Consider the following 252,026-nt stretch of genomic DNA (forward strand, 5'->3'; position numbering starts at 1 on the left):
ACCCTGCCAGCCGCGCATACATGGCCGCGCGTATTTAAAACTAAAATAAAATAGACGCGCCAGAAGTTATTAAATATTTATTTTTGTGATGGAAAAAAAACGTAAAACATGTGTCGGTCGTACCAGACGAAGGAAGACGTTTTTATTACGCAAAATAGTGCTGGAAATGGTAACAATGCCAGTTTTCAAAAATTGGAAGAGCATATGAACATACAAAGCATTATATCCATCGTTGTGCTGTGTATAATCGGACTGATATTCGGATACTTTGGATACAAGCAATACAGAAAATGTCATACGAGGTGGATGCGCCAAGAAATGAACCAGCAGGCCTTCAGAGGTCTGAGATTTTCTCAACGTCGTCACAGCGAGGGGCGACCAAAACCTGCTGAGTGTGCTTGCCAAAGTGTATAATAGTGCTCGTAAAGTAAAATGGTGTGTCGTGATTAAGGACAGTGAAAAGTTTCTCGATTTTATGTGACATTAAAAGTTAAAACTAAATGGCTAGTGAACTAAATAATATATATGTATAGTATAACTAAATAATATATGTAATATAAAATTAAGTTACTGTAACTCGAGATATTTGTCATGTAAAAGTTTAATAAACTTTATAGAAAATAAAATTAAAGCGTATAAAAGTTAAGAGTTAATAATCAATGAGTTTTGTATTAAGATAGAATAATATTTTTTTTTTAGTGGCAGATTTAGTTACATTATTAATATTTTAATCATTTATATTTACGAGGCGTATATTCAACTTGTAATTTTTAAGGCTACATTATTTTATCTTAAGGTGTAAAACTAATTATTGTTAAAGCGAATGTTTACATTCCGATATCCATATACGAGCGTCCTGATGCTGGAAGTATGTTTACATTCCGATATCGATTTACGAGCGTTTTGATGTCCCCTACTACGAATCTAATGGACACTTGGTATGTATTTTGACTTTATTATTTTTATGTTTGATTAATATAAGTTAATGTTTGATTTTATTTTATGTGATGGAAAATGAATTAATTCAGTGTTTAACAGATATTGAGAGTATTAAAAAGTATTTGGTCAAAAAAGGTAAATCACGTTTTTCAGGTAATATTTTGCAAAATAAATTACAAGAATCAGAAATAATTTACGAGAAAAGTAAGCAAATTATTAAATTATTTTCGGATCAAAAATATATTAAACCGGAAAAACTAGAACTTATCAATTCTACTTGGGAAAATATTAAAGATTTGTATAATAAAATTTTAGAATTGAGCATTATACCAGAGAGTGATTCTGATTCAATCATGGAGTTCGATTTAAGAACGGCTTGTAATTTAATACCTGTGATGGACAATAATGAAAATACTAGTAAAATGATCATTGACTCTGTGGAAATGTATTCGGAAATGTTGTCAGATTCTGGGAAAAAGCTATTAATAAAATTTGTCTTGAAAAGTAGGCTTTCCGAAAATGCCAAATTGAGGTTGTCTACAGAGTATTCTTCTATTAGCGCTCTTGTCAAAGATTTGAGAAAATGTTTGCTAACTAAAAAATCATTTACGGCAATTCAATCTCGATTGCAAAGTATAAATCAAGGTTGGCGTACGATAGATCAGTACGGTGCAGAAATAGAAAAATTATTCTCAGATTTGACAATATCGCAAGCAGATGGAAATACTGAAAGTTATGCTGTGTTAAAACCACTAAACGAAAAAATTGCCATAAAACGCTTTTCAGATGGTTTACGAGATTCGCGGCTGAGCACGATCATCGCAGCCCGAAATTACGAGCATTTGAACGAGGCAATTCAAGCGGCAAAGGATGAAGAGTTACATTCAGCATCGACATCCAAAGGAGAAGGAGTAATGTATTTTTCACGACGTGGGACAGAAGGTAAGCCGCAACGTCCTTATTATAATAGGCAGTTCAACGGTCGTTATCGAGGACAGCAAAAATACACAAATCCGCCAAGAAATAACGTGACGAGAGGAAACTACCCGGCAGTACCTCTTTCCGGTAATACTACTTTTAACAATGGTTATAGACGAACAACTTATCACGCAAATCGAGGACGTGGAACGAGATTTTCGCGAGTTAGTCGATCGAGTTACGGAAATACTCGTAGTAGTGGTAATCAACGCGTACTTTACGCCGAACAAGTTAATCAGAATGACGATCAACCGACACAGTCAAATAATAACATACAATTTTTTCGAGCTTAAACAAAATATTTTAACATTGAATAGTCAAACTAAATTTGTATCTTTTTATGTTGACAACAAAAAATATTTTTGGTTAATAGATACCGGAGCATCATTGTCAGTCATAAAAAAAGAAGCTATTCCAATAAACAAATCTATTTTTACTGACTATACTGTCGTAAATGGAATTGCAGGTCAGATTCAATCCACTGGGTATATTACATTACAGTTAATTCATCGAAATGAATGTGCTCGAATAGATTTCAATAACAAATTTTATGTTTTTGATTCTGTTCCATTAAAGGCAGATGGAATTCTAGGTTTAGACTTTCTGTGCAGATACGCATCAAATATCGACTTGAATAACAATGTTATAACTTTTTATAACAATGAAAGGGCTTATACATTACCATTATATGACACCATAAATTATTTGGATGATGTTTTAGTTTTACCAGCACGAAGTGAATCTATTCATTATTTGGCATTAGATTCTGAATACAAAGGTGATTACGTAATCCATTCTGAGCAGTTATCAGAAAATATTTTTCTTGCTGGAAGTATAGTGAAGGTCCATAACAACAGGGTTCCTGTTAAGATTTTAAATACCGATGACAAAGATGTTATTTTACCAATATTTCAGCCAGGTCTAAATTCACTCGATGAATACGACATTTGTCAATTCGATACTTGTTCAAAAACTTCAGAGAGAGCTAGAGATTTGTTAAATTTATTGAAATTAGATCACCTTAACGTTGAGGAAAAAGAGTCTATTACACATATATGTTCTAAATACGTAGATGTTTTCTTTTTACCAGGTGACAAACTTAGCACAACTAATATTTATGAGCAAACTATAAAACTCAAACCAAACACTAATCCCGTATATGTGAAACAATATAGATTGCCACAGTCATTGAAAAAAGAAGTTGGTAAACAAATTAATAAAATGTTAGAGAATGATATAATTGAAGAGGCCAAGAGTGAATGGTCTAGTCCCATACTCTTAGTGCCAAAGAAAACAAGTAATCAAGATAAAAAATGGCGATTAGTAGTTGACTATCGTAAACTTAACAATTGCATAGTCGATGATAAATTTCCGTTGCCCAACATAACCGACATTTTAGATTCTCTTTCTGGCTCTATCTACTTCTCTCATCTAGATTTGCATCAAGGGTATTACCAGGTTTCTTTAAATAAAGACAGTAGAAAATATACAGCTTTCACGACTAGTACAGGACAATATCAGATGAAACGTTTACCCATGGGACTCAAGACAAGTCCAAGTTCTTTCAGTCGGATCATGTCAGTGGCTCTATCTGGTTTAACATTTGAACAATGCTTTGTATATTTAGACGATTTAATTATTTTTGGTAGGAATATGGCGACACATAATAAAAATTTAACAGACGTTTTAGAAAGATTGCGTAAAGTAAATTTAAAATTGAACCCAGAGAAGTGTTATTTTCTTAAAAAAGAATTGCTTTATCTTGGTCACGTAGTATCGTCACAAGGTGTTTTACCAGACCCCGCTAAGATTCAGGTTCTTCAAAATTACCCAAAACCTACTAATACAGAGGAAGTAAAAAGATTTGTAGCATTTTGTAATTACTACAGGAAATTCATTAAAAACTTTGCTGAAATTACAAATAACCTTAATAGATTAACTCGGAAAAATGTGTCATTTGTTTGGACAAAAGAATGCGATGAATCATTTGAAAAATTGAAAAATGCTTTAACAAACCCTCCAGTATTACAATTTCCCGATTTTTCAGAAAGTAATGAATTTATTATTCAAACTGACGCGTCAGGCACAGCTATAGGTTCAGTTTTATGCAATAAAGATATGAGGCCTGTGGCATATGCTAGCAGACCTTTAAATAAATCAGAAAGAAACTACCCTACTATTCAAAAAGAACTTGTTGCCATTGTATGGGCAATCAAATATTTTAGACCCTACATTTATGGTAGAACTTTCACAATTATGACAGATCATAAACCATTAATTTATTTATTTTCATTGAAAGATCCATCAAGTAGATTGTTAAAATTTCGATTGGCGCTAGAAGAATATAACTTTAAAATTGTATATGTTCCAGGCAAAAATAACCCTGTAGCTGATGCTTTATCTCGAATTCGTATTACTTCAGATTCATTAAAAGAATTAAATAACGATATTATGATGGTTATGACAAGACAACAAAGAAAGAAGTTAGAAGAAAAAATTGAGGCACCTGTTTCTAATAAACCCATAAGCCAGTGGTCTGATCAACCAAGGGTAGTGGAGTTATTAAAAATACCAGGTGACTTCATAGAATTAACTTTTATTAGTAAAGATCAATTAGAGAATTTAAAACGAAAAAATGACGTATACGTAGAAAAGGAATGTTTTATGTTAAATAAAAATAAAAATATAATTTATATTAATCTCAACTATAGGGCACAATTTTCGCGAGACGAATTTGTGACAAAGTTAGAGAAATTTTGCAAAGAATTTGAAATAAAAGAGCTATGCATAGTAAAATGTAGAGAAAATGAATCGTTTCTCAAGGATTTATTAAAAGAGATAAGTTGTATTAAAGATTGGACCGGTCCCCGAATTTGCGTGATAAGAGGTGTTAAAAGAATTATTAATGACGAAGAAAAAAGATATATTCTAAATGACTTTCATCTACTGCCTACCAGTGGACATGCTGGAGTGCGTAGAATGACTAATAATATAAAGCGGAAATTTTACTGGCCAGGGCTAGATAACGACGTTAAATTTTTTGTAAGTAAGTGCACTACTTGTCAAAAAATGAAACAATGTAAATACATCAAGGAACCGATGGAAATAACTACCACGGCCTTGCATGCATTTGATAAAATTTTTATGGACATTGTGGGTCCTTTAGATAAGGATTTAGAAGGCAATTGCTACATATTGACGATACAATGTGAGCTGACCAAATTTGTGGAAGCTTACCCTTTAAAGAATAAAGAGACCGTAAGTATAGCTACAGAATTAGTACGTAATTTTATTTTAAGATTTGGTGTACCAAATACTATTGCAACTGATCGCGGTGCAGAATTTGTTTCTTCAACCATGGAGCAGGTATGTAAATTATTACAAATAGAAAAAATAACATCAACTGCTTATCATCACCAATCGATAGGAGCATTAGAAAATTCCCACAAAAATTTAAATGCATTTTTGCGAATACAGTGTAATGGTCAAAAAGACACATGGAGTCAGTGGCTTCCATTTTGGTGCTACACGTTTAACAACACGGTTCACACAGAGACTAAATACACGCCGTTTGAATTAGTATTTGGTAAACAAAGCAAATTACTATGTAGAGTAAGTCAATATATAGAACCTTTATATAACCCAGATGATTATTCTTTAGATTTAAAATATAGGCTACAAGTAGCACATCAGGATGCCCGTAAAAACCTAATTTTAAGTAAAGAGAAACGAAAATGTGCTTATGATAAAAATATAAACCATGTAACGTACCAAATCGGACAACTTGTTTTAGTTAAAAATGAATGTGCAAAGAAATTAGATCCTGTTTATGTTGGTCCTTATTCAGTTGTAGAAGATATGGGAGTAAATGTTAAAATTTTAAAAAATAACAAGCATGACATTGTCCATAAGAATAGGACAAAACCTTTTATTGTATAACTTAAGATTATATAAATTCACTTGTATAAGATATATTTTAATAATAATAATAATAAGATATATTTTAATATTAGTATAAAAAAATAATAATAAGCATGTTATTATAATTTTTTTTTCTCACCCCGGGAGGTGAAGTGTAGTAGTTATAATCCTACGCTACGTATCTATTATAAATAACTGTAATCATTATTATAGAGAGAGTAGTAATAAATCATCCTTGGAACAAGTAAGATGTGTTTAATTACATAACAACTTCCCTACATGTGGTCCATTTAATTTAATTTAGATCTGACCGGTACGTTTCGAGTTATCGCTGATAACGCGTATTTAGTTGAATATTTTTCGTCGATCTACGTTGTATCATACCTGGTAACTTTTCAATGGGTGTACCAATTCCGATGATTCTTGTTTTAATTGAAAGCTAGTTCTTGTCACATAGACCCATTGAAAGTTGATGGAAATCTGACAAGTACTTTTCGAGTTATATCTAATACTGCGTGTTTACTTGACTAATTTTTCGTCTACCTACGTTGTATTCGAATCGATCGATGTAATTGAAGTCGGTTTTTTTTTTACGTTTGCGAGCAAACACAATTATTTTCATAACGATATTTTTTATACAATGTTATAAGTAGTGCTGTTGTATGTATTAGCTAATAGTGGAAACTTTCCTGAATTCAATTATCGTCATCAGTTATAGTATGAAACGATATATTTCAATTGTACGTTTCCCAAATAAAAATACAATATACCTACCGTGTAATATTTGAAGAAAATATTCTTAAGAAGACTTTTTATAAAAGAAAAATAAATGAATATTTTAATATTTAATAAATATATTCATCCCATCGGTAATATTAGAAACATCTTCAACATGAAAGCGAAATATTTACGCGGGAGGGTTCTTCAAGAGACTTATCGAAAACGTAATCATGTGCCCGAACGAGATAATTAATTTGATATTCGACGTTACGAGAGTTATTGAATTTTGCTACATTATTACTCATATAATGTTATAAATATAATATGAATTATTAATTTTCATATTTTTATATATCTATACAAATAAATAAAATTGAATTGTCTGTTTGTAACATTAAACTAACCGCTTTTTACTAAATGCATATGGATGTATATACACGGTACATATACCAAAATAACATTTTTTACATTCTTTATCTGTCTATCTGTCTGTCTGTCTATTCGTTTGTCCGTCTGTTTGTTCCGGCTCATCTCTGAAACGAACGGACCGATTTTGACGAGACTTTCACTGGCAGATAGCTGATATAGTAAGGTGTAACTTAGGCTACATTTTTTTTAGAAATTTATTTATTTTATAACTCTGCGAACAGAACAATAACTTTTTTGTTAAATTCAACGCGTACGAAGTCGCGGGCACGGCTAGTATATATATATATATATGTCAACACTAGCGCCGTCATACGCAATTAGAAAGGAATTTATAAGCAACAGATGCAACGATCACGCCACCTAGCACATCGTTCGATAAGTCATCTACCCTCATTTATTATATTACTCGAGTTATTCTGACGTGTACGAAACGAACGGTGCAACCGCCGCTAAGGCAGTCTTGGATCTGGCTTGGCACGATACACTTGTTGTATCCTGCTAGTAGCTTAACCTAGACTCGTTCAATAATTAATTTGTGCAAACGAATTAATTGTTATCTATTACGATTAATTTGGCTAGGCGAGGCGTATAACTCGAGCAGTGAAGGTGAGCGTTGATGCGCATCTCAAAGGGGATCTCCTTAAACCTACACCTGGGTCGCAAGTCCTAGTCACTGCTCTGAGTTACTCCCTATGCCACACGATAGATTGGATTGGATCGTATTACAATTTTGTTATAATCATTTTAAGTACTACCTACATAGTATTGTAAAGAGTGCGAGTATAACCTACGCCCGCGCCCTGCAAACATAGAAAAGGACCTTCCAATTAGTCGAAAGACTACATATATATATATATATATATATATATATATATATATATATATATATATACAGTTTTACATTACATATCACATATGTAACAGTTAATATTTCTCTTATAAACAGGGTCTGTCTGTAAATCACTATCAGGCTATAAGTTAAGTTTGTTATTGTTTTTAATTCGTAAAAGATTTTTACAAAACATAATTGTGTTTGCTAGCAAACGAAAAAAAACGACTTAAATTACATCGACAAGTAATACAACGTAGGTAGAACCTACCATTTTCGAATATTCCCCTCGATTTCTCTGGGATGCTATCATCAGATCAGATCCTGGTTTCCTTATCATGGTACCGCCCTCGGGATATCTTTTTCGGAACAAAATCAGTAAAATCGGTTCATAAACGACAAAGCTATCCGCGAACAACATAAAAAGGTCGAATTGAGAAACGTCCTCCTTTTTTGAAGTCGGTTAAAAATATAAGAAAATTGTGCAGAAAATTAAAAAAAAAAAACAACGTGACTATTATTTAAACTTCGCACGTACGACTGATTCACAAGACAGGAAAACGTCTGCCGAATCAGATAGCGAATAAATATATTTATACAGGTCATACAAATGCGTCAGTTTAATTGAAAATTACCACACGTTTTTATTTATATGTTACAACAAAGAGTGTAGGGTGTAAGCTGTGGATTCAGTGCACCTGCCTTTAAAACACCTGGCCCTACGGCTATCTGAGCTCTCGGTGGACCCCCGCAGTTAACTATTTAATATACATTTATAATGGTCTTTTTAACGATCATTAAATATGTTTTAAATACATTTTAGTTATGCTTTCTTATGTACAACTAGGTAGATAAACAAACGTACGGCTCATCTGATGATAAGGGTTATTGTACCTATAGACGCCTGCAACACCAGAAGCATCGCAAGCGCGTTACCGACCCTACCCCCAATTCCCCAGGAGTTCTGATCACCCTAGTCACCAAAGGAACATAACAGTGCTTGAAAGCAGTATTATTTAGCTGTGATCTTCTGTAAGTTTGATGTACTTCCCCAGTCGGCCTGCACTTTGAGCAGGATACATCCTGCTGTTCTTTACCAAAAAAATTAATTAGTTTGGAAGTAATTTTGACGCTCAATGTTTTTTTTTTTTTGTTGTTTTTTAATTTCCATTAATGTCTCGAGTTTATTTTTCTTGATCATATCTTCTATCTCTTCGCATATTAATTGACATTGAAATTCAATATGTAGACGATGTCATCGAAATGGAAATGACGTGATAATAAATATATTATTTTATAAAATAAGATAACAAGTTATTTATGAAATCAAATATAGTTTTTAATTGATACAAAGTTATTTTTTAAAAAAATATTCAAAATTCGGGTTATCTCTTAAATTAATTCGAAAAATCCGGTCTTAGCGATAAACATTACGAATCCTTTGGCAAAACTATGCAAATTCAACATTTTTGAGTAAGCGGTAATATATTTGAAATTCAAGACCATATTAGTATAAGACTACAGAATAACTTTAAATTTTACATACGGATAAATCCGCCGTGCCGCACGTAAATAGACTACGAGCAATGATTCAAATAGCCCTGTTCCGGCCTAGACCGTAGTTGAATACTAACCAAGACCCGATTATGATACATTTAACACGAAGTCAAGATGACCCCCCAATGGATAATTCATGTTGATTCCACAATCCAAAAATATCATCGTTGTCTTATGAATTTTTCAAAACCCTTTAAATTTATGATTGATCTCTCGCAAAATGTTAAATAAAATATTGTAATAGCTAATTTTAAAGTCACCGGGCCTTGATTTAAATAAAAACATTATTTTGTACAGTTATAAAAATGCTCAGACGGTAGATAGGTCATGTATATGATGTCTGTAGTTGTGGCGTCATGATCATCATATTTGTTATATGACCGGTTGACAAAAAAGCTTACAGGCTAACTGTAAGCGGACGACGTAAGACCCTCACTAGGAACTCTTGCCAAATTACGTACTTAACTACAGCAACACAACAATATCTGAGAGTAGCATTATTTAGCTGTAATCTCGTGTAAATTTAAGGTACTTCCCCTGACGGGTTGCTCAAGATTTTGATTTTTTCTAGTGTATATTGTGTAGTGGGTAATAACATGATCTTCGACAAATTGTAACATACCTCAATAAATAGGCTAATTATAACTGAAAAGAATTATCAAAAACAGCTAGATCCGAAGAATACCGCGACCGAACAATTACTTCAGATTTATACGATGGATTGCGATTTAATCAGAGTCGATGCTGTTAGTAATTATTATCGATAAATCATCTATTCAGCTATTTTAAAATTAAAATTGGCGAATAGTAGAACAAAACGTAATTGAATTTTTTTTCTCCTACCTTTCCTAATGTCATCGTATTGTTTCATTCGACAGAAACAAAAGGTATTGTAATATTCAATTTGAGCGTCATGTCGAACTTGGAATTACCTTCTAAGATATTGAAAACTTTCGTTTATTTCATTTTTCTTTCAACTCTTAATAATATTGTCTTGCTAATATTATGCATAAATATTTGACAACTTTTATTTATTATTTATTTATTTTTACACTTTTAATGTACACCAAACAAGTAACGTTAGCAATAATTAGTAGAAAAATGTAAAAAAGGCAAAAGGATTATTGCTAAAAAGCAATCTCTTCTAGGCAATTTTAGGGCAAAGGAGACGATGTATTGGAGGTGTTATTGAAGGTGTTTACGATAAATTAATGAATTATTTGCTCGTGTATATAATATACTTAACGATTGCCACTAACGTAACCTTGTATTTTCTCCCTTTTTTGCTTCTTAATGTAAATTTTACTAATACTCAATTTTGCACACTTACAAACGTCTGCTCTTGTACGTCCTAAGGTTGGCTAGTAGAGAGTGCTTTTAGCATTAAGTCCGCCTTTTGTGCAATGATTTAATGTATTGTGCAATAAAGTATTAATAAATTAATTAATTAATTAATTTAAAAAAAGAATGTGCTTAGACCGCACGACAGAAGTGTAAACTTCACTGGCAATCGCAATCAAGCAATAACGCAATAAGTCCCGAGTTCACCCGATCGAGCCTTTCACCGTTCAGCAGCGAAGAGCAGCTGTCTGTATCTTTCTCGCTCGGGTACAATCGCGGTCCCGAGTTCACCCGATCGAGCCTTTCATCTCAAAGCGTGACGGATCAGCCTAACTTATTACTTACGAAAAAACGTGTTGCGCGGTGCGACAAAAGGACTTTTCATTTCAAAAATTAAAAAAAAAATTAATAACTATTTAGAATGACACAGGTAACAACCTATTATAATACAAGCCTTATAAAATGCAGGTAACGTAATTCAATCGCCTGCACCTTTATTATTTATCTATTTTGTTACAAAAAAAAAAATTGTTTACAGGCAAGAGAACAAGTCAAAAAATTAAGTCTTATGACTTAACAGTTGATTTAATTATACCATCTTAATAATATAATTTCAATGTTTACTTTATAAATTCAAACCACGGACGGTCCGCAGTTAAAGTATTACGAGCGAGTAGTGTGTCAACGACACGGAGTGAAAAACTCTAACATTATAATGTTGTTTGTTTTCGTTTTAACGTTCATCGTTTTTTTTTTTTTTTTTTGTTTTTTTTTCACTATAAAAGTGGCAAACAAGCGGACGGGCGGAGCTTTCTTTTTATACTAAATCTTTTTTTTTTTTCATTGTAAATTTCTCAATGTCTCGGTGCAACAAAGACAGCCCCGCGGTCACCAATCCGCCTGCCCAGCGTGGTGACTATTTGGCGCGAACTTACGGAAGCGTATGTCCAGCAGTGAACTAAAGTGATGTGTAAATTTTTCAAAATAGTTTACATTATATAAAATTCTAGATATCCTGGAGTCTTTGCTAGTTCGAAACAACGGTGTTACAGGTTACAGTGTCTTTAGCAGTTTTGGTCCTACAAATTAGACTTCTATCTATTTTATTATACTAAACTTGTTTTCTCTCTCGTTGTCATTCGTTACCGCGTAAAAGAACTTTCAGTTACGAGCATTAGTATTTATACCTATGCTATCTAATAGAATAAAGGATATATATTTCTTTTTAGGTTTTCACGGATAAATTGATTAAAACAATTCTTAGGTAACTTATAAAACTTACGGGAACATGGCTTACTACAAGAAACTAACTTTGAGTTAGATAAAGTTTTAATCTTAAGCTTGGTAAACTTTCAAGACTTATATATACTCTTACTAGTTTAAAATTTTCTTAAAACTAATCTGTTACTCATGGCTAGACATACCAGTACCTATGTACTTAAAAATTTAACATAATTATTCGTCACACAGCATTTAGCGGTGTCCAATTGATGCAAATTATTTCGGAAATTATATAACATACACTACTTAAAACAAAACAAAATAGTAATCCATTGATGCCACGGTGATACAGAACGAAGCGGTTGGAGGCAGTCAATAACTAATATTAAGTACCAAATTTGTAATAAAACATAATATTTTTTTTAAAGAGTAACCGCGGAGTTTCTTGCCGATTCTTCTCTGCAGAATCTACATTCCGAATCGGCGGTAGCTTCACTTTTAACAATAATTAAAATTTAAATTTTTAAGATGACAATTCGATGGTGTTTTTGAAGCCTATTTGAATAAAACCATTTTGATTATCATTGTGTCCCGTTTAAATGAAAGTATTAATAGATACGTCAACACTTTAAAAATGTATACAAAAATAGAAGCAGATAAAGAAAGATGGATAGATGGATTTATCGGTGGAAGAACAATTCCTTCCAGACAACCTTTGGGTACAAGACAGCATAGTAAAGCCTGCCTACTAGGTTAACTACCGGCTAGGTTAAATTAGTGCATAGAATAATAAAATAGAAGAGAGATAATGAAGTCTTCACCAAATTATTTCGTTTTTAAATTCAAGTAAGCACATTCTCACTCACACATCACTCACAATCACTAATTACGTTTTTTAAACAGTGTCAGTCTATCATCTGTCAACGTTACGCCAGTTTTACTCAGATAAGATATGAATATAAAACAGAAAAATTGCTAGCGGAATGGCAAGTATTTATACTATTTATTATAACTACGCAGTTGATCATACATTTTCTTGAACAATTTTCTATTTTATTTACCTTTATATAGATATTCTCCTAAAAATAGCGAACACAAAAAATATCCAATTTGGTTCAGTCATACAGAACTCATGTTCACGTTATTTTGGCGTAACTTGTCGAGGCCTATGTCCAGCAGTGGACTCTATAGGCTGTAATGATGATACAGAACTCATGCGCTTACATATAAGCGATTCGTTTTTATTCAGACCTATACTAACTGACCTGGCGAACTTTGTCCCTCCTTCTTTTGTTTTATTAAATATAATAAATTACCTACATATATCAAAATAATATACTGCCTATCTTTCAAGTTGGATAAAACTACACACGGTGTGCAAATTTGATTAAAATCGGTTAAGTAGTTTAGGAGTCCATTGGGGAAAATAGTGACACGTAATTTATATATATTAAGGTATATAATATACTTAGGCTACGAGGTTAAATAATAACGGTAAAATATAGTATAAACATTATATCCTGTTCCTCTTATTAGTGAGAATTCGGGAATGAAATTTTTTGTATAATAAAACCAGACGAGATCTGACGAGAGATGAAATTAAAAAACCAGTCTCGATGAACGACAACAAGACCAAAAACACGTACTTCGAGAGAGAAATGATTGTAAAAAATATTTTTTAAGATTAAGGATGTATTATTATATATATAAACAGTTGTTCCTGGAGTGGAGACCGCATCTTGGGAAACGCAGTGTGTGACGTCCTCCGGTACTCTGGACCGACGATATAAATAAGATTGCCGGTGTAGGCTGGATGAGGATTGCGGAAAACCGGGATGTCTGGCGCGAACTTGGAGAGGCTTATGTCCAGCAGCGGACTGCAATAGGCTGATCTGACTTGTTATAATAATGAATAAAGTAAATCATTTGTATTTTAATGTAAACATCACATTTTTACGAACAATTGTTTTTTGCTCGTAAGCGAAAAAAAGTCAAAATCAATTTACATTGACAAGTTGACAAATTAGTAAAGGTAGTTGAATAAATATTCAATTAAATACGCATTATTAGGGCCAACTCAAAAGGTACTTGTCGGATTTCGATCAAATTTAAACGAAGCCACATGACAAGAGCCAGCTTTCAAATAAAGGATCATCAAATCCCATAAAAAATACAGTCGAATTGATAACCTCCTCTTTTTGAAGTCGGTTAAAACCCTAACAAGTATCATTCGACGATGTTTGCAAAACATTTTATATTCTAAGAAGCTCAATCACGTGTGAAGTGGCTAATAGATTGGACTTCAATTTATCAACATTCCGTGATCGAATACAATGGCTCCCGGTCGACTCTACTAGAGACTAAGAAGCTGTTGAAAACTATTTATAAAGTATTTTTTTAAACCTTTTAATATGATTTTATTTAGACAAGGTGGTCGGTTAGTAGTCGAAATTCGACCATAATTAATTTCATATTATGGTTATGTTTGACATTCGGTAAAGAAAAACAATATTAATCTATAATCTATTCTCAATTTGAACACAGACTTTAAGAATATACAAAAGAGTATTTATACGTGTCTCTGTGTGTGTCTTTGTGTGTCAAATATGAGGTAGTGTCTGTAATGTATTTTTTGAAGCATGATTTTTAAAACAATATTAGCATTCTGCAAGTCTGCGTAATTTCATATTCCTCCGTCCGCGCAATTTTCGTAAAAAGGGGTACAAAGTTTTTGTTTCACGTATGAATATATAGATTATTATACATAAAGATTATGTAAACACTGGTTTCTACGGGACTTACGACGGTCATTATTTTGTACGACGATTATTATTTTGTTAAAAATTTGGCGCAATTAAAGCAGTATTACTTAATAAATTTGATTTTCAGATTCCGAAAAAAAAATGTACATTTTGACAAGTCCTAAACTGGTGTCAAAGTATACATTGCTTACACGCTGCGTACACGAGTAACGTATTTAAATAATAATTATCCTCAACTAACTGACTAGCGCCGAGTTCCACGAAAAGAAATTAAAATTTAAGTAGTGATTAAACTAATTTAATCTCAAGAATTGTATGAAATTCTTGTGATTAAATTACTTTAATCTCAACTTAAATTTTAAGTTTGTTTCGTGCAACTCGGCGTAGGCGAACTTTGTAGCGCTAAATTTTTTTTCGTGTATATAAGTATAAAGTTTTTTTTAACCAATATCGGAGTATAGGATATGTTTATTGTATGCTCTGTCAGCAACAATTATTTAAATAAATATATAATAAACAAATAATAATTGCGGCAAATCACTTTTATTACAGACTTTGTATTGAGTATGGATTTTCCAAATTACTTTCCTTTTAATTAGTTACAACATGCTGCTTTGATAATAATTTTTACATAAGATAAGACATAGATCTACTATAGGTATACTCAACAAGTATTACATACACTACAAAAACAACATGATAAAAATATCACTATATAAAGAGTCATATGTCATTCCTACCATAATAAATCTAACAAAATTGCACATTGTAAAATAAATCCTGGCAACAAAGTTTAAACTATCAATAAATCTTTATTTATGTTATTGAGAAGAAAAACTTGTTTGCTTGGAATATTTTATATAATTATTACCTACCTACTTCTATTAATACCGTTATGAAAATTCTTTCAATATAAAAACTCCTTTGATAATTGGTTTTCTCTTCTCTCTCTTGTAATGGAACTTATTCAGATGAACAATAAAGATTTGATAATTTATTATTAAACTCCTAGTGGCGTAATAGCCACAACACAGCTAAAATTGTTTTGTATTAAGTATTAGATGTCAAATTGTTGGGAGCGTTTTGAAATCAACAAAGTTTTTCATTTCTGTATTACTTACATATAACTATACACTTACATTGAATGTGGTTTAGACGAAGGCACCCCAGAACATATATTTTTTTCTTGTCCTAAATTACGATTCTCTTTGTATGATCCTCTTCCTCCTGAGATTCCACGTCCTACTGACCTAAAATCCTTATTGATGTGTGTTTTCTCCCCGTTTATTACTTCTTTATGAACTTTCATTGAAACTAACAATATAAAACTATAACGGGATGGAGATATCTAACAAAAGTTAACTATTCCAAGTATATATTTACTATTGTATTTTTATATATCTTTGTGTGTTTTTGTCTTAGGCAAGTTAACTTTTCTTTCAGGCAAATTTGTGCGGGAATTGGAACCGAACTTGTACTCCCACTATAACTCCAAATAAAGCAAAGTTTAAATACTCTGATATTGGCAAATCCGCAAGGGAGCCATTTCAAGAATAACATAACATACATTTACATTCTTAATTATTTTTCACGAACCATCAAATTTTGTTCCAGTTTTACTGCTAAAGATTCCTATCGTTCTTCTTCTTCTTCTACTTTAAAGACTATGGCTCCATCAGCTTTTCGCCGATGATTTTGCCAATGACAAGTACTAAAAGTGTATAAATCCAGAAATGGTCCGTTTTTGACAGTACAATAGTGGAATAAGCCGCTTAAATTACAGTTCCTACCATTTCCTACCGTTGTTATTATACCTATCAATAATCCTATAAAGCAATTCCTTTTCAATATAACTCAAAAATTAATATTCGAATATTATTAACTCTTCAATAGATATGATTTGTTTACAGAGTAAAACGCTACTGCATAGCATAACAATAAGTCCTAAATATGTACATACTTTCAATGACAATTTAAATATACATAGATGCGTTATGTTTATATATTCTAATCAATAGATTTTATAAATAATTCATTCCTTTAATATCAATGACTATATATATGAATTAAAGCAAAATGAAAAACAACTTTATTTGAACACACTTCAAAAGGACTTTCAAATCGTCATTTTAGACATTAAAATTTAAAGTGGTTATTATTTCTAAAATTGAAGCTACCACCGATTCGGAATGTAGATTCCGCAGAGAATAATCAGCGAGAAACTTTGCAGTAACTCTTTTGAAAATAATATATAAACTATATTTTACGACAAAATTAATAATATCTTGCATGAAATACAGCGTCACTAAGTCCACACATCTTTATCATCTATGTAATTCTGCACCGAACAATACGCTAATACTCACTTTAAGGGGTATAAGCAATAATAAATGCTATGATTCCCAGAATCACATGCGATATGATAAGCGTTAACAAAACTACAGGCAAATAAGTAAGAATGCTTTCAAATTGTAAGTGTTAACAGTTAGTATTTTTTATATTATTATTATTGATTATTTCAACAAAGTAGTTTTTTTTGTCATTCATCAAGTGTTTATAAATCAATTTCCAAGAAATAAATATTTTCATTACATTTCAATAACTTTTTTTACTATTTATACACAAATACTGATATTAATTTGCCTGTGAACAGACAACTGGCCATATGGTAACAGTTTTACTTATTCATTCTATTTTTATATCTCATTTCGCTACAATCGACACAAAATATAAATTAAAACTTTTCATGGGCATTATCACCATATCCACATTCACACAGGGGTAATTATGTACAATCCCGGCGAGAAATTTATGGGGTTAGGGGGGATGGGGGGTGGGAGGCAGTGTGGGTTTTTCATCCCCCCGGACAACTATATATAACGAGATATCGTGGTTGAAGTTTTGAGGTTAAAATTAACCTACCACCTTTAGGGTTAGAGTAATGCTTGGCTCCGGCTTAAAAAAAACACTCTAGGGGTAGGGCAGACCAAGACCACGTGGAGAGTGGGGTGCTCCGATTCGGTTTTGGGTATTTTTCGAATTTCTAAGCCTATATTCTAGCATGCAATGTTACTAATTTTATTAGAATATTATGTCTGACGCGTTAATTTTTTAAAAGTGTCTATTTGTCAGTCGTAAAAGGTCAGTTCGTATCGTATTTTGATCTTGCAGTAAAGATCGTTTTTACGTAAATTTGTTAAATAATAACGCGTGATAGTCGCAGTACGTAGCATGAGTACACTTACCGCAGCACCGGAATTAAGATAGACTTAGAAATAACAAAAATTTAACCTCCAATAAAAAAAATCTACCTATATTGTACACAATAGCCAAATATAGATAGCGGGAAAGCCAGAACAATACATAAGCTACTTTTTATTCCGACTGATCCACTGGTTCGGAAACAAAACAGATGAAACCAAAAGGTGCAGTTAGTTTTGCATATAACTAAATGTTATACTAAAACTTCCTTCATGTATTTACATAAAACTTGAGCAGTCTTTATTATCTATATTCTATATCATTAGGTACATAGAGTTTATTTCCCTTTATATACTTACATAAGAAAATATAAATATTTGTAATGATATGACACATATATCTCTGTTTTTCTTGTGTTATATAAAATGACATTAATTGATCAATACATCATTAAATGTATAGCTATACATTAGGATTTTTTTTTCTGTTATACAAATTGTATTTTAGAAATAGTAGTTATTATTTTTTGATAGAATATTATTAAGATACAAAGTATGTTTTATTTTTTTTGAAATGAAAATATACCTATATAAAGATTTCGTAAAAATATGATAATGTTTGTTTTTAGACTCAACGAAATTGATATTCAATTCTATAGAAGCTACCTTGTATGAGGTAAAATGTGTGGTATAATATTACCATTTTTAAATGAATAATGAGGTATAAAATTTTCGAAATTTCGCTATTCTACGGTCTCTATCTTCGGTATTAAGCACTCGAATAACATTTAAGCGATAACGTCGACTTTCCAATTTATATAAATAACAAAATGGAAAATACTGTCTGTCAGTATAGTTTTTAACTACAATAAAACCGACATTAAGATAGTGGAGTTTAGTTCGATAAGGTTTATGACAAAGGAACTCTGGTCTTCGAAGTATTATAGGTGCAACAATGTTAGCGACTGGGGGATAGAGGAAAAAGTACACTGCTGGCGACATGTGAACTCAACAGCTGTGAGACACGCACGACCGGCTAACCGGCGCCAGTTAAGCCACGCCACGACTGATTACCTGATATAGTCAATTAGGTTACGAACTTAACAAAGTTGTAAGCTCTGACTTATAACAACAAATTAAAAAAAATACTCACATGAAAATATCACCGGTATCATCCAATAACAAGCATAACTATAGTCGTACAACGACTCACACAGCTTAATTTATAATCACAATTCACCACTGAACATTTTATCTTACTTCCAACGAAATATTGCACATACGAATTTATTATCATCGATAACTCATAACTAATACCACGAAAACACATACACTAAATAATGTAATATTCGTAGCGTTATTATCACAATTTAGACAGGATAAAACCTAACACGAGCATATCACTTTTCTACTCGTCCTTGCATTCTCACAAATTGGCAGCCATCTTGCGTTCATGCGAATTCAGCGATGTTGCCATATTAAATGAAATAACTCCTTTCCCCAGAACCACTAATTTCTATCTTTTTATTTCTACACTTCTTAATCATACAATATTTGGAATAATTAATTACTTTTTAGTGAACGAAACGTAGTATATGTATAGACAAAATAAGCTATTTTATTGTTGCACAAGACAATATTACTATTTTACTTTTTTGAATCTCCTTAAATTAATCAAGTATTTAATAAAATGGTAACCATAGCATAGAATAGACAACTTGCTTGAAACTACAGACTGCATGGTGAATATCCATAAAGTTGTCATTGAGGACCGAAAACGTCACAATATGACAATAAATATTATATTTCATTCGCTTTTAAATTACATAAAACTGTTTTAATTTCTTTGTTACTATCTCATCTAAATAAATATGAATATCTTATCTGTCTGAAATTTTGTTCAACGTTAGATCGAAAAGCATGTCGAAAAGTTTGAGATTATTTTTTACATTACTGTAAAACGGGGTCAATAGGGATCACGGGTCAATAGGAACACCAGCATTTAAATTTTTATTAAATTAAAAACTTTCAACTTGTTAATTTTTATTTTATCATATAATAAAATATCATATCTTGGCTTCAATATCCTGAATTTAATGAACATATAAACATTAATACGAAATAATGAAAAACTGAACGCATCAACGCAACGGTTACAGCCCGTGGTCGCAGCGCTGGTTTGTGGCTGTTGCGGGTTCGATACCCGCACATGATGAACATTTGTACTGTCGTTACTCATAGTAGGGAATATATCCGCCAACCCGCATTGGAGCAGCGTGGTGAATTAAATTCTAGATTCTTCTTCTACATGGGAAAGAGGCTTAGCCGTGGAATATTACAGGCTAAAGTGTAAGAACAACTAGCTTTTTTTCTTGTCTTATCTATCTTGCTATCTATCTTATCTTATATTTTATCTTGTTATTTTGTGTACATAAATTAATTGAACCAGTGTTGTTAATCTTTCTCAAAACTTATTTAATATTTGCAAAAGCTTAATGCTTACTTCATAAAATTTGTTTAAAATTATAGATAACTAATTATACTCACCAAAATATTAGCATTAATAGTATCAATTTGTTTGATAAATGATACATCATTTGAAACCACGCTTACTTCGATTTGATACGAGGTTAAGATATAATAACAGGGTGAAGAGTAAATACTTGTGTTTTAAATTTTTAATAGGCACTTAAAGGATTTGAATTGGTATAGGCCTTTTTTTACGTGTGGAAATTCGTTACGCATCTGCCAGGGATGCGCAGCCGCCGGGCAAGCGACCGGGGTATGTGGGACTCCTGCCGGCTCCCTGGTAGTCTACCCATTAAAACCACACGGTGAACACCTTCGTGGCCCGTGCCCGGGTCGCAGGAATCCGGATTCGTCTGCAAACCCCGCATGCCTCGTCAGGCCCTTACCGTTTGGGTGGTGCGCGGCGGACACCGCGCGCGCCTACCCGACAGATTCGGTGGACGGCTGACTTCCCCAAGTGACCGCCCTCTGCCTGGCGTTTAGGGAGGAAGGCGGCGATCGTGCGCCAACCTCCAACGCCTAGTCCTTTTGCGGCAGAGGGGAAGGTCGGTAGTGTCCTCCCTCACCCGCTCCGCCGCCTCCTTCTGCAACATCACCCGCTCACAAAAGGCGAGGACGGCATGAACAGAGGCGGCAACACCCCACGTTTTGGTCAGTGCGAGTCGCATATACCCCGCGGCTCCCCCGGGCCGTGAGTTTACATCTACCTAAGGTTTTACCTCTAGGTCGACAAAAAAAGGGGGACAAAAATCATTATTATTAAACAAATCACATGAGAGTAGGAGGTATATATTTCACATGCCGTATGTCGTACTATACCGAGGAAGGTCATAAGAAGTCCTCGTGTTTTGGAATTGTTGTATCCATTTTACATTTATGCGCTTCTTGGTAGTAATATTAGACATCGTAAGCTACATTATATTTTTTCTGTTGTTGTACCTTTGCTTTAACTAGAAATAGAATCATGAAATAGATAAAAGTGCGTGCACTTATGTACGCACGTAAGAAGTTATACTTCATTGGCTATTTAGCTTCACATTGCTGACTTCTTTGTAGACTAGTTAATATCAAGGTATCGATTTTTTGTGACGGTATGCGCGGTCATCATAAAAATTTACTATCATCATTTTTCCCTAATGTGACAAAAGAAGTATTACTTCAAAAAAATTTTTTTTAATAGTAAATACGAGGGAGGGGTAAAAATTTCCAGCCTGATGAAGAAAAACAACTTTTTTCGGTTTTTTTTTCGCTTTATATTTCAACATAATCTTCATCAAGATTAATAAATTTTTCATAACAGTAATCTAATGCAGTGATATCATTATTATAGTCCGATTCATCAAGTCCTTCAAAATACTCATTTGCACCGTCGATGACTTCCTCGTTGCTCTCAAATTTTTAACTCCAAGCCACTTTATAAGGTTAGGAAACGTCAAGTGTGGTCGTTCATTTTTCGTCCTTCAAACGTTGCAATAACTCTGCGTAGTATTGGCCATTGATGTTTTTTCCCTTTTCTAGACATTCAATGAAGATAATTACTTTTGCATCCCAAAAAACAATTGCCATAACCTCATTCGCTGATAAAATTGTTTTTGCTTTCTTTGGGGTTGGTTTATTTGATCCAAGCTATTGTTTTGACTGTTGTCTATTTTCAGGAGGGTAGTGGTAAATTCCAGTTTCATCCTTAGTTATAAATCGACGCAAAAATTCGCTAGGGTTGCACTTGTACAACGACAAATTTTCGATCGAAACAGTTTTTCGGGTCAATTTTTGATCGACCGTTAGCAAACGCGGAACCCATAACGTGGGGAAAATCCATCATGGCGGGGGCGCCAGGGTTATGTCAGACTCCTACTGACTAAAAAACCACCACGTGTGAGCTGTCGTCCGCCTGGGTGGGGCGAGATGGGGTCGCGCTAGCATTCGCCACCTCGCCCCGGCAATTGCGGCACCCACCTAGCACAGAAAAAGAAAGAAAGAAAGAAAGAAAGAAAAATTAACAACGACGAATAAATTTTTTCAATCATTTCGAGAGTTGTTACCTCAACGAGGCCGTCTTAAACGTGGTTCGTCGGAAAAGCTCCTTCGACTTTTCTTAAATTCAGAAACCTACTAGATAACCATTGAATATGACGGCGAAGAGTCATTCAGTGTAGAATCCAGCTCTTTTTTAATTTGAAATGGTGTTAAGCCTTTCAAATAGAAGTATTTGATGACCGCACGCTTCTCTGATTTTTCCATTTTCACGTAAGCAATTGAAGCGTCTTGTTCAATCCTCTCTCAAATGTATACTAACAAAGTAACAGAGCCATCGACCAGAAAATTTATATTCAAGCTAGTGAGATACAGTACTATAGAATACAAGCCAAAAATTAGACCTGCTAGCGCGATCTCTAGGTCAAGCCAGAAACTTTTCATCCCGCCCTCGTAATGTAATACAATGGAAAAAATCTTAAAAATATATGTATATTGTATACTTATATTTTGTCTAATGATAAATCTATTACACAGTTTTTGAATTAAAATTATTTATGATTTAGATCATTTTATTGATTGGTTGGTTTTTTGGCTTTCAGTTGTGCATGGGGGCACGGTTGATTCCCCTTATGTCACATAGAGTGGAGAACGCACTAAGGAGATTGGTCGGTGCATAAATTATTTTATGATTTAATCTATACATAGTTTTTCACAAAAACAATTTTGAAAAATACCTGCCCTAGCGATATTTCATAGTCTCTAGTGATATATGCTCTATTTGATCAATTACCTCCAGACGAGAGATGAGAGGCTGAAAAGTTGAAAGGGAGTTATATTAGTGACTAGGGATATCTCCTTTCCAACAAAAAAAGAATTATCAAAATCGGCACATCTAGTAGAAAGTTATGCGGTATAATACAACGTAGGTCGACGAAAAAAGCGTCAAGTAAAAACGCATTATTAGATATAACTCGAAAATTTTTTTTGTCGAAATTGGTCCGTCAGTCCCAGTCAAAGTTCAGTTAGTCACATACATAAAAAATATACGGTCGAATTGAGAACCTCCTCCTTTTTTGGAAGTCGGTTAAAAATAGAAACAGAAAGAGAGATACGTGTCGTAATTTTTACACCAGTCGTGTGATAAGACACATATTGTTTTTTTTTTAACAGAATTTATACACTACTAGCTGACCCGGCGAACTTCGTATCGCCTAACACAAACTTTATCGTATGGTATTAAAGTTCAAATTGACTTTTAAGTATTATCACAAATCTCTTGTATGGGAGTATAGAAAAGTGTTGTTTTAAGACTTTTTCAGGAAATTTAATTTTTTTTTTAATTTTTCTCTCCGTAAGAACTATCCTCGTACTTCAAGGAATATTTAAAAAAAAGAATTAGCGAAATTGGTTCAACCGTTCTCGAGTTTTGCGCTTAGCAACACATTCAGCGACTCATTTTTATATTATAGATGTAAGTTTACAAAATTGTCGGGAAAAGAAACAACATATTTGGCAGTATTCTAAGTTTTATTGCATTTCACAAATAACTTACAGACCACAGGTCTTACGATTACTTTAACTTAGATATTTAAAAGTGTAACTTATCAATAACTATCAATACAAATCGTGTAATACAAATGCAATTGTTTACTTACATAAAACATATTTGGTAATGTTTATTCTATCCTTTTTTTCTATTTTTAGTATTTTTTGTGTTAAAATGAAGACGCGCGTGGCATAGATAGAATGTTAATGTTATCGCAAGTACATTTTTGAGTTGGATAGATTGATAGCGCCTTCTAAAACGAAGGAAAATTTACTTAGCTATGTAAGTATTAGGGTTTTTTTTGTTAATTTTTTTTTTATAGTCATAAAATACAGTTATTCTTAAATGCTAACAAGTAAGTACCGATAGCTGAATACGGCGGAATGTGATCAAACTTCTCAGTCGAACAACATTCCGCAGACAAATTACAAATTAAAAAATGCACATTTAACACGTCAAAAGTTCTGACTAGACAATCACACACACACATTATACTTTTATTGTCCAAAAAGGCCACTTGTGCACAATTCTGTAAATCAACGATTCCTCGCGTCCTGTCACTGTCAAATCACCTTCGCGCCAAAACGGCTAACACGTCAGAGAAAATTTTCGTTCGAAAATTTTGACGTTTTCGCTGCATTCAAGTTCCGTTTCGTTAAAGCGAAATATCGCGTATGAACCGTCGATTATTTTATTATAACGCCAGGACTTTTCTCGTATTCCACCGGTAGAAATATGTGCATTAGTTTTTCTATTTCGCCGCGGCACAGGGGACAGCGTTCACATCTGAAATAAAAGGATATTTTTATAATTTTTGATCACAAATCAATAATTTTTTTTAGCTTTAAGCCATACCAATAAAATGTGTTCTATTTATAATTGACTTAATTTTCGAAAATACATCTGGTATTTGCGATAATATTTCGTAAGTATATCGATGGAAGGAAGGGGTTTATAGGCATATATAAAATACGCGGCATTTTACTATTTTTCACCCCTTCCTCCTTTGTCAATTTAAGCTACAGTTTCAGTGACACCCTAACAAATGTTACATCACAAAAGCTAGGCTAGGCTAGCTATAAACGATTTCGTGATTGAAAACAACATTTTTAAGGCACAAAAAATTTAATTCTAGTCGTATCTTGTCACCATAAGCAAAGAACCCCCTCTTTTTGTTTAGAGTGACGAGATACGACGCCCTTATCATCGACATCTAAGCACGAGTGGTGCGCCGATGTTGAGTACCGTACACACACCTGGGGGCACAGTCGCTGCAGCAGACCACGTGGCGGCACGGCAGGAACAGCGAGTCGATGGGCGCGTCCATACACACGCGGCACGCGAACACGTCGCCGCTGTGCGAGCGCGAGCGCGCGCGCGGCTGGCGACAACAAATATTACACTTTAGTTACATTTTTTACAAAGTTAATACTATTATTTTTTTTTTTTTATCAAAATTCTTCATTAAATTTCCTCTCGACTAGGATGGCAAACAAAATGAGTAAAGAATCTACATACAATCATCTAATACTACATGTAGATTACGCTTTCGTATTTCTACTAGAGAAGAGAATAGTGATGAGCATTGCACACAGTACAGACGGTAATAGCACCGCTGGGATTTTGTTTGTATTTCAGCACGTGTCCGTGTCACAAGTCCCACATAACCACCGACTCCGTGCAGCGGAAAGCGCAAAAACATTTCCCAGCGTAAAAAAAAGCTTCTATATTGAGAAAAAGGTTTTGTACAAGTCAAATCAATCAATAATAAAAATAGAGTACAGTAGGGAGAGCTCACATTATCTAAAAGATTGCAACAAGACAGTACAGTACAGTATAAAGAAAGAGAGAGAGAGAGAAAAAGAGAGAGAGAGAAAGAAAGAGAGAGAGAGAGAGAGAAAGGGGGGGAGAGAGGGGGGAGTGAGAAAGAGAGAGGGGGGAAAGAGAGAGAGAAAGAGAGAGGGGGAGAAAGAGAGAGAGAAAGAGAGAGAGAAAGAGAGAGAGAAAGAGAGAGGGGGGAGAAAGAGAGAGAGCTCACCTCGTGTGCGGGCGCAGCGCGGCGCGGGCGCGGCTCGTGCGCGGCGCGCGCGTGCGCGTCCCTGCGCGCGCGGTCGTGCACCTCTCGGCACGTGCGCCGGATGTCGAACACGTAGCGGCGACCCAGCGTCGACGAGTCGTTGAATATCGACGCTATCGTACCCTGCAACGAACAACACTATATGAAATGCTTGCAAGAAAAAAAACTTCAGTATTTTGAGCGAATTAAGGACCAACAATATTATATGAAAGAACATTAAGATCGACCCGATTATACTGACATTGTAAATACAAAAATTTATTAAGACACAATAAAAAAAATGAACAAAGCAGTTAACCCAAACGTTTGGTGTATATTTAAAATTTAAATTATATAGTTAATATGATTTGTAACATACCACAAAAACTAATGGAATAAAATAAAATTTAACCACATATAAAATTACCATAATGAAATTTGATTTAAACGTTTGTGATTCGTCACTAAATATCGAAAATTATAACGTTCTGAGCAGTACATTTAATACTGTCGACTGAACTTTTTGAAGGCGTGACTTTACTGTATTTACATTACATATTTATGTACATATATTTAAAAATACGAATATATAGCTGAAACTTTACAAACAATGCTTAATTAAATCTTTACAAAGTGTATAATAAATGTTTATAACTTTAATATAATGTATTTAAATGTATTTTTGAAATGTATGTGGACACCGGCCATTTTTATTATTGATGACGTCATATTCCCTTTAACCTTACCACAAATGTTATTACGAATAATTTTTAATTTTATATCAACTATAAAGTTTAATTTAAACACAAATATGTGATAAATCTATTATATTCTATCTTTTATATGTACTGTAACTATAAAACTTCCGAAATTATTAACTAATTAATTTCTTATAATAGATTTAATTTGAAGAACTATTAAAGTATTTTTGAATATCATATCAAAAATTGACCGCTCCAGCGGGATTCGAACCCGCGTCTTCGACATACCGTGTCGACGCTCTAGCCAATTAAGCTATGGAACGATATACTCGCTAGAGCGAAACTTTCGATATGATGATTTTTACTTTCGGTTTAAGCGAACCGTGGCGCCGTCTATAGTGAGTTCTTTACAGAGACTCGTAACTATTCAAAGTTTCATATTACAATGAAAATCTTTGACAGGAGACGACACCATGCTATTTTTAATATGAAAAAATCGTACATATTAACTATTAAAGTAATTAAAGTCATTATAATAATTATAGTTCTAATATATTTTTAACCTTTTTTTATCATCTTTAATCCTATCCTCATTTAATTACATTAATTATATTTGTTAATTTTCATGGTAATTAAGATTTTTTTTTAATAATGTCAGTGAACAAGATTCTCATTTGGTCAATTTTTTACCAGATAATCCCAACTTCTGACATATAACGATTTCAAGTACTTTGTTATAAGAAATACCTTTTTAATGTAAATGCTTATATATCATGTTATTATGTAAGCAATACTACTTATATCAAAACCTGTAATAGTTATTTATGCTATGAAGTCACCTTTTCATACGATAATATTGTATGTAAACTGTGGATTAAAGTAACATTTAAATATTCCTATTATGTATATTACTGTTTAGATCATTTATATAAATACATACATGTATGGATAATGTTTATTCCTTTCGTATTTAGTCAACTAATTTACTTGTAATGTATTACATAAATAAACATGTGATTAAAGCGTTTAATCAGTCAGTCAGTAAGTCAGTCAGTTCAGCCCACTGCAGTCCACTGCTGGACATAAGTCTCCCCATCGCGCCAGACATCCCGTTTAATGGTGTTCTATTAATAACGCATTGAGTGTGTTGCTGTAAATATGGCGTCTTTACATATAAAAAATACATACGCCGCCATTTTGACAAAGCTGTCAAACTTTATCCGCCATTTTGATATTCAACAAAAAATATGTTAATAAATAGTTTATCTTAAAATAAATGATGCAAACCTTTAGATCTCTAATGAACTGTTCAGTGACATCCGTCCTGACTGTTTCACAGCAGTAGAAAGCGTGTTTTTCGGTTACAGCGCGGTAAAGCGCTGCGGCTTGTCCGGACGTCGCCATTTTGACGTGCATCGTTGCTTCGTGACCTTCCCCCGTGACGTAGGCCAGTTGGAAGATACGTCGCAGGGGTTGCGCTCGGTGGATAGCGGTGTAGGGAATACTGAAAAAAAAATGTTTAATTATTACTAAATATGATAATAAATTCGCTATTGACTACCTACTATTATATCAAATTCTGCTTATTGAGAGTTACAGGCTGAACCGTATGATAATACTAGATTATTTTTACGATTTATTTAAAAATTTATATCAATTACGTAAATACGTAACTGATTGGTTGAATGGCTTTTAATCGTACCAGTGCCTAATTTTTTTATTTCTTATGCAAAAATTGTTTGCTAGTTATGTCAAATATTTATCTATTTTGCCTTTATATTTATTGTAATATAATTATATTATTTATTTTCACTGTCACTTCCATAGGGACATTCAAATAAAAGCCTATGCTGCAGTTTACATTGTTCAAAATTTTATCACTTAAACACATAGTCTAATTTTGAAACTAGGTGTCAACATACATACTAACATAGTATGTTAATGTTTATGAATAAAATTTCGACTGTGTCAACAGGTAGGAAAACAATGTTATTTAAGTAAACGGATCGAAATATTTGCTATTAGTCATTTTATATTGTTAAAAATATATTTTAAATACTTTATGTGAGACAAAAGACTAAATTGTTGTGATACAATATAATTATATTACTCATATCTATTTATAGTTCTCTTTTAATTACACCAAAAAATTATAAAATTAAAAACTTAAATATTCTTTACACGGAAGAAGACACAGAGTTAGACCATTATATATATATTTTTTAATGATTTCTTATTTTTCTATTGTTTCTATTTAGTTATATTATGGTAGTGCTGTGTGGCTACGGCACTAAAGAATTTAGCCACCCCCTCTCTTCCCGTAAGTGTCGTAAGAGGCGACTAAGGGATAACAAGGTTCCACAACCACTTTGGAACTTATGAAGCCGACCGATGGCGGGATAACCATCCAACTGCTGGCTTTGAAATACACAGGCCGAAGACGGGCAGCAGCGTCTTCGGTGCGACAAAGCCAGTACTGCGGTCACCAACCCGCCTGCCCAGCGTGGTGACTATGGGCAAAACACACGAGTTCACGTTATTTTTGGCGTAAACTTGTGGAGGCCTATGTCCAGCAGTGGACTGTAAAGGCTGTAATGATGATGGTAGTGAAATGTTTAATTAACTTATGATTTAACGACGATGTCAAACAGTGACTTACTCTTCAGGTTTAGCAAGCTCATAGTAATTACAGAAAAATAATATAATGAAGTTCAATTGAGGGAACAGATTTCTAAGTGAAGTCTCGAGCTCTGGCTTGTATTGAAATAATTCGATACCTATTCGTTTCGTAGTAACTATTAAATTGAACGCACCTTTGTCTATGAATTATGACTTATGTTAGGAACTAGATACATGTTATTGTGATATTGATCATGTTACAATAACATATTTTTTATTCTTATTGGCTAAAAATACAATTGTAATAAAGATACTGAAGTTTGAGTTTATCTGTTTCGAGAAAAATATTTCGGTTTTTTTTTTTTTTGTTTTTGCACCATTAGAGGTATTTTATAGATGTACAGGTTTATGATAAGGATTAAAAATGATAAAGTCAAATATGAAAGAATATTTAAAGTTATCTATTAGAACAGGTTGTGATAAAATTGTTTTTGACTGTGACATGTAAATAAATAAATGAAATTGGTGTCTGTGTTTGTAATATTAAAATAGCCGCTTTTTACTAAATGCATACTACACGTTACATATACCGAAATAACATTTTTTACAATTTTTGTCTATCTGTCTGTATGTTCCGGCTAATCTCTGAAACGGCGGACTGATTTTGACGTGACTTTCACTGGCAGATAGCTGATGTAATAAGGAGTAACTTAGGCTACTTTTATTTTAGAAATTTGTATATTTTATAACTGCGAACAGAACAATAACTTTTTTGTTAAATTCCACGCGGACGAAGTCGTGGACACAGCTAGTTTAGACAATATTTTAAAGTTAGGAAACGAAAAAAACAAAAACGTGTGTATACAAATCCGTCCAGGGAAAGCCGCGAGAGGAAAGCTTGTAAAACAATATTTTGGCAACGCCACGTGGGATGCGTTGTTTAAGAAGTACGGTGAAAGTCAAACTGTTGAAAATGTTGCTGCGAATCATACGTAGGTGTAATGCAATTTCGCTTTTGTAATAATGATTACGAAATATAAATTCTGCCAATTTCATACATCCGAAAACTTGTTACTACTAGCTCCGTCACTATGGTAGCTAGCAACACTGACGTCAGTTAAAAGTCCGATAAGATCGTGGATAAGATGGTATTAAGTCATTAAATTTGTCGTTTATCCTTATTGATTAGTTAAAAACAATTTTATCAAATTAATTACGGTAAACGATTTAAATATTATCTACAAAAATAATATAATTATCACTTAAAAATAAATAATTATCTTTTAAAACGGTAAAGTTCACTGCACGGGTCATGTGACATTTATCATTATTTGTATAATTTAACTACGAAAATATGTGAATGATATTACGTGTGAATGAAATTATAATTATTATTATTGATATTACGTGTAGTCAGACATTTAATTCCTTGCATTTTAATGTAGGAGTCATCTATTTGGTGGGTTTTAACGAATTATTATTAATCTTCTGTTCTGGCTTTTTTTTAATACGGCTATATACTTTTTTTACAAAAGCCGCCGTTTTATTTTTTGTGTAGAAACTTAATTTAGGTCACTGGTTAGATTTTCTGTAATTTATTTTTATTTTGTAGCTGTATGACGTCTAATGATTAGAGATGTGGTATTTTCAATCATAAAAAAAACAAATTTAACCATAACTCACCTTTGCTTTTCCACACCGATCTCTTGTTCACCGTTGCAGGCCGGCCTGTACACGACGATGCCGTGCGGTCCCACACCAACACACGTGCTCAGTCTACACCCACAGCCCCCTCCACTCTGCCCACTGGCCAAACATCCTACAGTCGCCCCCCCATCAATTTCCTGCTCATCTCTCGCCCTCGGCTGCTCTTCGGCCTGCTGTCTGTGGTATAACAGGTGACTATACAGATTGTACGCGTTATTGCTCTGCGTCACTGGCTTGCAAAAGAACAATTCTTCCCCAAACGATTCCAACTTCGATATCTCCTTCAACAGTCTGTATTCAGCTTGCGACGCTTTCATTCCAGCGATTTCACAATGGTACTCGATGATTTTCTCCATGTGATCATCTGGTTTCTCGCCCTGCGGACCGATTTTATGGCATTCAGCGTACACGGGTGATGGGACATCGGGGTCGCAATCTCCGGTTTCCGCTTGAGCGATATAGGCGATGATACGCCTTGCGACTTCTTGGTCCGCTACAACCAATCTCCCCTCGATAAGATCTAATTTCGCGTGCAGGTAGAATTGATGTCGCGTTGGCTCGTTTATTAGGAGATGTGGGGGTACCCAGAATTTGACGCGGAGGTCTAGTCGCCTGCTAGGTATGCGGTGTGGGTCCATATGGTTGCGGAGGTTCAGCCATCTTCCCGGACCGGACCCGGAACAGACACGAAGGCCAAAGTAGTCGGCTTCTGCGCCTATTTCGAGTTTTTCGCACACCTGAAACACGAAAAGAAAAAGTAAAGATTCATTATCGTCAATAGATCGATTATAGAAAAAACACTTAAAAAAGTTCCCGATTGTGAAAAAAAAAATTTGTTACTATTTTTTACTTTACGTAGTTTTTCTGAATTGATTTCATAATCAACATGCAAAATTCTGCCAGCAGCTACTAATTTGTTTGATGTTTTAAACTTTTGGTGAAACTTGAGGTTGTGACAGCTAAATTAGACGTAAGTGGAACAAGGATAAATTATAGCTTATAATTACATCTGCTTTGATGGATATCCATCACGTTCTCGAAACGTCTAATTTGCGTTCACAACTTACGCTGCGGTCACACTAAGGTTAAGTTAGGAAGTTACGTTTATTACAAGTAAAAATATTGTTCCACTAAAATTTGGGATATAATATCAATGAAGTACATAGTGCCATGATGAATAGTATGCATTGTATGCCTATTTATCCATTTATCGATTACGCTTCAGCCTGTAATATCCCACTGGTGGGCATAGGCCTCTTTCATCGGAGATCATTCGGATCAGAGCTTAATCCACCACGATGCTCCAATGCAATGGGTCGGCGGATATATTCCCTACTATGAGTAACGATCGCTATCAGGTGCACATGAAAACAACCGGAACCGACGGCTTAACGTGCTCTACGAGGCACGGTGGACACCATTTATCGATTATTAGTGGTCATAGACTCACGCATACACTATAACTTTCTATTACAGGTCAGAAATTAAGTTAAGTTTAGACGCAGCTCAAGTGAAAGTGAAATAAATATATGTTTTATAAAATATCATCTTGTAACAATTTTTTTCTAATCATAAATCAAATATTTTGTTCAATAAAATACCTTATATAATTATTCTATCAATTACTGGTCGAATGTAGAGATTAGTTATTAAAATATCTAGACTTTCACTAGAGTAACTAGTACATATATATAAAGACTAGCTGAACCAACTTATTTTTTCCTGCTAATATCGATTTATTCTATACTTTGTCCTGACAATAATGAAGACAAAGAAAGTTTCAATTTGATGCAGTCATTCGGAAATTATGCATGTACATACATTTCAGCGATTCATTCCTAGATATATATATATATATATATATATATATATATATATATATATATAGGTATCAAATTTTCATTCACTTACAATGTATTTGTACAATATGGCATAGCAGTCCTATCTCAATGTTTTTATACAATAATATCTAACACTAACACCACAGTGTCTCAAGTTGCAATCATTAAGAAAACGACAAGATATTTAGGGTTGACACACATTATATTTTAATATTCCTACACAAGATTAGTACTTGAATTTAATAATAATAAGCTTAACTACAATAAACAGTTGACGACTGGTATCGATTACAAAACTTAGTTATGCAAAGGATTAAATTACAAAAAAAAATTATGTTCAGCTGTACATCCTATATGGATTATTAGTATTATTAATTATTATCATTATTTTTACATTCTAATTTATTAAGTATTCATATGATATATTATAAGTAGACATAGTTTAGTTAATAGTAAAAATTAATTACGGCCAATGGAGTCTAGAAAGACGCTATCACGTATCACGTTGTCACGTCAAAAAGCTTTTCGTTTACTACTGTAACTTGACACGTTAATATTCTACTATCGTGATAATGTGGCTGTTGTGACAGTGTTGTATTTTGTTACCGTCTATTATTACATACCCATGCTCACATACAATGTTATCGAAGACACGCGTCATTTGTTTACAGTGATAAAAACATTATAACGTTTAATTTTATAATAGGGCGTTACTCTTGATTTTACGAGCGACGAATATTGATCGTTTGATTATGTTATTCGTTACTCATTCGCTTCAAACTTGTTAGTGTGATTTTTTACGACCTACATACAATCATCCTTAATAAATGTTCTATTTTCATATAAAGAACAAACAAAGTAATAGTTGGCTTAATTAGAATAGATGCGAGTGAATTAATTTATAGTGTACTAGTTGTGGTTTTACAGGCGTTAATTTCAATACTATATAATATGGCCGCTGGCGCAGACGTGTCCTGGAGTGAAGACCGCATGTTGGCAAACGCAATGGGACGCCCTTCGGCCCGCTGGACCGGCATCACCGTAAGATTGCTGGTGGTGTCTGGATAAGGATTGCGGAAAACCGGGATGTTTAAGGCGAACTTGGGGAGGCCTGTGTCCAGCAGTAGATTGCGATATGCTTAAGTGAATAGCCTATAGCATATAGCCTTCTTCGAAAAATGGAATCTCCAACATAAAAATAATCTTTCAATTCGAGCCAGTAGGTCCTGAGATTAGCGCGTTTAAACAAACAAAGACGTAAACTCCTCAACTTTATAATAATAATATAGATAAAATAATAATAAAAAAGATCAATCCTTCGGAACTTAAACCTATTCAGTATTACCTGAATGTTATCAGTCAAATAGTTAAATAAGAAAACACAACTATATACTTCTATATATAAAGCAATAAGTCTTTATAATGTTGATCAACATTATTATTTAATAAAGGTATATAAAAGACTGTGTGATAGAATAATCCAAACAATTCATCTCAAAAATATTTATAAAAGATTTTAAGTGAGTTTACACCTCGAATAGCACACAAATACAGACGCACTAGAAACACATCTCAAATGTACATAAACAGGATGTGTTCGTATTTTAAACACTAATCTCATTTACTTTGAGCTCAAATTAGCTTGAAACACGAACGTAGCACGCTACCAACTCGTGCGCACCGTAAAGACGTGATCATATTTGCGTTGGGAGTTTGCGACTTCTTCGCAAATATTTTTTTACTTGTGTTTGTTACCTCAGTTACTATGTTTAAGTTTTATTTTAAGGTGGTTGTCTTGGAATGATTAACATGTAATTTTGTTTACATATTTAAACAATGCCTGATAGATGTGATGTAATTCGAATAAAACGCTTTCATGAAGAAAATGTCCTATTGCCCAGCAATGGAACAATGCAAATTAATGCATATACATATATTTCACGGACTTCTACTTAAATGATTTCTACATAAATTTGTTCATACATATTTTTATTTTACTATGTTCGTTCGGATTAATGGGTACCAATAGTGCCAATATAACACGTAGATTGTAGAGGCCAGAAAGGAGATTAATCGGTGCTACATAGGACTGCGTAATGGCCAAAGATCATAATATTTCACCATATTCAACAAGCGAATCATCATCCACATTTCCACAGAGAGATGAGTCATAGAGAAATGTCTCATTATCACGATTTCTAGAAGGAATTTGTTACATAATAACAGTGACGAATAATGAAGCTGATTATTTGTTCCGTTTATAATAAATTAATTAATATTCTTTATTTAATTTTCCTTATTACTTAAATTCCTTGTTAAATCTTTATGTATTTAAATGTTAGTGTTTGTTTATTTAGCGTATTTATGAATCTCGAGATTTGTCCACAACCACTACCATCTACTTAGATGTTATTAGACAAATCTTGTAACATTTTAATATATATATATTTTTTATATAAATTACAATATAATATAGTAACATATAAGTCTAATAATTTAAGTTTTATGTAAATACATAATTCAGTTCAATTCATTACTAATTCAATGTACGAATGATAAAAGTTTAAAGATTAATTTGAATTTCACAGAGCACATGTTCTTTTAAAAATCGATTTTCTATTTTGCTCCTATTGTTCTTAAATTTCCATTTTTACAATACTATAATTACATCTATTTCCTTTAACTTTGCGATTTAAGACATTATTGTCTTGAAACACTACTCATCCATTGTACATACAACCTAACACGCATATACAGTACAAGGTGTGGGCAAACAGTTATTAAGAGCACGCGGTACCGTCGTGAGCAAAATATCTATATATAAATGTTTGTACGTACGTTTGTTACGAAAGGCAACGTCAATAGCTAAAACAAGTATTTGCTATAATAATTACTATTTTTTGGTTTATTAGATCTTTATGTGAGCATTATTTTTTTAAATAATAAATTATTATTATTAAGTTACAAAACAAGACAACGGTTTCAAATCAAAATAATTATTGGAAATTAATATTTTTCTTTTAGCAGTTCTTCTATTATTTTTAGTAAAAGTAACTTTTTCGTTTATATAATTTGTTTGTAAGAATTATATTCTTAGTATTTGAATACAAAACACTAATTTGTTTGTTAGATTTAATCTTATGCCTACAGAGGTCATAAACCTCGGATGATATACGGAAATATGTATACATACACTGCTTTATTTTTTAATAACGGGCAGAGATGACAAGGGTTGGAGTATTTTCTATTTTAATATCACTCATAAGCGTCTGAGCGGATAGCGACATTCAGAAATAATATTTTTCAAAACTAATTATTTTTGAGACATATTTTTCTTATACTATACGAAGTACATAATAAGTATATACTAAGTACATAATTGCTTATATGCATGCTTTGATTATTATTTATGTTATGTAACAGTACAACATCAAAGGGTAAATTATCATGATGGGGAGCGTTATCATTATACTGATGGATCTGGTCAAAGGTACAGAGCATTTTTATTTTGCGGGCAAGTGTTATCATCAATCTTAATCATATAAAGATTTATAGTAGCGTACTTTCACCTGGTAACATGTCGGCTCATGAGCATCACTAGACCATGTGGATGTTTATATTGTCTACATCTCTATATGTATATATAACAATGAATGTTTGTCTGTACGTCCTTTATAGAATCGTAAACTATGCATTTGATCATGTCATGATCTTCAGCAGCGTTGTGCATGAGCCCATAAAGGTTTCTGAGTTGGTACCTACGACCAAAAAAAAGCGCAGCAACGCGCGCAGTGTACATCTAGTATATTATAAAAGTTAATTTATTGTATAACAAACAGCTTTACTGTTATTGTGTTTTTCTATAAGATTATTGAGTAACTAAATAAGATAGGAAATTAATAATGAATGATAAAAGTGCTAGTTATTGAGGGAGAACACAGCACTAAATCTTGCTCGACATTTGGAGCAGCCCGAGTGGGAACGTACTCGACCTTGCAGAAGATCACAGCTAAATAATACCATTCTCAAGTAGTATTGTGTTCTTGTGGTGAACAAGGTAGCCAGAGCTCCGGGATCTCGTAAGGAGATTGGGTCGGCAACACGTTTGCTGCGCTCCTGGTGTTTGCAGGCGTCCATTGGCTACAAGGCTTACCATCAGGCGGACTGTACGTCAGCATAATGGTATTAAAGAAGGTTTTCCCCTTTGCCATTTCGAAAATCTTTATGAATTGAAATTAAAACACAATTTCAATTATAATTATTTATAGCATATTTTAAAGTTACTAACGCTGTATCTTATCGGTTCTCTGTAAATATGAAAGATTTGAGGAGTAATCGACGTTATCGTTCAATAAGGATGTGATAATTGTTGAACTTTGGACGAGCTCAATGTGGTGAAGTTTCTAAGAATATTTTATTTAAGAAAAACTCCATTTAATCCTTATATATGAGTAGTTTTAGGACTACTAATTTAATATACGGTGTAATCTCAATAAATACATATATCAGTAAGTACAATGACAACTTCAGAAGCTCCATGGACCAACTTCAGAAGTAACGGCGATTACGTTATATCCTAGGATTTAAAAAGTAATTTAAAAAAATGATTAATTGAATAATAAAACATATTTAATATTGGATTATTATTACATTAGTGGATGAGTATTGCGTAAAACCGGGTTGTTTGGCGCGAACTTCGGGACAACTATGTCTAACGGTGGACGGCGATAGGCTGAAGTGATGTGGTTGTGACATATTTAATATTTAAAACCATAACTTTCATTAGACAATATATCTATCTGGCCCTACCTTTGACCTTTATACCGAGAAAAGAAGGTATCTGTTGCTTCAAGGCGACAAGATAATTCTAAATATTTTTTTTTAACTTTAGCTACAAAAATTCTAATTTCAGATTCATTGATTAGTTTTACTATTAGATAAAACACAAATAATAATCTATTTTAATAAATCGATAGATATGTATTTAAAAGTATGATAAATTTAAAACTATAAAACAATAAAAGAAGGTGTGGCGGGAGATACAAACAAAACTATTCCTTATTACGTATACAATAAAATAAATAATCTAAATTTAAACAAAAACAACCATAAAATAAGCGAGAAATAAAACTTGAATTTTAATAGGTTTTATGAAAGTAACATATCGCAGAAATATAATGATTATTACTCTATTATACTAAAGTTGTTAAACGTCAACGGCCACTATTAAAATACTTTTACTCAAATTTGCCGCCATTTTTGGAGTTTCTGATATTTCGGCGACGTTGCCATGGTTACGGACGACTAAGCCTATATCACTCTCTCCTAAGAAACAATAAACATTCACAGATAAAAAATATTTTAATCTAAAGCACTCGAGTAAAAAAAAAATAAAAAATACATCATTCTAGAACAGTTCAGTAAATTTGAAAGACCTCTAAACATTTTACAATGACTAGCCGATCCGGCGAAATTCGTACCGTATTTCAAATTTCGTGAAAAGGATTTTTTTTTAATTTCCTTTTATAGGTATAAACTTTGTCCTGACTTTTAACACTAAAATGACATCCAATTGGTTGCAGTCAGTCGAAGATACGTGCGTACAATTCGGCAATTCATTGTATTACCGTACAACTTTTCACTGGGTGTGCCGATTTTGATTTGATTTGATTCTTGTTTTAATCGAAATCTGATGCTTCTCTTATGTGTCCCATTTAAATTTCATCGAGATCTGATGACTACTTTTTGAGTAATCTATGATTTTGAATTTTTTTTTTGATTGCGTATTTACTTGAGTATTTTTTCGTCTACCTACGTTTATTACTTGTCGATGTTATTTAAGTCGGTTTTTTTGTTCGTTTGCAAGCAAACATAATTGTTATTTATATAAGGAATAGTAACTATATAACTTTGTAGAACATATTTACAACTAAATAATACATATTTGTATTAAAATGTATGTATGTTATTATAAGGCACAGCACGCATATCCTCGAAGCGAGTTCAATGACCTGTCTAATCGTAAACTAAACTGCATTGTGTAAAACTTAGGCTAGCGTACTTGACTACGTTGTGGCGTCACACGTATAAAATGAAATGAAGCACATCTCTTGTCGATTATAATTTACAAAGCAACTTAGAAAATAATAATGACATAATTAAGAGACGATTGTCTGAACGTAGATTCCTATATTCAGAAAACGATTCGTTTTCGATATGTTCAAAATGGATGACTTCGAATATGATGTAACTAATTGAAATTTCATCATCTCGTGGTTAACAATTTCATCATCTAAACATACATCTTTTTAATCATATATCATTTACACCAAAAACATAACACGTTATTACTTCTTTAGTCGAGCAATAATAATCAAATGGCCCTGCGTCGCAGACTCGACCCTCGCACCGGAACAAACCAATATAGACGTATGGCGGAGTAATTGGCTAATAGTTCGTATTAAAATGAATGTCCCTTAGTACCTACCTACGACAGCGAGGCTGGAGTCTTTTATGCGATATTTTTGCATAAATCAAATCAAAGTAGCTTTATTGAAATAGACTTCGAAAGCACCTTCGAATCGCCATCTTACCAATTAAAATTTTACTATTGTTGAATGTAAAGCTACCACCGATACGGAATTTAGATTCTGCAGACAAGAATCGGTAAGAAACTCCGCAGTTACTCATTAAAAAACAACTGTGTTTTAATACAAAATTAGTAAAATAATATTACTATTATAATAAAATATAATTACTTATATTACTGTGCCAATTTTTACATAGATGTATAATTTAGACCCCCACGTACTCCAAATACCAGCTTAACTTAGCTCGTGGCCTAGTTCCTATATTCAAAAGAATGATTCGCTTTGCTCAGACCGTTCAAATAAGAACACGAGATGTGCTAAATTTAATGTGTTTGGGAATAAAATGAACCGTTTCTTGTATATGGAATTCCCGCTTCAGTGATTCTGTATTTTAAAAGTTTTTGCTCGGTTGTGGAGCGACTTCAGACTTTTTCCAGTCAAGTAACATTGTTCAAACATTTTTATCATTAAATGTTTAATTTAACCAAAAATATACGAATCTCATAAAATATACATATTCGTTTGTTTTAATGGGCTTAAATTTAACTATACATTCTTACTCATCAGAGCGAGAATTTTTTTCAGTTTTAAGACATTGTTATGAAACACGTGCAAGTATTAGTCCATTTTTTACCCATAATAAAATCTGTGTAAGAATTTTTTCAAGTTTTTTTGCTACATTTTTTACATGTACATTGAAAATAACACGGTCAGTCTAATCCAATTAACTGATAAGATTTATCTGATTATGTTTTTTTAAAAATAGACATTATTATGTGAATCTCGATACCTATTAACCTCATTAGAATATCATAGATAACCTTTTTTAAAACCATTATAGTGACGTACAGGCCGTCTGTTGGTAAGTGGCTACCGTGAAGCCTATTGACGCCTGCTACACCAGGAGCATAGCCAACGCGTTGCCGACCCTACCCCCAATCCTTCCAGGAGCTCTGGTCCTTACTTCACCAATGGAACAGTGGCTTGAGAGCAGTGTTATTTAGCTGTGGTCTTCTGTAAGGCTGAGGTGCTTTCCTTCCTCTTCCTGTGTCAATTCTATTAGTGTTTATTGTATGTAATTTTATTAAAAGTTGTTTATTTTGTATGCAAATTTTCTTTTCCTAGAACCGTGACGGAAGTAAATAACCGTTACATTGTTTCTGTTTAATACATATTCCAGTAAATCGAATTATAAATATGTTGTTTTGTTACTACGCAGTATTAAATATACCTTGACCTGATCTTACCCAATACGTAAAATCTGTGGATATTCCATATCTTATATATTTTATGTGAAAAAAATTTTACTACATCATGATATTTACATAAATTAAACTCAACTCCGCTGATAAAAAAGTGAAGTTTATTATTATTATTATTTTTTTTTTGTTGATTAATCCATTCATAAATTGTGATGTTGATGACTGTTGCGGTAATGTGAAAATGTTATTGACTTTTTTCTTGTAATTTGTAGTTTATAATTAAATGGAAAGATTCTTGGAATACAAATGTGTTTTAGATTAGGTTATAATGTTAGTCTGGCTATTTTCATACTGTGGACACATTATAGCCTTCACCGTTCTTTAATCTTTCTTTGCGTACGAAAACATTTTACAATTGTCTAGTTATTTATATTTAGACTCCATTACGTCATTTTTCGGTAAATTTTGATGTAGCAATGTAATAACTGGACTTTGTAGATTTTGTATAAAGTTATAACTTGTATATGCATTTCGAAATAACGAGAGACCTGAAAAATCATACTTTGGAAATACTTAATGCTAATGACGTTTCATGTTAGAAAGTAACCCGTCAAGATACGAAACAGACGATGGACGAACAAAGCATTCAAAACACAACGTAAACAGTCCCAAACAAAAAGGCAAGAGAAAACGTTAAAACCAGAAGAGACCGTCCTTACACTCCAGATGTTTTCTTTACGTCTCCCTCTAACACATAGCTCCATCTCGCTCTAATCCGATCACGCTCTCAACACGCGAACGGTGCGTGATCTAAAACACTCGACAAATCGTCCAACTGATCGCTCTCAAGAGTACGACGAAGCGTCGATTTCGACTCGGTCGCCTTAAAAGTTTGACGATGATAGGATTAAAATTAATGTCTACCGAATATATTCGAGCGGGTTTCTTGGCATCTGTTGCGATCGTCAACAAATAAGACAAGGCTTTTTATATTACATCTTAATCCGTTGTGATACGAAACGTTCTTGAAGGTGATAATTTTATGATTGTTTCGATAATTAGTCGATTCAAATTAAGACAACGTTGTATTAGAATATTTTATGCTCACTGGACAATGAGAGTCGTATTATATTTTTATCTTGAACTCATGCCGTAAAAATACAGCCAATGATAAACCTTTAAAAATACAGAGGACTGGTCGAAAACAATTCTAAGATAGTCGTTCTAAGATACTTGTTAGTAGTTGGACAAGTTTCCATTTATGGAAACTTGATGTTAATCGAACAAATCATATTAATATTGTACATATGATACCTAGTGTTTGTCTTTTTTTGTATAATACTTACTTTAAAGGTGTTTTAAACTTTAAACAATCATGTGTTTTATTACAAAGGCCTAAATTTAGTTTAAGCTGTCTACATATACATCATTGTTTCTCTTATCTGTTCTGTATTGTCTTGTTTTCATTTGATGTTTCCTGGACAATGTATCTTAATATTATTGTCACAGAGTTCATAGCCTATTTTAGAGCTAAGGAAAGGGGTTATCTGTCTCCTGGAGGTGAATGCACTTACAAAATAAAACTCAAGCCCTACTTTCTCTATACAAAAATAAGCGCCCTTTAAACAGCTGTGTTTCGTTGCATGGAAATATTTTAATAAGACACTTATTTAAAATATCAGGAAATCTTTTCATTTCCAATTGACTTACACACATGATATGTACTTTTTTATTTTAAGGTACTTTTTGGGTAAAAAGTACGAAAAATACAAATATTTTTTTACTGTAAAAATAAACAGTAAAATGAAAGATTAATATGAGAAATTGAAAAAAATTTAAAAATCGAATATCCTAATGCGTAAGGGCAATAAAACTCAAATATATGAAGAATAATAAGAACAAAACATCAACAAAGGAGCCCACAAAATGTATTTGAAACCAAATATAACACACGAAGGAAAACACGAGTGTTCTGAAACACATGTAGACCAGTTACATAGTTGTGTGTGTGTCATCAAAAGCTAATAATAAAAATTAACCAGACAAAGAAACTACTGTTAAACTCTCGTGGCCGCTTGACGAAATGTGGCAATTAGGAGTTATGGAAGTTTGTGTATGAAATTCCTGATAGTGGCAAACATATGTATAGGTCATACAAATGTTCGTTTTAAGTTGTGTTATTCTGGACTCAGATTAATAATTAAAGTCAAACTGGTTGTGGTTATTATTGAATTCTATTTGAAGACTAAATTATATACATAGTTGACTTCTGTGAGATTTGCGTAATTATGACAGATTACTTACTGTTTGGTAAGCAAATCACATTTGATGGATTTTAGCATAAATAGGAAATTTGCTTCAATATAAACATCGACGATATCTGACAGATAACATTTTACAACGCATTTTTCTACACCATACTTAACATTATCTGTCCCTTTTTTGAAAATAACAATACCATTTTTTGTTATTAGATAAGGCTAATTAGACCCTAAGGCCCAGTTATACTTCCTACTGATAAACCTACCTTAATAAACGTTATCAACAACAAAACAACTTAAGTAGTATTAGTCACAAGTAACATATTTTCATGTTTACCTAAAACTTATGAAACTAGTACGTCATATACGTTTATAGTTGTATTTTTTTTCGTTACTTAGTCGTGAACGTGATATTTAAATTATTTTTTCCTGTTGAGAAACATAATTATCACAAGTTCTATTATATAATTTAAAAACGATAGCTTCGTGTTTATCAACATTTTGTTAGATCTTGTGGAACAAAACTTTATCGCTAAGGAGTTCGCTTGAAACTAATTAAAAAGATATAAAACATGGGGTTTGTTCCTAAGATAGGAATTACACTTAATGCTTGTTTTAGGTAATAGTCGGATGATATAGCTACACATATTTTTTTAAAAACTAGTGGTCACCCTTTGGTCGAATTTCCACCATAATTTATCCACAGTCTTGTTGTCAAATACATGGTAGTTTGTGTAATGTTTTATTTTATTTTATTGATTTATTTATTATGCATAATTAAAAAAAAAAAATTAGCATTCTGCACTCTCTTATAAACTATAAGTGTATCGCAATTTTTGTATAATGGAGTACAAAGTTTTTGCTTTACATATTAATATAGATACAACTTAATACTTCTGAATAAATTTACATAAAATACGTAGGTATAACATATGAGGAACCAATATTATTCACATTGAGTATATTAACATTAAAAAATTCATTTACGCAGTTACCTGGTGCTACGAAACTGCGTAGTTGTTCGATATCTACAAATATCAAATTTATTGATTTGAAAACAATCATTTTAAACATAACAATTTGTTATTCAACCTTGACATGCACATTACACATTTCTACTGTTTTCTTTTCAAGCTATATTACAAAGTTAGAGATTGTATCTATTACCTATAAGTTAAAAAAAAATCGATGTTTAGGTAATAATATGTCATTTGTTTCAAATGAAATTTTTCAATTCATTCTTTTTTAATTTATTCTTTATAAGTCCTACATATTTTAATACTTTTAAAATCATAGGCGGACCTTAAAAAGCAGCATTTTTAAAGTACTTTTCACACGAAAAGCATTTTTAAAATCGTCATTTTACAATGTCTTGATGATGCAAACCTTTGCAAGCCAGGACTAGAAATTCTGCTGAGAGGAATCAGCAAGAAACATTTAATACATACAACCTAGTATTTTACTATGTAATGCATATATACAATGAAATATTTATATTAGTATAGCTTTAAAAACGTCAGCCATAGGGGCCGGCAGGTAATGTGCCGCTTTATATGCGATGACGCCGGTTCGCAACACACTTCGCATTTAAATGAATTCGCATTTGATATGCACCAAGTTGATTGTATCGATGTCTTGAATTTCTCTTGATTTTGATACCTTTAAAAAATTCGTCACATGACTGATACTAAAATTACATGTAATACAATGAAAATCTTCTAGGAATTTACGCAAACCAATATTACTCTGGATCACTAATTTTTTTGTAATAATTTAGATACATAACATCAGAACAAGATAGAATTATATAACGTCTAGTCGACTTGAAAGGATAATTATTAATTACTTTTTTATTGATCATGGTGACATTTACAAACATTAAAAATACAAAAATAACTTCTATGGATTGTCCTTGACTGTTAATGTCGCAGTTACTTTATATGCGGGCAAATTCGACTTGTCTTCGAGCGAAAACCAGATCCGCCATTTTGTTTTGCATATATTAGGACAGTTTGATTTATAAGGATTTAGATAAATATACGATTTACGATAACCGGTTATTGCTTTTTCAATATGCAATATGGGTCAAAGCGTTTTATCTTTTAATATTTATTGTTATTTAGTAAATCCAGCCGGTGTACACAAAACCGGCTATGATAAGGCACGTGTCGCTAAAAATATTCGCGCCAATCCACCAATGAAACAAAGCGAAACAATGGGCGGTGTATTTATACACCAACAAAATTATTAGCACTGTAACATTTAAAGTTGCCCTCTTACTGGGTTATTGAGCATATATTGAAATATTTTTAAAGTTGTGTGTATAAGTGTTAAATCAAAGATAATAAAACGTTATTCAATTGTAAACAAACTAAAGAGGTTATCAACTGCCATGACAACAAACCACGTTGATATGGATACGGTACACGATAATGACAACTGCAAATGTTTGCTAAAAATTATCACGCATCATCACAATCATCGCAAGCTAATTTTATTCGTCATTTGAACAGCACAGAGGAGAAAAATCTATTTTCTAGAAAATTCGTCTTGAACACAACATTTTCAGTGTATTTTAGACAAAAAAAAATTCTAGCGACTGTATACCTACTATGTGTGGAGTTTAGAATTAGCTGTCAATGGGAAAGACAACTGCAGTTAATAAGAAAAATAAAAATATCTAATTCTGTAAAGCAACCGCCACAATTTCGTTCCAACGTTTTCCAACTTACACAAACTGGTTTCCAACTTATACAAAGTAACTTTAAGGTGTATTATACATACACTAAAATTTATGCTAAATCCCCAGATTAAATCTCTTATCAGACAGTAATTCCTACAACAATGGTCGTAACTTCTATTGCTGTTATAATTATCATCATCATTGTTAACCGACGGATGTCTACAGCTGGACATGGCTCTCCTGTAAAGTTTTCCACATTTCGCGGTCTAGCGCCACTTGCAGCTCTCGTAAAGATCCCTATATTTCTTTATTCATACCTCTCGTGTACAGGCATCAGCCGGTTACAATTTTATAATACGTGGATACGACAATCAAGAGCTTTACTTAGTCATTACTTGCTCTGTTTTGCATAAATATTGTTTCAGCAGAAAACCTTGCCATATTATCATAGTCATTCAAAATGGCCTTGTTCTCAAAAGCTACGTGACAATTTACAGCGTTTCCCTTTCAGGACAATACGTGAAGAATATCTTTGTGTTGATTATAGATATAATTACTTATTAGACTTATTTAATTTAGTACAATCGACCCGTCCCGGCATTGCACAAATAACATAATTATTATAATAATTTCAGTGACAGCCAAGGGCGCAACGTGGTTGCGGTCACGTCAAGTTAAATGGGGAACCCTGATTGATGAATTCATTTTGCTTGCGTAGTTTTCATTTTGCGATAACTCCTAAGACATTAAATTATACGTCGAGGATTAACATAATAAATATGATATATTTGAAGTATAATAATAATTTAATATAAATAATATACACACACGGTCGTCTGTTCCTATGGTAAGCAACTTAATGCTTGTTACAGGTATCAGCCGACTGTTATAACTATATATTTTTTTTATAAATATACATAGAAATAATACATATATAAATACAAATATAACACCCAGACTCAGGCGGGAATCGAACCCGCAACCCGCAAACCCGCGGCACAGAAAGCAGGACCACTACAAGCTGACCAACGGGCTAGTCAAGTCAGTATCTAACGCAATATACCTAGTTAATGCCCGTCTAAAAAGATTCTACTTGGCGATTACTTCGCCAACCGTGTAACTATTTCTTTAAAAAATCGAATGGGTATAGTATGCTTTTCGTAAAAATATGTATCTATTTATTCAATTGATTGAGTTCTGCCGTCAAGTAGTTCAGTTTTTGTTTTAAGTCATATTTTTAAGGCCCTCATTGTAAAAGCTCCTAATATCTATATACGTAATGTTTGCTTTGGAGTTTTTTTTTTAATACGTAGTCGAAATCGTGGGTATGAGTTGGTGCATGAACTTCACGTTCATTATTTTCAATGGTGTGAATGTGAAGTTCACTTATATTGCTGAGGCAAGTAAATGTTGGATAGTTTTTTATAATCACTAACCGCGGCGTTAGATGATGTCATAATACCACTTGACTTGTGAGAACCTTGGAACTTACGCAAAGACTGAAGTACGTACAAGTAAACAAAGGAATGACAGGACTGATTTCTTTTCAATTAATAACAAAACAGGTAACTCTGTTTTTAATGTAAGCTTCAGCCTGTGATATCCATGCCATGGCCATGAAGAACATATTTTTTATACGAAATACGGATCTGGAATAGGGATCGTCTTACGAAATAATATTTTATAGTAGTACTATTTATATAACTTATATATAAAATTCACGTGTCACAATGTTAGTTACAATACTCCTTCGAAACAGCTGGATCGATTTTTGATAAATTTTGTGTGTATTGTAGGGTAGGCCTGAGAATCGGTTAACATCTATTTTTTTACCCCTAAGTTATAAGGGGGGGGATTAAGGGGGTTTATAACATATATGGCAAAACAACGTTTGCGGGATCGGCTAGTAGGTATACGAGTATAAACGTTTAAACAATGTTTCTTTTATTTATTTATATATTACTTCTTGCATAAATGTAATCAAACACTTTTAAGTAGTAAAAAAAGGAAAAAAAAAACAGCAGTACAGAAATAAAATTAAACAAAAAGTAGTTTCAATGACAGCATGCAAAGGCGGTCTTATTGATTTAAGCAATCTCTTCCAGACAACACCAAACCCAATTTTTACAATGTTTCTTTTGGTTATTTTTGTTATCTGTTAAAGTTGAAATATAATAATATTGAAATATTCTAATATTGTCTTAATTACTTTATCAAGTATCATTCTCGGAGTTCGTTTTGATTGTGTGGTGTGGGTTTTAATTTTTATAAGTCTCAAATATTCAACAGTTTATATATTATAGCAATGTAATATATATATATATATATATATATATATATATATATATATATATATATATATATATATATATATATATATATATATATATATATATTGCGCACGTTGGCGTTGCCGCAGCGGTCACAGCTATGGATTGTGCCGGTTGCGCTGGCGGTTGCGGGTTCGATCCCTGCACATGACATACATTTGTATTGGCCATACCGGTGTTTGCCATGGTCTGGGTGTTTGTGCAGTCCTTGTGGGTCTCCCCACCGTGCCTCAGAGAGCACGTTAAGCCGTCGGTCCCGGTTGTTATCATGTACACCTGATAGCGATCGTTACTCATAGTAGGGAATATATCCGCCAACCCGCATTGGAGCAGCGTGGTGGATTAAGCTCTGATCCTTCTCCTACACAGGGAAAGAGGCCTATGCCCAACAGTGGGATATTACAGGCTGAAGCATATATATATTACGTAAGAAACAACACCTCTGATCTTTCAAATTTTATATTTTTTTTTATCACCATATTTTTTGCCGGAATGTATCCTTATCAGACCTTATCACAAATAGCAAAAAAAAAAAACAATTTGGTGCAGTCGTTCGCGCGTACATAAGTACATTTCGACGATTTTATTTATATAGATTAAAATTTTCTCATTAATATCATTACCTATGCATTTAAATTGCTCTATACATTTTTATTATTGTAATGTAAGAATTGTTATCGATACTGGAAAATAACTACACGGTACTTATTTAAAGCGGAACATTGAGGAAATTCTAACTAAAATACCTTTAACTATAATATTATTTATGTAACTAGACGATATATTTTTTCACTTTCTTAAAGACAACAAACAGTTTTACAATAGACTTTAATACATACTAGCTGACCTGGCTCTAACTACAAAACAATTACATGCATACAAATAAAATATAGCCTTTCTTTCAAGTTGGATCAAATTGAAAACGGCGTGCGAGAGTCCATCGTAGACAAACAATGTGGACGCGTATATTATATGCATTAAGAATTTAAGATTAGTAATTATTGTGAGACCAACATCGACTTACGACATTCTTTATTACGGTCTTATCACTTTATCTACTTTGGGCAAAGGACATGAAAATGAGTAAGTATTAAACAAAGTAGTTAAAGAAAATTGAACAGATTTATTTGGTCATTGACATTTATTTGAAGAATTGGACGCCATCCAAACGCATCAGGCCCAGAATGCGTGATACTAGCTCGTCTATTTCGTATGTTTGCCTTAGAAACAGTTATTACGTCAAGATAAATAAATCTAAAAATTGTCTAGCACCTGACTCATTTAACTTTTAAAAATTATCTTCATATGATATCGCTATAAGACTCTTTTTAAATTTCATCTTTATGGTAAACCCTTTTTTGATTGTTTCTATAGATAATACGAACATTTAATTATTTATTGTTTATATTATTATTATTATTATTATTATTATTTATTACTCGTAGTATATTAAGATAAGCTAACTTAGGCCAACATTATTTTTCTAACTATAAAAATTAGAAAGAAAATAAAAAAATATATTAATAATAATAAAAAAATTGAAAAAAAACAATCCATATAACAAGATAAAGAAAGTTAAAAACTAAAACGCGACTACGAAAAAAAATAGAACATCACTTTATGTCCTATAGAGGGCGCCGCGTTCAATATAATGTGAAGCTTAATAGCCTATAATCAGAGAACAATTAAGACGCTTCTAATGATACCTCATTTGTCTTAATGCGACAAATAGCTTGGGTGGTATTAAGGAGCAGAATAACATACATTTATACATAGACTGTTCAAATTATAGCTCTCCTTTTGGTTTTACCGTAGTCGGATGAATATAAAATTTAATAACTAAAGTACACAGCGTTTAGCTTGCCTGTTATTTAAATGATAAGATCAGATCATAAAAATATATTAAATTCTCAGTACAAATTACCATTGTGTTACTCAATTGCTATTACAAACGGATAGTCACAGACTCACAGTCCAAAGGTTAGATGAAGCAGGTTATTCGTGAAACGTAAAACCCCCACAAAACCGGTTTTGAATGGATATCTCAAACGCATGTACGTGTTTAAACTATGTTTATGTGAAAATGATTTTATTATTATATCTATTAACATACAAAAAAAATGGATTGTCTGTAAAGTTGGTCTACGGACGATAGTTTGACGTGACAACGTCGTAGCAAAACATCTCCTCGGACGCACCTAATCGAGTAGAAGAGAGTTAGATGCGGAATGGGACAATGAGCGTAACGAGACAATGAGTCATCCTTTTTCATGCATGCACCCGGCGTTTATCGATTTATTAGACGTTGTCACGTTAATAAAAGTTGCAAAAAGAATACATTTATATCAACTGGTAAAAAGAAAAGCCTTATCGCTTTTAACGATCTCTTCTAAGACACTTTTAAAGTATCTAACTTAAGCGGTTAGAGCTAGGTAGAGTACGAAGTAATTTTTTGTTTTGTTTATACGAATATTACGCTATAAAAAATATAGCAATAATAATAATAAGTCTATATGTATAAAAAAAAATAATAATTAATATCAATATTCTATTTTTGAATGTTTTTTGAATATTCAAAAGCATTTTATAAAATCAAGCGTATTAAACAATTCAAGTTATGAAGATGTGATGCGAGAAAGCCATTCTCAATTTGTAGTTCCGTTTGTCAGTGTGTGCACTGCGTTTTGTATACGCATCAGTCAAATGAGGGTATGGCTTACGTGACTGCTGAGGCGTTCGATACCTCTTTGGAGTACCACAAGGCTATAATGTGAAACCATTTTTATTGAATATCTTTCGGTGCCCTTTTTTATCTTCAATGGACTCTCATATCATCAAAAACAAGTATATATTATTTTTTTTTTTAAGAGATTATAACAATGAAACATACGTTGACTTCAATCATATTTTTAATATTATAGTGCAGATCTTAGATCCCATTTGTGATCATGGCTTTTACGCGGGAAAGTTTAATTCAATATTGTATAATTGGAAAAAAAAGATCTAACGAGGTTACGGTGCAGTCGGAATATTACTGCACGTAAACGAGACTCGTTTGATAAGTACTTTATATAATGCCAAAATTTCTTTTTTTTGTGATTTTTAGTATCATTATTTTATAATTAAAATTCTAAACTCAATTTATACAAAATTTCACACTATCTTAACATAGTTAACCTCATCACTATCGTCGGAAAATACGAATAAATCTCGGAATCACACAATATGTAATGAGTCACGAGTTATGGCAAACGTGTTACAGATAACTGTGTCGGCCTTACTAGGAAATGTACTTGGGACTAAGTCGGGAATACTTAGAGATCTTTGCGGTTATCTAGTTTGACTAGGTATTCCGTTTTAGTAAGGGATAGCACATATATCCATATGTGGGGATCATGTAACATTTTATAATGATTGAAACCTTGATAATAAAATTTCGTAGTTACTAGTCTAATTTTATCAAACGCAACACCAAGAAGTATACCATCAAAAAAAAAATATCATTGAACTGTACCTATTATTGTTTTAAAATAAATAGGTATAGTTGAAATGAATTAAAATAATCATTCGTATTAGTTATGGATTCAGTAGATTAGAGCAGTATACATGAGGAAGTTACCGATTATAAAACGTATTTAGGAACAATGGAGTCAAACAATAACTGTTGAAAATAATCTCTAAACATGATTTGATTTCATTTTAAAGGACCAATTATGGGGCCATTTTCATAAATTAGTTTTATTTTTAAACAAAGTAACCACTTGATTTATTTTGAGATAATTTATATTTAAAATAAGATATGTGATATGGATAAGTATTAGACTATAAGTCGAGTTCATATTGGGCGTCCAAAGTATAGTTCTCTATTATCACAATGCAAAGATAAAACGAAGACATTCAAAATGACTCAAAGGCCATAAATTTATAAATTAAACCGTGTCTGTATTTCAATAGACTATCGTATTGTTGAAAACAATAAGTAATAAAATTAATGATACTGTTAACATTGAATTATAAGAAAACAATAATTGGTATTTTGATAAGAGAGTCAATGTGTCGGTCATTGGTGATATCATTTAATTATTATTAATACTTATAATACTATAAATGTAGACCTTTAACAACTGTTTATTAAAAAGAAAAAGAAAACAAAAAGACAAAGATACTATTTATCATAGAATGACTTAAAGCTGATAATTTTATTGAAAAAGTTTAGAGGTTAACAAAAAAAAAGATTATTTTGCTTTTGTTAATATAGTCTAAAATTTACGAAATTATAATAATTATATTATATTTTAATTTAACGATGTAAGTATTGTTCAAATGTTGCCCTGGCGATATAAATTATACAATTTTATTATTTAAAAACAAAAATACCTACCGACAGATAAAAGGTCGTGTCGAAGATAAGGGGGCAACACGGTCATGGGAAGGGCAGGGAGAAAAATTAATGTGTAATAAATTTAATTAATTGCATGATTAATATGTGTGACATATTGTTTTAAGTTACTTGAGATCTTGAACCTTATATGTAAAACTTCTAGACGTTTTTTTTTATAATGCCAATTATAGATAATATATCTATTTTAAATTATCAAAAACGAATTTCAATGTATCAATGAATTGCTAATTGTATGATGGGTGCGTTGTGCTGTGCCTTTGTTTTTAACAATGCTTTTAACCTTTTATACTCCAACGGAGTGTAAGGTTTCTGTGTCAGTTATTTGAATCAATATTTATAGTGAATCGTTATTAGAGTATGGACACCAGAACTTTACCGTGCATTCAATGAAATAATAAGAAAACAAAACATAACAACTATTTTTAAATAGATTCTTACGAATGTAGTGTTTTTGTACGAATAATAAAAATATCTTATCTCGGATTTGATATTGAATCGATAACAGACCCTTGAACCGGATCTTTTAATGAGTTGCATAAACATATTCGTCTCTTTATGTGTGCAGGTCGAATTGTCTGGATAAAAACTCGCTAAATCCCGCATAGTAATGTTGCAATTTTATCCAATTCTGATGTATTTGAGGGACGTTTCAATGACGCTATCGATATGTATATTTTTTAAATACGATAATTGGAAATACCAAGCGCTCGAAACTTATTTTGCCAATAGTTGCCGGTACTTCCCGTTTAGAAATTCATTTACATTTACCCAAGCAGTACATACATATAATTATAATGAATAATAGTAGATAGTTTAATAAAATTTATATAGCTATTGTTAAATCATAGGTCAGAATATGTAAATTGGGAAATATTCACTTAAAAGATAATTTTATCAGTACTGTAACCTCTTACTTCATAAGACCTGATATATAATAATACATTATTTTAACTTCGATAAAATTGTGAACTTTTTTTGTTACAACATATGAAACAGACAATAGCTTGTATATAAATACTCATTTTAACAAAGAAATGTTTTTAATAGTAATAAGTTTGCAGAAGTTGAGTCAAGAGGTTTTGACACCCTTTCTGGTTATAAACAAGGCCAATACAAATATGGTGTTGGAACCATTCTAGAAATAACTCCAAGTATATTAGTGCAAGAAATAAAGTTATGAATATGTTAAAAGCTTCAGGTGTATGGTTCTTTTACCTTGTATGAGGTTTGTGTGTTTTTATTTCACGAAATGGATGTCTCGTGGTCAGATTTTCACAAAATTAGAATTTTATAAATTAAGTCCCATAAACATCCCAATATATTTCTGAAAGATTACAAATTACCAATAAACTTATGACAAAGACCGTCTAAATGTTTCAAGACCGAGGTGAGTGATACAGCGAAGTAAGCCAAGGTTTGGAAAACCGTGCTTTCGGTCACGTAGCAGCAAAACTGGTGTAAAAAAGATCTTGGTGGTTGAACAGTGGTGGGTTTCTTATTCATTGATTATTTATATTGTATAACCTAACGTGAAATAGAGGATTATGGCGATTGTCTGTAAAAGATCACTATTAGTGATAAGGCCGCCTTTGCACTTTTATGCGTTATAATATTGTTATTTTTCTTATGTAATTTTAAATGTGAAGTAGTGTTAAAATAAATGAATAGCGAATCAACCAATAACGCAGTATGGGACGTCCTCCGGCCCACTGGATCGATTATCTACGTAATATTGCCAGTGTAGGCTGCTAGTTAGCTGCTATGTCCAGCAGTTGACTGCAATAGGCTGAACTGATTGACTGCATCCACTAATAGATTACAATGCTTTCAGATCGTCTTTATTATATCTACATATTTTTTATTTATCAACTTTGTGAAAAATTGGGGGAAATCGGAATTATAACATTACATTGATGTATTTATATTTTTACACCTAGGAAATCTTTTATAAAGACTTAATTTCGTTGCAACTATTATATACTTGGATATATGTATTTAATGTTTTACTCCACGCCTGTTGCATTTCCGACTTCTACCGACGGTATTTCGTCGAGTGAAAGTAAGGGACAGTGCTCAACCTTTTGAAATAACGAAAATTTTTTTGTAAGTTAATATAATAAAGTATATAATTAGGTAACAAATTGAAATCGTATTCCTTACGGTAAAATTCCAATATAAATATCGTATTTTATTAAGCGCAGGATTTATTATTTACGGAAAGATTATTAAAAAAAAATAGTAGAATTTTGGTAAATTTTTATACAAATATATAAAAAAAATCTTGGCTTTATTTATTTAAAGCTGTGCCCCGCGGTTTCACACGTTAATTTGAGGAACACAATAACACATAGCCTTCTTCGAAAAATAGGCTATCCAACACAAAGAGAATGTTTTAATTCGAACTAGTAGTTCCCGAGATTAGCGCGTTTAAAGAAAAAAAATCAACTTTATAATATTAGTAGAGATTAATTGAATACGTAAAAATGTATTATCACAACATAATAATACCGTCCAGGAAATTCGGAACGCAACTATATATTACGTATTATCTTCCATCCATATAAAAATAAATGTTGCTAAGCGCATAACATATAAAAATAAGTGGTGACTATGGGCAACACACATGAGTTCACGCTATTTTTGGCGAAAACTTGTGGAGGCCTATGTCCAGCAGTGGACTGTATAGGCTGAAATGATGAAGCGCATAACTCGAGAATGGCTCAACCAATTCGGCTATTTCTATTTTTGTATGTTCTTTAAGGCCCACGGAAGGTTTAACTTCTGACAGAACGAAGCCTGTCCGGGCAACTAGTCCTTCATAAATCTTGTTCTATAGCAACAAAAGCCATCGATAGCAAACCAGTTTATCAATGTCTAAATATTGTACATCCGCAACCATACGAGTACAACGTGTAACGCTACCACATGGAAATAATTGCTCGATTGAATTTGTATGGACACTTTAGACTCAAATATTAGGAAACCATACTCATTTTAGTCACGTTAAGGTTTTGAATGTAGGTTTTCATAATTCCTATCTACGTAATAGTAGAGGTATATGAAACAATTATTTTCTGCTCTGCTTGACAAACCATTTGATTGATAAAGTAAATCTACTATTTGATAAATTTAGTAACAGTTATTGTTATTTCCAATTAGATCTGAATATATTTAAGACACTTAATTTTTGACGGATACAAAATATTAAAGCATTATCCAATAAATGAATTAACATTGACTCCGACACTTAATATTATACATGTGAAAGTTTTTATCGATGCTCGTTACTCAATCAACAATGTCTAATTTTAATAAAACTTGGTGCATCCATAGCTGGTGATCTAGAATAATCCAGAATCTTATATATCCTAATACAGCCTACTTTCAACTCAAAATTTTCAAAGGATAGTATGTCACATAGGTAACACGCAGCAAGACTCGTAACATAATTATCATGTATAAAAAACGTGTACATATGAAAAAAAATTCAAATGGACTTTGACCAAACAATTAAACGGTGTGTTGTGACGTCACGTACAAAGTCCACACACCTAATTGAACAATGGTGTAAGTAGGTTGTTCACACAACGTGTATAATATTCTCAAAGTTTTATACCACTAAATGCGCCTCGCGATTTCACCTGTAATTTCCGATTTTGTGGGAATATCGGGATACAAAGTAGCCTGAATGTTACTTGGGATTTCCAACTATATACGTACTAAGTATCATTGCAATCAGTTCGAAAGTTCTTGTGTGAAGTAACTGATATACATTCATCGATCCTCACCAACTTTCGTATTTCTATTAGTGGGATTTCGTTCTTTATTTCGTTTGTAGAAGTAATGAAAAAAACTCTTTGAAATCCTGATTCTACACATACATTAAATCTTATGATTTTAATATAAATTAAAATATTGGAGTATTAAAGACAATATTTAACCGACTTCAAAAAAGGAGGCGGTTACTCAATTCGACCATATATATATTTTATGTATGTTCGGGGATAACTTCGTCGTTTATGAACCGATTTTGTTGATTTTTTTTTTGTTGGAAAGGAGATATACTAAGGTTGGTACCAATACCATGATAAGGAAACCAGGATCTGATGGTGGCATCCCATAGAAATCCAAAGAACCTTCGAAAATTGTAGTGGCCACTAGTGCGTTTGTTATTTTTCTTTTTTCATCTGTTACATGTAATCGAAGTTTTTTTTTTTCGTTTGCTATAAAACACAATTATGTTAACTCATAGCTGGGTGTACCGATTTCAAAGATTCTTATTTTAAATGAAAGCTGATGCTTCTCATGTGGTCCCATTTAAATTTCATTGACATCTGATGAATACTTTTTGAGTATTCCCTAATAATGCGTATATAATTGAATATTTATTCATCTACCTACTTTGTATTACTTGTTGACAGGTTTTTTTCGTTTGCGAGCAAACATGATTATTTGAACCTACTTATTTCACAATTGTTTGAAAATACTTATGCTGATGTCATGATAACATTTTTTCTTGGTGTAATGAAAAATTGACACCTTTTTTGTTTTAAAATGCAAATGTTATATCTTTGCAATAAATCTGTGTCATGTTTTGTAATTGCGAAATTAATTTCGTTTTATTATGATATGCAACGCAGATAAAATTCGTATAACGTTGAGTAATCAAAATTAATAATTACAAATGTTTTAATTTTTTTTTTTTTTTAATGATGGTAGGTACGTAGATGGACTGATACTTTGATAATTTACGTAATTGAATTCAACTGAATACAATCGAAGTTCGTTTATTATTCTTTTAATTTAGGTTTCATTGTAATGTATTAGTCATACAAACACACATGAAAATTGTTAAGTTAAAAAAAAATAATTAATTAACCTATTTGGTGATCTTTGTTAAAAGACAAACAGTGTACTGAATAACTATGACCCGCGGTGTCACCGTTTTCTAAAAAAAAAAAAAACAATAGCCTTCCTTGGTAAATGAACCGTATTTCGTATCAGCAGTTCCCGAGATTAATGTAACACACTTCAGCTTTATAATATTAGTATAGATGACTTCACGATACAGTTTAATGTTGGAGTTTGGACTCTCCTCTCAATGTATTAAGGCCGAACCCGGGTGACGCAACGATATTTGAAGACACTTGTTTAGTTGTTTTATTTTTAACATTTATGCGAGTTAAACATGATGTTTTAATCCGTTGAATGATTATTTAGCTACCTAAATTTGAATAAATTAATCGTTTTTCCTTTACTGATACATTTTTTTTTCAATTGCTTTGTAACTGATTTATGGTAATTTTGAATTACGCTATCATAACAAATATGTAACTTACATTATATTTATAGCTGTTTGGATAATGAACACTATTTATTAATTAAACTCAATTCCGGCAATTAAAGTAATACGTTAAACGGTTATATTACTATGTTACATAGTAATAAGTCATATGGAAAGGTGATTTTTGAATACTAAACAATATTTTAATTTTGGAATTAACTGAATATTTAATTATAAATAGGTAGGATACATTACAACCAAAAAGCAACACGTACAACATTGGAAATACAAATAAAAATTGTACTTTAAAAAAACGCTCGAATGGATCACGTCGGGCGCACGTGCTAGAGAGTCACACAGCTGCTCGGCCGGGCGGACTTTGGACCCGCGCTACAATCACCGGTGTTACGACGCGGGAACCGAGAACGCCTTGCCTTGATTCACCAGCAAAGATAATTCAATTGCTACTAGGCGGTTTATTTTTACCTTTATTTCATTACGAAATATTTCGAATTTGTTCTATTTTTGCACGAAACAATCACTCCTATGAGTTATAGAAGTTAAATACAATATAGATGTAACATTTATTGGAATTATCGCGGTTAAAATTTAAAAAACTGCTTGACTTAAAGGTCGTAAGGGTTTTCGACTATTTTCATAAGAATATTAAATATTTCAGCATAGTTTGATAACTTAAGAAAACCGATTTTGTAATGCAGTTGCGTCCTTTTATAGTAGAAATTTCAAAACACGAAGTTATCAATAGAATATAGCTTATACTTATATTATTGTAATAGAGTTTTATTTTAAATCAGCCTATGTTCAAAATGAGAGCTTTATTGCTTTTTTATTAGCTAATAGGAATGTCATAAACAAACACAACAAAACATTGTTAAGTATGGCCGTATAGGCGTATAGAGTAGTCCTAAAAAATTAAGTTTAATTACTGTACCTAACTCCATTGCATTAATGTAGGTAACGGTAGGGATTTTTACGAATCTTAAAAATAGACACATACTTATCATTAAAATCGTCCTAAATCCATGAATATATTTTTACTGGAACGAAGCCAGATATCTTAAAAGTTTAGGCGCCAAATACGTTTATAACTAACATATATTAATTTTTCTCACTAACTAAAAAGTTAATTTAAGTTTCTTTTATTTAGTGAAGGTGAGGTATGACAATAATAGGTGCAAAGTCCACAAGGTATACAATAAAACGTCACGTTCTTGTTGAAAACGTGGCTTTCTTTTATATTTATAATACTTGTTATGATATTACAAATCAATTAATATACACAATTAATTATCCATATGTAATAATAACGTTTTGTTTTGATTTATGTATGTCATTTTATTATCTGTGCTTATTAGAAATGTTTGAAATTTCAATAATAACAAAAAATTATAATAATATTGATTATACAGCATTACTTACTATTGTGAACTAGATAAGAAATAATTATAAGCTAAAAAGTATAAAAGTTTTAAATTACAAAAGTTATTTATCTAATTCCTTAATTACTTAAGTTGTTGGTTATAAAATATGGTCTACTCACTTTTTCTAAGCACTGCTGTCCAATCGAGTTAGGTTCCACCTTGACTTCCAAAATCACAGAATTAGGTTGGCTGACTAACCACATATTGAAATTTTTGACGGAGAAATTTGTAAAATTTATAAAAAAAAATAATCAAAATTACTCTGTCTTCTATTTATCAAACAAACACTTGTGTTTACTTTTTATCTCACACGCGTAAAGAATTTATTTAAGAATGTCTTTCTTAATTCGCTCTGTGAAATGTTTATCGCGTATTCTTTGTGGAAGTAAAACTGTGAATACTTCCAAACGACGGCCATACTACGTTAAGTTTGCCACCGAAATGATAAAGAAACAGTGACGTGCTCGCCTAGCGACTACTGGATTTAGTTCAAAAACCTAACGGGGTGTGGGTTATATTTATTTGAACTTAACTCATTGCTTGTTAACTAAGACTACAAACGAATAGTGTCGAACAAATATACCGATGTACTTTGTCCATGTTACACAAATAATATCGTTATCGCGTTACCAGGCGAATAAACGGAGCTTCAACTATCTTGCTTCTCGCTTATTTTTAATATAATAGACAAAGACAAAAAGGTAATGACGTATTGCATATGTCATGAAAATAAAATAGTGGATACATGTCATCATTCGTTTAAATCACAGTCTTAAATAGCGTGGGATACTGTAACGTCGAAATAGAAATTATATGTATTGTTACGCACATGTTACTGTAGAATTAGGTTATTAAAATTTAAAACCCTGAAGCCCTGACCCCTGTAAAACGTGGTTTTCAAATTTGCCACGCTTTTAAATGATGTTTGGTGTGACCAGGAATATTATATAGTTTATGTAGTTATGTTCGAAATAAATATATAGTTATGTTCGAAAGTTAAACTCAACAATGTCTTAGGAATATGATAAATCAATTAATTAAAGCATTTATTATTTTAGTAATTGTTATTATATTTTTTAAGTTTATATTATTTTAAATATTTTGTATTGCTACATTGGAAAATAAATATCGAAAATAAATATGCTTACTAGTAGTACTGAAATTCCATTAAAAATTACTTCATTACACGCAAGGGATTGAACACTTAATTTCCAATAAATATTATTTAACATATGAAATTTTAACTTTATTACGATTTTAAAATATTTAAAAATATAATTTTTATGTTGATTTGTTGTTATATGCATTTAAATACAAAGATAAGTATTTTTCATTATTTAAAACGTTCCTGTTCACGCAAACAAGACGAAGCACGAGCCGCTGACAGCGCCAATTGTGACAACATAATGGAACTAAACTAATCATATGACTAGTTTTCGTCACGTCTTGCTTTGATATTGATTTGTGTCTTGGTCTCGATTCTCTTCGCATAGGTTTTGTGTGTTACATTAGAAATGGCGAGTCAGACACAGGGAATCCAACAACTCTTGGCTGCTGAGAAACGCGCGGCTGAGAAGGTTTCAGAGGCAAGGAAGCGTAAGTTAATTAATTGCGTTTTTAACTATCCGTATATTATATGAAGAACAAATTCACATATACATATCTATCTATGTATTCTAGTTTCGTTTGTCTCAGTGATGATTAAATTATGATTAATGTGCAAACTGGGACATTATTCTTAGTAATATATATGTAATTATGGACTTCTTGTATTTTTTGGTTACATCTTGATTGATACGTTCTTATCACATGATTTCACCTTGTATGGTCGAAGTTAAATTTGCAACGCCTAGAAATGATTATTCCGTTATAACTCTTACTTTTTAATAAAACATAATATAGTATATCACTGTTATTTTTACAAGATTTCATTCAAAAATCCTATTTTATATGTCCTTATTTTACTTATTTGTCATTCCTCCATTATAACTTGTTTTGTATTTGTCTCACTCAAATACTAAATTAATATAATCTATAAGATGACCTTATAAATTATGTATCTCGAAAAATGATATAATTTTGATTATATTACTTATATAAGAATCTTGTATATTCTTATAAGTGTACTCCTCAATAATAGAGTACAATTTAAGTTAATGGAAAGTAAAATATGAAAAAATAACTGAAAAAAATTAAATATTATCAGCAAATAAATGGTCAAAAATACATATAAACAGTTTATATTTCTTATATTTATTTATACTACCTTCATTATTAAGCAAATGCTCAACTACAAACTTAAATAATTCTATAGTTAATATTGTCACAATTAGACCAAGGTTTTGGCTAAAAGGGTAACTGATATACAGAGGAGATTAGAGAGTAAAACATTCAATATACCTAATTTTCTTACTTCATTAAGTTATCTACTTTACAGTTAGTCTTCCTGCCAGCTTACATGATTAAAGTGCCGAGCAATTTTGACTGTTGGCAGTTTCACAAACGGAGATAAATTGATTAAATGTTCATGTCAAAGTTTTACACATTACTATTCACAGGCAACCTAGTAATCTTATGTTTCCGCCTGTAATATCCCACTGCTGGGCAAAGGCCTCTTCTCTTATGTAGGAGAAGGTTCAGAGCTTAATCCACCACGCTGCCCCAATGCGTGTTGGTGGATTAGTAATCTTATGTTTATGCAATCAATATGACAATCATCCCTTCAACAAGATTACATAATAATAAAATTAATAATTGTTATCTGACGGGGTTGTTGGTACACTACTGCAGTGTCCTATTCCTGCTCGCGGTCTATGTATGGTTCCCGACTTAAGTATTAGTGTGATCAATAATATATAGATATTTTAGTCAGTCAGTTACTGAAAACACAAACATTACGTTGCCTTTATCAGATATTGGCAACTATGTTTATATACTAAATTTGCTATTTATTATTACAGGAAAAGCGAAACGCCTAAAGCAAGCCAAGGAGGAGGCCCAAGATGAGGTCGAGAAGTACAGACAGGAACGTGAGCGACAGTTCAAAGAGTTTGAGGCCAAGGTTTGTTGTTACTTTCTACAACCACTTCCACCACCACTTCAGCCTATCGCAGTCCACTGCTGGACATAGGCCTCCCCAAGTTCGCGCCAGACATCCCGGTCTTCCGCAATCGTCATCCAGCCGACACCGGCAATCAATCATAATCCAAATATAGTAGGGCATAACAGGGAATATCTTGACCACTTTTGGAGTAATCTTTAATAATGCGTACTTACTCAACTATTTTTTCATCTACTTATGTTGTATTACTTGTCGATGTAATTGAAGTCAATTTTTCGTTTACCAGCAAACAATTAATTATAAATGGTTTTTGTAATTAAGTACTACTCCTAATATGTCTAAACCTAATTGTCTCTATAATATTTCGAATTTCATAAGCATACAAGCCTTTTGATGCAAATGATAAAAAAAATTCAACTTGATGCTGTCTGTAACATCCCACTGCTGGGCATTGTCCTCTTTTTCCATGTAGAAGGTCGGAGCCGAATAACCATGCTGCTCCACTGGAGTTTGGCGAATAATAATCATAAAAATACCCCTCCCTGATTAGTAAACAAAACTATGGCCCAGCTGAGCCTGTTTTATTGACGAAAATTCGACTTTTGTACTCATTCAGAACCATTGAAAGCCATTAGTCCTAAAAGAGGTGAAAATACTTCTATCAGTTCGACACTATGAATAGAGTAAGAAACGGTAGAAACTGAGGAATGTTCACGTTAATATTTTAACATGTATATCTAATACTACCGTCCACTTTCGCCTTCGCTCATATGAAATCAGCAGAAACTATGTAATGGTTTCTCATTCATTTTCTGGTTCTATTGTTGACTGTGATGTTAGATAGCCTATAGCTTACCAATAGTTCCTGAGATTAGCCTTCAACCAAACTCTGCAGGTTTATGATATTAGTAGAGATAGGCAGCAAGTGCATTACAATAACATAGAGATATTTTTTATGTCACTTTACTTGTGCCAAAGACTAGTTTATTTTGAGTATATATAAAATGAAAGTTAATTTGCATTTGTGTTTGTTTTTAGCACATGGGCACAAGGGAAGGTGTTGCTGCTAAAATCGACGCAGAGACAAGGGTTAAGATTGATGAGATGAACAAAATGGTTCAAACACAACAAGAAGTGGTAAGCATGATGTTTAAATCACAATCAAAGAAAGAGCTTATATTTATTTATTTAAAAAAAATTAAGCATGTTACATATATGAGGTATGCTTCAAATAAGATTAATGAAATTTATTTCTGTTGGATGAATTTATTCTTAATGTGATTTTTTGTTTATCAAAGGTGATCAAAGACATCCTCAACTTAGTCTACGACATCAAACCGGAGCTGCACGTCAACTACCGCTTCGATTAAGAATGTTACGCATAAATTATTTACTATTCGCATATTAAATCTGCGAAAATACCGATTATAGTTCTAATTGTTATTATTATTCTGTTTATAATCTGTAGCCACTAGGGACGCGTGCAAATGTCTTAAGTGACGGTTCAATGCGCGGGAAATAAAATGCGTGGAAAACAAGATGGTTGCCATTGCTGTAAATACATGAAATAGCTTGTATTGCCAGTTATTTATATAATATTTAAACCTTCAAATATAAAAACAGCTCGATATCATTCCATTAATGTCGAAGGGTCCGCTTGAGAACACGAAAAAAAAACTTGTATTTTAAAAATTGTATGTCATTCAATGTTGTATGTTGAATAGAAATATATGGAGTTTTAAAAAGAATATTGTTTTTAATTAATCTTGTTACCGTAGTCTGTCTGTACAGTATTAAAGTATATTGGTGATTTAAAATGTTTGTTTTATTCCACTCTGTTTATCCAGTCGGGGCTTTTTATGGCCGTTTTTCTGAAAAAAAAAAACGAACGATGTAGTTTTGTATCACTATTCGACTTATAGACTTTCAAGATTACTTGTAATTTTATCTTCTTGTCACTTAATATAAGGCTTTGAAATACACAGGCCGAAGACGGGCGTAGCGTCTTCGGTGCGACAAAGCTCTGCGGTCACCAACCCGCCTGCTCAGCGTGGTGACTATGGTCAAAACACATGAGTTCACTCCATTTTTGGTGCGAACTTGTGGAGGCCTATGTCCGGCAGTGGACTGTTTTAGGCTGAACTGATGAAGTCACTTATAAGTACTTAATTATTATATGTTATAGTATTTTTCGGTAAGCTGCAACGTTCTTAGAATGTTAGTTGTCCTAAATCTATATATCGATTGTACACGATATTACACGATAAATAATTGCCAAACTGTAGCAAAGCGCTAAATTGTAAAGACAAGGAGTTCTTTGCCCACCCGTTACATAATTATAGATAGTTTAAGAAAACAAAAGTTATTGAATCGACCATTTGGTGTTCATCTATAGGATTGGCTTACCATTTTGGTATTCGAATGGAATATAAATCTGTGATCTTGCAGACACTACCATAATTAGAGGAATCTGGAAAACTAATATTGGAAAGAGACAGAAAAAGGAAATGTAAAAGTTAGGTACGTGAGAGTTATCTTCTTTTCAGCGAGTGATTCAAGCCAGGGTGCTATCGTCCCTACAGTGGAGAACACAGCTGGTTGGTCACGCATATCGCACCTCTTCGACGAAAACGACAGGATACCAACTAGCAAACCGTCCATAATCGCTGGTCCGCCAGCGTCGTGCTGTGATTATAAATAATGAAAATTAATGAACTAATATAAACTAAACTTCGTAGCTTGCACTAATTAACAGCTGCTGTCTTTAACCTTGTCAAGTTTTAGAAAAAATTGTTTGTCTGTAAAGATTTATTGACAAAAAATGTCTAAAAGGTTACTATAAAATTCGTAGTTTGATCTAGTTAGAAACTGCTCTCTTAAGATCAAGCAGATCACGTTTTTGAAAATTATCATCAGTCGTTGAGCCAAAAAATCTTTCTTTTTCTCAAGTTGAGTGGATGAGACTAAGATTAGATAATTTCTTATCTGTTATGATTTCTGAAAAAAAAAATCATTAAAAGAATAAGTCAAACATTTTGTTACTGATTCTTCTCTGCAGAGTTATTCGGAATCGGCGGTAGATACGGGCGTATTTACCCAAGGACTTACAGGGCCATGACCCGCGGCCAAGTCGAGCATTCGTATTAGGGATGTGAAAAATTAATAGATTTTTACAACAAGAGATAAAACTTAAGAAAAAGATTAGCCAACAAATTTCACTATGAACACATCCCTAATACATAAGTTGCTTTTACCTTTTCCTCTTATAGTTTATGGGGCAGCAAATTAAAATGACCCGGAGTACTGAATCTAATACGCCACCGGTGGTTGCTTCATTGCTGCGTTGGCGCAACGGTCACATAAGTGTTTGCCGTGGTCTGGGTGTTTGTGCAGTCGATGTGGGTCTCCCCACCGTGCCTCGGAGAGCACGTTAAGCCGTCGGTCCCGGTTGTTATCATGTACACCTGATAGCGATCGTTACTCATAATAGGGAATCTATCCGCCAACCCGCATTGAAGAAGCGTGGTGGATTAAATTCTGATCCTCAGTGGCGTAGCTATCATAGGGCCAGGTGGTGCAGTGCACCAGGGCCCCGGAGCTCAGGGGGCCCTCTAACCTCAGCTTTGAAAAAAAAAAAAAATAATAAAATAAAATAAATTAAAAAAAAAATCTTGCTGCTACTGTTTCATACAATTCCTGTTACTTCCGCGGCAGCAGAAAGATCTTTCAGTAAACTGAAGATTATAAAAAATTATTTGAGAAACAGCATTCGACAAGATCGCCTGCGACATTTATCGTTAATTGCAATAGAAAATGAGGCGGCATCAAACTTGGATTTGAGTGAAATTATAGACGAATTCGCAAAAATTAAAGCGCGCAAGAGATTGTGAATAGGACGGGGAATTCTGTTAAAAATCGTTTTTTCCCTTAATTAATCTCATCTGTATAATAAATATTCTATATTGTCATGTGCGTCGTTGTTTATTTATTCCCTTTTTCTTCTATTAAACACATGGATATTCTAATAGAGACGGGGTATGGATTTAGCCTACTAGGGATAAGTTCAACTCACTGCTTCCTATTCTTATTCCTATCAATAATTTTAAAGGCCAATACAAGTTCAAACAACGCGGAAAGAGGGGAGGAGGGCCCGATTCTTTCCCTATGCACCAGGGCCCTTGTCCCCCTAGCTACGCCACTGCTGATCCTTCCTACATGGGGAAAGAGGCCTATGCCCAGTAGTGGGATATTACAGGCTGAAGCAGGTAGCTTCATTTGAACTATAATTAATTTAGTAAAAAGCGATATAAGTAGTTTTTACTTAAATAAAAGTAATATCCTATTTAATTTTGATTTATACATATAACTTACATTACAAACATTCTTTGCTAAAGTTATGTATCCAGCGCAGAAATTATTTCTTGTGACAAGATCTCTGAAACATTAGAATTGTTATAAAAAATTAAAACGAATAAAGTTACGTTACGGATTTGGTAAAATTATTACACCCACCCCTAAACATTTTTTAATATCATATCAAAAATCGACCGTTCCAGCGGGGATTGACCCTCCATCTCCGACTGACCGTGTCGGTGCTCTAGCCAATTAAGCTATAGGATGATATACCCGCTAGATCGAAAGTTTTGATATGATGATTTTATATTCGGTTCTAAACGACCTCACTCCTCCCCACGGTGCCTCGGAGAGCACGTTAAGCCATCGATCTCGGTTGTTATCGTAAACACCTGCGTTACTCATAGTACTCAATATATCCGCCAACCTGCATTGGAGCAGCGTGGTGGATTAAACTCAGATCCTTCGCCTACATGGAGAAAGAGGCTTATGTCCAGCAGTAAGAAGTTTACGTGACCTACGATTGTCATCCGTGCTATGGTTACCCGTGACTATGGTGTCTTGAGTGTCGCAGATACCTATATCAAGAGGAGCATTTCAAAACGACTATCGCGGTAAGTCCCGTAAAAGTAAAAGTGTTGCAATATTTTTTCTGTTTAGTAACAGCCTTTTCTTCCATAGAGGATTAATGAGCTCTAGTAATGAGGTACTACTAATGCGATGCATTACTCCACTGTGATTGGCGTACTCTCTTTGGGACTAGAATTTATTAAGGTAACAGACTTTTGACGCACTGCAACACATTTTATTTGATTAAATTTTTTAAATTAAATTAATTGAAGTTTTTATTTACATAGCTAATGTAATGTTATTACCGTCCGTAAACTTCCTGGCAATCAGCTAAGTCGTAAACTGGTAAAACTAGTTTCTGCAGTAGCACTTGTCCACCTAAACCTCCTATACTCTAAAAACAGTAAAATGTTATAGGTAATGACTTTAATGTATCGTATATTATCATTTATCTTCTAATATATGCTATAGATATAATAGTTTGGTACACCTATACTTACCAAAACAGAACCCCATCCTAAGAAAGTAATATTGCTGTCAGTGGGAATAATTTTGTCTGTCGAATAGTCTATCTTTGCAGCTTTATCTGATTCACCGTATGATATGTTCTTATGGAGCTTCAGGACTGCAAAGTTGAATTCCAATGTGTTGGATTTGTAATTTGGGTGGAAGAAGATCTCCGTCACTCTATACAGTTCGCCGCCAGATGTTGCGTTAGAAGAACCGATACGGACGGTCAGCATCTTCACGTATTCGCGAAAGAATCGGTTGTTATATTGTCTAAAAATAGATTGAATATTTAAGAGAATGAAGAATGAGACCTTCAGAAATTAGACTTTTATAGAGTACAAAAAAGAATCGCTATTGTCCATACATAGATCATTCCAAAGGTTGGTATTCAGCATTTGGAACAACCGGGGCTATGGATGCCAATAAAGAGTAAAATTTTCACTAAAATAGAATTAAACTTAACTTTTCAATGACAGAATTCACAAGAATGTAGGTAGAGTAGTGAGTTTTTAGGTCCGATTCTCTTTGGGCAAGATAATCAACCAGCCCCCCTTTCACAGCAGAAGTAAATTTACTTTCAGCTTAAAATTTTAATTAAGGTTTTGAAAAAAAAAATTAGCTAATGCTATCTTACAATTGCAGGCAATGTGCTGCAGTTAACACCCTGTCCGATTCTATAATGGCTGCTCCACACCAAAGTTGCTTGTTAACAAGTAAAGCGGCAAGGAATGGGTATTCTTCTATTGACGCGATCTCATCCGCATTGAAGATACGACGGTAACGAAGATCTAGAGGTGGATCAATCGATGGCTTTTCTAGGAGTATAAACATTTTTAGATTTTTGTTAATATTAGAAATTAAAAACAACGCATCAGTATCTTTGTGCCACGTGTGAACGTACGAATTTGCAACGTTCAAAGAGGTTCACAAAGCACGCAGTTATGGCTTTTGTGCCAGTTAGGTGACAGTTTTTCTCGTGTTATAACGTGTTCCAAATTATGCTTATTCGGAACTAATAGACTCCCTAAGTAACAACTAGTAGCCACGTTGGAGTTTTGTAGGTATCTATTTTGTAACCTACACGTTTAATATATTAGCACATTGTGTTTAAAAGTTTATCCTTTTTTAAATTATATTATGGGCTTACTCTTGACCCCAGTCTAGCTCTAGAGCAGAGACGAGGTCGAAGATGGAGCGAGTTCACCCAGATGAAGCCTATGTTCACTCGCGCTTTAAACATATTCGGGTTGTATGAACTCGGAAATACAGACGCTGGTAGAGAATTCCACTCCTTGGGCGTGCGCATTAATAAAGATGATCTGAAGCGCTTTGTACGTATGAAGGGTATATCAATCAGGTCAGTCCGATGGACGAAAGGAGATGGCGATATGAGCTCGTGAAGCTCCAGGGCACAATCCCCAAAGTACAATCTGTAAAAGACCATTAGACTGGCAACTTTTCTTCGGTGAGCCAGAGTGTGAAGAGACTCCACCAAACTGGCGTTACCGATTAGCCGCTTAGCTCTGCATTCCACTGAGTCCAGTGTGGCGAGTTCATATTTAGCTGAGCCATCCCACAAGTGACTGCAATATTCCATGTACGACCAGACTTGAGCTTTATAAAGCGTTAGAAGCTGTCCAGGCTTGAAATATCGCCTTTAATAATAGCTTTTCGATTCTTTTAATCGTACTTACTGGTTGGTATCTTCTTTTCATTTAGGCTTCTTCTTAAAGGTAATTCTATGGTCATTCCTTCATATTGCCATTCTCTGTCGTCGAAACTTCTGCGTAGGATACGTTCTCGTTCCACTAATAATTAAATTAATTTAATTTATAAATAAAGATATTTTCATAATAAACGAGAAAAGTGATCACTGTCTAGACGAGACTCAATCGAATAGTTTTCAGTTTTTTTTTTTATATCACTAGTTCGGCAAACAAGCGTACGGTTCACTTCGTGGCACCGTAGCTTATAGACGCCTGCAACACCAGAAGCATCGCAAGCGCGTTGCCGACCCAATCCCCAATCCCCCCAGGAGCTCTAGTCACCTTACTCACCACAGGAACACAATACTGCTTGAGAGCAGTACTATTTAGCTGTGATCTTCTGTAAGGTCGAGGTACTACCCCAGTCGGGTTGCTCCAGATTTTGAGCAGGAAATTCCTGCTGTGCCCTACCTCAGTTAAAACCTAGTCTACTATTAAAGATTATAGACGACGTGACAAATTTAGATCTGTGGTCCAAGATGAAAAACTATTTTTTTTTATAATTGTCCAGATAAGTGTTTAAAGTTGCTCTATAATATCGTAGTAATCCTCAATCATGTATGTTATCAGCAAAAATAGACTTACTGTCATCTGAAGAACTTTTGATATCAATATCATTTTGTTCATGATGAGCCACAATAATTTTAACAATAGCTAGCGCTGTTAAAATCTTATAGGAATGACCCATTTGGTAGCAATATTATTCTGAAAAGTATCAGTTAAAGTTTTCTCCAAAGATAAAATACTGCAAACTATTTCAATAGTTTGCGAAATAAACCATAAAATAAAACGAACAATTTAATCGTAAACATTTTATTAGTAATTTAATATTACAAAACAGCCTAAGTCCAAGAGTTGCAATCTTAGTTACATTTTAGTGAAAGCCGTATCCCAATCCGCCCCAAAGTGGCTTAATGAGAGGTAGGATGGGGTATTTTATGACGGGTTCTATGATGGGCTTAATAGATGTCAGAATGACGGGTTTTATGATAGGAATGGACACTCCGTGGTTGATAACGCTGGACCTATGTTCTACGGCGGATGACAACACCAGGGGAGATAGGCTGTGGAAGAAATTCAACCTTCAAATAGCGCATTGATGACCACACACGTTAGATTCGTACTCTAAGCCTCTACGAGCGCTGAGCAAACCGCCTCAGCCGTATTCTCTTCACGCTTCCCTTCACTGCAAAGCGATGTTTCTTGTCAGTTTGTCAGATTAATCTTTCACCTAGACAAAATGACATATCCTCAAACGCATCAATGATTTATAATATTTTTACGTGAGCAGATATTCCATTTTGAAACATTAACAACACAAAAACATTTTGCATCAACTAGATTTATTTAATTTTAAAGTTTATTGAATCAAGCTGTTAATTTTTTTCGTGTTTCGTATTCATAATTTGTGATGAAGATAAACGGTATTTTATTGTAATGTATAATTGTATATTTACATAATTTAATTATATAAAATTAAATAGCTACTAATATTACCTAATCCACCCAAACCAGAAGGAGTTGGGTGAGCGAGAGACATGCCGATGAGCGCGAGAACGATAGCTACCTGGAAATAAAACAATTTGAAGATATCACCACTTCTACTTGTGTACGTTATCTTTATCCCTAGAACTTAGAACCACAAAGTTACATAAGTTGCAATAGCAATGCAAGAAAGTCTAAACTAAATTAAGTATTTTGTAACTAAAGATTGAGATTCTAAAAGATGATAATTGGCGGAATATTTTTATTTTATACATTATAACTATTTGAAGAATCTCCAAAATATTTTTACTTTTTTTCTCCAAGACAGTTATTATATTATTTTGAAGTACAATATTTCGATCAGTAAAACAAGCTCCGTATTCGAAAAAAATATCGTTTCACAATATAAGTTAAAAGATAAATAAAATATCTTGATATTGGTACTTTTTGACAGTTTGAGTTTAGTAATAATACTACTCGTAATATCCAGTGTAGTTTTTTGCTAAGCGACTTCAAAAAAAGAAGGAGGCGGATTCATTCATTAATTATATCATGAATATTATCGGGTAAAAATTTAACAAATCCAACAACCTTTGACGACCCGGTCGCGCAACGGTCACAGCACTGTTGCACTGGCGGTTGCGGGTTCAATGAGAAACATTTGTATTGGCCATACAGATGTTTGCCGTAGTATGGGTGTTTGTTCAGTCCTTGTGGATCTCCTCACCGTGCCTCGGAGAGCACGTTAAGCCATCGGTCCCGGTTGTACTCATAGTAGGGAACATATCCGCCAACCCACACTGGAGAAGCCTGGTGGATTAAGCTCTGATCCTTCTCCTACGTGGAGAAAGAGGCCTATGCCCAGAAGTGGTATATTACAGGCTGAAGCGTTACAACAAAGTTGCCTAACGGCAACAATACAAAATTTTTGTTTCTGCCGTGTTCGCTATTGCTATAAATATTAACGTGTACTCACAGCGCACTTCATTGTTAAACCTTTATATCCTGTTTATGAACTGAAAATAACAAAAACGATTGATTTTCACAAAAATTCGTACATCTTTATATAGACTGCGTTTGTTGGTTCACGCATGGATGAGCGTACATCCTGACAAAGTTGCATTAGTTTACGCGTTGTATTATGTTACAACGAGGGCCCTTAAAGGTAGAGACACATTTGATGTTCACTTCGCTATGAAAAATAATCTCATAAACTTTATAAAAAATATGGGCAGATGCATCTCATCATGTATGAGAATTCGGTCTGCATTTTTCCATAGGATTATTTATCTAAAATTATTTCATAGGGTTATTACATTAGAGACTGACTAGGGGAATTAAGTGGCAGACATACAAACATTCTCTCTTTTTTTCACCTAATTTTACTTAATATAATTATATATTTTTCCTTTTTTTTTGTTAATTTGTATTAGTTTTGTTATAATAGAAAACATCGCCGTGTGGCTACGGCAGTCTAGAATTTAGCCACCCCTTCTCTTGCGACTGAGGGATAAAATAGTTCCACTTTGAACTTGGAGCAGTTGAAGCCGCCTGGTGGCAGGATAATCAGCTGGATTATAAATACACAGACCGGAGATGGGCAGCAGTATCTTCGGTGTGACTAAGCCAGCTCTGCGGTCACTAACCCGCTTTCCCAGAGTGGTGAATATGTGCATTACTCCCAATTATTTCGAACATAGACACTTTGGCCCTCCGTTCCCGGCAGTCCCACTATTCCCTGTTATCTCCGATGGGGGCTGGGTCGGGAGTGCAGAGAACCGTGATGATTGGCGCGTACTTAGGGAGACATATGTCCAGCAGTGGACTGCGATTTGTAAACTCTAATATATTTTTAAGTTTGTGAAAAAAAAAATGGCGGTACGACGGTTTGCTAGCAGATTTTAACAAATAATAACAATGTATTATACCACTTCAGTAACCGTGTAGTTAGGATGGTGTGGATACATCTTTAACTTAGAAACTGCTACTAGTGTTCAAAGAAATCTGAGTCATTGATACGTGTACTAGTTAACAAGTAATTATAAACTTACGGGCCACACAGTTTCATTGTATTGTAAGTCTAGAAAAATATAGAACAATGTAGACAAAAAAACAATCTGGCACGTTCTACTAATTATATATTTATATTTATTTATTTAATACATGACATACAAAGCCACAAACACGTTGCACAATTACATATCAAAATGGAAATGAAGAAAATAAAACTTAGAAAGATTAGACATGATTTTTAACCGACTTCCAAAAAAGGAGGAGTAGTTCGACTGTATTTTTTTTTATGTATGTTACATCAGAACTTTTGATCGTGACGACCGATTTCGACAAATTTTATTTTAATCGAAAGGTGGTGTGTGCCAATTGGTCTAGACTAGTTTTCGAGTTATATCTAATAATGCGTTTTTACTTGACGCTTTTTTCGTCGACCTACGTTGTATTACACCGCATAACTTTCTACTGGATGTACCGATTTTGATATTTCTTTTTTTGTTAGAAAAGAGATATTTCTAGTTTGGTACCATGATAAAGAAACCAGGATCTGATGATGGGATCCCAGAGAAATCGAGGGAAACACTCGAAAATTCGCAATAACTTTTTACTGGGTGTACCGATTTTGATAATTTTTAATTTTATCGAAAGTGGATATTTATCGTGTGTTTAAATTTTATCGAGATCTGATAACTAATTTTTGAGTAATCTTTGATAACGCGTAGTTACTTGACTATTTTTCGTCGATCTACGTTGTATTACTCGTCGATGTAATTGAAGTCGGTTTTTTTTTCGTTTGCGAGCAAACACAATTATATAGTACAAAGTCAAAAAGAACTCCTTTATCGTTCACCTAAGGCTTATCATTAGAAACGGTATGGTAATATTTGTTTGCAAAATAGGGTTTTCGACGATTACTGGTCTTCATTTATTTACACCATTATAAGTAAAATCTCATATAAGTTATAGGTAAGATTCCTTTATGAATTTATTAAGTAAAAAAAAAATACATTGAGGTACAGTAAAAATAAAATGCATGCTCCTTAATTTCATGCATAATTTATTTGAAGACGATAAATTATAAGTAAAATATATATTCTACTTTGACGGAGTCATATATCAAACACGTAACTAAATTAATTCCTTTTATTCGTAGTAGATTACTGAAAGAGAAATTAACACAAATAATTAGAGCACAATAATTTTTTATTATTGTACACACATTCACTTGCAAGAAATCGAATAAATATATCATTTAATGAGTTAGGGCACAGCCTATATAATTTAAGCAAAATATTTTGCTTAAATTATCATCATCATTACAGCCTATACAGTCCACTGCTGGACATAGGCCTCCACAAGTTTACGCCAAAAATAACGTGAACTTATGTGTTTTGCCCATAATCACCACGCTGGGCAGGCGGGTTGGTGACCGCAGTACTGGCTTTGTCGCACCGAAGACGCTGCTGCCCGTCTTCGGCCTGTGTATTTCAAAGCCAGCAGTTGGATGGTTATCCCGCCATCGGTCGGCTTCTTAAGTTCCAAGGTGGTTGTGGAACCTTGTAATCCCTTAGTCGCCTCTTACGACACCCACGGGAAGAGAGGGGGTGGCTAAATTCTTTAGTGCCTTAGCCACACAGCACTTAATTATATATTTCGTTTAATATTATTACTACTGTTTTCAACTGAGGTACGGCACAGCAGGAAATTTCCTGCTCAAATTATGGAGCAGCCCGACTGGGGTAGTACCTCGACCTTACAGATCACAGCTAAATATTACTGGTCTCAAGTAATTTTGTGTTCATGTGGTGAGTAAGGTGGCCTGTGCATCAGGGGATTGTCAGGGGTAGTTCAACAGGTAAGATATCCTCTTCCCATCTGGCGTGCCGCAGGCTTGTTTAACACACTTATGGTATAAAAATAGTTTAGATGATAAACCACACCTTCCACTTGTCGTTATCGTAGTCCCATTTAGAGGAGATGCCGTCAATGGGATTCACGTGCAGTTCCAACATTCTGCGCAACTGTGCCTTCTGCGATGACTTGGAGAACGAGCTAGGTAGTGGCTCGAACACTAAATCAAATAACAATGAAACCAATAAAATAGTAAGTCCGACACAACCGTTCTAACAGGTATTTGTATTTGCACAAATTTTTGTCTACGGTCTAGGTATATGTTCCTGGTGGGTCTCCCTAACGTGCATCGGAGAGCGTGAAAAGCTATTGGCTCCGGTTGTTATCATAGATATCTATAGCGATCATAACTCGTGTTATGGAAAATATGCGCCCACATGCGTTGGAATTACGTCATGATTGATTTAGCTGAAATCCTTGTTAAGACTTTTGCTCAACAGTTGGACATTTATGGGCTGATTCAGTGATGTCAAGTTATTATTGAGCTCTTTCATCAATTTCGAAGACGCAGTAACATTAAGACTTCCACTTCATAATACTGACCAACATTAGTAAAATATATGATAAAAAAACTAATTTACCATAATAATGACAGAACATAGACGCCCAGAAGCCAAAAGATACTACAATAAAGACCCAGCCCATGATGAATTTCCATTGTCCAGTTGGCGCTTTGAATTCTGCGAAGGTTTGGCAGAAGGAAGCGCGGTACAACGCTTTTTTCTCCTCACAGCACAACATTCTCCAGTCACCTCTCTCCTTTTCTCTGAGAGCCTAAGAAAAAGTTTTGTAGAAGATTTTGAATATATCATTAACTACACAATCAAACATAAGTTATCATTTACATGACTGAAGTTTAGGCAATGGTAGTGTGGAAATTAATATATATATAAAAATAAAAAATTGGTTGTCTGTAAAGTTGGTTTACGGACGATAGTTTAACATGACAACATCATAACTTAAGAGCCATTTCACAAAAATCGGACACAATCCGCGAAATTGTAATATTTTGACGTCGTTAATGTCAGTGTTGGATGCAATAATGTAATTTATATTCTTGAAATATAATAGAGCAACCTTTGTTGTAGTCCATAGTCAGATCAGAATTTTGATTTATATTATGTGTATAAAATTATTAAGCTTTTCATCAGCCTCCTCCCTGGGTAAACGGTCGCAATGTATACTTTGAAGTCCTACTTTTCAATAACCTCTACGTTGAAACCATTTTAAAAAAATATCATAATATGTGGAATATAATTTTGTTGTCCACTATCATAGATTTTTATTCCATTTGTATCTCTATTAAACGATAAAAAAAATTTAAAGTTACGAATATTTTCCAAATAAGTACAATTTTAAAAGCGATATTTCTCTTAGAAAACTAAGAAATTTTAACGAACTATCTTCATCAAAGTAAACTTACATCATGAAGGAATACAAAAAAAATAACTAAAAGATGTAATTATTTTTAATACATTTTATATTAAATAATAAAAAGATAGTATATATTGCCACGCATCAAGCCCGGTAAATCAGTCGAGCGCTAGCGCTCTTAGAGGTAAGGTCCACGCCAAATTCTGCGCAGCCGTCTCTTTCGCTCACACGCGCCAAGCGCCCGTTGTTATAGCGGATAAAACGCATTTGATACTTTCATAATAAAATATAAATAAAATAAACATATTACGAAAATGACTGTAAAATAATATAATGATAATTTCTGTAAACAAATGTATAATTTAATTTTCTTTTCTCACACTATCAATACAAATAGGCATTTCAATCTGTTTGCCTTGTTATTTGTTAATTAATATGTTTGTCGGTGTCGATGTCATTAAATGCTTTTTTATTCATATCGTAAATATTAGATTCATTCGTAAACTGAAAAAACTAAATCAATTTAAAAAAATTGTTTCATAAAATTGATTTTTTTAATTTTATTTTAAATTTATTGACTGTTGTTATATAACATACTTGAAATTTTTAACAAATTAATTATGTAAAAAACATTTTATACCATAGTTATAATTTTTATTATACATCAGAAAATGATCACGATGGTCTTTTGGTTGTCACACTATACGTACTAGCACAAAGATCGCGCGGCTCGTACGACTCGCGCGATGCGACCAAATTTACCTAAACTTGCAGAGCGCAAAATTGTGAAATGGCTCTTAATTGTGTTTGCTCGCAAACGAAAAAAAAACCGACTTCAATTACATCGACAAGTAATACAACGTAGATCGACGAAAAAATAGTCAAGCAACTACGCGTTATCAAAGATTACTCAAAAAGTAGTTATCAGATCTCGATAAAATTTATATGTGACTACATGATAGACATCAGCTTTCGATTAAATTAAAAAATATCAAAATCGGTACACCCAGTAAAAAGTTATTGCGGATTTTCGAGAGTTTCCCTCGATTTCTCTGGGATCCCATCCCATCCCATCATCAGATCCTAGTTTCCTTATCATGGTACCAAACTAGGGATATCCCCTTTCCAACAAAAAAAGAATTATCAAAATCGGTACATCCAGTAGAAAGTTTTGCGGTTATAATACAACGTAGGTCGACGAAAAAAGCGTCAAGTAAAAACGCATCATTAGATATAACTCGAAAAGTAGTTGTTAGATCTCAAATAAATTTAAATGGGACCAATTGGTACACACCACCTTTCGATTAAAACAAAATTTGTCGAAATCGGTCTACCCGGTCAAACGTTCTGATGTAACATACATTAAAACAACAGTCGAATTGAGAACCTCCTCCTTTTTTGGAAGTCGGTTAAAACATCTCCTCGGACGCATACCAATACCAATCGAGTAGATAGATAGATGCGGCGTAAGCGTACAATGAGCGTTACGCTCCAATGAGTAATTTTTTTCGTTCATAATAGCCGACGTTCATCGATTTATTAGACGTTGCCACGTCAAATATAAATAATAAAACGACCTTACAATAGGTAACTATTTTTTTTTTAGTACGATTAAGTTAATTCGATCAAATCCAAAACTTATATAACTGTTCGTATAAATAGGCCTAACAAACAGTTTACTGTTACAATTTATTTTCTTACTTACACACACTTCTCTTGTGTTTTCCTTAAATCTCACTGCTGGGAACGGAAAAAGTGCATCGTCCTTGTAATTCGCAGAACCATTTATTCCATGACCTACAATGTCTCTGCAGCCGATCCTAGAGAAGCCGTATACCGTTCTGATAGTTTGCAATCTTGGAATGAAGCTGATTCTAGTTGTTAATATTGGGAGCATTTCGTCTTATATTTTGTTTTAACGATTGTAGGCACTGATTTAAATGACGTTATCTTTTTAAAGTTATTAAAAATTTTTTTGCTCTAAAATATAATGAAATGAGGTTTTGTTTAATAAATTTGTACAAATTATACTCAATAAACAAAAAAAGCTTAAACTACAGCACAGTACTATTTTTAAAGGTTTATTTTTTTAAAGATAATGAACGGTTGGAATACAACTCTTAATATAACTCTATACTGGTAATGTTCTGATTTACCCTATTGATTTAAAGAGGTTAATTTCAAAGACAACTTCAGAACTCAGTTTCTTCTCGGGATAGACTTACGTTTTACATTTACTGTCTTTATCAGAATAGCTTATCTTACGATTAATATATGTAAAACTATACAAATATTGTTATATCGAATATTCATACGCATTATATTTTCAATTGTCAAAGTCTCGTTGATTATGTGCCTGATTGCTTATTTGATCTACAAAGTCATTTGGAGTAAGATTATTTATATTTTGGAGAAATTCATTTAGAAATTCTAGAAATTCTCTTGAATCAGAATAGTTCTTTGGGTTCTTTACTGTTTCATTGTTTTCGAGGGATGTTTTACTAAAATCAAATTTTTGTTCAAACTTTCTATGTAGAGTTGTGTTTTTTACTTCTGCTAGTGTAGATTTTAAAATATTATCCACTACTGTATTTACATTTTCTAAAGAAGTAACGCTTAGTAAAAGATTATCATCAACATGGATAATATTCTTTATTATTTTATTGAGCTTCGAATCTGAATTTTTAAATTTAGTTTTCGTCTCGTCGCATATGTCTGTAATCATTTCGTATATCTGTAAATTTATATCAAAAATATTTTTCAATTTATAAAATATCTTCAACTTGTTTTGTGTGTGTTCAGAGTTTTGATAAATGCTTTTAAGTCCTAGAGATGAAAATAGTTTATTTGTTATATATTGAACGTTTTCATTTGTGTTATGTAAAACGTTATTATGCAGATTCTTTCTGTAAATATTATTATTTTCAACACTTTTAAAGAAAACGAAAATTATTAAGGACTTCAATACATTGTTATACATATTACTAAAAACACCTATTTTTAACTATATACTCCTAAGCTACTTACAAATTTATTTGATTACTAAGCTATAAACAGAAATGTAAAAAATATTTTATAGCATATGAGCTTATAAAATTTTGAGACGAAAATCAAATATTTTCAATGATATTATTATTGAATATATTAACATTTGTAAAGAAGACCATCGAAAATCATTCCATCATATACATCGATTCATATGTTTTATTTCAATTTTTTCATTTTCGGTTGCATAATAGTAATATACTTTGATTTTGTTCAAACTCTTTTAAAACTAGCAGTTGATAATAAAGATAGGTTAACTACAGAAACCAAAATTTACAACACAATCAAGAAACTATTTAGTACACTTAACATTGATGAAGAAAAACTAACTCTCAACGAATACAACATTTTAAATAAGTATTTTATATCGTTTACTTTGGAAGGTAATAAAAATTTAAACAAAATAGTTAAACTGACAAAAGTGAATAATTATACAGAAGCAAGTTTAGTTGATATTATAAATACTGTACTTGGAGAAGATGATATCGAAACAGAGAAAATTGAAACAGATGATATTGATATAAATGTTGTGGAATTTATACATACGTTTTTAACCGACCTTCAACTATTAACAAAGGAGTTTGACGTTGATAATGTTTATTTAAACGTAAATCCGGATGTCCTTAAGCATCTTAAATATCCTGATGGAAAAATAATGGATAATACAAAGAAGATAGATTTAAGTTTGAATAAATCTGAAGATAATAATGGTACTAGTGACGATTTGATTGATTCGTAGTGGATAGAAATTTGTTATAAGTATTTAAGGATTTCTATTTTACTAGAGCCCAGTGGACGGAGGATATACAAAGGTGAAAGAACGAAAATAAAACACTTCCCATTCATGGCAACAATACAAATATTCAATGATTTTCATTGCGCTGGATCTATAATAAAGTCCGATCTTATTATAACAGCGTCTTCGTGTTTGCAACTGTAAGTATGAGTAGTGACAAATACAAAAGAAAGACTAGGAATCGATAAAACAAAATCTATACGCTTCAGCCTGTAATATTCCACTACTGGGCATATGCCTCTTTCCCCATGTAGGAGAAGGATCAGATCTTAATCCACCACGCTGCTCCAATGCGGGTTGATGGATATATTCCCTACTATGAGTAACGATCGCTATCAGGTGTACATGATAAAAACCGGGACCGACGGCTTAACGTGCTCTGACTAACGCCGCATTGGCGCAACGGTTACAGCCATGGATTGTATATGTTGCGCTGGCGGTTGCGGGTTCGATCCCCGCACATGACAAACATTTGTATTGGCCATACAGGTGTTTGCCGTGGTCTGGGTTTTTGTGCAGTCCTTGTGGGTCTCCCCGCCGTACCTCGGAGAAAATCTATACAAATAAATAAAATTGGAGCGTTGGTTTGTAATATTAAAATAATCGCTTTTCACTAAATACACATGGATGTATTTTCACTAAATACACAGTACATATACCAAAATATTATTTTTTACACTTTTTGTCTGTCTGTCTGTCTTTTAGTTCCGGCTCATCTCTGAAACGGCTGGACAGATTTTAACGAGACTTTCACTGGCAGATAGCTGATGTAGGAAGGAGTAACTTAGGTTACTTTTATTTTAGAAATTTATTTATTTTATAACTCTGTGACCTGAACAATAACTTTTTTGTTAAATTTCACGCGGACGAAGTTGCGGGCACAGCTAGTATAACTATAAGATTCTTACTTTATATACTCGCGGAATAATTTGGGCCAGCAGTAGCAAATAGGTTTTTATATTTATCGTTCATTGTACCGCGACGAAACAAAATAACATTACAGAGAAAGTATAAATAGAAATAGAAAGATACTCGTAAAAGAATAAATTTATAAATGAACTCTAGAGAACAGGTGCAGAAAAAACAGTGAACAGTTAAATGAAAAAGATATGTGGCCTAATGTAAAATTATCTTCAACCAATATTGCAATTTCAAATGAAAGATTCTTATAGTTTTTGTTTTTTCAGCGCTTGGAACAATCGTCTATTTCGCGAAAACCCAGCGTTCCTTTCAGTTCGTGTTGGTAGTAGTTTTTACAGCGGAGGTGGAGAAGTTATCGCTGTCATTGAGGTTTACTTCCACCCTGGATACAACCCTAAGACTTTAAAGAACAATATTTGCCTACTCCGCCTTGCAAGACAAATAAAATTCAGACGAAAAGCGAGAAAGGTCAAGAAAATAGATTTCGACAGACACGATTCGAATCTTCCTTACAATACTCCAGGAATTACAGTCGTCGGTTGGGGTGCAAAAGAGGTTAGGTCGTAATTTGTAAACTTACATTATTTTTATTTAGATCATAAAGCTCGTAGCTACACATATAGAGTCTCTGTATTACTTTGAATATTGTTAGTTTATAATCTCTTGAGAAGATCTGAAGATCACGAAAGCATACTTGCCCTCAAGTAGCTTTGTGTTTCTGTGGTGATCGAGTATAGTCAGAATATATATAAATATATATATATATATATATATATATATATATATATATATATATATATATATATATATATATATATATATATATATATATATATTTAAACATTTTTGAATATCATATCAAAAATTGACCGCTCCAGTGGGGTCGAACCCCGTATCATATTTTTTTTTTGTTTGTAATTTCACGATTTTCAATGTATATTAACATGAATTACTTTAGATTATTTTTAAAAGAATAAAAATTTTAGAAGAAAATAAATAACAATATAATAATACGAGCTTAGGGCCATTTCAATATTTACCAAATTAGTAACTAATAACGTCAACAATTTATTATGTGGTATTTTAAGAAATATTTTTATAATTTATCTGTTTATGGTTTTAGCATAGCCCAGTTGTTGGCAATCCTTGGAAAAATATAATATCCTATGCTGTACTCGATGTTTATCCGCTAAGAGACTGTCAGGATATTTATTCAAGGTACAGCTTAAAAAGTAAACCACACACACACACACGTACAGAGGAGTGTTTTTTTTTATATTTGGGTACTTTTATTATGAAGAGAGAGTAGATTATAAAGTATATAGGTAATAATTACATATATTTTTTTGCAGAGAATACGTGACCATGAAAAATTTCTGTGCCGGTTTTTTATCAAGGGGTGGAGGAGCCTGCAATGTTTGTGATTATTTTCTAACTCATTAAATCTATATAAAATATTTAGACATCGTGCTGAGCTACAGAGACAATAAAATTCAACATGAGTTAAATAAATTAAGTACTTTAAATTCTTGTCAATAAATAATAATAATAATAATTACAAAACTTATAACTATTCCTTATATTACTTATACTAACTATAACTATATGTTTATGTAAATATATGTACAATATTTAAAAAACATAATTTTTTAAGTCCTATTTCTATTATTTACAAGTACAGCAATTTCTTTGCAAAACTGCAGGAACAGTTTTCTGCTATTTTCTTCTTCTAATAGTTTTGGTAATATATTTTTGCTCAGTTTTATTCCCAATTGACACTCGACACGCAGTCTCTCGTAAGCCAGGGCTGGGCAGTCCAGGAGGACGTGGAGGACAGATTCCGAACACTCAGGGTCGCAGACGCACGATGGACTCTCCTTGCACTTGAAGCGGTACAAGTACTCGGAGAATCCGCCGTGCCCCGTCAACACCTGAGTGACAAACCTGTCCATCTTTATTTTACCTATGATCCTGTGTGCGGCCGTCGCGTCAGGGAAGAAGACCCTGGTGACGCCAGCCGTTTCGCCGGCCCGATACCGCTGGTTCCATTCATCAAGCGACTGCATGCGAATGCTCCGCTTGATGAACGAAACCGGGCAGCTGTCGTAGTCAAACGCGCGTTTGGACTTCAGCGCAGCCTCCTTGGCCAGATGGTCGGCACGCTCGTTCCCCTCTAGCCCTGCGTGGGCTTTGATCCAGAACAATTCTATATGTTTGTCCTGGAGCAGAGCCCTTCGCAGGTGTTCCCTCGCCTCTACGGCCAGGGGATGGAGGGCTTTTGGATTCTTGAGTGTGAGCAGTGCCGACAGGGAGTCAGAGTATATCCCGACTGATCCGGCCAAGTTGTCTGCGGCCATCCGCGCCGCCCGGCATATCGCCAAGAGTTCCGCCTGGTACACCGTGCAATAGGACGGCAAAGCAAGCTTGAGGGTTCTAGCTTCGGCGGCGCCAGTCCATACGGACAGGGCCGCCCCCACCTTGCCCTCAATCTTGCTGCCGTCCGTAAAGATGTTAACTTCGTGTTCGCTATTTGCAATGAACTGTTCTCGGTCGACCAGGCACTTGAACTCGAGATCTGTCTGTCTGTCTGTCTTTTTTTTTTTTTTTTTTTTTTTTTTTTTATCCCTACGCCTCCGAGTTTTATGTTTCGGAGTCCTTATTCACAATAGGTATAATTTACATCTAGGTCTCTTTTATCATACCTCTCGCTTTTAATCCATTGCACTGTCATTCCGCATTCCAGTTTCTTCTTTTATCCATCCGCATTCATTCATTGTGGGGTATTTCCCCTCATCAAATTAAATTATCATTTCTACTTAGTTTATTCTATTTCAGTATGTAGCGCTAAGCTAAGTGGAGCGGGGAGGGAGCTAATATATTTTATTTTATTATTTAATCTGGTACATTTTCTACAGTTAGTTATTTAAATTATATTTTTACAGTTACCCTTATGACTATAAAACTAAATCTAAATTTACAAAATTAACTTACGAGCTATTCCTTATATTATATCTATCCTTCGCTTTTATGTTGACCTAAATATTATGTACAATATTTACACAACATAATTTTCTAATTTTTGTTTCTATTATTTACCTTTATTGCGGCATTTTTACAAAACTGCAGGAACAGCTCTCTAGCATTTGTATTTTCTAGTAACTTTGGCAAGGTATTTTTGCTCAATTTTGCTGTCTGTCTGTCTGTCTGTCTGTCTGTCTGTCTGTCTGTCTGTCTGTCTGTCTGTCTGTCTGTCTGTCTGTCTGTCTGTCTGTCTGTCTGTCTGTCTGTCTGTCTGTCTGTCTGTCTGTCTGTCTGTCTGTCTGTCTGTCTGTCTGTCTGTCTGTCTGTCTGTCTGTCTGTCTGTCTGTCTGTCTGTCTGTCTGTCTGTCTGTCTGTCTGTCTGTCTGTCTGTCTGTCTGTCTGTCTGTCTGTCTGTCTGTCTGTCTGTCTGTCTGTCTGTCTGTCTGTCTGTCTGTCTGTCTGTCTGTCTGTCTGTCTGTCTGTCTGTCTGTCTGTCTGTCTGTCTGTCTGTCTGTCTGTCTGTCTGTCTGTCTGTCTGTCTGTCTGTCTGTCTGTCTGTCTGTCTGTCTGTCTGTCTGTCTGTCTGTCTGTCTGTCTGTCTGTCTGTCTGTCTGTCTGTCTGTCTGTCTGTCTGTCTGTCTGTCTGTCTGTCTGTCTGTCTGTCTGTCTGTCTGTCTGTCTGTCTGTCTGTCTGTCTGTCTGTCTGTCTGTCTGTCTGTCTGTCTGTCTGTCTGTCTGTCTGTCTGTCTGTCTGTCTGTCTGTCTGTCTGTCTGTCTGTCTGTCTGTCTGTCTGTCTGTCTGTCTGTCTGTCTGTCTGTCTGTCTGTCTGTCTGTCTGTCTGTCTGTCTGTCTGTCTGTCTGTCTGTCTGTCTGTCTGTCTGTCTGTCTGTCTGTCTGTCTGTCTGTCTGTCTGTCTGTCTGTCTGTCTGTCTGTCTGTCTGTCTGTCTGTCTGTCTGTCTGTCTGTCTGTCTGTCTGTCTGTCTGTCTGTCTGTCTGTCTGTCTGTCTGTCTGTCTGTCTGTCTGTCTGTCTGTCTGTCTGTCTGTCTGTGTGTCTGTCTGTCTGTCTGTCTGTCTGTCTGTCTGTCTGTCTGTCTGTCTGTCTGTCTGTCTGTCTGTCTGTCTGTCTGTCTGTCTGTCTGTCTGTCTGTCTGTCTGTCTGTCTGTCTGTCTGTCTGTCTGTCTGTCTGTCTGTCTGTCTGTCTGTCTGTCTGTCTGTCTGTCTGTCTGTCTGTCTGTCTGTCTGTCTGTCTGTCTGTCTGTCTGTCTGTCTGTCTGTCTGTCTGTCTGTCTGTCTGTCTGTCTGTCTGTCTGTCTGTCTGTCTGTCTGTCATTAACACTCACAAGTCTGACCTTTTTTTAAAAAAAAAGTGGCACGGTATTATTTGTATTCGGACTCTGCACAGGTTTGTGTCACCCCTGTTTGCAATAACAATACAAACGTTACTATCTTAATACCTTTTTTTTAAATATCTAATGCAATCATTTCATTCTTTAATTTTAGCGTGACGTTGGGGGACCTGGTATAGTAGACGGAAAACTGATGGGTGTGATAAGCTTTGGGTCTCCTGTTTGTGGTATGCCCGATAGCCCAACAGTTTTTACTAAGCTTGGCTATTATACTGACTGGATTGAAGAAATTATAGAGCAGGTAAATGTAATCGTAACGTTGACAGCCTATAGACTTTTTGATTTTGTACTATCTCACTATAATTTACTGCACTGTTATATATATATATATATACAATATCTTCCGACATTCGAACATTATTTTACGATATTTTCCACTAATACTGAACACTAAGCAGAATGTCTCGAAAAGCTTTGATAAAGATTCAAAGATTTGATGAAAACAACGAATTTATAAGATTCAGTCAATTTTTAATTTTTCTTACCAGGATGTTCCGGTTTCAAAGAAGAGAACAACTCTTAAACCAACCTTTAATTACGAATTTATAACACAAACACAACCAAAACTTACTACATTTAAAATAGCGCCGATAACTGATAAAACAATGACTCCAATACCCATTAATCAAATCGACAGTCTCCGAGTAATCGATGAGAAGGTCTTTAAAGAGTTTCTAGAAACTATGTTCAATAGTAAAGAAGTAAAGGATTACAGAGACATTATTAAAGACGATGACGCTTTAACTGTTAACAAAAATGATAAAAATTATCGTAATGAAGAGAATTTAGATGAAACTGATTCTGTCACAGAGGCACAATATATTGAAGGTCCACATACACAGATACTGGATGTATCAGATAATGAAAATGGTAGAAGCAGTTTAAATGCGGCATACACTGTATTGGATAAAGATAATAACCCATATACTGACGAGTTTGAGAAGAAAATGTCTAAAATAATAAATAACGTAGATTTAGAGAGAATAATTAAAGAAGAAGTCGAATATTCGTCACACGCAGTAAATGATAAGAAAAAATATGTTTCGAAAATAAATGGACAAAATGAAAGCATTAACGAATATTTGTCGGAAAATGAAAATTACTTTCAAATGAGTAATGAAGAGAAAGCGAAAGATAAAGACAATGAAGGTTTGAATATTCCAGATGATATTTTTGAAGATTTGACTAGAGCTAAGGAGAATGAAACGGGTGTTTTGCCTGAAAGCGTTCTATATCAATTATTGTCTGAAGTTATTAGAGATGAAGTTGAAAATATAAATATTAATACTTGTGTTGTTTTTTTCTCTTTTGTGAATCTAAAATATGTAAGTTTAAAAAGTAAACCTTTTAATTTTAAAGTAACATTAATGGTTATTATAATTTTATTAAAGGGTCTTTTTATTATTAGTCACTAGTATATTTAAAAAACTAGTACGTTAGAAAATGAACTCCAAAAAATTTAAACATTTTTTTTTGTAACATTATATAATATAACCAAATACCCTTTACTTTCCTTCCTTTACCTTCAAAGAGTTTACCTTCCATTAAAAAGACCTATTAATATGGTATTGTTATAATATTGACATATACAATTTCGTTATTAAAACATATATTTAGCTTTCTTGTGCAAGACTAAGTATATTAAATTTTTAATGGTCTATAGCAAAAACGTTTTTTTTGCATTACTAAATTATTAAGAGTAAAACCCAGTGTAGTAATAAAACGCAATGTAGATTATCTATGCGCATTGCGCAAATTCCAATGTCTAATTGTCTATTCAATTTTTCGCTAGAGGTCGCAGTTCCTTTCAGCAAAATAGTTTAGGGTGGTGTTACGACAAATTAAGGTAAATATATTTTTTAGAAATAGCAAAAATATTTTTTCTTTTAAATGAAGCGAATAGGAACTTTATTGTTTGACCTTAAAGTTTTTAATGAAACATTTACTATCCGCGGTAAGTACAAATGATTTATTATACGTACATGTCATACAAATTCTAAATTCAAATTAAAACTCACTAAACAAGTCTAATGTTTTAATTTTGTTATCTTTTTTTGAGTAAGATTTAATGAGTTGCCATAGAAACTGTTTTAAGGAAATAACTTTTGGCTTAGAAGAAAATTTCTCGTTATGTAACTAGCGATCGATGGACATAACCTAGTAATTTTATCAATATTTTTATCAATAAATCTAGTTCTCACTGTCAGAACATTGTATGGAATAAAGTCAGCTTAAAAAAAAACTTCAATTCCTTTATTATTAGATTTTTTCAATTTAATATTAGTAATGTTAAATTAGATGAATACAACCATAACTTAATAGCCAATTAGAAATATGCGCACGTCAATTATTCATGTTAGAAAATTCCCAAATGTTTAATATAATTACGAAAATTACGCGGATACACTAGATAAATAAGTGCAGAATGCTTATATTTTTTAAAATTATGCATAAAAAGTACATAAAATCAATAAAAAACACATACTACCATGTATATGACACACACGCATATTATACAGTTTTGTTGATTGTCAGTCTGTAGTCAAATTGAATAATTTAAAGAAAGTTCTTTATTTTCATTATTTTTTGGTTCTTTTCAATTAAAATTTTTAATTACAGTCAAATTTCGAGCTCTGGGCGACCACTAGTTATAAGTTAATAGTTGTTATTCTTTGGCATTATATGCTTATGCTTTATTGATGTAATTTAAAATGTATCATATGAACAAAGTAAAAAAAAATATTATTTGAAACAAACATAAAATAAAATAAAAAATAAAAGTTGTAAAAGTAATAATAATAATAAAATTTTCCTATAGCAAAATGTTCTTACATCATAAAGCCTAGAAACAATATAAGAATTAAGTTACAGATCTGATATATATATGGATATACGGATCTATGAGTAATATTTTATATTATCGTATAGGTTTGGAGATATTGAATTTTGATAGATCCATTAATTAGTTATAAGATTAAAAATTTAGAAATTATCACACTAAGAAGAACTAAAAAATACAATAGAACTTGTAGACTCATTTTACATCACCCCACCCTCATTCAAAATGAATTCAGATATTCAATAGTTTATTATTATTAATTTTGTTACTTTATAATATGCCTAAAAAATACATAAGAGAAAATTTTCTAAATTTTTGGCACATTTAAAAAAATTGTTTGTTTTCCAGTCAATAATGAACACAACAAGAATAATCCAATTTGATATAGTTGTTCAGAAGTAATGCACATAAATTCATATTGGCAATTCATTTTTATATAAAAAAATATCTTTTAGGAATCAACAATTATAATCATTTCTACATTTGAAATTATATAATCTTATGTTATAAATTATAACATTTGCCTACTTTTGCATATACATTTATTGTGAACTAGCGGACCCGGCAGACGTTGTCTTGCCCGGAAAACAGCTACCAAATTTGATAGCTTAAATACCGATAGCAGCGCCACCTACCGGGTCCATTTGAGATAACTACCCTATCTCCCAAGTTAGACCAAATTACAGATGCTTACAAAATTTGATAAAAATTGATTCAGTAGTTTCGGAGCTACATACAGATAGCAGCACCACCTACTGGGTCCTATTGAGATAAAAACTACCATATCTTCCTATTCATATCTATTTGATATATATATATGTGTATGTATATGTGTATGTATGTGTGTATGTGTATGTATGTATATGTATGTGTGTATGTATATGTGTATATATGTGTATGTATATTTACGTATTATATGTATATATTATGTATGTACACCTCCATGCCGTCTAATTCTTTAGTCATGTCCTTTTCATGCTAGAGGTTGTCTGGAAGAGATCGCTCTTTTAGCGATAAGACCGCCTTTTGTACATGTCTATATTTTCTTTTACGGTGTAAAATTTTTCTCTGATAGTGTACAATAAAGAGTATTTGTATTGTATTGTATCTTCCAAGTTAGACAAAATTACAGATGCTTACAAAACTTGATAAAAATTGGTTTTGTAGTTTCGGAGTTACAGACCGATAGCAGCGCCACCTACCGGATCCGATTGAGATAAAAACTCCCCTTTCTCCCAAGTTGGACCAAATTTTAGATGCGTACAAAATTTGATAAAAATTGATTCAGTAGTTTCGGAGCTACATACAGATAGCAGCGCTACCTATCGGGTCCAATTGAGATAAAAACTACCATATCTTCCAAGTCAGACAAAATTACAGATGCTTACAAAACTTGATAAAAATTGGTTTTGTAGTTTCAGAGCTACATACAGATAGCAGCGCCACCTACCGGGTCCAATTGAGATAAAAACTACCATATCTTCCAAGTCAGACAAAATTACAGATGCTTACAAAACTTGATAAAAATTTATTTTGTAGTTTCGGAGCTACATACAGATAGCAGCGCCACCTACCAGGTCCGATTGAGATAAAACTACCCTATCTCCCAAGTCGGACCAAATTATAGATGCGTACAAAATTTGATAAAAATTGGTTCAGTAGTTTCGGAGTTACATACCAATAGCAGCGCCACCTATCGGGTCCAATTGAGATAAAAAATACCCTATCTCCCAAGTTGGACCAAATTACAGATGCTTAAAAAATTTGATAAAAATTGGTTCAGTTGTTTCGGAGTTACATACATTTAAAATTTTTATTGTTAACGCTCACCCGCGCAATCCTTATTGGGGATGAGTTATCCTAAAATTCGCTCATTGATCATTTCTACATCACATAAAGGAAATTCGTACCAAATTACCAAAAACGGGAATTTTCCATTGTTAACGCCCCCGCAAGAACATTATAAGTAATGTGAAATAGCTAGTTAATATCATTTTTACTGTATGTAAAATTAAATTAAAATGCGGTCTACAATTAAGATCAATTTAATCATTAATAGCTTACGTAAAATGCGCCCTAATATATTACTTAACATGAACTTTATTGAATACCAATAAAGTTCAAATTGACTCTATATTTTAGTTAGAAAACGTTTTTGTGGGAAAAGAAAAGGCATGTTTTTAGGGTTTTCCTGGAAATTATTCGAATTTTTCTCGCCGTAAAAACCATTCTTGGACTTCAATGAACATTTAAAAGAAAGAATTGGTAAAATTAGTCTAGGCGTTGTTGAGTTATGCGCTTACCAACACATTTTGCGATTCATTTTTATATATAAGAGATATATATATAGTTATTATATATTTAGTTCAAATTGACTTTTAACTATTATCACAAATCTTTTCTATAGGAGTAAAGAAAAGTGTTGTTTTTAGACTTTTTCAGGAAATTTAAATTTTTTTTTTTAGAATTTTTCTCTCCGTAAGAACCATCCTCGTACTTCAATGAACATTTTAAAAAAAGAATTAGCGAAATCGGTCCAACCGTTCTCGAGTTTTGCGCTTAGCAACACATTCAGCGACTCATTTTTATATTATAGACTAGCTGACCCGGCGAACTTCGTATCGCCTAACACAAACTTTATCGTATGGTATTAAAGTTCAAATTGACTTTTAAGTATTATCACAAATCTTTTGTATGGGAGTATAGAAACGTGTTGTTTTTAGACTTTTTCAGGAAATTTAAATTTTTTTTTTGAATTTTTCTCTCCGTAAGAACCATCCTCGTACTTCAAGGAATATTTTAAAAAAAGAATTAGCGAAATCGGTCCAACCGTTCTCGAGTTTTGCGCTTAGCAACACATTCAGCGACTCATTTTTATATTATAGATATAGCAGAAAAAACATAAAGCAGTCTATCTAGACAAATGCCTCAACTGAATAGAAGTTCAGAGCTAATAAATAGTTCCTATGAGGAGTAAGGTTGCCAGAGCTCCTAGGTACCGTCTAGGGGATGTAGGGTTCGTTATATGCCTATGATGTTCCTTCTGTTACAGGTATATAGGCTATGCTCACCATCAGGTAGACCATAATGCTTGTTGTCACCCTAGTGGTATAAAAATATATTATATATATAAATATATGTACATAACTATACATATTAGTTAAATATTTTGGTTTAACATCTTTTTAACCAGCTTAGAGTTGTAGGAAGTTCTCAATGCTACATTTTTTTAAAGTGTGTTGTTACCTTTACATTTAAAGCTTTTAACAGAGTGTACAGATTTTGATGATTCTTTTTTTAATCAAAAGTGTGCTTGTTATGTTGTCAGGCAACAATTAAATTTGATCAAGATTTGACGAGTACTTTTAGACTCGTTCCTAAATGTGCGTATTTAATTGAATATTTATTTAACTACCTACATATTAGTGGTAATTTTTTTTTTTTTATAATCAATTTTATTTATACAAAATATTATACATATTTACAAATTGAAGTCGGTTTTTTTTTGTTTATGAGCAATCTCAATTATTTTTGTTACATCATAATTATAGTAGATTGAATAAATTATTATTTATACAAACGAAAAATAAATAATATTTGTCTAGATTTTAAAGGTTTTCTGTTATCTTATGGTTATAGAATAATGGTTTTAATGATTTTCTGTTATCTTATGGTTACAGAATAATGGCAAATCTTCTCCTGCGTCGCGCGCTGCTTGATGCAATCCGCGTGCCAGCTGGAACCCGCTCCGTCAGTGAACTTGCCAAGGTAATGAACAAGATTTAACTCAAATACAAGAAATAATATTTATTACTAGCTGACTCGGCAAACGTCTTGCCGCTAAACGTTTTTTAAAAATAGGGGTTGGTGGTAAAAGGGTGAAAATTTAGGGTTGTATGTATTTTTCAACACCAAATCATAATAAAACAAAAAATAAATAATTTATCTAAAACTAAAAAATTTAAATTTTTGGGGTGGACTACCCTTAACATTCAGGGGGATGAAAAATAGATGTTCGATTCTCAGACCTACCCAATATGCACACAAAATTTCATTAGAATCGGTCAAGCCGTTTCAGAGGAGTTTAACAAACACCGCGACACGAGAATTTTATATATTAGATTAACTATAAAATTAGCATAAGTAGTGGTTAAATTTTTTATAAATTGTAAAATGACAAAAAAAAAAACTGCAACACAGTATAAATTTTTTTGATGAAGCGTTGGCGCAGCGGTCACTTGATATTGCTCTTGACGTCGCGGGCTCGAAAAAGTGTTTGTCGTCGACTGGGTTTGTGCTTGTTTATTGTGTGTTTTTTGATCTCCGACACAGGAGTAAATCCAAGTGGAGGCTGTGCAAGTGTTTATTTTTTGTAATTTAATAAAACGGCAAATAAGTTTACCACTCCCTATATGGTAAGCAATTACCGCAGCCTATAGACGCCTGCAACATCAGAAGCATTGCAAGCGCGTTGCCGACCCTACCCCCAATCCCCCCAGAAACTCTGGTCACCTTACAAAAAAGATTAGAATAACTTTACAATTTCCTAAATTTCTCCAGGTGGGCAACAGGGAGTGGGTGGGCTACGGCTACAACGGTCAGCCCAACTACGCTGACAGGCCCGACTTCCCCCTCCCAGCTGTCAGATTCCGCCCGGACACACCCGATATTAAGGTATGATTAAAATAAACTGTTTTTGCCTTAAATAATATAGCTGTTTTTAGTTGTGTAAAATCCAATTAGTAATTAAATTGGTAACGTGTGGTAGATACTTATAAATGTAACAATATATCTAAAAGAATAATCTTTTACAACAATTCTTCTTGAGGGCTTTTAAATGTTTTATCATCATTGTCATCATCACTTCAGCCTATCGCAGTCCACTGCTGGACATAGGCCTCCACAAGTTCGTGCCAAAAATGACGTTAACTCATGTGTTTTGCCTATAGTCACCATGCTGGACAGGCGGAGTGGTGACCGCGGGTCTGGTTTTGTCGCACCGAAGACGCTGCTGCCCGTATTCGGCCTGTGTATTAATTATGTGTATAGTTTTAAATTCCAAGGTGGTAGTGGAACTGTGTTATCCCTTAGTCGCCTCTTGCGACACCCACGATAAGAAAGGGGGTGGCTATATTCTTTAATGCTGTAACCACACAGCATAATAGTTTATATTAAAGATAATTAATTTAATAACTAAAGCCAAGTATTAATTTCTAGATTATATTAATGACTAGCTGTGCCCGCAACTTCGTCTGCGTGGAGTTTAACAAAAAAAGTTGTTATTCAGTTCGCATAAAATAAATAAATTAAACAGTTAGTTAAAAGTTTTTGGTCAGCATTTTATCCTGTCGATTGAATAATTTGAAAATTAATAAAAGATCCGTTAAAGATCATCGGAGCATCACTACATATATATTAGTTCTTTAAATTGAAGTTGTGTTATAAATAAACAAATATAAATCCACAGGCCCTCCGCGAAAAGGAAAAGGGAGACTGGCGCAAGTTAACTCTGGAAGAGAAGAAAGCCCTGTACCGTGCATCTTTCTGTCAAACCTTTGCAGAATTCCAGGCCCCCACTGGAGAGTGGAAGGGCGCCTTCGGCTGGGCTCTCTGCATTGCCTCTCTCTCTGTGTGGATCTACATGGCCATGAAGATGTTCGGTAATAAATTACATTAATTTGAGGAAAAAATGTATTTAGGGTATTTTTTCCATTCTTTCTTATACAACTATGTTGACAAGCAAGCGTAGGGCTCAACTGATGAAACCATCGCATGCGTGTTTCCGGCCGTACCCGTGAATTACAGCGCCACCTAAACTCGCACATGCTTATTATTATAATCTTCAATTTAATAGGATTTTGGGGGGCCATCAAAAAATTACACGTTAATGGGGGTCGCCGAAGTGTGACACTGTGTGACAAAGGGTGAGGAGTCCAAATTTTTGTGACATCACATTTTATTATGTAATTGTTCGTATTAAAACGTTATATTTAAACTACATATCTATTAACAATTAACTGAAATTATTAATTGTTTTGTTGGCATTGTCAATTGAAAAATAATTTGTAGATGTAAAACTGCAAAATATGTGATGTCACTCTACATCTCATAAATGTGACCAGTTGTGACAAGGACTGGGAAAGGGATCAAAAATCGTGAAATTCGTGTGACGTAATTTATGAATAGGTCCTTAAGATCGATGCCTTATTTATGGTAATAATACTAATAATCAATTTCCAGTGTACAGTCCACTGCCTGACTCCTTCAGCGAGGAGAGCCAGAAGGCTCAGCTGAAGCGTATGCTAGACTTGAAGGTGAACCCGGTGGACGGACTGTCCTCCAAGTGGGACTACGAGAACAACCGCTGGAAGTAAACTGTGAGTCCTATACTATACATATTTTACTTATTAGCTGTGCCCTGTGGTTTAACCCGCGTTAATTTGAGGGAAAAAACATACTAATATATTATACACCCATGGCTTCCTCGGTAAGTAGACAATCCAAGACAAAAAGAATTATTTTTTAATTTAAATAGTACTTCCTGAGAAAAGTGCATACAAACAAACAAACTTTAGTTTTATATATATTTTCACATTCTAAGCAATGTACCTAATAAATGTATCCAAAAACCCCCAATTCCACAATGTATCACTACTATATTGAAAATTATATATTTGTTAATATATGTATTAAAATTTTCATTACAGGTTGACCGTTTGGTGCTTGGCAAACAACGGTACACTAGCGGTAGAGTAGACTTGTTATATAAGTGAATGATATCTGTAAGATAATAAAATATATGTGATTCCAAACGAATGTTGTTTTATTTGAATACCGATTTTATGATATCTATTATTTAACTTGCAATGTTTGTATGTTGTAATTACAAATCTGTGCCTCCTGTGACAAGTGATACAAGTCAAAATCATCATTTTACAGGAGAGCAAAAACAAGATTTCAAAACATTTTTGTGAGATACCTGAGAATTTAAATATATAAAAAATCAATTGCTGTTCGATAGTCTCGCTGAAACTCGAGAACGGCTGAACGGATTTATCTTGGTCTTGAAATGTTCGTGGAGATCTAGGGAGGGTTTAAAAGGTGAGAAAAATTCGAAAAATTTCCGAGAAAACCCTGAAAACCGCCCTTTTGTTTTTTCCATATAAACGTTTTCTAACGGAAATGTAGAGTCAATTTGAACTTTATTGCTATTCAATAAAATTCATATTAAATAATATATTAAGGCGCATTTTACGTAAGTTATTAATGATTAAATTGATCTTAATCGTAGACCGCATTTTAATTTAATTTACATACAATAAAAATGGTATTAACTAGCTATTTCACATTACTTAATATATTCTTGCAGGGGCGTTAACAATGGAAAATGTCCGTTTTTAAACTATAGCTCCTATCGACTCCAAATTTGGTACGAATCTCCTATATATGTAACATAGAAATGATCAATGAGCGGATTTTAGGATAACTCATCCCCAATAAAGATTTCGGGGTTGGGCGTTAATGAAAATTTTAAAATGTATGTAACTCAATTTTTGTAAGCATCTGTAATTTGGTCTAACTTGGAAGATATGGTAGTTTTTATCTCAATTGAACCCGTTAGGTGGCGCTGCTGTCGGTATGTAAGCTGTTTTCCGGGCAGGACAACGTCTGCCGGGTCCACTAGTATTTTAATAAAATGACGTTAAAATTTTTATTTAAGTACGGTTTTTTTTTGTAAATACAGGAATTCCCGGATAAAAAGCCAGACAGACAAACATTTTAAAATCAATTGTTTGTGATGTAGTATCGTGTATATAACTAAATACACTTGAACAAACACGGTTATTATGAAATTACAGACAGATACTTTAATTTTATTTATATGTATGTATAGATAAATTTCTAGAAATATTTATTACAAAAAAAAACAAAGTACAACATTTTGTATAAAAAAAAAACAAAATATTTTTAAAACTACATTTACAAAACTGAAATTACACAATCATTTTAAAATTTATATAGAAATATAAGAATCTTTTTTTCATATATACATATAGTACCTATAACAAAAATAATATTATTAACACAGCTTTAGAAAAGAAATTTTAATATTTTTTATTTCATGTAAATTACTATACCAATGCTTTATACATTACTACATGACAAAAGTTATATATATTTTATCAAATGTTGCTGACTGAAAATAAATTGACAAAAATAATTAAGAAATGTTCGGAATAAATTCCTATTTTTTTTTGTCTTAATTGTTGCTAAATAATTTGTATGTTAAACATGAACAACCTTCGTGTAACACTATTTTAAGTTCCTAACAGAGTATCAAACAGGGACCTTTTTTTGAGAGCCTGTTTAAACAGTTGTGGATAACGCTATTTGAGAGATGACAGTATCCTGCAGCTAAAAAGTTTATGATGTATTTTGTTGTACTATTGTTAATAAATCATTAAAATAGTTTTAATTTATATAGTTACAATAAAAATATTAAGAGCAGTTTAGTTTTTTACATTTTTACCAACATACACATGTTTCACAGTGCAGAATAATAAAATTAAAAGAAAAAAATATATAAATAAGAATTCATATAATGAGAAGACTTCGAAAAATTCTAAGCTTTTCCTGGCTTGCACTATTTAGTTTTTAATAACAATCAACGCTGTTACTACTCACAATTTTACCAGAATTAGTACTCCTATTGTTAGTACTAGTTTTTTTTTAATTTTTTGTAATTAAGTTGTGCTTCTAGAAGTCTCCTAGTATAAAATTACATTTTTATTTAATTTAATAAATAATATAATTGTCCATGATTAAGTATCAATAGGAACACCTATAGTCATTGGTTTGACTTCAGAGAACAGACAACAATTCTCATCAATCCATTGCACCATCTCACTTGCTTTAGCCACGAAACATTGCAATACAAATAAGCAGTCACTCTCAGCACGATGGGCGTCCACCGCTGCTTGCTTACATATCATCTCATATACATTCTGAAGTTTATACTTCCCTTTTGGATTTGTGCCTTTACTCCACGGAAAACTTCTACGGACTTTGGAAATGGAATGTGGTCGTGGGTTTCTGATCATTTGACGTTTTGGTGTCGTTTCATTTATTGATTGCATAGACTTTGGTTCAATATCGGTCAACATTGTATCATCAGTATTTCTTTCAGATGTATGAGTGCCATTTTCTTTGGTAACACTTGAGTCTACATTTTCATTTTTTTCTATAATATTAATAAAACCATAAAAGACATCGGCACAGAGAAGATCACTAGAAAAGCTAACACTGAGCTTTGTTAAGTGATTTTTCAATATTGGGAAGTCAAAACGATTTCCATTATAAGCTATAAGGCACACGGGTTTCTCCAAAACGTTGAGGAAAGTATTTATCATAGCAAAAGTTTCTACGTTAAACCTAGGTTCATATTCCAGGAGGAAATTGCATAGGCCGGTCACGTCGGTACAGCTCGGCGCCACTGGCCTCCCCGGGTTGAAGCAGAGCGTCAGCTTGTGCTGGACTCGGGGCGTAGCGCCCGAGCCGGTCGCGAGCACATGATCTCTTTTAACAGCCACTAAACTCAATTCTGTTATTCTAGTCCTGTTATACTCTTCTCTCGGTAGACCGGTGGTTTCTAGATCAATAATGACATATGTAGCAATCTTTACCATCGTACGCCGACTTACTAGGGTGCGGAGGTCAATAAACTGAATTAACTAATGTAGAATACATCTGCAAATTTCAAACTAAACAACATTCTTATATCGGATCAGTTTATTATTGAAAGAGAATGTGATAAGTTTTACACGATAAATAAAGCGTACAAGTTCATACACATTATTTTATACAAGTTAGGCCTTTCATTATTACTATATCAATATAGTTATCATTTTAATTCATAAATAAAGTATTTAATTATCTATTAATGTGTATTTTGTAACTATTATAGTTACTATAGTCAAGTATAGTCATCAACTCATCACTCATCACGTTTTGACATTTGTCATAGGGATATAAATAGTGAAGTAACCATACGACTCGGCATTCGATACTTACGATATATCGATTCAAGTTTGTTATGTATTTGATCGATTTGATTATGTAATGTAAAGTGCATTGGATTAAAATTTTGATTAGAAAATTAAACTAAAACTTTAATAATATAGATAAATTGAAATTATACACTGGTACAAAAAATCGATTTCTCTTTAATCTATTTTTTATATTGTTTTCTAATGCCTACGTCAATTTCTCTCATTATAATGAACCATGGTTGTTGTAAAGTATTCGGAACGTCAGGCATGTAAAAAACCTGACAAACCGTGATAAAATCTGAAAAAGTTGCTTAATTATTTTTTTTAGTTACAATAATATTCACATAATTACAAAAACTACTTTTTAAAAATCTTTGATACCGCGTATTTAGTTGACTATTTTTACGCTTATCTACGTTGTGTTACTTGTCAATGTAATTGAAGTCGGTTTTTTTTCGTTTGCGAGGACACAATTATTTTCAGTAGAGATCACTACACAATATTTAATTACTATTAAAATCCAATAATGCTGGTGAAATTTAGTAATTAGTTAGTTACAAATCATCATCATCACAGCAGCCTTTCGCAGTCAATTACTGGACATAGGCCTCCCCAAGTTCACGCCAAAACTGGCGTGAACTCATGTGTTTTGCCCACTGCTGGTTTTGAAATACACAGGCCGAAGACTGGCAGCAGCGTCTTCGGTGCGACAAAGCCAGCCCTGCAGTCACCAACCCGCCTGCCCAGCGTGGTGACTATGCTGATTAAGTAAATTTAAATTTAAATTTTGGGAATTAATGTCACGTCGCTGCTTCCCAACTCCCAGTGATTTGAGGAAATTCCAAACTCGGGCAGAGTCATTTTCCTCAATAACAGACTTATAGATATGGCGTCGATTTTCATCCCTACACACCCTGTTACAGCGATTCCGAGCTTTCCTGTACTTCTCACGATTTGTTTCATTGGGATCGAGTCTATATTTAGCTTTGGCTATATTCCTTTTCTTCTGTAGGCGCTTAACTTCGTCAGTCAACCATGGAGCCGGTAGATGTTTTAATCGCACTGGACGAATAGGGGCATGCTTGTCATAAAGTTGAGTTATTAGGGAATTAAAACAGTTTATCTTTTCATCAATTAATGAATCATCAAGCACTCCGGACCAGTCAATATTTGAAACATCCACGGCTAAACTTTCAAAGTCAATTCCACTGAAATTGCGCCTCATAAGAATTTTACGTTTAGCTTTAGGAGGTCTTAATTTATAAGATAAAAAGAGAAGGTCATGGTAGGAAAAGGCAGTAGCAACACATTGACCAAATTTTTCGATATGAGAAATAGAAGAGACAAGAATTAAGTCGAGAAGAGAAGGCAAGCAGTTAGGAAATGCGTGAGTCGCAGATAGTGGCAATATATGTAAATTAGCTGCCTGTACTATAGATGTGAAGCGAGAAGTTCGAGAGTCATTTTTAAAAAGGCAAGTATTAAAGTCACCCATAATAATTGTGTGTTAGAACGAAGGAGAAAACTTTTCAAGAAGATCTTCAAAAGACATAAAATAGTCAATGGTGAGGCTAGGATTATAAAAAACACCAAGAAGAAGCTTAGTATTGGAGAGAAGGACTTCGATAAAAAGGTATTCTGCTCCAGGACTATTATGTTGTTGCGAAAAATCAATAACACTAAAAGGAATATGAGATCGTAAATAAATAGCAACACCTCCGCCAGGTCGGCTCAAACGGTCATTCCGAATCAAGTGAAAACCTGGTAAGCAGAATGATGTTGAAGGGAGGCATGGTTTCAGCCAGGACTCTGAGACTAAAATAGCATGCAAGTTTTTATTTTGAAAGGAGGCCAACATGTCAGGAAAATGAGCGGGTATACTCTGGGCATTAATGTGAATCAGGTTAAAATGTTTTGAAGCGTCACAAAACTGTGCATCTAAGTCATCACTGAGTGAGGGTAGACTGAGAAAACTGTCATCGCTATCTGTTTCATTAGTATATATTAAATAATAAAATGTGTTTGAATCAGAAACAAGTTTCATGCAAAGAGAAAATGAAAGAACTCCCGAAAAACAAAAAATAATGGTAATATTTTCATCTTGTAGTTTATGTCTGTTCTTGCGAATAGTAAGTAGGTAGACCTGGTTAAAATTATAATACGGAATTGAACACTCTGTGTGTATTTATTGACATAAATTCTTTATCCTCGTTTAAGTGTCCTAAATTTTTTCTATCTTGATATCTCCTTAGGATAAAAATAATAAACTGCTATATTAACTAGGTACTATATAGCTATTGTTTATAGGTTTAATATTTTATAGTTTAACCTTAATGTAGGTATGTTTGTTAATTTTTCTTTTAACAATAATTATATATGACTTCCATTGCCATTGCTAAAATAAATAACTAACGGAATTATAAAAATTGTCTAGACCTAAACATAGATATAGTAAAAAAAAGTAGATAATGCGCGGCCTTTGTTGTTAGTGAAGCCAAAAAACTCGGCTCCTTCAAGTAAATACACGCGCTCACGCACACATATGCATCAAACTACGCTCATTTTCGTTAGTATGTCACGAGGCTTCATACAGTAACTTTGCTTATAAAATGCCGTCTTGTGTGATTAATTGGTGCAAAAACAATACCAAAATAAACAAAAAATCTGAAGGAATATCGTTTCACACGTAAGTACATATAAAACTTTAAATTTATTGTTATTCCAAAATAATATTGAGGTTATTCGGAACTTATAATTTCAATGTCACGAAATGACGTACTACGGGAGTGTTGCCAGTAGTTCTTTTTTTCAATACCCCAAAATGTGGGTAAGTAAATTGTACGCAATCAGAAAAATATTTAAGTAAAAAGTAGACATAGTTATTGTTTTTTTTTTCTCGTGTTATTTTATGTTACATAAAATGAAAATAAAAAAATCAAAATATATTTATGAATTATTAACTCGTTTGTTTTATGTTTTAGTCAATTTAATACGATTAGTGATTGAAAAATATTTGAACATAAGACTACATCATATTAGTAAAATGCAAACAATGACGATGACTCTGAGTTCTAAGCGACAAAAATTTAAAAAACTTATACAACATAAAGGATTCTAGGTTTAAGAAAAATAGTTAAAAAAAAACCGACTGCAAACTGAAAAGAGATAAACAGAGGGGATAGGAAGTGTCCATTCATACGATTATCTTACGAATATTTTTTTTTATTATTCTACCGATTTTTTGTTGTATTTTTAGTAAATTTATTTAAAACTATAAACAGGTTTTTATTTTCACATACCCATTTTACCTATATTAAATTAATTGTTTAATAAAAATTTTAGGGACTTTTTTTAAAAGGTGTCAACACTTCACTCACTCACACATCTTTAAAAAAGTGGCTTCAGTTTTCTGTTCTAGGTGCGTTATCTACCTTTTTTTACTTGATCTATGGACCTAAAAGACATAAAATTTTGTAGAACGGCAGCACTGCAGCTATTAAAAATCCGAGATTGTACAGTTTAGAGCGAAAGATTCGAATCCAGCTATCAATAAAAAAAAATTAAAAAAAAAACCCGAGAAGTCTGAAGTGAATGACATTGACATTATTTTTATTTACATTTTACAAAACATTTTATACTAAATAACAAAATAAAGAAGAATACTAACATAAAAATGATACGAATCTTTGATAATATCTAATATTCTGATTACGCTTATTGTGTAGGCATCACGCGTTTATACTTTTTAACTTAAGTACCATATTAGATAGAAACTTAGTATTCGAGTAATGATTATTGTTATTAAGTGCATGAATCATCAGCATGTTGGGAAGTATGGGTATGTAATAGTGTATTATCATTTTATAGTCTTGTTTCGGTTGCGTCAGTCGGGCGCGTTACGATGGTTGTGATTGCAACGTACGTTTTTATTGATCTCGAAACTACCGGTTTACCAGAGGAGGAGAACAATTGTACTAGAATAACAGAGTTGAGTTTAGTGGCTATTAAAAGAAATCATGTGCTCGCGACCCGCCCGGGCGCTACGCCCCGAGTGCAGCATAAGCTGACGCTCTGCTTCAACCCGGGGAGACCTGTGGCGCCGAGCTGTACCGACGTGACCGGCCTTTGCAATTTCCTACTGGAATACGAACCAAGGTTTAACGTAGAAACTTTTACTATGATAAATACTTTCCTCACCGTTTTGGAGAAACCCGTGTGCCTTATAGCTCATAATGGACATCGTTTTGACTTTCCAATATTGAAAAATCATTTAACAAAGCACGGATTAAGTCTCGCTAACGATCTTCTTTGCGCAGACTGTTTACATGGTTTCTATGATGTAATGGAGGGTAATATGAGTCCAAATTTAAATATAAAAGAAAATCATTCTAGCGGGGATGATACATTTGATGAAAATGACAATAAATTAGAAATGTTTGAATCAGAAACAAGTTTCATGCAAAGAGAAAATGAAAGAACTCCAGAAAAACAAAAATTTTCATTGAATAGGAACAATGTAAAATCAATTTCACATGTACGTAGACAGCTCTTCTGGAATAAGGGACCCAGTCCAAAAAAGAAATACAAACTTTCCCAAATATATGAAAGATTGTTTAACGAGCCAGCGGTGGGCACTCATCATGCTGAAAACGACTGTGAAATTGCATTAAAATGTTTTGTTGTACTTGTAAATGATATGGTGAAGTGGTTTGATCAAAATGCCTGCTTCTTTTCTGAAGTCAGACCTATGACCGCTGGTGTCCCTCTTGGTAGATAAACAAAAAAAAGTCAGGATAGTATATTTTTAAGATACAAAAAAAAAATATGTAAAGAAGTGAATACTTACTATTGTACGTAATACTTTATAATTAATTTTCATACTTTATTTTCATGTTATTAATATTTTCTCTAGTGATAGGGGTTGTCTGTAAGAGATCACTAAGTTTGCACTTTTATAACTTGAATATTGTTATTTTGTTAACCAACTTCCAATTTCAAAAGTTCTAAAAAATTATGATATATATAATTCTTTTTTGCTTTCAAATTCCACTATATTTATGTGATATTTCTATTTTAAAATGTAAATCTAAAATTTATAATTTATTAATTGAGTAGAAATAGGTCCTAATGACTGATTCTAACTCCTGTTGTTAATGTATATTAGTAAGTTATGTGCAAGATAAACTGATAAAACCGGACCTTAATGTGATTTTAAATGTGCAATAATAAATAAATATCTATTAATAAATATAATGCACACACACGATCGTCTGTTCTTATGGTAAGCAACTTAATGCTTGTGTTACAGGTAACAGCTGACTGTTATAACTATATCTTTTTTTGATAAATATACATAGAAATAATACATATATAAATATATAAATATTACACTACTCAGGCGAGAATCAAACCCGCAACTCGCCTAACAGAAAGCAGGGCCACTACAAACTGCGCCACCGGGCTAGTCAAATAATGTTTTATATAAAGAAATTATTTTGTCACAACCTTAAAGTCAACCGATCAGATATTGTGCTGTGATGAATAATAGAATATACATATCGACTTTATCAAAATTGTTAATAATAAAATTAGCTAAATTTACATTTTACAAAAAATTAGTAATATTGATATTATCATTTATTAATTGATATTTGAGACCTAAATTTTATTATCAACGTGTACTTAAAATTAGAAATATATTTTTTATTGATATATTTTTATAAACATACACATAATGTATACATTATAATATGGTGCTTAAAAATTGCAAGGTGCTATAAAAATAGAGGGGACGTACTTTCAAGCAATGAGTTTCATAATAAATAAATTCATTCAAATTTCATAATAAATATAGTCATTAAGTTTGTAATTTGATGTTTTATGAGTCATATTTAATATATAATTTTTTTTTAGTGACCTTTTCCTTTTTATTTTGTTTAAAATATGTCTGTGCTAATTGACTGAATTATTTAATAAAAAAAAAAAACCAAAAATTTAAATAATTACTAAAAAATATATTTTGACAAATAAATAAAATAAATATTAAATTATACAAGATGTAAATTTGTAGTGTGTAAATTTGTGTAATTGTTATGTGAGTTTTTATTAAATTTTATTTTTCTATAAATGTATTATTTGAAATAAAAATATTATTACTATGTAAATGGTGTTTTATTTATTAACTAGCTGACCCGGCGAACTTCGTATCGCCTAACACAAACTTTATCGTATGGTATTAAAGTTCAAATTGACTTTTAAGTATTATCACAAATCTTTTGTATGGGAGTATAGAAAAGTGTTGTTTTTAGACTTTTTCAGGAAATTTAAATTTTTTTTTAGAATTTTTTTCTCCGTAAGAACCATCCTCGTACTTCAAGGAATATTTTAAAAAAAGAATTAGCGAAATCGGTCCAACCGTTCTCGAGTTTTGCGCTTAGCAACACATTCAGCGACTCATTTTTATATTATAGACTAGCTTGTCTTGACAGAATGTTGTCTTGTGAACTGTTAAAGGTGTAAAAGTTTAAATAATTGTTACACTTTCGTGTGTTCCCCACGAAACAATGACAAAGTTCTTTGTTGACGTTTTACGTTTTAACCGACATCAAAAAAGGGAAAGGTTTTTAATTAGCTCTAGAACTACTGGAACAAATTGAAAAAAATATTGTTATATATAGCCCATTTATCGAGAAAGGCTAGGCTGTATTTTATTTTAGTAATTTTTTCCCCAAATGAAAGCGTAAAATATAGAATAATACACCAGTACTTACTGTTTATTCAAGTAGTTCTTCAGGTTAATTGGTTATAACAATGTAAAGCTTTTACTGTAGTGATACTAATAGCAAGTGTCCTTTTATGTTTTGATTTTAGATTTCAATTGTTTTAGTTATTTATTAGAATTAGTATAGTTTATTATTTAGAATTAATTAATTGAATAGAACATAGCATCATACAATTTTTTAACCGGCTTCAAAAAAGAAGGAGGTTTCTCAATTCGACCGTATATATTATGTGTGTTCGCGGATAACTTCGTCGCTTGTGAACCGATTTTGATGATCTTTTTTTGTTGGAAAGGAGATATCCCAAGGGTGGTACCATGAAAAGGAAATCCATGATCTGATGATGGCATCCCAGAGAAAACGAGGGGAACCTTCGAAAATCGTAGGAGTGTCGATGTAATTGAAGTCAATTTTCTTTCGTTTGCCAGTACCTAAACACAATTATTTTAATGATTTTTTATATTTCAGGCCTGCTTGTTCTCACTGGTGTGCTATGGGGTTGCACGAACCCGTTTATCAAACAAGGCACGAAAGGCTTGCGTAAAGTTCACGCGGATTCCTTGCTCGGCCAAGCATATGCGGAAGTAACCTTCCTCTTGGGGAATTGGAGGGTAATTTAACAATTATCTTGTAATAATAATAATAATAATACTCTTATTTTTAACCGACTTCCAAAAAAGGAGGAGCTTCTCAATTCGACTGTATTTTTTTATGTATGTTACTTCAGAACTTTTGACTGGGTGGATTGATTTCGACAATTTTTTTTAATCCATAGGTGGTGTATGTCATTTGGTCCCATTTAAATTTATTTGAAATCTAACAACTACTTTTTGAGTTTTATCCAATAATGCGTTTTTACTTGACTATTTTTTCGTCGACTTACGTTGTATTATACCGCATAACTTTTTACTGGATGTACCGATTTTGATGATTTATAATTTAATCAAAAGCTGATGTTTAATATGTGGTCACATTTAAATTTCATCGAGATCTGATAATTACTTTTTGAGTAATCTTTGATAACACATATTTACTTGACTATTTTTTCGTCGACCTACGTTGTATTAATTGTCGATGTAATTGCAGTCGGTTTTTTTTCGTTTGAAACAGATACTGCAGTTAGGAAGTGAACAAATAATTGGTGTGCGAATTAGAATAAATTGCAATAAAGTACATGTGGATAATACCTATATAATAATAAACTTACTAAGTTGAAGATATTAGGTATATTTATTTAAAAAAAAATCTTTATATTCTAAACTCTATATTCTATATTAGATAATCTTAGTTTGTTTGTTTGTTAACTTGAATGCGATAATTTCATGAACTACTGGTCCGATTTGAAAAATTATTTCAGTGTTATATAGCCCATTTATCAAGGAAGGCTAAAGGCTATATAATAATTTAGTACCTCTTTTCTCTTAAATTAACTTTGGTAAAACCACAGGGCATATCTAGTTGCAAGCAGAGCTGGGCACCGTTAATCAAATGGTTAGCTTCGTTAATCGCTATTCCGCTAATACAAAAATTAGTTTCGTTAAACGTTAAAACGCTACATTTTAGAAGATTTAACGCAAGTTAAAGTTAATCGTTAATCGTTAACGTATGACTAAAAAAGCATTATATTAATTGCTGATTATTTAATACCGATAAAGAATGAAGTATAAAAGCAAATTTTTTAATTTGCTTAATGGAAGTTCTCCCTAGTATGTAAAATATTATTGTAAGCTCTAGTTAAAGAAATAAACTTTATTTTATTTTTTATTTATTTATTATTTTTATAAAACAATAAAATACAGAATGCAAATTTAATTAAATCAATTGATTGATTTAACTAAATTTGCATTCTGTATTTGCAGTTGAACGTCTTTTTTCAACTAAATTTAGCTGTCCGGCACTATGTGCATGTTCCCTTTCATGAACATCAACATATTAAAATTTTCATCAGAAAGAGATGCTCTTTTCGGTGCTAAAATATCTTTTCCCGTTGAAAAAAGACGTTCAACTGCTGCGCTTGAAGGTATTGCCGTGTTATATTTGATAAAAAGATTAATCAAAATCTGGTCTCCAAAGAATGCAGCGTCGTCAAGTGAGTCCTTGGATGGTGCATCTAGCCACATTTTGACTATGCTTTGAGCTTTTGTCTTCAAAGAGTTCTGCCTCGTTGGCCTTTCCTTGCACTGGGTAGTTACCGACTTAAAAGTCTTCCTCGTTATCACTACTCCCTCCATTACTTCCTCCGCCACTAACACTGTCCTTGGAGTTTTCCTAAAAATTATTCAGAAAAATAAACAATTATTCCATACAAAATTCCGCCCTACAGAGCAGTTTCTTGGCGGACTAATTTAGAAAAAAAAATTACCTGCACTTCTTGTCGTAAAGCCTCTTCTACTTTACTTTCCATGGATTTTTTACGGCATTCACCCTACCGCTGTCGTAAGTTTCAAGCCAAATTAATCTAAACTTTGGGTGAAACCCAGCAGCAAGTTGGCAATGCTCGTCATTGAGCAGTGGGCCAAACCTTTTTTCAATGCCATTGATTAAGGCATTGGCTAAGGCTATGCAGTGTATAAGCCCCTTGGTCTTGATGTGTTTTAATTTAAGAATTGTTGCTGCTATTGTCGGCAGTAGCGACCCGAGATAGGCTTGGGCTTCTCCTTGGATTTGATCCAGGGCAATAGCGACAGGTGCCATAACCTGTGAAAAAGAAGTTAAATTTAAAAGTTACTTACTTAGTTAAGTTTGTAATGATAAGTTTTTTTGTGGATTTCTGAATTTTTTTATGGCTCTATTTACTCAGTTCATCGGGTACATTAACCCCCTTGCGGATGTATATACCCTTTCTGTTACACCCTGTATAGTGTAGTTATAAAGAGCCTCTTTATAATATAGTTTAGAAACTGTAGAGTGTAGATGAATAAACCAACCAAATAAAAATAAGTATGGACAAACAGAATACTTACGTATTTTAATTACTTACTTAATCAGGTGCTGCTTCAATTGAGCGTGTTCGTCAGCAATACGTCTGCCCAAAGATCTTCTTGACATTGTGTTTTTGCTGGGGTTTAATGTTTTTTATCAACATATCAAATGTTTCGCTTTCGACAACATGTAACGGAATCATGTTAGAAATAAAAAAGTTTACTATACATTTGTCCACTTTGGTTTGAGATACACCACTACCGGTAGATGCAATACCGAAAGATTCTCCAATGCTCCTCTGACGGATTTTTTTACCTGGATTACTGGTACTTGCAGCGCTATCATCGTCATTTTTATTTTCAGCTTCAACGATTTTCCTCTTAGGCTTGCCCCGATTAGATCCCGCCCTGATAATCTCTTCAAACCGTATGTATTGGGACTCGTGAACTCTCCTCACGTGTTGTTTTAAATTGTTGAGGCTCGATGCATTTTAGGCAAGCATCTTTTACACACAAAGAGTATTTGTTGTCCCGATTTGGATACAAAATCAACATACGAATTATAAAAGCGACAGCCGAAGGTTGCAAAAAAAAGCAAAGATTTATTTAAAATTAAATTTATTACTACTAAATTATAATTAATTAATTACACGTGACAGTTGTTCAATGTTAGAAACAAGAGTGACTTAAAATTAAAGATCGCTCAGTCGGAGCATCGGGTTGTTTTGGTTTCTTCGTGTTGGGTCGCCACACACGGTGCCCAGGTGCGATGCTCAGGTGCGATGCCACGGTGGGAAAGTTTTGTAACAACCTCCGGCTACCGATGCGAGACGTGGGAATGTTTCGAAGAAAACTCCGGTCAGCAAATCCCGACATAGAGCGTTTCGTAACACCTCCCCCCGTAGTTCAGTGACTATTGAAAACCTTCGGTTGAGATGGTCGCTGAGATGGTTCTAGGATCCACTTTTACTACTCGTTGGTCTACGGATCTTAGGTCCGACATCGCATATGCTGCATCAGGAACATTACCCTTACTTCTTTTGGAATTACTTCTGGTATTGACATTTCGTATTCGTAGTCGTCGGCTTGCTACGACGGCGAAGAGTGCTACGATACTCAATAGTAGTATTATGTAGACTGGAATCGTAGTATGATATAGTGATGGGTCAATGGCTTGTTCCAGATGAATTGGAGTCTGTGTGGAGATCTTCGTGTGGATTGCATGAAGATTTTTCAGATCAACGGAGTTTAAGATGAAACGTGGGTATTCTTGATTCTTCGGCTCTTTATACTGAGGCATTTCCATGATCTTCACAGGATGTCCTTCGATGTGCTCGTTAGTGTTAGCTATAGTAAATTCTGGTGTTTTTAGATAACAGTTAAATGGGATGGTAGCTAAGTAACTTCCTTGTAGCGTCCTGTACAATTCTTGGCCGCAGGTTATTTTGACTTTGGTTGGCTTCGGGAAACATAGTGTATAGTGTTTGTCGTCTAGTTGTTCAAGGGCTTCTTTCTTCAATGATACTGAAGTTGGATTGCAGAATTCGTGCAGTTGCTGTTTGTTGATCAGATGCTGGATACAGTCGGGATCACTTTTGATTTTATACTTTGATTGTGCTTCGCAGAGAAACCATGAGTTTACCTTCGGGCATTCAGCCTCCATGTACATATAATCTGTTCCAGAAGTTGCTATGTAAGGTAAGGGTGGTACAAGGACTTTATTATTTTTATTAGGGATAATAGCTAATTTGTATAGATCAAAATTGGATGGGTAGGTAATCGGCACCTTAATAACTATAATTATCTGATTATCTGCGTAAAAATAACCTAATTTAATTATATCATAGAAATCTCTAAAATCTACGTTAATGACCTCATCTTTAGGATACAAGGCCTTCAACTTACTTAATATACTTTTTACTTCTCTAACATTCAATACGGAATGTGGCGTACCCGATGTACGAATAAAAGCTAATATATTTTCTAACCTATATAATTCTTGAGATAAATCATCGACGTTATCTCCTAAAATAATAAGATGTTGCGCCAAATGAGCGTATTTAATTGAGTTGTTGTCCCTATTCGTATATTTAGTCATAATGTCCTTAAGAACCAAATTTATTTTCTCTTGATTTTTCGCTAAATTATCAATTGCCTTGGAACTATGAAGGATCCAATCCTTATCAAGTGTTATATGGTTATTGATTTCAGATTCTAATTTTTGTTCGTTATTTTGTAGTACTTTAATTGCATTATTATATTTAATAGCGTCAGTATAATCGAGATTGCCGGAAATCGATTTAATTACAGATCCGAGTCCATCGATGAGACCTCTTTTATTACGATTTGGCTTAAAGCTTAATAATTGCTCGTATATCTCATTTAATTTAGTGTGTAAATGATCAATATGTGGATCATATAAAGATTGCGTTATATTATTTAATTGAGGCCTAATTTCAAGTAATTGAATTTTAACTAACTTAATTTGTATGGAGATATTATTCAGATCAATATTGTTTAAGAAGGAGTGATAATGAGCTACGATTTTCGTGGATCCTAATCTAAAAGGAAGGATTCCAGGTCCGTCGTCCAAGGAGTCAATCGTTATGTCTTGTCCTTTGGTCAGTTGAAGCAGGATCGGTAGAAATAGTGTCCTGTAACAATTTCGAGTCTTTAGGACTTCTTTTCAGGCGAGATTTAGCGACGGCGCCACGTTTCTTTTTAGTAAAAATATGGATGGGAAGGTCGGCAAGAACAGTGTCCTGAGTATAGCGTGGTGTCAGTTTTTGTCGGTTAGCTAATGGGTTTCGAATAAAAACTTGTTGGTCGGGGTGATACTCTTTTTCAGGCTCGCGGTCTTTGTTTCTATTCTCAGTTAATTCGGTCCTATTATGTAAGGCTGTTTCATTAATTATTTCGTATACATTAGTCATTCGTTTTCTATGTTCTAACAAGTATTGTTGTAGGAGGTGTTCTGTCAAGTCGATGTCTAGTGGGTCACGTGGGTCAAAATGTCCTGTTATTAAGTCTATAGGTCTACATTTAGTGAAGCTGTGAATGGAGCTATTGTATGCAAGTATTGCGTAGGGCATTAGATTTATAATCGGTTCATTAGTTTTCTCAATTTTCAGGATCCTAAGATGCTCCAGAATGGTTGAGTGGAATCTTTCTACTATTCCATTATCATTCGGAGTGTGAGCAAGAATTTTGTGATGCTGGATTTTATGGAGACGTGTGAATTCGGAAAATAGCTGGTTTGAGAATTCTGGACCTTGATCCGTAACTATTGTTAAGGGGACGCCATGATGGGTACAAAACTTAAGTAACGACTGAACTACACTTAAGGCTGTGCTATCTCTAAGATAGTACGCTTGAGCATATTTCGAAAAAGCATCAACTAGAGAAAGGTATTTTTCATTTTGAACAGTAAAGAGATCGAGATGAAGTATCTCGAATGGTTTACTAGGAGGGGGTACTATGGAAAATCTTTGCTTAATAGGGTGACGATCGTATTTTGCACATCCGCAGACATTGCATTCATTAATATATTTTGTAATATGTTCTTTCATCTTAGGCCAGTAGAACTTGGACGATAGAGCTAAGAAACATTCATTAATGCCACGATGGTTAGTTTTACCTTCGTGATATTTTTGTATGATTTCTTGTTGGTTTAAATAATCTTTGATATTTTCTAATTCAACTTTAGTTAATACTAATTTCATAGCGGAGCTTTTGAATTTACTTTGAATGATAGGAATTATTTTATACATAGCTAAAGGAGGATGAATGATCAAACCAGTCTGGACTTTCGGGTTTACATATTCCTTAATGGCATTGACAACATCTTCCTCAAGGTTTGACTCTGATAGTTGAATAGTCGTTTTTGTGTGTGTCTCAAAAGGTTTTGTCACCGTCGGTCGCTTTTTAATGTCTCCTACTAAAATAAAACATATCTGTATATTAAATTTATTCAGTGGGTCGTCTGAGATGGGGATCTCGAGTATTGGGTTTTCATTACTAGTGTGGGCTGTTGCTGTACTAGATCCACTTAATGATGGTGGTCTCTCGGAAGGATTAACCATAATAGAACTGGTATCTTCGTTGTTAATTTCGATACGGGATAAAGCATCGGCGTTAACGTTATACTTGCCTTGCTTATAAACTGTAGTGAAATTATACTCGCTTAATTTTAGCCTCCAGCGCGTTAATCTAGAATTTGGTTCTTTTAAATTCATAACCCATTGCAATGGCTTATGATCTGTAACTATCTTAAATTTTCTTCCGAATAAGTAAGGCCGAAAATATTTCGTAGCCCATACTATTGCTAAAAGTTCTTTCTCAATGGTACTGTAGTTAATTTCACTAGAGTTTAAGGTACGTGACGCGTAGGCGATTGGCTTATCACTGCCTATAGTGCCCTGGGAAAGTACAGCACCAATCGCGAAATTCGAGGCATCTGTAGTCAGTATGAAGTCTTTGTCAAAGTCGGGGTATTGCAATATAGGGTCATTTGTCAAGAGTTTTTTTACAAGTCTCGAAACAGTCTACATAATTTATATCATTAGGTGTTATCTTTGAGCCTTTCTTTAAGCATTGAGTCATAGGCTTTGTTATTTTGGCGAAATCAGGAATAAATTTTCTATAATAACCTAATAATCCTAGAAATCGTTTTATTTCAGTGGCTGTTTTTGGCAAGGGAAACTTTTTGATAGCCGCGATCTTGTCAGGGTTTGGTTTAATTCCATCTTTACTGATTATATGGCCTAAATATGCAGTTTCTAATTTTAAAAATTCCGACTTATCTAATTGAATCTTGAAGTTAGATTCTCGTAACCTTTTAAAAACCTTTTCCAAATTCACCAGATGCTCTTGCAATGAAACGCTAAATACTATGATATCGTCAAGATAAACAAGACATATTACGTTTTGGAGATCTCTAAGGACATTATCCATAACTCGTTGGAATGTGGACGGAGAATTTTTAAGTCCCATAGGCATTCTTAAAAATTCAAAATGCCCATGTTCTACGTTAAATGCCGTTTTCGGAATGTCGTCAGGGTTCATCTCGACTTGGTAAAAGCCGCTAGCAAGATCTAAAGTGGTAAAGTAATGACAGTTACCAAGCTTATCAAGGACATCGGATATATTAGGAATAGGGTATTTATCGTCAATGGTTTTTTCGTTGATTTTTCTAAAGTCTACGACTATGCGCCATTTAGTTTTTCCCGACGCATCGGCCTTCTTAGGAACCACCCAGATAGGTGAGCTCCAAGCTGATTGTGACGGTCGTATTATACCCTGATCTAGCATCTTAGTTATTTGATCTTGTACCTCTTGTCTATGAATGAATGGATATCGATAAGATTTAGTGTAAACCGGAACCTCATCGGTTGTACGTATACTATGTTTAATTTTGTTAGTGAAAGTCAAGGGTTCACCTTCGATATAGAAAACATCTGCATAACGAGCGCAAAGGGACTCTAAATTTACGCGTTCTTCAGGATTTAAATGGTCGGTACGAAGGCGAGATAAAACTTCCGATACGCGATCGCGTGATTGTTCGGTGCGCGTGCACTTGATATTAAATATTTCCGCACTGACGGGCTTGTCCATTGAAAAAATTACGTCATGTTTAGTCGGGTTACTAACTTCTACAAAGCAACGATTATTAGTAACCGTGGTTACACAATAATTAATATGACAATTAGAAATAATTTGCTCCGGAATATACGCATCACCATCTTGAAAATTTACCGGTATTCTAATTAGCTTAGACGAGTTTGCGGGTATTATTTCCTCGTATAGATTACAATTACGTGAGTCGTACATAAGTAACGGAATTTTAGACTGTCTTGTAACGAGCATTTTATTTTTTAAATCAATACTAGATTCTAATTTCTCTAATAAATCATAACCAATTAATCCGTCAAAATAATCATGGAATTTATAAATGAATAAAGTAATATCGTTGCTTTCGTTAAATTCCGTAAAACAAGGTACAGTTATTGAATAATCATTTCGCGTAGTGGCATGAATATTAGTTACTTCGAAAGGATCGTAGTTGCACGGTAAATGAGAAAAATACTTTTCTACGGCTAGCGGACTGATAAAAGACTGGTTGGCACCGGTATCGATAAGAAATTTAAGGGGTGGATTAGCTATTTGAATGTAGGGTAATTGACGTTGCGTATGTAGATTAATTTCTATTTTGGTTTTTCTGATTTTGTAATAATCTGAAAATCCTCATTATTGTTTGTAGCGTTTTCGTCATTAGGTTCGTCTTGCGGGGGTAGCTCTTCGGGGTAGCAAGGATAGTAAGAACTGTCGGTAAATTCAGGTTGATCATAAAAGTCTGGTTCGTATTGATAATAGTCGTAGCAGTCATAGTAAGGTTGGTATTGTTCAGCCTGATCGTAAAATTCATTGAAATTTACCTCGCGAGACTTAAAATAGTTAGATGGGGGTGGATTTCCGTTTCTAGTCCAGTTGTAAGGTGTCTGTGAGGGGAACGGCTTAGATACGTAGTGGCTAACGCCACTCATAGGAGTAGCCTTGGTGTTCGCGTTATTATAGTTATACCCTGGATTTTTAGGTGGTAATCTAAATACGTTACTTTGTGGTCTATAGTTAGGCGGGGGTGCAGCGAAAATTTGTTGAGTGCGCGTAGGACCACTGAAATGAGGCGGTTGGGGCTTCCAACTCGGCATTGGCCTCGGTGGCTGTTGTACGTTAAAAGTTCGAGAGGGTCCAGCGGGGGTATTAAATTGCCTTGACGGACCGGGCATACTAAAAGGCTTTGAAGGATTAAAACCGAATGTGCGCGGGGGTGCTATAGGCATTTGCGGTAGAAAGCTATTAGAAAATTTTGGTTGATGATTAAATGAAGACGTAGACTGCAACTTTCTCTCAGGAAGGTGATCGTTGCGCTGCTGTAAATACAACGTATTCATCTCGTCGTTGACGTATTCAAGGGCATCTTCGATAGTTTCAGGTCGCATACATCTTATGCGAGCTCCTAGAGGGTCGCGGAGACCGCGAAGGTACGATCTAAGGGTTAACTTTTTATACAAGGTTCGTTTTGCTTCAATAGTAGTTGGTATGGTTTCGTGTAAGCTAACGTAAGTCATTATAACACTAAAAAGATTTTGGCATTGTTCGTAAAACTCTTGAGGTGTTGCTGAACCTTGTGTAAGAAGTGACAGGTCGTTATAAAGCGAAGCCTCATCGCGCTGGTCTGCAAAATTATTCACAAGAGCACTTCGTATTCCTGACCAGTTTACCGGAACTCCGTTGGAGTTTATTGTACGGGCCGCGGGGCCTATTATTTTATTTAAAATACCGTTAATTATAGCTATATTACCGAGCTCGTATCCGGGTTCAGCTTTCATATACTGCGCTACTATTGCATCGCAAAGATTAATAAATCGCGTAAGCACGGCGGAATTCCCGTCGAAGTCGGGAATGAGTCTGAGAACCTTATAGATTTGTTCTACGTGGGTGTCGGATACTCTAGCACTGTGAATATTTTCGGGTGTTTGCGACTCCATGATCGTATCTAAACCTCTATGCAAATCTAATACTAAAAACCTATTCGTATTTTTTAACCTAGGTGACCGAGATTGCCGTGAATGGAAAATCTTGGTAAGTAATTGTGGAAACACTAGGAATAAGAAAGGAGAGCAACTCTAGTAAGATCTAGGTACTCACATATGCATCTTTGGTTTCTTTGCGTAGATCGATTTCTTGATCTCCTCCGGACTGCAGCTTCCGTAGATTCTGGACCGCCGTTAGAACGTGATCGATTCACTGACTCTACTTTACAGCGATCCTACCGACTGCGCCAATTATAAAAGCGACAGCCGAAGGTTGCAAAAAAAAGCAAAGATTTATTTAAAATTAAATTTATTACTACTAAATTATAATTAATTAATTACACGTGACAGTTGTTCAATGTTAGAAACAAGAGTGACTTAAAATTAAAGATCGCTCAGTCGGAGCATCGGGTTGTTTTGGTTCTTCGTGTTGGGTCGCCACACACGGTGCCCAGGTGCGATGCTCAGGTGCGATGCCACGGTGGGAAAGTTTTGTAACAACCTCCGGCTACCGATGCGAGACGTGGGAATGTTTCGAAGAAAACTCCGGTCAGCAAATCCCGACATAGAGCGTTTCGTAACATACTCACTCAAATGTGGCCATGGATTTTCTTCAGTCTCACTGGAATCTGAATCCATGATATTTTTTTAATGATCACACACTTTATAAACTTACACCACACCAACTGCACTGCTCATATAAATACGCAATTTAGCAGGAAAAGACAAGAAAACAAAACAAACACTCGTTAGCTCTTGACCGTAACCGCCGATAATAAGTAATGAAACCAAAACAAAAACAATGTGAAGTGAATTTCATACAGCGCAGTTTTCCCGCTCGCACGCGCCACACCTAAGCTATATTTGTTTCACTCACACCGCGGCACGCGCTCCGCGCTGCAAGTGCCGGCGCGCTCGACCAAACTTGTCGAAACCTGTTTTTCCCGCCGCGCGCGGTGCGTACTTCCATTGGGTTAACTGTTAACGGGTCCGTTAACCATTTTATAAGTTAGCTTAAAAGTTAATCCGTTACTCGAAGTGTTAGCTTCGTTAATTAACTGTTAACGGATTAACGAGTTAATGCCCAGCTCTGGTTGCAAGTATATGTGTACTTACAATTATCTCAATAAATTCATTATTAGACCAACATTCATTGTGTTTGTATTACTTTATTGACCTTCCCTCAAATGTCATCTCCTACTCAACTATAAACTGTATACAATACAACCCTTAATTTTCATTTAATTTTTTTTCTTCATTTCAAAATCGTTGAAAAAGGTAAAAAGTAAATCATGAACATAGAACCTCTTTTCTCAGTGATGAATAAAACTGACACGATATGTTAGTTAACGTACCCATACTACGTGATCCGTTTAGAGGATTCTTCAAAAATACCACGCTTGGTCACTGGGGCGGAAGGGTCTTAGGTTTTCATCGCGTAGTCAATATCCTCTAGAAAAATCTTACACTTGTTTGAACTAATATCAAATATTATGTGCAGCGCTTAGCGCTTTAAACTCACAGATGAAAATATATTATTTTAACTTTCTATTTGCAAAAAAATATTTAAAAGTATGTTTCTGAATTGCTACACGATAACTGGAGGGGGGGGTTAGCAAATACTACGGGTAAATTACGTAAAGAATGGTTCACCTAGTTCGTTGCCCTGGGTCAATAAAAAAAAATTACTTTTTTTTTGATTTTCATATAAGGACCCCGGTATGAAAAAAATATAAAGAGTAAAATCTATTGAACGGATGACCTCGTTACGTTTCTCGTAACGCCATCTATCGGAACCTAATAATGTTATGATAGATGTTATTTGATTCGTTTATTTACCATTTGATATGGTATTAATTTTTTTGTTAGATTAGTAGGCCTTTTTTGTGCCTATTTAGACAGTCGATCTGAAGGAGTAGATACACTACAATCGTATTTTTTCATTTTTACAGTACGTAGTACCTTGGTTAGTCAACCAGCTGGGATCGCTGGTGTATTTGTTTGCAATTCAACGCGTACCACTATCTCTCGCCATGCCGGCTGCCAATAGTCTAGCGTTCGCGTTCACGGCTTTAACGGGCTCCCTTGTCGGCACTGAGAGGCCATTAGACCAAGGTATGTTGTACTGAACTGCTGGAAATTTCGGGTTTTCTTCCATTAAGAAGACGTGGACACCATGCCGTTGCTTTGTGATTATGTGTCTGTCTGTGACGAATATGTGTCTGAGAATTCCTTCTAAATCATTTCCTTGCGATGTTTTCTGTAGACAAAAATCTCTCAAAGTCCTTGTTAAGAGCTCTATAAAGGCATATATGGATTAGGGTTAGAGCTTAACCCGCCACAGGGCTCTTCTTCGGTGAAAGAAGAAGAAGAGTGGTGAAGCGATTTGGTGGATACTTTCCCTGATTAAGGCAATGATTGTAAGCAGGTGCTTATAATAATAACCAGCAACTGAGGTAGGGCACAGCAGTAATTTCCTGCTTAAAATATGGAGCAGTCCGACTGGGGTAGTACCTCGACTTTACAGAAGACCACAGCTAAATAATACTGTTTTCAAGCAGTATTGTGTTCCTGTTGGTGAGTAAGGTGACCAGAGCTCCTGGGGGGGATTGGGGATTGGGTCGGCAACGCGCTTGCGATGCTTCTGGTGTTGCAGGTGTCTATAAGCTACGGTAATCTCTTACCATCAGGTGAGCCGTACGCTTGTTTGCCGAATTAGTGAAATAAAAAAAAAAAAAAAAACCGAAGGAACCGTTGCATCCTATTGGAGACATGGTGACGAGACATAACGACAGACAAACAACCACTTTTTTATCCCTTTTTTAAATATCTGCTTAAATAGGTAAACCTATGAAACGACACCATCGAGGCGGGAATTGAACCCACGACCGTCAGTTTCGCCTGCGGTTCCGCGTCGAATGTCTGTCTGTGCATCGTAGCTCTCGAACGGGTGGACCGATTTTAATGCAGTTTTATCACGTGAAAGTTAATTATCTTGTGATGATTATTAACTATGCTTATTAAAAATAAACGAAATGATCACGCTCGTATTATTGATGAAGCTAAGCAGGGATTTTCCATTAAAATGGGGAATTAATGCGGAAGTACCTCAAAAATTGTTTTTTTTTTTTTTTTCAGGATCCATCTTCGGGATCATGTTGATAGGCGTCGGTACTGCTCTGTGCTGTTGGGATAAAACGGAACTTTGATATTTAATGTCATTTTTGTAAAAATAAATAAAGAAATAATGTTCATGTTGTAGAAAATTGTATATGTCAGTAATGTAAATTATTGCTTTAAATAATGTTACTATTTATGGGAATAAAAATAAAAGATATTTAATATATTATATTATAAGACAATAATGTAGGTATTGTGTTTAACTTCATTTGATGCCCCCTATATGTTCTTTCGTTGTTCTTAGGATTATGGATGTTCTGTATATCCAGTAAGTCAGCTTTTTCAGTAAATTTATCTTTTTGTCGGAGAGGTTCCAAATTTGGAAGGCATATTTTAATAAAAGTCTTATGTGCGTTTTATATTATGAACACTCCGGTTGTCGTCACTTGAAAGGATCTCCTGAAAAATCATATTTAGTAAGGGGGGCCAACTTAAGGATGAACATTTGTTAAATTAATTATAAATAAATAAAAAACAATTTTTACATTCGAAAAACAACGAACAAACGACGAACAAATAATTAAAAAAAAAAAAAAAAAAATACACAAAAGCACCGGAGACGTTACGGAAGATATTTCAATATACTTACGAATAGATTTTTCAAAAATGATAGTCAACAATTATATTGTTTTTACGATCGAAATGGCGGACTAATCATCAATAATGGTCGAACAAACAATAATTAATTGATTAAAAGGCGAACAAATAATTTTTACATTCGAACAATAAAGAACAAACGACGAACATAATTAAAAAATCGAAACAAGGGGTCCAAATTCAGTGAGCCAGTATTCGTGTACACAATAATGAACCCAAACCTTAGTTGTCTTTTCTGCCACTGGCTGCGCTAGAATATAGGATGTACCGATGCTTTTATAATTATTACATGTATTGCCTCGCGAATGTTGAATTAATTTAAATATAAAATGTACTGTGTGGCTACGGTACTAAAGAATATAGCCACCCCCTCTCTTCCTGTGGGTGTCGTAAGAGGCGACTAAGCGATAACACAGTTCCGCTACCACCTCGGAACTTAAAAAGCCGACCGGTGGCGGGATAACCATCCAGCTGCGGCTTTGAAATACACAGGCCGAAGACGGGCAGCAGCGTCTTCGGTGCGACAAGGCCAGTCCTGCAGTCACCAACCCGCCTGCCCAGCGTGATGACTATAGGCAAAACACTTGAGTTCACGTTATTTTTGGCGTAAACTTGTGGAGGCCTATGTCCAGCAGTGGACTGTATAGGCTGTAATAGTGTAATAGTGTAAGTCGCTCGACTGATCCGCATATTGTATGCGGGCGAGCGGCCTGTGTTGGTAAACAAATCGAGTCAACACGAACGATAATATTTGTAATTTTTAAGTTTAAAAAAGGTTTAAAAGAAGTATACAAGTAATAATGTGATTAAAAAATACTTACGTATGAAAGGTAACGCCATGTTTTAGTAAATTTGACGTGGCAGATCTTTTTTTGCAGTAAAAAACAGAACAATTTGGTATTTTTTGAAGGACGTTGATTCAATCGCGCAACTAGATTTAGTCTAGTGATCAGTGCGGCGGCAACTAGTTTTATTGTTTGCATATGGCCATTTGGCCTTATACCTTGACAGAGGGGAACGCCTGTACATGGCTACTCCCCTCCGTGTTGCTCTTTGTTTTTCTGTAAGTATTACTATACTCCATAGATTATACACTTATATACTGTTATAACTATACTCTGTGTTAGTATCTCACTGTTTACATCGCGATGACGAATGTTAAAACGGGCCTATTATGACTAAGTGATAGTGATAGTGAAAGCCATTATTTTTAAATTTTATATAGTTCTAATTTGTTTTATATATATTAGTTAAATTATGTAAATTTTATAATGAAACAGTTATAATAAGTAAACAAAATCGCGATGTTATATCCGATTGAAACAATATAGTTTGTGGTTATAGAAGTTATTCGTTATCACATTACATACTTTAATACCGGCTTACTTCAGTAACTTATATCAATTATTGTTTATAATATTCAAAATGAATATTGAAACATTCGTATTCTTTGATTTAGAAACAACAGGTTTACCAAGTAAAGAGAATCCTGCTAAAATTACGGAACTCTCGTTTTTATGTGTATCACGTCGTGATATAGAAAGATCGGATCTTAAAAAGTTGCCTCCTGTCAGTAAATTATCCCTTCTATTTAACCCACAGAAAGAGATAGTACCACAGGTTGTCAGATTGACGGGCTTATCAAAGAGTATTCTGTCGAATCAACCTATTTTCGGTGATAAAATAAAATGTATTAACAGTTTTCTAGAGCTACCGAAGCCTGTCTGCTTGGTAGCGCACAATGGTGATCGATTTGATTATAAAATTATAAAAAGTGAATATAAGAACGAGAATACACACTTACCAGTGGATCTACTTTGTGTGGATTCATTAAAAGCTTTTAAGGACATCTTTGAAAATGTTAATTTTCATTCAGAAAGCTTAAACAATAGAGCTGCCTCTGACAGAAGCAACACAGAAGTAGATGATTCATTGTGGCCGGATTTAGATGTGACTCCAGAGGATTGGAAGGAAATTGACGATTTAATTGAATCATTTTCAACGTTAACGCCGAAGGCTAAAATTAAAAAGACGAAACAAAAAATGAGTTATACTTTAGCTAATATTTATAAAACATTGTTAAAAAAGGAACCGATCGGTTCCCATAGAGCTGAAGCTGATTGTGTGATGCTTTTGGAATGTATAATAGCCACAAAGGCTCATTTTTTGAAATGGGCAGACAATAATTGTAAACTTTTAAGCTCAATTTAAAACTGCAACTAAGTAATAAATGTTATGTATTAGATTATTGGCCATTTTCAATAATCTATCTATGTATATATTTCTTTCAATAATCTGTGGCTACTAGGGATAGGTTTTTAATATAATTTATAAAGAGCTTACATCAAAATTAAGTAAAGTAAGCAAATTGAGAATAGAATATTAAAACTGGGCATATGTAAACCAAATTGTTTAAAATATTTTTAATGTTTCTTTCTATTGTAATACATTTTTTTACTTTCCTTATTATTATCTAAACCTTTTAAAAATATTTTTATGTTAAAAGGTGGTTCTTGTAAAACTGACACTACTAAGTCTAAATGATTATATTATGGAACTTATTTTTTTATAATAATGTACATATCACCTATATAATTTATATATAATGGTATATGTGAACTTTGTGATAAAACTATTGTAAGCCTTCAATGAAAAGTGCAAAAATTATCATAGATTGCGTTAGTATAGAAATGGTAAGCCATTTTGTGTTTTAAACCTCTATATAAATATGTCTTTATTTACATGACCATTATATAAATACTATACATGCACTGTTATTGATTCATTTTTAACCAACTTCAAAAAGGATGGTTATTAATTTGTATCTTTTGTTTTCTCTAAATTGTATACTTAGGATTTCATATCAGGCTTGCTTCACTGGTTATTTATAAAGCTTCAGATATACATACAATGGTATCCAATTAAGTCTGTTAGACATTTTTTAATCAAAAGTCCATATTTGTAACTTGCTAATCTAAATGTTGTTTTGTATTAGTTTGGGTTACACTTATATGCAAGATAAGTTTTATCAGACCCATTGAAACAGGCTTCAGTAATTATATTATGATAGTTATGACCACGAAAAATCATAATTTTAAGTTTTTAGGCTTAAGAACAAATCATGGTTAATCATCATAAATGGTTTATGATTATGGTTGTAATGTTCAACCTGCTGTATTATTCAGATTCTAATATATTTTAAGATTTATTTTTTATCTATACCTATTGTAAATTAAAAATCAATATATGCTGTGACTTTTACATTTTATTAATTAATAAAAATATTTACTTATTAGCAATTTTGTTTTTGATTATAGCTGTAGAATCAGTCAGTCTGTTGTAGAATATTTAAAAGAAATTAAAGTGAGATAAAAGGAAAAAAAAAAAACAATTTTTAATTTTTTTTTATATTCTTAGAATTTTATACATAATAAATTACTCGTATATCATAATTATACATTATAAAATATGGTTGTTTAAAATGTGACAAAGAATACCGCCTAAACCAATCACAACAATTTTTATTATTTAAATGAAATATATCGCTCATTTGCGACAAGATAGACATTTCTCAAAATTTATGATTTTTTAGTTAACAATACAGTTGTGTAGGAATAAATGCGCTCAATTTACTGTAAGAACGTCATTTCTCTAAGCTGTCCAGTAAGACAGAGAGCGCAGATATTCGCGTTTGTGCCGTCATAGTATTGTCCCTTTCGTTTCGGCGACTTGGGACAACATCGACATTATTTTAGCAGCGTTGCAAAAGCTACCGATTTATCGGTAGATCTACCGATTTTGGCCCTTGTCTACCGATATACCGATTTAGCAGTACAATCTACCGAATTTTTAAATTTTCAACTAATGTAAAATAATTTTCTAGAAAAAAGGTAAAATAATATTCTTAATACGGTAACACTAAAAGAAAACGGTAACACAAAGTCAATGCGCGGGGACTTCCCGAAATTCTTCCGCGGTGTGTTAAAACAAATTGTACTAACACGTCATATAATAGAGTTTAGAGATAACTTTCTTCGGGTTTGTGTCTTGAATTAGGTATAGGACTAGTGATGGATTATTTTTGGATTATATCGATGGATTAGGATTAGTATTCGGATTCATTATTGACATGGGAAGATTCAATTCGCATTTAACAAATTAAATGTAGTTGCGAAATTTTGTGAAGTGTTAAGCGAATTTATCGCTAATTTATACTTCTTTCACGGCAATATGCTATTCTATCGCACCCACGGGAAATCGGGAATACTAATAATCTGTTTCATTATTAGTAAATTAGCAGCATAGATAAAGTAAAAAAAATAGGTAACGCACCTAGAACAGAAAACTGAAGCCATTTTTTAAAGATGTGTGAGTGAGTGAAGTGTTGACACTTTTTAAAAAAAGTCCTAAAATTTTTATTAAACAATTAATTTAATATAGGTAAAATGGGTATGTGAAAATAAAAACCTGTTTATAGTTTTAAATATATTTACTCCTTTTTTCGATTCAAATTGTTACATAAATCTATTGTAGCCGTGTTTTGATTTATTTAATTATATAAATCATGTCAATGAAAACTTGCGTTTTTAAGTAATTGATGATTTCTCTGAGGGGCAAGTTCCTGCTTTAAAGACATCTAACTCTTTGCTGTAATAAATTGATTTTATTTTTACATTTTTTTTAAATTAAGTTCCTTTTTTTTTAACTTTTCTCTTAGTTTATGTTTTCTAGGTGTATCAAAGATTGAATCTTGGTTAACGACTGATTTAGACTCATCCGGTAGGTCCTAGAACAAAAAATATAACATTAAAATACGTAGTAGTAAGCAGTATGTACTTGATGGTACTCTGCGAAGTCCACGTTTTGTACCGTACATGTCAGCTTTATCAAAATGGTTTGAACAAACAAACTAGATGAGGATGGCTGTCGTTGTAGTTCATTTCGGCTCAGTCGTAAATCAGCTACCCATTCATCTCCTATTTAAATATTCGTTGAGTTAAAAATTCATATTTAACTTGACTTCAATTTAGGAAAAACATAAAAATCACACGATGAAAAAAAAAAACAATAATGTTGTCCACTTTCTACATAATTATTTTTCAATGATTGCCTACAATTTACTTACCCGCATTTTGGGCTAATGGAAATAAAAATTACTGGTAACACTCCCTCGGTACGTCATTTCGGGTCATCGAAATTATGTTCCGAATAACCTCAATATTATTTTGGAATAACAAGAAATATAAAGTTTTCTATGTACTTACGTGTGAAACGATATTTCTTCAGACTTTTTATTCACTTTGGTATTGTTTTTGCACCATTTAATTACATAAGAACGGCATTTTGAAGGCAATGTTACTGTACGAGGGCCCGTGAGATACTAACGAAAATGAGCGTAGTTTGATGCATATGTGTGCGTGAGCGCGTGTGTTTACTTGAAGGAGCCGAGTTTTGTGGCTTCAGTAACAACAAAGACCGCGCATTATCTACCTTTTTTTACTTGATCTATGTTTAGCAGTTGCTGCGAAGAATGAAATTATGCAATTATTATCTTTGATTTGTTTGTATTTATGATGCTTGTATGGACTACTTCTATAATTAATGTTTCTTAGTGATAAAACGTATTGCTTTTGAGTACTTTCTTTTTCTGTAATGTAAAATAATTATAATTATAAATGGAACAAAAATTTGCACGCCGTTTAAGGTAGATTATATGAGACATTGTAACTAATAACACCTTATGTATTAACTATATTAATGCAAATAAAGAATTTGATTTAATTTAACGGAACAAATTTAAATAAAGGAACGCATTATTGACTTAAAATACTTTTGTTTTACTCCGAGTAAAAATCTACCGATTTCTACCGATTTTTCGGAGCCAAATATACCGATTTTTTATTTTACACTTTTGCAACACTGTATTTTAGTGGTGTTGTAACAGTGCGAGCGGCAGGTTGTACTTGTGCTCTTCAGTAGGGCGACACTTTTTTTGCTATACTTTGTATACCAAACTTGAATTTTTATATAAATTGGCAAAATTGTACGTCAAAATGAAAAAATTTAAACGTCGGAAACGTCGTAATTGTCAAATTTTGACTCGAACAATTATTTCCTAACCGCCATATTATATTGCAACCACCGAGTAACCACGCCCGGAATTTTGGATTTTTAGTTTTTTCTGCATATATATTTTCTGAGCCCTAATACTTTATTGTGAGAATATTATTCGTCGCTTCTAGGGATTTACTATGGGTTTGTATTTGAACCTGAATCATTGGTCTTTTTGGTCGAACGAAGTAATTTTGCTTTTGAAAATAAGTTCTTAATATCTATATCAACAGAAAATAATAGTATTTTATAGTTATACCTATATTTTTATTACTTATACTATATTTTTCTGTTTTCATTCCTTTAGAAAATACAGTGAAACATAATGTAAGATATCATAAATGTACTATTTGTGGTCTAAAGAGGACCCCTGGACTGGAGCCAATGTATTTTTGAAGAAGTTTCCACTTGATCCAGATCGGTTAGTGTAAATATTACTATGCTCTGTGGTGTTAACAATAGAACAATACAATATTTAAATAAATTCTACTTATAATCTTTATAACAGTAAATAGCTAACTGTAGTAATAAAGTAACATTAAAGTATTATACATACTTAAGTATACTAGAAAACTAGTTTTAGACTATGTAAAATTTAAACTTTTAATTTAAATTGACGATTAAAATTCTACTCTCAGGTGTCATTCTTGGGTCAAAGCAGTTGGGAATGAAGACTGCTTACATACCCGTTAAAAAATTGCATGAAATTAAATATTTGTGTGGATATCACTTTGAAAAAAAGTATTTTAATACAAAGGGCAATAGATTAATTAAAAATACTATTCCAACATTAAATTTGCCACAATCATTGGATGTCTTCTAGTCTTTTGGTAGATTTTCCTTTATATGGTGAAGAAAAAGAAAAATCTCAAGTCTTGAAAGGTACATTTTTTTTTATATGTTTATGATAATTATAAATTACATGATTAACATAATTATGAAAATATTTATTTTTTCTCAATGTTCTTGTTTAGCTATTTGTCTAGCCTTATTTCTGGTTCATAATATGCTAATTGATGTTTATGATAAATTCTTTTTTATTTTCTAGTTTTCAAGATATAACAAATTCAGAGAATGTGCAATGCAATGAAAATATTTTATCTAAAAGTGAGTAAACTACTTTATTATATTATATTTATTTATGTTGTTAGAAGTAACAAGTGTTTTTAAGAGGTACAGCATCTTGTTAGTTCATGTTTGGTTATGTAATATATTTTTAATGATGGATAAAATTAAGATTTTTATTGTTAATTAAATGAACTTACTTATAATTTTAATAACTTGCTGTTGCAAGTCTTATACATTTTTAATAAGTGACAAAAAGTTTTCTTGAAAACAATGTCTTGTTGTTTCAAGGACTGTCTTACTAAGTATGTACTGGAAATTTAAAAAAAAAAATAAAGATGAGATTATATAAAAGCCATACAAATGTTCACAATTGTACTGTATAGAAAAAGATAATTTTTAAATATATTTTGTACTGATAATGGCAGTACAATCTCAGTTGTAATAAATATCATATAATAGATTATTGTTAGTCAATGTTCTAAAAAATCATCTGACATATATTTAATTTATTATTTATACATTTACCTAGATAATATTGGCCCTTAGATATCAGATATCTAAGGCTGATTGATATACATATCGCTGATAAAATGAGAGATATATGTAAAACACTTTCTGAGAATCTTTAATATCTTTTAACACATATATGCAACGATTCACAACATATGATACAAATGATCCAATGCAGTATAAGATTTTTAGTTTTATTTTTCTATAAAATGATTATGAATAACACCTTCGGAAAATAATCATTTTCATCTTCTATATAACAAGATAAGTAATCATTAACTTTAATTTTAAAATAAAAATAATTTCATATCAAATCTATACTATTAGTATAAAGCTGAAAAGTTTGTTTTCTTGAACGCGCTAATCTCTGGACTTACTGGACCAATTTGAATTTTTTTTCAGTATTTGATAGCCCATTTATCAAGGAAGGCACTTCATATAGGCTATATATTATCTCGCAAAGACCAATAAGAGTGGACCACCAATGAAGAATGTTTCAAAATCGGATTTTTTCCTTCTGAGACCTTCCCCAGCTAGCCCAAAGTAACTATTCCACGTGGACAAAGTTGCGGGTAGAAGCTAGTAGAAAATAAAATTCAGATAATTTAAGAGTGAGTAAATAATGGAAAATGTAAAAAAAAAATAACAAGTAATAGATACTAGATATATTTAGATATTGTACTACTATTTTTCAGATGCTGAATACAGCTTTCTACTTCGCAGCCACCACAAGGACTTACTTTTGAAAAAACACTAGGTAAGAATAACAAATGAAAATTTCACATTTTTGATTACATAAAACATTAACAAGTAACATGTCTACTATAAGCATATGGCTAACTAGCATTTAATTTTATGACACAAGTTCACTTTCTTATATAAAATATTTCTCTAACTGTATATGTTACTACATAGATAATTATAAGCAACTAAAACATTTTTATGTATTAATTTTTTTTTTTAATGTTTATTTGTCTCAAAATTGAATTTTATACATTATTATATAATATTTTATTGTTATAATATTTCAAGTAAATTGAAGAAAAAGGGAAAAAAAAATAATTACATTCAATGATTCCAATTGTACCATGCAATGGGCATTCCTTTGTCGTATACTTGTGTTATTATTTAAAGCAAAATTAAATACATATTAAACTGTAATGATCACTAATAAAATATATCAATATTAGCGTTGTTTAATATTGAAATAAAAATAATAAATGTATCTTAATATAATAAAAGCAATAAATTATTTTATAATATTATATTTAAGTAAAAATTTATGAAATTAAAGGAATAGATCACATTATACATAATATTGTATACTTTCAACAAAAAAATGTATATATAATAACAGGACTTTTTTTAAATTTCAGATTCTACATTAACTGAACATGAGAAGATCCTGCTGAGTCATTTGACTCAAACTAAATTAAGCTTAAAGCGTTTGGCAGTCGAAATGCGAACTGTGAGGAAGACACAAATAAATTGTTTGTAGCTTATAACGATATTAGCAGGGTCCGCACTGACATGCCTAATAGAAATAATAATGATGACATTCAAGTTGTTGATGAGATATTTTATCCTGTTTTGTCTTTGCCCAATGAAATCGATTTCTTTTTATATGAAAATGATTTATGTAACTTTTTGGAGCAGCCAGTAGTATATGTTAGTGGTTATTTAGCTGCAAAATTATTAGATAGAACGAAATGTCAGAAATGTAAAGATTCGTTAAAAGTTGATAAACCAGTAGACGACTTAAACAATTATATTAGTTTTAAAGAATGTTGGAAAGATTCGAGCTCATTGTGCTTTCCTTCTAAACCTTTATGTCATTTTGTAAACAAGAGCCAAATTCATTTCAAAGCTATTATATCTCAGGACTTACAAATTAAAAATATAAAGCAGTAGACTAGTTTGCAATTAAGTAATGAGCATTTTATAGAAAAAAACAAATCAATTAATTCATAATCTTTGTTTATTATTCATTAGAAAATCATGTAAAGACAAAAATATATAGATATATTAGAATAATGTGATCAAGACAAAGCTTAGATAACAATTTTTAAGATTCTTGTTGAATATTTATATTTATATTGTCAGTACTATAAAACAATGTTTGTAGAAAACATACATATTGGCAGTTCTTCTTGACATCTAATGTCTTTGCAATGTTTTTTGTTTTCCAAGTTTTTATATGTGTATATTTTAGCTTAGAAACAAAAAAAAAATTCCGCTGCGGCTTCGCATACATAGATTACGTGATTTTCGCTATTTCGTTTTCTCCCATAATCCGCTGTTCGTTTATCCACATACCATTAAATGGCGTACATGGAATTGTAGCATCCCGTGAAAGAATTTTTAAAATCGGTAGTACTTTATGGAATTACCTACTACAAACATTTAATAATACAAAAATAAGAATTTAGAAGATTACTCTAAATATGTTCTTATTATGTTTGTAAATCATTATGTTTTTTATCTGTATGCCTAGGATCATTATATAACGCTTTTCAGAATTGTTTTTACTTAGATAATATCTGTGTATATATGTTATGTTTGTTATTTACTGTATGTCGGATCGTTACATATGTAACGTTTAAAAATTTTAGATTTTTGTGAATATGTTATGGGTCAAATTCATCGTCTTGGTTGTTATTGATTGATAATTACTGTTTTGCAAGATCATTTCATTTGTATCACTTTTTAAGAGTTGATTTTTTTTGTGACTATGCTACGTTAAGTGTTAAATCATGTTGTTTGTTCATTTTTGATAATTACTATTTGTTACTATTTAAGTTGTTTTGTTAATATTTTTTTTTTATGCTTTAAAATCATCTTTTTTGTTATTGACTGACAATTACTATTAGAAACTATTTAATTTGTTTTGTAAATGTTTGTTATGCTTTTAAATCATCTTTTTTGTTATTGTTACTTACTGTTCCACGGGTTGCAGGTTCGATTCCCGCCTGAGATTGAATGTACTACGTGTATTTATATATTAATATATATATATATTATTTCTGTTTATTTATTTCAAAAAATGTACAGTCAGTTGTTACCTGTAACACAAGCATTAAGTTGCTTAACATAGGAATATATGACTGTGTGTATGTTATAAGATAATAATAATAATAATAATAATACACTTTATTGTACACCAAAAACAGAAATAATACATATCAAAGAAAAAGAAAAAAAAAAAAAAGATATTTATTTATTTATATTTATTTATTTTCATTTGTTTTATAAAGAAGTTTATGTTATGTTTGTAAATCATCTATGTTATAAGATTTATATTATATTTATTCATATTTATTGATTTTAATTTGTTTTATAAATAAGTTTATGTTATGCTTGTAAATCATCTATGTTATAAGATATTATATTATATTTATTTATTTTAATTTGTTTTGTAAATAAGTTTATGCTTGTAAATTATCTATGTTATAAGATATTATATTTATTTATTTTGATTTGATTTATAAAGAAGTTTATGTTATGTTTGTAAATCATCTATGTTATAATTAAATATTAATTAATATCTTAATAATTAAGAATTTGTTATGTTAACATGTTTTTTATGTTTTAAATCATTTTGTTTGTTATTGTTTGATAATTAATAGTTGTTATTATTTCATTTGTTTTGTAAAAGTGTTTGTTATTGTTTGATAATTACTACTTAATTTGTTTTGTAATGGTGGATTAAGCTCCGATCCTTCTCCTACTTGAAGAAAGAGGCCTAGAATGTGCTGAGAGCTGTGGGATGTATCGCAGTATGTTTACGAAAATATAAAATTTGTTTGTTAGCTGTTGTGATCGACATGCCTTCAATAATGTAACTTTTTTTGTATAACAACTTTAAATTTGAAAAGACTACCGAGAGTTTTGTCCGGCTTTTTTTCCTCTCGGCCTACACTAGGAACATTAGGTTAAATAATTTGTTGTAATATTTATTTTATAAAGCCGATGACATAATAGATAGGTGATGTCTACCGAGACACTAGTGATCAGGGCAAAATAATAATTATGTTTGTAATGTTTAATTGTAACAATTACCTTCATTTTTGTTTAAAATGTAGATTTTTTTCGCTGGTTAAGTGTAGTAGTACCAAGAAATTTAGTAGTAGTGTAGTATATACCAAGAAGTTTTAAATATACATTATATATATATATACAAAAAACCTTTTATTTTAAATAAAATTTATAAAATTAAGAACCCTGTGCTCAAAAAGTATCGATAATTTTATCGACTAATTTATCGACCTTTTCCCACACTATTATCGATTTCCGGTAGGATAACAGTAACAACACTATGCTTCATTATTACCAATTTAACGAAAAAAATAGAGCTCAACCACAAAGTTGGTACTTGAAGTATAGCAAAACCTTGAACCCGGAGCTCGACCGTGTCTATGGAGTGACACCTCTTTACTTATATACTCTTTGGTGCTCTTGAAGAACGTCATTTTTTACGTAATAACGTTATTGCCGGTAAGTTAATGAAAATGATTTTAATACAATTTACAAGAATAATGTGTTTAGTATAAATAAGTCGTTAGTGCTGATTATATTTCAATAATTCAGTATACGCATATTTCGTGTTATGACGATATCGCTGAGAAAATTAACAACCATTGGAGTATTATAACGAGTTATGACGTTTTTGTTAACAAAGAAAAAAATTAATTAATATTTCAAAAAAATATATCTACACTTATGCCATTACAATTTAAAATAATTTGCATTATTTATGGTAAAACTTAGCAACATTTTGTAATAAAACGTTTTAGAAGATAATTCGAGACACGTTTTCTTATTTATGTATTAATTTTATAGCACTTTTCTTGCATATTTTTTAGTCGACAATGGTGTTTCCACATACCTCAAGAGGCAAAAGAATTTTGGCATTGATTGACAAGCATAATAATTCACCCATTGAAGAGGTTACGCCTAATGATACCAGTATGTGCTTTTGGTTTCTTTTGTAATTATATTTGTTCTTCGCGTATCTATTATAAAACTAACCTATTACTTTTCAGGCGATGAAAAAGCTAACCAAACATCATACGAGGTGAAAAGTTTACCTAGTGAGAGTAGTTCTTCTTGCAGCTCGTCACCTAATTCAAATTCATCAGCTGATTCAGACTCATCAGATGAAACGTTTATTGAAGGTTAGTGTTTTGTTATGTTACTGTAGTGAATTGCATTTGCTTACGAAGATCTAAAATTAAATACTTATTATGTTTACATTTATTTTGCAGATAGTGATGATTCTGTCAAAGATCCGATGTATATTCCACCTGAGCAACTTTTTCAGCAGAAACGTGCTGAGTTCATAGAGACAATTGAGTGTTCAACTCCATTACCATCTACTTCAACGGCAGATAGACTCATAACTCTTTCTGAACCCCCTCCTCTCCCTTACCAGCGTAGTCCTGAGTCGCTAGTTGAACAGAGAAATAAGAATTACACTGCAACTAATTTCGATAGCGTAAACCCATTGTCATCAACTTCAATAGAAAATAGTATCAAAGCTTCATCTCCTGCAAGTCCGAAGGCAAAAAAAGGAAGAAAACGCAAAAGGAATGAAGAAAATTGGAAGAGAAATGTAAACAAAATGCTGCGAAATACTGGTAAAGCTTATAAAAGTGCTAGCAATAAAATAAAAGAAGAAAGAAAAATTAAAGAACCGTGCGGAGATAAATGTCGTTTACAATGTAAATCTAAACTATCTGAAGATGAAAGGATGTTATTATTTAAGAACTACTGGGCGTTAGGTGATAACAAAAAACAATGGGAATACATTTCAAAGAGTATGTCAATCATTACACCAAAATATCGTTACATTCGTGAAGGAGGAATAAGAAAACCTCGTAATAAGAATCACGCATTTCATTTTAAGTTACCCGATAAATCAGTGAGAGTTTGTAAAATATTCTTTAAGAACACCTTAGGTATTAATGACCGGCCAATTCGCACCGTTTTAGAAAAAGAAGATCAAGTGGCAAATTGTCTATTGGCTGATGACAAGCGCGGTAAACACGACAAACATCCGCGGGTTGACGAAGCAATCAAAAATGGCATTCGTGAATACATAGATGCGATACCAAAAATCGAGTCTCACTATACAAGATCCAATACAAGCAGAGTTTTCATAGATGGAAGTAAAAATATAGCCGACATTCACAAAGACTATGTGGCAATTCAACAAAAAAAAAATTTACCTTTCGGCAATTATGTCCTTTTTTACAAAATATTTACTCAAGAATTTAATATATCTTTTTTTAGCCCAAAAAAGGATATGTGTGATGTGTGTGCTGCCTTTGAAAACTCTGATAATAAAGAAAACCTAAAAGAAGAACATGATAAACATCTGAAGGAAAAAGAACTATGTCGCGCAGAGAAGGCAAAAGACAAATTAAATGAAAATATTGTAACAGCGGTCTATGATCTTCAGGCTGTATTTCAATGCCCCAAAGGTGATGTATCAGTCTTTTATTATAAATGTAAGTTAAATGTATTTAATTTTACAATTTGCGATTTAAAAACAAACAAAGTAGAATGTTTTGTTTGGGACGAGTCCAGTGCTAATAGAGGTGTGAATGACTTAGGAACTTGCGTATACAAGTATCTAGAACAGATTTCGTTACTCAATAGTGATAAGAGTCTTGACATTGTCTTTTACTCAGACAATTGCGCAGGCCAGCAAAAAAACAAGACAATTATTGCAATATATTTATTCGCATTACAAAAGTTCCCTAACCTCCAAACGATTACACATAAATATCTTATAAAAGGGCATACCCAAAACGAGGGTGATGCAGCTCATTCACTAATAGAAAGACAAGTAAAAAAACTGCTAAAAGCTGGACCAATGTACACACCAGAAGCCTTTATCGGTGCTATAAAAATGGCTAGAAAAAACCCTGAACCATTTCATGTGAATGAGATGTGCACAGAAGATTTTGTTGATTGGAAAGATGCATGCACCCAAATGGGAGTCAATTTGACGAAGGACGAAGAAGGAAATTCAGTTAAGATTGGAAATATAAAAATTTTGAAGATTGAAAAGGATAACCCACGCATATTATTTTACAAGAACTCTTACGGAGAAGAAGAATTTAAAAAAGCAGAAATTATCAGAAAGAAGAAAAGGATTGACGTAAACGTCAAGAAAGCTTATGATTGTAAACCAGGCATATCGGACAGAAAAAAAGCAGATTTGTTAGATTTATTAAATAAAAACTTAATTCCACAGTTCTATGCCCGGTTTTACAATTCTTTGTAGAGTTTAGGGCAATATTATGATTCTAACAGTATTTTAATAGTTGTTTTGAATTATTTCTAATTATAATTGTTAATACTTATTTTATGATAACCACTGTTTCTTTTTATAAAGATTTTAATATGACTGTGTTGTAGTTCACTTTTGATTAATATATTAATAAAGTTTTTTCAATATCATATTTTGTTAATATTACTTTAAGTTTACCTCAAATTTAAAGTTATTTTTGAGTGTAATGTCATAAGTCTAAATATTACAAAAATATTTATATATTTATCAGCAACAACGACATAAGTATTACCCTGCTGCGGAAAAAATAGCACAGTATGTTTTGTGCGCTTTCTACGTAAGATTAAATATTTTAACAAAAAACTATACTAACCACACTACATTTTTGTCTAAATAAGTAACATAAAAAATCAATAATTAAGGTATAATTTTAACTTGAAACTATAAAATTGCTCTCCTGTAAAATGATGTTTTTTAAGAAATGTCGTCCTTGTTGCAAATGAGCGATATATATATATATATTATAAGTATACACTTTTATAAAGGTAGAAAAAATGTTTCAATAATGAAGTAATGACTAACCACTAACTATATTTTGGTAATGTATATGAAATGGGTCCTTAAATTCTAGACATTATAAACGTAATAAATACCAGCTAGTATTACTACAACTAATGACAAAATAGGAACCCAATATTTCTGTAACATGTTACGATCATCTCTATTTAAGACAACTTTTTTCTCTTTGTATTTCTTCTTTTTTCCACTCAGTTTCCATTCGTATTCTTCTAATTCTTTACGATTTCTCTCTTCCTCTAACTCTTTCAATCTCTTTTCTTCTTTTTCTCTTTCTAATTTTGCTGCTAACTTTTTAGCGTTACAACTTTCATCACATTTAACAGATACATCGCCCTTTCGAATAGAGTTGCAAGGTGCTTCTTTCTTCAAATTACCACAAGGGCAGTGAATTTTAGTCTTCTTAATACAAGTCTGGTTCTGCCCACAAGGCCCAGAGTGACATAAATTTTTACAACGGTGACCGCAGTCTAGATTTCTTGAGCATTGCTGTTTACAACTGAGCATTTCGTCTGTTGCTGTCGAAAGTTCACGACAACGCATATAAAGATCTGTTATACCGCAATAGCACGGCACTCGCTCTAACACATCACACGGAGGACAAGGGCCCGGGTGGCAGCCTCGTTTTGCACATTTGTGAGTACATTTTGCTGGACGGATAACTGAACACTCTCTGTTACACGATTTGCAAGTGTAAGGCACGTTTGGGTAGTCAGGATCATACTGATACAAGTGGCATAGCAGTTCACATGAATGGTTACCGCAAGCCAGTGGTCGCCCGCACTCTCTACCGCAAGGTCGTCGACAAGCTTTATGACAAGGTTGTCTGTCTGTTTCATGTTCCCCAAAACATGTGACTGTTACAGGGGTTTCACATGGTGGGCAATCGATGGCTACTATTTTAGACTTTGGCGGTTGAGCTTCCCATGGTGTAGCCGGTTTTTCCACCTGTTTAAATACGACCAAAACATACTCATGGCACACTGCTTTGCAGTTATGGCTGCATTTTTCATATGTCCTATTACAAATAGCTTTGCACGGTGGACAGTCACCAAAATGACACGTGTGTTTATTTTCATCTACGTGACCACATTTATACTTAATTTTGCAAGGGAGATTACATTTAGGTGGTTTTGTGTGCTTTTCTCTACCGCATGGTACGGTTACAAAGGTTTCCTTGCAACGGCATGTAACTTTTGACTCTAAGGGACAAGGATAGCAAGGGCCATGATGGCAGACTGTAGTACATTTGTGTCTACCGCACTGTAGAGGTTTATCACACACCTTTTCACACGGTGGACAGTTTCCGTTGCAACATTTTCTTCCACATCCATGTTTACCGCACATCCTAGTGCCTCTACATTTTGTTTCACATCTAAACTCTTTACTACATGGCAGTGATCTAGTGTGTGTTGCACAGTGACACTTCTTTTCAATCAAAACTTGGCAGGGTGGACACGGCCCTTTATGGCATTTCGCTGGGCAATTGTGCTCACAGTCTTCATGTTTTTTACCACAAGTACCTACGCAGGTCTCAATGGAATCAGGACACTGGATGAAACGCTGGTTGGCTCCACAGGGACAAGACATAATTCCCGAGTTAGGACAAGTCCCACAGCTACCTGTATGACATATTTTTACACATTTATGATACCCACAAGAAAACATCTTATCACATTGCTTCTTACACTGCCATTTTAAATCGTTACATGGTCGTTTAGTCTTCTCAGCACCACATTGACAAGACTGGAGGCTTGAATAATTGCAAGGGGGGCAATCTCCTAAGTGGCATGTGTTTTCACATGTATGCGATTTACAAGGTAACAATTTTTTGCACTGTTGCATACAAGACCATTTACCGGAACTGCACCTTACTTTCTTATGTTCTTTGCCACAGTAACAAACTCCGTTTACTGTCTGAGGGCATGGAGGGCAAGGGCCGGGATGGCAGAGTAGAAGACATTTATGTAAACAGTTGTTTCCGGTGGATAACCTCTTGCCGCACACCTCTCCGCAAGTGTGGGGTATTAACCAAGGATGGTAAGGAGGGTCGTCAGTCTTACCGCAAAAACAACGATATTTCCGAGGTATTTCCTCCTTACTGTACGATTGTCGACATTTCGGACAGCACCATTCGATTTTTTTCGGCTTAAACACAGCAATGGGACCATGATTTTCTTCACTGCGTAGACTTATACTATCGTTTGACCACTTTTGTATACACGAAAGATGAAAATATGAGAAGCAATGGTCACAAGTCCAGATTGCATCTGCACGTTTGATGGATCCGATGCAAATTAAACATGTCACAGACCGTCCGCTTATCGCTTCTTCTAGAAGATTCTTCGTTCTATTCAGCATCTGCTTGTCACCACCCCCACGCCAGTAGCTCTGGAAAACTCCGTCCAAAACATTTTGGTCGAATGGTTCGTCGTCTTCGGAAGAAGACACTTCTTTCATAACTTGCAAATGTTTTTGGACATTTTGCTGCAATTTTGCAGCGGCGTCGCGATATCTTCTAGCCATGGTTGCTTTTACACCGTTTCTATGTCAAATAAAGTTTATTAAAATTGTACATTTTGAATTTTTGTAATATTAATTACTATTCCTGTTGGAGAAAACTCCAAGTCGGCAATTTCGGAATGACGTAGCGTTGACACATGGTTGACACAAAGTTGACATGCTACGGACAATGTGGAAGTATTGACAGTTTTCATAGACATGCCGACCGCTGGGTAACATCAACAATTTGTCGCTTGCGCCTTGGTCACTCATGTACTCCAGTGCATTTAGCAAAAATTAGGGTGCGTGATCACTCACTGTGCGAATGTGGCCTCGACGAAGGTTCAGCATCCCATATCCTTTTCAACTGTCCCAAACTCCTTCACCCTATTTATGATGTCCTTCCCCCTGAAATCCCCCGTCCTGTAAATATTGTTTGCTTATTGATGCTTGTATTTAGTCCTCATTGTACATTCTTGTGTAGATATATCAAACGTAATAGAATTAAATTGTAAATAAATTAGGTGATTGTTCTATTATTTAATTGTTTATAGTGTAGATGTAAATAAATTATTAAAATATTCTTGTTTATGTATATAGTATATTTAGTGCTTGTGTTGTTTTAGGTTCATAGTTTGATATATAATACCTACTATTTTGGCAGTCTTCAAAATTCTACTGAGGTTGCTACCTCTAATTCACCGACCAATCTCCGTCGTGTCTTCTCCATCTTACGTGACATTGGCGAAATCATCTGTGCTATTCGGCACTAGTGAAAGCCATTAATTCTAAATTCATTCAAGTATTGACAGTTGGGAACTGATCGAAGTTGCTATCATCTAATATATTTTACAAAAAAAAAAACAAAAGTAAAATCGCGTATTTAAATTTTAAACAATATTTCGTAAAAGAAACTGATTGTGTGTCTAGTGTACTTACATCAGTATATTCTAAATGAAATAAAAGTATATCATTAAAAAAAAAATTAATAAAAGCGTGATTTCTTTTATGTAATTAATCTTTCGAGCTTTTAAATACGTTTCACTCCGGGTGCATGCCCTATGGAAAAAATCTCATAAAACATGGACAAATATAGACCAGATTCTCATACAGGGATATGAGAGTCTATGAGATCTGATATCTGGCTTTAGGGGACTTCTCCACCGACTCTTGGAGAAAACGTAGATATCTTTTGTCACAAAAAGATAGTTATTGTTTCTGATATATAAATTATTTACTAACCAGCATTAGACAGAGCTAAGAAGAGTAAAAAAAATTCAAAACCGGTTATTCAGTGGTTCAGAAATAAACTCGTATAATCCTGTAAACAAACACAAAAAAAATCTATTTATAATATCACTAGCCCCGCGATTTCACCTACCTCAATTAGAGGTAAAAATGCACTTAAATACAATATAGCCTTCCTCGGTAAATGAAACACTAGATCCTGAGATAAGTGCGGTAAAACAAACAAAAACCTCAGCTTTATATATTGTATAGATATAAATATAGAGACTCAATAATACCAATTTGTTAACTTTAGGGAAACCTGTTATTGGCTATATTATTTGTTATATGCTTTATGATAAGAATAGTATGTTATAAGCTGTTGGTTTTCAGAATAAATTAAAAAAAAATCAAAAATAAAGTAATAGAAAACACCGGCGATTGCGCGTTTGATTCCCGCTCGCGATGGATATATTTCTATTTGTACAAATATTTCTTTCCGGACTGGTTATCTGTTCTTGTGGGTCTCTCTACTATGTCTCGGAGAGCATGTTAAGCAGTCGGTCCCAGTTGTTATTATAGACACCTAATAGCGATCGTTACTCTTAATAGAGAATATTTCCGCCAACTCGCAGTGGAGCAGTGTGGTGGAGAAAGCTTCGACCCTTCACCTATACCTGGAGAAAAAGGCTTAAGTCTCCCATGTTTCAGGCTGAATCCTATCTTAATAACTTATACCATAGTCTTAATTATAATTAATTTGGGATGTTAATTGGCCAATGAAGCTTCCGTTAAAAAAAGTCCAGAATATTATTAGAATTTGTTTATTATTTATTATTACATTCATACCGTGTATTCTACTTGCTAACTCTTGCTTACGTAAAAACATTAGATATTATTTATAGAGATCTTAAAAGCAAAATATTTTTATAGGCACATATATATATTTAATTCTCTTTTATTAGTAAAATAGAACCATACTTTTGTTACATTATTTAAAAATAAAAATATTCTTATGCTAAAAATTGGTAACACTTTTGTTGCAAATGGCACACCTTTAAAAATATGTTTTCGTGTAAAGGAAATATATATTTAATTATATTAGTTTATAATTTTATTTAAGTGTCTCAATATAAATTGCATTCATAGGGTAAACAATTTTATTTAAAATCATTAAAAATAACATAATTATTAATATCTGTCAAGATACGTTAGTTATATAATTGTTATCTGTTGATAATTATCATAAACACAATAAGATTTTGATAACTTATATAAAGTATTTTAAAATATATTTTGATAAAAGTAAAGATAATCATCAAAGAGATGTAAGTATTATTATCGGACACGCGTGTTTTCTTGCTTTTTATTTTTATTGGACAGTTTGAACCAGCCAGCTTTCTTGTCTTTTGGTATAGATACAGATCGCGCCACTCGTTCTCGGTCGTCCCTATTCAATATTTCGCTCGACTGACTCTTCTTTCCATTACTCTTCCGCGACATAGTGCTTTGTGAGATATCGTTCTCCTTACCTCTCTTCTCGCGTCTGTAGAGCGTCGTGCTCGAACTTGTCAAGCGGTTGTTTTGGCTGTTTGGCCGTCGACTGAGCGTCGTTTGGCTGTACGATTTATTCTTTTGCAATGTTGCCGGTCTGTCATCTGTCGAGATTTTATTAGTCGCTTTTTTGAATCGTTCGCTTTCTTTTTGTTTTGTTTTTTTCGGTTTCTGAGCGTAGTGTACGTCGTACTGGTCGTTGTAATGGCGCGGCGTCCACGGAGCGAAGAGAGAGAAGCTCTTGGTCGAGCTCCGAACTTGTATGTTAGAGGACATGACGGATGAGACGTCATCTCGTGAACGGTTCCTTGTTAAACGGTCCGGGTCTGGGATATCTCCAACTGAAAATGTTAATTCAATTATTACTTTCCTAAATTCAATTAAAGACACGATATTTTAATGAAACGAGTTCAAGTATTTGCTAGTAATTCGACATATGCGTTTTTTAGCGTTGAATTTTGATTTTTATCAGGCTTTTTTACCTTAAAGATAACGTAGTTTTTCATAGTTTTGTTATCTTTAACATAAAGACTATAGTTATAAAATATTTATATTATAAAATGAAGATTGAAGAGAGCTTTTGAAATCAACTGAATAAAATGATTCCTATAATTTCGTGCGCTTTGTGTTTAAAAATATCGTATTGCAACATCCAAGATTAGTCAATAAAAAAATAGTTATCTAGAAAGAAAGAATTATTATCTTATTCATAAATAGTAATTGAGCATCTTTTTACCAGTGGTAGCATGTAAATACACAATGCTGCGTTGTGACTGCTGGCTCGAGTCGCCCTCTGTACTGCTTTCTCCAGAATTAGTGACGGGTGTTCTACGACGGGGTCTGAAATTAATTTATAAATTGCTCTTTGTATAATGATAGCAATGACCCCTTCCAAAAAAAGCCCTTTCCAAACGTCGCGGAGGCCATGGCCTCTAATTATACATAATAGTAAATAAACGCCTAGCACTCAATGGTCCCATTGGGATTTGGTCTTGTGTCGCGGTCCGGAAACAGATATAATACACTCAGACCACAGCAAAAATCTGTATGACATAAAAATGTTTGCCATGAGGATTGAACCCGAGATCATATATCATATCTGTTCTGTCTTATCTGTTTGATAACTATAAGATATTGAACTTATAGAAAAAATTGAGTGTGCTTTAGACCACACGCCTGAAATAAAACTTACGAAACGTAACTCTCTTTCTTTCTATTTTCACTAACTTATATCTCCTCTCAACTTCCGTTCGTCTCAGCCGGTCACACTTTTCGTAACGCTCTCGTCACGCATTCACCAGCTTACTCCCCGAGTCAAGTGTGCATAAAGAAATTTTACTTCAAAAAGTTATTCACAATTATTTAATGGAATAGAGTCGATCTACATTATTCATGGAAAGTTAATCTCGCTAGAGACGTAACACTATTGTAGGAAATCAATTTAATGAAATTACTATCGCGTTTTCCGCACTGCAAGAAAGTCTCGCACTATAGATATATCCCCACTAGTTCCTATCCTGCCTGCTCCACTACATTTCTTCACTCTATTTTAAGGGATTGATAATATTTCAGGAACGGTAATAGGTCACTCATCATCATCATCATCACTTCAGTTATGAGGGGGTGGCTATATTCTAACTACCGTAACAAAACAGCACACGGTAATAGGTAATTCATAAAAAGTCATACAAATGTCTTAAAAAATATACTTACTTGATAGTGCTTATTTCCTGTTTGCTGCTCCTCAATTCAGAGCTGCCCCTGTCGTCGATCCTGCCGTGTCGTCTCACATCAGCCTTGCTACCCTTCAGAGTCTTAGAACTGCTATGACTCCTCGATCTATCATAAGGACTTATCGGCGGTTTCGTAGCCATCTTCTTCCCGAACTGACTCTCAGTTTCAGAGTTACTTTGAATTTCGGAGATATTTTTCAAGTTTCTCTTGTAATATTCCTTTGTTTTCGGTGATTCGCTTTTACCTTCTCTGTGTAGGTTGGAAAGGGAGTAGCTTTTGTTGGATAGCTCGCTATGATCGGGTTCATCCAGACCTGTGCTCGAGTTCGACACGGTCTTTCGTAGTGTGCTATGGTTTTTCGAATGGCTCTTATTTTTGGCGACAGTGCGTTTGACGTTCGAATCTGATTCTAGATCGGTATCGCCAAAGAATCGGAGATTCTTTGCCGGCGAATTTAAAGGTTTTGCTGGCTTTGACCAGCCTCGGCGACTAGATTCATCTTCTGTGGTTATTACGCTTTCTTTCTCAACCTGGAAATGTGAGAATATACTTCTTAATTAATGTCAGTTGGGTTTATCTTTTTAATATTGACTTATTCTTACTACGCTGGACGTGGGTCTCTTGGTTTTCCAGGACCTTAAGGTCTAACGTCACATAGGTTCTACAGTTGTAAAGTATATAACCAATTTATTTACGCATAATAAAAATCCTATGTTGGGCCTACACAATTACTTCCATTTGTGTGATTTTTTAGTAAATAAGTTTAAAATTTTTGTATATGTAGTTTAGATATATTATATTTCAATTGTATCCGTTCGGTATTTATAATATAATATTTTGCTATACGAACTTATGATCGCCTTCATATAAAAAAAGAAATTTTGATTATAAGAAAATTGTCCCCAAAGACCATCTAATAATCTTTAGCAGAACTATAACAAATCTCGTTACTTTTACAATATATATAGCTATTAAATACCTTCAAATTTTTGTCTCGCTTCCTGCCCAGCCTATCAAGAGACTTGAACCAATTGCCAGACGTTTGAGGTGTGGGCTCTCGTCGAGGTGGCGATGGTGTTGGACTCGGTGTTGCGAGTCGGCGTCTTTCGCGATATCTTTGAGCCTGGAATCAATTGAATAAAATCTTTATATGAAAATAGACACAAGCAGACAAAGTCGTCTTTTCGTAAGATAGGCAACCTAATGCCAGTAGGTACTCTAGCCGGCTGATATAGATATATATATTTTTTGGGATATTGTGAACGGTACGACTTTGAAAATATGAATTTTTAAGCTGTGTACTGTGTACAAAATTAGTAATATCTAGCATGAAATGCAGCGTCATAAATAAGTCATAATAAGTTGCATATCTCAACTAAAACGAATACTTTTCACACATCGCAAGATGATTAGATTTTATTGTTAATCTTGTGTAAATAAGATGGAATGGTATCTGTTTCCTTTTGAGTTCATTGGCTTTTGGGTGAATGATTAATCATACTGATGACATCATAGATGACAGTTAGGGCTCGCGGTCTGACGTGTGATGTTATGAACTCTTTTAATATTCGCTTAGATAGATCATAAGCGAGAATTGTCTGGTTTTTTAGGAAAACGAGTACCGAAATTATTGACTGCGTTGTTATTGATCCACGCACTTTGTACTAAAACATAGTTTATATATTAATAGTCAAAAGAATAACTGTGGAGTTTCTTGACGATTATTTCTGCAGAATCTACATTCCGAATCCAGTAGCTTCATTTAAAAAAATAATAATCACGAAATTTTTAATGATTTTGAAATCCGTTGTCTGCAAAAAATTGTCGGCCATTTTCCAATTCCAAGTGCTCTTGATGGAGGGCTCAATCATCACGCCAAATATCGCACCAGCTATCCGCTTATAGTCCAAGGACTAGGAAGGATTGCAGATGAAAAATAACAAAAAAAAAAAACAATTTTCCAATTATTTGTAAATCATTTAAAATATTGTTGAGAATTGTGTAAATAAATACATACTCTTTAAATACAAGTGTAAAACTGGACTGAAAATAATTAACAGAGCATTTTATTAAACGTACCAAAACGTACAGCTACAGGTTCAAATACCTTATACACAAACTATTGTAAGTAGGCTATTATAGCTACCGTATATGGTCAAGTATTAAAACCTAATACAATATAATATGACTTGAGTAAGAACAGCGGCCGAGAAATCGACCGGAATGAGAAGTTTTCATTGATACAAGCTTGCTGCAAGTCAAGGTCCAACGCCATATGGCGGGCGACCTTAGAAAAATGACAATCAGCAGCAGACCCATTACGTCGATAATGAAATGCTTATATTCAATTATATATTTATTTTAAAACGAAAAAACGACTTCAATTTAAAAGAAAGATTAATAAAATGAGAGAACACCTCGATGTACTCAAAGTCAATAAAATAATCAAAACTTACTCTTCAGATTTTGTTTAAATTTAAACGGGACCACATAACAAGCACCAGCTTTCGATTAAAAAAAGGATAATCAAAATCGGTACATCCTGTTAGTATTAAGGTACGCATATAAAAACATACAGTGGAATTGAGAGCCTCCTTTTTAAGAAGTGGTTACAAAAATAATTTCAAGAACACTAAACAAAAAAAGTAGCGTTTTAATTAGAAATGGCATGTTCTAATTTCTTCGTTTTTAAAACATCAGCCAGTTTTATATAGTATAATTGTTCCAGTCTTGTTGATAGAGATCAGAACATGACATTTGCGCGAATATAGCGCCGGCCTAAGACTATCTCGGTAGCCTTATAAGATCTGCGCGCGCGCAGCTGAGTCAGATCCACGTTCTGACCTTATACGGCATTGTGATCTTTTATGAACTGCAATGAATGAGGTAAGGAGAGCTATTTTAAGCTTTGATAACGAATGATTTTTTTAAGCAACCTACAAATACAATTTCAACCTATATAATTTGATTATAATATAACAACTTTATAGTTAAAAAAGTGTGTATGTACTAGTAGCTAAACTTAATAAGCTAGCTAACTTCACGTTGCTAACTTCTTCGTTGACTAGCTAACTTCAGGGTTTCGGTTTATTTGTGACGGGTTTCCCTAACGCGCCAAAACCTATAACTTCAAAAAGTAAACTTACTTAAGAAAGAATCAATAGGTCCAGCCGTTTTAAAGTTTTGCGGTTAGCGACACATAAAGTACAATTTTTTATGTATATAGGAAAATAATTATTATTTGAAACTATAAAAGTTTTTCGAATAGTTTAGCTCCGTAAAAACGATTTAAAATCAAAATTAAAAACAAATTTACTCAAATACGCTTTAAGAGCACTTTTAAATCTACATTTAACAAAATAAATTTTTTAAATGTGTATTATTTTTAAAAGTGAAGCTACCACCGATTCGGAATATAGATTCTGCAGAGAAGAACCGGTAAGAAACTCCGCAGTTACTTTTTTGCAAAGAATTAAAGATTAACGTATTTTAAAATTTAAATATTCCGTTAAATAAAAGAAATTCTAATTGATTAGAACAATAAAAGTCTAAAATCAAAACATACAATGACGCTTGTTATTCGTACTCGTACTCGTATAGTAAATGCTGGTATACTATTATTATACCCATATCTTATGTAAGCAGCAATGAGCGCTTTCAAACGTCATTATCAGCATCACATAAGCATAAGCGTCAGCACTGATCGTCAACCTCGGTTATATATTTTACATGATTTCCATCCAATCTTTCATGCAACCGGCTTTATAGCGTTTCTTAACAAGAACACTGTAATTATAATTTCTAAGTAAAACTTCTTTACGCATGCTTGACTTGGCGAGTAGGCCGATGGATGCGTGACGAGAGCGTTACGAAAAGTGTGATCGGGCGAGGCGAACGAGAGTTGAGAGGAATATAAGTTAAGTAAGCCGGTGAATGCGTGACGAGTGCGTTACGAAAAGTGTGATCGGGCAAGGCGAACGAGAGTTGAGAGGAATATAAGTTAAGTAAGCCGGTGAATGCGTGACGAGTGCGTTACGAAAAGTGTGATCGGGCGAGGCGAACGATAGTTGAGAGGAATATAGTTAAGTAAGCCGGTGAATGCGTGTCGAGTGCCTTACGAAAAGTGTGATCGGGCAAGGCGAACGAGAGTTGAGAGGAATATAAGTTAAGTAAGCCGGTGAATGCGTGACGAGTGCGTTACGAAAAGTGTGATCGGGCGAGGCGAACGATAGTTGAGAGGAATATAAGTTAAGTAAGCCGATGAATGCGTGACGAGAGCGTTACGAAAAGTGTGATCGGGCTAGGCGAACGATAGTTGAGAGGAATATAAGTTAAGTAAGCCGGTGAATGCGTGACGAGTGCGTTACGAAAAGTGTGATCGGGCGAGGCGAACAATAGTTGAGAGGAATATAAGTTAGTGTGATGTAAAGCACTCTTGTTTATTTTTCTGCATAAAATATTTTATCTATTGTAATATATTTTTTTATAGTATTGTCAATAACACAGGTTAGATTTAAATAAACGGGAAAAATGCCCAATAACCTATAAACATGTTTTTTTTTATTGACTTCAACATGTCCGTTTAGCGCGTGCCGTCTAATGAATTTTTTAAAACGTAGTTTAAATAACAAATAATCATAAATCTACTATTTATTGCTTGTTATTTTAGCTTTCTACCGGTTATTTGAAACCGTATTTCTCATGTATATGTAAAAAGGAAACATAATTAGGCATTTTTTACGTCTTTCCAATACCAATAATAATAAATAAACGGTTCACTGTCCAAGATTTCGAATCTTAAGACTGGCGTCAAGTATTCGGAAACATATTGGGACATGGCACAGCTGGAAATATTGAGCTCGAAATCTGGAGCTGCACAACAGGGGAAGTACCTACTTCAACCTTACAGAAGATCATAGATAAATAATACTGCTTTCAAGTATTATTGTGTTCTTTTGGTGTGTAAGGTAGCCAGAGCTGACATTCAGGATAAGTCGGCAACGCGCTTGTGATGCTTCTGGTGTTACAGACGTCTGTAGTCTACGAGAACCATGTTACCGTCAGGTAGTTCGTATGCTTGTATAGTCGTGTACAAAAATGTGTATGGCTTACACAAATATTTGACATTAACGGCGATTGAACTTGTGCTGCTTGATCACAGCAGTTAAAGCTTTACTTCTGCTATGTTCAGTTATATTTAGAGGGAAACTATTGAGTCAGTTTGTTATCAAACTTTGATATCTATATTTGTGCTCTTGGGGCCTATTTGAATAAAGCTGAATTTGATTTTGATTTTGATACTAATATTATAAAGAGGTAAAATTTCTAACTTAGTTTGCTGCTGGGGGTAATCTTCGCAAATACTGATCCGATCATGAACATTGTTTCACTAATAGACAGCTACACTATTCATTTATTTTATTGTTATTGAACAAAAAATTCAATGAAAAATATTAGTACGTGTAAATCAAGTCGGATAAACGCGAGCGAGATCAAAACTTTATATTTGCAACACAAAAATAATAATTAAAGCCCAACGAAGTGGGCACGGGTCGGCTAGTTAATAATATACTTGAAAAAGAAGATTTAATAAAATAATACGATTATATATGATATTGTACATGTCACTATTACGATCGATAATACTCATTCATCAATTTCCAATAGTTTTTATTGCAAGTAAAATAAAATATTAATCAAGATATTTCAACAAAAAACAAAGGTAAACAACATTTTTTTTTTCGTCTGTAATAAAAAATATGAGTTATGAATTACCTCTTCTAACTTACTTATATACTAAAAAAAAAACATAAATACAAAATCGAGTTCATAAAATAAAATATCAAATAGTGTTGTGATAAGTTGTCAAATAAAAAAGTATCGACAAATACGATGACGCTTGGTGTGCAAATATGTTTTTTTTTCTTTTTAACTCTTATTACATTAGAAATAAGTGCTTTCATTTATGGCGAGACGTCATATACTCAAATTCACAGTTCAACAGCCTCCGGGGTCAATGTCATGCGACACCATGACATCACGCATTAACGCTTTTATCTCAGACAAAGAAATGCTGCATCTTACGTTGTTTTGTATGTGCTAGATTTAAATATTAGTATTGTATTTTCAATTTGTTTTTACGAAACTTTATCACAGGTCAATAACATGTATAAGGATAATGTGAATTGATTGATTAATTAATTAATTCAAGAAATTTATAACTTTATAGCGACACGGTCGATGTTAGATATGCACATAATTCGCAATAGCCGAGCGATAGCAAGAATTGTGCAAATGTTGCGTATCAGACGTTCTGCGAAAGTTGACTTTTGTCTTTTTTATTGTTAAGAATTTCAAATAAAAATTAGCATCTATAAATGCTGGTAGCCATTTATAAAATGGGTTTTAAGTGATGTTTTTTTTTTATATTTTTCGATAAAAAATTTTGCTGCGTTAACTTTTAATTGTTTTTTTCGTCTGCGATCATCTTTATCTACATTAATCGTATCGATAATAAAAAAATATGGTAAAATAATTATGTTATCATTCCTCTACTTCTCTCTAGAATCAATCGTTATTTCTGTTCCGTGGGTTGCGGGTTCGATTCCCGCCTGAGTCTGGGTGTAATATTTGTATTTATTTATACGTATACTAGCTGACCCCGCAAACGTTGTTTTGCCATATATGTTATTAACCCCCTCAATCCCCCCCCCCCCCTATAACTTAGGGTAATGAAAAATAGATACTGTTCGATTCTCAGACCTACCCAATATGCACACAAAATTTAAAGGAGGAGTTTAAATACAAAGACCGCGACACGAGAATTTTATATATTACATATGTATTATTTCTATGTATTTTTATCCAAAAAGTATACTTATAACAGCCGACTGTTACCTGTAACACAAGCATTATATATACCACAGGAGCAGACGACCGTGTGTGTGAATAAGATATTTATTTATTTAATCTATACAGAGTATAGTCCTGAAGAGTATGATTTAATAGGTCTGTATAATATTGTTGGTAAGTAAAAGCCATGTTTTTACAAATTATTGCTTTTATATTTTAATGTATTCAACCGATTTGTATTTTAACCTATTCGTACTTTGTAGGTATTTGACATCTCTGTTCAATTTTTTTTACTTAGTAATTTACGTACTTATAAGGTATGCAATAAGGTATTAAATAATTTCATTTAAAAAGTAATTAAAAGAGCTTTTAAAAGGTAATTGCAATAGAAATTTTCATTAATAAATATTTAACTAAAAATTACTAGTCCCGTAATTGTGACGGACTACTAAAGAACCTTTACCTTAAACGGATACTCATTTTTTTTTTAAATCCATAAGTAGAACATTAGTTTAATAAAATGTAAATAAAATAAATGTCACTTTATAAATTATTCATTTAACTTTTATCACATTAATAAAACAATACTAAGAATCTCTAATATAATCAACATTCCGAACTGTTGTTAGCTACAGGCGGTCTAGGAGTTCTCGTAATATGAAACCACTTGAATAGAAATGTGTTTCGATTTGACTAATTATAATAATGACAGCTAGAGCGGTGGTCACAGTAACTGCCTACTGAGTTGTCAAACGCTAGTTCGATTGTCATTCGTGAAAAATCAGGAAGAAATTATCAAAAATTGTCATTTAAAATTAAAAAGTGTGTGTGTGTGTGTGCAATTCACACACGACGGAAGTGATACTTCTAATGCTAGCTCTACACTCTCGTCGAGGTTAGGCGAGGGAACGCGAGCACGAGAGTGTAGTCGGAGCCCTCGCGTCACATCGCCGCGCCTCGCCTCGCCTCGTCTGGTCTCCGTCTGGAGTCGGTTTTTTGGGCGCGAGTCAAAGGACGCGAGGTCCGGCGGTAGACGAAGCAAGGCCCGGCGTCCACATTCTCGCGTTCATTCAGTCAGTATGTTACGGTGTATAGATGTTATCCACCATCGCCTTCTTCTCCAACGCTTTTTAACTTTATAAGTACGTTACAAACGTTAACAAAATACGTTAACAAAATTCATATACGCAAAGACGCATAAAGTCTGATTGAGGTAGGGCACAGCAGGAATTTCCTGTTCAAAATATGGAGCAGTCCGACTGGGGTAGTACCTCGACCTTACAGAAGATCACAGCAAAATAATACTGTTTTCAAGCAGTATTGTGTTCCTGTTGGTGAGTAAGGTGACCAGAGCTCCTGGGGGGATTGGGGATTGGGTCGCCAACGCGCTTGCGATGCTTCTGGTGTTGCAGGCGTCTATAAGCTACGGTAATCGCTTACCATCAGGTGAGCCGTACGCTTGTTTGCCGACCTAGTGACATAAAAAAAAAAGTCGCGGCACCTGTCAGTTCGAGCACGTCCATTACGCACGTGACACAGAGAGAACTGAACCAAGGCGAGAGTGAAGATGGATACAACCTCGTGTTGTCTCGCCTCGCTTGACTTCGTCAAACCTCGCCTCGCCTAACTTCGACGAGAGTGTAGAGCTAGAGTAAAAAGTCGTTGGAAGGTAGGCCGTTGCGATTTGTTCTATCAACGGTGATCACAGTTACGTAAAAAGTTCGTAAGCGTCACGTAAAACGAGATGCGTACGCGTTAAATGTATTCTATCTCGTTCTTTCCTATACATTTATGTTATTCTTTCTTTATTGTGACGTATTACGTTTCATCGAGTTTCAAATCAAAATGGTTCTAAGGAAATTTCACTTCAAATAAAATCTATTGAACAACATTTTCCAGTTTCTTCTAGGCAACTTTAATCTAACAAATGTCTTACACATAATTTTAAGTTAAACTTAAATTTTGTAAAAGATGGGATTTCGTAATTCAATTTTGAATTTAACTCATTATAAAAATGACATCCTGAAATGTTGCTATGGATCTTACAAATATCGCTCTGGGTGTTTGCACAGTTTGCTGGTTGCGTTGCGTTGCTCCCGACGTATTTGAAGGTAGCTGCACTTTTAGCGAGAGACCCGACGAAAGTATGGGATACTTATTAATTCCATTACGTATTAAGTAAGAAACGTCAGTTGAAATATTATGTGTATAATTTAAGAAAATTACATAGTATTCGTACATAGTAGTTTAGTGCACTTCAACATTAATATATCTATTTATTATTACGTGAAGCAAAAACTTTGTATCTCTGTCTAACGTGAATATTACGCGGACGGAGGAGTAATTTCGCACACTTATATGTATATAGTTTAATAGAGAAGGAGTGCAGAATCCTAATATTTATTTAAATTATGCATAAAAATACATTTATTAAAAAAAAATTACACACACTACCATGTATTTGACACACACACGAATATTATATTCTTGTGTTGATTGTCAGTCTGTAGTCAAATTGATAATTAAAAAAAAAGGTTCTTTATTTTCATAAGATTTTGGTTTTCTTTACTTTAAATTTTTAATTATGGTCGATCTCTTGGCGACCGCTAGTATTAATAATTATTTAATAACATTTCCTTGTTCTTTGTTCGTGTGGTGAAACAATAGATAGCTATTTATTTGAAGCCTCGCCCGTTTCGTATCGGTCATTGTATGTATCGATGAAATTATCGATTGCAGTACTACTCTAGGATATGATTGTAGGTATATTTTAACCCACTTCAAAAAAAGGAGGAGATTCTTAATTCAACTATATTTTTTGTAATAGAATTGACTGCTTTTTATTTTAATTTCAATGTTAATACTGCATGACATGGAATATATCCAAATTTGATAGTTTTTGGTATTCTACTAATTCAGTGGTGGGGTCGAATAGTACTACGAAGTTAATCACGTTATATGCAAGTTCTTGTTGATGTGTTGTAAAAGCTTTAACCACCTTTGTACCAGTTTGTTGGTAAATTTCAAAAATTTCTGTTCACTTATTGAACATATATATGTATATATATATATATATATTGTTATTGTTACTTATATATACTTACTACTTATATACGCAAACACACATTATATTCAAACAAATGCTAAAACGTATACATATATGTACATATTCAAGACAAAAAAAAGTGTTAAAGAGGTCGTTAACACGGAACAAGAAGATAATTTCATAGGTGTGAAACACGTATCTCATTTTTTATATTTCATTATTTTAATATTATAATGATAAATGAGCAATAGGTATTATTTGACTGTGACTTTTGTACGTTTGACATTTTGTAAGATACATACGTAGTACATATCTACTTTCCCAGTCCAGCTACTTCAGATTTCGAGCGGGATATTTTTTACTATTTTGTTATTTCACTTGGTTTCACAAAAACTTAAACTCTTTCCTATTTACAAAATACTACCTATCCTATTCTATCCTATTCTATTCCTATTCTTTCCTATTCCTACAAAATACTTAAGTTCTTAGAAAAGAAAGTTATTTTCTGTTAAATATATACAGTTAAATTATGTTCGATGTATTTTTTTTTTGTAATTCGTCTTAAATTCGCAAGAAATAAAAGGTTTATTTATTTATTTATTTATTTATTTATTTTGTACTATGACCTACCTTAATAAGACATTTATTGTTTAAATTACGGCTAGTTCCAATTTTCTTGCTATCTCTATCTTATATATAAACTTTCGTCTCACAATGTTAGTTAACATACTCCTCCGAAACGGCTGTACCGATTTTTATGCAATTTTGTGTGCATAACGGGTAGGCTGATTCTCAAGCCAACGTCTATTTTTCATACCCCTAAGTTATAAGGGGGGGATTGAGGGGGTTAATAACATATATGGCAAAATACCATTTGTGAGGTCAGAATGAATTCTATGATTTCGTTCACCACGTGTTTAAAAAATATTGTATCGCAACATCCGAGATTAGTCAATAAAAAAAAGTTATTATCTTATTCATTAAAAAGTAAACAATAGTACCTTATACCGCCAGCCTACCGCTGGTTTTGAAATACACAGGCCGAAGACGGGCAGCAGCGTCTTCGGTGCAACAAAGCTAGCCCTGCGGTCACTAACCCGCCTGCCCAGGCGTGGTGACTATGGGCAAAACACATGAGTTTGCGCCATTTTTGGCGTGAACTTGTGGAGGCCTATGTCCTGTAGTGGACTGCAAAAGGCTGCTGTGATGATGATAATGTGATGAATAGTAATTGAGCATCTTTTTACCAGTAGTAGCATGTAATATACAATGGTACGTTGCGATTGCTGGCTCGAGTCGCCCTCTGTACTGTATATAATATATTCTTTTTGCTTCCTAGATGTAGAATTTTGTATGCGAATCGTATCAAAAGCTACTGCTAGTAGGCAAAGCCAGATATAAATAGATTATTGAAAACGGTCGTTAAACTACAGTATGTTTAAACTGTAAGCATTACGTACCTAAACTACAACAGGCGCAAGATTTATTTAAAACTTAAATTCATTGCGTTCAGTGTATTTACAAAGATTCACACACAAACTACGGATGTTCCACTTCAAGACAAGTACCTACGTAATATTTATTACATGAAGCTATCAAACTTGTTATGACATGCATGACATTTGTATTTATTGTGACACTGGCGGTAATTTGTGAGAAGTGAGCAGTATGGCGTTACACGCGTGCTTTGTAAACACTTTTTATGACTTTCTAAATTAAACACTATTATTTCCTCATAGCTAAACAGTATTGTTTATTTTATTATTGAGTGTAGTTTCGGGTTTTTATTTGTCAATAAAAAAATTTCTTTCAAATATTTTTTCCTTTAAATTATATATTTCTAATAATACCAGAATACAATCCAGGAATAGTCACAGATAAAAAATTGTAATTACATAGTTTTTAAAAATAAAAAAAAGAGTAAGTTCTCAATACGATTATATTTTTATGTGTGTTCACATAAGATTTTACTGGGTGTAGTGATTTTGATGACTTTTTGTATTCAGTATTTTTTTAGGTATTAATAATGCGCATTTAATTGACCCCAACTACGTTGATGACGTTTTCATTTTATTAATTGTCTATGGAAATATCTTAAAGACGTTTTTTCTTTGTGGTTCAAGAACAAATACAATTATTTTAGATAATTTCTTTATAAAAGAAGATTACAAGTGAAATTGTAAACGACTCTATGCGTATGTTCAGGTGACCTTAACTTCACCAGTGTCTGTATTAAGACTTAAAGGTCACCTCTCTCAACATAAGTATGTTAAATGATGTAGAAATATAAAATGAAATCAACGAATTCGTACGAAATTTCAGAAGGAAGTTCAAACAGGTTGACGGGAAACATGAACAAGTAAAATTTACACTAATTTTGTTTATTTACTTTTTTTTTTCTTTTATATTATAAAGGTGAGTTACGGTAAGTAAACAAGTACGGTCCGCCGCTGTAAATAGACGCCGAAGACTATGGAAGTCTGCAACACCAGAAGCATTACAAGCGCGTTGCTGACTCTAACCCCTTACCCTCCCTCGAGCTCATGCTTTCCCACTACGGGTACACGACACTTTCTAAAAGTTTTATTATTATGTAAGGTTGGGGTACTTCCCTTTTGGGGTTTCTTCCTTTAATTGTAAGCATTATATATCCTACTGTGTCCTACCTTAATACATTGCTATAGATTTCTGACACAATGCATATAATAAATAAACTTTTCATATTGAACAACTTGAAAAACAAGGATACTTAGTTCAAGTCAAAAGAAGAAATTAATGCCCAAAACACGAATCGACATGTCAAAGGAAGTATTAGTAGGTCTTCTTCAGAAAAGAAATCGATTATAAATACTACTAAAATAATTTTGTACGTTTAAAACATACCTTTCAGCTTTTTAAAATATTAAAAAAACTAAATAAATTTCTATTTTTTATTTTTATTTTAAACTACTGTTTTGATATCTGTAACACTAAGAAAATAATCACGCAAAAAAGGCGCACCAAGACGTCGAGTTGCGGAAAAGAGCCCGTGAACAACAACAAAACTAAGAAAATAAGCTAAAAAAATTAAAATTTAATAAATTACCTAAAGACCGCATAAAATTATCATTCCAGCTAATAAACCTACTTATATCTTTAATAAATAAAAGAAGATTAATTTACTTACAGAAAAATATTTATGTATCTATTTAGTGTGAGAAATAATTTATATTATTTCTGCTCACTAAATCACTGTTAAATAAGGTAGCAGATTAAGCTGCAAATTTTCTGTTTGATCATTAATTATATGCAATAAAAATCAACGCTAAAAAAAAACAAAAATACAGTACGCGTCGAATAGGTAGAAGTTTAAGTCTAACATTACGGATAAAAAGTCTTTGGAAGCATTAAATACCTCCCAGCTGGGCGCCAGTATTGTTTTGGTTGGTTCGGATAGACTACTAACGAAATAGCACCATGACGCTATAGTAACACTATAATAAGGTCATAGCAAAAGTTGATATTATATTTTTTACTATATTTTACTTTTTAACCGACTTCCAAAAAAGGAGGAGGTTCTCAATTCGACTGTATTTTTTTTATTATTATTATTATTTTTTTTTTTTTTTATGTATGTTACATCAGAACTTTTGACTCGGTGGAGCGATTTCGACAAATTTTCTTTTAATCGAAAGGTGGTGTGTGCCAATTGGTCCCATTTAAATTTATTTGAGATCTAACAACTACTTTTCGAGCTATATCTAATAATGCGTTTTTACTTGACGCTTTTTTCGTCGACCTACGTTGTATTATACCGCATAACTTTCTACTGGATGTACGGATTTTGATAATTCTTTTTTTGTTGGAAAGGAGATATCCCAAGTTTAGTACCATGATAAGAAAACCAGGATCTGATGGTGGGATCCTCGAGAAATAGAGGGAATTTCTTGAAAATCCGCAATAACTTTTTACTAGGTGTACCGATTTTGATAATTCTTTTTTTGTTGGAAAGAAGATATCCCAAGTTTAGTACCATGATAGGGAAACCAGGATCTGATGATGGGATCCCAGAGAAATCGAGGGAACTTCTTGAAAATCCGCAATAACTTTTTATTAGGTTTACCGATTTTAATGATTTTTAATTTAATCGAAAGCCGAAGTTTATCATGTGATTACATTTAAATTTCATCGAGGTCTGATAACAACTTTTTGAGTAATCTTTGATAATGCGTTGTTACTTGACTTTTTTTTCGTCGATCTACGTTGTATTACTCGTCGATGTAATTGAAGTCGGTTTTTTTTTCGTTTGCGAGCGAACACAATTATTTTGTACTTCTACTCATCCATTTCTATAGCAAAGGTCATTTCAAGTGTACCACATATCAGGAAATGTCCAAAAATTTATAAATGTTAATGCTTACCAGTGCTGGTGAGTCCAACGGGCCAGCAGTATTAGATCTGGTTCTTCGCCTGTCAACCTCTGCGTCCGACAGACGATCGCTTTCTCTCTCCGATGAGTTATATCGTCTTCTCTCTTCGCGGTGCTCTTTGTATCTCCTTTCTTCTTTTTTGTTTTTTTCAAACCTTAAAGGAATTTGAGTGATTCATAAATGAATAAATAAATAAATACACGCCTCACAATTAACGGCCCGCTTTAGTATGTTTTCCTGCGTCGAGTTTCCGGAAACACACATAATACACACATGCACAAACGCCCAGACCACGACTAATACAAACGCATACCATGTGCGGGGATCGAACCCGCTACCACCAGCGCTCGGTCACAATCCAGTGCTGTGACCGTTCCGCTAACTACATATTAAAAGTATTGTAATCACATTTTTTCTACATAAAGAGATAAATTTCTACATTAGGTATAAATCAAAATGTACAAACCAATAAACACACACTGAAGAGGCTATTAAAAGTCTTAATAAATATTCTTATACGTACTGTCTTACATTAAATACAGAGGTCAGACATATCACTTGAAATAAACGCTTAAATTTACTAGGACGTAAGACTCTTATTTTAATAATCGTGTAGGATGGATTTAGAGTGTACAAATTCGACAAAGTTGCAGGTATGTTTCTGATTTGTCTACATTTTACATTATTATTTATAGAAATTGAGAAGTCCTTGCTTGATCCAAATTACATATGATTAAATTCATTGATTTGTAAACAAACAACCTATCAATAATAATGAAATCAGTTTCAAAGACTGTCGGTAGCATCTTACCTGCTCTCAAAGTCAGAATCCCTGTACTTATCTTCTCTTCTCTTTTCCACGCTCTCTCGGCGATCAGGACTCCTATATCTATCTATGTCTTCCCTTGAACGTCTATACTTTCTTTCTTCTTTAGGATCATCCCTTTTTCTTACATCTAGATCACTAGGTTCAGGATCTGTGTATCTGTGAAAATATACTATTTACTTACAAATAATATTAAAACAAACGGTGACAAATGTCTGAATACTAAACTTAAAAATAAACCTAATACCACCGATGGCGCCTCGGTTACCACACGAAGCAATCTTTGATCTGTTTATTACAATTGTGATTTTTTTTTCGTGCCTCAGAGAACACGTAAATTTCAAGTACCCACCGTATAACAGAGTACGTAATTTATAGTCTCCGGTAGTTATCGTAAAGTTCTGATAATCAACGTATCTCTTAATAGAGTAGAGGAACGACGTGGCGGACTGAGCTTGTAGGTATGTAAAATAACAAAATATTTTAGTCCAGCTTAGTTTAGTAGGTTGACTTCAAAGAAATATAATATGAGTATTTAAGTAATTTATAAAATTACCTTCTGTATTCAGGGTCATCTTTGGCAAGATGTTCAGGGCTCTTGAGCACCCGGGTGCGAGTTTTAGGCTGGACTACTTCTTTCTCTTTCTTGCTCTTCTTAGAAGAGTCGCGGGAGAACAGTTGTTTCATCTTGAAAATCATTCAAAACATTAGAAAATTTAATCAACAATTAACTATTTGTCAACGATAAGTACATTTTTAAGTAAAAATCTTACCTTTTCAAGTCCAGAAAGCTTCTTAGTTGCTTTCGGAGGCTTCGCACTGACTTTGTCATCGTATCTACTCGGACTTTTTTCGTAACGATGCGTTTTAGGATCTAAAAGCGAACCGTCGTCAGCGCTTCTGTCCCTTGGAATGTACTCCTTTCTATTTTCACCTTTGTAGTCCTTGTAGTTAGCCAAATAATCTCCATTGGCGTATATTTGTTCACTAGGGTAATTGTCTTCAGTATGTTGACGTTCACTAGCCAAAAATAGAGATGTATTTCGAACATCTTCATCACTTTCGTGACGCCTGTGTCTAGATCTGTGAATTTCACCGCTCGAGTTGTGACGAAAATCATTTTCGATACCAGAATCGACAAGACGACTGTCGAAATCAAATCGACGTGGTGACATTTGTTCGCGATAATAATCCCTGCTATCACCTGAATCGTGACGACGTACACTAGCATGGTTATCGAAATCTTTGTCCTTGCTTTTCACACGCCGTAATGAATTATGGTAGGTTTCGTGCTTTGTGTTGTATCCAAGGTTTGCGTAATCATCCTCCCGTTCCTGCGCTATTTCAGGATTAGAAGCGTAATGTCCCTTCCGCTTGCCGAACCAATCCTCTTTGCCTTTATATTTCTGACCGGTATGAAGAAGATCGTGACTAGACGTAAAATGTTTCTTAACTTTGTATTTCTTCTCTTTATATTCATCTGGCGAGGCTATCGGTTTACCAGGATTAGACTCTAAGCTAGGCGGCTCATATTCTGGTTCTGGTGGGAATATTTTCCTTTCGTCTTTATATCTTGATGGACCTAAGGTATTAATGAATTCACGGCGATCTATTTCATCTTTTGATGCCTTATGGTATGTTCGGGATTCCGTGTTATATTTTATTTTGTTATCAGAATCATACTTATAATCTTCTGTAATTGTACTTTCGATTCCGTCTCTTTCCAGTGTATGACGGTAATATTTCACAGTATCATTTACATACTTCTCGGTTTGCTTCATACGTTTTTCTGCTTCATAAATAGGATCAGTTTCGGCAAGATATTTTGAAATAGGTTCATTGAAATTAATCTTTTCACGTTCAAATCTCCTAGCATTTAGACGCGATTCTAGAAGCTCTCGTCTGTGGCTCAGTTCGTTAAAGTCTAAGTCAACTTTTGTATCAGGTTCAAATGTCTTTTTTTTCGTATCCATTCCATCGGCTCTACCTCTGAAATCATCAACAGGTCTGTGTTTGTCTGACTGAAAGGGACTTTCAGTATAACCATTTGCATAAGTAGGTTCAATGTCTTCAAAACTCATGAGTTTGTATTCCCTAAACCGTGGTCTTATTGGCGATTCCTTTATATTAAATCCTTCATTCAAGTTATAACTTGTTTCATTATTTTTGTAGTTGTAATCGCCAATGCGTTCAGTGGAATATTTATGTCTTTCTTCATATCCAAGTCCTTCATCCTCGTCTGAAAAATTTGCATATTTATCTCTGGTCGAGAATGTTTTATGCATTGTTTGCTTAGGAAAGTGAGGACGTAAATCGTTATTATCACGTATAACTTGTGCATAAATAACTCCCTTATCTGTCATTTTATTAACAGGCGTTGGAATTCTGTCTGGGCTTGTATTTCTAACGAATAGATTCGGATCTGGACTTGCGCTTGGTTTTGTATATGAAAATGGTTGATTTATATTAGTACCGCTTGTTGGTGAGATTAAATGGGATTTAGGAGGTGGCGAATGTTGGTCTTCCTTAAGTATTCGCACAATATGATCCACCGTATGACCCCTCGTTAGTGGCGGCTTTTCAGGCGGTTGCTGGCTACTATGTTTCATCTCCTTATCACCATAAACGTTTTCTTCAATTTTTCGAATACTCTCTTTAATTTTATCTTTGATCTCAATGGGATTTTCTTTTAGCACAGAAGAATCAATTTCATCAACAAGAATTGTCTTCTTAGCATCTACTTTACGTTTTGGTGTTTCAGATATTGGGGGTGATTGTTCCTTTTCTAATGATTTTCCTCTTTTAGTCCTACTTGGCGGTTTAGGCTCGTTTTTTTCTGGTGTCTTAATTCGCGGAGGTTTTTCTATAGGATTAACCTTTTTACTATCAATCGAAATCGGTTCATCCGACTTATTACTTTCTTTCTCAGAGAGTTTATCCCTCTGAAGTAAGTCTAAAGGTGATGTCTTGTTAAAATAATCTTCTCTTGGAGAACTTTCAATTATAGGAGACAGTTGAATCTTTTTATTACGCAGTGACTTTAGAAATTCTTCCGTTTCACTTCCAGATCTTTTACGTATTGGTTTATTTTTACTAAGATTTGTGTTAGATTTTAGATCGGACACGTCACTTTTGCTTCTTTTAACAATTACCGTGGGTTTTGTTGTTACTACCACTGGCGCATCCGGGCTTTTTGTCCTCTGAGCTCTTCTAAACAAAGTAGAAAGTGATGTTCTTTCTTTTTTCCTCTTAGGAGCTACATCACTAGTAGATCTTCCGAGTGGAGTTTTGGAATTATCTTCTGGTGAACCTCCGTCGTCACTATTCCTTCGTTCTGTTTTAACTTCTTTTAATTTTCGTCTGTGTGGGAGGGAGAAGAATTTCTCCGGTGGATGATCGGCTGTGCAGGTGACGCTTTGCGCTTGTGCAATGACTTTGTTAGCTTCTTCGATTAGTTCTTTTTCGGATAAGTGGGTAAATGGTTCTTTTCGTATCGTTGGAGGCTGGTCCGAGGCACCCCGCTCTCGCGGTTTACCTGAAATTAAATAAAGACATTACACATTTTCTTCTAACGATATTTTATTTTTTGTTGAGTGAAGGAATTAAAACCTGTCTGTGTATTTGTGAGTGATGATGATGTATAGCTAAGGTATTTTTTTGTGTAGCCATGTTTAAGAATCGGAAATGAGTAAACAAGTCTCACAACAAAAACCATTTCATCATCTCACAAACCAACACAGGAAACAATCAGATTTAATCACTTGCTTGTAACATACAAAATGGATTATCAAATGTCAAAAATACTTTTTTTATGATACACACTAAGCAAATTTTTTAAAATAAATTTGTGTAGGAAGATAGCTTACTTAGTAATCGACAAATAATGTCGTTGTAATTATGTAAAAAAGTAAAAATAAGTTTTATATAATATTAAATACCACTCTATGAATGTAAGAAATAAATAAAAAAAGTTAAGTGATTTTAGTTTGCGAATATATTTCTATTAACATTAGAAGAGGATCGAAATATGGATGATTACTTGATAAGCCCTCAAGAGCACGAACAAAAATGACGGCTAAAATAATTACTTTAATAATAACAGAAATAACTTTATTACAACTTTATAGATCTTGTGTAATATCATAAATGAAGTGTCTAACCAATAAAAATTTGATTGAAATAATTTAATGTGTTAAAAGATATAATTTTAAATTGAAAGTGAGTCATTAATCGTTTATAGGTTATACACTCTAATAGACGTACACGCGATAAATTTATTTGAAGATAACAAACTAATTTCTGTTTTAAGTGGTTTTTATATAAAATTTCAAATTTACGACTTCAAACAAATTTTAGGTAAATTAGACATGTTTTTTTTTTCTTGTTTTAATTATTTATTGAATCCATAAATGTGTAGGTACATAGTTTGGACTTGTTAATGACTTGTAATATCAGTAATCTACTAAAATAATAAAGCCGACAAGTTTGTGTGTTCATATGCGCTAATCTCAGAACTGTTACGAAGTTTGGCAGGTTAAGAAATTGTAAAGTATTTGGTCCAAATAAAGAATTTATTATTATTATTATTCGGTCGCGGATTCGATTCCCGCTCGGAGTGGATATTTGTGTTTATACAAATATTTATTTCCAGTCTGGTTGTTGGTCCTTGTGGGTCTCCCCATCGTGCCTCGGAGAGCACGTTAAGCTGTCGGTCCCGTTGTTACCATGTATACCTGATAGCGATCGTTACTCATAATAGAGAATATATCCGCCAACCCGCATTTGAGCACCGTGGTGGATTAAGCTCTGATCCTTCACTCACACGGGGAAGAAGGCCTATATGGGAGGGGGGGGTAGGTTTGGCAACGCGCTTGCAATGCTTCTGGTATTGGTGTTACTGCCGACGTGTATAAGCTACGGTAATCGCTTACCATCAGGTGGGCGAGACACTTGTTTGTCGACCTAGTTATATAAAAAAAATACAAGTATATATCATCATTTTTTTTTTGTACTAAATTTTGCACTCTTCCTATAGGAAAGCTTTCTAAAAAAACTCTTCCTATAGGGGAGCCTTTGCTCGTCAAAAGTATACTTTTGACGAGCAAAGGCTGCTAGGAAGAGTTAGCAATAAATTATAATTATAAGTATATAAATTAAAATTATAATTAATAGCCTGTTGCAAATGATACAAGTTAATTTTTTTGAATTTTATTTATTGTTCATCATCATAATCATCATTTCAGCCTATTGCAGTCCACTGGTGGACATAGTTAGATACTATGGCTGGCGTAGGCGTCACAAGTTCGCGCCAAAAATAGCGCGAACTTATGTGTGTTGCCCATAGTCACTACGCTGGGCAGGCGGGTTGGTGACCGCAGGGCTAGCTTTGTCCCACCAAAGACGCTGCTGCACGTCTTCGGCCTGTGTATTTCAAAGCCAGCAGTTGGATGGTTATCCCGCCCTTGGTCGGCTTTATAAGTTCCAAGGTGGTATTGGAAATGTCGTCAACCAGAAACCTGGCGCCTGCAACGTCGCCGAAAATATCGGGGTTTTTAAAGTAAAACTTTTTTACGTACGCTCGGCTTGGGGAGTAAGCTGGTGAATGCGTGCCGAGAGCGTTACGAAAAATGTTATCGGACGAGTCGAAGGGAAGTTTTGAGGGAGATATGAGTTAGTGAAGATAGAAAGAGAGAGAGTTACGTTTCGTATTTTGCTTAGCGGCAATTAGGGGGTTTTACTTCAGTCGTGTAGTCTAAAGCACTCGTTTTTTAACCGACTTCCAAAAAAGGAGGAGGTTCTCAATTCGACTGTATTTTTTTTTTTTTTTTTTATGTATGTTACATCAGAACTTTTGACTGGGTGGAGCGATTTCGACAAATTTCTTTTTAATCGAAAGGTGGTGTGTGTCATTTGGTCCCATTTAAATTTATTTGAGATCTAACAAGCACTTTTCGAGTTATATCTAATAATGCGTTTTTACTTGACGCTTTTTTCGTCGACCTACGTTGTATTATACCGCATAACTTTCTACTGGATGTACCGATTTTGATAATTCTTTTTTTGTTGGAAAGGAGATATCCCAAATTTAGTATCATGATAAGGAAACCAGGATCTGATGATGGGATCCCAGAGAAATCGAGGGAAACTCTTGAAAATCCGCAATAACTTTTTACTGGGTGTACCGATTTTAATAATTCTTTTTTTGTTGGAAAGAAGATATCCCTAGTTTAGTACCATGATAAGAAAACCTGGATCTGATGATGGGATCTCAGAGAAATCGAGAGAAACTCTCGAAAATCTACAATTACTTTTTACTGTGTATACCGATTTTGATAATTTTTAATTTAATCAAAAGCTGATGTTTATAATGTGGTCACATTTAAATTTTATCGAGATCTGATAACTACTTTTTGAGTAATCTTTGATAACGCGTAGTTACGTAACTATTTTTTCGTCGATCTACGCTGTATTACTCGTCGATGTAATTGAAGTCGGTTTTTTTTCGTTTGCGAGCAAACACAATTATTAAATAGCTATTGCGGTACGTCCCGTACAATCAATAGTGCTCACAGTGACCGTAAGTTATATTAAATTAATACGGTCCAGATCGAGGCTATGAATGCGACATTTTGACACAGCCTGAATTTCCATCTCTAATTTTTCCCAATAGTTTAGTCTTGGTCTATTATTTATAACATAATTATTAAAAAATTAAAAGAGTTTACGTGCGCTAAGTACGTAATAGTGGACTTGTAAGAGCAACGTATTTTGTCGTTAACACAATGTCGTCAGCTGTGCGTCAGGTAATTCGATCACGCTTATTTTTAGCTCTGACTTTCGGCAAAAACAGCTTTTCGGCGAGTTTTTTGACTTATCTCCGTCTACGGTTTTAGGGATCTGTCGTCGCTTTAAAAATAATTTGGCAACGGCGAATTTATTAAACATCGTTTCATAATTATCGTAGTAAATCAAATGATTATAATTACGAAATCGGATAAGTGTATATATATATAGATGTTTTTTAAAAATGGTATACACAAATTACATTACATTTTCTTTATTTATACCATTTTACGAGCAGAATATAATAATGTTATTTTCCTAAATAAATTTTCGGTGTTTTCCGCTGTATGTATTCTCGGATATAATATGTTAACTCATTACGAGTACTCCAATGTAATCAAAACAAATGAATAACAGATGAAATGGAATTTTGTGATTAAAAAGGAAAATATATCCAAAATTCTTATCTGCTCGATACTCGTACGTCAAAAAGATTTATCAGTAACTGATTAAACAGATCTTTAGTCAATGTTTGTGATAGTCTCGGTTTTAGATCCCCGTCGTTTCAACTACGACGGTAAGGGTCAAAATCTAAATCAAAAATAGCTTATATTCAAATAGGTTTCAAAAGCATCTTCAAATCACCGTGTTACAACGTAAAATTTTAAGTATCGTTAAAAGTGAAGCTACCACTGATTGAAAATAATATATTCCGCAGAGAAGAATCGGCAAGAAACACACAGTATTCTTTAAGAAAAATCCATGTCAATGAGTTCCATACACCCTAAAATAAAACCGTATGGTGTCGTAGGACACCAGATTGGAACGAATTTCCTTATATAAAATATTAATTTCAAGTTCTATTCGAGGCTTAAACAAAATAATTATTTATACATTTTATTATGATTTTTTATTGATAAAAAAAAACTACTTAAAATAATTATCTTAACACCTTATTTTATTTACAATGATTTATAAAAATATATAATAATTATCGAATGAATATATTAGCAAAGTGCAATAATAATAACAGTCATCACGTAGACTATACATTAGATTAGACACTGTGTACTGCCCTCATACATGACGATACCTAAAAATCTTACGCTTTTGTTAACGTTACGGGCGTTTTTTGCAGGCTAGGGTACCCCTTCGTAACGCCTCATAAGGAACTTCGTTTCGAGAAATGATCCCAGGCTTTAAAAACGACTCGCTCTTGACACTTAGCTAAAAGGAGCCAGTTCGTTTCATGATAAGGCTTGGAGCATTTGTAAAACAAGTTATTATTTAATGTATATCATTGAGTTCGAGGTAATTATATATTATTTTCGTCTTGTTTGTTATAAAAAGGCAGTGTTAATTAGATCAGTGTGTATTTGAATGTCATTTGGTTACTTTTTTATGTTGAATTTCGCTTTTTTTGTGTGTTTGTTTGTAATTGTATTATATGGATTACGTGTATATATTATTTATCTATGTGTATGTTCGTTTATCACATACACTAACTAAAACTAAAAAAATTAAATTTTATATTTTGAAATTATATTTCTAAAGTAATGTGTGTTCACATTGGAATAAATTAATTTAAACAGATATAGTACATAATATATATAGCAAGGGCTTGTTTTATCGGTCACTGATAAATATATCTAACGTATAGCGATATTCAAAAGATAAAAGTTCATGATATATTTTTTGATATATTTCATGATATTTATTGAGTGTGAAGCGTTTTATTGTTATTATTATTTTTTTTATTCTTATTCTTCATATAAATTTTGTATCTGTCAGATATTTCTAAAATGATTAAATTTTAACAGTATAAAGTATCATTTCTAAAAGCTTATTTCTCTTGTAACACTTTTATTTAGATGAGCCGGATCGAATGACTTCATTCTTGGCCATAATTTTCATTTTTTATTCCGAGAGTATTGACTCCCGTTGCGGGGGCGTTACTTTGTATCAACGCCTCGACGTTAACTGTAAAATAATTATTTTAATGTAACATTACACAATGACATAGGATACAAGTTTACATACTTGTACATATGTCTCGTGTTCTGGGAGTTTAAATGAATACGTAAATATGTTATTTTCTATACAACTAGATCAGGAAATCAGAGTTCGTCTCACCTGGATGGTAAGCGATTACCGTAGCTTATAGACAACTGCAAGACCAGATGCATCGCATGCGAGTTACCGAACCTAATCCCCCAGGAGCTCTATACACCTTACTCACCAACAGGGACATAACACTGCTTAAAAGTAGTATTATTTAGCTGTGATGCTGTCGAGGTGCTGCCTCAGTCAGTAGTCTGCTACAACCCAACCATACCTCTAATCCCCCCAGGACCTCTGGTCACCTTACTCATCACAGAAACACAACACTGCTTGAAACCAGTATTTAGTTAGCAGTGACGCCATCACCAGTCAGGCTGCTCCAGATTTTGAGCAGGATGCAATCAAATCAAAAACAACTTTATTCAAATAGGCGCCATGAAAACTTTCGAATCGTCATTTTACAATCAGTAACATATCGACTGTCCCTACGTACAGTATCGAAACTGAAAATTTTCTATTTTTTTATTGCATGAAAAATCTACTTTTTATGTATATTTTCAAAGAAAAAAAGAGAAAATGCTATAAAATACACATAAAATCACATTTTTCATGAGCTCAATATCGATACTTAACAAATCATTCAGCGTAAAAAATGTAAAGTGCCTTTTTTCAATTTCGATATTATACGTAGGGACAGTCGATATGAAAACTTAGAAACTAAGGTTTGTACGACACACTTGAGTTAATGCGCAATATATCCTCGTATATCGCCTTTTTTAGTTTTATAAACCTTTTGTATACGTTTAAATAACGTTATTTATCACTAAATAAGTTACGATTGTCTCTATTTTAACCGACTTCCAAAAAGAAAGTGGTTCTTAATTCGATTTTTCCGAAAGCCGTTGTTTTTTTTTTGAATCGAAACATGCTGCGTGTCAAATGTGGTTCCATTTAATTCTAATTGAGATCTAACAAGTACTTTTCGAGTTATATTTAATAACGCGTATTTACTTGACTATTTATTCGTCTACTTACATTGTATTACTTGTCGATGTAATTGAAGTCGGTTTTTTTTTCGTTTTCGAGCAAAGACAATTATGTATAACAAACGTCCCTCTGGTATAGCGGTGCGTGGACCGTGTAGGCACTCACATATCGGCGATTGCGGGTTCGATTCCCGCCCGGCATGGATATTTGTATTTGTAATAATATTTCTCTACGATCTGATTGTCTATCCTTGTGGATCTTTCCAACGTGCGTTTCCGTGTTGAAGATTATGCGCTAACGAATTGGACTAGGACAATACATACGTACCTACTGTTCATATGTAATTTTGTCTTTACAAATTCAGTTTTAGTTAAAGTAAATTTATTAAATTAAATAAATTTATTAAATTAAATAAATTCTCGCGCCTCGGAGAATACGTTAAGCTGTCGGTCCCGGTTGTTATCATGTACTCTGATCGTTCTTCTACATGGGGAAAGAGGCCTATGCCTAGTAGTAGGATATTACAGGCTGAAACGTATAATAGTTTCTGCGTACAGGTATACCTTCCAAAAATCATAATCATACAAATTAAAATTTTAATTATTGCTAAAAGTGCAGCTACCACTGATTCGAAATGTGATTCCGCAGAGAAAAACCGGCACGTTAGAAACTTAGATCCGGTAAATTACCGGCACGTCAAAACCGGTAAGTTATTAGTGTTTGACAATCCTGATTGTATGTTTTTCTATTATTCTCAAGTTACGATTATCGTGTGCCTTCGAACTATTATAACAGTAAAAACGAGTTCTCTATTGGCGTATATTTGTTGATAACGTTATTTTTACAGTATAAACGACGATTTTGAACACTATTTGTCTTATTTTTATTATTAAGGTATTCACAGATCTGTCGAGATGCTGTTTCTTGTGATCTTAATTTTTTAAAGTAAGTTTATGAGACATCTGAAGATTCATTTAAATATATATAAAGGTTTGATGACTGTTTTGCATATGTAGTTTTTTCATACTAAGAAATGCAACGCGTTAGTAAAACTACTGAGCACTGCAGCGCACGGCAGGAAATGTCCTAATAATAGCATATTTAAAGCTGTTTTGTGTTCCTGTGGGGTTCTCCTGGGGGGTTGGGTCGACAACGCACTTGCGATGCTTCTGATTTTGCAGGCGTCTATAAGCGACGGTAATCGCTCACCATCGATCGACTGCGCCTTAATTTTTCATCCTTAAGCTATAAAAAAAATTGAAAAGACAAATGCACAATAAATAATTTCCTACACTTTATAAAATGCATTGGTTATTCTCTTCCAAAATCTAGATGTAATATTTATTTATATAATTGTTTAAAAAAATAGCGATGTATTTTTAACCGACTTCAGAAAAGGACGAGGTTACTCAATTCGGCCGTATGTATATATTACGTATGTTCAGAGATAACTTCGTCAATTATGAACCGATTTTGATCATTCTTTTTTTTTGTTGGAAAGGACCTATCCCAAGAGTGGTACCATGATAAGGAAACCAGGATCTGGTAATGGAATCCCAGAGAAATAGAGGGGAACCCTCGAAAATCGTAGTGACGACTAGTGCGTTTGTTAATTTTTTTCGTCTACCTACGTTGTATTCTTGTCGATGTAATTGAAGTCGGTTTTTTTTTTTTCGTTTTCTAGCAAACACAATTTTATAACTCTAGTCTAGCCTGCTTTAGTAATAGACGACCAATGTAATGGTTATGTATTAAATAACTATGAAAGACAGTCAATAAACTTTTAACTAATTTTACTTCAACATTACAAAAAAAATCTAATTTATTTCTAGTTATAAAACATTAAAATCTCGATAACAGCTAATCTCATTCGTTAATAATTTTTTTTGTACTTTAAATAATTACATTGTTCCTTGAGATAATGAAAAATTTCTCATTCATAATATTCAATTACATTTATGTAAAGATCGTTCATTCGGGTCCAAAGGAATATTATAACGCGGTCGTTAACCCCAATATGTTTGGCTTTAAATAAAAACTGGTATAATCTCGGCGACAAGTCGTTTATAATTTTATTTATGTACATATGTATGTGGGCTTCATTAAATATAATATTACAATAAACTGGAGTTCCTTTAAGAATCGGATATAATTTTATTCCAGTATTGAATATGTTAATTGGAGAATGTTGGCTATATTATACTAGCTTGAGACTGGTTGGACATGAGACTAGCTCGTTGACGCAGTTTGTAGTGACCCAGCTTTCTGCTCCGCGGGTTTCGGGTTCGATTCCAGCCTGAGGCTGGGTGTAGTGCTTGTATTTATATGTATATTAGCTGTGTAGCTACGGTATTAAAGAATAAAGCCACCCCCTCTCTTCCCGTGGGCGTCGTAAGAGGCGACTAAGGGAAAACATAGTTTCACTACCACCTTGGAACTTAAAAAAGCCGACCGATGGCGGCATAACCATCCAACTGCTGGCTTTGAAATACACAGACTGAAGACGGGCAGCAGCGTCTTCGGTGCAACAAAGCCGGCCCTACGGTCACCAACCCGCCTGCCCAGCGTGGTGACTATGGGCTTGGTGACTGAGTTCACGCCATTTTTTCGCACGAACTCACAACTAACAAAATGACAAAAAAGTTAATAATTGATTATTTCTTTAAATGCGAACAAAATTAAGAGGTTTAAGAACTTTACTAATTAAGACTATTTAAAAGGGTTGTCTGGAAGAAATGGCTAATTAGCCATAAGTCCGCCCATTGTACTTCACTGTCTGTAACTATCTTTATACTTTTTTTGTAATATATTTGTGGCGTACAATAAAATAAATAAGTATAAAATAAAATAAATAAAAGATAAATGTTTTGGTTGGGATAAGGATGGGTGGGAGGGGAGCGGTTCAGTATTTCAAGCATTTTGTAATTCAGACATGCTTAAATTTATAATGATTGCCAATTTTTAAGTAAAACTTCTTTAAGCATGATTGACTTGGGGAGTAAGCTGATGAATGCGTGACGAGAGTGTTACGAAAAGCGTGATTGGGTGAGGCGAACGGAAGTTGAGTAGTGTTGCCCAAATGCAAGAACAAGACGAGACTTAGCCAGTCTTGGTCTTGGTCTTGCGCCAATACACCTGGTCTTGGTCTTGGTCTTGGTCTTGCGCTCCCAGTCTTGGTCTTGGTCTTGGTCTTGCAGCAAGAGTCTTGCAAGTCTTGCAATTACCTATTAGTCTATTACTATTTATTAAAGTTTACTTTAAATCTTAGAAAAACGTATTAGAATTGGAACATTGTGAGCTTGAATTAACATAGCCATAGTAAAGATCAAGCAGATTAATAAATAACTGAAGATTTGATAAGAAATTCGAAAAATCAACTGACCTATATGTCGTTTTCCATGGAAGTAACTGTTTCTTAATAAACATTTATGATTTATAAGCTTACATTTGCTAAAACATGTAAAAAAACAAATTAATTACAATAACTTGACTGTATTTTAAAGAACAATACTTATCTGTCTAGAAAGAGATTGAACCCTCAACTTATAAGAAATTTAATAAAAGAGTTTTACGATTTATCATTTATTTGAATAAAAAATAAAATACAACACAAATCAACAGCTTTATCATTAGGTTATGATACTTTATATCAATTTTTTTGACCATGAATTAATATGACTTCTACTACCTATCCTTACCATTTTATCCTAATCATAATACTACTTGCGTTATCAGTATAATGTATTCATTTTCATTCTAAGCACTCTGAAACTTATTTATTCTTTGGAACACCTGTAGGTACTCTTAAAATTCGAAATTATTTTGCATGAGTACGCCCATAACCTACGCCCTATGGCGGCAATCAAATAGTGTCAAATGTTATGATTTCGGCGTGGCGGCAACGATTGTTTTAGATTTCAAAAGAAGCCGCCGGCGCGTGTATCATAACCATGTACTTCCGAAAAGCGGCAAATTTCTTTGAGAAGTAAGTACAAAACCTTTGATGCCGCATTATCAAAGTGCCGATGGTTAAAACATAACTATGCATGCACTCAGTTTGATTTTAATAGATATTTTTTTATTCGCTATGTTTATGGTATTAGTCATAATGCGCATAGGTCCAGTTTTTCATATTCTTTGATACAGTTTTTTGCGTCTCATAGAATTCCTAAGCGTACCTACCTATACACCGAACTGTTACACCTAACTACTCAGTGAAATAGCGCTAAGTCCTAGCTGCAAGACGCAAGAGTCTTGCAGGCTATGTCTTGTTCTTGCTCAAGTCTTGCACGGTCAGTCTTGGTCTTGGTCTTGCTAAAAATACGCGGTCTTGTTCTTGGTCTTGGTCTTGCAAAAACGCAAGAACAAGACCAAGACTGCAAGACCAAGACTGAATTTGGGCAACACTAAAGTTGAGGGAGATATAAGTTAGATGGAGCTAAAGAACTTTGGTCGTGTGGTCTAAATCACACTCGTTTTTTTTTAGAGTAATTGCCGAGATTAGTACCGACTCTTTTTTGGAGAATCTATTTTCCGAATCGGTGCTAGCTTAACAAGTTAAAAAACTTAAAAAACAAAAAATTAACATTAAATTTTGTTAATTTTTTAAAGTTACTATAATTTTAATTTGTAAAATGTCCAAAGTCCTATTTAAATACAGAAAATTCAGATTTTAATTTTTGATTTCTTTGTCAAACTCAACCATGTATTGGCTTTAGACTTTTATTTATAGTTACGCTTCTTACAATAGATCGCGAATAAGATTAACCTGTCCCGTCTCATAAATCATCTAAATTCTACTTTAGTGTTGAATTTCAACGTCTTTTTAATTGATATGCATAAACAACACATTAGATGTAACATTTATGTTTTATTTTCTATATTAATATAAAAATTATAATATTTTATTTGAATTTTAAAACTGAATCGCTATAGGTGTTCTGCTTTACTTTATTCTTATTATACGACCACTGCTTCAAGCAGTTGTGTTCTTGTGGTGAGTAAGGTGACCAGCTCCCGGAGAGAATGGTTGTAGCATCTAGCATCGACAACGCAGCAACGCGCTTGTGATGCTTCTGGTGTTGTAGGTGTAATAAGCTACGGTAATCGCTTACCATCAAATGTACGCTGTTTGCAGACCTAGTTATATAAAAAAAAGTTCACGTATTTAAGAATGCCTGTCTTCATGCTTGTGAGAATGCTAAGATTTCTTTTCTTAATCTTCACACCGTGAATATATCATTACATAGTATAAAACAAAGTTGCTTCCCGTTATCTGTACGCTTAGATCTTTAAAACTACGCAACGGATTTTGATGCGGTTTTCTTTGGTAAATAGAGTGATTCCAGAGGAAAGTTTATATGTATAATACATGCATAATATACTAGAGCAACACTGATAGTTTTTACAACCGGGCGAAGTCGGGGCGGGTCGCTAGTAATAAATAAATTTAAGTTAAATCCTATTTGAAAAAAAAAATTTGGTAGGTACTTATATAATTTATGAATTGATGAACTTGGGAAAAAATCTATTATTCTTATTATCTTTATTATGACGAATAAATTAAAAAAAAAAACAAGGTTTATTTTCATTCCCACCATAATAACCATCATAAGTTAAATAAGAATTTATAATAATAACATTTGTTACGTACTAACTATAATTAATATTGCTGTACATTGTTAAGAAAAAACACGTTATTTAATTCGTTTTTATATAATACTAGCTGACCCCGCAAACGTTTCTTTGCCATATATGTTATTAGCCCGCTTAATCCCCCCCCCCCTTATAACTTAGGGGTATGAAAAATAGATGTTGGCCGATTCTCAGACCTACCCGATATGCACACAAAATTTTATTAAAGTCGGTCGAGCCGTTTCGGAGGAGTTCAATGTTTAACACCATGTCACGAGAATTTTATATATATATATATATTTTTTTTTTTCTTTTTTTTTGCTTTGAACTTATTTTGTCTTTATTTATACAAAATATTATACATATTTACAATTCACAACTTAAGAACTAAATATTTACAGATAGTTTTGGTATAAATCATGTCCGCGTGGAATTGTGCCAAGAATGCTGGCAGCATTTCCCCGTTGAATCGCTATGCCGATTCTCTGGGCAAAAAATGCACCAGCCCTCTTGTCACCAGTGGAGGCAATAAGGCGAGGTGTTATCTCATTTAAAAATTTTTTAGCACTGCTACTCCAAGGTCCAAGTGTTTCGACTGCAAACGGCACAAAGATGTAATTTGGAATTAGTGACGAATATTTGTGCCGTTTAGTCGATTCAGCTTTTTCCGCTGCGGCTCCCGCTTTTAAGGCTGTTTCCCTGACATGAGACGAAGCAAGTGTGTCAACGCAGGTTGCGTCCCACAAAAGCGCCCGTCCCCTTTCCCAGGGAACCAACGTCAATCCATCAGGTCTCTTGCCATCATTGCACTAATTCCAGTTGGCTCGATAAGAGCAGGAACGTCGATGGTGGCAAGAGCCCTTTTTATGGTATCGTTTAGGGAACCGTGGCGGGAAAACCTACCTGAACTCTTGTTACAGGAAAGGCCGTGTAGTCCGAAAGAATCGACCTCTTTTCCGCACGGACATCTGTGTTCAAAGCACAGTGGAGCTCCCAACCGGAGACCGAGAGCAATTCTAAAACTTTCATTGTCTAAAAGTGTCCCAAGATTTTTTGACGGCATTGCGTGTAACCAGTGACCTGACTCTTTATTTGACACAGCTAGAAGCCTGGCACGGTTTTTGTCACTTGTAAGATTTTGCGTCAAACTTATATGAGTATTGTGAACTATTGGTATATCTCAAAGTTTTTGTTTTGTAACGTCCTTCGGGATATCGCCATTAGGACACATTAACTTCCAGTTTTCTATTGCATCTGTAGCATCTGTAATTTGGACTGAATTAGATTTTAAGATGTCAGAACATAAACCCTTGATACTATGCACAGAAGCAAGAAACGCAGGAAGAGCGACACTAGAAATTTTTCTCAAAATAAATAAAAAATAAAAAAATAATAAATTTTATATATTAGATTGATATATAATATATGAGTGTGGGTTCAGTTACAGGGCTTACATACAGAGCATATTACTGAATGTATTTATTGAAGTTTCTTCTTAAGAATCGATTTTCATATAAGGCCCCCGGTATGTTAAAAATATAAGGATTAAAATGTACTGGACGGATAACCTCGTTACGTTTCTCGTAACCCCATCTTTTGAAACCCAATAGGGTTTTAAAGATGGGGTAGAAGTAGGGTAAAAAAAAACCCAATTGGGTTCCGATAGACGACGACGTTATTTAATAACGGAACATCCATCGTAACCCTATTGGATTCCGATAGATGGCGCTATTTGGTTCGTATATTTGCCATTTGATATGGTATTAATCTTTTTATTAGGCTAGTAAGCCTTTTTTGTGCCTATTTAGACAGTCGATCTGAAGGAGTAAACTTGAGTCGTGCTTCGGAGCTGACACGCACTTTTTTATTTAAGGGTACCGAACATAAAATACATTTAATCATAGTTTGTTGCATATCAACTTATAAAAATATGTCAATATTCTTTTAGTGGCAGGTTATCACAACATACAATATCAAGTTACACGAAGAATTTTATATAATTTGATTGTTAATTACAGCAATTAGTCAGTAAGCCAATTATACTCGTAATTGGTATTAACGATATTTAAAAGAATAAACTTAGAGTTTTTGCGTGTTTGAGTTGGTTAGCGTTTTTTCCGCTTCTATTATATTTAAAAAATAAATTTAATAATAAATAATTATTCATATTATGATAAAACTTTTTTTAATATTTAATTGGGTATTTTTTTGAATAATCAAATGCACGCATAGCACGATTAGATGTACATGTAGATACACACACAGCAACACACTAGCAAATATAAAAAATAATATAATAATAATTACTTACGGTCCAAAAATAAAATATTTCGCTTCACAATACACTAACAGTATTACAGTACAGATGTAACTATGATTGATATCTCACTAACGTCATTGGTAAATAGACGTACAAAAATATCTTTTGATAAATAACGCTAATTCATTTACAATGATTAGCATGAACATCCTTACCAATAGACCTTTAGCGATCGATAAAAATAACTCAGTGGGCTGAACCTTGACAGCTTCCGTTTGTGACGCAACCACTTTTTGATCTAGGCGTACGTTTTTTTATTGGGGTCGGGATCCGTATGATCTATCTTGCTTAAAGTAGGGTCTAATTGGGGCTGTGCCTCAAAATTGCTGCTACCCGTATCGAGATTTTACTCAAAGGAAAAATTTCTCGTCAAGTGTCGTCAAGAGTCTCGTCACAAAAATTCCGCTTTTTATTATACAATGAAAAAAAAATTCGGCCGTTACTTGGCTGATTGTAACAGTGTACGTAGGCTATAAGCATGCTAAAAATTGTACAGGTGTATATAATATAGTCTCACAGGACATAGATACGTCTTGTTTGAATTTGAGGCGTTTATTAAGTTATCGAGTATGATGGCTTTTGATATCCCACATGGTGTAATGATAGTTCCTTTATAATTTATATTTTTACCCGCCTACACACAATATATTAATGTAAGACCAATTATAGGTTTTTTTTTAAATAAATTTTGCTCTCGAATTGCCTTGTTCAAATTACTCATTAAAAAACCTTGGTTGTGTAAAAAGTTAAATGATTGTAACCAGTTGATTACACATACTGACGAAATGGTTACTGTAACTGGCTGTCGCCAGTATCTCCTCCGGACATGATGTAGTCCTCCTCATCGATTTCGATGACGGCGACCCAGGGAGTCATGACTAATTTCTCTGATGGGCCCCAATATGGCTCATGATAAATATACAGACAAGATAAAAAGTAATTATATACAGATGATTTTGATATCAATTATATCCGTGTACTAGCTTCTGCCCATGACTTTGTCCGTGTGGAATAGTTACTTTGGGCTAAGGCTAACTTCAAGCCGCGGCTTCGTTTACGTAGAAGGTAAAAAAGCTCTAAAAAGGAAAAAACGCCGATTTCGAAACATTCTTCATTGGTGATCCGCTCCTATTGATCTTAGCGTAATGATACAGAGCCTATAGCCGGGGCTATCTAACACCGAAAGAATTTTTAGAATCGGACTAACAAACTCTCCAGCTTTATAATATTAATATAGATAATTAATAGAAGTTAGAATATTGACAGCATTTCCTCGTCAAATGACATTCCGACTCTCTAGAAATTTAAACGAGTCCTGACACCTGCGAAGGCTATGAGTTGCAGGGTATTATTTTTTAGAAAAATGAAGAAACTGATATGAAGTTAAATATGTGTCCCATATATCAATGTCATAAAATAAATTAATTCAACCTACGTTGCGAAAATTTAGAAATATTTTTGGAAAATAAATTGACGCATAATGTAAATTGGTTTTCGATGTTTAGTATTAAGGACATTTACATAATACATTAATAATCTAGGAATATAATTAAATGTTGGTAAGGAAAAATTTCATTGATCAAAGTTGATTTGATGAAATGAAACAAAAGTGATTAACAACCATAATAGTTCTGATTTGAAATATGATCCGAACATGTAATCCTTACACTTACGGATCGGGTTTTAATTTCAAAGAGATAGGGCACTGCAGGAGATATCTTGATGAAAATCTGGTTACCGGGGAAGTATCTCAGAAAACCTGGAGTAGCTTGACCGGGGAATTGTCTCAACTTAGGGGAAGATCACAGCTAAATAATACTGCGCGAGCGTAGTGTTTTGTTCCTGTGGTGAGTAAGGTGCCCAGAGCTTCTGGGGAGGGTCGCAGACATCCATAGGCTATGGTATCCGCTTACAATACGAGATAGTACATGTTTTAAATTTATAAATAAATATTATAGAAGTATCTTGTACGTCTTTGATGTAACAAATATTTTAATGAGAAGAAATCTTCAAGTATTTTACGCTTCAGCCTGTAATATCCCACTACTGGGCATAGGCCTCTTTCCCCATGTAGGAGAACGATCAGAGCTTAATCCACCACGCAGTTCCAATGCGGGTTGACGGATATATTCCCTACAACGAGTAACGATCGCTATCAGGTGTACATGATAACAACCGGGACCGACGGCTTAACGTGCTCTTCTAGGCACGGTGGGAAGACCCACAAGAACTACACAAACACCCAGACCACTGCAAATACCTGCATGGCCAATACAAATGTTTTTTTTTTTAAGTGATATATCCACAGGCTTATTATGCCCGTGCTTTTGTTATTCCATATAAATACGTATATATTTTCTTATTTTTAACATACATCGGTATAATCACCGCAACTTTAGAATCCTAGAACCCTTTTAAGACAATACAAATGTTTGTCGTGTGCGGGGGATCGAACCCGCAACCGCCAGCAGGTACAATCCATGGCTGTGACCGTTGTGCAAACGCGGTGTCAAGTATTTTGATTTAATTAAAATGTAATTAACTTTTATCTGCCATTTCGATAGTCATAATCGGAATGACTAATTCACACCGAAAGTATTTAAAGTTAAAAAAATTCAAATGAATTTTACAAAAGCTTACGAAAGTCTTGACCACAGATGGTATAACTTAAGGGGTCAATGTCGATACTTATCTGAAGTTAATGTATACTAAGAGGCGTCAGGCGATCCTTATGAGGCATGTCTGCGAAGTGCCAAATTGAAATCGACGGCCTACGCTGCGTTTATATCGAACCGCCACAAGGTTATACTCTCGGCCCGCAGCTATTCTTAATTGATATTAACCTTTAGATTCATTTGACACCTATTAATTTGATTTTTGTGTATAGTTATAAATTATTTGATTGATTACTTTTTTTTCATAATTATGTGATTATATTAAATTTTAATCACATCACTTCCTTGTAAGTAAAATATTATTAAGAAAAATGATTTGTGTTTAGTAATCGACCAATTTTTATTAAATTTTTTAAAGATATTTATAACAATTTTAAAGAATTTATATATTTATAACAATTTTAAAGAATTTGAAGTAATTCGATTCATAGCCGTTTGAACAAAAAAAAGCTTATTAACATGAGAAAGCATGTAGTGACATGTAAAAATGTATTTAATAGCTATTAATATACATTTTTACTATGACTTACGTGCTATAATTTTTTTTATTAAATATACATACATAATACAGGCATACAGCTAATCTGATCGCAATAAAAATGTGTCAAAGATTTAAAAAAAAACCGTGGAATAATAAGAAGCCCACTACGAAAATAAAATCAGCCACTACGAAAATAAAGAAGGCAACTACGAAAATAAAGTAGGCCACTACGAAACCGAAAAAGTCCTAATGTTTATACAAACCTTCGAGATCGTAAGAAAGACGATATTTATATGAGATCTTGCTAGTAAACAAAACACAAAAAAAGTCCAGAAACATCATAAAAACGGCGTACGTATATATATAAAAATCTCTTTTGTGAAGTCGGTCAAAAATAATCGAAAACTATTTATGTCAATGCGAGCTCCAATCGATGTCTCCGCGTTACATAATTTGTAATTCACAATCGCAAGCGACCGGTAATTTAAGGCTTTTACTATACTTGAACAAGCGAAGCGAACGATGTAGATTTTTCATAATCGGAAATTATTTTTGAAGTAAAACTTCTTTATGTACGCTTGACTTGGGAAGTAAGCTAGTGAATGCGTGAGGAGAGCGTTACGAAAAGTGTGATCGGGTAAGGCGAACGGAAAATGAGAAGGAGATATAAGTTAGTGAAGATAGAAAGAGAGAGAGTTACGTTTCGTAAAGGAGCAACTAAGGAAGTTTTTTTTTTAACGAAAAAGTTTTCTTTCTTTTAACAACTTATCATGATTTCGCTAGTATAACTTTACATTGCTGATATCCTGTACTTTTTCCAACCCAATGACGTCACTATATTTTTTAAGGTTTTAATGATTTTATTATTTATTATAACTGAATGCTTATAATTAACCTTTATTGACATCACTTCAGCCAATACAGTCCACTGTTGGACATAAGCCTCCACAAGTTCTAGCAAAAATGGCGTGAATTCATGTGTTTTTCCCATAGTCACAACGCTGGGCAAGCAGGTTGGTGACCGCAGGGTTGGCTTTGTCGCACTGAAGACGCTACTGCTCGTCGTCGGCCTGTGTATTTCAAAGCCAGCAGTTGGATGGTTATCCTGCCATCGTTCGACTTTTTAAGTTCCGAGGTGGTAGGGGAACTGAGTTATCCCTTAGTCACATCTTACGACACCGACACAATTATTGACATAAATTATATGAATTACATTTAATTTGAAAGTGAATTTTTAATTACACCATCTTTACCTGACAAAGGAAAATAAAGTCTGATATATAAGATACTCATATGTTAGTTTTTATAAGTATTAGCTTTGCTAACGCTACGCTTGTTGAGGTGTCTATGACCTTATATTGGCTTAAATCTGTTCTAACTCATATTGCTTCATCTTGCTGTTACAAGTGATACGAACAGCCTAGTTCCTGGGTATATTAATTATGTTTCATGATTAGTTTAATTTAATTCACGTGTATTATCTTTATCTTATATTGATATTGTCAAAACAAGTTATCATGTAATATTTGTTACAGTTAAAAAACAGACTTGTGTTTGCCGGGTATAATTGGATGTAACTGGTGTAAGAACTAGATAAAATTGGATTCCTAATTTCAGCGATAACAAATATGACAATGCGTGCATCTCACATATGGATGTACTAGATACATCTAGATTAAGAATTTAAGCGTGGAATAGACTTATTCATAAAAATAAAATCTCCGTAAAGGATCAATATGAACATTCTTATATCCACTTTATGACATTAAACACGATATTTTTTTAACAATGAAAAATAACCTAAGAAGAAACTTTTTTTTAAATATTAGAACCTCCTTTAAAATATATATTTTTTAATTTTTTGTCCATAGGTGCTTTAGTGATAAAAGTTTATCATGTTATGTAACTCACGCAACAAAAATAGTACGTCACTTAATTTTTAAATATTAGAACATCGTTCCCTGGACAAACAGAACGATGAGCAAAGTCTGGATAATAGTAATCAATTGGAACTATTTCGGATTTCTAATAGAACAGTGAAAGTTCACATTTGAACAGTTTTGTAATACAAAACGCAGCCAGAATTAAACTGTTTCACTAATAGTCGTTTTAGTTTGAATTTTGTGTTAAGTATTTCGCAAATATACACGGCGTTCGATAACGCTATTACGAAATTTCAGCTACTGACATTTTGTTCAAATTTGACTCACAAACAAATCGTTTAAATATTGTCATTATTTGCTATGTGGAAGATTACATGTACGCTTGCGATAAGTTTGAAATTTGTTTTGATCGTGTGACATTATTGTTCTTACATATGTATGTTTGTCAACGACTTTGAGCTTTCTGGCATCTCCACAGATATACTGAAGTAGAGCATAGTAGAAAATATCCTGCTTAAAATTTGAAGCTGCCCGAATGGGAAAGTGCTGTGTGGCTACGGCACCAAAGAATATAGCCACTCACTTTCTTCCCGTGGGTGTCGTAAGAGGCGACTAAGGGATACCACAGTTCCAATACCACCTTGGAACTTTTAAAGCCGACCAATGGCGGGATAACCATCTAACCACTGGCTTTGAAACACACAGGCCGAAGACGGGCAGCAGCGTTTTAGGTGCGACAAAGTCAGACCTGCGGTCACCAACCCGCCTGCCCAGCGTGGTGACTTTGGGCAACACACATGAGTTCACGCATTTTGGCGCGAACTTGTGGAGGCCTATGTCTAGCAGTAGACTGCAATAGGCTAAAATGATGAATGGAAAAGTACCTCGACCTGACAGACGATCACATCTAAACAAAACCACTTTCAGGCAGTGTTGTGTTCCTATGGTGAGTAAGATGATCAGATCTACTGGGAGTAGTAGTTGTATAAAGAAATTACTTCCTGACACCTACCCGTAAATATTAGGATAAATTTAACATTTAGGTAGTGTGAGGAAAAGGGTGATTGAATTCCTCATCAACCAATGAAAAGGGAGGATCCTCCGACCAGACGGATGTTGTGTCTGGCGGGCTTCTGGCCCCGACGGTTGTTGTCGGGTTCTTGTATATATACTTAATTACTTTGAAAACTCTGATAGCGCGATGTAGCATACGTCAGTTTTTCTCTAATTACGTAGTTTCGTAGTCGTTCGTATTTCGCGTGATAGATGTCGCCACAAACATTTTCTAAATTATAAAAATACAAAACACAATCTCTCAAAGTATATCAGTAACAAGTTTGCGTCAAATATTTCATATCAATACAAAATCTTCAATAGTACTCATATTATAATTATTTCTCACGGTTTTTTGTTCTTCCTGTTAAAATTTTTAGATGTATAAGATAAACAGCAAACAGTAAAAAACGTTACAGACTACAGAACAATCATTTGAGACCTTGAACTTTTTTTATTTGACCGATATATGTGAACAAAATCATAGACTAATAGAAATATAGATTGGATTTTATCTATTTTTCCTTTTATAACTTTTTAAGAATACTACGTTAATTTAATCTGTGGTATTTTTTGGTTTTAAGGAAAGTACTTAATTTTAATATAGAATCTGTTTAATATTGGGTCGGGTAATATTGCTTCTTTTTAATCTGCCGTTGGTTTGATGGACTTGTCCATAACCTCAAGTACCAACAAAACACCACTCATCGTAATTCTCCCTGTCTTTTAATTTTGGCACACTAGCAATATAGTTTTTTTTTATATTTATCTATTTTAAGCCATAAAATAACTGATAAACCGGTAGAAAGCCCATAACCTATTGAAACAAGTCTGTTGCGAACCAACTACTTGTTTCAATAGTCTCTCATAACTTTTTCCTTTAAATTTGATCGCTTTGTGCCAATAGCAAATGACTACCAATGTAGAATGGAGAAAACTCATCTATGAATATATTTTTCAATTTTAATATAATTACAGTGGCAAAACAGTCACAGTGTAGACACAGTTGTAAGAAATCAAAATAGCTTTATTCAAATAGCCTTTAAAAGCACCTTCGATTCGTCATCTTAAAAACAAAATTTCAATTATGTTTAAAAGCGAAGCTACCACTGATATTCGAAACGTAGGTAGAAACTTCGCAGTTACTATTTAAAAAAAATAAACTCTGTTTTTAGATAAAATTTGAAATATAGTCACCGTTCAAAAATTCGAAATATGCCACAAAACTTAGCAACTGTTAAAACTCTTTACAGTTAAAAAAAACTTCTGCCAGGACAGCCAATAATCTATAAATTAAAAAATAAATAGAAATATGTTCCATTAAAAATAAAAAACCAGCCAGTTACAAATCACGGTCAATGTGGTCACGATAACGAAGAAAAAAAAGGTATTGATAATAGCCAACAATATCCGGTTCTAATTGTTACAATTACATTGAATAGAATGATTGAATTAATATAAATGCACTCATAAAATAACAGTCAGTAAACATTCATATCGTCATTCAAATTAAATGTCATTTACTATCTTTCTTTTTTCAATCACCGGGAACACCCTACTCAAAATCTGGAGCTCGTCTGGGGAAGTACCTCGACCTTATAGAAGAAAACGGCTAAATAATACTGCTTTCAAGCAGTGTTGTATTTCCGTGTTAAGTAAGGTGACCAAAGCTTCTAGGTGATTAGGGATTTGGTCAGTAGTAACGCGTCTGCGATGTTCTATGATAAACTACGGTAATCGATTACCTTATTAGGTGAGTCTAGTAAGGTTTGTAAGCGAGTGTATGTATAGCAGTAATCTTCTGTAAACATGAAGCACTTGCCCAGTCGCTGCGACAAATTTGGAGCGAAATAATTCCCGTTGTGCTGTATTCTTTCTCTCATTTAATTTTTATGTTAATTATAATGAATCAATTATTTCGGATTTTATCGCGGTTTATTAAGCTCTTTAGATGCCCGACGTTTTGGATACTTTACAGCGACCATGGTCACGGGGGACTGGATATAAATGCTTAGTTGTATAGTCGTATAGGCAGAACGGATATGCACAAAATTTTGCACGGAGATAAACCTTCTGTAAAAACAGGATTTTTGTTTTATAAAATTGTTAAAACTAATTTTTGTCTTCGGATTAATTATTGTAGATTTATTACTACCCATCTTTAACGTGAGAAGATTCTAATACTTTACTGAATTGTGTATTTAATGAATGCCAATTCAACAGTTAGTTGTTGCACACAATTTAATGATGTCTGTGTTTGTGCTTATGTATGGCTCTGTATTAATTTAACTTTTACATAAAAACATTAAAAATGTAATCTTAAATTAAACACATAAACATGCCGTTATCAAACGAAGCCATATTGTTCTTTTATTTTGATCACAGAAGAGTGAAAAGATTGTAATCTACAAAGAAGATCTATTAGTCATTAAGTTAGTTATAGTGATTAATTGATAAACCTAGGTAAATTAAGAAGACGCCACATATTTTATCCCCATTGTTACTCATGTAAGTTTGATTAAAATTAGTCGGTTAATATCCCTTTGTAAAACGATCTACTGAGATCCATTTACTTGCAATGTACAATCTCAGACCAAACATTCGACAACATTTGTTTTGTTTTTTTACACCATTTTTAAGTTTACTTATTTTTTTATAAAGTCATAGAGGTTAGAGAAATGGAGAATGATTACAATATTTTTATGCTGGCCAGTTTTGTTAGATAATTTAATAGTTCCGTTTTCAGCCACCAGTGGCGCTAGCGTGAGCATGTATTTTGTTTGTGCCTTTTTAGTATAAGTACATACAAGAGAATATTTTGCTCAGCTGTGGAAATTTATTGTTAAAATTACAGCTGTATTGTTATTTTCTTATTTTCTTCTTAAGTAAAGGTTTTGTAAATGAATTATTTCAAATTTTTATCCTATTTTCCATATCTCTTATCTCCACATCTTTTTTGTCTCTGTTGTATTTTTTTTTGGATACATTGCAAGAAAATGGATGTCAAAGGGATACCATAACATAACTCGACTCACCGAATCGTTTCACGTGTACGTCCCTATTAAAAGACACAGATCTTTGCTTGCCCTCTTTCTCCTTCTCAGTATTCGCTTTCTCGCTCTTGGCTACCCCATCGCTATCTTGCGTCTCTTTCTTGATACCAGTTTCAGACATCGGATACAGGGGTACCCCGTCTTTGGTACCCCGTTTGTCTTTTTATCGACTAAATCGATTGCTCATTGATATTATATATCTGTAAATTTTTTTACTCGTGAAATATAGATGTGGGAAATATATTTTTTATCGATACTTTTGTAGGGGGAAAGTGTAATGTGTGTATCTCACCTCCGTAAGCTGTTGTGAAACATGGGCTCCTTCTTCTTATTGCGTTAAGATCATAAATTCCGCATGTCGCATTCTGTTCTGTAACAAAGAGTATAAAGAAATATTAATAATCATAAGCGCCTCACACTCAACGGACCCCAATAACATTAAACCTGTATCGGGGGTCCGGAAACACATACAACACACAAGCAAAAACGTCCAGACGATCGGCAAATACCTGTATGGGTATTGTATGCTCAAAAAATGTATGACGTGCGGTGACCGCTGCACTAACGCGTCGTCGTATATAAGTTAAAGATTTCTATCTATTATTGTCAAAAATTTTGTGCAAACAAGTATTTTACTCGTGGGGTCAGTTTTGCTGTAGATAAAGTATATCCTGCAAATAAGTTACGAATAGACCTTAACAGCAGAAGGTAGAATAGAACAAGATAGGTTTCTTCTCAATTGCAAATTTTAGATTCATATTTGCGAGTATAAATAACTCTTAAATATAGTGGCATTCGATGGTAAAAAAATATTAATATATCAAAATCTCTTGGATACCGTAATCTGTCAAATAGCGTTATCTATCGGTAAAACAGACCCTTATTTTCATCAAAATCGACTCATCAGTTGTAATAAATTTAGTTAGAAATGAGTAATAAGTAATAGGTCTTACAGGACTAAGCAGCCAATTTCCTATTTATATATTACTACACTGAAGTCAACGTAAAACATGTGATACGGACTTCAACAACAAAATTTATTGAATGTATTATTATTGCTTTTTCTGAAGAGTTTTAATATGAACACAACACACAAAGCTAATGAACCTTTATCAATTCTTCACAATCCCATCACTATTGTCTATTTGACACATTGGCGTTTGTAAGAACATTTAAAAATATCTTTTACATTCATCGATATCGATAAACCATTAATCAACTTCACTAATTTGCTATTTGTCTACCAGATGGTTATCTTTTAAAATAGCTACGTTAATGTTTTCGCTAGTTTAAAGAGAGAATGATTGTGCAAAACTTGACTGCAATATAATTTCGTAGTCAGAGTATTTGAAAAACGTGTTAAGCATTAAGGTAATTATCTAATATTGAAGATTTTTAAATCATTCATTTATTTAAACTAAATTGTTTTCAATAGTATTAAAATAACGCATGAATATGATTTTAATATTATCAATTTAAATAATGTAGGTCCATCGGGAATGTGGGAATAAAAAGTGTCAGTCAGTCAGTCAGTCAGCCCAGCCTATTGCAGTCCACTGCTGGACATAGGCCTCTCCAAATTCGCGTCAGACAATTCGCAGTCCTCATCCAGCCTACACCCGCAATCTTACGTAGATCGTAAATAGTGTATAATAATAAAAAGTATAGCTTGTATGTTATTCTAGATCTCCAACTATATACGTACCAAGTTTCATAAAAATCGGTCCAGCGGTTTTTGCTTGAAAATGTAATAATTGAAAATGTAAGAGTTCAACGCGTTCACAATATACAAATTCCTATGTGCCTATCTATCCATTTGTTAATCTCTCAGTAATCTGTCAACTTTCTTATTGCACGATTTGTAAAAAAGGACATATAGCAATCAGCGAACCAGTTCTGCCGTCGAATGTTACGAATGTGGTCAGCTGTTGCGACATGCTAGCGATCGGCGAGCAAGTGGCTGTGGTGCAAGACATAGGAACTAACGTGTTGAACGATAAAATGGGATATTTACTATGTTTGCTAAATATCATGCACTCATATTGAGGGAGGGGTCAGCAGGGTACCATATATACCAGACTAACAGCGCAGCCCGCCTGCGGATGTACCTCAAACTTAAAGAAGATCACAACTAAATATTACTGCTCAGAAGCAGTGTTGTGTTCCTGTCGTGAGTAAGAAAGAACTCCCGGAGACCGGTTACCACCAGGTGAGCCGTAATACTATTCGCTCACATCACTACATAGTATAAAACAAAGTCGCTTCCTCTGTCCCTATGTATGCTTAAATCTTTAAAACTACGCAGCGGATTTTGATGCCGTTTTTTTTAATAGATAGAGTGATTGAATAGGAAGGTTTATATGTTTAATACATTCGTAATATAATAGAGGAACACTGATAGTTTTTGCAACTGTGCGAAGCCGGGGCGGGTCGCTAGTAGTCGTATAAAAAACACAAGTGTGCTTTAGACCACACCACTAAAGTAAAAGTTACGAAACGTAACTCACTCTATTTCTGTCTTTACTCCTCTCACCTTCCGTTCGCCTCGGCCGATCACATTTTTCTTAACGCTCTCGTCACGCACTCACCAGCTTAGTCCCCAAGTCAAGCGTACTTAAAGAAGTTTTACTTCAAATAATTCAGAACGATTAACGACAAATACGATAGTATGCTGAGTGGTTACGGCATGCAAGAATATAGCCACCCCCTCTCTTTCCATATGTGTCGTAAGAGGCGACTAAGGGATAGCACAGTTCTACTACTACCTTGGAACTTAAAAAAGCCGACCGATGGCGGGATAACCATCTAACCGCTGGCTTTGAAAGACACAGGCTGAAGACGGGCAGCAGCGTCTTAGGTGCGACAAAGCCAGCCCTGCGGTCACCAACCCGCCTACCTAGCGTGGTGCCTATGGGCAACACACATGAGTTCGCGCATTTTTGGCGCGAACTTGTGGAGGCCTATGTCCGGTAGTGGACTGCAAAAGGCTGATGTGTATGATAAGTACCTATCCAGCTAAATGTCTAAAGTCAGAACAAACCCTGTTATGCATTCGGGCCGTATTATGATCCGATGTTGTGTTTATAAAAGTTTGTATACCAAACGAATAGTTTTCTGAATATAAAAACCAGGCATTCATTCAAGTGTTATAGTGATCATGACAATTTAAAAGATTAAAACGTTATGGGGTTAAATATCTGCGGACACAGTTCAATCTACGCCCATCAAAAGTGTTTTATACAAACAAACATTGCCATAAATACACAATGCCATAAAGAAATATTGTAGTCCGGACGTTTTTGCTATGTTGTGTCTTTTGTAATTCATTTGGTTGTCTCATTATTATTATTTTTTTAATTTTGACCGATTCAAACTATTAATTTATTTATTCCGCTCGTGATTCAAGTTTGAACCACACAACGTTTTTGATCTGTATATATATTGCGTTAGACTTGCAGTTTTTGCATCTAATTCAATATAACCCAGCGACAAACTCCCGCATTACCGCGAACCTTTGAATACGTTATTAACTTAATTTAATAATCTTTCAACCATATTTGAACTAATAAATAGCTTTTTAACATCAATAAAAAGTGAATTTTAACATAATGAAATAATAAGATTTTTTACTTTTTTTAATACATGAAAATCAATTAAGTTACGGCAAAGCAGTAGAAACTTAGTTTAAAATAAAAGAAAAATAAATAAACATCGGAGCAGTTCAACTGAGACTAACATTAGACTTACAGAATGCCCCAGATATTATAGGAGTCCTTAGGTTTTGGTAAACTTACCGCATAATTTTTTACTGGGTATAGATTTTGATGATTTTTGTTTCAATCAAAAGATGATGCACACACACACACATACACGAATACAATTATATAGGTAGCTTATTAATATATAACAAGTTAATATTAGAACAAGGAGTTACTATTATAATTTATTTGCGTTTTCTGGTCAAAATGTGTTTCAATATCATACATACTAGTTAAATTAGAACGGCTGCGTAATTCCTATCCATATATTTAAATTATGTACTGAAATCTACATAATCGTGAAACTGCCTTTCTCTCAGACAATAATAATATTCCAGAATCGTAAATAGTATTAAATTTAGCTAAGTTAATACTACAATTTGTTGACGCATTTGTCAGTAACTGATTGACGAGATAGCCAGATCTATCTCCATTTGTACAAATATTTGTATATGTGATACAGATGTTAGTGATGGGTTTTTGTGTGTGTATTAAGAGAAATTTCAGTAACGGTTGTTGAGTATCAGGTGGTTTTTGTAAGATGGATCTTGTGTCGAGTGGTCAGATATATAAAAAAAAAAACGCCTAGATCACGTTTAACTTAATACATATCTTTAATCTATATCTATAATATATATAAAAGCGAAAGGTCATTCATCACGAAATCTCCGAAACTATAACACCTAGGAAGTTTGTATGAGAGTCCCATGTTTTTGAAGTAAGAGATTTGAAATTTAAAATGTATGCTCTATAGATGGTGAGGAGGCGTTCAAATAATGTATCGTTAGAAATCAACCCCCTTTTGGGGTTATAAGGGGGGATGGTAGGTTGACTTACTCATCACGAAATCTCCGAAACTATAACACCTACAAACTTAAAATTTGGCAAGTAGGTTCCTTATAGGACGTAAACATCCGCTAAGAACGGATGTTACGAAATTCGACCTCTAAGGGGATAAAACGGAGGTTGGAAGTTTGTATGAAAGTCCTATGTTTTTGAAGTAAGAGACTTGAAATTTAAAATGTATGCTCTACAGATGGTGAGAAGGTGTTTAAATTATGTGCCTTTAGAAATCAACCCCTTCTTGGGGTTAAAACGGGGGATGGTAGGTTGACTCGCTCATCACCAAATCTTCGAAACTGTAACAGATACAAACTTGAAATTTGACAGATAGTTTCTTTATGGGGTGTAGACATCTGTAAAGAACGGATTTTACGAAACTCGACCCCTCTAAGGGGGTAAAACGGGGGTTGGTAGTTTGTATGAAAGTCTTATGTTTTTGAAGTAAGATACTTGAAATTTAAAATGTATGCTCTACAGATGGTGAGAAGGTGTCTAAATAATGTATCTTTAGAAATGAACTTCCTTTTGGGGTTAAAACGGGGGATGGTAGGTTGACTCACTCATCATGAAATCTCCGCAACTAAAACAGCCACAAACTTGAAATTTGGCAGGTAGGTTCCTTATAGGGCGTAGACATCCGTTAATACCGAGTTTTATGTAACTCGGCCCCTAAGGGGGTAAAACGGGGGTTGGAAGTTTGTATGAAAGTCCTATATTTTTGAAGTAAGAGACTTGAAATTTACAATGTATGCTCTATAGATGGTGAGGAGTTGTCCAAATAATGCATCGTGATCTATATATATAAAAGAGAAAGGTCGCTTACTCACTCATCACGAGAACTCAAAAACCGCTGGATGGTCCCATCCACCCAGGATTGACAAAGATGAAATTTGGCAGGGGGGGGGTAGATTATAGTTAGTAGACTTCCGCTAAGAACGGATTTTGTGATATTCCACCACTAAGGGGGTTTAATTGGGAATGATAGTTTGTATGAAACGTATACAGCAGCTATAAGTTCGCCTGATAGGTTATTTAAAAAAATAATTTGCGTTAAAAATCTTAATAGTACATATCTTCATAACTATGCGAACGTAGTCGCGGGTAACAGTTGTAGTAACAGGTATTATAAAACAAAGTCCCCAAAAGTGTATGTGATCGATTCCCTCAAAATCTACTGAACGGATTTTTATGCGGTTTCACCAATGGAGAGAGGGCTTCAAGAGGAAGGTTTACGGAACGGCTAAGCCGATTTTGATGATAGTTTGGCGGATGCGATGATATATGTTGGTAAGTTCTCGGCCGCCATCGAAAAGGGAGGATCCTCCGACCAGACGGGTGTTGTGTCTGGCGGGCTACTGGCCCCGACGGTTGTTGTCGGGATCTTGTATATATACTTAATCACTTTGAAAACTCTGATAGCGCGATGTAGCATACGTCAGTTTTCTCTAATTACGTAGTTTGTAGTCGTTCGTATTTCGCGCGATAGATGTCACTACAATAGTTTCACTGGAGGTTTACCGGGAAAACTTTGTGACACACTGATTTCAACGCGAGCGAAGCCGCGGGCACAGCTAGTAATACTATAAAGCTGTAAATGCATCTTTACAATATTATTGATGTAAAACTTTTTTACGCACGCTTGTCTTGTGGAGTAAGCTGGTGAATGCGTGACGAAAGTGTTACGAAAAGAGTGGTCTGGTGAGGCTAACGGAAGTTGAGAAGGAGATATAAGTTAGATGGAGCTAAAAAAGTCTTAGTTTGTCGTGTTATCTAATGCACACTCGTTTTTTATATCAACTTTGGGTTACCCAAACGTTTATTCAATATTTAGATTCTTGTATAATTGAAAATCAAGTCACCTAATGCTCTGATTATTCTTAAAATGTTAACTATATCTATTTATAAGATTAATATAACACAATCCGAGTTCCTCATGGACTATTACGAGACACGTATTTACCATACTTATTATTGAGAGGCTGTCCTGCGAACATTGAAATATCGGTGTGACGAAAACTCTGTTAAGCTTATATTCGCCTAGTACTTGGTCTGTCGCTAATGCCTACTTTTAACCAACAGCGTAAAGGAAAGTAATGTGTTTAATAGTATTTTGTGACAATCTTAATTTTTTTTGGCTTATTATTATAACATTAATAATATCTTTGGTTAAATGACATTTTCAAACAGAGTTCAAGAAAAGGAGGATAGAGGAGGAGGTAGACCGATTTCGATGATACATTTTTTAATCAAAAGAGGGTGTTTGTCATGTCGTTCCATTTTAATTTTATCGAGATCTGACAAGTGCGTTTTGAGCTATATCTAATAATGCGTATTTACTTCACTATTTTTTGTCGACGTACGTTGTCCTAATAACTTTTTACTGGGTAGACCGATTTTAATTATCCTTTTTTAATCGAATGCTGGTGCTTGGCTTATGGTCCCATTTAAATTTGAGCAAACATAATTATTCTCAGTTTAATTTCGTACTTGCCAAATACAAAATGAATCATACCAACTACGGTTGTCGTAATACGATCTTGACAAATATTGGCAAACATACATATTTGTTCCTGGGTGTTTCCTTCTGGGATTTGACCCGGAACACAAATGTTGACTCAATATTGTAAGTTGATGACTGGCTTTTTATTGTATATTTTTAGTTAATTAGGTTATATGTAGCAGAAAATACGGATATTGGGGATTATTTCACAACTCAGTGGGTTATAATGTTAAGAACATTATTTATTTTGTAAAACAAACGCGGAAATTAAAAATTTTGACAGTCAAATTATTAATCAAACTTTTTACACATTGCGCACAGTATGAAGTACAGTTTTATTTTAAAATTATTCTTACTGCTTACATTTTAACAACTAGTTACTTAACAGTATGTAATGTCTAACTTAAAACTGTGTAAATAATGTATTTGTGTAATGAAGTATTAATACATAAAAATAATTAGGTACGTAATATATTTTTTTTTCAAAAGTTCTAGTTAAATTTTAAAATTAAAATACAATTATTAAAAACTAGCTGACCCGGCGAACTTCGTATCGCCTAACAGTCGATTCTTTAATTTTTTATTTTTTTAAGTTAATAAGTCAACAATTACATTATGTCAAAAATTAAAAATTATAAAACTCACAAAATTCTTTTAATAGTCACTAAAAAATCACAATGAAAAAAAAATTTTTTTTTTAGAATTTTTCTCTCCGTAAGAACCATCCTCGTACTTCAAGGAATATTTTAAAAAAAGAATTAGCGAAATCGGTCCAACCGTTCTCGAGTTTTGCGCTTAGCAACACATTCAGCGACTCATTTTTATATTATAGATTCCTCGAATTTAATTATCAATTTGACATCTGTCAATATGTACGGATGTTAACATTGCACTCGCGGAAACATTTCGACAAGATGGCGGCTATCCCAAAATGGCCGGGCAAGGTCCAATGACCCATTATCTCTGAATAAACTTACCTTGGGTTACCTTATGTTAAAGGTTGCGTAAAAAAAAAAATTACAATGTTTCTTTATTACCTTTCTTAAATTTTAATTTTAAGTTTCGACTTAATATTTTTTTTTTAATGTAAATGATAGCTATAAAAATAAATGTAAGTAATAGGCGTAGTCGTAATTGTTTTTTTTTAAATAATCCACTTTGTAAATAACTTTGTCTTGTGTGAGTTTTCTATTATTGTTCACGTCAGATGTATATATTTTTAAACCAAAACACTAGATTAGTTGGTTAGTTTTTGGTATAGGAGGTTTCAACAACTCATTAGTAAGCCGTCGGTCTCGGTCGTTATCATGTACACCTGATAGCGATCGTTACTCATAGTAGGGAATATTGGAGCAGCGCGGTGGATTAAGCTCTGATCCTTCTCCTACATGGGGAAAGAGGCCTATGCCCAGTAGTGGGATATTACAGGCTGAAGCGTAGTTATTGAATTAAAATAATTTTATGTCAATTTTCATAAATTAAAAATAACGTAAGATTATTATTACATGCCTTAAAATGTACCAACTAGACCCAAATTTAAATGACAAAGGTGGAACAACACGCATAAATATTTATAAGTTTCCAAATGTACTATAAAGAAAATAAAGTATTTTTGTACAAATATAAACTGTATAGCTCAGTTTCATGACAATATAATTCACGGAACAGGATTATTTTTTTATACATTTAAATAAAAGGTCGCGAATTCTCAATACTTCCCTGTTTCTGTCAATTAAAATAGTTTTGTTTTAGCGTGATTTTAATATCGTCTTAATTGATAATATGTTTCACATTACTTAATATTTTATTTTATTTTTAAATTTATAAATTGTTCTAATAATTGTGTTTGCTCGCAAACGAAAAAAAAACCGACTTCAATTACATCGAAGAGTAATACAACGTAGATCGACGAAAAAATAGTAATATTTTGTTCGTATTCCATATAACGCGACATTATAAAATTGTAGAATTATATAATGTTCTACTGTTATTTCTAACATTTTGTTAGCGACATGATTGTAGGCAGAAATTTCATAAAAGGCCCGTCGTCGATTCGCGCGAAGCGCTGACATCGCTTATTACGGCGGGTTTTTTAGTTGAAGCGGATTTATATTGAATTACGGTTTATGTCTTTTTTATTAAAAATATGTAATGTTCATGTTTTCACACAGCTCCGATGCACGACTGGACTTTACCCCTTCAGATCAACTGTCTAAATAGGCACAAAAAGGCTTACTAGTCTAAGAAATATATTATTACTATATCAAATTGTAAATAAATGAATGCAATAACGCCAGCTATCGGAACCTAATTGCGTTATTAGAAAACGTCTGAACGCCATCTCTAAACAAGGTCATTCGTTCAGTAGATTTTACTGTTCAATTTTTTCATTCCGGGGCCTTAAATGAAAATCGATTCTTAAGGAGAAAACTCCAAAAACAGTCAAGTAAATACGCCATATCAGATATAGCTCAAAAAGTTCGAGTCAAATCTCAATTATATTTAAATGGGACCACATGACAAGCACCACCTATCAATTAAAAAAAGAATTATCGATATCGGTCCACCCAGTAAAATAGTAATGAGGTTAATATAACCTTGGTCGACGTAAAATAGCCAAGTAAATACCCAGTAATAGCGATAACTCAAAAATTAAAAGCTCAAATATATTTATAACGAATAAACTGCTACTCTCTACTCTAGTGGAATATTGTAATTTGATCGATAGTGAACGAAGTAATTTCATTAAATTTTGATAGATGGCGTTGTGGCAAAGTATTGAACATGACCACAGCCGTCTTAACATCGTCATGTAAATACGTGTCATCAAAGATTACTCAAAAATTGCTCATTATATCTCAATCATATTTAAAACGGACGACATGACAAGTATTAGCTTTTAATTTATACAAAAAAGATCAAAATCAGTGTACCCAGTAAAAAGATATAACGTATAATACAACGTAGGGTGACGAAAAAACCGTCATGTAAATACGCAATATTAGATATAACTCACAAATTACTAATCAAATCTCAATTAAATTTGAATGGGACCACGTGACGAATAGTAGCTTATAATTTATATAAGAAACGTCAAAATCGGTGCACCCAGTAAAAAGTTATGAGGTATAATACAACGTAAGGTGACGAAAATAATGTCAAGTAAATACGCGTTATCAAAGATTAATCAAAAAGTAGTTATCAGATCTCGATAAAATTTATATGTGACCACATGATAAACATCAGCTTTCGATTAAAGTAAAAATTATCAAAATCGATACACCCAGTAAAAAGTTATTGCGGATTTTCAAGAGTTTCCCTCGATTTATCTGGGATCCCATCATCAGATCCTGGTTTCCTTATCATGGTACCAAACTAGGGATATCCCCTTTCCAACAAAAAAAGAATTATCAAAATCGGTACATCCAGTAGAAAGTTATGTGGTATAATACAACGTAGGTCGACGAAAAAAGCGTCAAGTAAAAACGCATTATTAGATATAATTCGAAAAGTAGTTGTTCGATCTCAAATAAATTTTAATGGGACCAATTGGCACACACCACCTTTCGATTAAAACAAAATTTGTCGAAATCGGTCTACCTGGTCAAAAGTTCTGATGTAACATACATAAAAAAAAAAAAAAAAAAAAAAATACAGTCGAATTGAGAACCTCCTCCTTTTTTGGAAGTCGGTTAAAAATATTTTGATTATCCTCCTATTAAAACTTTGTCCTATTTAAAGTTATTGATATCTGAGGAGTAGTTTATGCTTTTTGATGTTAATTGATTCTTTTTATTTGAGAGTAAAAATTATTATAAATATATAAATAAATATATACCTATTTTTAAATAGTAAATATAGCAAAGATATGGCCGTAGTTTCGATCCCTGCTTAAGACTAATGTTTTTTAGGCCATGCAGGTGTGTATCGTTTTTTGGGCTATACACAGTATTAACATCCTTCTGGGGACTGTTGGCTGTGAATATTTTATTAATTTATTTACTTATCTAGGTTGGAGCAGTTTTAATTATCACTATTACGCAAAATATTATATAATGAATTGATTAAATTATTAATGAATAATCATTAAATCTTTTAAGATTTTATTTTTCGCGTTTCATCTTAATTATGTTAATCAGTCCGAATACATTATTATTGAATAACACATAGTAGTGGTTCACCTTGACCATAATGTTCTACGTCCACTGATTGCGATGCAATTATCCGCTTCGAAGCTATTAAATATAGCTGTAATATTCTACCTCAAACGCTGTTTTATGACCTAACAAGTTTTTAAGTATTTACAGTCACTATTAACATTTTCATTTAGCAACCCGAATGGCGAAGTATCCAGTGTGTTCCTGAGGTGATTAAGCTAACCAGAGCGCCCGGGACGATTGGGGAAAGGGTCGGCAACGCACTTGCGGTGCTTGTGGTTGCGATGCGTGTGGCTTCTATAGGCTACGGTAATGATTTACTAAGCAAATTAATTATATACAAATAAAACAAAATCTCACTGAATCTAAATAATTTGCAACTCACAGATTTTGAAATTTAGCACAGGAAAGTAAACAATACAAGAATTAGCTTTAAAACTAAACTAAACTTTAGACAAGTTTGAAATTTTTGTGCAACAGGGTATAAACGTCAGTGGAAACTGCGAAAGACATCTACTAACCCAATAAAAGTATACTATAAAGCGAGACGTTACTATATATTATATTATTTACTGGATTGTTATCCTATGCTGTGTAAAATGACAGGTCGAGTGGACACCTGTAGGTCTTAATGGTCTAAAAATATAGCCTATTATGCAATAGCAAACGTGTCTGTGTGTCGTGATCATTATTATTAAGAGCCTCGATAACTTAATAGATTTGTTGAGGAGGTATTTACAATTGGCTCTAACATTGGTTTAGTTGCGTAGGGTTGCCATCACTTAAATTATTGAGGTTAGACCACAAATTCTAAATAATTTAGTTGCAATAGCAATTTTATTCATTCTGAATTTACGTCGGATGTCTAGAAAAGTGGATACTTGGCTGTCCTAGCAATATTATTTTTAACTAATTTTAATAACGTACTTTTGAAAATATCTATAAAAGTTTAGGATATTTACAAACTTGTGCAACACCAGGTTGAAGATATGAAGGGGAGTCAAAGGAATGTGGACGGAGATACAAAGGAAAGCAGAGTACAGGCTACTTTTCGATATATTTCTTACTCAACTCTACCTCAGACTACATATATTGTCACCAAAGCAAATGCTGAAAGGCAATGAGAAATCAATATTAGCTTAGCGGAACAAGCTGTAACTGTAAACGCAACGCTGATTATTCTATTTGAAATCACTCCCATATCTACAGATTAATTATTGAACTGAGTGACAAGTTTTTAAACTTGACATTCCTCCTCTTTCTAGTATTTGTAAAAAATATCGATATCTTACATTTTTCAATCTCAGAAACTAGATGGGCAGTATGCATAACTGATAGAATAACCTGAGTCAGTATAGCCTAAAGAAGCCTGTAACGCCCGGTACATCATAAGCGCCTTGCGAACCCTAACCCTGACTCTTCCTAGAAATTTCATCTAATATACTTACCACACTGATTGAGAGCAGCATTATTTGGTTATAATCTACAGTAAGGGACTTCTGTACTATTATGTCGAGCGGCTACAAACTTTGACCAATATATTTCGTACCGTACTCTACTATAATTGTGATAAATTCTTTTATTCTAAAATATTACTATTATATTGTACTTTATTATTTTTTTTACACGCATAAATTGTATTCAAATATTCTAATCAACTTAAATTTATATATCATAATAAATAATTCAAACGAGCATTTTTTTTGTCTACATTGACGTTGATAATTTTATTTACGTCAACTGTTTGACAGCTAATTTTTATATGAAAAAAAAGTATTGTTTTTACTATTCTCCACGCAATTTTTATTTATTTTTCGTTTTTTTTTTTTGTTTGTTTTAAAACCCTCCGTGGGCCTTAAGGAATATACAAACAAATAAATTATCAGAATTGTTCGAGTCATTCTCGACTTATGCGCTTAGCAACATTCATTTTTATTTATATAGAATTATACAATCTCAATTTAAATCACGTTCTGATTGCGTATTCTCGCAGTTCCTATAATTTAAATAAATGTGGACCTAATGATACTTGTTAGGTATGACCATCGGCCTATTTGTCATAATATTACTCACAGGTAGCCTTGTCAACTGACTCCTACGTTTTGTCGTCAAGACTAAATATGTATTTATTGTGCAAGTGGAAGGGATTTGTTTAAACATTTACAATTTTGTTATATCAATAAAAGTTTATTATATTTGTTTTATTATTAATTATACTTGCTATGTGGCTTCTTGTACCTAAATCAGTTTGAATTTTTGTTGACGTTATTTGTCGTCAGTCACTTTCTATATTTGATTATAAGTTTAAATATATCATTTTGTCTTTTGTATTGTAATAGACGTTAACCTCTTCTATTCATACAAAATAACAAATGTAATAAATCTCAGTTTTTTACTATTTCAACGTACCAGGGAATCATAAACACGAAGCGATTTTATAATTTTACCAAGCGATGGAATCTGATCTAAGTTAACCATCTGTTTCTCAGTCATGTCGATACCAGGAGAGCATAAACATGAAGACGTTGATCGAACCAATTAGTATGAGTGATACGGCTTCAGAGTGCGTATAAACGGATCGTGATAAACATAGTTATTTAGCATTTTGTCAGCAGTAACGCATTCCACACACAGAGGCGATAACTCGATAACGATTAGAGATCCTTCTCAGAAGTTTTTATGTAAACGATTTAAAAAAACAAGCTCATCTCATCGTAAAGCATTGTTTATTAACTTTAAATCACGAGTGTAATTCCGTGAAATTTGTGCAGTATTATTTAAGTGTTAAGTCTTTTTATTTATATTATTTCCTTGACGTGATCAAGGTTGTTTCGTAAAATGATTATTTAAATAAACAGTTAAGGAAAATATGGACTATGTAATGTTTATTTTGTAAATACAGTAAAGATTTAAGATACTTTTTTTTGAACAAAAGATTGTTAATAGATCTGTATCACTAAGACTTTCCCTGGGTTGTATTATGGAACCTAATTTTAACAAAAGCTTTTATAAAGACAGATATAAAAAAAATATAGTTTAAAAATTGAACGAGTCTAGAAACAATGCGTGTGAAACTGCAGGATATATCTATATCTAGTTCAAGATGTAGACGTCATTCGCGACAACAATGTGGCTTCCATTGTCAAATTCTTGTCATAAGGTCGCGGCGCCCACGCGTTGTATAACGGCGTGTGAAGTTCAAGGGGATAGGACAGAGCTGCCTTGGATGTACGTATGTAGTAGTTGACAGATTTTTGAAAATGAATTTAATCGCAAAATAGGGTATAGAAAGAAGATAAATAATAATAATAATAACAATAATAAATAAATAAATATCTTATAACATACACACACGGTCGTCTGTTCCTATGTTGTGTTATAGGTATAAATATATATAGAAATTTTAAATACATATATAAATATATAAATACAAATAATACACCCCGACTCAGGTGGGAATCGAACCCGCAACCCGCGGAACAGAAAGCAGGGTCACTACAAACTGCGCCAACGAGCTAGTCTGACGAGCTAGATAAAGTAGTTAAGCATGTAGGAGCTAAACTCTGTGTCGAGTGGTTTGCGTTATCATATTTTTTAAATTATATACATTATTAAAACAAAAAATTCAATAAATATGAAATGTTTAACATAACGTAACAATTTGCATGTTACATAATTAGTTTGTTTAAATAATTTTATTCTTTATGAGATGATTAGACAATCAATATGTTTGACAAAATCACACAGTAAACGGTAAAAGGAAAAGAAAAACTTGACGAACTTTTTCAAGTGTGTTCATTATTAAGGCTTAAAAATAGGTAAATGCTAAGGCTATCGTTGCTATGACAGCTTAAGTGGTATACAGATTTGACATTTAAATCACGACTTTTGTTTATTTGTTTACAGTGCTCAGTGACAGTAGCAAAAATATACAAATACTTGGTATTTGATACTGGGAAAATATATCGATTTTTCTAGAAATTTTTTTCTTTATTTTTAAGATTTGGCGGTTTTTAAGCATGTAGTTTTTACACCTTTATATACCTTTATTATACATTTTTTTCTCTGAAGGGTGGTAACGCAAATGCAACTTTTATTGTTGTGGATTTCTGGGCAGTAAAAACAATTAAAATTATGTGGTACACTCCACCGAAAAAAATTGATGTGTTTGTTAGATTATCTGTTGCTTTAATAAATTGTTAATTTAATAATTTGACATAAATTAATCCTCATTAGATATATACTATGACAAGGGCAGCTAGCTGCCTAGCAATATTTTGTTGTTAATATATTCTTATACCTTGTTCTCAGTGCATTAAGCTGTAAGTAAATTTTCCATCTCGCTCGCATTTCTCCGACTTGATTTACATATACTATTACTAATAAAATGTAGTATACGCTCTATCACTCCTTAATAATGTAGCTTTCTGTTAGTGAAAGAATTTTCATGATCGGATCAGTATTTGCGAAGATTACCCCTTACATACAAACAAAGTTAGAAACGTTACCTCTTTATAATATTAGTATAGATATATATATGTTCACTTACATAACACTAAAAACTATCTGATATTATACAAGTTGTCATAAAGTTCAAAAGCAATTTATCATCATTTATATATCAGATTTTAGCTAACATTGATACAATTAAATTCGTTAACATTTTCATGATATTAGAATAACAAGTTTATTTGAAATGTCAGAACTATAAATGTCCCTCAATTATACAAAAACCTAATCAATGATGCAGTAAAGCTTTTAGAAGGAACTGCTTAACATATCCTGTTCTATATTATAAGTAAATTAACGCAACGATCCCCAGAAGGTTATAATTTATGTCCTGGATCCGGCAACACACTACACAATCACAAACGTCTAGACAACGACGAATATCTACCTATCTGGTTCGTTTAGATGTTTGTCATCAGCGCGCTGCGAAACAGCTACGCCGGCGCCGACGCGTTATCAAATATTTACTTATAACTAGCTGTCCCCGCGACGTCGTCCGCGTGAAATTTAACAAAAAAGTTATTGTTCAGTTCGCAGAGTTATAAAATAAATAGATTTCTAAAATAAAAGTAGCCAAAGTTACTCCTTATTACATCAGCTATCTGCCAGTTAAAGTCCAGTCAAAATCAGTCCAGCCGTTTCAGAGATTAACCGGAACAAAGAGACAGACAGATAGACAAAAATGGTATAAAATGTTGTTTTGGTATATGTACCGTGTATAGATAGATCCATATGCATTTAGTAAAAAGCGGTTATTTTAATATTACAAACAGACACTCCAATTTTATTTATTTGTATAGATTAAGACATAAGAAATTTAAGAAGAAGTTTGAAAATACTCTATCCCTCTTTTTTCAATCGATCTTACTCATCCATTCTCAGACTAAATCCTTCTGCATAACCTCCAAACTCTTATCAGAATTGTTCGCTTCAGCCTATCGCACTAACTGTGTCCAGCCTCCAAAGGCTATCTTACGAAGATCGTCGGTCTAAGGGGCCTGAGGGCGTCCCATACTGAGTCCCTCCCCCCCAATCTAATCTTAAAGACATCCTACAGCGCAGTGCAGGATTCAGCAGTTCTTAATGATTTTTATTACTATTTAAAATATCTATTACCTTTTTTTTACTATTTACCACAAGAACATAACACAAATTGGGAGCAGTATTATTTAGAAATACACTTACAGTACCAACACAGTGTATGATGGCGTTCCCCAAGATTTCTGGCTACGTTAGCCATGATTTAGTATTATTGGCATCGGGAATGCAATTAAAATTTCGTTTGGCTCGACGCCAGCCCCGCAGCCGTAGTTACGTCGAATGCATACAAAGAAAACCTTGCCAAAGTCAGTTCCGTTTTACGAAACATTTCGTGTCGCTATTTAAATAAGTTATCAAAACTTCTATTCATTGAAGTAAAACTTCTTTACGGATGCTTGACTTGGGGAGTATGCCGGTGATTGCGTGACGAGAACATTTTTTATACTCAGGAGGTATTTGTCGTAATAGAGAAGAGGAAAAGTCCTAGAATGTCTGTTTGTTTGATAAAGTGACAGAATAATCTTTTCCGTATGTAGACAATATTAATTAAAATATATTTTTTTATTTTTCAATTTTTTTAACCTTGTCATACTACTAAACTACTAAGGGCCATGAAGGACTTTCAGCGTTTCTTTATACCAGCCTTTCCCAAAGTGGGCGATAACGCTCCCTTGTGGGCGCTGCAGGCCTAAAGAGGGGTAAGAGACTCAGAATAATGGTGACGTTTTGTAGAGGCTTGGGGGCGATTTAAATCATGCTTCACATTCGTTTTTATATTAGAACCGATTATGTTTGTTTTATTTTGAATAAAAGATACTCTGTATAAATACTATAAAGTTGCGTTAGTATAATCATTCTCATTGGCAGGTGTAGCCCGTAAGAGTTAACTTGAGACGCGAGCGTTGCTGTGTAATACTTACTGCGCTTAGGTATCAAGTTAACTCTTGCGAGTTATAGCAAAAGTCTCGTTTAGGATTAATGTTTAATCTTCGTTAATATAGCTCGTAATAATTAATTTAATTTGAAGTTATAGTTAGTTAGTTAGTGACACCGCGTTGGCGCAGCAGTCACAGCCATGGATTGTACCTGTTGTGCTGGCGGTTACGGCTTCGATCCCCGCACACGAAAAACATTTGTATTGGCCATACAGGTGTTTGCCGTGGTCTGGATGTTTGTGCAGTCCTAGTATGAGTAACGATCGCTATCATGTACACCTGATAGCGATCGTTACTCATACTAGGGATTATATCCGCCAACCCGCATTGGAGTTGGATTAAACTCTGATCCTTCTCCTACATGGGGAAAGAGGCCTATGTCCCGTAGTGGGCCGTTACAGGCTGAAGCGAAGCGAAGTTATAGTGGTTTTTAAGTTAATGAAAAACTGGGGGGCACTATAAAATAATTTATTCTCAAAGTGGGCAGTAGACAAAATGAGTTTGGGAACCCCTGCTTTATACCATTATAATATTTAGTTGTTTCAAGTTATTAGAGCGCTCTGTATGTGTAAAGCAAGCGTTTATATGTATTATTATTATTATTATATTTTTGTAAATAAACACCTCATACTTAATAATACTAAGTGTCAGAGTCTCCTGTGTCAAGAGTTCGGAAACACAACATAAACACACAGAAGCACAGATCACGCAAAAATATCTATGGCCTAAAAGATTGTGATATTGATAACAAAATCAAAATAGTTGTATTCATAACGGCTTCAAGAGCACCTACGAATCGCCATTTTAATTTTTTTTAATTATTTCGAAAAGTGAAGAAATCACCGGTTCGTAATTCTGATTCTGTAAAGAAGAACCGGTAAGAAACTCAGCAGTTATTCTTTTAAAAATGTATACATAAATTATAAACTATGCGTTACTAAGTTCATGATATAAAAATAAACGTGACATGTGAAACATATACAAAATTATATAATAATTTGCACAGTTAATATTAAATTCTTTAAATTATTCCGTGATTTCTACAAAAACAATGGCTTACAATGCGGAAACATCTGATTGGTCAAAATTAGCGTTTATTTAGATTTTAGCTTGAAATGTCAAAATTTAAATATAGATTGTTATGAATTTTTGATTCGCATGTAAATTATTGCGGTGTGTTAATCACAGTTTAGGTCAAGTGACCTTCGTCATTGAAAATTCAAAATGCGACTTTAATGACAAGTGAGAAAGTGAAGACACGTTTCTATCGAAGCTAGCTTCTGAGCTAGTAATATAAATTTATTACATCTTCTTCTTCCTCGTTCCCTCAATGATGAGAATCGCTACCACGAGTGATACGTCTCCGTTGAAGGTGATCGTAAGCAGCATGTGTTGCACGGTGCAAATTTATTACATAAGCACATAAATATCAAAATAAAATATTACTTCATTCAAGTTGATTTCAAAGTACATTTCAATTATCTCGTTAGTTGTAATTATATTCAAATTTATAGTTGATAGATTTATGGTTACAGTGAAGTTACGACTGATTCGGAATATCGAAGGAGTCGACAAGAAATACTGCCGCGAATTTTATATAAAAATACTAAATTATTCCCTATAAAATTACTCTATAAAATTCCAGTGAGTTTTGTATCAAAATTGAATTTAAAAATAATGATTTGCTATTAAAAATATATAATATGTATTTTTTAATGTTGTATCATAAAAAAATAAAAAATAATATTTTTTTTAAAAATTTTTTTTTGGGTTGGACTATTCTTAACATTTAGAGGGATAAAAAATAGATGTTGTTCGATTCTCAGACCTACCCAATATGTACACAAAAGTTCATGAGAATCGGTCAGGCCGTTTCGGAGGAGTTTCACTACAAACACCGCGACACAAGAATTTTATATATTAGATTTAATTTAAATCAATCTCTGAATTCGAAACTTAAAATTCTGATATAAACACGGCAAGAAATTCAACATTTTTTAGCCTACAAAAAAAAAAAAAAAAAAAAATTTGTTATTACAACAATTATATTTGCAAATTACAAAATTTATTTAAGTAATAAATAGTTTAAATATTATTTTAAACATACATCAGTATATTTTGTACAATTTTAAATTTATAAAACGACTTTTAAAAAAAATACAACTTATTATAATTTACGATATCAAAAACTAAATAGCGTATAATTTATAGACAACATAATAAATCTATGCTAAAATTAAAACTAAGCGTTTTTGTTTGAATGGCATATCATTTAACAGTACAGTTTTAAAAATACGTTATAAAGCCTGTTTTTCCAGGAAGTTTTAAATTTAAATGCTAATATCCTGTTAACTATGATTTCTAAAAAAAATATTGTTAGTGTTATTGCTGTCATGCGGACGTAATTTGTAAAATAATTATTTATTTATCTATAAAAAATAACGTATAAAAAAATTCATTGTATTATTCGAATAGTTTGAAGCATCTTTTTTTTAATATGAATAGCAGGCAACTTAATTATTGTGTTTTTCTAACATTGTTTAAAATTTATGAAAATTAAATTAAAATTTTATCGTTATTTAAATATTTGTGATATTATTTTGAAGTAAATTTATTACTACTGAAAAGAATTGTGTAACAATTCGCTACACAACCGTTTATTTTTTTATTGCGATATAAGAATGACATTTTATTAATAGTTTCATTTTTCTCGACTCATTAGCGATTTGTTAGATTACATTCGCTCGATTCAAGGTTGAAATTATTGCTTAAGTTAAAATATATAAATATATATTTACAGAACAATATTTTATTGTGTATATATATATATATATATATATATATATATATATATATATATATATATATATATATATATATATATATATATATACTGGCAAATGTACGGTTGGCTTACGTATATTGTTGGCCCTCCGGCCCGCAGGACCAACAAAGTACCTATGTAAGATTATAGACGTTTCTGGTAGAGGCTGGATGAGGATTGATTGGAGGTGTAGCTGGGTGAGGTGATTTTTAGGAAATTGGGAAGGCCTATATCCAGCAGTAAACTGTTGAAGCGAAAAATACACCCACTCAACGCCCCCTCATTGAAATGTAAATGTGTCGGGGGTACAAAAGCATAAAAAACATAATCACAAACGCTCAGATTTACACAAACATAATTATATCGTAATCACGAAAGGTAGCATGTCAGCCATTTGCCTTGACTACTGTGCAATGATGCGACCAAAGTGCCATGCTGTGATAAATGCACAAACAGATAAGCTTATTTATTTAAATTCAAGTATACTTGTATATTTTAATGAGTAATTAAAAACTAGACGGCATTTGCATCATCTCATGTTATCTGGGTAGTGTTCCGCTGCTGGAGGTCAGCATGTTATTTCACAGCCTATGTAGCTTCTGGATAATGCACCTTTCTACTTAAATATTAGTTTTTAGGCGCACAATTGGCGTTTTCATTAATCTTAGAAATAATCAAGTTGTTAATGCAACGCACTAACAACTGATCGTTAAAAAGATGGAACTGTAATTCCATGAGGACAACGCAACTAGCATTATTTAAAACTAGCTGTGCCCGCGACTTCGTGCGCGTGGAATTCAACAAAAAAGATATTATTCAGTTCGCAGAGCTATAAAAAAAAAAAAAAAAAAAATTCTAAAATAAAAGTAGCCTAAGTTACTCTTTATTACATCGGCTATCTGCCACTGAAAGTCCCGTCAAATTCGGTCTGGCCATTTCTGAGATAAGCCGGAACAAACAGACAGACAGACAGACAAAATTTGTAAAAAATGCTATTTTGGTATATGTACCGTGTATTACATTCACATGCATTAAGTAAATTTCGTAAAAAGCGGTTATTTTAATATTACAAACAGACACTTCCATTTTATTTATTTCTATAGATATTTATGCAAATTCATATAACAAAATATTAGGAAATGCTCGTATATTGTAATCAAGTTGTGAATCATATTTTTACTCGTAACTGACTAATTACAAAATTATTCTGCAGTTTTAAATTAAAACACATTATTTAGCTGGAATATATTGTTGTTAAAAATATTATAAATTATACGTATTTTAATTGTTTTGTCTCAAATATAAAAAATAATAAACTACACGATACATACGGCGGTCTCACAAACATGTCAATAAAACGCGGGAAGTCAAGTAAATGTTATAAATATAAATGTTATCTCTGTTGTGCTTTTAAACGTGTTTAATTTTTAACTGACTTCAAAAAAGGAGGAGGTTTCTCAATTCAATCGTATATACATATATTTTTTATGCGTGTTCGCGGATAACTTTGCAATTTATGAACAGATTTTGATAATCCTTTTTTTTTTGTTGGAAAGGAAGGGTGCGACTATAATATGGAAACCAGGATCTGATGATGGAATCCCAAAGAAATCGAGAGGAGCCTTCGAAAATTGTAAAGGCGATTAGTGCGTTTTTTTCGCCTACTTACGTTGTATTACTTGTCGATGTAATTGAAGTCGGTTTTATTCGTTTACTAGCAAACACAATTATTATAATTACTTCTATTACTGTCATTATACATTATTATTTATTGTCTATACACAGTGTGAAAAGTTTATTTGTTTTTTGAAATGCACTAATCTCAATAAATACTGGTGCGAATTGAAAAATTCTTGTTGTCCATACTTATAGCCTATTCACCGAGGAAAGCTTTAGGCTATTTTTTATTCTTCGAATTTATGCCATTTTTGGCGCGAACTCGTGGAGGTCTATGTCCAGCAGTGGACTCCGATAGGCTGAAGTGATTATAAGGGTGAAACCGTTAGGTACAGCTAGTGTTTAAGTATTTTAACTCCCTGTATGGATTTATTTTGTAATTTATTTTCGTAAACAATCAAACTCACTTACAACTTTAATAGTAGATACTGATAGTTTTGTGCAGTACGTGACAGGCGAGCGCGACCTTGTTCGTGCGCTGTTCTACATACTTGAAATAAATCTATCTGCGAATGCAAGTAAATGCCGAGGAATAAGTTTAATGTCTGCTGTGTGGTTACGGCAGTAAGAATATAGCCACCCCCTTTCTTCCCGTGGGTGTCGTAAGAGGCGACTAAGGGATAACACAGTTCCACTACTAGATTGAAACTTAAAAAGGCCGACCGGTGGCGGGATAACCATTCAACTGCTGGTTTTGAAATACACAGGCCGAAGACGGGCAGCGGTGTCTTCGGTGCGACAAAGTCAGCTCTGCGATCGCCAACCCGCCTGCCCAGTGTGGAGACTATGGGCAAAACACATGAGATCCTGCCATTTTTTGGCGTGAGCTTGTGGAGGCCTGTGTCCAGCAGTGGACTGTATTAGGCTGAAGTGATGATGATGAAGTTAAATGTAACTAAATATATAACTCTAACAGTACTTTTGAATTGCCCAAAGGTGTGATCTTCTGTAAGGTGGAGGAATTGTACAAAACTATTAAGGAAAAAGGAAAAATGTTCGCTTGACTTTTTGAATTGCAATTCGTCCACAATCATTGCATGATTTCTGCAATCGCATTGTTATCGCAAATACGAACAATCAATATAAATAAGACGACAAACGTCATATAAAATAGACACAAAGAAAATACAACTCAGTTCAGTATAGAGTACATAAAGTAGTTAGTATTCAAGCTGGCGTTTTGATCCTGTATAATTCATCGTTCGTTTTCGTTATCGTAACGACACAATGTGCTCGGTACATTTGTTTCAAGCTGTAATATAAGATATAAATTTCAAAGCCATAATTTTTTTTCTACTGTCTATTGTCTATTATTTACTATTCTTATCATGACAATCTTTATAGGATCTAAGTGTAGATGTGACCTCTTCCCTTCATCTACTTTCCTGGTATGTTACAATTTTTTTGTTGTTTCTTTTTTTTTAAATTAGCTCTTAAACCTCATTCAAGGATTTTCTAGGTCAAACGCGTGTGACCTAGGAAATATATTTATTAGACTCTCATGCTTGTGATCTGCCCACTACAGTTATGTCACTCTATTCTCTCACTGTCTAATGATGACGATGGTCTAATTTTTTGCACCATTTCATCAGCCAAATTTTCATTTTTTCATTTTTGGTTTACTCCGCGTTAAGAAGTGTTGATGCAGATGTAGCGGACGTCACAGGGGTAATAGAGCGCTCATACGCTATAAAGATGACGGCACTGTTGAGTTGAAGTGCGTATTCTGGGTTGTTCACCGGGCCCCCCATTCCTAATATTATAATAGAATTACAAAAAATCAAGAATTCCTATTACATACTTTTTATACAAAAACGAAAGATCTATATTTATATTTTCAATACAATTTTTTAAACAATAAACGTCTACTTAATAATTGACTCAATTGGCAGGAAAACATTTAGTTATATGCAATGTAAACTGTTTGTCTACAAATGGTAATCTTTGTAACAATGTAATCTACATCTCACGTAGAGTTACCATCTTTGTATTTGAAGTCTAGGACAAATTAAAAAAGTATAATATTGTTTCGATGACTTGATGAGCGTAAAACATATTAAGCTATTCTTGAGTGTGATAGCTGAGTTCCACTAATATTTTGTTATTTATAAATAAGTTGGCAAACAAGGTTACGGGTCTCCTGATAGTAAAACTGGTGAAACACCCTTATTACTTTTTTATTCATCTAGGTGGACAAACAGTGTTTCTCACCTGATGGTATGCGATTTCCGTAGCTTATCGATGCCTGCAACACCAGAAGCATCGCAGGCGTGTTGCCGACCCTACCCCTAATCCCCGTCAGGACCTTACCTTACTCACCACAAGAACACAACACTGCTTGAAAGCAGTATTCCATAGCTGTGATCTTCTGTAAGGTTAAGGTACGTCCCAAGAGGGGCTGCCAGATTTTGAGCGTGATATTTCGTGCTGTGTTACCTTAGTTTGAAAGTTTAATTTTAAGTCTATATCCACGAAATACATAAGAAATGGTTACAATATCTAACGTCGACTAGATGACCAATAATGAGAAACCGCGTCTCAGTCTAAGAACAAGGCGACCTTGGTTCTGTTAGATGCCCTATCTCGTCACATAGTTTTTATTGTCTCCAATTTGTATTACCTTTTTATATAGCTTAAAGCCATGTATGGACTAATCGTTCTGTACTTTGTTATGTTGGACATTAGTAGGAAAAATGGAACAATGTTATATCTATACTAGCTGACCCCGCAAACGTTTCTTTGTCAAATATGTTATTAACCCGCTTAATCCCCCCCCCCCTCTTAGGGGTATGAAAAATAGATGTTGTTCGATTTTCAGACCTACCCAATATGCACACAAAATTTTATTAAAATCGGTCGAGCCGTTACGGAGAAGTTCATTGTTTAACACCATGACACGAGAATTTTATATATTAGAAGTAGCTACAATAATAGAGAATAACCATGTTTACTACGATTCAGTCTGTAACATCTCGGCATAGGCCTCTTTCTCCGTGTAGGGGAACGATCGAGCTTACGAGCTTGATTCACCACGATACTTCACTGCAGTTTCGCTGATATATTCCATACTATGAGTTACGATCGCTATCAAATGTATATTACAACAACCATGACCGACAGCTTGCTAAGTTATTACAACGAAAGATTCGTGTTTTTGAATGTTTTTAATGGAAAAACTGAAAAAAAACTAATTAATCGACTTTAAAAATTCGTTTACAAGGAAAGTTTTATATCCGCCAACCGCGCCAACAGCGTGGTGGATTAAGCGTTGATCCTTCTCCTACATGGGGAAAGAGGTCTCGTGCCTCGTGCAATCAGCTGCGAGCGGAAAGTTAGGTACGTACAAAAACGTTAAATTGTAATAATATAGCCTCGTTGAAACATGCCACCAATTCGTGACACGGCGGACGCGGTTCAAGGCCACTGCGCATGACCTGCATTCGTCCGACACGCGACTTGTCACGTCATTACTTGTAGTGTTAAAGGTTTTTTGACGTGACATTGGCTGGTACGAAGTTTATTTAAGTAAGTATTAGCCGACTTGTCGGACATCATTCTACCACATTTTTTTCTCGTCTTGTTCTGACAATAATAAACACAAAAAATGAGTTGTTCAATTTAGTGTTGATCGAAAGTTATGCGCATTTTAATTGATTTTAGTTTAAATCATCATCATATCATCTATATGTGTATCATACACAATATATGTATGTGAATAAAATTGCACATTGTGTAAAGTCGTCGTAAAGAAATTAAACTATGGTAACTAATTCATAAGGAATTTACAAGACAATTGGTACCTACTCCAGTAGCTAAGCAAAAATAATATCCAGTTTTTAGTAACAACGCTAAGTACTATGGCAATAAATAAACATATCAAAATAAAATCTCTCATACTCAATGGAAAACAAATGAAGATTGTGAAAGGTATCACTTAAAGTTCAGTGAGAGCTTCTGGGGGATTGGGGGTAGGGTCGGCAACGAGCTTGCGATGCTTCTGGTGTTGCAGGCGTCTGCGAGTTACGGTAATCGCTTACCATCAGGTGAGCCGTCCGCTTGTTTGTCGACCTAGTTGTATATAAACGTGGGGTGCATTTTATTATATTTTCATAACTTTTTACTATATTTTTATAAAACTCCGCACATAGATAGTTAGTTGCAAGTACAATAATTGTTTCATTTAATATATCAAGCACCCTACGCTTTTTACTCTGAATTGAATTATTCTCTTAATAAGTGTCTCTATTGTATAATTATGTATTTATATTATATTTTTATTATCTATATGTTTAGATTGTACACGCTAATTTTGCGACTGTTTTATAAGTTTCCTGTAGCAGGACTACTGGAAGAGATTCCATCATGGGATAAGTAGTGTCTTTGTACCAGCATTGTTTATAAGAGCTATTTTTCCTTTTGCTATCCTAGTGTACATAAATTGTTAAATAAATAAATAAATAAGTTAAATTTTATGATAATTTTATTTTGAAGTAATAAATTATGATTGATTGTTCGATCTTCTACTACTGTAATATAAACTCTTTGTAATAAAAATATATTTATTTTCTACTTTTTAGCTATTAGCTATAGCGTGGTTGTTTTTAAAACTATAATTTATTTTTATTTTTTTGTGAAAATTTCGCTCAAAGATTCCATTACATACATACATACAACCCAAGCTAATGAAAGCGTGTTAAAAAAAGACAAACAAGGATCTGGGCTAGAACGTACGAGGCTATTGACTTTTTTGTACAAATAAAATAAAATAACAACGTAAAATATGCATTTTATATGTTTACTAATGGAAACGAGAACTAAAAGATCGTTGAATAGATGATTTTTAAAGATTAAAAAATAATTTATGTTTGTTAATCTGATTTTCCGTTATTTATATTTTATTTATTTTATAAAACGTGTTAAATTAATGTAATATTACTATTTTATTGTAGTTTTGAATAAATAATTCACTTATAAATGTAGAAATTTAGAAGAAAAAAAAGATTTTGTTTATCATTACTTAATTAATGTTTATGTATGTATTTGTTACATTATATTTATGCATGTATGAAGAAGTTTTATAAAAAAACATTCTGTTACTGGTTCAAACCAGTATAACCTATAATAAATTTCACATCAATATTTGTGACGACGCGTTAGCGTACTGACTTATGACTGTTGTGTTCACGGTTGCAAGTTTGATCTCCGCACTAGCATACATTTGTATTGGTCATACAGATGTTTGCTGCGGTCTGGCGTTTCTGTATGTGTATTGTATGTGTTTCTGAACACAGGAGTAAATCGTTGTGGTAGCTGTTGAGTATGAGGCGTTGATTTATTTTATTTATTTTTATTTAATGAAAGTTAACCTAATAATAAAGAATAACACACTATTTTTATCCCGTCATTCCCGTATGATAGGAAGCTACGCAGACAAAATCGTAAAACGCAGATAGGTTTTTAATTTTAAAAAAAACATGTCCGACAACCGCAAGATGAATAAGAATCGATATAAATAATATTTAATTGCAGTTATATTATATCATGTAAAAGGTACGTAACTTTAAATTAAAGGCCTAATTTTTTATAACTTCATAAAAAGGAGGATTTGCTTAGCGTGTCGAGGTGTGATAGGAAGTTGAGAAGGTGATATATTAGTGAAGATAGAAAGGAAGAGACTTACGTTTTGTAAGTTTTACTTCAGTCGTGTGGTCTAAAGTAATCTCATTTTTATTATTATTTACATATCATTACACTACTTGGGTAGCACACAAGCATACCCACTTAAATAGTAATAGTATGCGGATACTGTAGCCGATAGACGCCTGCAACACCAGAAGCATCGCAAGCGCGTTGCCCACTCTACCCCTGATCCTCCTCAAGAGCTCTGGCCATCTAACTTACCACAGGAACACAACACTATTTGACAGCAGTGTTGTTTATTATGTATCTTCAAACTAACGAAATCGAATTCTCAATCTATTTGCTATTTTTTATATATAACAACGACCCACCCCGGCTTCACACGGGCGCGAAAACTATCAGTGTTCCTCTACTATACTACGCATGCATTATACATGTGGCTACCAACCACATCGAACTATTATTACTTAAGTAGTAATAGTAATTCAATGAGGCTACTACAATATAACTTACCTGATATATTCGATTGACACCTTCTGAGAAGACTTTTATTACGACATTACAATAGTCCCGAAAGTGGTGACCCCGACCAAGAACAAGACCCTGAAAAACAAGAGAAATCCCTGCTCGTGAAGAAAATAGATAAATCAAGAATTACGACACTACAATAGTCCCTAAATACACATAAACCTTCCTCTGGAATCACTCTATTTACTAAAGAAAACCGCATCAAAATCCGTTGCGTAGTTTTTAAGATCAAAGCATACAGACAGCGGGAAGCGACTTTGTTTTATACTATGTAATGATATATAATTGCACTTACATTACGTAGGTACGTGGAAACGATAAATTAAAATCTAAATGTTTTTATACCTGTCATCCGGTACATTGTAATAAAATTGCCACCGTTAATAACAGTACAAATTCGTAAAACAAAAAAGCATTTGAGTCATACAATATCAAATAGTGCTTTAGAGTATTAATAAGTATAATTTTATTTTTATTATCATATTATTTGACGTTGAAATTATTTGCTCAAGGAACCGATGTCTAACGAAAAAAAGACAGAGGGCGCTGTGCCGGCAACTACACGCTCATTATAGAGGGTAGAGGGGAAAAGAATCATCTCATATGAGAGAAAAGTTCAAGAGGGTCCAGCTGTATGCTATAAATATCAGTTCAAAAACCTTCCAAATCGCGCTGGTGTATATAAAGGGTATGAATGTAGCAATTGTAGATGAATTGAAGTATGCCGAGTTAAAAAATTTAATATCATTATCAACTAAAGTAGTTAATTATCGAAATATTTCAACAACTACGTTGTACAAAATAATGTAGTAAATTTAACAAACTTAAAGAATTAGCATAAGTAAACGTGCACTAACAGTGATTTTATTTCGTAAATCTGTGAATAGTTGTTTTATTGATTTATTAACGTTTAATTTTATGAACAAATATGTGAATAACAGAAAACCAACTAATAATATTTGGCGCTTCCTTTAAGATGATGCCAATGTGGCGCCACCCTTATTTATAGTTGACTCCATAGACGTTGTCTTGTCTGTAATACGCGTGAATTTTTATCGTTACATTTTTTTTTAATTTTCCACTTTCGCGCGCAATTTCGTAAGAATCTTCTATAATGTAGTTATTGAAAAACTAAAAAGGAAGACGAAGTCCTCAATTGAGTGAGTAATAAATGAACAGTACCAATAAAAATTAAGGGTACCAAAAAGAATGGATAAAATAGTCTTAATTTGACTTAAAAATAATTTTTTTTTCAACATTTGTTTATTTACTTTGTATGCGATATGCGATTTCGACATACTATAATATATAATAATTTCTAGGTATGAATTATACAAGATTTCTAAATGTCGATTCTTAAAACAAAAGATGCTACTGTACAAATAATACAATTATTGTGTGTATTTATTAATTTTTGCAATAAATTTGGTGCGGTACTCATATTCATATAAAACTGTAATATGTAAAAGTTAAATAAAAACTTTTATTTAAAAATTATAAGGAACACATACTTTAATAACATTTTACGTTGATGAATACAAATTTAATTAATTAACACACGAAGGTGTAATAATAATCGTTTTTTAATATCATATAATAAATCGACCGTTTATTGTAATATGAAACTTTGAATAGTTACGGGTTTCTGTAAAGAACTCACTATAGACAGCGCCACGGTTCGCTAAAACCTAATATAAAAATCATCGTATCAAAAATTTCGATCTAGCGGGTACATCGTTCCATAGCTTAATTGGCTAGAGCGCCGACACGGTCAGTCGGAGATGCAGGTTCGATCCCCGCTGGAACGGAAATGTTGAGAATTCCTAATGTGTGGGTAACATAAAAATAAAAAGTGTGGTACCATGATAAGGAAACCAGGATCTGATGATGGAATCCAAGAGAAAGCGAGGGAAACCCTCGAAAATCGTAGTGACGACTAGTGCGTTTGTTAATTTTTTTCGTCAACTTACGTCGTAAATCGTAATTACTTGTCGATGTAATTGAAGTCGGTTTCTTTTTTCGTTTGCGAACAAACACAATTATAAACGTTTATCTTTTATTATTTTAATATAAAAGGAACAAAACTTTTTGCCGTTACATTAATACTTTTAACATAAAATTAACATTTCAACAGTATCTTGATAAATATATGCAGGTGCGGAAATAAAGTTATTGTAACCTACAGATAGTGCGCGCGTCGCGTCCTTGCGCCCACGCAACCTGATCTTAGAAGGAGGTAAACTATACACAGTTACATTATTTGTTGTTAGAGTAATTTGTAATATTGTTAAAGATTTAATATGAAAGTAAATGCTATTAGGTTTTCTACATATAATACTTGTAATGTTATATATTTGATCTTTAAAAGTAAATATAAGATATTGGTACCTAATGAATACTTTAGAGACCAGAATTCCAATGTATTTTGTATAAGAAAGATTTACAAATAATTATTCCTTAAGTTATACAATATATTATACAATGTAAGTACATATTTATGGTATTTCACACAGACGACTGGCTACTGGTTCATTCGTATTTTACCAACATTAGTGACATTTTTACTCAGAGTCAAAATAAAAACAACATTCTAAACTATTTATTTCAAAACACAAATTATTTCATTTGAATCGTGTCATCTGTCTTAATAATAATACATTATAAGAGCGTCTCCCTTCTATATATTAGTATGTTATTAAGCTTATTACTCTCGATGATTTTTTTACATATTACACTTAGTTGTGATTTTGCATATAATATAATACTTTGCTGTGTGTGTTTTTGTGGGTTGTTGCTGGCAGTAAAGAATATAGTCACACCCTCTCTTCCCGTGGGTGTCGTAAGAGGCGACTAAGGGATAACACAGTTCCCCTACCACCTTGGAACACAAAAAGCCGACCGATGGCGACCGAAGATGTGCAGCAGCGTCATCGGTGCAACAAAGTCAGCCCTGCGGTTACCAACCAGCTTGCCCAGCGTGGTGACTATGGGCAAAACAAACAAGTTCACGCCATTTTTGGCGCGAACTTCTGGAGGCATATGTCCTGTGGACTGCGATAGGCTGAAGTGATGATGATGATAATAAGTACTTCTTGCACTGCTTGCCTCGCTGTATGAAACACTTAGGTAATCGTGACCATGGGTTGACTGGAAGAAATCTCTTTCAGAGATAAGGCCACCTTTGAAATAAACCTTATCGTTATGTTATGATTCGACGTTTTTTTTTTTTCTTTTATATCACTAGGTCGGCAAACAAGCGTACGGCTCACCTGATGGTAAGAGATTATCGTAGTTTATAGACGCCAGCAACACTAGAAGCATCGCAAGCGCGTTGCCGACCCAATCCTCAATCCCCCAGGAGCTCTGGTCACCTTACTCACCAACAGGAACACAATACTGCTTGAAAACAGTATTATTTAGCTGTGATCTTCTGTAAGGTCGAGGTACTTCCCCAGTCGGACTGCTCCAGATTTTGAGCAGGAAATTTCTACTGTGCCCTACCTCAGTTAGATTCAAATTCTACGTGTATTTTTAAGTGCAATATAGTATAATATAAATAGGTACCCACTTCCTACTACGAAAGTATCAAATACAAGTTCTCGTCTATAATCCTAATCACAAATCGGTATTAGAATAACGCTTCAGCCTCTAATATCCCACTACTGGGCATAGGCCTCTTTCCCCACGTAGGAGAAGGATCAGAGCTTAATCCACCACGCTGCTCCTGCTGCTGGTATTAGAATAAAGTTAAAAAAAAATGTTGAATCATTCTTGACCATTCTCTTAATTGAGGACAAAAACTTTTACACATTATATAATATAATGACAAGTTATATAAATTTGTTGATGACTCTCAATATTATTTTAAAATTATTTGATGACTGGACACACAATTATTGTGTTTGCTCGCCCACGAAAACAAACGACTTCGATTACATCGACAAGTAATACAACGTAGATCGACGAAAAAATAGTCAAGTAACAACGCATTATCAAAGATTACTCAAAAAGTAGTCATCAGATCATGATAAAATTTATATGTGACCACATGATAAACATTAGATTTCGATTAAATTAAAAATTATTAAAATCGGTACACCCAGTAAAAAGTTATTGCGGATTTTCAAGAAGTTCCCTCGATTTCTCTGGGATTCCATCATCAGATCCAGGTTTTCTTATCATGGTACTAAACTAGGAATATCTTCTATCCAATAAAAAAAGAATTATCAAAATCGGTAAATCCAGTAGAAAGTTATGCGGTATAATACAACGTAGGTCGACGAAAAAAGCGTCAAGTAAAAACGCATTATTAGATATAACTCGAAAAGTAGTTGTTAGATCTCAATTAAATTTAAATGGGACCAATTAACACACACCACCTTTCGATTAAAAAAAAATTGTCGAAATCGGTCCACACGGCCAAAAGTTCTGATGTAACATACATTAAAAAAAAATACAATCGAATTGAGAACCTCCTCCTTTTTTGGAAGTCGGTTAAAAATTAATAAACGCACTGTCCTCGATTTCTCTGGGATTTTATCATCAGATCCTGGATTCCTTATCATGGCACCACCCTTGAGATATCTCCTTTCCAACAAAAAAAGAATTATCAAAATGGGTTCATAAACAACGAAGTTATCCTTGAACATACATAAAAAATATATACAGTCGACTCTCATTAAGTCAAACCTGCGATAATTCGAACCTCTCTATAATTCAAAGTCATCATGAGTTCCCTACAAAATCTCTTTATATTTCGAACTAAATCAATACATTTTTAATAAACTTGTTAATTCGAACGAAAAAAACCATTGCCACGTAACAAATATATCATTACAGCCTATACAGTCCACTGCTGGACATAGGCCTCCACAAGTTGACGCCAAAAATAACGTGAACTCATGTGTTTTGCCCATAGTCACCACGCTGGGCAGGCGGGTTGGTGACCGCAGTACTGGCTTTGTCGCACCGAAGACGCTGCTGCCCGTCTTCGGCCTGTGTATTTCAAAGCCAGCAGTTGGATGGTTATCCCGCCATCGGTCGGCTTCTTAAGTTCCAAGGTGGTTGTGGAACCTTGTTATCCCTTAGTCGCCTCTTACGACACCCACGGGAAGAGAGGGGGTGGCTAAATTCTTTAGTGCCGTAGCCACACAGCAACAAATATATAATACGGTCGAACTGAGTAACCTCCTCCTTTTTTGAAGTCGGTTAAAAAAGAACACAGTCATATGACAAACTTAATTTAAGTTTCTTTATCTAAGTAGGATTCAAAATCAGTTTTTAATTATCATATTAGTATCGACTGAGCCAAAAGCTTTATTTTACTTACACTATAAATAAAAAAAATAAAAAAATAAAAAATAAATTATTCATTATTTAAAATAGTTCATGGTGATACTTAGTTTTTAATGGTACAGCCACCTGAACATTCATGCATTCTGAACTTTTTTGAGGGTTATCAATAATTGTGCGTTTTTTTTTTTTAACAATTTGCTTCGAGTAAATATTTTTAATTTTTATTTTTAAAGATCATTATTAACATGTAGAACCCCATAATTGGACTACTCTATTTTAGGCGTCAGAATCATTTTTCGAAAGCCTCAAAAAACTAAATACCATTATAACGAAGTAGGTATCACTATGTCTAGCTCTTTGGTTTGGCTCTCATTTTCCAAAACCAATATGAATATATATTTTTTAATTAATTTACATTTTATTGTTTTATTTTTAAGTTTATTGTATTGATTTAATTCTAATTATACTGTTTTAATTTTGTTTTATTATACTGCTTTCGTTTCTGTTGTATTAATTTTAATTGTCTAATATTAATTTAAATTTTATTGCATCGATTTTTTCCTTAAATCCATTTTTTTATGTTTTGGAGTATTATGAGTGGATTCAAGTAAGCTGGAGTTAATTAATGTAAACGTTTTAGTGCTTCCTTGTTGGCGCATTCTTATAATAAAAATAAATAAATAAATAAACATACAATACACAATTTTAGGCCTCAGAATGATTTGAAGAAAGTCTCTACTAAATATGATATTCAAGTAGGTACACAGTTATAAAAAACTTTCTATAAACCCGAAAAAATGTAGGCTCGGTCTTAAAGATCTAAATTGAAACACACGTAATGAGGTAAAATGACGTACTGTCACCGCATTGTGTACCGCTGTATGACTGTATGAAGCGGCGTTTAGAATAGTCATGAACTCATGGTTATCTTGACTTAGCATCTATAGCTAGGAGAGCATGAAGGTTTCTTATACATTTCCTGCTTAGTAAAAATCAAAACTTACTTTTTTCGAGGAGTAGAATTTTCCGAATAAATGTTGATGTGAAGCTTTAACTGAGTTAGGGCGGATATTCCTGGGGTAGTACCTCGACCTTACAGAAGATCACAGTTAAATAAGACTGTTTTCAAGCAGTATTGTGTTCCTGTTGACGAGTAAGGTGGCCAGTGCGGGGCGGGGGATCGGGGATGGGGCCAGCAACGCGCTGGCGATGCTTTTGGTGTTGCAGACATCTATAAGCTACGGTAATCGCTTACCATCAGGAGAGCCGTACGCTTGTTTGCCGACCTAGTATAAAAAAGCTACATATGATTCGGAATGTAGATTCTAAAGATAAGAATCAGCATGAAACTCCGCAGTTATACTTTTAAAAAGGTTGTCAGTTTAATTATAAATAAAGTCATGCATGTGTTGCGTGATATACAGCGCCACTAGATCTTACAAGAAAGAGATTTGAACACACATCTTTATCATTTTGAATATAGAACAGGTCAAAATAGAATTTAGCCACCCCCTCTCTTCCCGTGGGTGTCGTAAAAGGCGACTAAGGGATAACAAGGTTCCACAACCACCTTGGAACTTAAGAAGCCGACCGATGGCGGGATAACCATCCAACTGCTGGCTTTGAAATACACAGGCCGAAGACGGGCAGCAGCGTCTTCGGTGCGACAAAGCCAGTACTGCGGTTACCAACCCGCCTGCCCAGCGTGGTGACTATGGGCAAAACACATGAGTTCACGTTATTTTTGGCGTAAACTTGTGGAGGCCTATGTCCAGCAGTGGACTGTATAGGCTGTAATGATGAAATCACATCTGTAAATTATGTGGTTAGTGTAACAAAGCTTTCAGCACAATCACCCCGCTCGCCCACCCGCTTTAATTTGAGGAAAAAAAATGTTCTAAAATAATAAGTATATAGTTTGTAAACTTCCTCGATAAATGGTAATTTTACACGAAATATATACGTACCTACATACGCACGCAATATATAATTATAAATGTTATAATTCTGTGTAAAAATTTCTACTCCTGTTAAGTTTGACAGTAAGAATTAAAAACGCTACACAAAGAAAAAAAAAAAACAAATCAATTGTTCCTGAATTTAACGTGTTCGAACAAACAAACTCATCTTTATAATATTAGTATTAGATAACTTACTAAAAAAACCACAAAACTAGGGACTTTTGACTTGGTAACATTTTGTTATTCTACAAAAAAGGTTGATTATGAAATAGTTTAAACGTGCTAAAATTTTATATAGCCTATATCCTTGTTCGGTAAATAGGCTATATTACATAAAAATAATTTTTCAATTCAAACCAGTTGTTTCTCAAATTAGCGCGTACAAACAAATAATCAAACTCTTCATACTAGTGTATAGATAAAACATTTATTTAATGTGACTGTTGTTTTTCATTGACATTGTACATATAAAAATTAAAACCTAGTAAAACTAAAATAATTTTACTCGTGTAAAGTAATTGTTTCCGTCAAGTGATAAAAATGAATAATAATATTATGCTAAATAAAAAATATATAAAACATTTTCTCATGTTCGCCAACCAAGGTGACAACTGCGACCAATCAGAGCGCTTAGTTTATATGACGTCACAAATACCGACTCGTGCGCAACGTGACCAGGTATACAGTACATAGTTTATTATATTATTATTGAACATAGAACTTGTTATATAAGATCTATAAAGTAAATCGACCATAAGTTATAACTGATCTCAAACGATATCAAAAAAAACTACAATTTATTACACAATACTAGAGATAACTCAAATCTACTAAAAAGAAAAGCATCAAATGCGATACACCTAGGAATTAGTCATAAGGTAAAAGTCGAATTGAGAATCTACTCCACTTTTTGAAGTCGATTGAAGAAACTATTTAATTTAACAACCCCTATTGAAACCACTGTGTCGGGGGTTCGAAGCCATACAAACGCCCAGACCTTGATAATGATTTTATGACCTTCACACATGGTTTCGTTACTACACCGAGACTAGCCAGTAACAGTGGTCACTACGTGAAATTGTTTTCATAATTATCAAGAAACACGTCTACCACCTAATGATCTAGATTTCAAAACGTTGTCAGTTTATTGTTTTCTAATGTTTACGCGAATTTTACTCATTTAATAAAACACTTTTTTCGGATTTTATCGCGGTTTATTGTTAACTTTTGATTCCCGACGTTTCCTCCCGTGACCATGGTTGCTGTAAAGTATCCGAAACGTCGGGAATCAAAAGTTAACAATAAACCGCGATAAAATCCGAAAAAAGTGTTTTATTAAACGTTGTCAGTTTGTTGGTCCTAGTTTGGTTATCCACTTTGACATTATTAACCAACGAAATTAAATAATGATTTAAGTTGAAAGCCTATATTTGATTTAGAGATACAGGTTGCCATAGTTCCCTTCATTGGCTTCAAGAGCACCTTCGAATCATCATTTTACAAATATAAAGTTTTAAGTGATATTTAAAAGTGTAGCTACCACCAATTCAGAATGTAGATTCTGCAGAAGAATCGGCAAGAAACTCCGCAGTTACTCTTTTGAAAATAATATCTGAACTGTGTTTTAATACAAAATTAGCAATATCTTACTATATTACATAATACAGCATCAGTCAAATTTCGTAAAGTTGTAGCAAAAGTACATTCATGTTAAAAGTTAATAATACATTTAATAATATTGTTACAAAATGTTAGCGATCGTTTTGAGAAGTAAGTTTAGCGTGACATCGATATCAAACGATGATATTGCATCGGTGAAGGTTAAGGCTGAGGTTAAATTTAGAAGTTTTTAACTGGTTTGTGAAGCTCGATTTGTTAACTTCGATTGACTAAATTTAACCAAAACAGTCTTCCTTTAACCTAAATATAAGATTGTAACTCAGAAATCTCAGAATTAACAAAGTTTCTTGTTTTCAAAAGTACTTGGTTATTTAACGTTTAGTTACACTAACTCATCAACAATTAACCGTACAGTAAAACTTGTAAAACTTGTGCCACTTTTAGAGCAAAGCAGACACAACATAGTAAAATCGATTAGGTTAGGTTAGCCATGTACAAGGATTGCGGCGAACGGATAAGTTTGGCGCGAACTCGGGGAGGCCTACGTCCTTCTGGACTACAATAGGCTGAAGAGTATATACAGGTACATATGTGTAATTCTAACACTCTAACTATAGACATACATAATAAGTTTTACTGAAATATTTTTTTCTTATCATTATCACGATTCCATGTATACGAACAATTGCATAATATTTTTAAAATATGTAAACACCAGTGTTGTTTTATAAGACAGCTAGTGAAGATACTGCTTATGTTAATATGTATTGCTATACAGGGCTTGAACTTTCACTCCTCCGGTACTTTGCCGATCACGAGATAATATCGCTTTCTTGAACATCTTAAGAGGGAAAACGAAACATCTGTTGTTGCCACTGGGTCAGCTCATTGCCGTATTATGAACCTGTAACTATGTGTATGTATGTGTAAACTAATATTCTTTGCAATCTACTTTTACTCTATTATAGCACTTTTTGGTAGGTAAAAATCTTATAAGCAACGTCACCGACACGCTCATGACTCAAGCGCAGCGACCGTGTGCTGTGCGCGTTAGACGCTTTTTGGATGGCTGAATTCTCGTGTGTTCACGTCACCGACATGCAAATTTCAAAACTAAAAGTTCTAAGTTTTCACTTCTATCGGCAGTCTCCAAAACTGCCAATTACTATTTTTTTTAAAATATTAACGCACGGTCCGCATGATAGGAATGCCAGAACTAACCTAAAAAAAATCTCTGCCATATCCCGTATATCGAAGATATATATAATAGTATGTGTGAGAAAGTGGATGTTTTTAATGATAAATTGCCTTCAAAAAAGTTGTTTTGGGATTGCTGAGGGACTAATTACTTATAAATGATTTTTGTGTATGCTGTTTATGTTTGTTTTTTAACTTACTAAATCTATTTTTAATTATACTCATTTGTTTTTCAATTTGTAGATATAATATTTTAATAATACTAGTGTTACATCTCTTTTTGTGCATGTTGTGGCAACTCAAAATGTTGTGCTTTTAAGCTTAATTGTAGTACCTAAAGTTTTTATGTGAAAATTGTAATGTAGCAACCACTTGTCCAAATGAAATAAATAAATGATAGTAACAGGATATCGTAGCCTGTAGACGCACACAACAGGAGCACCACAAATGTAACTAACTAATACCCCCGAACTTTCCCAGAAGCTCTGACCACCTTACCACAGGAAAACAACACTACTTGAAGGCAATATTATTTAGCTGTGATCTTATGTAGAATGTTATCTATCCCCATCTAGAATGATGTTTTAACATAAAACAAAAAAAAAAAACATAAAAATACAAATGTAATATTCTAATGAGAACTAAGCCATGGTAGCCAAACCGTCTTATTCAATGACCAATGATTAATACATCAGCATAATTATATACTATATTAAATATTTAAAAATATTAAGAATTTTATCCAATCAATAAATTGCAAAACCGTATTAAATTTTTGTTCGATTTTCTTGCGTGTGTCATCGGCATTTATCATGCGTATACAATTTACAACACTCGGGACCTAAATAAATAAATTATTATGTAATGTATATTTCCGTTTGTATATAATACGAATTACATAAAAGCTCATATAACGTGAATACATTTGGAAATTACATTTCGCTGTTACCCAAAACATAGGCATTGAGTTGCCTTCCTTAGGAATACATATAGGATATGACGGAGCAACTATGTCCTCTCTACATTTAAATTGCTTGCAATGGTCATAAGGCAAATGTGTAAAGCAGTGTTTTTCAATCTGTGGGTCGCGACCCCTAGGGGGTCGCGAAGACTTAGTCGGGGGGTCGCCGACTGAAAGAAAAAGGCAAGGAACACAATAAAAACACAATTTTAGTGAGAAGAATGGGAATAAATAGATAAATGTACCAAAATAGAAAAAAAAAACATTAACGTGGTCTTTTAATTAAATTATATTATTTCTTAGTCTTTCTATAACACAAGGGGGTCGCCAGAATTTTTCAACTTGTAAAGGGGTCGCGAAATTAAAAAGATTGAAAAACACTGGTGTAAAGCATTATGTAAAGCTTTCTTACCGACAGCAGGACAGTGATTGACTTACTGTATATGGCCTTAATAATTGACCTTGGGGCTCTTTCAATATTTAGGAAGCTGAACTATATGATATATAAATAATTTATTTATAATTTATTTGAAGACTTCTGAGTCTGTCTCTAATGAATTTTGCTAAAACGAATTAACAGTTTTATAGTTCAAGTTTATGTCACAATATTAATTTAAAAATATATGTTCATATAAATAAAATATGTATTAAATTTTAATCTATAAATCTAATAATATTAACAATCTTAACTAGAATGACATTTAAAAAACACGTTTTTAATTTAATTATTTGCTCATTATGCGATAAAAAAAAATCGAAAATCAAAAATAACTTTTATTCAGTCTTAAAGCACTTAGGAATCGTCATTTTACAAATTAAAATTTTAAAAGTGAAGCTACTACCGATTCGGAATGTAGATTCTGCAGAGAAGAATCGGCAAGAAACTCCGCAGTTACTCTTTTGAAAAAATAATAAATGAACTGTATTTTAGTACAAAATTAGTAATATCTTGCATGAAATACAGCATATCATAATTATGATAATTTTTTTCTCAAATTAATGTTTAGAATTTTTTTTCCGTTTGTTTGCTATTTGTCTATATCCGGATACTTCATTTTTCATATCCTTGACTATAAATATACCCTACACACACAGTCGTCTGTTCCCTAAGATGATGAACTTGCTTGTATTTATTTGTTTGTTTGTTTAAACACGCTCCTTTCAGTAACTGGTTCGAATTGAAAAATTCTTTTTATGTTACGCTTCAGCCTGTAATATCCCACTACTGGGCATAGACCCCTTTCCCCATGTAGGAGAAGGATCAAAACCTAATCCACCACGCTGCTCCAATGCGGTTGGCAGATATATTCCCTACTATGAGTAACGATTGCTATCAGGTGTACATGATAACAACCTTCTTTTCATGTTGGATAGTCCATTTCCTGAAGAATGCTGTAGGATATATAGAAATGTAGAACATTGTTTCGTCAAATTAAGACAGTAAAACTGCGGGAGACAGTATATTATACACTCACATTCAGGGCGAGTATCAAACTCACAATCTATGAAGCAGAAAGCAAAGTAAATACAAACTGCGCTAATGGGCTAGTCAAATATTTTAAAACTTCAAAACGTCTATGATGTAAAACAATTGCTGTAAATAGGGCAGCACTTAATGTGTCGTGTTTTTTAAGAGTATTGCTAAATATCACCTCAAGGTTTCTGTTTATCTGTAACTGCCATGGTCTTACCCATTACGTGACGATTTACGTACCCGTATTCGATACGTAGCTTACATAACTGTTTGAAATATTCACGCCTGAACTTTTATTACTCAAATCATAAGAAATTCTAAACTTCAGAATCATCATCATCATTACAGCCTATACAGTCCACTGCTGGACATAGGTCTCCACAAGTTTACGCCAAAAATAACGTGAACTCGTGTGTTTTGCGCATAGTCACCACGCTGGGCAGGCGGGTTGGTGACCGCAGGGCTGGCTTTGTCCCACCGAAGACGCTGCTGCCCGTCTTCGGCCTGTGTATTTCAAAGCCAAACTTCAGAATATTTTGGGTTAAATTTACATTTTCGCGAGGACTTATTAGTCAAAGTTCTTTAATTATTAGTTAATAATATTTGCATCTTATCATTGTGTCTACTGCAATAGATTGTCATAATATCTCCAGAACAGTTTTTAAAAAGTTAAAAGTGCTGTGTGGCTACGGCACTAAAGAATTTAGCCACCCCCTCTCTTCCCGTGGGTGTCGTAAGAGGCGACTAAGGGATAACAAGGTTCCACAACCACCTTGGAACTTAAGAAGCCGACCGATGACGGGATAACCATCCAACTGCTGGCTTTGAAATACACAGGCCGAAGACGGGCAGCAGCGTCTTAGGTGCGACAAAGCCAGTACTGCGGTCACCAACCCGCCTGCCCCGCGTGGTGACTATGGGCAAAACACATGAGTTCACGTTATTTTTGGCGTGAGCTTGTGGAGGCCTATGTCCAGCAGTGGACTGTATAGGCTGTAATGATGAGTTTTTAAAAAAGTCATCAGACAATGTCGACGCCAAATAATAAGTTAAGTCCGAGGAAATAAAAATATTTGACAATCTCACAGTCGCGAAATTTTAACATAAACTAAGCAGTAATCGTACTGATATCGTTCTTTCAATTGGTCTAAAATCGTCTCACTTGCGTAGTACCCTTGGAACTTAAGAAGCCGACCGATGGCGGGATAGGCATCTAACCGCTGGCTTTGAAACACACAGGCCGAAGACGGGCAGCAGCGTCTTAGGTGCGACAAAGCCAACCCTGCGGTCACCAACCCGCCTGCCCAGCGTGGTGACTATGGGTAACACGCATGAGTTCACGCATTTTTGGCGCGAACTTGTGGAGGCCTATGTTCAGCAGTGGACTGCAATAGACTGGAATGATGATGATGATGATGATGATGATGATGATGATGATGATGATGATGATGATGATGATGATGATGATGATGATGATGATGATGATGATGATGATGATGATGATGATGATGATGATGATGATGATGATGATGATGATGATGATGATGATGATGATGATGATGATAGGGATCGAACCCGTTACAGTAAAGTACCTACGCATTAATTAATACTAGAAAATACGTTACGTTTAGACTTCATTATAATTATGTCCAGGGTTTATTTCACTACATGAAAAATGTATCTTGTACAAGTTTAATTAATGAATCAGCAATTTAACGTAAAAGAAACACTTTTTGCTGTATTGAGTTCAAGGACGACAACTTTTGAACCAAGCAGAAAATGCGGGTAATTTACCAAATGACTGTAGTGTATGTATGGAAATGTTTCTCGTTTTTTTTAAATTATAGTTATCGTAAAAAACATCGTTTTTTATTTATGTAGTATACCTACTTATATTTATAACTAGCGACCCGCCCCGGCTTCGTACGCAGGTTGCAAAAACTATCAGTGTTTCTCTATTATATTATGCATATATTATACATATTAACCTTCTTCTTGAATTACTCTATTTACTAAAGAAAACCGCATCAAAATCCGTTGCGTAGTTTAAAAGATCAAAGCATACAGACAGCGGGGAGCGACTTTGTTTTATACTATGTAATGATGATCGCAACTTTACACAACTGCTGTTAATAAGTTTAAAGACTTACTTAACTGTAACTATTTGCATGCGTCACACAAAATTTCAAAAACTTAAAACCTACTATTTTACAACACACAAACACACGACTAAAAAATTAAACGTACAACCTTGTCACATTAATAGCAATCGACTATAACTTGAAACTTTAAAAGGCTTTGTCGTAACGTCAACGTGACACCGTTCTAAATACATATTAACGATAGTGCAATGGTCCTGGATTTTGTCGTATTGTGCCAACATCACGAACAGGCCATTCTAAGTCAAATACAAACAAATTAGTCGCGGTATTGCTTAATAGTGTCCTACTATCATCACCGCTTGCGACGCTTAAATTATCTCCTTCCATTTCGTAAAACATTTTATGTATATTAAAACTTCGATATTGAAGAAATGAAAAAGAGTTTTCATATAGAAGTACCTATATTTTTTTTTTAATTTTTAACTATAGATTTAAAAAGTTGTGTTGTGTACCCTACATATCTCCACACATTATACTAATTTTAGTTTTAAAAATAAAGATTGGCTTGAATTGTTTTAAAAGTCGACCACGAAAGTGACGTGGGGTGCACCGCATACGGCGAATTGAAAATAAAACTGTTTCTGTAACATGTCGAAAGACGACAGCTTGTCGAATATTAAAAGTGAAATGGATGATAAGATCTTGTTAAATCATTAAAGTTCTTTGTTGCTTTGCTACGAATTGCATTTAATTTGAAGTATATTATTATTGGTTGTAGATTTATAAAAAAATACTTTGAGAGTATTATTTAATATTTTAAGAAGTATAATTAGAAATATTTACCATTTGTTGAAATTATTAAACTATAACTTACAATGTTATTAAGAGAAATCAAAAATAAACACCTGTTAAAAATATGAATACATACTTTTTAAACATAATTATTTTATTAAATTTTAAAATAGATTTTGTTAATCTGGGATATAAAAAAGTTTAATGAGTGATCTTAATTATTTTATCATTTATTTTTTTGGTTTTATAATCTAAATAAATAAAAATTAATCGCTAAATTAATGTGTTGCTAAATACACGACTAGAATAAGGCTTTTACTTGAACACAACAGTGCTTGAGAGCAGTATTGTGTTCAATTAAGAGCATTATTTATATACATATAATTTACCTGTGATCTTCTGTAAGGTCGAGGTACTTCCCCGGTCACCGTGTTCCAGATTTTGAGCAGGATATTTCCTGTGTCCTACTTCAGTTAAATAACCTAATTAAATCAAGTGATAGTTTCATGCTTATTGTGATATTTATTTGTAAAATGATAAGTCAAAAGTACTATTAAAATTTACTTGTGAGTATACAGTCATTTGATCTAATATATAAAATTCTCGTGTCGCGGTGTTTGTACTTAAACTCCTCCGAAACGGCTTGACCGATTCTCATGAAATTTTGTGTGCATATTGGGTAGGTCTGAGAATCGAAAAACATCTATTTTTCATCTCCCTAAATGTTAAGGGTAGTCCACCCCTAATTTTTTATTTTATTTTTTAGGTACATTATTTATTTTTATTTTTTTATGATACACCATTAAAAATACATACAACCCTAAATTTTCAACCCTCTACGATCAACCCCTATTTTTAAATAGCGATTAGCGGTAAGACAACGTTTGCCGAGTCAGCTAGTTAACTATATAATTTGATTCGTTAAATAAATCAAAAATCTAAAACCTATATGCCGTTTGGCTTCAAAATCAAAATGGCGGATAAGACCTGATTCAAGCGACGTTGCACCTGTAATCGAAGGTCGCGTGTTGAAAGTCGCTCCACATTTGCACTTAATTGTTCGGAACAGCGCTTGTCTTTTAATGGAGCCATGCGTCGCCTAAATAAGAGACAAAACAATTCTTGTTCTAATTTTATATTACTGTTTCGGTGTTTCGGTATTTTAGAGGCCAGATATCAAAAAAATAATAATATATAAAATTCTCGTGTCGCGGTGTTACACTCCTCCGAAACGGCTTGACCGATTCTCATGAAGTTTGGTGTACATATTGGGTAGGTCTGAGAATCGAACAACATCTATTTTTCATCCCCTTAAATGTTAAGGGTAGTCCACCCCTATTTTTTTTAATTTTTAGATAAATTATTTATTTTTTGTTTATTATGATTTGGCGTTAAAAAATACATACAACCCTAAATTTTCACCCTTCTACCACCAACCCCTATTTTTAAATAGCGTTTAGCGGCAAGACAACGTATGCCGAGTCAGCTAGTATAGGTATATAATTTGTTTTGCTATTTTGACGTGAACTCAGTAATGTTTTAATTACTGTTAATATAATGTTTTATATTTATATTTTTTCTGCATGTATCTCGAAAATTGCAACCAATTTGCAACTCTAAAAGGGTTACCTACATTCCCAAAAATATATACCTAGGTACTGCTAACGTCTTGCAAATTACTTAAGTGTTAATTATAATTTAAAAAAGTGTGTGTCTTGTGTACGCACGTAAGAAGTTATACTCCAATGTAGGTGAGTAGAACTAGTCCTCTTATACAGCTATGGAACCCTGAGATTCTAGGTATGTCTGGTGGTGGATTAATTTTAGTAAACGCTTAAATAATTTACGGAAAAAAGTGTATTTGTGTTTTTATGTGCGCACGTAAGAAGTTATACTTCATTGGCTAGCTAACTTCACGTTGCTAACTTCTTCGTTGACTAGCTTCACTTCAGGGTGTCGGTTTTTTGTGACGGTGTGCGCGCCCATGGTAAAAACTCCATGCTCCATTTAGGGTAAAAGCCGGATAGTTGCCTCGGACGGATACATGCCCCGGTTTTTAATACACTATGTTAGGAATATAAGTTGTGTTAGCGCTTTACTACAATAAGTAGTGACCCCCCACAGGCCTTAGTGCGATGTAAGCCATCGGAATAGGTGCACGTGTTTTGTCCGTGTGAGCAAATATCTTCCGCGGCGAAACTTTGACGGGCGTTATACTTATATTGGTAAGTAATTTTTATTGAATATTTTTATTACTGATCGTGGTTTCAGTCAACTTTTTGTTTGTTCGCATGCATTAGAGTTTAAATTACATTGTTTGTTATGTTTTATTGCAAAATAATTATTATTTATTTTGCAAATGTAAAGGGCAAGTATCCGCATCAAAAAGGATAGTCGCCCTACTTACTTTCGCGGATAGTTGCCCCTAGAGAAACTAAACATTTTTTAACAAGTAAAGAAAACCAGGCGTGGTGCCACGCAACATCAACTGGACAGAAGATACTTTAAAACTTGCCTTGGAAGAATTGAGAGAAAAAAAAGGTATCAATGAAATTTCTCGAACATACGGAATATCCTCTCGAACCTTAAGAAGACGCTACGAAACAAGTAACCAGCAACTACTAACTCAAGGTATATTTTCGATTCAAAGGTGTATGCCCTGCAGTATAAATACAAAATTCTATCTACACACCTTCTTAGCTGACGCAATTGTATTTTTTGTCACTTCTAGGAAAATATCCTGTTCTTGGCTTCGAAAATGAAAAAAGACTGGTAGCTCATATATTGAAGCTCGGAGACGCCGGTTTTCCTCCTGACAGAATTGTGATTCGTCAATTAGCTTATCAGTTTGCCGAAAAGTTGAAATTAAAGCACAGCTTTAACAATGGCTAAAAAGCTTTCTTGAAAGAAATCCTGAAATAGCTTTGAGACAAGCTGAGGGCTTATCAATTGAAAGAGCAAAGGGTCTCAACAGAACAGAAGTTGCAAATTTTTTCAAACTCTTAATAACTACTTTAACTGAGAATAATTTGCTGAATAAGCCAGATAGAATATTTAATATGGATGAAACCGGTGTCCAACTAAATAATAAAATTGGTATAGTATTAGCTAAGAAAGGCAGTGAAATTGAATCTGATAACACAGATATTATGAAACAGGAAAAAGTAAAAACATTAAGGAAGAGAAGATTACAAATTTACAGTTCTGACAGTTCCGACAGTAGTGAAAGTGAAGAAAATATATTCAGTTCAAAAACGCTTAAAGGAAAAGCCACCATAGGACTCCTAATCAAAAGAAGCAAGGACGAAAAATCGATAAGAGACACTCAAAAGATATTAAAAGTCAAAAATGATAATTTAATAGTAAATACGAATAAAAAAGTTTCTACTAAAAAAATGATAATTATTGCGCAGAATGTTATAAGAATTACAATTTAACGAAATCAAAGTCAGATTGGATTCTATGTGATACATGTCAGATGTGGTTGCATGAAACATGCACCACATTCAAGAATTATTGTCAAAGATGTGGAAAGTTGGAAACCTTAGCTGCTGGCAAAAATTAAAGTTTACACCAAAGTTAATTACTAAATTATTATATCTTTAAGATAAATGCTAATATTTCATAATAACGTACATAACTTTAAGTTTGAATAATATTTTTATAATTAAAATCATTAAAAATGAAAACTATTTAATAATGTTATGATTATTATTTCACATTATACTTAATAAAAGATCTCAGTAAATTATAAGGACTATTAAATAAATAATAAAGACTAATTTAATTGATATAAATTTGTTTCTATCTAAAATAAAAAATTTACCGAGGCTACTATCCCCGCACGAGGCAAGTATCCCTCGAAGCATTTTCCACGCTAGGCTACTATCCGCCATAGTAGGCAACTATCCCTTTTCTGAGAGGTGACATAAAACAATATTTATTCAAAACCATTGTTAATTATGTACATAAAAATAGGCTATTATATAAGATAAAAGGCCTATGTTTTGAGATACATACTAAATAATTTTCAGCAAGTTCATATTTTTAAAAAATTAAGCTTTTTCGTAAAGTGGGGCAACTATCCGGCTTTTACCCTACTCTCATCGTTTTCCCTAACTCGCCAAAAGAAGTATAACTTCATAAATAATAATAATACTAAAAAAGTAGTTAAAAAAGGTTCGAAAAAAGAAATATAAGATTGTCATTTTCATGTCAATGTCCTAAATTTAAAATTTTTACTTTAAAGTTTAACTGTCAACTCCACATAATAGTCGCTTACGAAAACACAAAAAAACATAGGTATTTAATTACTAAATCTGTTACTACAATCGCAAAAATTATCGATTGTTTACGGTGAAAATTGTCGAATATTGCGACGAGTTTCGACGAATTCATAATGTCGATAACAGACATATTACCAATTATCGAGTAAGATAGCTGTGCCCCGCTGTTTCAATCGCGGTTATTTGAGGAAAGACGTAATAAATCGACTGTCCCTACGTACAGTATCGAAACTGAAAATTTTCTATTTTTTTTATTGCATGAAAAAACTACTTGTTATGTATATTTTCAAAGAAAAAAGTGGAAATGCTATAAAATACACATAAAATCACATTTTTCATGAGCTTATACTCAATATCGATACTTAACAAATCATTCACCGTAAAAAATTTAAAGTCCCTTTTTTCAATTTCGATATTATACATAGGGACAGTTGATATTATATAGCCCACTCCTACAAACCCTTCCTCTTTAAATGAACTAGCCAACATAAAAAAAAACAATTATAACCAGTAGTTCCTGAGTTATGATTCAACTTGTAACATCCCACTACTGTTTATAGGCCTTTTTCACTGCTCGACTGCGGGTAGGCGGATATTTTCCCAATTGTGAGAAACGAGAACACCCGTGACCGACAGCTTAACGTGCTCTCCGAGGCGCGGGCGAGAGACCCACAAAGACAGACAACCAGACCATAAATAAATATTTTTATAAACGCAAATATCCACTCACACCACTGCGGTCGTCATCCAATACAAAAGAATTTGTCAATTCGAACCATTTGTTTCTTAACGCGTTTAAACAAACAAACACTTCAATTTTATAATATTAGTATAGATTATCAAGTAAATACTCGTTTGTTTTGCAACCGTGACCGATCAGCTGTGGGAGGATCAATGAAGGTGACATTGGTATTGAGAAACATTGAAAATTATGCATATTTTGGTTTTCGTTAAGGTTGTACGTGTAAATGACATTGGCGAAATAATATATGTCATTAAGCTTAACTAAAATTACTAGAAACATCAGAGAAACGGATTTTAACTTTTTATTGACCAACTTTAACGATGAGGTTCTCATCATAACTTTGTACTGAGTGTACCGATATTGGTGATTTTTTTTTTACGTTAGCAAGCAAACACAATTATTTAATTAAGTCCATCTTAATGGAGCGTCACTGTAAAACTACTGAATGAATTTTAATACACTTTTGATACGTATACAAGTATATAGTAAAAAGGCGGAACAGTGAAATACCGCGTAGTAGAATATAATTAAGCGATTAACGAAGTGGAAAATGCATTTTGCTTTAATTTTGTCTTTTTTAATAAAGTAATACTTGTGTTTGTGTTTTGAATAAAGGAAGCGTCATATTCAAATCTAGGCTTGCAATTAATTAAAATTGTTTAAAAACTTGATTTTTTACAAACAAAGACGTAAATACACTTATAATTAGGAACGCATCTTTTATTGACATTTTGAGTCCCAGGAGTGACATTGATTGGATCGGAATTCCTTATCGCACGGTACACGCACTGAGCCATAGACAAAGTAATGTAATATAGGGTACACTGAGCGGGTCGACAGTGAGATCGAAAAAAACGTAACAAGACTTTTTCTCGACACTTTTATATGTATGTTTATGGAAAAAATTTACTTATACCAGTCGGCTGTTACCTATAACACAAGCATTAAGTTGCTTACTTTAGGAACAGATGACCGTGTGTGTATGTTGTAAATATTTATTTATTTATTTATTACATTTTAGATACGACAAACCAATTATTACTGTGATTGAAAACGATAATTCCATATATCTTAACTTTTGTTCTTTTTATAATAAATAATATATCCTTTAATTAATATATCCTTTGCCTTAATGAACATATTGAAAAAAAAATTTTTTTTATTGCTATGTATTATTTCTGTTTTCAGTGTACAATAAAGTGTATTATTATTATTATTAATAATATTTATTACTAAAATTTAAAAAATATATAATTGATAAAATAAAATGTATACAGTACCTTAATTTTTATTTGTAACTTAACTATTCTTATATATTTCTATTTTTATACGTAACTTAATTATTCTCCATCATTCAAAAAGCGAAAGATACTTCGTTCCGACCGGGGGCCCATAGACCCCTCACGCCGTTTACTTTATGTTACATATTAGTTGGATTACTATCGTAATTTGTCAATTTTGAAGGTTTTTAACCACGGTCATATAAATTGACTTTTAAGTCAAACTTTTTCACGCACGCTTGACTTATGGAGTAAGCTGGTGAATGCGTGTCGAAAGCGTTACGAAAATGGTGATCAGGCGAGGCGAACGGAAGTTGAGAGGGACATATAAGTTAGTGAAGATAGAAAGAGAGAGAGTAACGTTTCGTATTTTACTGTAGTGGCAATCAAAGAAGTTCTATTACAGTCATGTGGTCTAAAGCACAATCGTTTTTTTTTAGGATTCTTATTCTTGATAAGCAATGCAAGTTCATTCTTTCATGCTAATCAGAATTAATAATATAAATCTATACTAATATTATAAAGTTATAATGTTTGTTGGTTCATATGAACGCACCAATTTCAAGAACTACTGGATCGATTTGAAAATTTTTTTTATTTTGATTCCATTATCCGAGGAAGGCTTATGGGCCATATAATACTTAAGTACGTTTTGCTTCAAATTGATGCGGGTGAACTAGAGCGACATAACTTTTAACTGATTAATAAGTGTTCCTCAAATAACGTATATGACCTTGAAGTTGTTTTTAAAAACTATACAATAAACACATGTTTTCTTATAAATATGTGACCGATCCGCACGTGGGATGATCACAATGTTAACATTGAAACGCCTTCACGGTTTGTTTAATCAGGTTTTAGTTGACTTGTTAAGTAAATTTATCATTGAAAACCACATCCTCTGCATTTGTGTCTTAATAATGTACTGTAATTGCTGAAGTGACGAGTCATACCCGCAAAAAATCAATTTGGATTCAATTTTTTTTAAATATTACTTAGAGGAAATAGCTAAAATAAAGTTTTATTTATTATGATTAAACTCCTTGAAGTGTAATCCAACTTAAGCCGTCATCTAGTCATCTTACAGAGGCGTTAATTCAAAAAAACGTGTGTGCTTTAGACCACACGACTGAGGCAAAACTTATTTAGCTCATATCTTCCTCTTAACTTCTTTAGCTCTAACTTATAATCTTCCTCTCAACTTCCGTTCGCCTCGCCCTATCACAATTTTCGTAACGCTCTCGTCACACATTCACCAGCTTACTTCCCAGGTTAAGCGTGCGTAAAGAAGTCTTATTTCAATAATTTCTACTAAGTAGTGTCATATTTGATTTAAGGTGTCATTAGCATAGGGGTGTCATTTTTCACTCGACGACTGACTGATTTGTCTATTATTAAACGGTTTGTCCAGACCGTGTTACATTTAAAAATGTGTAATTTGTATATCAATTTCCAGTCAACAATTCCATTTTTTTTGTTGCAAAATTTATTTTTATTTTTTTATAATTGGTATACCTAATAATAATAATAGTCATATATTCCATAGCTCTTAGTACGTGTAAGTATAAATGCTATGCTAATTATTTTATGATCGTAGAACTACTTAACTGTAAGTACGGTTAGTTAGGTTGTGACATATGAACCCCTCTTCAGGTGAAGGTCTCATCCATCTGCTTTCATAATCTTCTTTTTCTACTCTTTATCATTCATTTCAAGATATATCTGTCGTACCTAACCCTAGGAATGTTACGTCTATTTCATTCCATTATATAACTGTTAGGTTGGTAATAAATATGAAAAATTTAAAAGTAAGATATTGAGATTGACAGATAGAGAGAAAAACTGGTATAAGGCTTAAATAAATTATCTACAATTACTATCAAGTAATTTGTATTATTTTTCTCGATACATTACAATACTTCTTATTTTTATTACAACACACAGACTCAAGTGTTAATAGTTTTTAAATCACAATCAATAACATGTGCAATGTTAAAAATGTGATCATTCTCTATATTTGAAGATGTACGTAAGTATTTGCTTCGCGTGCGCAGGTGGCGCGTAGGTTGTCAAGTGCGAAATGACGTCATAACTGGAGGCTGTTCTCTTCCACAACTCTTATCCGGTTTTAACATAAATTATACTGTTTAAATAATTACTTCTGACTGGTTGAGAAATTGTTAAACGTAGGAGGATAGATAAAAAAAATTGCTTAAATGTTTATTACTTAAACGAAATAAAATCACAGATTATTGCAGTATTTTAGGTTGTTGTCAGTATTTCTTTGCAAAAGCTATATTTTAAATCTGGTTGATTCAAAGCACGTATAATTAATATAATAATATAATACTAATAATTTAGCTGTGTGGTTATGGCACTAAATAGTATATTCACCCCCTCTTCCCGTTTGTGTCGTAAGAGGCGACTTAGAGATAGCTCAGTTCCACTACCACCTTCTGAATTAAAAAGCAGACCGATGGCGGGATAAGCATCCAACTGCTGGCTTTTAAATACATAGACCGAAGATGGGCAGCAGCGTTTTCAGTGCGACGAAGTCAGCCCTGTGGTCACCAACCCTACCTAGCGTGGTGACTATGGGCAAAATACACGAGTTCGCGCCATTTTTGCGCGTACTTAGGAAGGCTTATGTCCAGCAGTGGACTGCGATAGGCTGAAGTGAATAAAATAATAAATAATTGTTTTGTATGCCGTCAATTCATAAGAGCTTTTGAGGCCAACTGATTCTTTAAAGTATTTTGTTTGATTTGATATTGAAATATAAACAGTACCTATGCAGGTTTGCTTACCTTTATAATCACGATCCTGTCAAAACAAACAGTTTTCTATTCAAGAAGATTTTAAAATAGTCTTAAATTAATTGTAGTTAATGTGATACTACCACAGATTCTGAATGCAGATTTTGCTGAAAAATTGAGAAGAATCGGCGAGAATCTCAACAATTATTCTTTTAAAAACGTCACAGTCAGTCAGGTTTTATTAACAAATACAATTAGTAATAATAATTACTTCTTAAATTATGAAGACATGTGTAATATTGATACCTGATACCCGACAGCGATCGTTACTTATAGCAGGGAATATATCCGCCCAACCCACATTGGAGCAGCGTGCTGGATTAAGCTCTGATCCTTTTCTTACATGGGGAAAGAGGTCTATGCCCAGCAGTAAGACATTTCAGTCTGAAGCGAAAACGTTTAATATTGACAAATTTCGAAATAAATATATTTGTCATATAACAAAATCAAAGTTATGTAATTTTATAGCAATAACAATTAAAATTTCGTCACCATTTATAATTATTAAAAAATAAGACAGATTAAATTTCCAATATTAATTTTTACGACCTTGTTTTGAGGTTGCCTTGTCAATAAAAGCACTATTAAACCAAAAACTGTGTTTGGTCACAAACGAAAAAAAACCGACTTCCACTTACATCAATAATAATAGTGTCGAGTAATGCAACGTAGGTTTTTTTAATACAATGTTAGGCTTGCGTTTGACCACTATTTCACCTGATGATAAGTGAAAATGCGGTCTAGGATAGAGCATGCTTACCGAGAAGTAACCCATTCACTCGCGACGTAAAGATCCCCAGGTTATAGTTTTCCGGAAACACAGATAGGTATTTGGAAATAATAGTCAATAGATAGAAGATCTCAATCAAATTTACCAAATGATCAAAATTGCCTTATAACTTTTTACTGGGTGTACCGATTTTGATTAGCCTGTTGGCGCAGTTTGTACAGGCCCTGCTTTCTGCTTCATGGGTTGCAAGTTCAATTCCCGCCTGATTCTGGGTGTAATATTTGTATTTATATATGTATTATTTTCATGTATATTTATAAAAAAAAATATTTGCCTATATCAGCCGGCTGTTAATTATAACCAAGGATTACGTTGTTTACGGTAGAGACAGACGACAGTGTGTGTATGTTATAAGATATTTATTTATTATTATTTAAATTTGATTGAGATCTGACTAGATCTTTTGGATTAATACCTGATACCTAATGCGTATTTGTTTGACTGTTTTTCGTCTACCTACGTTATTTTACTTTTCTACATATGTAAATTGAAATTGTTTTTTGTTTTTGGCAGCAAACACAATTTAAAAATACATATTGGACACGATTTTAGACCTTAAAAAGACCATAAGGCCCTTTTATCTTCTGATAAAGCTTATGAGTAACATAAGTGCTAGAAAAAAGTTGCCAGCAACAAGTAAAACAGGCCTAAACCTAAGCATACAATTATATTACTAGTAACGAAAACCAAATCAGGTTTATGTTATTATCGACACGTTTTTTAGCTTAAGTTACTTGAAATTCCACTAAATTACCATTTCCGATCCGTCACAGGTAAAAAATATATTTCACACAGTCGTTATCTGACGTTGCAAATCTCATAATCAACCTTTTTTTATAGAGGAACAAAAAAAAGTCAAAAATATTACCCTACTTTTGAGGAATGCCTTTTTGTAACTTTTCTGTACTAATATTGTAAAAATGAACAGTTTGTGTTTTTTTTTGAACACGCTAATCTTAGGAACTACTCGTTTGAATTAAAAAATAGTAGATTATTAACCAAGGGGATAAAGAAGTGTCTTCTGTCGCGGGTGACGATTTATATCGCGAGCGTAATGAAGGACTCGAGGTTTACTCGTTAATGTTTACTTGTTAAAAACTTAAATCACGGCGAAGCGAGGGATTTAAGACGAGTCCTGAGTGTAGCGAGGGATTTAAGTTCACCCAAGACTAAGACAGCTTTATCACCGAGGAAAATACTCTACTTTTCGTACCATTTGCGAAAAAATTAACACAATAATAATATGAGATAAGCATTTATTAAAAATAATGACAATTAAAAGTAAAAGTTAACATTCGAAACATTGGTCCAATTATTGATAGAGAGAGTTACATTTTTGTTTGGTACATTTATTGTTGATGAGTTTATTTGAGTATTTCTCTGTTCTTGCGTCTGAGGAACTTGCGTTTCATCATATAAATTTCGGTAAGTATTCCAAATTTAAATCACACTCTCCCCCTAGAGGATGAATGAAATTCAGTACAATTTTCTTTCCCTGTTTTTAACAGATTAAAAATGACTATTGTTATGTTCGCTTTTTGTGGCATAGAATGTCACTTTTTTGAGCAAGTGGTTCGAAAAATATATATTTTTATATAGCGGATTTAATTCTTACTCTCAAACTTAACAGAAGTAAATTGCACAGATTAAAAACATTAATTAATTATATGTATATGTTGTTTTAACCACGCGTCCGTATGTACGTGTGTATATTTTGTGTAAAATGACTATTTACCGAGGAGCTTTACCTAAAATTTTCAGACCGTTTTATTCTCAAATCAACGCAGGTGAAACCGCAGGGCACAGCTAGTACAATACAATTAAGGTTTTTGGTGTAAAAAACATTTTTTTTGGCTATAAGCTGTGTCTAAGTCGCACAGATAATAAAACTGGGTTATAAAAAAATACATACCACAGACAATTTTTTGTTATACATTGCAATAATGAGCAAAAAGGTTAAATTCGTTATATAATTTCTATTGTGTAGTGTACGGTTACAAAGCTCTGTTATTATTAAAATGATTCAAAATAAAATCTTATGTATTTCGTTAGTTCTGATTAAATAACAATTGTTTTTTTTTTTCTATCCCACGTGACATTGTTGAAACCGACAGTGCCCTCCTGGCACAACTAAAAGTGATTAAATTAAGGCATTAATTATTAATTAACAATAGTTAGGGAAAATTATTTATTAAAAAAATATGTATGTATATAAATAAAAATGAATTGACGAAATAACGCGTATAATTGTGTTCGTTATTGTCAGGACAAGATTTGATTTAAAAAAAGGTAATTTTTACTAAGGAAAAAAACAGCGGTACGAACTTTGCCCGGTCACATCGTCAACTAGATGTAAAATATAAATAATTGTGTTTGCTTGCAAACGAAAAAAAAAACCGACTTCAATTACATCGACAAGTAATACAACGTAGATCGACGAAAAAATAGTCAAGCAACTACGCGTTATCAAAGATTACTCAAAAAGTAGTTATCAGATCTCGATAAAATTTATATGTGACCACATAATAAACATCAGCTTTCGATTAAATTAAAAATTATTTAAATCGGTACACCCAGTAAAAAGTTATTACAGATTTTCGAGAGTTTCCCTCGATTCCTCTGGGATCCCATCATCAGATCCCGGTTTCCTTATCAAGGTAACCAAACTAGGGATATCGCCTTTCCAACAAAAAAAGAATTATCAAAATCGGTACATCCAGTAGAAAGTTATACGGTATAATACAACGTAGGTCGACGAAAAAAGCGTCAAGTAAAAACGCATTATTAGATATAACTCGAAAAGTAGTTGTTAGATCTCAAATAAATTGAAATGGGACCAATTGGCACACACCACCTTTCGATTAAAACAAAATTTGTCGAAATCGGTCTACCCGGTCAAAAGTTCTGATGTAACATACATAAAAAAAAAAAAAAAATACAGTCGAATTGAGAACCTCCTCCTTTTTTGGAAGTCGGTTAAAAATTATAAATAATAGTGATAATAATTTCACTAGCCCATTGGTGCAGTTTGTAGTGGCCTTGGCTTCTGCGCCGCGGGTTGCGGGTTCGATTTCCGCCCAAGTCGGGGATTAATATTTGTATTTATGTATTTATGTGTTTTATTGCTATCTATATATATCAAAAAAATATGTAAATATAACAGTTGGCTGTTACCTATAACAAGAATTAAGTTACTTACCATATGAGCAAACAAGTGTGTGTGTGTGTGTGTGTGTATCTTATATTTATTTATTATTTATTTCTTTATAATAATAAAACGTTTATTTCGAACAAGAAAACCAAAAAAGACTAAGATCTAGATTAGGTAAAACCGAATTTCGGGACCGTGGAGTGATGGGGGGGGAGAGGGTGGGAAACGCTATCCCTGGTACCACTGTCACACCTCGGAACCCCATGGTTGTGGAGATATCCATGGTTAAAGTTTTGAGGTTAGAAGAAGAATTTCGAAAGTTAGAGGAACGCTTGGCTCCGGCGCTACGGGAAGTGCAGCCCTTGCGTGCGAAAGCACGCTCACTCATGCTCCGTACAAAAAAAAAACCGAATTATGGGGTTTTTGGGTGTGGAGGGTGTAGGGGAATCTATACAAGGTAACACTGTCATACCTCAAAACCCCATGGTTATGGAGATATCCATGGTTAAAGTTTTGAGGTTAGAAGAAGAATTTAAAGCTATTATAATACCTTTGAGCTCGTACTTTTTGCATTGTGTGACAAATCGACACTTTTAAACAAAATAACGCGTCAGACATAATATTCTAATAAAATTAGTAACATTGCGTGCTAGAATATAGGTTTAGAAATTCGAAAAATACCCAAAACCGAATCGGAGCACCCCACTGTCCACGTGGTCTTGGTCTGTCCTACCCCTAGAGTGTTTTTTTTGTGCCGCGGAGGCGCGAAGGGAGGGCGACCAGCCTCCGCTGCGGAACGGAGCATGAGTGAGCGTGCTTTCGCACGCAAGGGCGGAAGGGCTGCACTTCCCGTAGCGCCGGAGCCAAGCGTTCCTCTAACTTTCGAAATTCTTCTTCTAACCTCAAAACTTTAACCATGGATATCTCCATAACCATGGGGTTCCGAGGTGTGACAGTGGTACCAGGGGTAGCGTTCCCCACCCTCTCCCCCCCCATCCCCCCACGGTCCCGAAATTCGGTTTTACCTAATCTAAAGCTTTACCCAAAAAAATATACAGTATTTTAGAATAACCATAGAACAAGTATAGAGCAAGCATAATATGATTACATATAATTACATTTTGCTAATCCGTGTTTGATATATTATGCTTACATCCGTAAACACAGCACTAGTGCGCAATAGTGCTGAAATATCAAAAATTCAGGATAACTAACGGCAAACATAGTAATTAGCTATCAGTAACAATAGATAACATAACAATACACTTTATTGTACACCAATACAGAAGTAATACATATCAGATTGATTTTAACAGAGTATCATAAGGTACAAAGGGCGGCAGTATCAGTAATATGGCTTATAAAAAAAAATTATGTTCTATAAAAAATATTAATAATTTATATCTTACTAGCTGTGAACATAGCCTGTAGCCTTCTTCAGTAAATGGGACCACCCGATAAAAAATAATTTTTCAATTTTCAGAACCAATAGTGCATGAAAGTAGCGCGTTCATACAAAAAAAAACTTTACAGCTTTATAATATTAGTATAGGTATAGATATACATTATAAAATAAAACACTATTACAAATGAAATGTGGTTCGCTATATTCTTAAATTATTATTAACTAGCTGCTCGGACAGACTTCGTTCTGTCAAAAGTTAATAGTAAATATTGATTTTTTTTAAGCATTAAAACCTTCCGTGGGCCTTAAGGAACATACAAACAATGCATACAAACAAATAAATTAGCCGAATTGGTCGAGCCATTCTCGAGTTGAGCGACATTCATTTTTATTTAAATAATTATTTATAAAATATGATTTCCATAGAGCCTTTTTTGGTCTGACTAATTAAGGAGTAACAATTAATATTATTATATTATACTTTTACGTAGGCGTATCTAGATATTTTTATTTAGACATATTACTAACTAATTTGTATTTTAATGACCGTTAAGATATATAAACAATAATAATCATTTATAAAAAGAGTCAACAACAGATAATAAAATTGAAAAAAAAAACAATTTTTCCAAGCTATCATTGCCATAATTATTATATATTATTACCATAGTTAAAAATAACTCGTAAGATACACATTTATAAAAACAAATAAATTAAAACAATCGCAAATAATTAGGCTTTTAAAATATACGTTTTATTACAGAATGACGTCAATCAAATGAGGCAGAAAGGAAACTCACAGGTTACTTTCAATTCGTAAAAGGTTAGACTCCGAGAGTAGCTGATCTTATTGTGTAATTACGTGTACTGTCTTGTGTATTTTAATATATAAAATACAAATTCATAGCTATTAATTTTTTTTTTGTAGTATTGCCAATTAAAAATATTATTTCATTTGAAATACAAGATAAATTTAATACGAAATTAAATAATACAAGTTCGTAGGAATATGTATAAATGAAATCATAATTTATTTATAGTTTGTTGAGCGATAAATAAACAATAAAAACTTACACGAAAAAAAAGTATCCGGCAAAGGCGGGTTAACGAAGCATAAAACGAAAAAGCACTCACAATCACAAATATCTGGCCCAGTACCGTGACACTAGGATATAAAATATACCACTTAAAATCGCCGGCTTTTTATCACTCAAAACACAAAGCTACCAAAACACACACAAACACATCAAAATGACGGAACGACCGCTCTCCTCAAGTGCTCGAGGTCGACTAAGTTTTGAGTTTAAAATTCGCGAGAGAATGTTATAGTCTAAAAGCCTTTAATGTTAATTCCAAAGGAGGCCGCAGAGCAAGGAAAACGGCTTGGTGCTCGGATTTTACTTGACTGTCGAGGAAAAGTGTTCTGTGTTTTGACTTGATTGTCGTCCAGTTGCGTTACAAGGCCCTTAGTACTTAATACCTTCTAGTAAGACGAGCTCTAGTCTCGTAATGTCTTAATAATAAACGTGGATTCATACAATGTAAACTAGGTGATGTCGTGATAATGAGCCAGTATCGTTTAAAATATCAATGACACAATAAACATTTTTGAATATCATAATCAAAACTCGACCGTTCCAGCGGGGATCAAACCTGCATCTCCGAGTGACCATGTCGGTGCTCTAGCCAATTAAGCTATGGAACGATGTACCCGTTAGATCGAAATGTTTGATATGATGAATTTATATTCGGCTTAAGCGAACAGTGGCGCGGTCTATAGTGAGTTCTTTACAAAAACCCGTAACTATTCCAAGTCTGACGATCTGACGACAGTCCTCGGAGGAGACTTGTCACTGCCGAGCATCATCACCGCGATGCTCGGCGACGACGAGTCCTGGACGGCGATGGTCTCCTTCTGCGAGAGAGTAATGTTCCAGAAGGAGAACGACGAGCGGATGAGAGAGGAGGCCACCGACGAGACCTCCGTCTGCAGGCGACGAACGGGGGTGCGTAGGAGGCGCTACTTAATGCACCTCCAGTAACGCCCCTGTGCTCGTGTCGGGCCGGTTCATATTAAGTACAATGAAAATCTTTGACAGGAGACAACACCACGCTGTTTTTAATTTGTACGATTTTATTGCCTAATTGGCTAGGCTTGGCTTAAGTAGGTAATTGGCTAGAGCAACGGCACGGTCAGTCGGAGATACAGGTTCGATCCCCGCTGGAATGGACGATTTTTGATATGATATTCAAAAATATTAGAATTCCTAATGTGTGGGTAACACAAAAATAAAATCGTACAAATGAGACAATAAATAAACCTGATATTTCTATTAAAAATGCAACACTTGTGCTTTAAAATGAAGCGTAGCTGGAGACTTTTCCTAGATATAGAGAAGATAAGATAGACGTAGAGAAAGAGATATAGAAGGAGAACAATAATCGCATTGTAAACACGACAAGGAATAACAAAATTGTAACTTCAAGTTTCCGACTGCGCAAAGTAAACGTTCTGGGCTTCAACTGTCTCAACATAAGTTTAAAGTTTTTATTAAAAAAATAATAATAGATAAAGCTTATTACTCGGTGCAGGATTACATAGTTGATAAAGATGTGTGGACTTAGTGACGCTGTATTTTATGCAACATTTTACTAATTTGGTACTAAAACACAGTTTATATATTATTTTTCAAAAGAGTAACTGTGGAGTTTCTTGCCGATTCGATTCTTCTCTGCAGAATCTACATTCCGAATCGGTGGTTGCTTTACTTTTACAAAAATAATAATTTATTTTTAAAGTTTTAATTTGTAAAATGACAATTCGAATGTGCTCTTGGGGCCTATTTGAATAAAGCTGTTTTTAATTTTGATTTTGACTCACTCTCCTTCTTATACACTAGGAATCCTTCAAGTGAGGTAAGACACACCAGGAAATCTCCTACTCAAAATCTGGACCAGTCCGACTAGGGAAGTACCTCGTCCTTACAAAATCATATCTAAATGATATTGCTTTCAACTTTCAAGCAGTGCTGTGTTCTTGTTGGTGAGTAAGTGAGTTCCGTATTTTTTCCAATAACCCATTTCGTTCTTAAATGACTTTGTAGGTTTTTTTATAAAAGTAAGTAAGTAGTATAGTAGTAATTTGAGCTATTGTAATAGCTTATTGGTTACAATCGCTTATTCTATTAATAAGATTATTTAAATAAGACAGTTAATGATAATCAAACAGCTTTATGCTTCCAAACTGAAAGTGTAACAATTGTAGAGATTGCTTGATACAGGTGGAGAGTTTGAGTAATAATTGTGTTTGCTCGCAAACGAAAAAAAAAACGACTTCAATTACATACACAAGTAACAATACAAATACAAGTAATACAACGTAAGTTGACGAAAAAAATTAACAAACGCACAAGTCGTTACTACGATTTTCGAGGGTTCCCCTCGATTTATCAATGATTCCATCATCAGATCCCGGTTTCCTTATCATTGTACTACCTTTGAGGTATATCCTTTCCGAAAAAAAGAATGATCAAAATCGGTTCATAAACGACGAAGTTATATTAATATGTATACTATATAGGGTCGAATTGAGTAACCTCCTCCTTTTTTGAAGTCAGTTAAAAAAGACGAGAAAGGTTAAAAAAGTTTTACTTTTTTGAAGTAAAACTTCTGTACGCATGCTTGACGGGCGAGGCGAGAGGTTGAGAGCGAGATAAAAATTAGTGAAGATAGAAAGTTTTACTGCAATCGTGTGGTCCAAAACAAACTTCTTTTTAGGTTTCGTGTGACAATTGGGAGAGTTGACGTGTCCGTTACTTACTTTTCTTTGATTTTCCTCTTAAGACCTATTAATTTTCCATAAATTATAATAAAAAGAATAGTTGACGATCGTGACAATGTGACAATTGTTTTTTTTTTGTTGGATTGTTTTGTATTCGGTTTACTGTCATACGTTTCGTTACTGAAACAGATTTTGCTTCCAAAATATTAATAGTTTACAATCTAATTTGTGAAGTAAAATTACAAAGCTATGAATGGGGTAATTACAGCATCTGAACGATATTACTAAACCAAATTACGGAGTCACAAAACCAAATACTAATAAAACATAAATCAAGGCGTGTGTCACGCGAACAATTCCAATAACAATTGGTTGGGTTATCTATCATCTCGGATATTATTTAATAGGCCCTAGGCCAGAAGTTTTTTTTCAGTCACGAAATGTTTTATGAATTCAATAATATATCTATTGTAGTTTTAATGAGATAGATTTGAAAAGCTTAATAGGCCACTTGGTTAACGATCTTGTCAGGTAATACAAGCTTAGCCAACAGTTATTACCAACACCGCAAACTGAAACAAAGAGTTGGCTAACAATAAAAATTAGCCATACATACATACATATATATATATAATCACGCCTCTTTCCCGTAGGGGTAGGCAGACACCACTTCTTTCCACTTGCTACGATCCTTACATACTTCTTTCGCTTCGTCCACTTTCATTATTCCCTTCATACATGCTCTTCGGTTTAGGGTACTCTTGACCTGGCCTGTTTTCAAGACGTCCCTTATTTGGTCTCGGAACGTCCGCCTAGGTCTACCCCTTCCAGCCCTTCCATCCACACTCACCTTATACACTTTTTTCGTCAATCGTTCTTCACTCATTCTCTCGACATGACCAAACCATCTGAGTATACCTTACTCAATTTTTGTCACTACATCTTCTTTCAGACCACAACGTTTCCTTATCTCACCATTTCTTATCCTGTCACTCATTTTAACTCCTATCATACTTCTTAACAACTGCATTTATTGTGCTTTCATGTTTCTTCTGCCATACCCAGCTTTCACTTCCGTACATGAGTGTCGGAACCAACACCCCCTCATGCACAGCCAAACGAGCCTTGTTAGACACCTCCCAACTGCTCATAAAGGAGTGCAAAGCTCCATTTACCCTGTTTCCTGCATTCACTCTTCTTTCAATATCACTCTCACATTTTCCATCTCTTGTAAATTTTGAAACACCATCACTTTCGTTTTCTTTACATTCATCTTCATTCCCTTTCTTACAAAGGCTCCACTCATATCAGTTACCATCTCCTGCAACTCCTCGGGCGAAGAAGCAAGTAATATTTGATCATCAGCATAGAGAAGGCATTTGACGAGTAACTCATTCATTCTCAACCCATTCTCATTCTCTTTTAAATCTGTCAAACATAAAAATTAGATAAATTATATAAATTTTCAAAATTCATATAACACAGCTTAAAACGTATCTTAAAAAATAATATATAATGTATTTGGATTTGGAATCTTACATAATGAAAGAACTTTAATGAGGAGATGTCTATTGACTGCTACATGTAAAGGTACTGATGGTTTGGTTCTCTTTGTTTTGTTGTTGTATGGATTAATTAGTTGTACAACTTTCTTCAATCTTTGTATGTATTTTAGATGCCTGATGATGGTCCAATAAAGGATCGAAACGTCGCATGAATTTGCAATTGATTTGATTTGATTTGAATGAATTGATTGGCACCTTATGTCCACTTTCCTGCGAACCGTCGAAGAATACTTATAACAAATGGACACAACGATAAATAATAAAAATTAGATTCATAACTTTAAATGATAAAAGATTAAATCACTTCGAGCCTGTTTTACCAGTTGTGGATATAGGTTATCCTGCAAATAAGTAACGAATTAACTTTAACAGAAAAAGGTATACATAATATACCCTGAATACAGTGGAATTCGATTCTGAAAAAGAATAATTCAGTGCTCGATGAATGAAATGCTTTACATTGTCATTTTTCGTATTCGGTCGTCTGTTCCTATGGTAAGCAACTCAATGCTTGTACTACAGGTAACAGCCGAATGTTATAACTATATTTTTTTTTATAAATATACAAAGAAATAATACATATAAATAAATAAATATTACCATGACAATTTCAACCTCTTTGTTCATTTTACGTATAGCTACAGAACAAAGTCTACAACTCCTGTACGTCTAAAATTCACATTGTCGGTATTTTTAACCGACTTCCAAAAAGGAGGAGGTTTTCAATTCGACTGTATTTTTTTTTATGTATATTACATCATCTTTGATAACGCGTAGTTACTTGACTATTTTTTAGTCGATCCACGTTGTATACTCGTCGATGTAATTGAAGTCGGTTTTTTTTCGTTTGCAAACAAACACAATTATTTAAGATTATGTCCATATTTCGTGCCTAAAATATTAGTAGCTTATTGTTTACTTTTTCCGCCGGAACTCTTTTTGACGCTTTGCATTAGTTTTTTAACCGACTTCCAAAAAAGGAGCAGGTTCTCAATTCGACTGTATTTTTTTTTTTTTTTTTTATGTATGTTACATCAGAACTTTTGACCGGGTAGACCGATTTCGACAAATTTTGTTTCAATCAAAAGGTGGTGTGTGCCAATTGGTTCCATTTAAATTTATTTGAGATCTAACAACTACTTTTCGAGTTATATCTAATAATGCGTTTTTACTTGACGCTTTTTTTGTCGACCTACGTTGTATTATACCGCATAACTTTCTACTGGATGTATCGATTTTGCTAATTCTTTTTTTGTTGGAAAGGAGATATCCCTAGTTTAGTACCATGATAAGGAAACTAGGATCTGATGATGGGATCCCAGAGAAATCGAGAAAAACTGTTGAAAATCCGCAATAACTTTTTACTGGGTGTACCGATTTTGATAATTTTTAATTTAATCGAAAGCTGATGTTTATCATGTGGTCACATATAAATCTTATTGAGATCTAATAACTACTTTTTGAGTAATCTTTGATAACGCGTAGTTGCTTGACTATGTTTTCGTCGATCTACGTTGTATTACTTGTCGATGTAATTGAAGTCGGTTTTTTTTTTCGTTTGCGAGCAAACACAATTATTGAACTTTCTCGTTTCTAAAAAATTATTCAACATTATAATATAATTATTAATATTATAATGATAAAATTAAAATAAATAATGTATTGAGAGTGTAGAATACATATTATGTACACATTACATTACAGTCTTACCCTCCTTATTGCAAATGCAGTACTTGCAAAGTCGTGGTTTGGAGATAAACGCGATAAACATATATACATATATATATATATATATATATATATATATATATATATATATATATATATATATGTATAGATAAAACTTAATCTTATTATCACAAACATATTTTTGTTCTTTAATTCGTATTTATAATCAATCTGCAAAACTTGTTTCAGAAACAATTTTTATTATAGTTTTTAAATATATTATCATAATTAAATTATTATTTTTTATTTATTTTGTTTCAGACATAGTCCATATCTTAATGTTAGTATTGCAAAAACAACGACGATTTTTGTCACACCGTTAAATGCTAATTTTTTTTGTAAGATTCCTTGTATTTAAAAAAAATAAAAAATAAAAAACATATCTAATGTTAGTAAATCAAAAATAAAATAAAATATTAAATTATTCTATTTTATTTTTAATTTATTGTTTTAGAAAATGCATCAAAAACTTTTATCCGTTGGATAGCGCCATTATAGAAGAAACAGGTCCTTAGACTTATTTTGCTTGGCATTCTAAGGGAAACCAATACTACTTTCGATTGCAAAGAATAAAAAAAAATTATTTGTGCATAAGTGACGAATTTACGTTGTTACTTCATTCAAGTTTTTTCCCCAGCGTTTGCAGCTCTTAAGCTGTTACTGGCGTTTGACAAAATCAGTATTTCAATGTTTGTTACATTTCACAATATTCTGAGATATTGTGAGGTTTGGCAATAATTGGGATAATACAGAAGACCCTGACTGCCTTTGATAAGTAAGGTATACAAAGCTTCTGGAATAGGGTGAGCTTTGTCCACTCGCGACAAACAAACAAAGTGCTCGTGATGCTCTGGTGTCGCAGGCGTTCACTAAGATTCTCCTGGTCTTTGTAAACAAAGGCAAGAGATCGGGGGCAAATTTTGTCGCTTCCTGCCAATCCAATTTTTCTTGCTTAGTATGAGCTAATGGTTCCAATGTTTTGGCTTAGGTAGCCTTTTTAGAAGTATTGTCATCAAGTCGTCAGAATTAAATGATAATAATTTACTTTGTCAAATTTCCTAGTATCAGGCAATAATATTTACTTCTACTATTTAAAATTAGCGCTAATATCTTAGGCAAAAAGTTGTGCACCGAGAGGTGAAGTATAATTTACCGGAGTACTTGTACTTTGAAATTTTGTGCAATTTTATTAAATATTTTTATTAAGTTTCCTAGACATTTATGTATATATTTCAATAAATATTAACGTGTATATCTGTCGGTTGCTACCTAAACTACAAGAATTAAGTTACCTGCTTGCTGCTGCTGCTAGTGTACATGTGTTAAAACACATTTATAATTATTGTTGGAGGAAATGTCTGAAAACGTCAGCGAGTTTAACAAAAAAAACGCTTAAAATTTATTATACAAGTACAGATTAGTCATGATTTTACGATTCTTATAATTTTACAATTACACAATTGTCTAAACAATGTTAATTCCGCAAAAAAGTGAGATCATCATTATTAGTCGTGATGAAGATGAAATAAATAGCCATTAAAAATGTGTTATCACGGTATTGTATTTATTTAACACCGGTTTTCTCTAAATTTTTAATACTAAAATGGTGGCACACAGCTTACGGCCACCTGATGGTAAGCGGTTACCGTAGCTTATAGACGCCAGCAACAGCACAAGCATCGCAAGCACTTTGCCGACTCTATCCTCGACCCTTGACATGAGAGCAATCATATTTATTTATGTCATAACTGTTATTTATTTCTTACTTAAAGAATTATAATTTTTTTTTTATCTTTGAGATTGCACAGCACACCCAGCGATCGTCATCCCTCTGGCGGCTGTAAACCATTAAACCGACGTACCTCCTGGTGGAGGTACGTCGGTTTAATGGTCTATAGTTACCTGACCTGTGAATAAGACCGTGCAGGTTTCTCTGCCTCTTTATCCTATCAATCTTTAGGTATTTTATATCCATTACATTCGTAGTTTATAGTTCTTATTCTGAGATGTTATTCTATAATATAGTAGCTGAGTATTGAATTTCATCACAATACATCCAGCGGCATGATCGTTTAAGCGTAACAGACAGACTGAAAGTATAAATCTATAGAGTTATTTAGGAATATGAATGTTGGGTTATGAGAGCAATGAACTTGAGGGTTCATAGATCTTTGTGTTTTTTTATACCACTAGGTCAGCAAACAATAGTGATGGTGACACAATGGTGAATGTTGTTTGTAAACAATTATCGTAGCCTATAGACGCCTGCAACACCAGAAGCATCTCAAGCGCGTTGCCAAACCTACCCCTATCTCCCCCAGAAGCTCTGATCAACTTACTCACCACAGGAATACAACACTGCTTGAAAGCAGTATTGTTTAGCTGTGATCTTTTGTACACGTGTTCCACTTTGAGCAGGATTCCTGCTGTGCTCTAGCTCAGTTAGTTAGTTGTGTTATAATAGTTATTTAAATAACGCCTCACACTCACTAGCCACCATTAGATTTACTTCTGTGGCTGGAAACAAACACAATGCGCATGCACAAAGCACAAACGCCCAGACCACGGCTAATACGTGTATCTTAATGTTTAGGCCTAAAAAAATGTCAGCTATGAGCGATGGTCGATTTGCAACAGCCAGAGATGTGTGCCAATGCGTTATATCTTTAGGAAATTAAACTATCTTAGCTACAATAATTGACGTATTTATAAATTAAGGTAGGTAGATATCAGGCCTCGACTTTTTTTGTAAAAAGCCCTGACTTC

The 252,026-nt window shown here is 33.4% G+C and overlaps 13 protein-coding genes and 3 long non-coding RNA genes across 19 annotated transcripts; 9 read left to right on the top strand and 7 right to left on the bottom strand.

Annotated features, from left to right (window-relative positions):
• Positions 1-23,911: 23,911 nt before the first annotated feature.
• LOC123665647 (E3 ubiquitin-protein ligase MYLIP) lies at positions 23,912-59,517 on the bottom strand. The gene is made up of 6 exons (XM_045599920.1): positions 59,187-59,517; positions 31,009-31,769; positions 27,994-28,210; positions 25,988-26,149; positions 25,206-25,330; positions 23,912-24,735 (listed from the first exon to the last, which is right to left on the bottom strand). The coding sequence occupies exons 1-6, from the start codon at positions 59,268-59,270 to the stop codon at positions 24,636-24,638; spliced, it is 1,449 nt and encodes a 482-aa protein (XP_045455876.1). The 5' UTR covers positions 59,271-59,517; the 3' UTR covers positions 23,912-24,635.
• Positions 59,518-60,470: 953 nt separating this feature from the next.
• Positions 60,471-63,945, top strand: LOC123665670 (V-type proton ATPase subunit G). Its single transcript, XM_045599938.1, has 4 exons — positions 60,471-60,663; positions 62,028-62,128; positions 63,167-63,265; positions 63,427-63,945. Exons 1-4 carry the CDS (start codon positions 60,582-60,584, stop codon positions 63,496-63,498), a joined length of 354 nt encoding a protein of 117 aa, XP_045455894.1. The 5' UTR covers positions 60,471-60,581; the 3' UTR covers positions 63,499-63,945.
• Positions 63,946-63,953: 8 nt separating this feature from the next.
• Positions 63,954-70,015, bottom strand: LOC123665739 (trypsin-like). Its single transcript, XM_045599999.1, has 8 exons — positions 69,913-70,015; positions 69,256-69,369; positions 68,196-68,376; positions 67,552-67,831; positions 67,357-67,445; positions 66,500-66,563; positions 64,653-64,813; positions 63,954-63,999 (listed from the first exon to the last, which is right to left on the bottom strand). The coding sequence occupies exons 1-8, from the start codon at positions 70,013-70,015 to the stop codon at positions 63,954-63,956; spliced, it is 1,038 nt and encodes a 345-aa protein (XP_045455955.1).
• Positions 70,016-70,124: 109 nt separating this feature from the next.
• Positions 70,125-71,973, bottom strand: LOC123665671. The gene is made up of 3 exons (XR_006745098.1): positions 71,789-71,973; positions 70,825-70,894; positions 70,125-70,513 (listed from the first exon to the last, which is right to left on the bottom strand). It is a non-coding gene; the product is annotated as an uncharacterized LOC123665671 (long non-coding RNA).
• Positions 71,974-73,862: 1,889 nt separating this feature from the next.
• On the bottom strand, positions 73,863-78,004 carry LOC123665740. The gene is made up of 4 exons (XM_045600000.1): positions 77,813-78,004; positions 75,315-75,507; positions 74,763-74,893; positions 73,863-73,982 (listed from the first exon to the last, which is right to left on the bottom strand). The coding sequence occupies exons 1-4, from the start codon at positions 78,002-78,004 to the stop codon at positions 73,980-73,982; spliced, it is 519 nt and encodes a 172-aa protein (XP_045455956.1). The 3' UTR covers positions 73,863-73,979.
• Positions 78,005-79,996: 1,992 nt separating this feature from the next.
• On the top strand, positions 79,997-88,522 carry LOC123665741. Its single transcript, XM_045600001.1, has 7 exons — positions 79,997-80,088; positions 81,136-81,424; positions 81,993-82,087; positions 82,222-82,285; positions 85,395-85,541; positions 85,789-86,695; positions 88,488-88,522. The coding sequence occupies exons 1-7, from the start codon at positions 79,997-79,999 to the stop codon at positions 88,520-88,522; spliced, it is 1,629 nt and encodes a 542-aa protein (XP_045455957.1).
• LOC123665674 lies at positions 87,039-94,951 on the top strand. Its single transcript, XM_045599940.1, has 6 exons — positions 87,039-87,146; positions 91,820-91,907; positions 92,700-92,813; positions 93,607-93,799; positions 94,380-94,516; positions 94,847-94,951. The coding sequence occupies exons 2-5, from the start codon at positions 91,824-91,826 to the stop codon at positions 94,511-94,513; spliced, it is 525 nt and encodes a 174-aa protein (XP_045455896.1). The 5' UTR covers positions 87,039-87,146; positions 91,820-91,823; the 3' UTR covers positions 94,514-94,516; positions 94,847-94,951.
• Positions 94,952-96,723: 1,772 nt separating this feature from the next.
• On the bottom strand, positions 96,724-97,825 carry LOC123665592 (three-prime repair exonuclease 1-like). Its single transcript, XM_045599876.1, has one exon. The coding sequence runs from the start codon at positions 97,823-97,825 to the stop codon at positions 96,962-96,964; it is 864 nt and encodes a 287-aa protein (XP_045455832.1). The 3' UTR covers positions 96,724-96,961.
• A 3,943-nt stretch (positions 97,826-101,768) lies between these two features.
• LOC123665604 (transmembrane protein 234 homolog) lies at positions 101,769-118,831 on the top strand. Its single transcript, XM_045599885.1, has 4 exons — positions 101,769-102,026; positions 105,436-105,578; positions 117,433-117,595; positions 118,619-118,831. The coding sequence occupies exons 1-4, from the start codon at positions 102,011-102,013 to the stop codon at positions 118,687-118,689; spliced, it is 393 nt and encodes a 130-aa protein (XP_045455841.1). The 5' UTR covers positions 101,769-102,010; the 3' UTR covers positions 118,690-118,831.
• On the top strand, positions 102,050-102,998 carry LOC123665603 (three-prime repair exonuclease 1-like). The gene has a single exon (XM_045599883.1). The coding sequence runs from the start codon at positions 102,090-102,092 to the stop codon at positions 102,963-102,965; it is 876 nt and encodes a 291-aa protein (XP_045455839.1). The 5' UTR covers positions 102,050-102,089; the 3' UTR covers positions 102,966-102,998.
• Positions 118,832-120,682: 1,851 nt separating the features above from the next.
• LOC123665742 (three-prime repair exonuclease 1-like) lies at positions 120,683-121,468 on the top strand. Its single transcript, XM_045600004.1, has one exon. It carries the CDS (start codon positions 120,683-120,685, stop codon positions 121,466-121,468), a length of 786 nt encoding a protein of 261 aa, XP_045455960.1.
• A 3,763-nt stretch (positions 121,469-125,231) lies between these two features.
• LOC123665428 lies at positions 125,232-127,659 on the top strand. 3 transcript variants are annotated; one of them, XR_006745036.1, is made up of 4 exons: positions 125,232-125,512; positions 125,676-125,789; positions 126,417-126,475; positions 127,642-127,659. It is a non-coding gene; the product is annotated as an uncharacterized LOC123665428 (long non-coding RNA). The 3 variants fall into 3 exon arrangements; XR_006745034.1 differs by lacking the exon at positions 127,642-127,659 and adding an exon at positions 127,349-127,588; XR_006745035.1 differs by lacking the exon at positions 127,642-127,659 and adding an exon at positions 126,007-126,250 and having other exon boundaries at positions 126,417-126,600.
• An 817-nt stretch (positions 127,660-128,476) lies between these two features.
• LOC123665743 lies at positions 128,477-134,413 on the top strand. Its single transcript, XM_045600005.1, has 3 exons — positions 128,477-128,785; positions 131,913-132,120; positions 132,211-134,413. The coding sequence occupies exons 1-3, from the start codon at positions 128,477-128,479 to the stop codon at positions 134,235-134,237; spliced, it is 2,544 nt and encodes an 847-aa protein (XP_045455961.1). The 3' UTR covers positions 134,238-134,413.
• Positions 134,414-134,809: 396 nt separating this feature from the next.
• LOC123665427 (NF-X1-type zinc finger protein NFXL1-like) lies at positions 134,810-137,345 on the bottom strand. Its single transcript, XM_045599736.1, has one exon. The coding sequence runs from the start codon at positions 137,343-137,345 to the stop codon at positions 134,871-134,873; it is 2,475 nt and encodes an 824-aa protein (XP_045455692.1). The 3' UTR covers positions 134,810-134,870.
• Positions 137,346-139,356: 2,011 nt separating this feature from the next.
• LOC123665630 lies at positions 139,357-243,588 on the bottom strand. 2 transcript variants are annotated; one of them, XM_045599905.1, is made up of 11 exons: positions 243,261-243,588; positions 184,192-184,269; positions 183,882-184,099; positions 157,743-160,504; positions 157,526-157,656; positions 156,955-157,128; positions 156,135-156,297; positions 142,816-142,959; positions 141,816-142,366; positions 140,839-140,942; positions 139,357-140,443 (listed from the first exon to the last, which is right to left on the bottom strand). In XM_045599905.1, the coding sequence occupies exons 3-11, from the start codon at positions 184,018-184,020 to the stop codon at positions 139,887-139,889; spliced, it is 4,725 nt and encodes a 1,574-aa protein (XP_045455861.1). In that variant the 5' UTR covers positions 184,021-184,099; positions 184,192-184,269; positions 243,261-243,588; the 3' UTR covers positions 139,357-139,886. The 2 variants fall into 2 exon arrangements, with proteins under 2 accessions (XP_045455861.1, XP_045455862.1); XM_045599906.1 differs by lacking the exons at positions 184,192-184,269; positions 243,261-243,588 and having other exon boundaries at positions 183,882-184,179.
• On the top strand, positions 191,055-215,503 carry LOC123665631. The gene is made up of 3 exons (XR_006745088.1): positions 191,055-191,066; positions 198,690-198,694; positions 215,398-215,503. It is a non-coding gene; the product is annotated as an uncharacterized LOC123665631 (long non-coding RNA).
• Positions 243,589-252,026: the final 8,438 nt, after the last annotated feature.

The sequence above is a fragment of the Melitaea cinxia genome, chromosome 24, assembly GCF_905220565.1.
Source record: "Melitaea cinxia chromosome 24, ilMelCinx1.1, whole genome shotgun sequence".
In the NCBI taxonomy this organism is placed as follows: Eukaryota; Metazoa; Arthropoda; class Insecta; order Lepidoptera; family Nymphalidae; genus Melitaea; species Melitaea cinxia.

What these genes read in the sequence shown, in the direction of transcription:
- LOC123665741 (XM_045600001.1), top strand. Translation starts at nt 79,997, where the DNA reads ATGGCAACAATACAAATATTCAATGATTTTCATTGCGCTGGATCTATA. An exon ending in TGTCAGGATATTTATTCAAG is followed by an intron (nt 82,088 to 82,221) that starts GTACAGCTTAAA and finishes ATTTTTTTGCAG; the next exon opens with AGAATACGTGACCATGAAAA. An exon ending in GGGGTGGAGGAGCCTGCAAT is followed by an intron (nt 82,286 to 85,394) that starts GTTTGTGATTAT and finishes CTTTAATTTTAG; the next exon opens with CGTGACGTTGGGGGACCTGG.
- LOC123665739 (XM_045599999.1), bottom strand. Translation starts at nt 70,015, where the DNA reads ATGGGTCATTCCTATAAGATTTTAACAGCGCTAGCTATTGTTAAAATT. An exon ending in TGCCAGGAAGTTTACGGACG is followed by an intron (nt 66,564 to 67,356) that starts GTAATAACATTA and finishes CTAATGTTTCAG; the next exon opens with AGATCTTGTCACAAGAAATA. An exon ending in TAGCAAAGAATGTTTGTAAT is followed by an intron (nt 64,814 to 66,499) that starts GTAAGTTATATG and finishes TTATAATCACAG; the next exon opens with CACGACGCTGGCGGACCAGC.
- LOC123665630 (XM_045599905.1), bottom strand. Translation starts at nt 184,020, where the DNA reads ATGTCTGAAACTGGTATCAAGAAAGAGACGCAAGATAGCGATGGGGTA. An exon ending in CGTTGGACTCACCAGCACTG is followed by an intron (nt 142,960 to 156,134) that starts GTAAGCATTAAC and finishes AATTGATTCCAG; the next exon opens with GCTCAAAGATATCGCGAAAG. An exon ending in AGCGAGACAAAAATTTGAAG is followed by an intron (nt 142,367 to 142,815) that starts GTATTTAATAGC and finishes TCACATTTCCAG; the next exon opens with GTTGAGAAAGAAAGCGTAAT.
- LOC123665647 (XM_045599920.1), bottom strand. Translation starts at nt 59,270, where the DNA reads ATGTGGTTAGTCAGCCAACCTAATTCTGTGATTTTGGAAGTCAAGGTG. An exon ending in GACAGCAGTGCTTAGAAAAA is followed by an intron (nt 31,770 to 59,186) that starts GTGAGTAGACCA and finishes TTCGTGTTTCAG; the next exon opens with GTGTGCGAAAAACTCGAAAT. An exon ending in GCGCTGCGCCCGCACACGAG is followed by an intron (nt 25,331 to 25,987) that starts GTGAGCTCTCTC and finishes TGTTGTCGCCAG; the next exon opens with CCGCGCGCGCGCTCGCGCTC.
- LOC123665740 (XM_045600000.1), bottom strand. Translation starts at nt 78,004, where the DNA reads ATGCTCCCAATATTAACAACTAGAATCAGCTTCATTCCAAGATTGCAA. An exon ending in AAAACACAAGAGAAGTGTGT is followed by an intron (nt 75,508 to 77,812) that starts GTAAGTAAGAAA and finishes ACTTTTTCTTAG; the next exon opens with GCTCTCAGAGAAAAGGAGAG. An exon ending in TATGTTCTGTCATTATTATG is followed by an intron (nt 74,894 to 75,314) that starts GTAAATTAGTTT and finishes TATTTGATTTAG; the next exon opens with TGTTCGAGCCACTACCTAGC.
- LOC123665670 (XM_045599938.1), top strand. Translation starts at nt 60,582, where the DNA reads ATGGCGAGTCAGACACAGGGAATCCAACAACTCTTGGCTGCTGAGAAA. An exon ending in GGTTTCAGAGGCAAGGAAGC is followed by an intron (nt 60,664 to 62,027) that starts GTAAGTTAATTA and finishes TTATTATTACAG; the next exon opens with GAAAAGCGAAACGCCTAAAG. An exon ending in TTCAAACACAACAAGAAGTG is followed by an intron (nt 63,266 to 63,426) that starts GTAAGCATGATG and finishes TGTTTATCAAAG; the next exon opens with GTGATCAAAGACATCCTCAA.
- LOC123665427 (XM_045599736.1), bottom strand. Translation starts at nt 137,345, where the DNA reads ATGGCTAGAAGATATCGCGACGCCGCTGCAAAATTGCAGCAAAATGTC.
- LOC123665674 (XM_045599940.1), top strand. Translation starts at nt 91,824, where the DNA reads ATGGCAAATCTTCTCCTGCGTCGCGCGCTGCTTGATGCAATCCGCGTG. An exon ending in CCGTCAGTGAACTTGCCAAG is followed by an intron (nt 91,908 to 92,699) that starts GTAATGAACAAG and finishes AAATTTCTCCAG; the next exon opens with GTGGGCAACAGGGAGTGGGT. An exon ending in CGGACACACCCGATATTAAG is followed by an intron (nt 92,814 to 93,606) that starts GTATGATTAAAA and finishes ATAAATCCACAG; the next exon opens with GCCCTCCGCGAAAAGGAAAA.
- LOC123665742 (XM_045600004.1), top strand. Translation starts at nt 120,683, where the DNA reads ATGAATATTGAAACATTCGTATTCTTTGATTTAGAAACAACAGGTTTA.
- LOC123665604 (XM_045599885.1), top strand. An exon ending in TCCTCTTGGGGAATTGGAGG is followed by an intron (nt 105,579 to 117,432) that starts GTAATTTAACAA and finishes TCATTTTTACAG; the next exon opens with TACGTAGTACCTTGGTTAGT. An exon ending in TGAGAGGCCATTAGACCAAG is followed by an intron (nt 117,596 to 118,618) that starts GTATGTTGTACT and finishes TTTTTTTTTCAG; the next exon opens with GATCCATCTTCGGGATCATG.
- LOC123665592 (XM_045599876.1), bottom strand. Translation starts at nt 97,825, where the DNA reads ATGGTAAAGATTGCTACATATGTCATTATTGATCTAGAAACCACCGGT.
- LOC123665603 (XM_045599883.1), top strand. Translation starts at nt 102,090, where the DNA reads ATGGTTGTGATTGCAACGTACGTTTTTATTGATCTCGAAACTACCGGT.
- LOC123665743 (XM_045600005.1), top strand. Translation starts at nt 128,477, where the DNA reads ATGCCTAATAGAAATAATAATGATGACATTCAAGTTGTTGATGAGATA. An exon ending in CTAAACCTTTATGTCATTTT is followed by an intron (nt 128,786 to 131,912) that starts GTAAACAAGAGC and finishes TAATGATACCAG; the next exon opens with TATGTGCTTTTGGTTTCTTT. An exon ending in AGATGAAACGTTTATTGAAG is followed by an intron (nt 132,121 to 132,210) that starts GTTAGTGTTTTG and finishes TTTATTTTGCAG; the next exon opens with ATAGTGATGATTCTGTCAAA.